We start from the raw sequence: 269,426 nt of genomic DNA on the forward strand, positions 1-269,426 counted from the left end.
CAGAAGTACCTCGAAAGAATGTCCTTGTGACGTATTTTTGAAAAATACATATTGAAAACCCTACAGAGCATGGTTTTACTCTGACACACATTGGGTCGCCTTGAGTTGGAATCTACTCAAGGGCAACTGTTTTTGTTTGTTTGGTTACCAAATAATTAAAATAAAAATTCTGGTAAGCTGAGTGAGCAAAATCAGGTAAGTATAGCTCTTCTAACGGAATTCTCTTTTAATAAAATATTTCTTTCTGGGTTTGCTATGATAGATTTTATATATTCTGATAAAAGAGAGTGAATTATTGGAAAATAATGTCTTAATTTATGTATCTTTAAATCTTTCCACTTTATATTTAAACTATATAAGTATCTTTTATTTCATGTTCATTCATTGATTTTCTTTGTGTTAGAAAATCATCTAAATATAAAGATAAATGGCTAGACAGAAGTTCCTTAAAAAAAAAAAAGCTGAACTCGGCCCAAATTGTGATGAGAATGAATGATAAAATATCTGTTTAGGACATAAGTCCGTAAACCACTCCTCTCAGAGCCTTGAAACCCTGAGAACAAGTTGAGTTGATGTGAGGATGCAGTTTTAACCAGCTATTGTTGTTTTCTTGGTTTAAATAAAGCTTGTAGCCCCATTTTATTAGTGCCTGTGTTATTTTTCAACATCTGGTCACCTTATGAAATGCAGGTGGCAATGGAGCAAAGGATGTATATCACTGGATAAATATAAGCACTATATTTTTCTTGAGGGACAACATATTTTCTTGGGATTTTTATTGAGTTACATTTTACTAGTCCTAAAATATTTAGAGTTATGTACTTAACAGATACAGAGCATAGGTATTACATCCACAGCAAGTATTTTAGTCAGTGAATGTTCAATGTAGCAGGTAGAGATGAACTTAGCATGTCTGCTAGACTGAACTGGGAACAGACTCTTCAGCCATAAAATGCACTTAACAGTCTATTTAATAGTGGTGAGGTCCTTGAAAATGCAATATCCATGCTAATCTCGCCTTTTCTAAATCACAGATGAAAAATAGGTCAGTTAGGTAGAGCCTTCTCTTTCTATTTAAAGTGTGACATTTAATCTATTTAAACAACTACCAAAACTTTATTAATTCAATGTAAGATATGTGTGCTGAGAAAGTAGAGAACTCCATTAAGAACACAAGGTTTTCCAAAATTTGATCTGGATGTCTTAGATCTCAGGGCTCAATAAAGTCTCTACTTTGGGGTTAGAACAAATTGGTAAGGCCAAGGAAGGACCAGAGAAAAGCAATCGTGAATATAATTAAATCCCACACTGAAGTAACTAAAGGAACTGAGTATTTTACAAAAGGTAAGCAAAAACTGCAAGGGGAGCCTTCAGAGAAAGGTTTTCACATCCCTGATGCCTCAGGTAAAATTCATTTGGTAAAAGACAGATTCACAGCCAAAAAGCTTCCAGCAGAGAACAAACCAAGGAGTCAAGTAAGGGTTTCATTTAAACCACAATGTTCTGTAGAATTCTTTGGAGAGGAAAATGCAGGGGACCTGATGAATCCTAATTGCATTTCACTGGGGTCTATTTTGGAGAATGACTGTTCACACTTTTCTTCTCCAGCCCCTATCATTCACTTGAAAAGGATTTAGTACTCTCAGGCCCCACCCTCCCAATCAGCCCAAATGGATACTTAAGGGCAATGCAGTAGTTCCCTTTCCAAACAACAGTTACAAAGGACAAGCACTCCAGTATTTGAAAAGTAAACACAATACTCCACTTCCGCTTTGGGTAGGCATTTTGAATTTATTATCTGCCCCCCAAAAGGGCTGTAAGAGTATCCATTCTCTGGCTGTCTTCATCTGCCCTTAACATATACTTTCTTGGTTTGCAGATTTGAGTGCCATTATTGAAGGGAGAATCTGCTGCCCTCCTCCTTGCTTTCTTCTCTGGATCCTGGAGGATAAAGGACACCTTGAGGTTATTTCTCCCACTTAACTGACTATTGTGGATTCAATAACAGTTTAGCTCTGTTCAGTTCAGCTCCTATTCCAGAAAACTAACTCCATCAATTACAGAAAATTACTTTTTATAGATAGAATTTTACCAAACCTGTCTTCACTGGATATCCAGAAAGAATTATTTTCTTTCATACCATCAAAGTACCTAGGTTCTTTTCCTTATTTTATGAGAATCATTCAGGTGATATGCAGTAGTTACTGTTATTGGGCATATATGGTATTGCATTTAGACTTAAAAATCCATGTTCCTAGAAGTACAGGGTTGCAATTGCCATTATCTACCTTTTTCTTTCTCATTAAAACCAAAATTCAAACCCACTACGAAACAAAATGGTGGTAAATGTCACACCTTACATGTTTTGTGTCCTACTCCTCTCCTCAGAGCTCCTTTTTAGTTTGGCCATCTAAACCATTTTGGTGAGCGAAAGTAAAAAATCAAGCAGGAAACAAAGGTGTTACTTTGTGACTTTGTCTCTCTGGTATGGACTTTCATTCCTTATTCTAAATAAAAATTTATTTAAAAATCTGACTTTAAATCTTGATGTATTTATAGTGAATTTTACAGGTGGGAACTTCCTACCATCTTGATTTACATGATTTTAAAATGAAGCTCTTACTGTTTCTTTTGGGAAGATATTTTGGTTTGAATAGTTCTTACTGGCAGGTTGCCTCCTTTTATATTTAGCCCAAATTTTCATTTTCAAAGACAGTTTTAGACAAGTACCATGATAGCTCTAAGCCAATGGATCTGTGTGCCACATAATAGAGTGTGACAATCCACTCAGTTGTGAAAGACACAGGAGATAAAGTAATAAAGCACCATTTATGTTATCACATTGGCTTTACAAATCTACTTAAACACCGACCCAACAGTGTTACTCATTATTGGAAATTATAGATGTTTATAATTCTCCAAAATATGTTGGGCTATGTTATATAATATATCATAATTTAAATTTAAATTCAAAATCCTGGGCTGAGAGGGATGTAGATTTGTGACACTCCTTGGAGGTTTGGGGTCCATGAACCAAAGAATATATTGCCACATTAAAAAACTTCTTCTGTCTGAAAAGTTATAAGCACCATCTTATATTTTAAATAACTTTAAAAAACAGAGTATTAAAATTTTATGATTTTATCAGAACTTAGGTTATACACCAAATTGTATCTGTGGACCTTTATCAGTTTATATTCCTTCTGTCTTATTTATATCTCTTCACAAGTAAAGATATAAAAAATAAATGTATGCTTCTAGATTCTGTTACAATAACACTGTTGGAATTGTTTGGTGGGAACATGTATTATGTCTTTTATGGTCTATAGCAACAAAATTATTCTTATATGGATAATCATATACATATATACAGTTGAAAAATCTGTGTTTGTATGAGAATAATTTCAAGTGGCATCTGAAATTGATAGGAACAGTAACAATGATCATATTTTTCTGGGCTGTATATGATACTGGTCTGTAACTTCTTAAGGGCAAGCTATTTATTCAATAAATATTTGTTGAATAAATGAGTATATTCATGTTGTTGTTGTTATCAGGTGCCGTCCAGTCAGTTCCGCTCATAGCAGCCTATGTACAACTGAACGAAACACTGCCTGGTCCTGCATCATTCTCGTTGTATGTTTGAGCCCATTGTTGCAGCCACTGTGTCAATTCATCTCATCAAAGGTCTTCCTCTTTTTCGCTGACCCTGTGCTTTACCAAGCATGATGTCCTTCTCTGGGGTCTGATCCCTCCTGATAACATATCCAAAGTATGTGAGACAAAGTCTTTCCATCCTTGCTTCTAGGGAGCATTCTGGCTATACTTCTTCCCAAGACAGATTTGTTTGTTCCTTTGGCAGTCCATGGTATATTTGTGATGGTTAAGATTCTGTGTCAGGTTCGCTGGGCCATGATTCTCAGTGTTTTGGAAATGATATAATGTTGTCATTTTTCTCTGTTGAGATGTGATATGTGATCACTCCCATGATGAGATCTGCTGCAAGTAGCCACTCAGTTGAAAGGGAGTTTCCTTGGGTGTGTGGCCTGTATCTGAATATAAGCAAACCTTCTGGTTTTTGCCTGTGCTGGATCCTGCAGCTGGCTATTGGTTTGACTCCAGTTCTTGACTTGAGCTGGCAGCTTACATGTGGTCTTGCCTGCCAATCTTGGGATTTGTCAATCTTCTCAGCCTGTGAGCAAAAGCTCTGCTCTCTGACCTGATGATCTTGGGTTCGCCAGCCCCCGCAGCTACGTGAATCAGAAGAAGCTTTGTAGTCTTGCCTGTGGATCTTGGGATTTGTCAATCTTCACAGCCTGTGAGCAAGAGCTGTGCTCCCTGACCTGCCCATCCTGGGTTCACCAGTCCCTGTGGCTACTTGAATCAGGAGAAGCCGCTATCCTCATCCACGGACTTGGGACATTGCAGCCTCTACAACTTTGTGAGCCATTTCCTAGATATAAATCTCTCTCTATGTATATTTATACGCTTTACTGGTTTTGCTTCTCTAGAGAACACAGTCTAAGACAATATTCAATATTCTTTGCCAACACCATAATTCAAAGAAGACAGTTCTTCTTTGCTCTTCTTTATTCATTGTCTAGCTTTCACATGCATATGAGGTTATGGGCACCTTAGTCTTCAAGGTGACATCTTTGCTTTTCAACACTTTAATGTGGTCTTTTTCAGCAGATTTACCCAATGCAATGCATCCTTTGATTTTTTGACTGCTGCTTCCATGGGCATTGATTGTGGATCCAAGTAAAATGAAATCCTTGACAACATCAATCTTTTCTCCATTTATCATGATGTTTCTTATTGGTCCAGTTGTAAGGATTTTTGTTTTCTTTATGTTGAGGTGTAATCCATACTGAAGGCTGTAGTCTTTGATCTTCATCAGAAGGTGCTTCAAGTCCTCTTCACTTTCAACAAACAAGGTTGTGTCATCTACAAAAAGCAGGTTATTAATGTGTCTTCCTCCAGTCCTGATGCCCTGTTCTTCTTCGTATAGTCCAGCTTCTCAGATTATTTGCTCAGCATAAATTGAATAAGCATGTGAAAGGATACAACCCTGATGCACACCCTTCCTGACTTCATAACTCACAGTATCCCCTTGTTCTGTTCAAATGACTGCTGCTTGATCTGGATACAGGTTTCTCATGAGCACAGTTAAGCGTTCAGAAATTCCCATTCTTTGCAATGGTATCCATAACTTGTTATGATCCACATAGTTGAATGTATTTGCATAGTCAATAAAACACAGGTAAATACCTTACTAGTATTCTCTGCTTTCAGCCGGAATCCATATGACATCAGCAATGGTATCCCTCATGCCACGTCCTCTTCTAAATTTGACTTGAATTTCTGGCGGTTCGCTGTTGATGTACTGCTGCAACTGATTTTGGATGATCTTCAGCAAAATTTTACTTGCATGTAATATTAATGATATTGTTCTATAATTTCCATATTCAGTTGGATCACCATTGTTTGGAAATATGGATCTCTTCTGGTTGGTTGGCCAGGTAGTTGTCTTCCAAATTTACTGGCATAGGCGAGTGAGCACTTCTATTGCTGCATCCTTTTGTTGAAACATCTCAATTGATATTCTGTTAGTTCCTGGACCCTTGTTTTTCACCCATGCCTTCAGTGCAGCTTGGACCTCTTCCTTCAGTACCATCAGTTCCTGATCATTTGCTACCTCCTGAAATGGATGGATGTCAGCCAATTCTTTTTGGTACAGTGACTCTGTGTATTCCTTCCATCTTCTTTTGATGTTTCCTGTGTTGTTTAATATTTTCCCCATAGAATCCTCCAATATTAAAACTAGAGGCTGGAGTTTTTCTTCAGTTCTTTCAGCTTGAGAAATGCCAGGCGTGTTCTTCCCTTTTGATTTTCTAACTCCAGGTCTTTGCACATGTCATTATAATACCTTGTCTTTTCGAGCAGCCCTTTGAAATCTTCTGTTCAGTTCTTTTACGTCATCATTTCTTCCGTTTGCTTTAGCTACTTGATTTTAAAGAGCAAGTTTCAGAGTTTCTCTGACATTCACTTCAGTCTTTTCTTTCTTTCCTGTCTTTTTAATGATCTCTTGCTTTTTTCCATGTATGATGTCCTTCCACAACTCTTCTGGTATTTGACCATTAACGTTCAACACATCAAATCTGTACTTGAGATAGTTTCTAAATACAGATGGGATATACTCAAGGTCATATCGTGGCTCTCGTGGACTTGCTCTGATTTTCTTCGGTTTCAGCTTGAACTTGCATATGAGCAATTGATGGTCTGTTCCACAGTTGGCCCATGGCCTTGTTCTGACTGATGATATTGAGCTTTTCCATCATCTCTTTCCACAGATGTAGTCGATTTGATTCTTGTGTATTCCATCTGGTGAGGTCCATGTGTATAATTGCCATTTATGTTGTTGAAAAAAACATTTGCAATGAAGAAGTCATTGGTCTTGCAAAATTCAATCATGCAATCTCTGGCATCGTTTCTATCACCAAGGCCATATTTTCCAACTACCAATCCTTCTTCTTTGTTTCCAACTTTCACATTCTTATCACTGGTAATAAACATGCATCCTTATTACATGTTTGATCAATTTCAGAGTGCAAAATTTTGGTAAAAATCTTCAATTTCTTCATCTTTGTCCTTAGTGATTGATGCGTAAATTTGAATAATATTCGTATGAACTGGCCTTCCTTGTAGGCATATGGATATTATCCTGTCACTGACAGTATTGTACTACACGATAGATCTTGAAATCTTGTTTTTGATAATGAATGCAATAGCATTCGTCTTCAAGTTGTCATTCCCGGCATAGTAGACCAGACAATCGTCTGATTCAAAATGGCCAATATCAGTCCATTTCAGGTCACTATATCGATGTTTATGCATTCCATTTCATTTTTGATGATTTCTAGTTTTCCTAGACTCATACTTCATACATTCCATGTTGCAATTATTAATGGATGTTTCTAGCTGTGACTTCTCATTTTGAGTCCTGCCACATCAGCAAATGAAGTCCTGAAAGTCTGACTCCATCCATGTCATTAGGGTCGACTCTACTTTGAGGAGGCAGCTCTTCCCGTCGTCTTTTGAGTACCTTCCAACCTGAGGGGCTCATCTTCCTGCACTGTATCAGTGTTCTGGTGCTATTCATAAGGTTTTCACTGGCTAATTCTTTTCAGAAGTAGACTGCCATGTTCTTATTCCTAGTCTGTCTTAGTCTGGAAGCTCAGCTGAAACCTGTCTGTCATGGGTGACCCTGCTGGTGTTGGCATAGCTTCCAGCATCACAGCAACACGCAAGCCCCCACAGTACGACAAGCTGACAGATGCATGGGGGGGGTGTATATTCATAAATAATTATAAACTAACTTGATTAAAATAATTTAATAAAGAAATTGAAATCACCCTGCTCACCAAACAACAACAACCAAACTTGTTGCTGTTGGGTCGATTCCGACTCATAGCGATCCTATAGGGCAGAGTAGAATTGCCCCATAGGTTTTCCAAGGAGCAGCTGGTGGATTCAAACTGCCGACCTTTTGGTTAGCAGCTGAGCTCTTAACTATTGTGCCACCAGGGCTGCCACTCTACTCGAAGTAGACATCAATTCAGTTGAGGTTGATTCCACTTTGGTTCCATTCAAATATGTGGTTAGTTTCTGAAGTCCCAAAAGGAATTCCTGTTACCTATAAGGCTTTTCAATGGTTTGAAACGAGAATGACTGTTTTAAGTGTGTGTGTGTGTGTGTGTGTGTGTGTGTGTGTGTGTGTGTGTATGAGTGGAGAATGTTTGAGATTGAATGAATATGAATAAGAGAGGTAACCTTCCATTTACAATTTCCAACTTTAAGTTCCCTGATTGTCCAGGCACCTACTTATGTCATTACTGAACTGAATCAAGAATAAACAAAGATAGAGTGAGAATTATTTAGTGAACTGCCGAAAGTAATTAAGGAGTTGGACAAGAAGTTTGAAGAATATGAATTTTCAATTAATGTAATAAAAGAGATGTGTTCTGGAAGTTAATGTAATTATAGTTGCCCCTGGAGCTCTCAGTATAGGTGGTAAAAGTCTTAATTTTTTGAATCTTTAATTTCTTACCCCCTGCTCTAGAGAAGATGCATAGGTTATTTTGCCAGTGGGAAGAAGTCAATATAATTTAAGTGAGATCTTTGGGGAAATCTTCTGCGTGGGGCCCCAGGCTACTTTTCTTTTCTGTATGGAGCAGATAGAATTAATAGATTGTGGTAATGTACAATAAGACCTATTTGTCTTTTCTAAGAAATCAGTTTTTCTTCTCCAATGAATTTGTATTATACCGTTATTGATTAAGGTAAATAAATCCTTTTTTCTAAAAATTATATTATGCTAAGAACAGGCAACTTTTTCTGTTGCTTCTCTAACATCTAACAAAATATTTACTATTTATTGGTTTGAAGAAACAAGAGAAAAATATGTAGACACCTACTAATACATCTTTTTGAAAAATCTTAATTTTTTTTAGTTTTTAACTTCTTATTACAGAAAATTTCCAATATAAAAAGGTAGAAAAATAAATTTCTTATCACCTAGCTTAAAAAATTATCAAATAATGGCTAACTTTGTTTTATTTACACCCAACTCACTTATCCCTTTCATAATTTTTTGAAACAAATCCCAGATATCATATAATTTTATCTATATGTTCCAGCATATGTCTTAAAAAAATAAGAGATTCTTTAAAAATATAGCCAAAATAGCATTATCAGTGAAAAAAACCAATGTAATATTATTGTATGCCTAATCAGTGTTCATATGTCCAATGGTTTAATAAATGTCATATATATACTTTTATTTTTATAATTTGCAAAATGAAGTCTACATCTTGAGATTGGCTAATATGTCTTTAATTCTTTTTTAAAACTTTAGATTTTTTCTGCTTCTCTCTTTGTCTTTTTCCCTTGGAATTTATTTGTGGAAGAAAATGAATTGTTCGTCACGTATTCTCATACTCTTTATATTTTGCTGATTATATCCTCATAGTGTGGGTGTTCCTTTGTGCCCTGTATTTCCTGTAATTTGTCGGTTGGCTCTCTTAGAGGTTTGATTAGATTAAGGTTTAAATTTTTTGGAGGGTGTCATGGTTTGAATTGTGTCCCCCCAAAACGTCTGTCAACTTAGCTAGGTCATGATTCCCTTGTATGATTGTCTACCATTTTATCTTCTGATGTGATTTCCCTATATGTTGTAAATCCTGTCAGTATGATGTAATAAAATGGATTAGTGGCAATTATATTGATGAGGTCTACAAGATTAGTATAGTCTTAAGCCATTCTCTTTTGAGATATAAAAGGGAACCCAGAAGAGAAATGTGGGAACCTCATACCACCAAGAAAAGCAGTGCCAGGAGCAGAGCACGTCCTTTGGACCTGAAGTTCCTACACTAAGATGCTCCCAGACTAAGGGAAGATTAATGACAAGGACCTTCCTCCAGAGTCAAGAGAGAGAGAAGGCCTTCCCTGGAACTGGCACCTGAATTTAGACTTCTGACCTACTGGACTGAGAGAATAAACTTCTCTTTGTTAAAGCCAACCGCTTGTGGTATTGCTGTTACAGCAGCACTAGATGACTAAGACAGTGGGGGAGAATACTACTTGGTGATGGTAAGATTATTTCCATTGGTTGGTGGCACGTAAGTCTGTCTGTCTTTTTTTGTGGTGTTAGCTATTGATGCTTACATCCATTAGTTTATGAGAGTTGCTGCTATCTTGTTTCTATTATTCCTCTTATTTTAGTAACTATAATACTCTATAAAGAGAAAATTTCCCATATCAACTACTTGGCTAAACTAAAACCCGTTGTCATCGAGTTGATTCCGACTCATAGTGACCCTATACGACAGAATAGAACTGCCTCAGAACTTCCAAGCAGTGGCTGATGGATTCAAAATGCCAACCTTTTAGTTAGAGGCCGAATGCTTAACCACTGCACCTCCAGGGCTCCACTGCTTGGCTACTCAGTGCAATAGTTCACATAGGAAAGTGTGAATAACTGATTCATGTTTTTTTTTTTTTAACCAGCTTTCATAATAACGGAGCCCTCGTGGTGCAGTGGTTAAATGCTTGCCTGCTAACTAAAAGGTTGGCAATTTGAAGCCACCAGGTGCTCACTGGAAACCCTATGAGGCAGTTCTACTCTGTCCTATATGGTCTCTATGAGTCAGAGTCAACTCAATGACAACAGGTTTGGTTTGGTTTTGGTTTTATAACAATGAGTTCATTTACTAGCTTCCTTTATTGGTGATCATTTGTTGTGTCTCTTAGGGAAATTGCACAATATCTTAAGTCAGCTTTTCCAAAAGTGTGTTTTATGGACCACTCTGTAGGGTAGGAAGTGAGAGGTGGTGTGGCGTGTGGGGCTAGGTCTCCATTACATTGTCAAATAAAACTGAAAATTCTATATTCTCTTGGGGAATCACAAAGTATAAAACATATAAAAGGCTCTGAGAAGGTCTGGAGTAAGGAATTCTTTTTTAAATATATGCAATCTAGTGTTTTCAAACTTACTTTTCTGCATCAGGAGCCTCTCCTTACACTTTTTTTTTTTTTTTTGAAAATAGTTATCACACTGAATGAGAGTTGTGTATTGTACTTTGGGAAATGGTGCTCTCAAGTTTTCTCGTATGTGAGGTGGGGACAATAATATATGTCCAACCATTCTCCCAGAGTAATTGTGATGACCAAGTGAGTTGCTGTTTTGCTAGTGTCTATATGTCAGATCTTGGTTGAAAGCAGAGAATACCAGAAAGATGTTTACTTGTGTTTATGGACTATGCAAAGACATTCAACTATGCAGATCACAGCAAATTTTGAATAACATTTTGAAGAATGGGAATTCCAGGGCACTTGACTGTGCTCATGAGGAACCTGTACACAGACCAAGAGGCAGTCGTTGGAACAGAACAGGGGGACACTGTGTGGTTTAAAATCAGGAAAGGTATGCATCAGGGTTGCATCCTTTCACCATATTTATTTAATCTGTATGCTAAGCAAATAATCCAAGAAGTTGGACTATGCGAAGATGAACAGGGCATCAGGACTGGAGGAAGATTCATTAACAGCCTGCGATATGCATATGACACAACCCTGTTTGCTGAAAGTGAAGAGCACTTGAAGCACTTACTGATGAAGATCAAAGTCCAGAGCCTTCAGTATGGATTACACCTCAACATAAAGAAAACAAAGATCCCACAACTGCATCAATAAGCAACATCATGATAAATGGAGAAAAGATTGAAGTTGTCAAGAATTTCATTTTGCTTGGATCCACAATCAACACCCATGGAACCAGCAGTCAAGAAATCAAATGGCACATTGCATTAGACAAATCTGCTGCAGACTTCTTAAAAGTGTTAAAAAGCAAAGAAGTCACTTTGAGGGCTAAGGTGCGCCTGAGCCAAACCATGGTGTTTTCAGTCACCTTATAGGCATGTGAAAGCTGGACAATGAATAAGGAAGACCAAAGGAGAGTTGATGCCTTTGAATTATGGTGTTGGTGAAGAATATTGAATATACCATGGATTGCCAGGAGAATGAACGAATCTGTTTTGGAAGAAGTAGAGCCAGAATGCTCTTTAGAAGATGGCCAGACTTTGTCTCACATACTTTGGACATGTTATCAGGAGGGATCTGTCCCTGGAGAAAGACATCATGGTTGGTAAAATAGAGGGTTAGCGAAAGATAGGAAGACCCTCAATGAGATGGATTTTTTGATACAGTGGCTGCAAAGACGGGCTCAAACACAGCAACAATTGTGAAGATGGCAGGCGAGGGCCTGGCAATATTTCATTCCGTTGTGCACAAGGCCGGCTTATCCAATAAGCAAGGTTTGCGGGGGCTTACTTGTGCTTACTTACTAACACGTAGTGCATAATTTCACGTGTTTTGCACCCTGTGGCGAAACCCATGTGAAATTGTGCACTACAGATTAGTAAGTAAACAGAATTAAGCCTGTGTGTTCCTTGTTTACCACAAGCTGGTACATATCGTGCTTACTTGGTTAATTCACCCCTGGTTGTACATAGGGTCTTTGTGAGTCGGAACCAACTTGATGGCACCTAACAACAACAACATATTGAAATTTAGAAATGTGGAGGTTAACTCTAACTTTATGTTATTTAGTTGAACTTACTCCTTGGAGAGGTGCACCAAGAAGCAAGGGGCAAGGTGGGCAAATTCCGCCTTTATTGCTAACTGTATGGTAAGGATCAGGATGAAATCAGTTTCCAACTGGAAATGGATCCGTTCCTCACCTTTCCACTTTTCTTTCCGCTTCACCAGCCACTCCAAGCTGCATTCTCATCCCCAGCCACCCAGAGCTGTGTCATAAGTTTTATGTACACCAACCAGTGGCTCATGCAGCATTTTTCTGAACCCCGGATACCCAGAGCTGGGTCAGAATTTACACATTTAAAGGACTTTGTCTTTCAGATTGACTGCCCAAGGGCCCTTCTCTGATCCCACATCCACCCAGAGCTGGGTTAGAGTTCACAAGTTAGAAGGACTCTCTGTCCTTCAGGCTGCCAAATAGGCAGATGCTAGGACTTGCTGGGTCTTATTGCTTCTGTGGGTTTGCTAATTCCTTGGAATTGCTCACAGAATTCACAGAGTGGTTAAAGCACTCGGCTGCTAACATAAGGTCGGTGGTTTGAATCCACCAGTCGCTCCGAGGGAGAAAGATGTGACATTCTGCTTCCATAAAGATTTACAGCCTTGGAAACCCTATGAGGCGGTTCTTTGCTGTCCTTTGGAGTTGCTATGAGTTGGAATTGACTTTACAGCAATGGATTTGTTTTTTTGGTTTTATCTATTCTTATAGTTACCCATTTATTGTAACCAAAAATGATACAAATGAAGAGACGCACAAGGCAGGTTCTGGGAGGGATCCCAGGGTACTTCTTCCATTGTTCCCAGAGATGCTTCACCCTCCCCAGTACTGATGCTCTTGCCAATCCAGGAAGCCCCCCAACCCCAACTTCTGTGTTCAGAGCCTTTTATTGGTTTCATGGCATTGTCATTATTGGAGCCTCATTGCATGGTCGTGATTGATTGAATTATTGAATATGCATGATTAACTAAATCATGCCCCCTTCCCCTCCTGCAGTGGTCTTTTGCACACAATTTCTAAATGTTTGGCGACTGGCTATTTTTGAAGACAAAGACGCTTTGATTACTTGGGAAATTTCATGGGCTATCTTTCAGGAACCAAAAACAAGGGCCAAATCAAGTTCTTTGTCTCACAAGGGAGAAAGGTTATGATGTAACTTGGAGATTTCAGAAGAGTCAGGGATTTCAGAACCATATAAGGGTCAGCTGAGGGCAGATGTATAAACAGGAAAAAGGGATTTATTTCAAAGAACAGTTGTGGTCAGGCGAATGGTTGTTACCTGGATTCAGGGAAGTCTTGAGACACATATAGAAAAGGACTTCTTAGTGAGTGGAAGTGCTCTAGAAACTACCATAAACTGATTTATGTGAGGAAAATTAGGATTTGCCTAGGTCACTGAATACTAGGAGATTCTAGGCCTATACCTTTGATAAAGTATATGCAGTTTGTACCACAAATTTATGATCTTCACTTTATACACATGAAATGGCAACATGAGGCTCCTGTTTTTGTGGAAAACATGGTAGAAATAGAAGAAATTAAGGGATTTGAACTCTGATTTCCTGGCTGGTGACAAGTAAAATAGTCAAGATAATCGTTATTCGGGGTCTTTTCTATTTCTAGTTTCATTTAAACTTTTCTGTGGTGGATTAAAGATGGCCACAAAGTTTTTGCCACTCTTTCCATTGAGAGGTGTAATCTATTTCAATTCCCTTGCGTTATGGATTGAGTTGTGTCGTACAAAAATATGTGTCAACCTGGCTAGGCCAGGATTCTATTATTGTGCAATTGTCCACCATTTTGTCATCTGATGTGATTTTCCTTTGTGTTGTAAATTCTACCTCTATGATGTTAATGAGGCAGGATTAGAGGTGGCTATGTTAATGAGGCAGGACTCAATCTACAAGATTAGTTTGTGTCTAAAGTCAATCTCTTTTGAGATATATAAGAGAAGCAAGCAGAGAGACAGGGGGACCTCATACCATTAAGAAAGTAGTGCCTGGAGCAGAGCATGTCCTCTGGACCTGGGGTCCCTGCGCTGAGAAGCTCTCAGACCAATGGAAGATTGATGACAAGGACCTTCCCCTAGAGCTAACAGAGAGAGAAAGACTCTCCCTGCAACTGGTGACCTACATTTGGACTTCTAGCCTCCTAGACAGAGAGAATGAATTTTTCTTTGTTAAAGCCATCCACTTATGGCATTTCTATCATAGCAGTACTAGATAACTAAGACACCTTGAATTTGGCCTGGCTCTGTGACTTGACCAACAGAACATGAAGGGAGCAATTGTGTGTAACTTCTGAGGTTGAGGTGTAAAAGATCTGCAGCTTTTGCCTTTGCCACTTGGAACCCTCCCTCTGGGAAGCAAGCTGCAATGTAAGATGTTCACATACTCTGCTGGAGAGAGAGACCTCATGGGCAGAGGACTGAAGCCATTATAAATGTTCCAGCTGCAGCCAATCACCCAGCTGACTACAGCCCTATGAATGACCCCAGCCAATGCCAGTGGAATAAAAGAACTGCCCAGCTAAGCTCTGCCTGGATTCTTGATCCACAGAACCATAAGCAAACAAAATGGTTGGTGTTTTAAGTCGTGAAGTTTTGGAATAATTTGTTATATAGCAGTAGGTAATTGAAGCCATTACCTCTTAGCCTAACTGGCTTCAGAGATTAATATTGCTCCTTGCAGATCATCTTCCTTTAAAAAGCAACAACTTTTGAGAAGGATTACATATTAGAGTAAATTTGTTTCAGAGAAAATTTTCACACAGTAAGAATGGTAGTAGGATCCTTGGAGGTGTGAACGTGTGTGGGGGTGTGGGATGTTATACAGTAGGGAGAAGGAGACAATTCAAAGAGAGAAAAAGCTATCAAAAAGTAAGGAGAACGGAGGCAGGACCAAGATGGCAGAGTAGTCACAAGCTTCCAGTGGTCCCTCTTACAGCAAAGACCCGAAAAAACAAGTGAATTGGTTATATATGTGACAAGCTAGGGACCCTGAGCATCAAAGGCAAAGTTAAGAAATTGGACTGAGTGATGGGGGAGGGAGAGATGGTACAGAAGCAGCGGGGCATTGCTGAGTCCATGGCAGTGCCTCAGCCCTGATTCCTTGGTGTGACAAAAGGAGGGCCAATGGTACTATTTGAGGACATGGCTGTTTCACTGAAAGAAGGCAAAGGAAGTGCAAGTGCTGCAACTGGCGTGACTGCAGTTGGACTGGAGGTGGTGTTTAGGACATGGCTGCTTCAGCAAAAGAAGGCAGCCAAGGTGGTGCAGCCCTGACCCCCTGTACAATCGCTGCGGGGACCCAGCCAGCACGTACAATCTACACGCACCTCCGGAATCTGAGATAAAACAGCACTTTTGGCACAAGATAAGTGATTTTGTCTAATTTACCACACGGATCTAATAGTTCCTCCTTTTGAAAGAACTCTCTCCTATCTCTCTGATCCCTCCTCCCTCTGCCCCAGCCGGGTTCATTAACAGTTGATTTTCCAAGGCCTGAGATAGGTCCTGCCGCACTCCCTGAGCCATTCTCCTGGCCTTGGAGAAGGAACAAATTAACAAACAGGGGAAAAATACTCTGCTGACTCCCCTAATCTGGAAACCCAGAGCAGAAGCAGCTCCAACCAAGCATAAGCACTCCACAGACTTTGTCTTTTACCCCTCCATGGATCCAGGTGACTCCATTACAGCAGATAGGACCTGTCCGTTATACTGCAAGGGCAAACCTGTTTGAGGTCTGACTGTAGCTGTTTCAGCTGTGCAGTGGAGAGGCAGGTTTTTGACATTTGATACTACTCTGCCTATTAAACAGGGCCCTCACCTACTCACAGCAGGGGCCTGAGGACTGGAGGCTCCAACTATGCCACCTAGCCACCCGTGACAGGGGTTCATGGAAAAGTAGTGCCTACCAGTCCTTACAGTTAAAAGCACTGGGTGCTTATGGTATGGCAGCAGAGCCCACCCACCAGAGTGCTCTAGGGAACAGGGATGTGTCTTCCTCACAGACACTCGGGGGAAGGTTATCATCCCCCTGCCTTCCTCAGAGTGTGACCCTCTGCTCCTACCAGAAATCTGTGCATACACCAATCGCCACTGCTCCTCTAAGGTCGTAGGTGAGAGCCTGCACCACAAACTATGTAACTGACTACTGGGACACCTGAGCTGAACCTATACAAGAATAGTGAAAGGACTCCTAGGCTCATATGCCTGATAACAGCTCTAGCCATCTGGTAAAAGGACATTAGTGCTTCAAAGGCTCCAATAATCAAGTTAGCTCACTCTAGTAGCCTATTTGCATATGTCAAAACAAAGCAAAGCAAGAAGCTAGGACAGAGTGAGCGAACATAAAATAAATTAACACAATAACTTCTAGATGGCTCGGAGACATTATTCGATATCAAGTTGCATAAAGAAGACCGTGATTACTTCAACAAACTCCCAAAACAAAGAATCAAGCACTCTTTTGGATGAAGATGTATTCCTGAAATTACCAGATATAGAATATAAAAGATTAATATACAGAACTCTTCAGGACATCAGGAAGATTAGGCAAAACACAGAACAAGCCAAGGAGCACACAGATAAAGCAGTCAGGGAAATTAAGAAGATTATTCAAAAACATAATGAAAAATTTAATAGGTTGCAAGATTCCATAGAGAGACAGCAATCAGAAATTCAAAAAGATTAACAATAAAATTTCAGAATTAGACAACTCAGTAGAAAGTCAACAGAGCAGAATTGAGGAAATGGAAGTCAGGATTAGCGAGCTTGAAGATAAAACACCTGGCAACAATATATTTGAAGAAAATCATATAAAATAATTTAAAAACATGAAGAAACTGTAAGAATCACAAGGGACTCTATCAAGAAGATCTGTTGGCAGAAAACATCCCTGACATTGTGAAAGATGAAAGGTATCTGTTCAAGATGTTCACTGAACCCCATACAAGGTAGATCTCAAAAGAAAGTTACCAAGACATATTATAATCAAACTTTCCAAAACCAAAGATGAAGAGAAAATTTTAAGAGCAGCCAGGGATAAGTGAAAAGTCACTTACAAAGGAGAATCAATAAGAATCAGCTTGGACTACTTGGCAGAAACTATGCAGGCAAGAAGGCTATGGGATGACATATACAAAGCATTGAAGGAGAAAAATTTCCAGTCAAGAATCATACATCCAGCAAAACTGTCTCTCAAATCTAAAGGCAAAATTAGGACCTTTCCAGATAAACAGAAGCTTAGGGAATTTGCAAAAACCAAACCAAAACTACAAGAAATACTAAAGGGAATTCTCTGGCTAGAAAATCAATAATATCAGATATGGAGGTGGAGCCAAGATGGCTGAATAGGCAGACACTTCCAGCGAGCCCTCTTTACCACAAAGACCAGAAAAAAACAAGTGAAACAAGTATATTTATGACAAATTGGGAGCCCCGAGCATCAAAGGCAAGCTTAGAAAACGAACTGAGGGGCAGGGAGACGAAGAGACGGTTCAGAAGTGGACAGGAGTTACTGGACCTGAATCGCGGGGAGCCCTCAGGCTCCATTGCTGGGAGCGACGGCAGCGGGCTGGTACTAGCGTTCAGCCACAGATTCCTCAGGGTGAAGCAGTTAGCCACACAGCCTACTCACACCTCTGGAACCAGAGAAGAATGGTGCTCTCGGCAAAAGCTAAGTACTTGTGTATATTTTACCACACCCCCCCACCCCTAAGCTGGCTTCAGCACCTGTATTCCCTGGGCCTGAGATAGGCATGGTTAAATGCCTAGAGCCATCCTCCCGGCATTGGAGAAGGAAAAAATTTGCAATTGAGGGAAAAGAACATTTGCCAGCTCCACCAATGGGAGGAGCTCAGGACAGAAACGGCTCCTGTCCAGGCATAAACCATCTGTGGACTTTGAGCACCTTTCCCCTCTGCATAGACCTGTGCGGGCCTATTTCAGGAGAATAGGCCCTTGTTGGCAGACTCCAACTCTTTCAGCTGTGCAGTGGAGAGGTGGGTTTTTGAAGTTTGACATTGCTTTACCTGTTAAACAGTGTCCTCACCTACCCACATCAGGGGCCTAAGGACTGGGAGCTCCACTCGGGTCACCCAGCCACCCACGACAGAGGTCCAAGGATAACTGGTACCTCCCAGTCCTTACAACCGAAAACATTGGGAGCCCATGGTCCGTCTACAGAAGCCACCCACCTGCATGCTCTAGGGAACAGGGACGTGCTTTCCTCAGAGACCCTAGGGGGTCGGTTCTCAGCCCCCTGCATTGTTCAGAGCGTGACCCCCTGCTGCAATCAGATACCAGTACATACACACCAATCGCCCCTGCCCCTCTAAGACTGTAGGAGAGAGCCTGTATCACACTCTTGATGATCAGCTACCTGGATAACAAACAAACAAAACCTGGATACCCGACCTGAATTCATACAAGGAAAGTGAATGGACTCCTAGACTGATATACCTGATAACAGCTCTAGCCACCTGGGGACAGGACGTCAGAGCACTAAAGGCGAAAATAATCAAGCTAGCTCACTCAGCAACCCATTCGAGCATATCAAAACAAAACAAAGCAAGAAGCTATGACACGGTAAGCAAGCATAAACTAATGCAATAACTTACAGATGGCTTGCAGACAGCATTCAATATCAAGTCACATAAAGAAACAGACCATGATCACCTCAACAAGCTCTCAAAATAAAGAATCCAGGGATCTTCTAGATGAAAGTGCATTCCTGGAATTACCAGAGCCAGAATACAAAAGATTAATATACAGAACACTTCAAGACATCACGAAGGAAATGAGGCAATATGCAGAACAAGCCAAGGAACACAACTGAAGAAATTAGAAAGATTATTTAGGAACATGATGAAAAAATTTAATAAGCTGGAAAAATCCATAGACTGCAATCTGAAATTCAGAAGATTAACAATCAAATTACAGAAGTAGACAACTCAATAGAAAGTCAGAGGAGAAGAATTGAACAAGTAGAAGCCAGAGTTTTTGAACTTGAAGATAAATCACTTGGCACTAATATATTTGAAGAAAAATCAGGTAAACGAATTAAAAAAAAATGAAGAAACCTTAAGAATCATGTGGGACTCTGTCAAGAGAAATAACCTACGAGTGATTGGAGTATCAGAACAGGGAGGGATAACAGAAAATACAGAGAGAATTATTGAAGATTTGTTGGCAGAAAACTTCCCTGATATCGTGGAAGATGAGAAGATACCTATCCGAGATGCTCATCGAACTCCACATAAGATAGATGTTAAAAGAAAGTCACCAAGACATATTATAATCAAACTTGCCAAAACCAAAGATAAAGAGAAAATTTTGAGAGCATCTAGGGTTAAACGAAAAGTCACCTACAAAGGACAGCCAATAAGAATAAGCTCACACTACTCGGCAGAAACCATGTACACAAGAAGGCAATGGGATGACTTCTTTAAAAAATTGCCTGCCAAGAATCATATATCCAGCAAAACTGTCTCTTAAATATGAAGGTGAAATTAGGACATTTTCAGATAAACAGAAGTTTAGGGAATTCGTAAAAACCAAACCAAAACTACACAAAATGCTAAAGGGAGTTCTTTGGTTAGAAAATCAATAATATCAGGTATCAACCCAAGACTAGAACACTGGGCAGAGCAATCAGAAGTCAACCCAGACAGGGAAATAAAAAAACAAAGCGAGATTAAAAAAAAAGCTCCAAACAGTGATGTTTTTATATAAAAGAAGACAGCATTAAAACAATGAAGAGGGACCAAGAAATGTAATCACTGACCTTCCGTATGGAGAGGGAGGCACGGCGATGTAAAGAAATAAAAGTTAGGTTTAAATTTAGAAAAATAGGGGTAAATAATAAGGTAACCACAAAGGAGACAAACTATCCTACACATCAAAATAAAATATGAGAAAAAAAATAGAGACTCAGCAGAAACAAAATCAACAACAACGAATATGAGGAAAGGACAATATATAAAGATAACCTACTCAGCACATAAAATCAAGTGGGAAAAAGAAACTGTCAAAAACACATAAAAAAACACATCAAAATGATAGCACTAAATTCATACCTATCCATTATTACACTGAATATAAGTGGACTAAACGCACCAATAAAGAGACCGAGAATGGCAGAATGCATTAAAAAACACGATCCATCTATATGCTGCCTAGACCTTAGACTTAGAGACACAAACAGACTAAAACTCAAAGGATGGAAAAAATACATCAATCAATCAACAATCAAAAAAGAGCAGGAGTGCAATATTAATTTCTGACAAAATGGACTTTAAAGTTAAGTCCATCATAAAGGATAAGGAAGGACACTATATAATGATAAAAAGGACAATATACTAAGGAGATATAACCATATTAAATATTTATGCACCCAATGACAGGGCTGCAAGGTACATAAAACAAACTCTATCAGCATTGAAAAGTGAGATAGGCAGCTCCACAATAATTGTAGGAGACTTCAACACGCCACTTTCAGTGAAGGACAGGACATCCAGAAAGAAGGTCAACAAAGACACGGAAGATTTAAATTCCATAATCAATGAACTTGACCTCATAGACATATGCAGAATACTCCACCCAACAGCAACCAAGTATACTTTCTTTTCTAGTGCACATAGAACATTCTCTAGAATAGACCACATATTAGGTCATAAAGCAAGCCTTAGCAGAATCTAAAACATCGAAATATTACAAAGCATCTTCTCTGACCATAAGGCCACAAAAGTGGAAATCAGTAACAGAAAAAGCAGGGAAAAGAAACCAAACACTTGGAAACTGAACAATACCCTGCTCAAAAAAGTCTGGGTTATAGAAGTCATTAAGGATGGAATAAAGAAATTCAGAGAACCCAAAGAGAATGAAAACACTTCCTATCAGAACCTTTGGGACACAGCAAAAGCAGTGCCCAGAGGTCAATTTATATCAATAAATTCACACATACAAAAAGAAGAAAGGGCCAAAATCAAAGAATTATCCCTACAACTTGAACAAATAGAAAGAGAGCAACAAAAGAAACCCTCAGGCACCAGAAGAAAACAAATCATAAAAATTAGAGAACTAAATGAAATAGAAACCAGAAAAACAATTGAAAGAATTAACAAGACCAAAAGCTGGTTCTTTGAAAAAATCAACAAAATTGCTAAACCATTGGCTAAACTGACAAAAGAAAAACAGGAGAGGAAACAAATCACTCAAATAAGAAATGAGACAGGTGATATTACAACAGATCCAACTGAAATTAAAAGAATCATATCAGATTAGTATGAAAAACTGTACTCTAACAAATTTGAAAACCTAGAAGAAATGGATGAATTCCTAGAAACATACGACCTACCTAAACTAACACAAATAGAAGTAGAACAACTAAATAGACCCATAACAAAACAAGAGATTGAAAAGGTAATCAAAAAACTCCCAAGAAAAAAAAGCCCTGGTCCTGATGGCTTCACTGCAGAATTCTACCAAACTTTCAGAAAAGAGTTAACACCACTACTACTAAAGGTATTTCAGAGTATAGAAAAGGACAGAATATTACCAAACTCATTCTGTGAAGCCACCATATCCCTGATACCAAAACCAGGTAAAGACACCTCAAAAAGAAAAGAAAATTACGGACCTATATCCCTTATGAACTTAGATGCAAAAATCCTCAACAAAATTCTAGCCAATAGAATTCAACAACATATCAAAAAAAAAAAAAAATTCACTATGACCAAGTGGGATTCATACCAGGTATGCAAGCATGGTTCAACATAAGAAAAACAATTAATGTAATCCATCATATAAATAAAACAAAAGACAAGAATCACATGATTTTATCAATTGATGCAGAAAAGGCATTTCACAAAGTTCAACACCCATTCATGATAAAAACTCTCAGCAAAATAGGAATAGAAGGAAAATTCCTCAATACAATAAAGGGCATTTATACAAAGTCAATAGCCAACATCCTAAATGGAGAGAGCCTGAAAGCATTCCCCTTGAGATCGGGAACCAGACAAGGATGCCATTTATTACCCATCTTATTCAATATTGTGCTTGAGTTCCTAGCCAGAGCAATTAGTCTAGATAAAGAAGTAAAGGGCATCCAGATTGGCAAGGAAGAAGTAAAATTATTTCTATTTGCAGATGACATGATCTTATACACAGAAAACCCTAAGGAATCTTTAAGAAAACTACTGAAACTAATAGAAGAGTTCAGCAGAGTATTGGGATACAAGATAAACATACAAAAATCAACTGGATTCCTCTATACCAACAAAAAGAACATAGAAGAGGAAATCACCAAATCAATACCATTTACAGTAGCCCCCAAGAAGATACTTAGGAATAAATCCTACCAGAGATATAAATGACTTATACAAAGAAAACTACAAAACACTTCTGCAAGAAACCAGAAAAGACCAACATAAGCGGAAAAACATACCTTGCTCATGGAAAGGAAGACTTAACATTGTAAAGATGTCTATTCTACCAAAAGAGGGGTATTCACTAATTAGGTAGTAGATAAGAACTACTTTATGTGATGGGAAAGACAGCATACAATACAGGAGAAGTCAGCACAACTTGACTAAACCAAAAGCAAAGCGGTTTCCTGAACAAACTGAATGCTTCGAAAACCAGCGTAGCAGGGGTGGGGGTTTGGGGACCATGGTTTCAGGGGACGTCTAAGTCAATTGGCATAATAAAATCTATTAAGAAAACATTCTGCATCCCACTTCGGAGAGTGGCGTCTGGGGTCTTAAACGCTAGCAAGCAGCCATCTATGATGCATCATTGGTCTCAACCCACCAGGATCAAAGGAGAATGAAGAACACCAAGGTCACATAAACCAGAGACTACATCAGCCTGAGACCAGAAGAACTAGATGGTGCCCAGGTGCAACTGATGACTGCCCTGACAGGGAACACAACAGAGAACCCCTGAGGGAGCAGGGCAGCAGTGGGACACAGACCCCAAATTCTCGTAAAAAGACCAGACTTAATGGTCTGACTGAGACTAGAAAGATGCCAGTGGTCATGGCCCCCAGACCTTCTCTTGGCCCAGGAAGGAACCATTCCCAAAGCCAACTCCTCAGAGATGGATTGGACTGGACACTGGGTTGGAGAGGGATGCTGGTGAGGAGTGAGCTTCTTGGATCGGGTGGATACTTGTGACTATGTTGGCATATCCTGCCTGGAGGGTAGATGAGAGGGTAGAGGGGGTTAGAAGCTAAAGAAATGGACATGAAAGAGACAGCTGGCTGTCTCATTAGGGAGAGAGCAATTAGGAGCATGTAGCAAGGTGTATTGGTTGTGTTTGTTGTAGCAAGGTGTATATAAGTTTTTGTGTGAGAGACTTGTATACTGTCACTTAAAGCACAACAGAATTAAAAAAAAAAAATCAGATACCAACCCAACACTAGAACCAGGACAGAGCAACAAGATATCAACCCAGATAGGGAAATCACATATTGAGTTGGAATCAACTCGATGGCACTGGGTTTTGGGCTGGAGGGAAATCACAAAAATAAATGAAGTTAAAAAAAGATCAAAACAGGGAATCAGCGATGTCATTATGTAAAAATGACAACATTAAATCAATAAAGAGGAACTAAATAAAATCAATAAAGGACTAAATAAAGTAGTCATAGACCTTCCGTATGGAGAGGAAATCAAGGCAATACAGGGTGATATAAGTCCAGTTTAAACTTAGAAAAATGGGGGTAAACATTAAGGTAACCACAAAGGAAACCAAGAATCCTACATATCAGCATAAAATCAAGAAAAACATAAAGACTCAGCAAAAACAAAATCAATAACAATAAAAAGAGGAATATACAATTTATAAAGAAAAACTACTCAGGACAAAAAAAAAAGTGAAAAAATCAAACTGTCAACAACACAAAAAAAGACATCAAAATGACAGCACTAAACTCATACCTATCTATAATCATGCTGAATGTAAATAGAAATGCACCAATAAACAGACAGCTGCAGAATGGATAAAAAAACACAATCTGCCTATATGCTGCCTACAAGAGACACACATTCAGAGGTGAAAGACAGTGGAGGGAAAGAGCAGAAGTTATGTAGATGTAATGGTGGGGTATTTTCTCTATGAATTTGAGCCTTGCAAGTTCCTTCTAGTGTTTATTTATCCAAGGAACATCTTTGAGCACCAATTTTGTGCTTAATACTGTGCCAGAAGTTGTTGGGCTGGGAAGCAGGAGGGAGAGACTGATAGCAAATTTTAACATTTTCAGATGTATATTTTTTCACATATTAATATCTCTGAAATTACATATGTATTATAGTCATAACCACTTTAAATGGTAGCATTGCTTTATTTTTTGGTGGTACATATAATAATGGTGCGTCTTACAATTGATGGAGTCTTAGGTTCATTAACACATGACGAATACAAAATACGATTCTTGTTTGCAATACACTTAATTGTTTGCGATCTTCCATTATAGTAGCTTTTCCTCCCACCTTTTTAACAATGTAATGCCCTTCATCATCATCTTGCCACCTTCTTCTTGGCCTTAAATATGTGTTTACTCCAAGTATGGTCCTCTATTTTCCTTCATTCTTTAAGCAAATCAAAGACTTTTATATCTCTATCTTCAGCCTCAACTTCTTTCCTGGTCCCTGATTCATAACTGGTACCTGAATATTTCTACTTTGTTGGCCTAATGTCACCTCAAACACAATACAACTCACCCTCTCCCCCTCCAAGTCAGCTTCTCCTCTAGGCTTCCCAAGATCTATCAGATCTAGTAATTTAAACTTAAAACTTTGGGCGTCATCCTTGATACTTTCTTTTCCTTTGTTTCACTTCATTGGTACATTCTTCTTTTTACATGATTTCCTTTCCAGTTCTGTGGCTGCCATCTCAATCCAAGCCTTGTCTAATCACACATGGACTGCTATAATGATTTCTTCCTCTCCCTCCAATGCCTCTCATCCATGGTCACCACGTTAAATTTTCCCTAACATTGTACTGCACACTTGACTCCCTGCTAAAAGTAATTCAACAGCCCCTCACTGATCACTGAATAAATTCCAAACACCACAGCCTGGTATTCAAGGTTTTCCACAATTATTCCTTTCCAGCGACATCAGCCACCTTCTAAACTGGCGGAATATGTTCTACACTTCTCAGCCACCTCCAGTTTGGCTTAAATCATTTCCTTCGTCTAGATCACTACTGTCATCCTATTGACTTATCTAAGCCCAGACTTTCCTTCAAAGTGTAGCTTACTCCTCCAGGGAAGGCATTTCCTGAGAGATTTTAGTTTACAGTGAACCCCTTCTCTAACTCCTATATCACCTAGGGTATGTATCAACAGTCCTGACATTTCGCATGTGCTTTTCCCATGTATTGCTTTCTATCCTTCTATGCATGAAAATGTCTTTCCAATGAGAATTAAGAGCTTTGAGAGCAGAGACTTGGCCATACCTCTTCATATTTCCAGAACTGACAGTCTTAAATAGAATAAAATTTTAGACCTGCAGTTCACCTCGTCCTACAGATTCATTTCACAGATGAAGAAACGGAAGCTCAGAGAGAAGTTCTTAAGACCTTCTTAGTATAAAGCCATTGCCAAGTATCTGATATTTATAGATTACATATTAAGGGGTTGGCTTATACAGAATGGTAGAATTCAAAACGGGGAAATGAGGCCATTCTCTGCACAAAGGTCGGAATCCGTGATCCAAGCTTCCCTGCCGGGAACCTGTAGATAGGAGGAGCCCTGACAAGGGCAGGGCTGTTATTTTGCATATCTCGAAAATTACTGGACGCTCAATGATGTTTTTTTGCAAGAAGTGATCTCCCAATAAACTCTTCTCCGCATGTAGCTCAAAGACAGTGAAGTAGGTTCGCCGCCTGACTCCTGGAGGCCCAGTGGAAGAGCTACTGCCCGGTGATGACGACTAGCCAGGGGCTCTGCACTGTACAAAGTGAGCCAGGGCCCGCCCCTGAGAGGAATCTGTGGACTAAGCAGCCGCTCTGGCCTTGGCAAGGCTCCCGGGAAAGAAGAGTAAGGGGCTTTCCACCTGCCCCTAACCTAACCCGGCACTGGAAGCCTCTCAGATTCCAGCCATTCGCGCCCCGCCTCCTAAACCCGCGGACTCCTTTCCACGCCCAGTTCCCCGCCCGCCCCCTACGCTCTGCGGGCTCGCTCCCGCGCATGGCCTGGAGCGCGCGGAGGCAGAAGGCCGCGGGGTCGCTCTTCCGCGGGGACGAGCACGCAGGAGCCTTCTTGGAACCCGCTGCAGGCAGGAAGTCGAACGACCGGTGGGCGGCGGGGTAAGACGGCGGAAGCCTCGGGGTGCTGGCGCTCCTGGCCTGTATGGGGGAGAGACTAGGGTCTCCTGGAGCTTAGAGGCTGCTCGTCGCCGCGCCTCGAGCCGGCTAGGAGCTGGCGACCGGGCTCCCAGCTCCGCCGCACTCACGGGGACGCGTGGCGAGGCCTCCTCAGCGCAGTGTGCAGGGGTCGCTTGAGGGTCGGGTGAGAGGATTTGGTGATCGTGGGACCCCTTGGCTGGGGCGTCCTTGGCACTTTTGCTTCTGTGGTCCTGAGGATCTGGCCCTGTAGAGCCAGGGAGGAGAAATGTCAGGAGGAGTCTCTCTTGCCAGATGTGCAGGCTAGGATAGGTGCACTTCCCAGTTTTGTGTCCACTGTGGCCAGGGACACATTACCCCATTAGCAAGGTTAGCACGTGCTTAGGGCATCAACGGAACAGGGGCACCAGTTGTCCAAAGCAAAGACCCATAGATGCCAAGCAGATAGGACACAAGGAAAAGTGAGCGCCACAGTGGAAGGGAACTAGTGGGGCACTAACTGAAACTGATACCAGCTCGAGTGCATGAGAATGTGCTGGCGGGAAATAAAGCTCATGCAAGGTCATGAGGGTGCCCACATGAAAGGTTGTTTAAGCTATGAGGCCCCTACCACTTCATCACCTTTGGTGAGATCTGCCTCCTGTGGTCCCCTCCTGTGTAATTGAAACTCCTTATCTTGGTGAGTATCTGGAGAGTATACTATTTCTTTCTAATAAAGGAGAGGTCGGGGTGGGCTGTTGAGTCTTTCTCTTCCTACATTCACCCATTGAAAATTTTATAATCCAGTTCATCTCACTCCACTAAAATGGTGTACTCTACTTATGCGTTCAATCTCTAATTTTTTAGTCACATTTAAAAAGAAGTTATATCATGGCTTGCTAAGACATACACGCACATTCACATAGACACATATACGTATATATATAACTCACATATCCCGTTTGAATGTGTGAGTAAACAGAGGAGGAGGTACCACAGATTATCAGTGGTAGGGCCCTCACATGCCTTAATCTGGCCCTGACTGGGCGGAAAGACCTTCCAGACTGTAATGAACAAATTAGGCTACAAAAAGTGTATGGTAGACTTTGTTGTATTATATAGTGGTCTCATACAGTATTTGTCCTTTTCTGGTAGACTTAATTACACTTAGCATAATACCCTCCAGATTCATCCATGTTGTAAGATGCTTCACAGATTCATCATTATTCTTTATCGTTGGGTAATACTCTACTGTGTGTGTGTACCATAATTTGTTTATCCGTTTATCCATTCATCTCTGTGGCCTAGGATGGGCATTTAGGTTGTTTCCATCTTTGTGCTGTTGCAAACAGTGCTGCAGTGAACATGGGTGTGAGCTGTGTATTTTTAAAAATAGTACTAATTATTATATTTGTTGTTGAGGATGTACGCAGCAAAACATACACCAGTTCAACAGTTTCTTATGTAAAATTCAGTGACATTGATTACATTCTTTGAATTATACATTCTTACTCTCCTTTTTTTGAGCTGTTCCTCCCCCATTAATGTAAACTCATTGCCCCCTAAGGTTCCTATCTAACCATTAGAGTTGCTGCTGATTTGTAATTTAATTTTTCTGGATATACTTAAAGTATATCCTGTGGTTAAAATGGCTGTTTTTCAGAGAGACAAAAATGTCACTTTGATTTTTACTTTCAAACCCCCAATATAAAGAAAAAAAAAAGAAATATATAACTGGTTAATTATGTTTTACTGCTTTTCTGTTTTCTCAAGATTTGAAGCTATTCTCGTTGATTTTTGCGAAGATTCTTTCTCTAAGGTGAAGGATTGGTGTGGTTAGTGCAAGCATATTTTGGAAGAAAAGAAGTTAAAACCCAAATTACAGAATGACTTTAAATCAAAAAACAAAAAACGACCAAATGCCTTGTCGTCGAGTCGATTCCAACTTATAGTGACCCTGTAGGACAGAGTAGAACTGCCCCATTGGTTTCCAAGGAGCAGCCGGTGGATTCAAATTGCCGACCTTTTGGTTAGCAGCCAAATGCTTAACAACTGTGCCACCAGGGCCGCAGAATGACTTTAGTGGAAGACTTTTCCCAAACTAAATACCGAGACACAAATGTTCTCTTTATGTTCCTACTGAAGGTAAAGTAAATCACCCCTTTGTCCACCTTTGTGGTGTAATTTTTACCTGTAGGTGAACTTGCTGTAGATAGACCTGACTGTTCTGCTATCTATGGTATCTATTGTTTTTCTTTTCTTAGAAATATATCTTTCTGAGAGCAAATTCTTACTACTTCTTTAGACATATTGAGCACCATTTAACAGGGAGAGCTACTCTTTAGGTGTATTTCCCAAACTATCCCCTCTGTTTTGCATTCTTCCCTCTTTATCTCTATTTTTCTTTGGTTTAATGGGTTCACTATTACAGGAATTGTGCTCAATTAAATCTTGGTATCTTTTTTTTTTTTTCCCCAGGCTCCTACTTCATAGACTTAAACATCAGCTTTTAACTGTTTAAAAACGAGGAATCACTTAAAAGCCTCTCAAACTCCTAATTCCAAAGAAGTGATAATATTTCTCTAATCAAGGAAAGAAGACTTTGAATTAAAAGTATTCCGGCACTGATCCTGTTTTTTCCTTCTCTAAATCAGAAGAACAACAATGGAGAAATGGTACCTGATGCCTGTAGTGGTCTTAATAGGACTAACAGTACGGTGGACAGTTTCTCTTAATTCTTACTCAGGTAATATATTTTTACTGCTTAAAAGATAAGTAAATACTCCTTTGAATAAAGCTTTTTTTTTTTTTTTTTTGCAGGAGCGGTTTAAGCATTTACAGTATGTTGATTGGAACAGAGAAGAATTTTAGGCTTTATTTGTATGATCAAGTAAATACATGTAAATTTCTAATCCCAATAAAAAGACATGTGCAGGAGCTAAATAGAAGCATGAGCTTTGTGTTGTGAGAAAACAAAAATGTATTCTAGCTGAGAAAATGACAAATTGAGAAACAATTATGTATTAGGCAGTGAAGAGAGAGAAACGAGGTAGTACTTCAAGGGAGGAACAGAGTCAAAGGAGGCTTTTTTGCTTAGGGTAGAAAAGCAACCAAACCAAACCCGTCGTGGTCGAGTGGATTCCGACTCATAGTGACCCTATAGGACAGGGTAGAATTGCCCCATAGAATTTCCAAGGAGCGCCTGGTGGATTCGAACTACTGACCTTTTGGCTAGCAGATGTAGCTCTTAACCACTATGCCACCAGGGTTTCCTTGTTTAGGGTAGAGAAGGCATAGTACTAGATTAGACTGAAAGGAAGAGAGTATTAGCGAAGAAAAGATTAGGAATGTTATGAGAGAGAAAGGGGAAAATCAATGGTGTGTGGTTCAGGAGACTGTGGAGATGGGATTAAATTTAACACTGCAAGTATTTATTTAGTACTTTTTATACTCTAGGCTATAAGTTGGAATTGACTCCACAGCATCAGGTTTGGATTTTTGGTTTATATTCTAGGCAGGAGCTCTGGTGGTGCAGTGGTTAAAGCACTCAGCTGCTAATCAAAAGGTCGGTGGTTCAAACCCACCAGCTGTTCCTCTGGAGAAAGATGTGGCAGTCTGCTTCTGTAAAGATTTACAGCCTTGGAAGCCCTATGGGGCAGTTCTACTCCATCCTATAGGGTCGCTTGACGGCAACAGGTTTGTTCTTGTTTGTATATTCCAGGCACTGTGCTAGATGCTAGGTGAATACCCAATACTTAAGAAACCCACATTTTAGTGGGAAAGTGGTCATAATACAATGTAGAAGTATGTGTGAGGTACAAACATAACATAGAAAAGTGAATGATCTGGACACATTAGAGGAGGTTTTCCAGAGGAAGTAATGTTTGAGTTCATGTTTGAAGGATGGGTTGGAATTTGCAATGCAAATGAAATGGAGGAAGGTATTTTAGGCAGCAGGAATGTGCAGAGACAGTGGCATGAGAGGGCATGGTTATTATAAATATTCAGTATTGGGTTAGCATAAAAAGAACAAAAGGGGGGGAGGGAGTGGCTAGAGATTTGGCTTTACAGTTAGCTAGGTAGATAGTTTTGAGTTTTAGAAAAATGTGTGCTTTATGATAGTGAAAAGGAATTGTAGGGAAAAGAGGTTGGAAGTAAAGAAACCAAACAGGAGACAATAATAATAATAGACGTAATAGCTATTATTAGTGTTTATCATATCCTGGACACTAAGTATTTTTTTAAGTACTCACCACACAATTTAAGATAGGTAATATCTTTCATTTATAAATGAGAAATGAGACAGCCCATAAATGGCAACTGGGATTAAAATTTGACTTAAAAGTCAGTGCTCTTATGACTCTGCTCTGCTCTATGGCTTCTCAGAAAGAAGAAAACCTGAACTAAGGCAATTATAAGATGGAGAAATGAATTTGGAGAACGTTGAGGAAATGAAATCACTTGGAAGCAGCAGTAGACTTGGGTCAAATCTTAGTTTTTTCACCTGATCTTAGGGGAAGTTACTTAATCTCCCTGAGCCTCAGGTACCTTATCTACAAAGTTTAACAAATATTTTCACAGGGTAGTTGTGAGGATTAATTGAGATAATATGTATGAATTATGTTTTCTTTGTTTTTTTTTTAATTTTATTGTGCTTTAAGTGAAAGTTTACAAATCAAGTCAGTCTCTCACATATAAACTTATGTACACCTTACTACATACTCCTGCTTACTCTCCGTCTAATGAGTCAGCCTGCTCCCTCCTTCCAGTCTCTCCTTTCATGACCATTTTGCCAGTTTCTAACCCTCTCTACCCTCCCATCTCCCCTCCAGACAGGAGATGCCAACATAGTCTCAAGTGTCCACCTGATACAAGTAGCTCACTCCTTGTCAGCATCTCTCTCCAACCCATTGTCCAGTCCAATTCATGTCTGATGAGTTGTCTTCTGGAATGGTTCCTGTCCTGGGCCAACAGAAGGTTTGGAGACCATGACCGCTGGGATTCTTCTAGTCTCAGTCAGACCATTAAGTCTGGTCTTTTTATGAGAATTTGGGGTCTGCATCCCACTGTTCTCCTGCTCCCTCAGGGGTTCTCTGTTGTGTTCCCTGTCACGGCAGTCATTGGTTGTGGCCAGGTACCATCTAGTTCTTCTGGTCTCAGGATGATGTAAGTCTCTGGTTCATGTGGCCCTTTCTTATGTTTTCTTTTTAATAGTTTATGAATATAACCAGCATATTTATGGCTCGTAGCCATTATCTCATTTGATCCTCACATTAGATCATTTAATCTGAGTGTCTGAAGTACCATAGGCACTGGTTTTTAGGGTGACCAAGAATAATAAATGATGCCTTCCCTAGAAAATTCACAGTCTGTTGGGTAGAGTGGACATATAATACTTACTACATACATACTGCATAAATACATCAAACCCAAACCACTGCCGTCGAGTACATAAATACATACTACGTTAAAATACAGTGTGGTATGAACAAAGTAGGAACCCTAATACTGCGTGGTTAAGTGCTGAGCTACTAACCAAAAGGTTGGTGTTTTGAACCACCAGCTGCTCTGTGGGAGAAAGATGTGGCAGTTTGCTTCCATAAAGATTTACAGCCTTGGAAACCCTGTGGGGGCAGTTCTACTCTATCCTGTAGGGTCGCTAGGAGTCAGAATCAACTTGATGGCAATGGTCATGAACAAAGTAGACTGGGAACACAAGGGATGACTTCTAACTCAGATGGAGAAGACTTGGAGTATTACATTTCAGTTTGTTCTGGAAGGAAGAGAAGGATTTTACTAGGCAGAAAAGGGGAGTGAGGAGAGTATTCCAGTAAGAGGGAATCGTTGTTAGGTGCCGTCGAGTCAGTTCTGACTCACAGTGACCTTATGTACAACAGAACAACAGACTGCCCAGTCCTGTGCCATCCTCACAATCGCTGTTATGCTTAAGCCTGTTGTTGCAACCACTGTGTCAGTCCATCTCGTTGAGGCTCTTCTTCTTCGCTGACCGTCTGCCAAGCCTGATGTCCTTCAATGACTGATCCCTCCTGTAAGAGGGAAAAGCATGAACAAAGACCAAGAGCTGTTCTTTGTGGAAAAGTGAAGATTTAAGTGTGACTGGAATACAGAGCGCATGAAAAGATGCAGTGGTGGGAGATGACCAAAAAAAAAAACCCTCTGCCTTTGAGTTGATTCCGACTCATAGCGATCCTACAGGACAGAGTAGAGCTGCCCCATAGGGTTTCCAAGGAGCAGTTGGTGGATTCGAATTGCTGATCTTTTGGTTAGCAGCCATAGCTCACTGTAGCTCTTAACCACTGCACTAACAGGGCTCTGGTGGGAAATGAGACAGTAAAAATAAATTGGGGCCACACTGTGAGCCAAACTAACGTGAGAGTTTTATCCTTCGGACAGTGGGGTTTTTTAAGGGGAGAGGTCACAGAGAGGCTTTATTTGTGTGATCAAGAAAATTTAAATTTTTAATCCCAAAAAAAGGACATGTATAAGAGCTAAATAGACATTTTTTAAGAAAGAGGACAGCTCTAGAGGCAGCATGACATTTAGAGAACTAGGAGAGTTTGATGGCTGGAAGACCACAGTGGCACATCTGTGTGCAGTGACTACTGTATTTTTATACGGATAACTCGTACCTTCTGCATTTGTGCTAATTTTTTTACAGCAGCATGTGGAGGAAGATTGGCATGGCGGTGCTTGTGAGGGTGCCTTGCAGGGGGTAGGGGAAGGAGGGGAGGACACGGCCAGCAAACAAGTGCAGAAGGTATGTGTTATTTTTATTAAAAAAAAAAAGGTATAGATAAATTTATAAATAAGGTTTATCTGAAGTGTTGTTAGCACATAGCTGATTGCAGCGGCCCTGGCAAGGGATATTGAAGGCTTGCACTAAGTGGCTAAATTTGAGAGCCATAATCGAGTTAAAATCAATGAGATGTAAGGGTGAATTGTATGTGAGGATAAATAAAAGGGAGGAGCTTGAGAATGATTCTCATTTCTAGTTCAGAGAGAACTAGAAGTAGAACAGAGTCACTGGGGAAGGTAATAAATTCCATTTTGGATGTGTTAAGATTTAGGCACATTTTAGTCATATAAAAAGGGGTAAGTTTGAAGAGATGGAGTTTGGTCAGGGAGGCACAGGAACACATAAATCCATCTTCAGCTATTCACAGAGAACACTTTACTGCTCGAGGCAGCCTCTGCCTTTATACTCCAGTGCAGCTGTCTGGTGACCTAGATTGGACCAACTGCAGAGCTCCTTTTTTGCATGTGAAATTAGCTCAGAGGCACCTAAAAACAACAGAACCCAAGGAGGCAGCCTCTACTTTGCCCAGTTCCCTTAATCTTACATCCAACCTCAGACAGAGTAAAGCAAGTGCAAGTGTTGAGCCCAAAAGTATTTCCTGCAATTCCTAGAGCAAACTGTATCTAGGTCACACCCATTTCAAGACTTTCTAGTGTTGCTGCATTTCCCAAGTGGGAGGGTTCTTGTGCGCCACATCCTTTGGGACATTTGGTAGTATTCAACAGGTCAGTTTTTGCCGGTCTGGAATGTGTGAAATGATACTTCATTGTGGTTTTCATTTGAATTTCCTTCATTATCGATAGGATCAAGTATATTTTCATATTTATTGGTCACTTGAATTTGCTTTTCTGTGAAATATTTACATCATTTATATATTTTCTATTGTTTTTTTCTTACGTATTCTCTATTTTGGATTTTTTTTCTTAGGTGTTCTGTATTCTGGAAACTAACCTATATCCAAGTTACACATATCTTTTGCCAGTTTGTGGCTTGTCCCTTTACACTCTAAGCTGTCTTGATGAACCGAAATTACTATTATAAAATAATCACCTTTGTCAATCTTTTTCCTTTATGATTTGTGCTTTCTCTATCTTTAAGAAACCCTTGCTCCATAGACACATCCAAACTCCCTGAGGGACCAAATTACTGGGCTGAGGTCTGTGGGAACCATGGTCTCGGGGAACATCTAGCTCAGTTGACAAATAAAGAAAATGTTCTACATTCTACTTTGGTGAGTAACATCTGTGGTACTAAAAGCTTTTGAGTGGACATCTAAGATACTCCACTGGTCTCACCCCATCTGGAGCAAGGGAGAATGAAGAAAATCAAAGACACAAGGGAAAGATTAGTCCAGAGGACTAATGGACCACAACTACCACAGCCTCCACCAGACTGAGTCCAGCACAACTAGACAGTGCCTGGCTACCACCACTGGCTGCTCTGACAGGGATCACAATAGAGGGTCCTGGACAGAGCTGGAGAAAAATGTAGAACAAAACACTAACTCATGCACAAAAAGGAGACCAGACTTACTGGCCTGACAGAGACTGGAGAAACCCTGAGAGTATGGCCCTGGACACCCTTTCAGCTCAGTAGTGAAGTCACTCCTGAAGTTCATCCTTCAGCCAAAGATTAGATAAGCCCATAAAACAAAACAAGACTAAATGCGTGCACCAGCCCAAGGGCAAGGACAAGAAGGCAGGAGGAGATAGGAACGGTGGTAATGGGGAACCCAAGGTTGAGAAGGGGAGAGTGTTGACATATCATAGGGTTGGCAGCCAGTGTCACAAAGCAATATGTGTATTAATTGTTCAATGAGAAGTTGGTTTACTCTGTAAACCTTCATCTAACGTACAATAAAAAATATATATATATTAAAAAAAAAGAAAACCCTTTCCTACTCCTAGGTCACAAAGATTTTTCTAAACTTTTCTTTAAGTTTTAATGTTTGTTTTTCCTATTTAAGTTTTTATCTCCTTAGCATTGATTTTTGTGTATAGTGTGTGAGAGAGGGATCCATTTTAAGTTTTTTTCCATGTTGATAATCAGTTCCTTCAGTTCACTGATCTTTACTACATGCTGTCTATATCAGTTTTTCATATATATGTGGATTTTCTGTTTTGATTTGTTTATCCAATACTGCTATATCTTATTAATACTGTAAGTTTACATTAAGGCAAGTTTTCCTACCTGATAGTTCTGCTTCAGGAGTGTCTTTGCTATCTTGGCTTTGCTGTTGCATATTATTTTAGGCATAATTTCTAAAATGCCCTCCCAAAGATGTCCCACCTTTGTCCTCTGATCCTGTGATTATGATGATATATCACACTCATGATTATGTTATATGACACAGTTGACTTTTAAATATAGGGAGATTGGGTTGGATTATCCAGATAAGCCCAGAGTAATCTGTGAGCCCTTAAAAGCAGAGAACTTTTCTCCAGCTGGTGGCAGAAGGGGAAACCTTTATGTTTTGAAGATGGAAGGGGCCACATGAGAAGAAATGCAGATGCCTTCTAGTTGTAGAGAAACCCTCGATTAGATGGATTGACACGATAGCCACAACAATGGACTCAAATATACCAGTGATCATGAAGATGGTGCAAGACTGGGCAGTGTTTCGTTCTATTGTCGTAAGGTTGCCATGAGCCCAGCTGACAGCCAGCATGAAAATAAGAACCTCAGAATGATAGCTACAAGGAATCAAGTTCTTCCAGTAGCTTGAATGAACTTGGAAATAGATTCTTCCTCTGAGCCTCCAGATAAGAGTCCAGACTGGCTGACTTCTTGTTTTCGGCCTTGTGAGACACTGAGCAGAGAACTCAGTCAAGCCCACCTAGATTTCTGACTGACAACTGTGAGATAATAAATGGATGTTATCCTAACCTGCTAACCTGCTAAGTGTGTAGTAATTGTTATATAGCAATGGAAAAGAAAGGTAATCAAATGGCATGTGAAATTATTGAATAATATCATTAATATCACATGCTAGCAAAATTCTCTAAAGATAATTCAAAAATGACTGCAGCTGTACCTCAGCAGGAAACTGCCAGAAGTTCAAGCTGGATTCAGAGGAGAACTTGGAACGAGGGATGTCATTACTGTTGTCAGATGGATCTTGGCTGACAGAAGAGAATACCAGAAGATGTTTGCTTGTGTTTTATTGATTACATGAAGGCATTCGACCACGTGATCATAACAAATGTATAACATTGTGAAAGTGGGAATTTCAGAATACTTAATTATGCTTATGTGAAACTACATGGATCAGGAGCAGTCATTCAAACAGAACAAAGATCTGCTGGTTCAGTATTGGAACAGGCGTGTGGTGGGGTTGTATACTTTCACTGTACTTATTCAATCTGTACGCTGAACAGATCTGAGAAGTCAGACTGTATGAAGAAGAAGATGGCATCAGGATTTAGAGAAGACTCGTCAACAGCCTGTGATGTGCGGATGACACAACCTTGCCTGCCAAAAACAAAGATGACTTGAAGTACTTATTAAGTTAAAAGACAACCATATTTTTCGCAAATAACACGCACATTATAAATTTTTGCCAACTGCACAACACCTCTGCATGTTATTTTTGTAAGTATACTATGCCATTTTTTTTTGGTTACAATACTGACTTCAGTTGACACTAAGAAAACATAATTTAAACTATGAAATAAGCAGACCTCACATAACCTGATGGTTTCACTTAAGATGATATGATAAGGTTTTCACATTCAACTGTTGAGCTAGTATGCTATAATTATCAAATGAATAGAAACAAATGTACAGTTTAGATTGTTTATTTTCTGTTGACCAGGGGACAACCAAACTTGAACCGTGACTTCTTTAACATGGCTTATACCTTGACTCTACAATTATGATCAAAGGTAACATTTTGGACTATTTTTATACACGTAAGCAGGAGATTAAAGAAAATGAACAGAACAATATACTTCGCCTGTAATATGGGAAGATGAGTGAATGAGGCCGAAATTCACTTCTGAAAATGTTGGAAGACACGCGTGGTGTGTGCATGGGTGCACTGTGCCACAACTGTTTTACTTAATTTCATCTTTTCTGTGCATTGTATGTGAGGGTGCGTTATTTACATGGGCACATTATTTGTGAAAAAATATGGTATAGCCTTCAGCATGAATTACACTAGAACGTGAAGAAAATGAAAATCCTCACAACTGGACCAGTAAACCACCTCATGAAAAATGGAGAAAAATTGAAGTTGTCAACAATTTCATTCTACTTGGATCAACAATCAACACCCATGGAAGCAGCAGTCAAGAAATCAAATGACGTACTGCATTGAGCAAATCTGCGGCAATAGACTTCTTAAAAGTTTTAAAAAGCAAAGATGTCACTTTTATGACTAAGATGTGTCTGACCCAAGCCATGGCCTCTTCAGTTGTCTCATATGCATATGCAAGTTGGCTACTGAAAAAAGAAGACAGAAGAATTGATACACTTAAACTGTGGTGTTTGGCGAAGAATAATGAAAATACTGTGGTCTGCAGAAGAATTAATGAATCAGGCTTAGAAGAAATACAGCTAGAATAATCCTTAGAAGCAATGATGGAGCAATTTCTTCTTACTTACTTTGGACACTTCTTCAAGAAAGACCAGTTGCTGGAAAAGGATATTATGTTTGGTAAAGTAGAGGACCAATGAAAATGAGGGAAACCCTCAGTGAGATGGATTGACACAATCGCACAACAGTGGACTCAAACATACCAGTAATCATGAAGATAGCACAAGACTGGGCAATGTTGTGTTATACATAAAGTTGCCCTGAGTTGGAGCTGACTTGACAGCAATTAACAACAGCAAATAGAAAAGCAATACATAAGTATGTATCTTTTTTGAAATGGATTCTCAAAGTCCATTGAAAAACCCTGTTGGGGTTTGATACTATTGACCAATTTGGGGGAGAATTGGCAATCATTACCCTACTGGGGCTTCTAATTTATTATGATGTATTTCTCCATTTATTTAAGCCTTCCTTCATGCCTTTCAACAAAAGCTTATAATATTCTACCTAAGAGCCTTGTACGTCCTTTCTAAGATACATTCCTAGGTATCATGTATTTTTTTCTAATCAGTGTAAATGATAATCTTTTAAAAATTGTTTTTCTAGATGTTTGTTTTTGGGGTATACCAAGGTGGTTGGCTTTTTATTTTGTTTATTATATTTGGAAGTCTTTCTAATCTTATTATATTTTAATTTAAATTTTTTTTTGGTGCAAATATACACTGGAAAACACACCAATTCAACAATTTCTACATGTACAATTTAGTTACATTGATGGCATTCTTAAACCTTTCTGTCTTTTTCCAGATTATTCCACCACCACCAGTATACACTCACTGTCCCCTAAGTTTCTCATCTGACCTTTTGAGTTGCTGTTGTCAATTTGTTCTACAGAGATAGTTGTTTAAAAGAACTCTATGCTCAAGGCAGACATTCTCTAAGCTAATGAGTTTAATAATTTACAGCTAAGCTAATTGTTTGGCTTAAAGATGACTTCAGAGGATAGTTTTGGTTTAAGGTTTAAAGATTATCTCTTAGGGGGTCATCCAGCCTCAGTTACTCCAGAAGTCTGGATTCCATGAGAATTGAAAACTGTGATCTATATTTCCCACTCCCACCTACCCCCCTTTCCCCCTGTTTTGATCAGGATTCTTCTGTAGAATCTTTGATTAAAACATTCTGTAATGGTAGCTGGGTACCATCCATTTCTTCTGGTCTAATGGCAAAGGACTTTCAAACCTTATTAATTTTAATAATTAAATATTGTTTAGGATTTTAGTTGCTTCATGATATTTGGCCCCATAAATTAGACATTAATGCTATTAGTTTATATAATTAATATTTATTTAGCTTACCCTCACATTAATCATTTTCTTTGCTCATTCTTCCTTCTTACATGTCACATCTTCTTTGGGATACTTTTCCTACTTGCTGAAGTATATATATCTTAGAGTTTTTTTTGTTTTGTTTTGTTTTTTCAGTGAGGGTCGGTTGGTGCAAACAGTTTTTGTTTGTCTGAAAATGTCTTTATTTTACTTGCAGTCTTAAAGTTTTATTGGGTATAGAATTCTGTGTCGACAGTTATTTATTTATTTTTTTAATTAACTTTTATTGAGCTTCAAGTGAACGTTTACAAATGAAATCAGTCTGTCACATATAAGTTTACATACATCTTACTCCATACTCCCACTTGCTCTCCCCCTAATGAGTCAGCCCTTCCAGTCTCTCCTTTCGTGACAATTTTGCCAGCTTCCCACTTTCTCTATCCTCCCATCCCCTCTCCAGACAGGAGATGCCAACACAATCTCAAGTGTCCACCTGATATAATTAGCTCACTCTTCATCAGCATCTCTCTCCCACCCACTGTCCAGTCCCTTTCATGTCTGATGAGTTGTCTTCGGGAATGGTTCCTGTCCTGTGCCAACAGAAGGTCTGGGGACCATGGCCGCCGGGATTCCTCTAGTCTCAGTCAGACCATTAATTATGGTCTTTTTATGCGAATTTGGGGTCTGCATCCCACTGATCTCCTGTTCCCTCAGGAGTTCTCTGTTGTGCTCCCTGTCAGGGCAGTCATTGATTGTGGCCGGGCACCAACTAGTTCTTCTGGTCTCAGGATGATGTAGGTCTCTGGTTCATGTGGCCCTTTCTGTCTCTTGGGCTCTTAGTTGTCGTGTGACCTTGGTGTTCTTCATTCTCCTTTGCTCCAGGTGGGTTGAGACCAATTGATGCATCTTAGATGGCTGCTTGTTAGTATTTAAGACCCCAGATGCCATATTTCAAAGTGGGATGTAGAATGTTTTCATAATAGAATTATTTTGCCAATTGACTTAGAAGTCCCCTTAAACCATGTTCCCCAAACCCCCGCCCTTGCTCTGCTGACCTTTGAAGCATTCATTTTATCCTGGAAACTTCTTTGCTTTTGGTCCAGTCCAACTGAGCTGACCTTCCATGTATGGAGTGTTGTCCTTCCCTACACCTAAAGCAGTTCTTATCTACTAATTAATCAATAAAAAGCCCTCTCCCTTCCTCCCACCTTCCCCCCCTCGTAACCACAAGAGTATGTGTTCTTCTCAGTTTATACTATTTCTCAAGATCTTATAATAGTGGTCTTATACAATATTTGTCCTTTTGCTTCTGACTAATTTCGCTCAGCATAATGCCTTCCAGGTTCCTCATGTTATGAAATGTTTCGCAGATTCGTCACTGTTCTTTATCGATGCGTAGTATTCCACTGTGTGAATATACCACAATTTATTTACCCATTCATCCGTTGATGGGCACCTTGGTTGCTTCCAGCTTTTTGCTATTGTAAACAGAGCTGCAATAAACATGGGTGTGCATATATCTGTTTGTGTGAAGGCTCTTGTATCTCTAGGGTATATTCCGAGGAGTGGGATTTCTGGGTTGTACGGTAGTTCTATTTCTAACTGTTTAAGATAACACCAGATAGATTTCCAAAGTGGTTGTACCATTTTACATTCCCACCAGCAGTGTATAAGAGTTGCAATCTCTCTGCAGCCTCTCCAACATTTATTATTTTGTGTTTTTTGGATTAATGCCAGCCTTGTTGGAGTGAGATGGAATCTCATCGTAGTTTTAATTTGCATTTCTCTAATGGCTAATGATCGAGAGCATTTTCTCATGTATCTGTTGGCTGCCTGAATATCTTCTTTAGTGAAATGTGTGTTCATATCCTTTGCCCACTTCTTGATTGGGTTGTTTGTCTTTTTGTGGTTGAGTTTTAACAGAATCATATAGATTTTAGAGATCAGGCGCTGGTCGGAGATGTCATAGCTGAAATTCTTTCCCAGTCTGTAGGTGGTCTTTTTACTCTTTTGGTGAAGTCTTTAGATGAGCATAGGTGTTTGATTTTTAGGAGCTCCCAGTTACCGGGTTTCTCTTCGTCATTTTTGGTAATGTTTTGTATTCTGTTTATGCCTTGTATTAGGGCTCCTAGGGTTGTCCCTATTTTTTCTTCCATGATCTTTATCGTTTTAGTCTTTATGTTTAGGTCTTTGATCCACTTGGAGTTAGTTTTTGTGCATGGTGTGAGGTGTGGGTCCTGTTTCATTTTTTTGCAAATGGATATCCAATTATGCCAGCACCATTTGTTAAAAAGACTATCTTTTCCCCAGTTAACTGACACTGGTCCTTTGTCAAATATCAGCTGCTCATATGTGGATGGATTTATATCTGGGTTCTCAATTCTGTTCCATTGGTCTATGTGCCTGTTGTTGTACCAGTACCAGGCTGTTTTGACTACTGTGGCTGTATAATAGCTTCTGAAATCAGGTAGAGTGAGGCCTCCCACTTTCTTCTTCTTTTTCAGTAATGCTTTGCTTATCCGAGGCTTCTTTCCCTTCCATATGAAATTGGTGATTTGTTTCTCTATCACCTTAAAAAATGACATTGGAATTTGGATCGGAAGTGCGTTATATGTATAGATGGCTTTTGGTAGAATAGACATTTTTACTATGTTAAGTCTTCCTATCCATGAGCAAGGTATGTTTTTCCACTTAAGTATGTCCTTTTGAATTTCTTGTAGTAGAGCTTTGTAGTTTTCTTTGTATAGGTCTTTTATATCCTTAGTAAGATTTATTCCTAAGTATTTTATCTTCTTGGGGGCTACTGTGAATGATATTGATTTGGTTATTTCCTCTTCGATGTCCTTTTTGTTGATGTAGAGGAATCTAAGTGATTTTTGTATGTTTATTTTATAACCTGAGACTCTGCCAAACTCTTCTATTAGTTTCAGTAGTTTTCTGGAGGATTCCTTAGGGTTTTCTGTGTATAAGATCATGTCATCTGCAAATAGAGATAATTTTACTTCCTCCTTGCAAATCTGGATGCCTTTTATTTCTTTGTCTAGCCTAATTGCCCTGGCTAGGACTTCTAGCACGATGTTGAATAAGAGCGGTGATAAAGGGCATCCTTGCCTGGTTCCCGTTCTCAAGGGAAATTCTTTCAGGTTCTCTCCATTTAGAGTGATATCGGCTGTTGGCTTTGCATAGATGCCCTTTATTATGTTGAGGAATTTTCCTTCAATTCCTATTTTGGTGAGAGTTTTTATCATAAATGGGTGTTGGACTTTGTCAAATGCCTTTTCTGCATCAATTGATAAGATCATGTGGTTTTTGTCTTTTGTTTTATTTATGTGGTGGATTACATTAATGGTTTTTCTGATATTAAACCAGCCTTGCATACCTGGTATAAATCCCACTTGATCATGGTGAATTATTTTTTTGATATGTTGTTGAATTCTATTGGCTAGAATTTTGTTGAGGGTTTTTGCATCTATGTTCATGAGGGATATAGGTCTGTAATTTTCTTTTTTTGTAATGTCTTTACCTGGTTTTCGTATCAGGGAGATGGTGGCTTCATAGAATGAGTTGGGTAGTATTCCGTCATTTTCTATGCTTTGAAATACCTTCAGTAGTAGTGGTGTTAACTCTTCTCTGAAAGTTTGGTAGAACTCTGCAGTGAAGCCGTCCGGGCCAGGGCTTTTTTTTGTTGGGAGTTTTTTGATTACTGTTTCAATCTCTTTTTTTGTTATGGGTCTATTTAGTTGTTCTACTTCTGAATGTGTTAGTTTAGGTAGGTAGTGTTTTTCCAGGAATTCATCCATTTCTTCTAGGTTTGCAAATTTGTTAGAGTACAATTTTTCGTAATGATCTGATATGGTTCTTTTAATTTCAGTTGGTTCTGTTGTGATGTGGTCCTTCTCGTTTCTTATTCGGGTTATTTGTTTCCTTTCCTGTATTTCTTTAGTCAGTCTAGCCAATGGTTTATCAATTTAGTTAATTTTTTCAAAGAACCAGCTTTTGGCTTTGTTAATTCTTTCAATTTTTTTTCTGTTCTCTAATTCATTTAGTTCAGCTCTAATTTTTATTATTTGTTTTCTTCTGGTGCCTGATGGATTCTTTTGTTGCTCACTTTCTATTTGTTCAAGTTGTAGGGACAGCTCTCTGATTTTGGCTTTTTCTTCTTTTTGTATGTGTGCATTTATCGATATAAATTGGCCTCTGAGCACTCCTTTTGCTGTGTCCCAGAGGTTTTGATAGGAAGTATTTTCATTCTCGTTGCATTCTATGAATTTCTTTATTCCCTCCTTGATGTCTTCTATAGCCCAGTCTTTTTTCAGGAGGGTATTGTTCATTTTCCAAGTATTTGATTTCTTTTCCCTAGTTTTTCTGTTATTGATTTCTAGTTTCATTGCCTTGTGGTCTGAGAAGATGCTTTGTAATGTTTCGATGTTTTGGATTCTGCAAAGGTTTGTTTTATGACCTAATATGTGGTCTATTCTAGAGAATGTTCCATGTGCGCTAGAAAAAAAAGTATACTTTGCAGCAGTTGGGTGGAGAGTTCTGTATAAGTCAATGAGGTCAAGTTGGTTGATTGTTGTAATTAGGTCTTCCGTGTCTCTATTGAGCTTCTTACTGGATGTCCTGTCCTTCTCTGAAAGTGGTGTGTTGAAGTCTCCTACTATAATTGTGGAGGTGTCTATCTCACTTTTCAATTCTGTTAAAATTTGGTTTATGTATCTTGCAGCCCTGTCATTGGGTGCATAAATATTTAATATGGTTATGTCTTCCTGATCAGTTGTCCCTTTTATCATTATGTAGTGTCCTTCTTTATCCTTTGTGGTGGATTTAAGTCCAAAGTCTATTTTGTCAGAAATTAATATTGCTACTCCTCTTCTTTTTAGCTTATTGTTTGCTTGATATATTTTTTTCCATCCTTTGAGTTTTAGTTTGTTTGTGTCTCTAAGTCTAAGGTGTGTCTCTTGTAGGCAGCATACAGACGGATCGTGTTTCTTTATCCAGTCCGAGACTCTCTCTTTATTGGTGCATTTAGTCCATTTACATTCAGCGTAATTATAGATAAATAAGTGTTTATTGTTGTCATTTTGATGCCTTTTTATTTGTGTTGTTGACAATTTCATTTTTCCACATACTTTTTTGTGCTGAGACGTTTTTCTTAGTAGATTGTGAGATCCTCATTTTCGTAGTGTTTGACTTTATGTTTGTTGAGTCGTTACGTTTTTCTTGGCTTTTATCTTGAGTTATGGAGTTGTTATACCTCTTTGTGGTTACCTTATTATTTACCCCTATTTTTCTAAGTAAAAACCTAACTTGTATTGTTCTATATCGCCTTGTATCACTCTCCATATGGCAGTTCTATGCCTCCTGTATTTAGTCCCTCTTTTTGATTATTGTGATCTTTTACATATTGACTTCCGTGATTCCCTGTTATGTGTATTTTTTTTTTTTTAATTAATCTTAATTTGTTTTTGTGATTTCCCTATTTGAGTTGATATCAGGATGTTCTGTTTTGTGACCTTCTGTTGTGCTGGTATCTGATATTATTGGTTTTCTGACCAAACAATATCCTTTAGTATTTCTTGTAGCTTTGGTTTGGTTTTTGCAAATTCTCTAAACTTGTGTTCATCTGTAAATATCTTAATTTCGCCTTCATATTTCAGAGAGAGTTTTGCTGGATATATGATCCTTGGCTGGCAGTTTTTCTCCTTCAGTGCTCTGTATATGTCGTCCCATTCCCTTTTTGCCTGCATGGTTTCTGCTGAGTAGTCTGAACTTATTCTTATTGATTCTCCCTTGAAGGAAACCTTTCTTTTCTCCCTGGCTGCTTTTAAAATTTTCTGTTTATCTTTGGTTTTGGCGAGTTTGATGATAATATGTCTTGGTGTTTTTCTTTTTGGATCAATCTTAAATGGGGTTCGATGAGCATCTTGGATAGATATCCTTTCGTCTTTCATGATGTCAGGGAAGTTTTCTGTCAGGAGTTCTTCAACTACTTTCTCTGTGTTTTCTGTCCTCCCTCCCTGTTCTGGGACTCCAATCACACGCAAGGTATCCTTCTTGATAGAGTCCCACATGATCCTTAGGGTCTCTTCATTTTTTTTAATACTTTTATCTGATTTTTTTTCAGCTATGGTGGTGTTAATTCCCTGGTCCTCCAGACGTCTCAGTCTGCATTCTAATTGCTCGAGTCTGCTCCTCTGACTTCCTATTGCGTTGTCTAATTCTGTAATTTTATTGTTAATCTTTTGGATTTCTACATGCTGTCTGTCTATGGATTCTTGCAACTTATTAATTTTTCCACTATGTTCTTGAATAATCTTTTTGAGTTCTTCAACAGTTTTATCAGTGTGTTCCTTGGCTTTTTCTGCAGTTTGCTTTATTTTGTTTCTGATGTCTTGAAGCATTCTGTAAATTAGTTTTTTATATTCTGTGTCTGATAATTCCAGGATTGTATCTTCATTTGGGAAAGATTTTGATTCTTTTGTTTGGGGGTTTGGAGAAGCTGTCATGGTCTGCTTCTTTATGTGGTTCTATATGGACTGCTGTCTCCGAGCCATCACTGGGAAACTAGTTTTTCCAGAAAATCCGCTAAAAAAAAAAATGCAGTCAGATCCCTATCAGAATTGCGTTTGGATTATAACCGCCACCTTGTTCCCTGTAAGGATGAAATTCTGAGATTGGGATCATATATGCTTGGCTGTAGCTGGTTCTGTGTTTTTAGTCTAATTAGGGGTGGATTTTTGGTCCCTGGGTTTTTTTTTTTTTTGTTCCTTCTCTCAGGCCGAAAGAGTGCGTTAGGAAAAGACGAAAAGAAAAAAAAAGAGGGGGGGGAAGCAAAGCTGCCGCGGAGCCGGAGCCGTTCTCCCTCTGGCTCAGGCAATTCCAATGTTAATGAAGCTGCCTGGGAAGGGTGGGGGAGGGATCAGAGAGATAGGAGAGTATCACCTCAGAATATAGCCAGAGTTGCTTGTCTTGCTTGGAATGACTATTTATATCTGAGATTCCCGCGGGCCGTGTCATCTATGTGTGCTGGCTGTGTGGAGATTGCTCCCGGGGGTCTGGCCCGCTGAAGCCATGGTCACATCCTCCGCTGCCAGTCCAAATCCTAGCGTCAAGGTTCCCCTGCTGGGACGCTTTACTCCCGACTCCAAAATCAGTCGCTGCCTCCCGGGGACTTCGCGTCCCGCCAGCCACGTCACCGCGCCGCCTCCGCGAACTGGCTGGGCCCCCTCCCGGGGTTGGTTCAGGGGAGTGGAGCAGTTCCCTGTGCTTGTGCTGTGACAGCGCCCAGTCAAATGCCTGGTGGCACGATTCCCCGGCTGGTACACTGCTCTCCCAGCTCCAAGACCAGTCACTGCCTCCCAGGGACTTCTCCCACCAGCTGCGTCGCCACGCCGCCCACGCGAACTGGCTGGACCCCCTCCCAAACTGCTGGGCCCCCTCCCGGGGTGAGTTCAGGGGAGTAGGGCTGGGCCCCTTGTTTGCGCCGTCAGCTCCCCTGGGCCCTGCCCTAAATCAGGTGCCAAAGGTTACCTGACTGGGACGCTGGCTCCAGGCTCCGAAAACAATCGCTGCTTGCCCGTATTTGTTCGTTTTCTGTCTCTAAATCTGTGTTTTTTGTTCAGGGTTCGTAGATTATTATGTACGTGATCGATTCACTTGTTTTTCCGAGTCTTTGTTGCAAGAGGGATCCGAGGTAGCGCCTACCTAGTCCGCCATCTTGGCTCCGCCTCCTCTCGACAGTTATTTTTAATAATACTTTGACATTTTCATTTCATTGTCTTTTAGCTTCTATTGCTAAGGGTCAGACATCAGCTGCCATTTTAACTGTTATTCTTTTGTAGGTAATTTCGCTTTTTTGTCTGTCTGCATTTCAGTGATGTATCTAGGTGTGAATTAAAAAAAAAAATTATAATTTCCTTGGCTTTCTGACTCCCAGAAATGGTATCTTTCATCTGTTCTGGAAACCTCTCAGCAGCTGCTCTTTCTTCTCATTCTTTTTCTTCCTTGTAGAACTCAGGTTTGATATATGCTGGACCTTTTGTCATTTATTAATTGGATAGATGTGTATAGGGCTTACTATGTGCCAGGGACTGGTAATGTAGCAGAGAAAATGCAGATAAAAACCTTTGCCCTCATTGACTATGTAATTTTTTGTTGTTATTGCTTCAAATATTGCATCTACCATACTATTTCCATTCTTTCCTTGTGTAACTCTTCTTAGATGTATTTTGGGTCTTTTCATTCTATCCTCTATATTTCAAAATCTCTCGTATTTTCATGTCCTGGTTTCTTCTGCTTCTTCTCTTTGTAATCTTTAGATTTGCCTTCCCATTCATTTTTTTTTTCCTCCATTTGTGTTTAGTCTGCTTTTTAATTGTCCTTTGCGTTTTTAAATTTCATTTATTGTATTTTTAATTTCCAGAAGTTCTGTTTGGTTCCTTTTCAGATCCTCTTGACTATTTTTGACAACCTCTTGTTCCTTCAGTGTACTTTCCATGTCTTCTTTAATAGCTTTAAATAAATTAACCATACTTATTTTATATTCCCTATCTGACAATTTTAATATCTGCAGTCTGATTTTATACTTTGTTGTTTCTGCTGATTTTAGCTCATGCTATTTTGTTTTCTCATGAGTTTACTGATTTTTTAAAAATCAGTAAACTCACGTTACTTGTAATTTTATCTGTGGGAATTCTTTGAGCCCTGAGTCTACTGTGCCTCCCTCTACATAGAGTTTGTATTGTCTTCTGCCAAGGACCTGGGACACTGTCCAAAAGTCAAATTAAATTCCTATCTTAACATTTTTGGGGGGCCATATACTTGGTGTGAATTCAGGCCCCAAACTGAGTACATGTAGGTTATGGTTAGGAATTTTTAGGGGAGGCTTTTTCTTTTTTCCTGTACTGCCAAGAACCAAGGCAGAGGTAAGTATTATATGCACCATCTCCCCAAAGACTTTTTTTTTTTTTTTGATCTTAGTAGGGGGTTCTCTGACCTTGAACTTCTACCTGTTCAGGCCCCAGGCTTTTTTTTCTTACCCATTGCATAGGGCTTCTTAGTACCCAGGCTATAGGGGAAGTTGAAAATAACTAAAATCAGGGTATAGGGTAAAATAAGATAATTTAAAAAACATGTTATTTCAGTATTACCAGTGTATATAATCAAGTGTTTAATGGGAATTGAGTACGGGACAAGCATATATTACACTTTTTTATACATATTGTTTACATACATTACTTATTCTAATATCTGTGTCATAATGTTTGAGTTTACTCCGTTACTTCTCTCTTCTGGTAAACAGGACCCTTACTGCCTGTTTTAAACTTTGCTCTAAAATTACCCCATTAAGAAAGTCAACAAACTGAGACTATATTTGGAGTAGTACATTAGTATTGTTATCACACATCATTGTTATTAGGTACAGTTGAGTCAGTCCTGACTCTTAGTGACCCTATAGGACAGAGTACAACTTCCCCATAGGGTTTCCAAGGAGTGACTGGTGGATTTGAACTGCCGACCTTTTGGTTAGCAGCCATACTCTTAACCACTACGCCACCAGGGTAGAGTATTTATAGGTATTTTTTATGGATAGATATTATATTTTTGTCATTTTTCAGAGAGAAAAATAAAAATGCTAAACACTAACAAAAATGGTGATTCTATCAGAGTTCTTAACCCCATCATAAAGAATATAACATTTTTAGCATTTACACGTGAAGAACTTCTAGATTATGGAAATGCTGAAAGCATTAATGAATAAGCATAACATCTGTGATTCCTCTGAGAATTTTTTCCCCTTTATTAATTAAAATACTTTTTTTGTTATTTGTCTTTATCATGCTTATTTTAGTTTGTCTTTTTTAAGATTGTAATTAGGAAGCACTTAAGTGAGGAAGCTCAGGTTAGCTTGTTTGGTACTAATGTGTTATTTCTCCTTTAGAAATGCGTATGCAATATAGGCAAACTATGTTACTGTAACTTAAAATTTTCAAAAACTTTTACCCCTTCAATTTTTAGTGTTGCTCAGTAATTAACTTCTGTAGACCTAACAAATATTGGATAAATATTGCTCATTGCTTTTAAACAAGCCACGGGGAGGAGACAAACCTTGATTTTAGCTACTGGTTATTTATTGTCTCTTGTAGAGATTCATAATTCCTGTATGCTTGATCTAAAGTGTTACCAATGATTTTAGAGCGGATAGCAACATTTGAACTGAGGAAGGTTATTTTATTTTAATAATCTTTTTTTCTCTCCCCAAAGCTGTATTGATTGTGTAGGAGGAGAAAGTCATAGAGATTCAGTGTTTGTACTGTATTAAGCCTTTATGACTGTGTTCTATTAATTAGGTTAGTTTTTCTCTGTTAATTAGGTTAGTTTTTCTCATCTAACCAGTTGCTATTTGTAATGTTTCTTCTTACTTTCCAGGCACGTATAAAAGGGGGATGTTATTATGGAAAATTTTATCCAAATTCTCTCCTCATAGAATTTTTAAAATTTCAATATAAAGGCAATTAGTATGTATTGTTAAGAACGAAACTAGTTGTTTAAACTATACTATAATTCTGAATAGTTCAGCAATTAAAATAATAAGTAAAATTTTAAGTGGTGCTTAAGACCATCTCCCTGAAAATGAGACAGAATTGTGGCTCTGCATATATACATTAGCGTGTTTTCTTTGTGTAATTCTGAGTTTCATGTAAATGAATTTGTAGAATTAATCACTGTGGAAGGAATCCTTTTTGCCCTTCCCAAGTGAAGCTCCCATAGGTACAGTTGGGTTGTCCTTCTGGGTTGCTTTAAGGGCACTTTAGCAGTTTTAAAAAACTTAAGTACTAATTTCATAGCCAGTGTCAGCTGAATTTATTGAAGTAGGTCAGACTCTGGATAGAAACTTGTTTCTCAACCCTAAAGAGAGTCATTATCCATTCTTCTATTTGTTAGAGAATAGTAATAAATTCTTCCACAATGACCACAAGTCTAGGGCAATTGCAGAAAATCTAGATAGTTGGTTTTTTGGGTATAGGAAATTACTTAAGATCCTCTCTTTATCCTAAGTAGAACAAAAACAAACACCTAAAATCAAAACAAAATAATAACAACAACAAAATAATAAAAAGCAGTTCCTTTTTCTGCAAAAAAGAAACCATACAGTATGGTTGTATTCCTTAAAGTAGAAATACACACACACACACACACACACACACAGATCTCTAAACTACACATGTAAAAATAAAATTAATTCATTGTTCCATTATTTTCCTTTCCTTTTAAGAGGTTAGTTTCTCCTGTTCAGTTTAGTTAAGCATATTTTTAACGTAAGTATGTAGCATTTGCCTGGCAATATGTTTCCTTTTGTCGTAGTAGAAGCACCTGACTTAATACTCTTTAAAAGTGAAAGTTAGGAATTTTATTGAGGAATAGAGATATTCACGAATCAGAGACATTATTACACTCAGGCAGAGTACAATAATGTTCTGAAGTGCGGAAGGGGAGTGAGGTTTTTTATAGGGTGGAGTAAACAAAGGCTATATGCTTGCAGGCACAAGGTGGGTGTAAGGCAAAAATCACAAAGAGGCAGTCAAAGCACAATCTTTCTTCACATTAGCAATTCTATTTGTTAACACCCTGGAACATTCTGAACAAATCATTCTTCCGAGAACAATTGCGAACAATTGAGTTAAACTTTCTATAACAACTGTATATCTGGTCCCTTCCTCTTAAGATAACAGGCTATGCTTCAACACTGTTACAAATAACCAAGAGCCATGTGAAAAGCAGGAGTGGAGCCAAGGTCTTAGTGAGTGAATCAAAATGGAGTCAGATTTAGGTCTGGGTCAGCTATTCTAGTTATGCCAGGTGCCTCAGGTTTTGGGGTCCACTAACACACTTTGAGCTATTGAAAATCAAATTCTTTGTCCATAGGAACTAAAATTCTTGTTGGGATTACAATTAGAGAATAGTAGTCATGTGACAAAATATATGATACTGAAAGTATAAGTATTATGAGAAGTTAATAATTAATGATGAAATATATTTATAATTTATATGGAGAATTTCATGGAAGATTTAGGATGGTTCTTGAAAGGTTGATATGAGCTGACAGAAGAGGTACGTGAATAGGGATCAAGCAGAGTTAGCAAAGGCTTAGGATTTCAGAGTAAGATAGTGACTTCAAGATGTTTTGGGGCAAGAACCTATTCATGGGCATCGTGTTAAAGCAGCCCTGGCATAAGTAATTGATCTGTCATCACAACTTGCTTAATGTTGCACATCCAGTAAGTGGAAAATTAGGGGCTGACTCTTGAGTCTTTTGAACTAAAGTTTTTTGCTATATCACACTGATGATATCAGTATCCTTGCTATAGCAACATTAATTGAGAATCTACTAGGTGCCACTATATCCTGAGAATACAAAAATGAATAAGACATGGCACTTTCTGAGACAGAGGAGTGTGTGTTTGTTTGTATGCATACATGTGTGTAAGTACTGTGAGTAATTCCTTATGCCAGTCACTCCGTGAGTATCTGGAGATCGAATCTGATTTTCCCATGATTGTCTCATGGAATATTTGTATAATATAGTCACTAAATGCAAAAATCTACTTAATGTAGTATTCATTTGAAGAAATGATAGTTCTGAAATTGGAGAAAACCTGGGTTGGATTTAAGTGAGAGAGAATACTTGCCAATGTGGCACACCTTTCCGAGGGATTCATGAGTATATCTGTATCTGATTTTCACCTTACGTCCTGATTTTAAAACCTGTGGCTTCACTGTACCTCTTTGGGCCTTCTCACAATTTTGTAATGAATTGCTAACTAAATAGTAGGTGGTTACTATTTACTGAATGGAATTACGTTTATATAACTTTAAGTGAGTTAAGGTAATAGCCTATTTTACCAAGCTGTAAGGCAATACAAAATAGGATCTAAGAGCATGGATTATGGATCTAATCTCCCAGGGTTCAAATCCAGACTCTGCTACTTATTACCTAGGTAACCGTAGTACCTCTGGTTTTTCAATCTGTAAAGCGGGGATAATAACACCTGCTTCATAGAATTATAAAGTACATAGTACCTAGTTGGCTCTATGAAACATTAACTATTATAAGTGTTATCTCTTATTTGCAATTTTGAAATAAAAAAAACAGCTTTATAAACCAAACCTCCAACGTTTAGGTTAGCTGAACGTATTAACTATTTGCGCCAACCAGGGACTCCTAGAAATTGAAAGTTTTTTTATAACTAATTTGACAGCAAAGCCTCATCTAACTAGTGTCTTTGTAAAGTGTGCTAGTCTGTTTTTAGTTCTGTACTTGACCTTACATTATTTATATTTAGTTTGTAAAAGTCCTTTGTAACTTATAGATATTAATTATTGTTATACTTATTGGACCTTATAGTTGAAAGTTTCTCTCATGAACTAAAAATACTCAGACACCTTAGTATTATTAATATTAACAGTGGCTTCTATTAATTGAATGTTTAGTATGTGCCAGGTACTATATTGGCTATTTCATATCCATTGTCTTATTTATCCCAGTAGTCCTCTAGGTAGGTAGTATTGATATTGTTTTTAATGTGCTGAGGCTAAAGGATGTTCAGTAATTTGCCTCAGGTCACATGGTCACTAAGTAGCAGGTCTAGGACTCAGACCTCATCTCTCTAACTTCAAAGTTTTTAGTTCTTTTCTCTAAGCTATACTGCCTCTGTAATTTAGAAAAGTTTCATAAGGAAAAAAAAAATCACTGACATGCTAAAGTATATTGGTGTCTTGTTCTTTTTACCTTTCATCTTAGGTGCTGGAAAACCCCCTATGTTTGGTGATTATGAAGCGCAGAGACACTGGCAAGAAATTACTTTTAATTTACCAGTCAAACAATGGTATGGATATTTCAACTTAATTCTGTTGTTTATCATAATCAGTTAATATAGATTATTTGAAGGTATTTTTAAATTTAAAAGGAAAGTATGTATTTTCTTCATCTTGAGCATCGTCATCTCCTGCATACTGATGCCACTTATATATTGCCTTGCATTTCCTAGGTCTGTTTGAAAGTTCATGATCCCAAAAGTTACCCGTATACTCAGTTACCAGCTGTGATGTGGTACTAAACTAGAACTTTTGTTGATAGAACACTATTGCATGCCTCAGAAGTTCCTCTGGACTTCTGTGGAACCATCATGGGCTAAAAGTATTTCTTCTTTCTCCATTCATCCACCACTTTCCCCACTAAAAATCACTGTTATTGTAGCCAGAGGTAAAAATAGAAGAGAGCCTTGGCAGTAGCAGATGGCTAAATTTGTGGAGCTGAAACAGGGCCAAGGGGAGAAGCCTACAATAACAGGATTTGTTTTGAACTCCAAAAAATTCAAATGTGTTCTTTTGGTTTGAACATCTTTGAATATCCTGCGTCTAGTATAAGGCATGGCACATTGGAGATCCTCAATAAGTATTTGTTGAATGAATGTTTAAATGTTCTTTTCCACACCATGTCATTTCCACAGCTTTCTCTGTGTGTTACAAAGGAGGAGGCCAGCTCTGCCCTTCACTGGTCTCATGGTACAGTATATATAGAACCTGCTGTTGTTCAGAACTCAGAGAATTTCATGGAAGTCTTTATTAATTGTTATTGCTCTTAATCTCATGAACAACGTTGATTAGCTTTAATTTTATGTCTAAGTCTACCTGGAAGTTTCCCAGTGTTGCACTGTTAGGAATGTATGAGGTGTAAAAAGCAATAGCTTAGTGGTGAGAAGTGTAGATACTAAGACTGCCTGAATTCAAATCCTAGCTCTACCATTTACTAGCTGCGTGACCTTTGACAAATATTTCTGTGCCTCAGCTTTATCACTTGTAAAGTAGAGACGATAAGAATACATATTTCACTGGGTTGTTGGGAGGCTTGAATAAAATGATACGTGTAAAACACTTAGAACAATGGCTGGTATATAGTGAGCTGTCAATAAATGTTGGCTGTGGCTGCAGCTTCTCAATAACTGCCTGTCATTTTTATTGAAAATGTTCTAGTAATGATATTGCTTACTGACTTTTTGGATGCTTAGTAGGTTATTCTCTTATAGACTGGCTAACTGTTCGTACTGTTCTATTGATAGCTTTGGTCACTACTCTTATGTAACTCCTTCATCAGAGTTTCATGAAAAAACTTCGTACTGAACTTCATATTTAATTGGTTGGCAGCAACCCTAGTTAGAGTGTAGAGCATTTCAAATAGAGACCAGCTAAATATTTGGCACTGTTCTTTATTGTTCTGTTTTGAGCATCTTTCAGATCCTCAGACATCAATTTAAAGAGTATCAACTATTTAGATTATTGACACATTCTTAATGTTTTTTCTTTTGCTTGAAAGGTAGATTAAGGTGATAATTGCTGAGGCTATTTTTTATGCCCCCCCATATGATTTTTTAAATTGGAAAATATATATTACGTAAAGTTTGTCATTTTAAACATTTTTAAGTATATAGTTCAGTGACATTATTTACAATGTTGTGCAACCATCGGTAGGTCTTTGGGCTGGTGAAGTGGTTCAGTGGTAGCTGTCAAGGTTTCAGGCTTTTCCTGTCTTTCCTCTCTGCCATTCTTTCTTCTTAGTATGTTGATTTTTCATCTTAAGTTTTTTACCCTGTGGATATGAGGTGACTTCCAGGGCTATGGGCATTGCAAATTTATACAACCATGCTGAAGGCAAGAAGACCTTCCTTCTACCTCTCTTTTTGTCCTGGAGCAAAATACTTCCACTTTTAAAACAATTATTAGCAAAAAAGAAATGCCTGGCTCAGTGCAGGCATGGTTTTGTATCTGGAGCTGGGGGAAGAGTCCAGCTTCCCTGAGCATATTGCTTTCTAAACAAAATTGAAATTTTGTAAATCAAGAGGGTTGGTGGGAATGACTGTTTATTTCAGCATTGTTTGTAATAATGAGAAATCTGAGACACTCTAAATGCCATTTTGTAGGTGTTATGAGTTCCATATTGTCCTCCTAAAATTCCCGTCTTTCTCGAACCTCAGAATGTGACCTTATTTGGAAATAGGGTCATTGCAAATGTAATTAGTTAAGATGGGGTCAAAGTGGAGTAGGGTGGGCCCTTAATCCAATATGACTGATGTCCTTATAAGAAGAAAAAAAGAGATATACAGATAAAGAGGAAAGATGGAGGCAGAGATGGGAATTTTTCTGCCACAAGCCAGGGAACGCCTTCGCCTATCAGAAGCTGGAAGAGTCAAGAGAGGATTCTCCTTTAGAAGCTTTGGAAGGAGCATGGCCTCCTTAATTTTGGATTTCTAACCACCAGAACAGTGAGAGAATAAATTTATGATGTTTTAAGTCACCCAGTTTGTGGTAATTTGTTATGGTAGTCCTAGGAAACTAATACAGAAGGAAAATGATTAAATAAAGTATATTTCCCTTTATGAACATATACACGTTTTTTCTAGATGGAGTTCTACAAATGGAATCTCTGAAGGAGATAGTTTTAATGGATACCAACACCAGAGTATCTCTTTCCCCGTAACCTTACCAACACTTAATAATATCAGAATTTTAAAATTTGCATGTCCTTGAGTACTTGTGAGGCTAAGCATCTTTTCCTGTGCTTATTGATCATTTATATTTCTTCTCAAAATTGACTGTTCGTATCTTTTCCTTATGTTTATAATAGATGGCTTGCTTTTTTGTAATGATTTCTATGATTTTTAATAAACAGTTGTATTAGTTTTCTATGCTATAACAAATAACCAGAAATAGTAACTACTCATAAACGTTTATTATCACAGTTTCTTTAGGTCAGAAGTTTCAGCAAAGCTTAGCTTGGTCCTTCATTCAGGGCCTCAGAAGGCTGCAATTCAGTTATTGGCTGCAGTCTTACCAGAGGCTCAACTGGAGAAGGATCCTCTTCCACTTCTTTCAGGTTGTTGGCAGAATTAATTTTCTTGCAGCTGCAAGTCTCTGGGCTTTTCTGCTTGTTGGAGACCGTCTTCAGATTCTAGAGTCTGCTCTCAGGTTTTTATGATGTGGGCTTCTCCACTGGCAACTTACTCATGATAGCTTGCTTCTTCAAAGTCAGTGAGAGGAAGTTTCTTTAGTACAGCTTCTAGCAAGACAGAGTCTTATATATACATATAACATAATCATTGGAGTGAAATCACATCACCCTTGCCATATTCCGTTAGTTAAAAGCAAGTTGAAAGTCTTGTCCATAGTCCAGGGGAGGGCATAAACACCAAGAGATGGGATTCATGGGGGCCACCTTAAAGTCTGTTGACCACACAGTTTTCTACGTATTAATTCCTTTCCTTATATAAGGGTCTGTGTATCTTCTTCCTCTCTGTTCTTGCCTTTGAATTTTTCGTATGATGTCTTTTGTCATATAAAAATTTTACATTTTGATGTCTGTGTCATCAGATATATCCTTTTTTTTTTCTTTATGGGTATGATCCATTTTGAGTTAATTTTTGTGAAAACTTCAAGGTCTGTATCTAGATTTATTTTTTTGCATGTTGATGTTCAGTTGTTCGAGCACCATTTGCTGAAAAGACTATCCTTTCTTATCGAATTGCCTCTCCTCCTTTGTCAAAGATTAGTTGACCGTATTTTTGTGTGTCTCTTTCTGGGCTTCTGTTTTATTCATTGGATGGGCTTGTCTATTCTTTTGCCATTACCACACTGTCTTGATTACTGTAGCTTTATAGTAAGTCTTAAAAGTTGGGTAATGCCAGTGTTCTGACTTTGTTCTTCTTCAATATTGAGTTGTCTATTCTGAACCTTTTGCTTTTCCATATAAGTTTTAGAATCAAGTTGACAATATCCACAAAATAACTTGCTGGAAGTTTCATTGGGATTGCATTGAATCTACAGATCAAGTTGGGAAGAACTGTTAGAGTAATAATATTGAGTCTTCCTATCTATGAACATGAACTATCCATTTATTTAGAGTTTCTTTGATTTATCTAATCAGAGGTTTGTAGTTTCTCTCATGTAGATCTTATATATGTTTTATGAGGTTTATACCCATGTATTTAATGCTTTTTATTGCTAGTGTAAATGGCTGGTATATAGGAAAGCGATGGACTTTCGTTATTAACCTTGTTATCTGCAACCTTGCTATAACTGCTATTCTAGGAGGTTTGTTTGTTAATTCTTTGGGAGTTTTTACATAGACAGTCATGTTGTCTGTGAACAAAGACTGTTTTATTTTTTTCCTTACTTATCTGTGTATCTTGTATTTCCTTTTCTTTTCTTATTGCATTAGCTAGGATTTTCAGTATAATGTAGAATACGAGTGGTGAGAGGGGGCATCTTTGTGTTGTTCCTGATCTTAGGGAAAAAGCATCTAGTTTCTCACCATTAAGTGTGTTAGCTGTGGGTTTTTTGTAGGCATTCTTTATCAAGTTGAGGAAGTTCTCCTCTATTCCTAGTTTGCTGACAGTTTTTATCATGAATGCACATTGGATTCTGTGAAATGGTTTTTCTGTATCTGTTGATATAATCGTATGATTTTTCTTTAGCCTGTTGATGTGATGGATTACATTAATTTATTTTCTAATATTGAACCATCCTTGCATACCTGGAATAAATCCTACTTGGTTATGGTGTATAATTCTTTTTATACATATTTGGATTGAAATTGCTAATATTTTGTTGAGGATTTTTGCATCCATATTCATGAGACATTTTGGTTTGTAATTTTCCTTCCTAGTAATGTCTTTGTTTGGTTTTGGTATTTACGTCGTGCTGACCATCTAGAATGAGTTAGGAAGTGTTTCTTCTGCTTCTGTTTTCCAGAAGAAATTGAAGAGAAATGGTTTCATTTCTTCTTTAACTATTTGGTATAATCTGTCAGTGAAACCACCTGGGCCTGGTGCTTTCTGTTTTGGAAGGTTATTAATTGTTGCTTCAGTTTCTTTAATAGATATAGGCCTATTTAGATTATCTGTTTCTCCTTGTGTATTTTGGTAGATTGTATCTTTTAAAGAAATTGGTCCATTTCATCTAACCTATCAAATTTGTAGGCATAGAGTTGTTCAAAATATCCCTTTATTACTTTTTTAATGTCCATGTGGTCAGCAGTGATCCCCTTTATCATTTCTGATGAAAGTGTGTTCTTTCATTTTTTGTTGGTTAATCTGGCTAGAGGTTTATCAATTTTATTGATCTTTTTGAAGAACCAGCTATTGTTTTGTTGATTTTCTCTATGGATTTCCTGCTTTCAATTTCATTTATTTCTGCTCTAATTTTTATTATTTCTTCTGCTTACATTGGGTTTCATTTGTTCTTCTTTTTCTGGTTTCCTAAGGTAGAAGCTTAGATTACTGATTTTAGATCTTTCTTCTTTTCTAATATATACATTCAATGCTGTAAGTCTCCTCTAAGCCCTACTTTCACTGCATCCTTATGATAAGTGGTATTTTCATTTTCATTAGCTCAAAATATTTTTAAATTACTCTTCAGACTTTTTTTGACCCATGTGTTATTTGTGCCTTATTTAATCTCCAAATAATTTAAGATTTTCTAGCTTTCTGTTACTGATTTCTAGTTTAATTCCATTTTGGCCTGAGAGCTACGTTATATGAGTTCTTTTCTTTTAAATTTGTTAACCCCCATGCGTCTGTCAGTTTATTGTACTGTGGGGGTTTGCGTGTTGCTGTGAAAATGGAAGCCATGCCACTGGTATTCAGATACCAGCAGGGTCACCCATGATGGACAGGTTTTAGCTGAACTTCCAGATTAAGACAGACTAGGAAGAAGACCTGGTAGTCTACTTCTGAAAAGAATTATCCAGTGAAACCCTTATGAATAGCTGTGGAACATTGTCTGATATAGTGCTGGAAGATGAACCCCCAGGTGGGAACGCACTCAAAATACAACTGGGGAAGAGCTGCCTCCTCAAAGTAGAGTCAACCTTAATGACGTGGATGGAGTCAAGCTTTCGGGACTTTTCATTTGCTGATGTGGCACGACTCAAAATGAGAAGAAACAGCTGCAAACTTCCATTAATAATCAGAATGTGGAATGTGTGAAGTATGAATCTAGGAAAATTAGAAATTGTCAAAAATGAAATGGAACACAAAAACATTGATAACCCTAGGCATTAGTGAGCTGAAGTGGACTGTTATTGGCCATTTTGAATCAGACAGTCGTATAGTCTACTATGCCAGGAATGACAACTTGAAGAGGAATGGCATTGCATTCATCGTCAAAAAGAATATTTCAAGATCTATCCTAAAGTACAATGCTGTCAGTGATAGGATAATGTCCATATGCCTACAAGAAAGACCAGTTAATAGGATTATTCAAATTTACAAAACAACCACTAGGGCCAAAGATGAAGAAATTGAAGATTATTACCAACTTAGGCAGTCTGAAATTGATTGAACATGCAATCAGGATGCACTGATAATTACTGGTGATTGGAGTGCAAAAGTTGGAAACAAGAAGGATCGATATTTGGAAAATATGGCCTTGGTAATCAAAATGATGCCGGAGATCACATGAACGAGCTTTGTAAGATCAGTGACTCCTTCATTGCAGATACCTTTTTTCACCAACATAAATGGAAACTAAACACGTGGAGCTTGCAAGATGGACTACACAGGAATCAAATTGACTACATCTGTGGAAAGAGATGATGAAAAAGCTCAGTATCATCAGTCAGAACCAGGGGCTGACTGATGAACAGACCATCAGTTGCCCCTATGAGAGTTCAAGTTGAAGCTGAAGAATATTAGAACAAGTCTACCAGAGCCAAAATACAACCTTGAATATATCCCACCTGAATTCAGAGACCATCTCAAGAATAGATTTGACGCATTGAACGCTAATGACTAAAGATTAGGCAAGTTGTGGAATGACATTGAGGACATCATACATGCAGAAAGCAAGAGGCCATTAAAAAGACAGGAAAGAAAGAAAAGACCAAAGGATGTCAGAAGAGACTCTGAAATTTGCTCCTGAATATCGAATAGCTAAAGCAAATGGAAGAAATGGTGAAGTTAAAGAGCTGAACAGAAGATTTCAAAGGGCAGCGTGAAAAGACAAAATAAAGTATTATCATGACATATGCAATGATCTGGAGTTAGAAAACCAAAGGGGAAGAACACGCTCGGCATTTCTAAAGCTGAAAGAATTGAAGAAAAATTTCAAGCCTTGAGTTGTAACGTTGGAGGATTCTATGGGGAAAATATTAAACGATGCAGGAAGCATCAAAAGAAGATGGAAGGAGTACACAGAGTCACTATACCAAAAAGAACTGGTTGATGTTCAACCATTTCAGGAGGTAGTGTATGATCAGGAACTGATGGTACCGAAGCAAGAGGCCCAAGCTGCACTGAAGGCACCGGTGAGAAACAAGGCTCCAGGAATTGACAGAACACCAGTTGAGATGTTTCAACAAATGGATGCAGTGCTGGCAGTGCTCACTCGTCTGTGCCGAGAAATTTGGAAGACAAGCTACCTGGCCAGCAGACTGGAAGAGATCCATATTTATGCCTGTTCCAAGGAAAGGCGATCCAACTGAATGCAGAAATTATCAAACAATATCGTTAATAACACACACAAGGAAAATTTTGCTGAAGATCATTCAAAAGCGGTTGAAGCAAAATATCAACAGTGAACTGCCAGAAATTCAAGCCGGATTCAGAAGAAGACATGGAACCAGGGATATCGTTGCTGATGTCAGATGGATCTTGGCTGAAAGCAGAGAATACCAGGAAGATGTTTACCTGTGTTTACTGACTATGCAAAGGCATTCGATTGTGTGGATCATAACAAATTATTGATAACATTTTGAAGAATGGCGATTCCAAAACACTTAATTATGCTTATGAAGAACCTGTACCTAGATCAAGAGGCAGTCATTCAAACAGAACAAGGGGATACTGCGTGGTTTAAAGTCAGGAAAGGTGTGCATCAGGCTTGTGTCCTTTCACCATACCTGTTCAGTCTGTATGCCGAGCAAATAATCTGAGAAGCTGGACTGTATGAAGAAGAACGGGGCATCAGGATTGGAAGAAGACTCATTAACAACCTGCATTATACAGATGACACAACCTTCCTTGCTGAAAGAGAAGAGGATTTGAAGCACTTACTGATGAAGATCAAAGACCACAGTCTTCATTCAGTAGGGATTACACCTCAGCATAAAGAAAAAAAAGATCCTCACAACTGGACCAGTAAGCAACATGATGATAAATGGGGAAATGATTGAAGTTGTCAAGGATTTCATTTTACTTGGATCCACAATCAGCAACCATGGAAGCAGCAGTCAGTAAATCAAAAGATGCATTGCATTGGGCAAATCTGCTGCAAAAGACCTCTTTAAAGTGTTAAAAAGCAAAGCTGTCACCTTGGATACTAAGGTGTGCCTGACCCAAGCCATGGTGTTTTCAGTCATCTCATATGCATGGGAAAACTGGACAATGACTAGGGAAAACCGAAGAATGGACACCTTTGAGTTATGATGTTGGCAAAGAGTATTGAGTATACCATGGGCTGCCAAAAGAATGAACAAATCTGTCTGGGAAAAAGCATAGCCAGGATGCTCCTTAAAAGCAAATGTGGTGAGACTATGTCTCAAATACTTTGGATATATTATCAGGACGGCTCAGTCCTTGGAGAAGGACATCAAAGTAGACGGTCAGCCAAAAAGAGGAAGACCCTCAATGAGATGAATTGACACAGTGGCTGCAACAACGGGATGAAGCATAACAATGATTTTGATGATGGCATAGGACCAGTTAGTTTTTCGTTCTGTTGTGCATAGGGTTGCTATGAGTCGGAACCTACTCGATGGCATCTAACAGCAACAACAATAAATTTGTTAAAGAGTGTTTTAAGGCCCAGAATGTGGTCTGTATTGGTGAATGCTCCATGTGACTTTGAGAATTTTTTTTCTGCTATTTTTGGATGAAGTATTTCATAAATGTCAGTTAAATCCAATTGATTAATGGTGCTGTTCAGTTCAACTGTATTCTTACTGATATTCTGCATGGTGGATCTGTCAATTACTAATAGAGTGGTATTGAATTCTCCAACTATAATAATGGATTAGTCTTATTTTTCCTTGCAGTGCTATAAACTTTTGCTTCACGTATTTTGACGCTCTCTTGCTAAGTGCGTACACATTAAGGATTGTTATGCATTCTTGGAGACTTGACCCCTTTATCATTATGTATTGCTCTTCTTCATCTCTGATCATGTTCCTTGCTCTGAAGTACTTTGTTTGGAATTCATATAACTATCCAGCTTTCTTTTGATTAGTGTTATATGCTTTATCTTGTCTCCATCCCTTTGCTTTTAATCTATCAGTGCCTTTATATTTAAAGTGGGTTTCTTGTAGACAACATATGCTTGAGTTTGTTTTTTAATCCACTCTGATAGTCTCTTTTAACTGATGTATTTAGACCATTTACATTTAAAGCAATTATTGATAAAAGTTGGATTAATATAGACCGTATTTGTAACTGTTTTCTATTCATTGCCCTCTTCTTTCTTCTTTTTTTAAATCTTCCATTCTTTTCCTGCCTTCTCTGGTTTTAACTGAACACTTTATATGTGTTACGAAATCAGCTGCGTCTCCCAAAAATACATGTTGAAATCTGTTAGATCAATTAAAGATAAGAAAAATAAAAGATTTTATTTTCATTTATTCCTTCTCTAAGGAGTTTTTTTTTTCTTCATGTTGATCTGAGTTTCTTTTTCTTCTTTTAAATTAAATTTATTGAGGCATATTTTGCATGCAGTAAAAGTCATCAGTGTTAAGTGTTTAATTCAAGTAGCTCTGGCAACGTATGCGTTTGTGTTGTTGTTGTTGTTATGTGCCGTAGAATTGGTTCCGACTCATAGTGACCCTATGCACAACAGAACGAAACACTGCCCAGTCCTGAGCCATCCTTAAATCGTTGTTATGCTTGAGCTCGTCATTGCAGCCACTGTGTCAATCCACCTCGTTGAGGGTCTTCCTCTTTTCCGCTGACCCTGTACTCTGCCAAGCATGATGTCCTTCTCCAGGGACTGATCCCTACTGACAACATGTCCAAAGTATGTAAGACGCAGTCTCGCCATCCTTGCCTCTAAGGAGCATTCTGGCCGCACTTCTTCCAAGACAGATTTGTTCTTTCTTTTGGGAGTCCATGGTATATTCAATATTCTTTGCCAACACCACATACAATTCAAAGGCGTCAATTCTTCTTTAGTCTTCCTTACTCATTGTCCAGCTTTCACATGCATATGATGTGATTGAAAATACCATGGCCTGGGTCAGGCGCACCTTAGTCTTCAGGGTGGCATCTTTGCTCTTCAACACTCTGAAGAGGCCCTTTGCAGCAGATTTGCCCAATGCAGTACATCTTTTGATTTCTTGACTGCTGCTTCCATGGCTGTTGATTGTGGATCCAAGTAAAATGAAATCCTTGACAACTTTAATCTTTTCTCCGTTTATCATGATGTTGCTCATTGGTCTAGTTGTGAGGATTTTTGTTTTCTTTATATTGAGGTGCAATCCATACTGAATGCTGTGATCTTTGATCTTCATTAGTAAGTGCTTCAAGTCCTCTTCACTTTCAGCAAGCAAGATTATGTCATCTGCATAATGCATGTTGTTAATGAGTCCTCCTCCAATCCTGATGCCCGTTCTTCTTCATAGAGTCCAGCTTCTCAGATTGTTTGCTCAGCATACAGATTGAATAGGTCTGGTGAAAGAGTACAACCCCGATGCACACCTTTGCTGACTTTAAACCAATCAGTGTCCCCTTGTTCTGTCTGAACAACTGCCTCTTGATCTATGTAAAGATTCCTCATGAGCACAATTAAGAGTTCTGCAATTCCCATTCTTCATAGTGTTACCCATAATTTGTTATGGTCCACACAGTCGAATGCCTTTGCATAGTCAATGAAACATAGGTAAACATCCTCCTGGTATTCTCTGCTTTCAGCCAGGATCCATCTGACATCAGCAATGATATCCCTGGTTCCACATCCTCTTCTGAAACCAGCCTGAATTTCTGGCAGTTCCCTGTCGATACACTGCTGCAGCCTTTTTTGAATGATCTTTAGCAAAATTTTGCTTGTGTGTGATATTAATGATATTGTTCTATAATTTCCACATTCAGTTGGATCACCTTTCTTGGGAATAGGCATAAATATGGATCTCTTCCAGTCAATTGGCCAGGAAGCTGTCTTCCATATTTCTTGGCACAGACGAGTGAGCACCTCCAGCGATGCATCTCTTTATTGAAACATCTCAATTGATATTCCATCAATTCCTGGAGTCTTGTTTTTCGCCAATGCCTTCAGAGCAGATTGGACTTCTTTCTTCAGTACCATCGGTTCCTGATCATATGCCACCTCTTGAAATGGTTGAATATCGACTAATTCTTTTCGGTATAATGACTCTGTGTATTCCTTCCATCTTCTTTTGATGCTTCCCGTGTCATTTAATATTTTCCCCATGGAATCCTTCACTATTGCAACTTGAGGCTTGAATATTTTCTTCAGTTCTTTCAGCTTGAGAAACGCCGAGTGTGTTATTCCCTTTTGGTTTTCCATCTCCAGCTCTTTGCACATGTCATACATTTGTGTAGCTACCACCAAATAATGATATGGAACATTTTCTCCACCAAAGAAGTTTCCTCTTGGCCTCTTCCCCATCCCCTCAACTTAAAAAAAAAAAAAAAAAAAATCATAATCAGTTAACCCACAGGTATTCAAAGAATGACTCATTTTTCCCCGTTCTTGTGTTAGACTCTGTGATATAAGGAAGAATTTTAAGACAAGTTTCCTGCCCTAAATGAACTAAAAATTCTAGTTGGGGAAGAGGAGCTAAGAGAGAAGGAAAACAAGAGGTGGGGAGGGAAGGAGAGCAGAAGAGAAGAGAAAGAGAAGAAGGAGAAAGGAGTAAGGAAGGGTAAAGAGGGCCAGATGTAAGTTCCACAGATGAGCTGGAATGCTGTCCTCGTCATCTGCCACCTTTCTGACCTAGAATGGAACAGATGTCCCTCATTTCCACCCCCACGTATGGTGACTACCACTGTAGAGGAGCCCACCATTTCCATCTCCCTTCCTCTTTCTAGGCCTCTGCTCTCCTCCTACCTCTCTGTCTGAGTCCCAGACGCTCCCTTTCCTCCCACTTCCACCTGTGTGAGACATCCAGCCACTACTCAGACCAGCACCCTGGCCTTTCGTGCCCTCTTCTGGACTAATGGGACAACCAGTGAACAACCTGGCTTCATGTTTAAGGCTCAGGGGTAGCAAATGCTTTTGTCTTGATGATTGAGAGAGAATAATCAGTCTGTAGGCAGCTAGTATAAGGAACTCTGGTGATGCAGTGGTTAAGTGCCTGGTTGATAATCAGAAGGTTGGTGATTTGAACCCATCAGCTGTTCCATGGAAGAAAGATGTGGCAGTCTCCTTTTGTAAAAATTTATAGCCTTGGAAACCCTATGGGGCAGTTCTACCCTGTCCTTAGGGTCACTGTGAGTGGGAATCAGCTTGATGGCAATGGGTTTGTTTGTTTGTTTGTTTTGGTTAGGCTGTTAGCATAGTGAAAAAAATTTGGGCTTGCAAATTGGGAAGTCCAATTTTCTCAGGCTCCCCTGGCCTGTGAGTTTGAATAAAGTCACTGTAACAGTAATTACTCAAATTTAACTTTTGCTGCCCCCCTCCTACCACCTTCTTCCCACGTATAATGAGCAAGGAGGTTATAATCTGGGATTGGTGTCCTCTGGGCATGGGAGATATCCAAAGCTGATTCTTGTGGGGCACCAATGATGGACCCTTTGGAGGTTTTCCCATTGTAAACCTTTTTTACCTATGGTTCCTGTGATATGGGCTATGTCTCCTCTGTCTGCTTCTTACCACGTCCCCCTCAGCCCACTGGTTCCCTGTGTAGATCCAAATTTCTGACCTATATAAATTTTCTTTCTCTGACAAACGTCTTTTAACATTTCTTGCAAGGCCAATCTACTGATAACACATTCCTTCAATTTTTGTTTGTCTGAGAAAGAATTTTTCCTTCACTTTTGAAGGATAATTTCACTGGACAGAGAATTCTAGGTTGGTGGTTTTTTCCATTAACACTTCAAATATTTCATTCTACTTTTTCTTGCTTGCATGGTTTCTGAAGAATAAATTTAGTTTTCTTAAATTCACAGAATCTTGCATAGAGTAGATTCTCGTTACATGTCGGTTAAATTGTTTTCAAACAAGTTCTTATTAGAAGCGTACCTGTTCCATGAAGCATTTCTTTTTACATAAACCAAATTCTGTGTGCTTTCTGGTACTGATTTTTTTAGTTGTGATTTTTATATTGTTCCTGAATTTGTTAGACTACCTGAAGCAAATCGTCTACTTTGTTGCATATTTTTGGTTGCTTCAGTGTTAGTCATGGTTAGGTCTATAAGATAAGGTGACAGTATGTCCTGGTTTGCTTGGTAGTACTGGTTTGTGCCTGCTGTCCTGGCTTTATTATTAATAGTTTCCTCTTTCACTCTGAAGAGTGCCCTGGTTTGAATGATAAATTATTGGGTCGCTAATTAACGAAACCTTGTAATTGTGAGCTCAGAAAAAATTTTAAGTATATTTGTTGAATATTGGTTAATAGAATAGTGCTTTCTTTTTTCTTTTTCAGGTATTTTAACACCAGTGATAACAATTTACAGTATTGGGGGCTGGATTACCCACCTCTTACAGCTTATCATAGTCTCTTATGTGCATATGTGTAAGTTTTTCTTCCTTAATTTAACTTTAAATATTTGTGCCTTTAGTAAATATACTAAGAAACAGGGTGATCTGCCTTTGTTGAATAGAGGAGAGATCAGTTGTAGCTATTACTGTATTCTGCTTTGTAAAGCACTATGGCTTTATAAACAGGTTGTAAGAAAGGTAGCTATCAAAGTTTAAACATTCTATTCTTTGTAGGATAGGCTAGAAAGAAATGCAAAAATCCAGCTTCATTTTCAATGTTTTGTATTTTTATGTGAATCATGTGTACTGTCTATGTTTGCCAACCTCACCCCTCCCCATTCGGAAGCACTTAATGAAAATAATTCAGGAGCAGGGGAGGATGTGGTTGGCAAACAGACATAGAGGGTGCACGTTATTTGCATAAAACCACAGTAGAGATGTTACCAATTATATGGGGACTACTGTGAAATATATTTAATATGGATTAGTTGTGCATGAATTGACTCGATGGCACTGGGTTTGGTTTTGGTTTTGGTTAGTTGTGCATAGGAACACTTTTTTCTGGAATGACCCACAGTAAGGTCCAGATACCATTCTGACTAAACTGTAGGTACAGATATCATTCTGACTAAACTAAAATTACTCTAGTGTTTTACTCTATGAGTAAGATGGGGACTAAAATTCCTACTTTTAAAGAAGTAGAATGGTTTAAAAAGATAAGGAACTTTATTTTGGTGGAAACTCATTTTTCCTGTTTAGTGGTATTCCATCTCAGACTTTAGTGTGTCAGGAGGAATTTGAGGAACTTCTTCACAATGTATCTCCTGAACTTATCTTACTTATTTTATTATTTCAACTTCAACTATTTCCTATTTTGTAAAAATTAGCTTCATAGATTCAAAATAAGACCCTGAACTTCATGACAGCCAGTTATACTTTATAGTGTTCGGGGCAATGTAATATGATTAAAATTTTTATTTATATTTAATGATTGTTTAATTTTATACAGTGGTTTATGATCAATAGCTGTTTATTGTAGCTGACTGTTATGATAACTGAAGATTATAAATGATAAAATATGATCCTCTGGCCAATACTAGTATATTGTTCTTTACAAAGAACGTGTTTTGTAAATGAAATGTAACAGCAGGTTGTTTTTACACTGGAACAACTGTGAAGGTAGGGCTTATAGTTCCGTGTTGTATGGTTTTGTTGAAAGATGAGCAAGGCAGACCCTGTTTGATAGCTTCAGTTAGTTTCACATGATTAAATAGGAAGCGCTAAGTTTAAGTGTTGACTTTATTGCTTTATAAGAGCAATAGCTAATTCTCAAGTTTGTATGTTCTCAGATGTCCTTATTGCTAAAAGTAATAGAAGAATAAAGCATGTGCGTATATGCTTTGGTTTGCAGGGCAGAGTTTATAAATCCAGACTGGATTGCTCTCCATACATCACGTGGATATGAGAGTCAGGCACATAAGCTCTTCATGCGTGCAACAGGTAAAAGAGCAATAGGTATGAGTGTGAAATTTGAATTTTTAGAAATTTTGGACCAACTAATAAAAGGTACTGTTGTTATTCTTACTGACTTTTTAAATTGTGTAACTATTAAGACCAAAAGTAGAGAGGGATAATTCTCGGTGTTTTACATTCATTATCTTACTTAATTCTTTGAATCCCCATATGCAGCAAATACTATTATTACCCTATTTTAAGCTGAGGAAGCTGAGGAGCAGTGAAGTGAGGCAACTAACTTACCTGAGATCAGACAACGATAAATTGAGCCTTTAGTTGTTGAGGCTACTGCTGTAATATCCTAATTACAAATCCCTTTCACCTTTTCCTTAAACCTTTCAGTTGTAATTTATACATTGTTGCTAAATTAAGTATTCTACTCAACAGATGTTTATTGAGCATCTACTGTGTGCTGTTCTAGGAACTTGAAAGTAATAAGCTTAGATTTTTTTAAAAGCTGTGCATAACTTAGACTTTATTGCTAGCCTGGGCCTTTGCCTTATTTAATCTAAATTTAGTCAGAATTTATTTCTTTACTAGTCGTCAAATCTCAGGCTGAAGAGATAATCCCCCTCTGCCACCAATGCTTAACCCTCTCTGAACTAACTGCATACTCACCACGTGATCAGTCAGCTTCTGGACCAATACCTGTGTTTGCAGGGAACTCACAACCTTTAGAGACAGCCTGCTCTGTTTTCAGAGAGCCCTAATCATTAAAAATGTCTTTCTTACAGTGAACGTCTACTAGTAATTTCCTTGGGTCACACAGAGTAAGTTCTATACCTAACACTCTACAGGTATTTGCGGTCCTCTCTTCTCCAGGTTAAGCAGTCCTAGATGTGTCAGTATCCCTGAGGTGATCAGTTTGTTGAATGTGATTGTGGCTTTGAAGCCTCTGGTTGTGCTCTGTTCTTTTGCATGTATTCCAGTTTGTCAGTGTCATCATAAATGTGGCGTCTGGAGCTGAGCATAGTGTTCCATGCATCTAACACAGAAAGTGGATCACTTCCCTTTTTCTGGACACTGTGTTTAATGCAGTACACTGAGAAAAAAGACGCTCATTGGACAGCTGTTACACTGTTAAAGAACTTAATGTATCTGCTTTTCTGTGTTCTAAAAGGACTGAACCATCAGAATTGTGAATTGCCTTTTTTAAAAACTTACTTTAGTTTCCTCTTTAAGCTCTTTATATGCATTAATTAGTAAAGATTTATATATTTTTTATAAACATTAACATTTTAAAAGATTACCCTATGCATTACCACATTTGAATTTTCTTTATATCAGAAAATTTAGAGTATGCAGATAGTAAAAAAAATACTGAGAAAAAATTGTTATCTGCCCATGCTTGGAGTTTTCCTCACTTTTAAGTACAAGTCAGAGCAAAGAGAAAATTTAGTTTGGATTGTATCTAATTAATGTGTAAGCTTGCTAGAGAAAAGTTAGAAAAGAGTCTTTTTAGTACTATATCAGTTGAAATCAGGCAGAGATGAAGAGAATAGAAGGGCTGGTTATGGAACAGACTTGTCCAGGGTGGGTAGGCACCTTGTGTTAATAGAATTCCCAGTCAGGACTGGAGAGGGAGGCAGTTAACGGGCTACTGTAGATCCCGATGGACTCACACTTAAACTATTCGCTTGTTTTTTCAGTTTTTATTGCTGATGTGCTGATTTACATACCTGCAGTGATTTTGTACTGTTGCTGCTTAAAAGAAACTTCAACTAAGAGAAAGGTAAGTTTTAAACAACCTAACATTTTGTCTCTGAAATGGTTTCTTTATTAGCTTGACTATTAAGTATAGGTCTTAAGGAAGCCATGCTTTTAGGAATAGATAGAATAATGGGGGACAGAATATCTTCTATTAATTAATTTTTATTTGGAAAACATCAATTTATCTTACAGTAATTATCTCAGTGCCCTACCATAGTAATTATAAGATGGACTGAATTTTAGAGGTTATGTACTGCTAAATTACACAGCATGCTGAGTTTACTGCCTAACTGGTAAATCTGAATTTTGAGCTGGTTTATGAGAATGACTAAACTGAAAAGCATTTTTTGTTAAGTTGCTGTATCCTCATATTCACCGTTACCAAATACTCTTTTTGATTATTGCAGATAGTTTAATTATTAGATTAACTTTTCTGATGTGTGTTTCTAAAAGTACTTCCTCTGACAAATAACCTCTTAGTGATTTTTCCTTTTTTATTGAAATGTTCTATGTCACCCCTATGAAAAGTTCAGTGCCTAAAAGAACTATTTTATGAAAGCTGACAAATTTTGGTAGATAGAAAATACAGCACCTCAGCAAAGGGGGAACATTTGCTACTGTGTTAAATGAAACCACACTTTACCTTGTTTAATCTAAGTAACAGATTACTAATTTCACAGTGTTTTTCTTTACAGATTACTAATGTATTGTGCATATTGCTATATCCTGGCCTTATTCTTATCGACTATGGACATTTTCAGTATCCTTTACTAGTTGAGAAATGAAGTCATTATTTGCATATTATGAAATCTAGGCTCAAATGTGTATAATGTCATCCAATAATGTCTTATTTGCTGGGGTGCTTGCTTATATAAATTATTTTCACAAATATATAAAATAATCTGTTTACGAAGGTTTTACTTGAAGGGTAGAGTACAGATTTATTAAAAATAGAATTACTTTTCACACCTCTTTGGTCTGGGAATAAAATGTTAGTGACTGAGTAGCTCTTTCTGGGAAGTTGGAATACGAGTGCCGAGTATAGTTATGCCCTTTTCATTCTGAAAAGATGTAACATGTGTCCTGAGTGTTATCTGATACTTTAAAAAAGGGAAACAGTCTTATAGTTTATTGAGCTCTAAAACAAGATGATTCTCCAGTAAATGGTGGTAGCCAGGAAGCTTCGGGAAACTAAAACTGATAGAATAATTAAAACCTATTATGTGGATTTATGATTATATTTTTTCATACCTAAAATAAAGGACAATCAAAAACAAACAGGTCTCAGAGGATAAATTTGTAAAATCTGGACCTGGTTGTCCAATTTGTATTCTAGTTTATTGAATGTTACTCTCTGTCCCAAAGGAAAAAAAGGAACCGTAACACCCAGCAACGTGATGGCTTAATAAATCCTTTCAATGCTAACATGTTTTAGTTGTAATTAAATTAATTTGGGTATCTATCAAAGGGCTGGAAACCCAGATGGCATAGTGGCTAAGTGCTACGGCTGCTAACCAAAGGGTCGGCAGTTCAAATCTGCCAGGCGCTCCTTGGAAACTCTGTGGGGCAGTTCTACTCTGTCCTATGGGGTCGCTATGAATCGGAATCGACTTGACGGCACTAGGTTTGGTTTTTGGTTTTTAACAAACGGCTTGCAAAAGATAATCAAATCTATAGCTTTCACAATTTAGCTTGATTTTTTGAAGAGGGGGATAAAAGTAGCCTCTACTTTGTAAGCTTGTGGGATCACTGACTATGCCAATCAAATACTCTGGTAACATCAAGAGCATCTGATGTAAAAGAAAGAAAGAGTAAAAGCCGGTCACCAGATTTTTTAAACTATTTTTATTATGAAATGAAACATATACAGAAAAGTACTCAAAATATAAATGTGCTTCTTGGTGAATTGGTATATGTTGTATAACCCGACAGATTATTTTAAAATCATGTAAGAAATATGTTCTGTAAAATGCAAGATCTCTTTTAATTATTGAACTAATTTCCTTGACACAGAAACATATATAACTCTGTGAGTCTTGGCTTTGCTTTGTGGGGTGTTCTTGGCGTATCTTGTGACTGGGACCTGCTAGGGTCACTGGCATTTTGTTTAGCTGTAAATTATAAACAGATGGAACTTTACCACTCCTTGCCATTTTTTTGCTTTTTACTTGGCAAGTGTTTTAAAAAAGGCCTGAAAGGAAAGGGGTGAGTGGTTTTTAAATATTGGAATAAAAAAAAAGTAGAATTTCACTTTGCCTCTTGGTGATTTCTTATTAATGTATTGGCTGTAGGATGAGAGGGAAGAGAGAGCTTAAGTCATGTTCTGTATTCTTTATTTTAAATCTCTTTTTTTAACTGGAGCGGTAACTTGATCAATGTACGCCTATTGGAGGTAATGTGGATTAGCTTGTTAGAGCGTTGCTATAGAATTTCATCCTTTTAGAGAATAAATATTATAACCTTACTAGAAATAAAATTCCAGTTTGATGTTTTTCTTTATGGCTGCATTCCCTAAGTCCTGTAGGAATGTCACCTAAGTAAATGTTCATTGGAATGTCAGTAGCAGTCTTTGAGTTGAAAAAGTGACATCTTAGCAATGGTGAGTTTCTTAACTCTGATTTGAGCAGACTACCATCTTAAACCTATACTGGTAACATAGATTTATCATTACTATGTATTTGCATTTATTATATTTAGTGAGACTCTGATTGATTTCTCAGAATTATTAGCCTGTCCCAGTCTTACTGTATGCATTTGTTTTTGTTCTAGGTTTGTGTTGTTAATTAAGCTAGCGTGTACTGTTGTGGCTTCCTTCCTTCTCTGCTGGCTGCCATTCTTTGCAGAAAGAGAACAAACCCTGCAGGTTCTAAGAAGACTTTTCCCCGTTGATCGTGGATTATTTGAGGCATGTTTAGAAACGTTGCTCTTCCTCCTTTCTGTTGTGATATGTTCCCTGTGACCTTTGGGGATTTCATGTAGAAGCCACACAAGGAATAGGAACTTCAGCTGCTCCCCTCCAGCAGTCATTCCTTGCTAGTTATTTAATCCAGTGTATAACCCCTCGTTCAGCTGGCATTTTCTAATACATTACTGTAATAGGTGATATTCATGCCATCATCAGATCCACAATTCAGTTATATGTTTCTCTAATGAAATAAATAGGGTCCATCCTGAAAGCATGAGAAGTTGTGGCTACAAAGTTAACAACTCTGTAATGTTTTGGTTTATGTTCTCTTTTTAGACTTAGGAAATTATTTGTGAAACTAATAATCATGGTTGCTTCAAAAAGATCTTATAATTCCTAATGAGATATATAACTCCCATCACGATAATTTTTAATGAGAATCTTTTATTTTATTTCATTTAATGTTAGTTTAATCACTCTTGTTTAACGTTTATTACGTGAGTAATTTGAAGATTAAATTTAGTAATTGGGCAAACCATTTTTCTGAAAAAAAGTCCTTCAATAAACTTAGACAGAGACAGTATATTTATAGATAATTTGCTTTTGAATAAACACTTAATTTAAAAAGAATTAGGAAAACATATATATGTTTCTAGTTTTGAATACATAAATTGCTATAGAATATCTTTTCTAGACCAAAAAGAGGATGGAACCAGTATTTTGAGGGAGACTAAGAAAGAATATGGTGTTATGAAGGAACAGGAATGTGTGTTGGTGGGATGATGATGATGATCTTACCGATAATAGTAGTAGTCACTATTATTATCATCACTTACTTACTAGGTCCAGACACTTTACTTGTAATTTCATTTGATCCTTACAGCGGCACTGTGAGGTAGATATTATTATTATCCCCACTTTATAGGTAAGGACTCTGAGGTCAGAGATTCACACAACAAGTATGTGAGAGAGCTGTGATTTGAACTTCCCAACCTGTGCTCCTAACCTTTTCTTTATATAACCCCCAAAAAACAAACTCATTGCCATCGAGTTGATTCCGACTCATAGGGACCCTTGAGGACAGAGTAGAGCTGCCCAGTAGGATTTCCAAGGCTTTAATCATTATGGAAGCAGACTGCCACACCCTTCTGCCATGGAGTGGCTGGTGGGTTTGAACTGTCAGTCTTTTTTTTGGTTAACAATCAAGTGCTTAACCACTGTATCGTCAGGGCTCCTTTTTTTTATATAACATCTAACTTTAACACCTACGTAAAGAAGAGTTTTAATTCTCCATGTAAGCTGCCTGGTTATTTGCCTTACCTTTCATTTCAGAAATGGTAATTTTCATGATAAATATAAAAATGAATATCTTACATGGTTGGTGATGTTGCCAGTGTCCTCTGTTCACTTGTTCTCAAAATCTGAAGACCATTTTCTTTGATCCGACATAGGGAAGTCGGGTGGTACAGTTGTCAGTGATAGTTGCTTCCTTGATGTTATGCCTACACAGCTGTGAGTCAAACAGCTGTGTAGAGGATGGGTTTCATGAGCATTAGAGCTGTAACAAATTTAATTTTGAAAGCGATCCTAGCACAACTGCTAATGTCTTTAAATTTCTTCATTTAGTAGCAGTTAACTCTTGTGATTTCTAGGTGCTAGTAGACTAAATAAATTCAGGTACATATATTACAATTAATATATGTACTACAAATTAGGAAAAAAAAAGATTTCTTAGAAAAATTTCCAAAGTTGAATAACTACAGTTTTTAGGGATGGTGTGCTGCTCTTTGAAAAATAGGAAGTATTTCTTGGGAATGTCTAGGCTAGGGTTGGTGAGTGAAAAGCCTGTTTTCTTAGAGATTATGGAGTGTACTTGGTGGGGTTTTATATTGCTTTTAATTACACCAGAATGTAAAATTAACAAATATCTTTTTAAGGATAAAGTAGCCAATATTTGGTGCAGCTTCAATGTCTTTCTGAAGATTAAGGATATTTTGCCACGTCACAGCCAGGTAATAATCAGGTAAGAGATGCAAAGTTTGTATACAGCGTTTTATAGTTTACTCTCTGAAACTATTATGGTAATATTTATCTGGCATCATTAAGGAATGAGGGTTAACTGTTAGTGACATCTCTATATAACTTAAACCTATCCCTCTAACAACAAAACTTTTTTATTTTAATTGTTTTATGTGAAAGTCTTTCTGAATAGTTACCTAATTGTCTTCTCCTTAAACAGAGAGTAAATTAAATATGATTTAACATTGTCTTCAGAGTGATGATCTCCAAAGGTATGTCAGTTAGGGTACAACCAGAGAATGAGTAGGAGATTATGTGTATTAGTGTGGATTTATTATGGGGAATTGGCTTATGCATTTGTGGTGGCTGGCTAAGTAAGCAGGAAGTCTACATGGCAGGCTACCAGGAAGGGACTTCTAGATGGGGGAAAGAGAGCAGTTTAGACCTAGCTCTTATTTGGAGCAACTGAGTTTAGGGAAGACCTAAGCCCTCTTTTAAAGGACTCCCAACTGATTAAGTCAGGCCCACCCAAGCTAATCTCCCCTTTAAAAAAAAAAAAAATTAACTTAAAATCATTTGAATAGGGACTTTAATTATGTCTGAAATTCCTTCACTGTAGCACCTAGATTAGAGTTTGAATAACTGAGAGAAGGTATGTATATGCTACAAAATGGGCACTGCCTCCTTATGCCCACCAACCCTTGTCAGAGAATATCCCTTGTAGTCCACCCTAATGGAAAGCATACTGGAGAGAGTTCTGGGGACTTTAGTTCAGCCCAGCCAAGTTGATACATCACAAAGCCAACACAAGTGGGAAAATCATTTACTGTGTTAGGTTATAATACTTACCTTTGGAGCTTTCAAGGGCTGCATGCCATCATACTAAATGGCTCCAGACTGCTCTACTTTGTTGAGTCTGTCTGCTTTCTCTAGTTCTTTTTCCTCCCACCCATCAATCACCAGTAGGCGAAGCTCTAGCTACTTGCCACTCCCTTTCTAACTTGTTTTTATCTGACTTAGAGAAGTTGAAAATCTGATAATCAACTTCTGTGAGTAAAGTTTATGAATGTTTGTGTTACAAATATAGCATTGTTTCTTTAAACTTGGCTGTGCTTTCTTATTTTGAGTGTTTGAGAATTGACCTTCAGTTATATCTTTTTTTTTTTTTTTTATAAATGGTATTAAATGCTAAAATAACACAAGCAATATTTGGTACTACAGTGTTATGCTCTGTAGTATATCAGCTAATCATATATATATTAAAATCTGTACATAGACTATTTAAAAGTTATTTGGTCATAAAATAAACTTTAATTCAAAATCAGTGTTTTGATACATAATATTATCTTTATACTTTTAAAATATTACTTTGTTTTAACTAGATTTAAACTCCTGCAAAGAAAACAATTATTTTATTTTTATTACTTTTTTTTAGCTTTTGTTTTACATTTTTGAGCCTGCTTCCTGCATGTATAAAATTAACACTTCAGCCCTCTCCCAAAGGATTCAGATTCACTCTGGTAAGTTTCTCATTATTTTAAATACTTAATTCTAGCTGCAGCTTGTTTTAACAATATAAATTATTATTTTCTTGCCCTGAACATTATTCACTGAATTAGGAAATAAGGCATTCATTCATTTGTTCGGCAAATATTCACTGACTGTGTATACCATTTGTAGGTGCTGTTTTGGGCACTAGGCAGAGCAATCAGGATCTTTCAGTTTAATTCAACAAATATTTACTCAGTTTCTTCTTTGTAATAATGAGGGAATACAAAGAAGAAAACTGTGGTGATAGACCTGTGCTTAAGGAATTATGCTGTATATAAAGGAGATAGTATTCAGTTTTGTCAGGTATAAATGAAGTGCTACGATAACGTGGAAAAGGGAGATATTACTTTTGGGGGGGGAGATTTTAAGACAGCTTCTTAGACCAAGTGGGATTTGAGCCAGTTTTTGAAAGCTGGGCAAGATTTTGGAATAGGAGTTTATATAACAGAAGAGTATTCAAGACAGGAAGAAGAGCTTCAAGGTACAGAGGCGGGAAAGGACAGGGAATGTTCTGGTAACAATAAAATTTGTGTGACTTTTGTGTGTGTGTTGCTAGGAGAAGATACAACGAGAGAGAAGGGTTGAAAGGACCAGATATATTGGGTTGAAAATTTGGAGCTTGATTTGTGTGTGAGAGAAGTAAAAAAAAATTTTTTTCGATAAGGGGATGAGGCAGATCTCTGTTCAGGAAGATGATTTGTGTAAGTTTGAAGATGGATTGCGTATATTTCCTGTAGTTTAGGATTTCTCTCAGTAGGCTTACAAACCCTTCCTGGTTGTATTTCTGTGGTATTTAATCTGTTTTTCTGTACCTTGGTCTGTAAAATGACATTAAAAGAGTACCTTTTAAAAGATTGAGAAGATTTAGTTTATGGGAACAGGAAGTATTAGAGACAACACTTGGTAGAAACTTGGGTTCCAATTCTGGGACTGCCTCTTAGTATTAACATTATGTTCTAAAAACAAACCAGAACTGAACGATGCAACTTTGAGAAAGTCCATCTCAGTTCTACTATGCAAAAAGGATAGTTTCATGTTCCTGTTTCATTATCTTTATTTTTAATTCCTTTTTCTTTATTACCTTTTGTTGCTGATTTCTGTTGTTTCACCTCTGTGAATGAACTCTGAGCGTGTAAAGTCACCCACTGTTAGTATTCTATGGGATGTTTAGAACAGGATGAATGTGGTTAGTAATGCCCTGATGTTTTTATTGGCCTAACTGGTAAAAGTTTTGAAATATGTGTGATTAAGTTATTTTTCTAGGAAATAACATGCTAAATAAAGGTCTATTTTAAAGATAATGGAATAGAATTTCAGAATTTGAGTAACTGTAGCAGTGTTAGAGATGATTACTTTTAGGGCTGGAGCCAGAAAAAATGTTTTATTATTTTATTTGTTAACTATGTTTGATACAAACCACTGTGTTTAAAACAAGTAAATTAATTATTTTTGTTGATAATGTTTTGAATTCTTATTGCATACTTCTGAGAGCTTTAAAAACATTTCACATTATAATTTTAGAAGTATTTTCCTTTAAATTATGTTCGGTTGAACTATTTCTCAATATAAATCTATAATTGAGATAATTGATAATATTAATGCTAATATATCTATAGCAGCAAAATGATTTATTTTGAATTTGTTAAGTAGTGTTTATACAGTGCCCTCTGATGTGCCAGGTCCACTCTTCCAGGTAGTGGGCATGTAAGTAAATGACAGATAATGCCCTTGCTCTCTTAACTGGGGCCTTTCACGGTTCGTGGCAGGAAATGGACAATGAACAAATCAGTTAGGAAAATATCTGGGAGTAATGAGTGCTATGAAGAAAATAGGATGATGTGAAAAGAGAGCCGATGGGATAGGGTTGACAAGTCACCAGGATAGTTTGAGTCAGGGAAGTTCTTATTCTCCGGAAGTAACATTGGAACTGAGAATTTAATGACCAGTCAGAAGGAGCCAACCCCAAGAAGGAGGTTCTGACTTGATAAAAGCAAATGCAGAGGAACACTTTTGACATGTTTGAGGCGTAAAGGAACAGGTATGAAGTGGCTGGCATGAGGTGAGTGAAGGCGAGAGTAAGAGGTGAACTGGAAGAGGAAGGCAGGAGCTAGATCATGTAGCTCTTTGCAAGAGTTTGGATTTTATTCTAAGGGTGATGAGAAGCTGTTGGAGGACTTTAAACAGGGAAATTATATGATCTGAGATGGTGACTGTATGGAGAATGGGCTGACTGTAAGGGGCAAAAGTGTTACCAGTTATGAGGTTATTGCAGTAGTCCAGAAGAAAGATGGAAGTGGGTGGCTCAAGACTACTCTGCTCCACCATCAGCAGAGGAGGTGAAGAGAAGCGGATGGATATTTTATTTAGGAGGTTTTATAGACAGGGTTTACTGAAGGGTTGGATGTGTAGCATTCTACATGATGGTAATCCAGGCTTTTGGCTTGAGTAACTAGATGGATGTATGTATGTAGGCATGTCTAATATGTAGAAAATGAACTTCCGAAAATAGATCTAAGTCATTTTCATTTAAAACACCAAATAGAAAATGATGAATTTATAAAACATTTAAAATATTTTATTGAAGTATACATTTTAAGAACATGAAAATAGATTTTTTTTTGGCAGTTTTAGATTTTGACCTTCTTGGCCTTCATACTTATTAGTTCAAAGTGTTAGGGATTCCAAGGGAAGATGAAGGCATGATTCTTGTGTCTAAGGTACTTAGTAGTTTTGCTTATTATTGAGTCTCAATGAACTTGTTTTAGGTAGTTAAGCATAGCTTTATAATCATTGTTTATAAAAGAGTACTTTGATTATTGTATTTTATGCAAATAATGCTCACCTTTTGCTAACAGCATCCTTTTCCCATGAGGTATTTTCGTAATTGTGCTATGCTAAGTTTTTTATAACAATGTGTAAAATAGCACTTTTGAAAATACCTCATGGGGTGGGGGAAGGGTGTGGTAGGCAAACAAATGTAGAAGACTTGTGTTATTTGTATAAAAATACGGTATTAAATCTGATTTAAAATATACATGCTAGTGTTGCATATATATTTTGCTTCTAGTTAGAAGTCACATTATTCTTTAAAATTTCATTTGAAATGATTTTTAGATTTATAATTGCTATTCTATTTTTATTCTATTTTAAGTTATATCTCATTTTTCCTTTTTTTCCTTTAAGGTTAGCTGTGCTCTATCATTTTTTTTATTTTCTTTCCAAGTACATGAAAAATCCATTCTCTTGGTATCACTGTAAGTAAAAATGTTTGATGTATTTATTACTACTTGTATATAAACTATAAATAAATTTATAGTTTAATATAAATATCTGCTTAAATGTAAAACAAAACTACACAAGTGTTATATATTTGCATAAATTATTTTACAAAGTCATACTTTTCCAGATTATTTTTCCAAAATTTCCTTATGATTTTATTTCTTTATTAAATATAATATTTTAAACTTTAAAAAATTTGTAGGGATTACTGTACTTTTTATTTCTTCCTGTTTCATTATATCTATGCTTTTAAAAAGTGTGTCCTCCAAAGAGGCTTTTCTCAGACTGGAACCAGTTTGTATCTTTGCCTTTTTCATTTCATTCATTTCCATATCTATTTAGTAGCCTTGTTCTCTCTATTAACCTCCAAAGAGTCTTTCATATATTGCCTCCTTTCTCTTTCCTTTGCCATAACCTTTGATTAGACTCTATTGGAAGTCTCTAACCAGACTGCTTTGTTTTAGGAGCCTTAAGATTTTTTCTGGTTTCCAGTTATATGCTTTTCATAGAAATTTGGTGACAGTTGAGGGTGTATTTTCCTGATATTAAAATAGCATTTTCCCAGAACACCTTGGAATACTTGAATCCTGCCCTAAATAAATACCAAACCACTACCACCCAGTCCTGCCCATCTTTCACCCTGTTTGGTAGGTTCATGTAGAAGATACATGTACAGAATGACCAATGACAAATTCAAGGCAGTATCACTTTTATTAAGTGAAGTTTTGGACTAAAACCTCAGCACAAAAGTTTCTAGTAAGCTGGCCTAGCCTGTGTGGAAGGTTTCTTTGCCCTAAGCAAAATAGTCTCAATACCTTTGCATGATGAGAGGACTATTAAATTTCATCCCTCACAGCTCAAACCTGAGTTGAATCTTACCACGATTATATGAGACTAGACTAACCCTACAAAAATTCCTAGTGCTAGGGGGAATGGAACTATAGGGAGGTGTTACTTTCAAACATACACATTTTCCCCAGAATTTAAGTGGGGTCCAAACCTTGTAGGACCTTGTAGCTATATTTGGGACCTTAGCTTTTATTCTGAAAGAAATGGGGAGCCGTGGGAGGATTTTGAGGAAGAAACATCATCTGACTTGGTGTTTTTAAAGGATCACTCTAGCTGCAGGTTGAGAATAGATTGTTGGGGGCAAGGCTAGGAAACATGAACCATTTAGAAGGCTACTACTATAATCCAGGTGAGAGATGGCGGTGACTGGGACCAAGATAGCAATAGTGGAAGAAGTGAGAAGTGGTCAGTTTCTGAATATAATTATAGAACCAAAAGGTTTCCTAATGATTTGGATGTAGGATGTGAGAAAAACCAAGGATAAGCCCATGGTCTTTGGCCTGGAACTGGAAGGATAAAAGTGTCTACTGAAATGGGCAAGACTGCAAGTGGAGCAGGATTAGGCTAGGATTGGGACAGCGTGGGAGGTTCAGGAGTTCAGTGCTGGGTATATCTTTAGACATCAAGTGGAGACGTTGAGTCGACATTAGGATATGTGAGTCTGGAGTGGATATGTAAGTGGAGTTCCAGAAAGAAGTTGAGTTGGAGGTTGGAGACTTCAGTACACATGTTTGTTATTTACCGTCACGAGACTGAATGAGATAACCAAGGAAGTGAATAGATAGAGAAAGGATCAAGGACTGAGTCCTGGGCTACATAATGTTAAGAGATCTGGGAGAAGAGGCAAATAGGAATGACTAGTGAGGTAGGATGTATACCAGCAGAGCTGGTGTCCTGGACGCTGAGTGAAGAAGATGTTTTAAGAACATGAGGTGGTCAGTTGTATCAGATGCTGCTAATAGGTCAGATAAGATGAGGGCTGAGAGTAGATTATTGGCCTTAGCAATATGGAAGTCATTGGTGACCTTGACAAGGCCAGTGTTTGTGGAGTGGTAGTGGCAAAAGCCTGATTAGGACGGATTTAAGTAATAATAATGAGAGGAAAAAATTGAAGACATAAGCATAGATAATTCTTTTTTTAAATGTGTGTATATATGTATTTTTTTATAGATATATATTTTAAATTTTAGTTAAAATACACATAACATAAAGCTTTACCATTAGTGACATTTAGTACATTTACAGTGTTGTGCAACTATCACCACCGTCTAGTTATAGAACATTTTTATCACACCAAAAGGAAACTTTGTACCCATTAAGCAGTCACTCCCCATTCCCCTTCCCTTCCAGCCCCTGGCAGCCATTAATTTACTTTCTGTTTTTGTGGATTCGACTATTCCCGACATTTCATAAATTGAATCATACAATATGTGACCTCTTGTGTCTGACTTCTTTCACTTAGAGTAATGTTTTCAAGGTTCATGCTGTAGCATGTATCAGTACTTTATTCTTTTTATGGCTGAATAATATTCCACTGTCTAGATATATTTTTTTGTTTATCCATTCATCAGTTGATGAACATCTGGGCTGTTTCTACCTTTTGGGTATTGTGAACAGTGCTGCTGTGAACATTCGTATACAAGTTTTTATTTGAACACTTGTTTTCAGTTCTCTTGGATATATACTCAAGGGGAACCCAGGTGGCGTAGTGGTTAAGAGCTCAGCTGCTAACCAAAAGGTTGGCAGTTTGAATCCACCAGGCACTCCTTGGAAACTCTATGGGGTAGTTCTACTCTGCCTTTTAGGGTCGCTATGAGTCGGAATGGACTTAATGGTGGGGGCGGGGGCAGGGGGTTTGGTTTATATACCTGAGTGGAATTACTAGCTCATATGATAATTCTATTTTTAATTTATTGAGGAACCAACAAACTGTTTTCTACAGCAGCTGTACCATTTTACATTCACATCAGCTGTGTGCTTCTCCACATTTCAGTTTCTCCACATTCTTGTCAACACTTGTTATTTTCTGATTTTTTGGTTATAGCCAGCTGAGTGGGTGTGAAGTGGTATCTCATTGTGGTTTTGATTTGCATTTCCCTAGTGCAAATACAATTGATGATACAAATAAATTTAACTCATGATGTCTAGCATTTCATGTGCTTGGCAATTTGTATATTTTCTTTAGAGACATATCTATTCAAGTCCTTTGCCCATTTTTTAATTGGGTTATTTTTTTGTTGTTGAGTTGTAAGAGTTCTTTATATATTCTGGATACTAGAATCTCATCAGATACATAATTTGCAAATATTTTCTTTCATTCTGTAGGTTGTCTTTTCACTTTCTTATAGTGTTCTTAGGTGCTCAAAGTTTTTTAAGTTTGATGGAGTCTCATTTATTTTTTCTTTAGTTGCTTGTGCTTTGATGTCATATCTAAAAAAACTGTTGTCAAATCCAAGACCGTGAAGGCTTACCTCTATGCTTTCTTTTAAGAGTACTATGGATTTAGCTTTTATATTTAGGTCATTGATTGACCTTAATATTTTGTATATGGTGTGAGGTAGGTAGATAATTCTTTAGAGAAATTTTATTGAAACTGGTAGGAAAGATTTTGTTTGAGTCACATGTACACCAGTGTTCATTGTGGCAGTATTCATAACAGCTAAAAGGTGGAAACAACTTAAGTGTCTATCAATGGGTGAATGAATAAACAAAACGTGCTACGTGCATATGATGGAATACTACCCAGCTGTAAAGAGAAATGAAGTCCTGACCCATGCTGTAATGTGGATGAACCTCAAAAATCTTATACCCAGTGAAATAAGTCAGTCATAAAAACAAGTATTGTATGATCTCACTTATATGAAATAACAAGAACAGGAAAATGTATAGAGACCAAGGCTTATTAGTAGTTACCAGGGGTGGGAAGGAAGGAGAAAGGGAGAGTTTTTGTTTTGTGAGTGTTCGTTTATGGTGATTGGAAATTTGAAAACAGTTATGGGTGGTGGTTGCACAGCATGATTAATGTAATTGATATTGTTAAACAGTACACCTGAAAATGTTGAATTAACAAATGTTGTGTCTTTTACATATATATATATATAAGGGAGAGAGAAGTTTGTTGTTTGTTTTGAGATAGAAGGTAGAAGAAATAATAGCATGGGAATGGTTGGTAGAGAGGGAAAATTGTTGATATAGGAGAGAGTTGAGGGGTGCTGGAGCAATGTTCTTCAGTGAGAGTGATGGGGAAGGAACTAGAACACAAACGGAAGAATCGGCTGTGGACAGAGGCATGAACTGTTCATCTTTAGCAAAAGAAGGGAAGCAGGCAATAAGGGTACACATGCTGAGGAGGGAGTAGATGTGATGGCGGGCACCTGTAGAAAGTTCTCGTTTAACTGCTTCACTTTTCTTATTGAAGTGGGAAGCTAAGTCATTAGTTAAAAGTGGATTGGAAGTGTTAGGAGTATGAGAGCGGAGAAGGTGTGAAACATTTTTCTAAAGAGAATCAGGGTGAACAGACTAGGGAAATATATAGTAGTTGCTGAGCATTTGAATATCATGGTCGTATATTTAAATGGAGACCAATCAGTGTGGGTAAATGTTTTTCTCCAGGCCAGTTGCTCAGGTATAGTTGACGTAAGTGCAGGTGGAGAGTTGGGTGTTTCAAGGTTTACGGTTTTGTCTAGTGAAGATAACTACCTTCCTTGCATGGCACTTGAGAGTGAATGCATGGAAGTGAGTATAATGAGTGACCTTACAGGGTCGCTGTGAGTCAGAATCGACTTGATGACAACGGGTATGGTTTTTATTTATTTATTGGTAAGAAAAGGACATCAAAGGGGTAAAGAAAAGTGGAAAGGTGGTAGTAATAGTGGATCAAAGGTCTTGGTGGGGTCAGAAGATTGTTGGAGTGTTGAAAAGGTGGGAGATACAGTGGTCAGAGTAGAATGCATGAATTGTGATTACCAGGTGGTTGCAGTGTAGAGTATGACCTTAAGGGGTAGGGCTGAAAATGAGATTACTGGAAAAGAGAAGTTACAGCACATGAAAGACCAGGGTGTTGGGAGGTTCATCTACATATATATTAAAATGAGTCCAAGAATTAAGATGAGTAAGGTTTTAGAGAGCGATGATGAGGAAGGAGCTGAAGCTGTTGAGTAATGACCCTGGTAGTTTGGTGGATAACAAAGGTGGGAATAGTAGGGGATAAAGTCTGAAGACATGAGATTCAAAGCTGGGGCTTGTTAGGGTGCAGAGAGGGAGAACCAGTGTGGAAATGGCAATGAAGAGCCACTCCCAGGCTGTGAGTAGAAAACAGGCAACACTTGAGAGGGCAGAGGACCGAGCCAGGCATCATTTAGAACAAGGAGGTGAAGGAACTGTTCAGAAAAGAAGTTAAGGATGTAGGCGATTTTACTGCTCGGCTATACATTTTAAGTACCTTGAGGTTAAGGGCTGAGTTGTATTCATTTTTATCCTTTCAGAGCAGTGCCTGTGCATAAGGAGTTTTTGATAAATGCTTGTGTTCAGTAAAATGATTATTGAATGAATAAATGGAAAATAATTAAGACCCTGAAGGAGAAAATAATATTGGGCACCTACTAAGAACTTGCTGTTAACATGAATTCATTTAGATTTTAAAATGAAATTGAAAGCCCTGTAGTGTTTTCTTTTAATATGTTGTTGTTAGTTGGCTCTGACTCATGGTGACTCCATGTGCAACAGAATGATACGTTGCCCAGTCCTGTGCCATCTTCATGATCATTGGTGTGTTTGAGTCCATTGTTGACCTCCATTCTGTCAGTCTGTCTCATTAACGGGTTCCCTTGGTTTCACTGGCCTTCCACTTTTCCAAACAGGATGCCCTTCTCTAGTGATCAGGCCCTCCTGATGATATGTCCAAAGTAAGCAAGTCACAGTCTCAGACAATATTTTGTGATCATAGGGTTTTAATTGGCTGATTTTCAGAAGTAAATCACCAGACCCTTCTTCCTAGTCTTTCTTAGTCTTAAAGCTCTACTGAAATCTGTCCACCATGGGTGACCCTTCTGGTATTCAAAACACCAGTGCCATAGCTTCCAGCATCACAGCAAGAGGCAAGCCACCACAGTACAACAAACTGACAGATGGGTGGTGGCCTTTTAGTATAGTAGTTTACAATTGGTTTATAATCCCAGGCCTTAGATCTTATATGCTAGTTGACATGGGTAAAAGTTATCCTTCTAAGAAAAGGGGAGAATGCTCATACCTTTTTATATTATTTATTAAAATAAGGAGATAAAAAATGATTAATAATTCAATAACTACCAACATTAGAAAAAAGCTTTTATCGCCCATTTGTATGTGGCACCATGGCCAGGCAGTCTGATATCTATCACTGCAGTTTTGTGGTCTTTATATTTCACAAAGTGCTTTCATACGTAAATTATTTTTCCTAGACTGTGAGGGCAGAGGCATTGTTTGTATGCACATTTGTATCCCCAGCACCTGATAGTATCTAATATCTGACTTATTGGAGGTATTTAGTAAATTTGATAAACGGATGAGAAAATGAAGAAGTGTGTAAGTGAGTGAAGGAGCCCTGGTGGTGCAAAAGTGAAGTGCTCATCCGCAAACTCAAAGGATGGCTGAACCCACCCAGCAGCTCTGTGGGAGAAAGACCTGGCAATCTGCTTCAGTGAAGATTACAGCCTAGAAAACCCTAGAGGGAAGTTCTCTTCTGTCACAAGGAGTTGCTGTGAGTCAGAATCAACTCCACGGCCCTTAACAACAACTATATTGTGACTGAAGACTTCTAACTCTGAAGAAGGAAAGACAGGCTTAACAAGTAAACACTACAAGATACATGTAAAAGAGTTCTTTCAACCACTTAGCAATTCAAGGTATTACTTCCTTTTACACGTAAGAAAACAGGTAAATTAATCATTTTGCTCAAGGTCACACAGTAAGTGGCAGAGTTGGGACTAGGACCCAGGTCTTCTGGCTCCCCGCATCCTTCTCCTTGAGCATTATTATCACAGTTGAATCCAGAAGATAATGGACATGGGAAGGTGGTAAGGGGGCCACAGAGTTTGGAGCCCTGACACTAACAGCTCCTTGATGGAGGCAGTGGTTCCATCTGTTGCTATATTAATTGCCCTTTTCATGTAGCCTTTTCTTACTCATTTTTTTTCCCCTCTTTTACACTGCCATTATCAACTTACTTGCCTTTATAACTCTTCTTTGCCTCTCTTGTGCTCTCTCCAGGGGCATGATGATGCTGCCTGTCGTAGCTTTAGTTTTTAACTTAGTGGAGTAATATCTAACCTGGAGGATGATAAAAAAGAAACGTTTGAAAACAAATATCTCTGGAGTTCACTTCATATTTATGTGAAGTAGAACAGAATATATGCAAAGGCTTTCTCTGAATGTTCAGATCTGTTTATCTGATTCTTAAGCTGCTGTTTACATGATAGAGACATGTTCCATTAATGGTGTACTGTTATTGTGAGGAATTCCTGCCCCTTCTGTGTCTAGACTCATTTAGTTTGGATTGATAGTTATAACAAAATGAATCAGTAGTCCATATGGAGACCTTGCTGGCTTTTCTTTCTTTTCTTTTAATGTGTTTGTATGTATTTTTTCAAGTAGGAATTAAGATTATATTCTTGAATATTAAAATATTTTTTCTTTACCATTTTAGACCAGTCTGCTTAGTTTTAAATGAAATTCCTTTTATATCGACTTGGTTTTTACTTGTGTCAACATTTAGGTGAGTCAAACCAATTTCCTATAGTTCTTATAGACTAATACTTTTTTACAAAGTGATTGTTTTGAATTGACAGTTCTCTTTTGATATTTTTTCTGCTTTCCTTTATAGTATGCTACCTCTTTTATTGAAAGATGAACTTTTGATGCCCTCGGTTGTGACAGTGATGGCATTTTTTATAGCTTGTGCTACCTCTTTTTCAATATTTGAAAAGATTTCTGAAGAAGAACTGCGGCTGCAATCCTTTTCTGTTTCTGTTAGGAAGTATCTTCCATGTTTTACATTTCTTCCCAGAATTATACAACATTTGGTAAGTGGTTCAGTTTTTAAGGAATGGTACATTTTTCCGCATGCCAGTAATTTTTTAAATCATTGAAATTTCTTCTTTACATATTTTTTTGAGGTATAATTCACATAAATTGACCCATAAAATTCATCACTTTAAGTTTATATTTCAGTGGTTTTTAGTATGTATACAGAGTTATGCAAACATCATCACAATCTAATTTCAGAATTTTTTCATTACTCCAAAAAGAAATGCTGTACCCCTTAGCAGTCACTCCCAATTCCCACCCTCACTCCTCACCCCCAGCCCTGGATAGCCGCTAATCTACTTTCTGTCTCTATAAATTTGCTTATTCTGGACATCTCATATAAATGAAATCCTATAATATGTGGTATTTTGTGACTGTCTTCTTAGGATAATGTTTTCAAGGCTCATCCGTTTTGTAGCCATGTATCAGTACTTCACTTGTTTTTATTGCTGAATAATATTCCCTCAGATGGACAGACCGTATTTTCATCAGTCGATGGACATTTAGGTTATTTCCACTTGTTGGTATTATGAATAATGCTGCTGTGAACATCTGTGTACAAGTTTTTGTGTGCTCATTATGTTTTCATTTCTCTTGGGTATATACCTATGTGTGGGATTGCTGGTCATATGGTACCTCTATGCCTAACCTTTTGAGGAACTGCTAAACTGTTTTCCAAAGTAGCTGCAACATTTTATATTTCTGTCAGCAGTGTATGTGGGTTCGTTTCTCTACAAACTCGTCAGCACTTGTTATTCTGTCATTTTGATTATAGCCATCCTAGTGGGTATGAGGAGCTCTGGTGGCACAGTGGTTAAGAGCTTGGCTGCTAACCTAAAGGTCGGCAGTTCAAATCCATCGCCGTTCCTTGGAAACCCTGTGGGGCAGTTCTACTTTGTCCTGTAAGGTCACTATGAGTCAAAATTGACCTGACAGTAACGAGTTTGGTTTAGTGAGTATGAGGGACTCCCTGAATGGTACTAATGGTTAATGTGCTTGGCTCCTAAGTGAAAGCCTAGGAAGTAAGGACTGGCAGTCTACTTCAGAAAAATCAGCCATTGAAAACCCTATGGAGCACAGTTCTACTTTTTTGTGTTTATTGGCCAGTTGTGGATCTCTTTTGAAGGAATGCCAATTGAGATCCTTTGCCCATATATTTGTCTTTTTGTTGTTGAGTTGAAGAGTTCTTTATATATTCTGGATACAAGTTCCTTAGGAGGTATGTGATTTACAGACATTTTATCCCATTCTGTGGGTTGCCTCTTCACTTTCTTGATGGTGTTGTATGCAGCACAGAAATTTTGATTTTGATAAGTCCAGTTTATTTTTTTTGTTGTTGCTTGTGCTTTTGTTGTGTGTCTGAGATGGTAATAAAAGTCAGGACACTGGATGAACTCACCAAAGGCATGAATACAGATTGATAAGAGGAGAAAGTATTCAGCCCTGGGACACAGCAATGCATAGACGTAGGGGACATGGGAAGGAACTACAAAAGGAATCTGAGAAGGAGCAACTAGGGTGATGGCAGGAGAACAGGAGAGTATATTGTTGTTAGGTGCTGTCAAGTCAGTCCCGACTCATAGCAACCCTGTATACAGCAGAATGAAACACTGCCCAGTCCTGCACCACCCTCACAATCTTTGCTGTGTTTGAGCCCATTGTTGCAGACACTGTGTCAATCCATCTCATTGAGGGTCCTCCCCTTTTTCCCTGACTCTTTACCAAGCATGAAGTCCTTCTGCAGGGGCTAGTCCCTCCTGATAACATGCCTGAAGTATGTGAGACGAAGTCTCGCTATCATTTCTAAGGAGCATTCTGGCTGTACTTTTCTAAGACGGATTTGTTCGTTCTTCTGGCAGTCCACAGTTCATTCAGTATTCTTTACCAGCACCATAATTCAAAAGCATCAGTTCTTCTTCAGTCTTCCTTATCCATTGTCCAGCTTTTGCATGCATATGAGCCAACTGAAAACACCATGGCTTGAGTCAGGTGCACCTTAGTCCTCAAAGTGACATCTTTGCTTTTTAACACTTTAAAGAGGTCTTTTGCAGCAGATTTGCCCAAGGCAATGCATCCTTTGATTTCTTGACTGCTGCTTCCATGGGTGTTGATTGTGGATCCAAGTAAAACAAATTCCTTGACAACTTCAGTCTTTTCTCCATTTATCATGATGTTCCTTATTGGTCCAGTTGTAACGATTTTTGTTTTCTATATGTTGAGGTGTAATCAATCCTCAAGGTCAGTGCTTCAAGTTCTCTTCATTTTCAGCAAGCCAGGGTGTGTCATCTGCATATCACAGGTTGTTAGTGAGTCTTCCTCCAATCCTGATGCTGTGTTCTTCTTCATATAGTTCAGCTTCTCAGTGTACAGATTGAATAAGTATGGTGAAAGGATACAACTCTGACACACACCTTTCCTGACTTTAAACCTCACAGTATCCCCTTGTTCTGTTCAAACAACTGCATCTTGGTCTATGTACGGGTTCCACATGAGCACAATTAAGTGTTCTGCAGTTCCCATTCTTAGCAATGTTATCCATAATTTGTTATGATCCACACAGTTGAATGCCTTTGCACAGGTAAACATCTTTCTGGTATTCTCTGCTTTCAGCCAAGATTCATCTGACATCAGCAACGATACCCTGGTTCCACGTCCTCTCCTGAATCTGGCTTCAGTGTCTGGCAGTTCCCTGTTGATGTACTGCTGCAGCTGCTTTTGAGTGACCTTCAGCAAAATTTTACTTGCATGTGATATTAATAATATTGTTTGATAATTTTTACATTCTGTTGGATTGCCTTTCTTTGGAATGGGCATTTCTGGTCAGTTAGATCTTTTCCAGTTGGTTGGCCACGTAGCTGTCTTCCAAATTTCTTGGCATAGATGAGTGAGCACTTGCAGCATTACATCTGTTAGTTGAAACATCTCTATTCATATTCTGTGAGTTTCTGGAGACTTGTTTTTCACCATTCCCTTCAGTGCAGCATGGACCTCTTCCTTCAGTACCATTGGTTCCTGATCATATGCTACCCCCTGAAATGGTTGAATGTCGACCAGTTCTTTTTGGTACAGTGACTCTGTATTCCTTCCATCTTCTTTTGATGCTTCCTGTGTTGTTCCTAGAATCCTTCAGTGTTGTTCATAGACTCCTTCAGTATTGCAGCTCAAGGCTTGAACTTTTTCTTCAGTTCTTTCAACTTGAGAGATACTGAGAGTGTTCTTCCCTTTTGATTTTGTAACTCCAGGTCTTTGCACATTTCACTATAATACTTTGTCTTCTTAAATTGCTGCTTGAAATCTTCTGTTCAACTCTTTTATTTCATCATTTCTTCCATTCAGTTTAGTTACTCCGCATTCAAGAGCAAGTTTCAGAATCTCTTCTGACATCCATTTTGGACTTTTCTTTCTTTCTTGTCTTTTTAATGACCTTTTGCTTTCTTCATTTATGGTGTCCTTGCAGTTATTCCATAACTCATCTGGTCTGTGGTCGTTACTGTTCAATACATCAGATCTGTTGCGATGGTCTCTAACTTCAGGTGGGATATACTCACTCACTTTGGCTATCATTAGAGTTGTTTTAATTTTCTTCAGGTTCAACTTGAACTTGCATATGAGCAATTAATGGTCTGTTCTGCAGTCAGACCCTGGCCTTGTTCTGACTGATGATTCAGAGTTACTCCATTGTCTCTTTACATAGACATAGTCTATTTGATTCTGTGTATCCCATATGGCGAGGTCCATGTGTATAGTTGCCATTTATGTTGTTGAAAAAAGGTATTCCCAATGAATAGGTCATGCGATCTCCAGTGTTTCTGTCATCAAGGCTATGTTTTCCAACTACCGATTCTTTTGTTTCCAACTTTCGTATTCCAATTACCAGTAATTACCAATGCATCTTGACTGCATTTTTTAAAATCAGTTTCAGACTACAGAAGCTGATGAAAATCTTCAATTTCTTCATCTTTGGCCTTAGTGGTTGGTGCGTAAATTTGAGTAATAGTTGTATTAACTGGTCTTCCTTGTAGGCATATGGATATTATCCTGTCACTCACAGTGTTGTACTTCAGGATAGATCTGGCAGTGTTCTTTTTGCTAATGAATGCAATGCCCTTCCTCTTCAACTCGTCATTCCCAGCATAGTAGACCATGTGATTGTCCGATTCAAAAGGTGAATACCCATCCATTTCAGCTCACTGATGTGTAGGAGGAAATCGACCTTCAAGCATTCCATTTCATTTTTGACAACTTCCAATTTTCCTAGATTCATACTTTGTACATTCCAAGTTCTGATTATTAATGGATGTTTGTAGCTGTATCTTCTTATTTTGAGTCATGCCACATCAGCAGATGAAGGTCCTGAAAGCTTTACTCCATCCATGTCATTAAGGTTGACTCTACTTTGGGTAGGCAGCTTTTCTCCCCAGTTGTATTTCGAGTGCCTTCCAACCTGAGGGGCTTATCTTTTGCGACTATATCAGACAGTGTTCTGCTGTTATTTATAAAGTTCCAAGTGGTTTTTTCAGGGGGTAGATTGCCAGGTCCTTCTTCCTAGTCTCTTTTAGTTTGGAAGCTCCACTGAATCCTGCCCACCATGGGTGATCCTCCTTGTATTTGAAATACTAGTGACACCACTTCCAGCATCACGGCAACATGTAAGCCACCACAGTACGACAAACTGATAAGCAGTGGCAGAGACTGTAGTGTCGTGGAAATCAAATGAAGAGTGTTTCAAGGAGATGGGACGATGCGTTATTTCAAGTGCTGCTGAGAGATACGTACGAATCGGCTATTTGATTTAACGCAGTGGAGAGATCATTGTAGATCTTTGACCAAAGCGGTTTCATAGGGTGGTTGGGATAGAAGCCTGATTGGTTCTGGTTCACTAGTGAGTGGGAGAATTGGACACAGCAAGTTATAGACAACTGTTTTGGAAAACTTGGCTGTAAATAGGACCAGACAAATGGGATTTTTGTTTAAAATGGGAGTAATTTCTAAATGTCTGTTAGCAGTTATTCAAGATCATGGTATCATCACATCTCAAACTGCCCCATATTTCTTGTTTGAAACATTTACTTTGATGATTTCACTTGAGATATTTTCACTCTTTTCTGAGGTTGCCTCAGGAATTTTTCCTTGGAGGTTATTTGCAGTCTTTGTTTACTTATTTGTAAACCTTTTTGGCTCTCATCCTTCCCACTCTTCCATCTGGAATGACCACCGCATTACTCTCTATTCAAGTCTTACCAATTTTTTTCATAATACAGCAATTAAAGCATCCTTTCATTGCTGTTGGTGATGACCTTGTGTATAACAGAATGAAAGGCTGCCAGGTCCTGAACCATCTTAGTGATCACTGGTATGTTTGAATCCATTGTTGCAGCTATTTTGTCACACCATCTCGTTGAGGATTTCCCTGGTTTTTTCTGACTCTCTACCAAACATGATGTCCTTCTCTAGTGATTAGTGTTTCCTGATGACATGTACAAAGTAAGCGAGTCTAAATCTCACCATACTTGCTTTTAAGGAGCATTCTGGTTGTATTTCTTCTAAGACTGATTTATTTGTTTTTATGGCAGTCCATGGTATATTTGGAAACCGTGGTGGTGTAGTGGTTAAGTGTTATGGCTGCTAACCAAGAGGTCAGCAGTTCGAATCCACCAGGCACTCCTGGGAAACTCTATCAGGCAGTTCTACTCTGTCCTGTAGGGTCGCTATGAGTCGGAATCAACTCGACCGTAGTGGGTGGGTGGTGGCCATGGTATATTTAATATTCTTACTCACCACCACAGTTTGAACGCATCAATTCTTCTGTCTTCCTTTTTTACAGTCCAACTTTCACATGCATATGAGGCGATTGAAAAGATCATGGTTTATGTCAGATGCACCACAGTTATCAAAGTGATACCTCTGCTTTTTAAAACTTCAAAGAGGTGGTTTGCAGCAGATTTGAGGGTTGCATTTATGTCCCACATCTTTCACGAAAGTCACTGATTCCTCTTTCTGCTTGCTTTCTATATTTACTTGCAGCTTCTGTGTATGTACTATGTTGGAGTAGTAAAAATGCGTAAGATCTAGCTGGTCCTTGTCTTAGAAGAAGCTCACCATCTAGAGGTAGACTGTCCAATATGGTGGCCACTAAACACATGTGAAAGTCCAAGTTTAAATTTATTAAAATTAAATACAAAATTCAGGTCTTTGTTTGCAGAGGCGCATTTCAAATGCGCAGTAGCCACATGTGGCTAGTGGATACGGTATTGGAGTACACAGATGCAGACCGTTTCCTTTGTTGCAGAAAGTTCTTTTGGACAGCATACTGGGTAGAAGAAAACTGACTGCTACACAACCATAATAAATGCAGTGTTTTTTTTTACTGCTCATTTTGGCATTTAATCAAATGTGGCCATGTGGTTTTATTTAACTAATTTGCACATCCTCCTAATTAATGGAAACTCCTTGAGGCCAGAGAACCATGTGTTCTGTCATATACCCCACCGTGCTTTACTATATGGTATTAGCTCATCAAAAGCATTCAGTGAATAAATATATGAAATTCAGTTTTCCACTTGTCATGGAAAAAAAATTTTCATAGGTGGGCTCTGAGGATTAGCTCAGAGTTTTATTTCCTATAGGGACCAGGGCCCTAGGGAATGCCATGAATTTAGCCCTGACTAGCTATGAGTTGGAATCTACTCGATGGCAACAGGCTTGTCTTTTTGTTCTTTAGCAGTAACATCTGTACCAGATACTTTCCTTCACTACCTGGGTGGTATGAAGACAGAGGTTCACAGGCTTTAACAGCACGTGGGAATCACTTGGAGAGTTTTAGAAAAATACTGATGCTACTCCCAGAAATCGTGATTTAATTAGTCTAGAGTGTGGCTTGATCATTGAGATTTTTAAAACTCCCCAGATGATTCTAACGTGCTGCCAAGGCTCAGACCCACTGGTAGAAGAGATCAGATCCTCAGTCCTCACCTTCAGTTCTGTTCATATACAGCTATAAATCAATGTTACCTGCACATTTAAATTTTCTCCTTTATACTACTCAGTGATACTTTTTCCCCCTTCTTATAGTTTCTGATCTCAGTAGTTGCTATCGTCCTTCTGACGCTGATGACTGTCACACTGGATCCTCCTGGGGAGTTACCGGACTTATTTTCCGTATTGGTGTGTTTTGTATCCTGCTTGCACTTCCTGTTCTTCTTGGTGTACTTTAACATTGTAATCATGTGGGATCGCAGAAATGGACGAAATCAGAAGAAAATCAATTAGCTGCATCCCCAACAAATGGGAAAATGTGAACAGTGCTGAAAGGTTTTGTGAACTTTTTATTATGTATACATGAAATTATCATTTTGAGATTAACAGAATTATAATCATGGAATGGTGAACCCACTGTTGTCTACACAAAATATATGTGTATGAAGACCAAAGTCCAGTGGAAGCTTTTGTTTTCTAACTATTGCTTGTCCATGGCAAAATAAGAATAAAAACATCCTTAATCCAGTGTTAAGAAGTGTACTCTATGAATTGTCACGTCTTAAAAAATCTGCAGATAGTGTGAGCTTAACGGGAGAATTTAGCCACTTCTTTTTAAAAGAAATCACTAATTTTGGTATCCAAGTTTAGTTTTCCTTATATTTTAGAATGCAAGTAATATGTACTTTAGGACAGGTTCAATTAGTTTCATTGTTTATCTCAGGGAATTAAATTTGGACTAATCTAAATTACTGTGAAAGGCAATTTAAGCTGCTTGAAGTTTGTCCATGTCTTATTACACGAACAAATTTGAATTTTTTTTTTACAAGGCAGATAAACTGTGTTCTTATTTATATCTAAGGATTCTGATTTGCTTGAATAAAATTGAAAAATGAATTTTCCTGAACTTAAATCTAAATTTTAAATATAAATAGTTTGAATGAAGTATTTTTAATTACTCATGATCACCAGTTCTAAACTTTTAAGAATCATTCTGTTTGATTACCTTATATAGGATTCCATCTTGTTCTTTTTCACTATGACATGGGTCATCAGGATCACCATGGCCATAACCATTGATTCATATCATGTTTCATGTTAACTTGACCCTGCTAATACTATCCACTCTGTATTAGCAGAAGTCCATTTTTACTGTCTATTCTATTGCTACAAATAATGTATTATATCCATGTAGTAGCTTCTCATATAAAGATGAGTTTTCCTTTGTCTTGTGATAAAAATAAAACCTATGTTTTCAATGAATACGTACACTCCACTCAACATACAGCCATTAAAATATACTAAGTGGCAGTGTACTTTAAAGCAATGCAAGTCAAACGAAATCACACATATAATTTGGTTCTGGACATGGACAGCCACAGGCTAGTGGAAGAAGGTACGTGTTTTTAAGTAGATAAGCCTGATAAAGGAAGTAAGTTTAGACAAAGCAAAAATCAAGTATTTCTTTCTCAAAGCAAACGTGTATTAAGACTCAAAGGGCAGGTCAGTACAGAAAAGCAGCCTTGAATCACTGCCGAATCAGCAGGAACACTGCTGTCCATGGTCACCATCTGTAATCACTGTGCCAAATGCCAGCATTTTGGCTGGCTGGTGTAGCCTTATTTTTTGTAATAGCATACTTACATTGGATACTTACATTTAGTACAGGATGTTGATTCAAATCAGGTTAATGATGAAGAAGTTCCAAGTTATATTTATAACTTCTAAATAATTGGGGTAGAGAAACTTTATTATTTGCAAATAAATGTATAAACATTAGTAAAATGGAATGCACCTGTATTCAAGGCATCTTATAGGTATATCCTATAAATAAAATTTCCAGATGACTTAATTGAATTGAGTTACACTGTAGCTTCTCTAGAGAACTGATGGAATTAAGTCAAGTCTGTCTCTTGTATTTATTAGAAACTTTGAACTTTGAGGGATTAATTTCCAAAAAAACCAAAAATGTCCAATGATGAATAAGGATCACGGAAATAGGCAAAACCTTTCTCCCAGCTAAACTCAGGATTATAGGGATGCTTTAACATGAAGATACTTAGGCTATGCAGAAATATTAAAGATAGATTTTTTTAACTTTCTTTACCAATATACCCGTTAAAAAAGTTTTAGAGGGAGGAACCATTTTGGAGAAATGGTTTTCTCAATTTCCAAAGAACTTAAGTTTGCTTCTTAAAATGAAGAAAACAGAGTGTGTGTTCATGTATCATATATGAGGCATATAGAAGTCATTTTCCCTTGAGGCCTTAGGGAGGGGAAAAAATCCCCGATATAGCATTCTGTCCAAATGATAAACCACAACGAGTGAGTGAAACATTTACAAAAGCTAAGACAGTCAAAGGAGCCTCTTTGTTCAATGGAAAGAGAGTAAGAGATGGATAGGATATAACTAAATAATAGTTGGAGGAACACAATGGTTTCAAGTCTCAATTGGTCTCTTTTGTTATGTTCATTGGAACATCAGGGCCAAGTGTCCCCCCCGCCATATAAACATTAGTTTTGTGTGTGGATCTTTCTGCTTTGTCCTTCATGTGGCCTCCAAGGGTGATAAAGCGAGAGTCATCTGATCTACAATGAAGAGAACGGGGAAATGATTCTTAGCGGACCCAGCTGTTCTGAAAGGCAAAAGCTTAGTATATCAAGAGGTCAGACAGACAGTAACTTATTTAATAGCATTAAGCACATACCTACATAACTCGAATTACATGTGAAACCAATCTACTTCTTAACCCTTTATTTCCTGACTAATGTCTGGTTCTGGGTAGGTTGCTTTATATGTGTTTTGGCTGACATCCTAAGGTTAGCTTTTAATGCCAGAACAATCCTTTTGATATGTTTTACGTAACATTCTAATATAAATGTTATCTGTATCATAAAGTATTCTTAGTATTTGGTAGATGTATTTTCTTTAAAAAATCTTATTTAAATGGTACAAAGAAACTCAATGAAGGCAACTAGGTTTAATCATTAATTGGGTTACTGTTCAATACCTATGTCATTTATATTACTAGTTTATAAAAAACAATGAGTTGTTATTTTAAGAGGTAAATTTGAAATTTCTCTAAATGGAAACTTATTTTCAACCTTAATTTTCAAAGTTTTGTTTCAGATTTTCATACAGATTTTTATTTCCATATTATACTGAATTAAATGACATGGTAATATCATATACTAGTTTTGTCAAAAATTAGGGCAAGAGCCAAGGGAATGGCATATTTTTCCCCCTAGGGATATGGTCAAAGAAAAATACAGAATTTTTTACAAACTGTGTTATCAAGATATAGCATATTTGGTGATTTACAAAGACTGTCCACCCACATTTATTATGTCAGTGACAGCACACAGAGACCACCAGAGAAAAACAGAAATTTAAGTTAATCCTTCAAAATAATTTGGAGGGGATCACATACTGCCCCATAAGAAAGTTCTTTCTGTAAATTTAGTAGTGTATGTAGTTTAAAAATAACTTCATATTTAAATATTGTTTCTACTGAAAAATGCATTCTAATACTTTATAAGGTGTGAAATTTTAAAGCTTTATAAACATTTTTTCTTTACAAGTCTAGGAAAAATCAGAATATGAGAAAAACTTACACTTTAGTGATACACAATAAACTGGATAAGCTAAATATTTTTAAAAAGGATCTATGAGTTAATTAGCAGCTGGGGCTTTAAATGGAAAACCCGGTACCTAATTCCACTCACCATTAGAGTTAATCTGAGTTTCAGGAAAATACATAGCTCTACCAAAGACATTTTCATAAATGCTTTATTAAGTCGGACCACAAGCACTAAAAGTATAAACGGAGGTACGTGAAAGTCAAGATTCTCCTGTACATGTGGACTTACATTAAAGGGTCAAGAAATGTATTATTTACATTGAGATTATCTATTGGTGTGTGTAGAAAGTTTAAATTAGCTGCAAGAAATTTTATCTAGACATGCACCTGCCTTGTGCTATGATCTGGTATTTACTGGGCAGATTAATTACAAACATTTCTTCTGTTCCTTTAAATATGATCAGGGAGGTGCAGAAGTTGGTGTTCATAGTGCATTTCTTCTAAATGCCTGTGGGATATAAAAAATTATTATTAAATCATGAAGCGTTAGGTTCCAGTTAACATGCATCTAATTAAGAAATGATTTAAACACCCATTTGCTATGTTAACTGGTACCCATTTTAGTCACTGGTAACATCTCGTTTGCTTATTTTTCAGTCTTCTATGCAGGATTCACCTTCACAAATAATTGTCATATGATGACTTTGACACAACAGCCTTCACCTTATGTGAAGATTGATTTTGAAGGGGCTACTTCTGAGAGTTTTAAACTTAACATGACCTACTGAAAACACCAAATCTACATGCCTTTTGTCGGTAAGCCTAAAGGGCCTTTCAGCAGGTGTTTCCTCTGACAGCTGCCAAAAAAAGAAAAGGCAGCATTTACTATGACAGATTCCTATTTAGAACTGTGTTCCTCTGAGGACTCCTAGTGGTGGTAGAGGGTCTTGGCTGCTTGGCTTTAGGACCCTGCTCATTAGCAATGAGTTGGTTCCCATTCATAGCAACCCCATAGGACAGAGTAGAGCTGCCCCATAGGGTTTCCAAGGCTGTAATCTTCACGGAAGGAGACTGCCACATCTTTCTCCCATGGAGTGGCTAGTGGGTCCGAGCTGCTACGTTTTGGTTAGCAGCAGAGCACTTTAACCACTGTGCCATCAGGGCTCCTTTTAGGACCTTAGCGTCCTAATAAGAAAGCTGCCATTGGCAACTGATGGCATACATTCTACTAGGGCATGTGGACCATTCGCGTCTGAGATACCCGTTCTTTGCTTACAGCAGCAGCTTTGAAGGATAGTTCCTGTTGGGCCCCTGTCTTTCCCTATTTGTAAGAATTCACATATATTCTTCTTCCTCCTAGGAGAAGAAACGTTGTCAACTTGACAACCAACTTTTGCCAACTCTTGTTTTAGTCCAGACTGTATCATTACACATTTTAAGCACTCTAGGGTTCAGTTAAGTGAACCTTAAGGAATCTTGGTGCTGCGACAGTTATGTGCTTGACTGCTAACTGAAAGGTTGGGGGTTTGAACCCAAAAGCCGTTCTGTGGGAGAAAAGACCTGGTGATCTGCTCCTGTAAAGATTACAACCTAGAAAACCCTATGAGGCAGTTCTACTCTGAGTTGAAATCAATTAGATGGCACACAGCAACAACAACAGGGTTCACTTAATATCCTTCTAAGTTACTGATAACACAGTTACCAGAACTAATAATAAATAGAAAGGAAAGACTATGAGTAATTAAATACTGCAGGGTAGCTGAAGGAGCCCTGGTGGCACAGTGCTTAAAGTGCTCGGCTGCCAACCACAAGGTCAGTGGTTCAAACCCACCAATGTCTCCACAGGAGAAAGATGTGGCAGTTTGCTTCCATAAAGATAACAGCCCTGGAAACTTTGTGGGGTCAGTTCTACTCTGTCCTATAGGGTTGCTGTGAGTCAGAATTGACCCAATGGCAATGGGTTTTTATGGGGCAGCTATTTTGTATAATCTCACCAGGTAAATATCAGTCCCATTTTAGAATCAAGGCTTAGGGGAATCAAGTACCTTGTTTAAGGTCACATAGCTAAATGGGTACTAGAGTTGGTGCTGGACATCTAATTCTAAATCCCATTCTCTTTTACAATGCCAGGCCCTGCAAAGATTATGGCTGCAAGGGAATTCTGTTAAAAAGGATCCTAAGGTCAAATTCAGGGTTTAGCAAAAAAGAAGAAATACTTTGATCGATGTGATGTATGTCACAGCACAAAGGAGGGAGTAGCAACCTGTTTTTTGTTGCCATGCTGTTCTTAAGAACATCCCACAAAACAAATTGGATGCAATTTAGATACAGTTATACAGTTCATAAACAGTTTGGTAGGCTTCATCCTTTGTATAGCAACAATATTATTTTCTAAAACACATTTTGGATTGTTACTTCCCTCATAATCTTCACTAGCCTACCTCTACCTAATGAATGTCCTGATCTACCTTTCTATTATCCTCCTTCTCTGCCTGTTTTGTCCCTATTGTCTACCTAGCATGTTTTACACAGCCCATCAAAATTACCCATATTTCAAATTCCAGCTTTCTAGAAAATAGTACAAGACTTCCATTTACTGGATGACTCCTTCAGAGCTCATGTACAGTTGAATAATTAGAACTGATGTTAAAATCATGAACCCTTAAATAATCACCTAACCTGGGGTTATCTATGCCTGCTGTGAATTCCTATAATACTGCTTATTTTTCATTTGGTACTTACAGTAATTTTTATACTTCTCAGTCCATAGGAGAACATTTCTGTCAATTCTTCCTCTCTTCAAACCCCACGGAAGAGTAACAAATTTGACTGGTCAAAGTCCAGAACATACACCGGTATACATCTTACTAGTAATATTACAGGCCACAACTCTTACACAGTACTCTTTGCATGCTATTTAGTTTCCCTTTCACTGCCTACTCTCAAGTGCAGTGTGCCGTGGTGCTTGCTAATTCCATGTGGTAAGGAGACCAGCCCATTCTACCTCTTTGCCCTGTAACCAGGCACATAAGGTCTGTGTCTTCATAGCTGTATAGGCACAGGGACTTGGGGTTTGTTTCAGAGATCAGCTTTCTCCTCAGGTTCAGGAGAACACACAAGATTCATGATTTAGGTTCATGGTGGGTGACAGGAGGTCCTATTTCTGCCTCCGGAACACTACATTAATTACCCAAACTTCTACCAGAGGTTTTGTCATGTTGAAGGTTATCAATTCCTCCAATAATCACTAATAAAGTTGATGTGCTGATCTTCATTGGACTCATAATCTTTGTTTGTATTCACTATTGGCCAGAATCCAGGTAAGAATAAGGGCCTGAACTTGCGTAACTTATCACAGCCTGCCTTATTTTGTATGTATATAATATAAACCTTGTGTCCTCAGATTATAAGATGTTAAAAGGTTGGCATTATCTATAGTGTTTTATTCATAGTAAACGTCATACTTTTGTTAACCAAGTGATTTGTCCCTATTGTTCCTAGATAAAGCATCCCAGACTTTTGCTATCCTGTTAACATTAGCCAAACTCATGCATTTTCTTTCCGCCCCTTTTGATGATCTTAGCACACTGGGTTGCTGTCTATTCTGTCTTATCCTAACACTGTTTAGTGAAGGCTTTGCCTTTTAAAGGCTCTGGGAGTGAGTTTGTGTGGGCTGGTTCCCTCCACTGAACAATACAGGTCAGGAGGAATAATCACTGATGTGGGAGGGAGGGCAGGAGCTGGTGTGCAGATAGGGAAGTTGGTCACAGTGGTATCAGGAGTTCTATGTCACAGGTTTCTAGGGCTGAGGACAAAACCAGGGACTTAAATACCCTCCCTTATTCATACCAGGTGGGCAGCTATAACAGACACATACAAAAGCAGGGCAATGAGGGAACATGGAGGAGAGGGATTTGGGAGGCTAGTATGAGGTGGACTATAAGCAAGTTTTGAAGGATGGGTAAAATTGTCACAATTGACAATGGGGAGAAAGGCATGCCAGGCAGAGGAGACGAGCAAAGGTGAGGAAGTGGGAAAGGCAAGCTGTGTCTAGGGAATGGCAAGTAATCTGGAATGACTAAGGCACAACAGGGAGATAGTGGAAAGGTAAGCTGTGGTCAGATCAGGTAAAAGTACTGAATTTGTCTAAATTTCGGTTTTATTGTGAATATGATCAAGTCAAAGATTTCATTTTACTTGGATCCATAATCAACGTCCATGGAAGCAGCAGTCAGGAAATCAGACGACATACTGCACTGGGCAAATCTGCTGCGAAAGACCTCTTTAAAGTGTTAAAAAGCAAAAATATCACTTTGAGGACTAAGGTGCACCTGACCCAAGCCCTGGGTTGTCTCATATGCATGCGAAAGCTGGACAGTGAATAAGGAAGACTGAAGAATTGATGCCTTGTTGGCAAAGAGTATTGAATATACCATGGACCGCCAGAAAACGAACAAATCTGTCTTAAAAGAAGTACAAGCCAGACTGCTCCTAAGAAGTGAGAATGGTAAGACTTCATCTCACATACTTTGGACATGTTATCAGGAGGGACCAGTACCTGGAGAAAGACATCATTGCTTGGTAAAGTAGAGGGTCAGTGAAAAGAGGGAGACCTTCGGTGAGATGGACTGACGCAGTGGCTACAACAACAGGCTCAAACACAATGATTGTGAAGATGGCACAGGATAGGGCAGTGTTTGTTTTCTGCTGTTGTACATAGGGTTGATATGACTCAGAACCGACTGGACGGCACCTAACAACAACATGATGGAGTGATACCTTTGAAAGATTTGTCCAGAACTCTATAGTTGGACAAGCTGTAGGGGAAAGGGACCAAAGGACAGAGAGGCAGGTTACAACAGGGATGATGATAATCTGGGTGAGAGGTAATGAAGGAAGAAATAGTGGAAAGTAGATTCCTACTGTGTGGTGGTTAAGAGCATGAGCTCTGGCACCAGACTACTCAGGTTAGTATCCTGGCTCTCTGAGCAAGGTGCTTAACCTTTGTGCCTTAATTTTTTCACTTATAAAATAAAGTACCTGTCTCTACCTCACATTGGGAAGCCCTGGTGGTGTACTGGTTAAGTGCTACGGCTGCTAACCAAAGGGTCAGCTGTTCGAATCCGCCAGGTGCTCCTTGGAAACTCTATGGGGCAGCTCTACTCCGTCCTTTAGGATCTCTATGAGTTGGAATCGACTCGATGGCACTGGGTTTGGTTTGGTTTTTTTCTACCTCACATAAGTTGGTGGGAAGATTAAACGGGATATGTATAAAGTGCTTCTAACAGTGCCTGGCACATCTAAAGTGCTAAAAAAAAAAGTTAGCTATTATAAGGTTATTATTTATGTGTACAACAGAATGAAGATTTTAATGCATAAAAGTGATAATTTTCTATATATTTTAAGATGCTTTGCAAATATTTTGAGTACATATAATTTGTTAGGAAGCTAATATTATTGAGATATTCCAAACAACTGTATTTTCAAGATAGAATATAATTCTTTCCTTTTGCTATAATTTTTTTCTAAGAGATAGTACACAGTATCTGGTTAGCTTCTAAGAATCTTAATTAATATTGATGTCACTAAGTATTCTTTGATAATGTGAACCTTCAGTTACAGGTATAAAACCCACAGCTGTCAAGTCAATTCTGATTCATAGTGATCCTATGGTACAGAGCGGAACTGCCCCATAGGGTTGCTAAGGCTGTAATCTTTATAGAAGCTGACTGCCACATCTTTCTCACACGGAACAACTGATGGGTTCGAACCGTCAACCTTATGCTTAGCAGCTGAGTGCTTAACCACTGTACCACCAGGGCTCCAGTTACAAGTATATGAAACACTAATCACATAAGATTAATGCTTCTAGCTAATATGTTTTTGGGTAATATGTTATAATAAGCTATTCATAAACATTGTTTTTATTTGTATTGTTGAGCCTATAGGAACTGTTTTGAAGGAAAGGTACAATTATTTAATTAAATTGTTTAATTTTTTTTACTTATCAATTTAGCGTATTTCCAAATTTAACAGACTTATATCTTGTTCAGTTAGATGTGTCCTAAAATTACTGAGCTTTATCTGTTTATACTAAAGGTGCTCTTTATACTCAGTTGGAGTTCTGGTGGCGCAGCGGTTAAGAGCCATGGCTACTAGCCAAAAGGCTGGCAGTTTGAATCCACCAGCCACTCCTTGGAAACCCCACAGGACAGTTCTAACTCTGTTCTATAGGGTCACTATGACTCAGAATTGACTCCACAGCAACGGGTTTAGTTTTTCTTTTTTTTATACTCAGTTAAAAATACGCCCTCTCTGACTTTTAAAGCTAGCCTGGTCAGCTCAATGGTGTGTTTTTCCTTTTTTTTGTTTTTGAACATTTTATTGTGTTTTAGGCAAAAGTTTACACAGCAAATGAGTTTCCTGTTCAACAATTCATACAGATTGTTCTGTGACGTTGGTTACAATCCCTGCAACGTGTCAGCACTCTTCACCACCCATTTCCATCCACCCAGTTTTCCCGCCCCTCCTTGCCTTCTCATCTTTGTTTTTGGGCAAATGCTGCCCATTTGGTCTCATATAGTTGACTGTTCTAAGGAGCACATTCCTCACGGGTGTTATTTTATAGGCCAATCTATTATTTGGCTAAAAGTGACCTCTAGGAGTAGCTTCAGTTCCAAATTAAAAGGGCAATAGTCTCGGGGATTCTCCAGTCTCTATCAGCCCAGTATAAGTCTGGTCTTTTTTTTTATGAATTTGAATTTTGTTCTACATTTTTATCTCATTCTAACCAGGACCTTCAATTGTGTCCCTGGTCAGAGTGGTCAGTAGCAGTAGCTAGGCACCACCTAACTCTTCTAGTCTCAGGCTAGGGGATGCTGTGGTTCATATGGGCCCTTAGTCCTGTGAACTAATTGTTTCTTTGAGTCTTTGGTTTCCTTCACTCTCCTTTATTCCAGATGGGAGGAGACCAATCTGTCTTAGATGGCCAATTGCAAGCTTTTAAGACCTAGACACTACTTACCAAATTAGGATGTAGAACATTACAAACTATGTTATGCCACTTAGTCTAGATGTCCCCTAAGACTATGGTCCTGGGCCTTCAAACCCAGTAACTCAGTCCTACGAGGTATTTGGATGTGTCTAAGAAGTTTCCTTAACTGTGCCCCCTATGTGCTCTATTATATATATGAATATATATGCAGCAATACAAATATGTATATACGAATGCCCACAACTATACCTATATATGCACACACATGTACTCCCATTCTCCCTCTTACACCTATATTGCATACATACCTACCTAAGTAATCACTCACAAATTTTTGGTTGTTATTACTGTTGTTGCAGAACTATATATGTTACAGCATTTACCGCGGTTCTTGCATACCACTCAGTATCTCATTTACCTTGGTCACGCTGTGCTGACTTCCCCCATACTGTGTCCTGCCTTTCCCTTCACCAGAATTAACACTTGTCTACTACTATGTAGTGATTCTCCCTCCTTCCCCCTCCTATCCCTGGTAACCATCAAAGAATGTTGCTTTCTGTGTGTAAACCTGTTCTTGACTTTTTACAAAATGGTATCATATATTTTTCCTTTTGTGATTGGCTTATTTCACTCAGCATAATGTCCTCCAGATTCATCCATGTTAGAAGATGTTTCACGGGCTCATCATTATTCTTTATCGTTTGGTGTTCTTTTTTAGTCAGACTCTAACTCATTGATTAGACAGATCCTGTCATTTTTTTTTTTCTTGTCAGAGAGCCCTGCTATTTGTAAGAAGAGATTAAATTTCAACTAAAGCTCCAAAAGTCATGTCCCTATTTTGTTTTTGAAAAGACAGTACCAAATCTGATAACGTAAATAATGTTTTGCTCCCACCTGAACAAAAACAATGAAATTTAACAAAGCTAATTTTTTTTTTTTTTTAAACTTAATTAGAAAGGTGAAACAGTACCTCAGTTCAAACTGGCTTTAAGGAATTCATAGCTGTCAAAGTGACGTAATTCTATATGGAAGAAGAAAGGTTTTGTTTTACAAAACAGTTCAAATTGTCACAGTATATAATGCAGAATAACTGTTGAATCACAATGAAATTAAGATAACTTAAATGTAAAGGTATATTTTACATTGTAAATAGCAGCTTTGGGGCTATAAATTTTTGTTTCAAGATCCTACTATTTTGCCTGATGCCTGTTTCAGAACGCATACTTGTAAATTTAGTATGAAAACTGCCAAGAAATATATTATGATGTATGCCTACTGCCATATTAGTATACTCTTTATGCTTTATTACAATTATTTGTCTTTTGTGCTAGATTCTGTACTCCTAGGGTAAGACTGTATCTCTCTTACCAGTGTGTCCCCAATGTGAGAATACTGCCTAGATCATAGTAGATATTCAGTAAATATTAATGAACAAATAAATGAATAAACACACTTGAGATGTGTAACGAGATAGAAAATTTATAAGTATGTGAAAATATTTAGATAATTTCTTTAAAAAATTCTTGTACTGGCCATTTGTTTTCATTTATGCACTCATTCAATGAACATGCCTGTGGACCTTCCATCCTAGGCTTTGGGCTACAATATAGAGATGAATAAGACTTTTTTTTTTTTTCACCCACAAAGAAGCTCAGGAAGAGCTCTGTAAAAAGACAATTACAACACGCTCAATATTTATAAATATTCTGACAAATGTAGGAACCTACAAGATGAAGCAATTTAGCTTTGTCTAGGAGAGCTGGCCACCACCCTTCTGTTAGTTTGTCGTACTGTGATGGTTTATATGTTGCTATGATGCTGGAAGCTATGCCACCAGTATTTCAAATACCAGCAGGGTCACTCATGATGGACAGGTTGTGGCGGAGCTTCCACACTAAGACAGACTACCAAGAAGGGCCTTGTGATCTACTTCAGAAAAGTAGCCAATGAAAACATCGTGGATCACAAGACAGTGCCCAACTCTTTTGCTGTGGACACAACATTGGGAGGAATCAACTGCTGGAGAACAACATCATGTTTGGTGAAGTAGAGGGCCAGTGAGGGTGAGGGGGCACCTCAGTGACATGCACTGGCACAGAAGCTGCAATGACAATGACGGACTCACACATGGCAGCAATTGTGAGGATGCCATAGGACTGGGCAAAGTTTTGTCCTATTGTACGTAAGGTTACCATGAGTCAGAATCAACTTGATGAGCTAGGTAGAAGAGCTGGGGACAGGTTCACAGAAGATCTGACATTTCCCGTTGACCTTAAAGGGCCAGCAGGAGTTTGCTCGACAGAAAAAACAGCGATCTGCTATGAGTTGGAGGAATCGACTAGAGGGCACTGGGTAGATAGAGGAAAAAGCACTAGAGAGGCCTGGCATCCTGAAGGAGATTCCTGGGGGCTGAAGCCCAGTGTGAACAGTGTGAATAACAATGACCATCTTCCGCCTAACTGAGGTCTCAGCTGCAAGAAAAATCACCTAATACTCATTACAAAAGCCTTGCTTTTTAACTATATTTTTACATAATTATAAATATCTGCTTTATGATTATTTATGTCTTTAAAATATATAAACCACTTCCGTAAAGAATTTATTTAACCCTTTTTTGGGGGGCTTTTTTTTTTTGACTACTCAGTTAAAATGGGGGAAAAAAATGTTCACTTGTCAGGTGATAGAAAACCAATTGCTAGTAAATGTGCCAGAATAATTTTTCTCTACCTCCAGAACAGTTAGTCTTCAGTCTATTCATTACTGTCTTTTTATAGTATTTTTATGTAATAAAACCTATTAAGACTACCATACAAATCTCTTTACTTATGCTTTTATCTTTTAACTGATCAATTTTTATATTGCTGACATCCCTTCTTCACCATTTGCTCATTTAAAAATTCATAGTATGTGAGATATGTCTCTGGAGAAAATGTCTATAAAATTTGTTACAGCTGGCAAATGTGTATGAGTCAGTGATAGCACATGACTAAAAGCTTCACAGAAAATAAAATTTGTTTCTGTAGTAAGCAGAACTGTTTAAATGTTATTTATTTTTATGTTTCAAAGAAAATATATTGTGAAGTGCTGCATTGATTTAATACGCAACAATGTCTGTGTACACGCTGTAGAAGGAAAATTTATGAAACCTTTGCACAACTCCTTTAATTGAATTTTCCAAATCTCTCACCACACACAAATAATCAATATCTTCTGCAGAGAAAACCAGTCAGAATTATTACAGTCTTTCTTTTCAATTTTGTTGTCATCAGCACATACAGAGCACCTGGATATTTGTAATGCCTGATAGCAAGTTATTTACACCTCCTTAACACATAATTGCTATTCAGTGAGTTCGAATCTAGAGTTCTAAAATTTTTACTGATTGCTTAAAAGATAAAAATTACCGTATTTCTAGTCAAGTATTAAAAAAATTTAAATCATGGAAGAAATTATTTAAAAGGCTTTGAAAAGTAATAAACCAGTTTGTTTTTTCTGAAGTCCTAGACAAATCTCAAGTAAGCATTTTCAAACAGTGATGAACAGTGTAAAACAAGAACATTACCATTATTAATAGGAAAGGCATGACCCACATAGAGCACACGTGACAGCTAAATCCTTTCACAGAACTGAGCGCTACGGTTGTACATTAATGTATATTTGTGTCACCAAAATTAATAGCTCCATTTTTTAATCTCCAGGTAAACCCAGAATGTTAAAACATAAGGGAGACTTTTTGTTATTTCTCCTAAAACTCATCATGTCTAAACTTCAAACCTCAGTGCTTTTAAAATTGAAGCATCTATTTGAAAAAAGATATTGTTTAATGTTAAGATATAATAGAAAAAATAAAAGGGTAGTAGCCTTCTGGGAGTAAAATTATTTAGCTGATATGATGAATACTTTTTCAAGACTGAGTGGGGAAAGAACAATTTATTTTTAAGTTTAAAAAATACTTCAGTGGGTGGTTAGAATGAAAGGCTGTATCAAGCTATTTTATAGTCTTGGAACAGGAGAAGTTTAAAATTTGTCCTGTAGTCTAAGAATTTGATGTTTTTAAAATCCTATAACCAAGATGAATTTTACAATGTAAGGGCACAGCAAGTTAACTAAGGAAAACAGAACATTATACTTTGTACTTTGTTTAAGGCCAGAGCTAGAAATTCTGAAATATTTTCTATTACAAACAGCTGAAACAGTCAACTTTTTTAAACAATGTGAAGTTTAGATGGTTACATTTCCATTTAAAATATGCATACTACAACCTACACAATTATTCTCAAAACAGATAAAATATGTTTTGGACTGAAGCTAAATGTCTAGATTTCATTTCTTGGCAACCATTCTACAATTTGCTTACATTCTTTTCAAAAATATTTTGTTTACTGGAAGTACCAGTCACAGATGAACAATGATGGTATTTTTTAATATCTCTGGAAGAAATGAAAGAACTGAGCACTGTATAATGCCATCTATTGACTAAGGATATTTGTATGAAGTTGTTTTAAGTAGAGGCTGATTATGTAAAGTAAATAAATTTCATGCCTTACCATGTGATGATAATGTGACATTCCATCTGTATCAACCCAATGAATGGTCTTATGTTTTAAATCTTCAGCATAACAAATTAAAAATAATTATGAAAATTCACATCCAAATCTAACAATAAAAGAACCTTTCATTTTATTATTTTCCTAATGGTCATAAAGCCAATATTATTAAGGAAGGTGAAGTTAGGCTTACTTCCTAAGTAACTGAAGAAAGAAAGAAGCTTTCTTTAAGAAATTTGTATTTACTGAGGAGACCATCTCTTTTTCATACACTCTATCAAGGCATTCCTTGATTTAGAAGGTCCAGTTTTTCTGAAAACTATGAAAATCTCAATTATACCTTTTCACAGTATTGTACGTTTTAAATTTCCTTTCAATAAGTGATATATAGCCTTCAGAGTGTGTCAGATGTTTACTTATTTGAAACACTGGAGTGTTATTTTTACAATTATAATCCTCTTCCTGTAATAAAGACTGCAACTGATGTTAAACAAAAGGAACTAGCACTGAAATGAAAAAACAAACAATAGATTGAAAAGACCAATTTGAAGGGGTGATGACAGCATAAATACTGGAATTTTCCTGGTATTGCCTATTTTATAAGAATCCGAAGGACATTCTTTTGGTAGTCAAACAAGTAACCTGTTTAGTCTCATTTTCATAATTACCTATTAAATGGGACAAATTCAATACTCATTATAGGGCTAATTTTTATTTTATATACTTTCTAGTTATATAATTTCTAAATCTTGAGGATTCCAAAAACATTCTTAATTTAAACAATTCTGCATAATAGCACAGTAAAAGAAAAGTACAGCTACAAAAAAAGTCTCTATAAAGAGCTGAAGGCTAGATACCAAAATAAGGAACATATAAAACAAATAATTTTGAGATGTTAGAAAAATTAGCAAAAGATCTGTTAAAATAAATATATGAACAGAAGGGGGTGAAAGCTGTTAGCTTAGTTAAAAAAAAATTATGTACCATATTTTTATGCAAATAACGTGCATGTTAAATGTTTTTTTGCCAACCGTGCCCTTACATGTTGCTGTAAAAAAATTAGCATAGCATGCTTAAGAAAATACCTCAAGGGGCAAGAGCATGGTTGGAAAAAAAAAGAATAACCTGCATGTTATTTGCATAAAATACAGTATATAGCTCAAACTCAAATTACAAATAAGCTTCAATCTGTTTTTCAGGTAATATTAATTTTCAAAATTTAATTTAAAAAGCCAATGAAGATTTTAATACCTCAAGGAATACAAAAAGCTAATGGTAGCTCTTGCTGAGAAACAAACTGAAGGTGACATATATACATATAATATGCATTATATAAATGCTATATATTATATCCTCATATCGGAATCAACTCGAGGGCAGTGGGTTTGGATTTTTTTGGTTTTTATATATTATATATATTTTAACTCAGTTTTCATTTAAATACAACAAATAATCAATGGTTATTAGAAATTTTAAAACATGATTTAGTGATACAGTCTCCTCTATGCATGAAACAATTTAAATCTTCCAAACTTGGTAGTGAGAAAGTTTTAATGCCTAAAACACTATAAAATAGTTTTAAGGTTGATTGTGCATAAACAAAGAAAGAATTGGTGTATAGTAGATAACTTTAAAAAAGATGACAAATTGTCCTCTGGAAGAAAAAAATTCTTAATGTTTTAACAGGTTATAGTTTTAATAAATGTTTGGGGGAATGAAATAATACTTTTAGAATTTTTTTACATTAATTATTAGCAGTGATAATTCACTTACTGGTTTTATAACTTTTACCTTTCTCATTTCCCAAGACTGTTGGCAAATGCCAACTACGTGAAGCCTAATTTTAATTAGTTTTAGGAAATTAGAGATTTTAAAAACTATACTATTGGCATAGAATATATAGAAGAAATATTTCTTCTAGTTAGAAAATAATAAACATTCCAATTTCCCATTATGATCCTCTAAGGCTTGTCAAGTTAGGAGAAGCTTAAACCACTGAAACCCAGTTACACATTCTAATCAAGTTATACAGTTAAAGTAGGGAAGAAGAGCTTCCAAGCCTTCTTCAAGAAGGAGCTCCTGTCATGTTCTTAAATTCTTGGGATCACAGGGGACATTAGCTGCTCAACTGAAAGGCTCAGGAAGTCTTCTCCACATGAGCTGTGGAGAAGGAGTCTTGCCAGGCAGCTGTCCCACCCATGACCTGGTTTGCCTTTGTAACTGACCAGCTGGGAATCCCAGCACTTTCACTGAGAATTCATCACTGGCTTATTAAAGGTTCTAAACCCAGTCTAACATACTAGATAGGGTGAGCCAGTTTCAGCTGTCTCATGCTTGAATCTGAAAGTTGGGATAACTACATGATTTCATTTGCTTCAGGAAGAAGCAACACAGAATAGTGAAAAAACCATAGTTTTTGAGGTCCGACAGGCCTTTAGCTGGAATCCCTGATCTGTTAAGTAGCAGTGTCTTTGGGAAAGTTACTTAACGTTTTTTGTGTCTTTGTTTCCTTGTGTGATAACAGCTATCTTGCAGGGTTGCTGTAAAGATCTAATGATGCTAGTATCAAGAACATAATTATTGGTACTCAATAAACAAGGGTCATTGGTACTCAATAAATGGTAGACTAAAATATGGCTACCCGTTTCAAGACCTAACTCCATTTGCAGAGAGTGTTAAATGGTATCCATGCCAATAGTATTAAAATGATCACTCTTAAGTTAGTCCAAAGGTTTTAATATTTTATAGTGCATGATTATTTTGTTTACTGAGCTGTGGAGAGATTCAGATATATGTCCTATGGGAACTTAAAAATGAAAATGAGAACATGTATTTCTATTATTTGGATGTCAAAAGGAAATCTCCTGAATGGCTGCTAGACTCCTTTTCTGACTAAAAATCAAAAGAATAAAATAAATTTACTAAAGACAACCTGATATCCATAATTAAGAGATGAATGTTTTTTTAACAATATAGGAAACAAACAAAAAAACTGTTAGTTTCCCATCCTAAGAAATGCTCTGAAGCATAAGAGTTCACAGTAAGTCAGATGTTACTCATGTGCCTCCTTCAGCACACTGGTTACAAAATACCTTTTTTAATTCTTTGTGTATTCTTCTAATGCACCCTTAAAAACTGCAGTATATTAAGGCACTGTTGCCCCAATTTGTCTGTATTCTCAAAAAAGAATTTTTAATAAAAAGATGAAATTTAAATCATAAACTGAATACTATATATATATTAAGGGACATTAAAAAAGCCCACTCATCAGGGAAGTTGGTCTCATCAGACTTGCTCTTCTGCTAAATGTAATATAAAAAGAAAACAAACAAACAAACAAAACCAAGCCCACTGCTGTCAAATTGATTCTGACTCATAGCAACCCTATATACCATTTTTCAAATAAGATTCATGGTCTTTTAAAAGAATACACTAAAAAGGAATCATGACGGTTAGTTTGATAGGGTCTCTTTATGTAATAAAACGATTCTTTACCTTTCTTAGAAAGTCCTGCACTTCTCTTTTCAAACAGTTTTTGTTTTGTTACTTTTGTCACTAAAAGAAAAAAAAAATCCCATGGTAAGAACATGGAATATGAATAATTTCTCATTACCTGGAAGAAACAACTTCATCAGAAAAAATAATTCAAAGAAATACATATTTATAGCTATCGAGTATAATATATAGTATTTTACACTTTATTTTAAAAATGAACACTAAATAAAGTCTACTGCCAGTTGTCAAGGTACATTCTTTCCCTTCATGTTCAAGAAGTGTCCCCCAAGTAGTATATCCTGGTAAAAGACAGATATGTGACTTCTTATTAAATGAAGCAGTAGGATTTCTATCCCATGCCCATATTAGCATATATAAAGATGTCTATCAAATTTAAATTTGGGAAAAATTAAGTTCATTTCTAAAACCACTATTGAAAACTCAAATTCTTCTTACTTAGCTCTTTGGTTTTCTGCATTTCTCTTTTTAAGCAACTTGATGCACAGGAGATACCAATGAGGTTTTCAAGCTCTTTCCTGTCCTCCAAAGCCTAAAAGAAAGTCATCTTAAATGAGTTCTCTACAAATATAAAACTACTGACAAATCTAGAGAATATCTTAAATACAGTAAATTGTCTTCTTCATTTGAAAAACTTACACTGTATGTTAAAAAAAATTGTATGTTAGGAAATTTAATTTTTCTGGTAGGTTAACTATTACAAGCTTTAAAATGGCTGAGTAAAAACAATGTACTATTAACTAAAAAGACTAAAACATAACTTGTAAATGTGAAAAAGCCAGATAGTACTAAAATATTATGGCTAAGTAATATTCACATAAGACATATCATTCTTTTCCAAAGAATGCATGAAAGTTAGATGTATAAAAAGTTACATGAAAAAGAAAAAGCAGACCTGTATGCTACTTAAATTTTGCATTATTTCCATGATTTTTTCTGATGATTTCTCAACTTTAGACAATAACATCATGAATCTGTAAATGAATAAAAAATAATATTTAGCAAGAATAGGCATTTAAACATGGCGAATCATTTTAAAGGATCTTAGATTCAGTTTTCTAATCCTTTTCCTACATTTTTCGAACTGGTAAAAGATGCAAATGCCCCTCCTCCGTCCTTTCATTCTTTTACAGACACAATATATTCTATCAACTATCCGCGCTCATTTCCAGTGAGCAGTGGGAGCGAGCACACAGCCGGCTTGCTCCCTTCTCCACAAGCCACTTTGAGAACACAAATCCACCACCTTCTCCTTCATTTACTTTGATCAGTGTTACCTACTGATTTTTCGTGTAAAAAAAAATTTTGTATGGCTTTAGTATATGTCAGTGTGAAAAAAAGATACAGACAAAGAAAAGTAAAAAACCAAAAACTATCTCCAGTTGGCATTTTGGAAAAGTTTCTCCTAGGTTTTTTTTTTTAAACATTACAATAACTTTATATTTTCTTTCACATCATGCTTTCTTTACTTAATTGTATCATCACACTTTTTTTTGACACACATAGTCCGTATACCTATAATTTTAGAGGTTTCATAATATTCTATCCAGTAAATGTATATGAAAGATGATTTAACTCTTCCCTTATTGTTGAAATTTTATTTTTCCCCCACATTTAAGGTCCTATATCTGCATATGATAATCTATACCAGCAGAAATATAATGCAAGCCACATATATAATTTAAAAGCTTCTAGTAGTCACATTAAAAAGCAAAAAGAAACAGGTGAACTTAATTTCAACACTGTATTTTCTTTAACCCAATGTATCTAAAGTGTTATCATTTCAACATTTAATTAACATAAACATTATTATTATATAATATTTAAAAGCCCAGAGCATATTTTATATTCATAGCACATTTCATTTCAGATCAGTCACATTTATCATTTACTTCAAGTACTTATTATTAGCCACAAGTCCTCTATTATTATGTCTTTTTTCAATTAAAACTCGTGTCTGGTGCCCCAATTGCTTAACATCAAAACTTCAGTTTGAGAGATGGTGTCAAAGGAGACTCCAAAAGTCTGAAATACTGTTGTTAGGTGCCATCGAGTTGGTTTCGACTCATAACGACCCTAAATACACCAGAACAAAACACTGCTCGGTCTTGTGCCATCCTCACAATTGTTCTTATGCTTGAGCCCATTGTTGCAGCCACTGTGTCAATCCATCTCGTTGAGGGTCTTCCTCTTTTTTGCTGACCCTCTACTTTACCAAGCATGATCTCCTTCTCCAGGGACTGATCTCTCCTGATAACATGTCCAAAGTACATGAGATGAAGTCTCACCATTCTCTCTTCCAAGAAGCACTCTGGCTATACTTCTTCCAAGACAGATTTGCTTGTTCTGAAGTAGTAAGAGGGCTTAAGTGACTCCTACCCAGGCTGAGAACATCTAGCTCCTCTACATGATGCCCAAGCCTACTAAGTGCCCCTCAGGAATGTAAAACTGAGTCAAGTAAGCTACTCTGCTCTTACAAGAAGGAATCCTAGGGCTTTTAACCTTGGGTCTCTTTGAGAGGACTGGAGTGGCTACATTGTCTTAACCCATACCTTAAAGGAACTGGTGGTGCTCCCTGTTGACCTTCCAGGAATTGTGTGTTGGGTTCTGCAAAGCTACCATTTTGAAAGACTCCAAGAGGTTCAGTCCACATGATACAATGCAAATGGTGCTCCCAGGAGTTGTGCAATGTAGCAGTCCCAAAGGACATACAGGAATCTCCCGCTTTGCACCACTTCGCTTTTACGAAAGACCTACATTAGTACCTGTTTTTGCTAATCGAGAGAAATCTGAAGATTTTCCCTGTAAGAAAAAAGGTTAAAAGTGGAAACGGTGTTCAGCATTTGTTTTGCAGTGAGCAGTTAAAGAGGCAGCGGGCACCTGGAGTAGTGTCACCAAGCTTCCTCTCTGGGAACTATTCAGGTATCTCAGCATCAAGCCACCATAGCTTTGAACTGTGTCTGTGAGCATCAGTGCTTTATCTAGATTTATTTTGTGCATCCATTAACAAGACGTGTTCTAAGGTATCAGAAAAGTCTAAGAGAGCACAAAAGGTTTTTAAGTGTTATTTGGAATGATTTGGTAGGTTATTTTTTGGGTCTGGGAATGCTCAAAAAATTTTCCCATATAAATTAATGGTAATTGCTTCTTTATGCCATTTTGGCTTACAAAAGGTTTCACAGGAATGCTCTATGTCTTGGTTATCTAGTGCTGTTTGCTATAACAGAGATACCACAAGTGGATGGCTTTAACAAAGAGAAGTTTATTTTCTCACAGTAAAGCAGGCTAAAAGTCCAAATTCAGGGCACTGGCTCCAGGGGAAGGCTTTTTCTCTGTCGGCTCTGGAGGAAAGTCCTTGTCCTCAGTCTTCCCATGGTCGAGGAGCTTCTCAGGTGAAGGGACCCTGGGTCCAAAGGACGTGTTCAGCTCCTGGTGCTTTCTTGGTGGTATAGGGTCCCCAGCTCTCTGCTTGCTTCCCTTTCATCTCTTGAGAGATAAAAGGTGGTGCAGTCCCCATTCCAGGGAAACCCTTTACCTGGGATCAGGGAAGTGACCTGAGTAAGGGTGGTGTTACAATCCCACCCTAATCCTCTTAACATAAAATTACAATCGCAAAATGGAGGACAACCACAGAATACTGGGAATCATGGCCTTACCAAGTTGACATACACATTTTTAGGGGGCTAATTCAATCCAGGACACTGTACTTTCAGGTAGTAGGAAAAACCTGTACTAGAAACCCTCTCTCCCAAATTAAGATAGTCACTGGGGGGCTCAGCTAGCAAAACAACTGCTTTGACATCCTTGGAAAGCTGTATGGACTGAGTGCCAATTATCTGGGGAAGATGTTTTCAAGACATCTTCACGTGCCTACGCTGCTTTTGCAGGGGAACTTGTAGTGTCCACTGCAGAATCAAGTACGGCACACTCTGTCACTCTTCTCATTTTTGCTTATTTTAATTTCCTTTTCTCTCCTCTTCCTCCTTCTTCTTCTTCCTAGATGAATACCCTTTCTCTCATTTCTACGGCAACCAAATTCATAAAATGGTTTTATAACTGCCATCCAACTGTTAAATCCTGAGTAATTCAGGACACGTTTTTCCGTATCTTCTGACTCAGTGGAGACGCTTTTATAATCTTTGGAGATAAACTACTTGCTGAGCAGCTTTTGGGGAAAATGTGGCTGGCACTGTCTTCATCCTAGACAAACAAGCATCCTTCATGAACATTTAATCCCACTTGTGCTGGAGACTGGATTTTCATTGCTGCTGTTATCCTTTTTCTATATTTTCAATGCACAGTTCAAATTCTACTTTGTTACCCTAGCTAAGACAGCCTTATTGCTTGCTTAGAGTTACTTGTTCTTTAATAACATCTTGATGTTCCTTCACTAATTTACTTGTTTCTGAAAACCAACCATCTTTTATTTCCTTGAAGGTGCCTGCAGAATGCATTTCTCAAATTCATTATGGTACAAAATCTCACAATGACTGTTGCTTTAGAGCCTATTATACCACCACAGTAGTCAAAGCAGGCTGGTAGAACGATACATACACCAACGGGACAGAATTGAGAATCCAGATATAAATTCATCCACCTATGAGCAGCTGATACTTGACAAAGGCCCAAAGTCTGTTAAATGGGGAAAGATCCATACCTCACACCATGCACAAAAATTAACTCAAAGTGGATCAAAGACCTAAATATAAAATCTAAAACAGTAGAGATCATGGAAGAAAAAATAGGGGGAAAACACTAGGAGCCCTAATACACAGCATAAACAGTATACAAAACATTACTAACAGTGCACAAACACCAGAAGAGAAACTAGATAACTGGGAGCTCCTAAAAATCAAACATTTATGCTCATTCAAAGACTTCACCAAAAGAGTAAAAAGTTTACCTACAGACTGGGAAAAAAATTTTGGCTATAACAAATTCAATCGGTGTCTAATCTCTAAAATCTATAAGATACTGCAAAATCTCCACAACAAAAAGACAAATAACCCAGATAAAAAAATGGGCAAAGGATATGAACAGGTACGTCACCAAAAAAGACATTCAGGCAGTTAACAGACACATGAGGAAATGCTCACAATCATTAGCCATTAGAGAAATGCAAATCAAAAGTACAATGAGATACCATCTCACCCCAACAAGGCTAGCATTAATCCAAAAAACACAAAATAATAAATGTCGGAGAGGTTGTGAAGGGACTGGAACACTTATACACTGGTGGTGGGAATATAAAATGGTACAACCACTTCGGAAATCAATTTGGCTCTTTCTTAAAAAGCTAGAAATAGAACTACCATAAAAAAAACCCCCAGTGCCGTCGAGTCAATTCCGACTCATAGCAACCCTATAGGACAGAGTAGAACTACCATACGATCCAGAAATCCCTCTCCTTCGAATATATCCTAGAGAATAAGAGCCTTCACACGAATAGATATATGCACACCATGTTCATTGCAGCACTGCTTACAATAGCAAGAAGATGGAAACAACCAAGGTGCCCATCAACGGATGAACGGATAAACAAATTATGGTATGCTCACACAATGGAATACTATGAAACAATAAAGAACAACGATGAATCCGTGAAACATCTCATAACATGGAGGAATCTGGAAGGCATTATGGTGAGTGAAATTAGTTACAAAAGGACAAATATTATATGAGACCAGTATTATAAGAACTTAAGAAAAGGTTTAAACACAGAAGAAAGCTTTCTTTGACAGTTACGAGGGTGGGGAGGGAGAGCGGTATTCACTAATTACATAGCAGACAAGAATTATTTTAGGTGAAGGGAAGGACAACACACAATACAGGGGAAGTCAGCACAACAGGACTAATCCAAAAGCTAAGAAGTTTCCTGAATACAACCAAACCCTTTGAGGGACAGAGTAGCAGGGGTGGGGGTCTGGGGACCATGGTTTCAGGGAACATCTAGGTCAAATGGCATAACAAAGTATATTAAGAAAATGTTCTGAATCCCACTTTGGTGAGTGGCGTCTGGAATCTTAAAACCTAGCAAGTGGCCATCTAAGATGCATCAATTGGCCTCAACCCACCTGGAGGAAAGGAGAATGAAGAACACCAAGGACACAAGGAAAATATGACCCCAAGATAAAGAAAGGGCCACATAAACCAGAGACTCCATCAGCCTGAGACCGGAACAACTAGATGGTGCCCAGCTACCACTGATGACTGCCCTGACAGGGAACACAACAGAGAATCCCTGACAGAGCAGGAGGAAAGTGGGACGCAGACCTCAAATTCTAGTAAAAAGGCCAGACTTAATGGTCTGACTGAGACTGAATGGATCCCAGAGGTCATGGCCCCCGACCCTCTGTTAGCCCAAAACTAATACTATTCCCGAAGTCAGCTCTTTAGACAAAGATTAGACTGGACAATAAGACATAAAATGATACTGGTGTGGAGTATGCTTCTTGGCTCAAATAGACACGTTGAGACTATGTGGGCAGCTCCTGTCTGGAGGCAGGGATGAGAAGGCAGAGGGAAACAGGAGCTGGTTGAATGGACATGGAAGATACAGGGTAGAGAGAAGGAGTGCATTGTCACATTGCAGGGAGATCAACTACGGTCACCTAACAATGTGTGCATAAGTTTTTACATGAGAAAGTGACTTGAACTGTAAACTTTCACTTAAAGCACACACACACACAAAAAAAGATTGTTGCTCCCACTTTCAAGTCAGTTAGTGAACAAATCATCAACTTTATAGAATTTTTAAAACTGTAATACGGAGACAGGCCCTAATCAGTGGCTGTCATTACTGTCTTATAGAACATTACTCTTTTCTGGCTAGACAAAACTGGATCAACTCCTTCATCTTATAATGGCCATTGTATGAAACTTCTTGTTCAACAGTAAAGTAAAATTCCAGCATTATCATTTTTCAGCACCTAGTATTTAAAGTCTCCAGGTTGGTCCTCTAAGATACTTTCAAAAATTGTTGGCCTGGTACACCAAAGAGTTGTCTCAGTCTTGTTTCTTATGATATGTTAAATATAAATTATCTTTTCTCTTGGGAAAGCCACGTGCTAGAAATTCAGGATTTTCCATGCATTTTTCCAATTTGTTTAGAAAAATTTCATTGTAAAATTCAGGGTTCTTTAATTTCCTACAAAGACAAGGTTCATGTTATTTAAAAGAACTTCAGCGAAAATAAAATCCATAGGAGGGATGTATCTATTAGTTATGCTCTTAACTTCTTCAATATCAAGCAATGATGTGTAATATGACTTTCAAATCTATAATTCTGATCCAGTCCTGGGTTTTCCCTATCTTGACCACTTTCAATTATCTTCCATTCTTAACTTCAAATTTATCTTCATCATTTTCTCTATATAAAGTGCCTCAGGTGTATTCTGAGGGGAGCGCTAAAGGAACAAAAGAAACTGTCATTAAATTGTTGGTTCTAACTGACAATTATTGATACAGGTGGTTAGCAAATATTAACTCAGCTGCTACTGTGCCATTCTAGATCTGGAAGAAGGGGAAGTAAGGGAGAGAAGTGATTTCTTTCTTTTTTGTGAAAATACACACAGCAAAACGTAAACCAATGCAACAATTTCTACATGTACAATTTACTGATACTGATTACCATCTCCAAGTTGTACAACATTTTCACTATCCTTTTTCAAATTATTCCACTACCATTAACATAAACTCACTGCTTTCTAAGCTTCTCATCTAACCTTTTGAGTTCCTCTTGCCAATTTGATCACATATAGGTATTTCTTTAAAACAGCATGATGCTCAAGTCAAACACTCTTTACTAATTTTTTTTTTTTTTAATTCTTTGGTTTAAAGATCATTTCAGGGGCTTTGTTTTGGTTTAAGGTTTAAAGATTACCTCAGATCATCCAGCCTTAATGGTTCCAGGAAGTGTGGATTCCATGAGAATTTGAAATTATGTTCCATATTTTTCCTCCTTTTGATCAGCATTCTTCTATAGAATTTTTGATCAAAACATTCAGTAATGGTAGCCAGAACCCAGTGATTTCTTAGAGATTCCTTGTCATGCAACCAATGGTGCCTACTGTACTGACTATGTAGACATTATGGGTATAAGTGGAAGAAGAGATGAAACCCCCTAAAAACCATGATCATGGCCTCTAAAGATCCTGACTTCCTTCCTTTTTGTAACTTCCAATTATTTATCATTTGTCTACCGCAGTAAATTACAAATTCCATGGAGACAAAGATGATGTCTATTGTTTACTCTTATAATCCAAGTTGTCTAGCATGGTGCCTCTAGTATGGGAGGTGCCCCCCAAATATTCGATGGATCAATGAATAAACCAAAAAGACTTGGTCCCGTGACCATATATCCCTGGATGTATATGAAATATACCCATCTTTTAGTTCTCCCTTTCACTTCCTCCATGGTTCAAGTTGGTTACATTGCTGAAAAAGTTAATTACCCCAGCCCCTTAACCTTCTGCCACATGTTCTCTATACATTTGTTTTCTTCGCTCCCGGCCTAAGCTGCCAACGCCACAGAAAATAAATGTTACAGCAATACTGAGGGTCAATATTGCAAATGTATGAATTTTCTGGGCCCCTGATGTTTAACCTTTTATGTGTTTCACAAACCATTGCTCAAAATAATGATCTAACCCAATCTCCACTTCCTCCATACTAAAATGAAATTCTTAAACTCAGATTTCTGCTTCACTATCCTAACACCATATACTCAAAGGCCACAGATTAGCTCTTAATTCCTTTCCTAAAAACGGTTACCTGAAAGTTACCTCTAAGAGACTGTGTTTTTATAAAATCTCAATAAACCTGAGGGTTACATGTATATAACAGGGATAAAATCCTCAGGTTTTTCTTTATTTTCACTATAGTTCAACTCATACACAAAAAGGTAAATAGGTCACTGAACCTCTGTTTATCTAAGCTGAGTATTTTGGATGATGTTAACAATAAAATATATTACTAGCTTTTTTTTGAGTGCTTTCTAAGTTCAAGGCACTGCATTTATTACAAACTGTATCTTTAGTCTCCAAAACAACTCTCTGTGGTAAATATTATCTTCATTTTATAGATCACGAAACCTAAAGCACAATAAATAATATAATTTTCCAGGGCTATATAACAAGGGGCACAGTCACAACTTAAACCCAGGTGTGTTTGACTTGTGCTCTTAAACATTACATAATATTTCTCAAAGTGTAATTCACTTACCACTGGCATCAGAATTCCTTGGTGAGACTGTTAAAAATGCAAATTCCTGGACTGCATCCAATGTCTAGTAATCAGAATGTCTCTGGATAGGGCCTAGAAATATGCATTTCCAGGTAATTTTTATGTACATCAAAGGCAATTAAAGAAATTTTCTCCAAAGAAAAAGTGGCCAAGTTAAAAAAAGAAACTGAACAAAATGAAAAAATTGACACTGTCAAAAATTTTAAACAGCTGAAAATCAGTCTCTTTTAAATATTGATTCTCTTTGGTTTCCCTCTTAGCTTTTGCTCACCTACAGGATATAACTATACCTTCATCCTAAGTATCTGATAAAAATTTTCAACTAACTCAACTTTAGAGACCCTCATTTTAGGCAGAAAGTGATCCATAAGTCAATATTCTTGTTGTATGATTGAATACTTAAAATATGATAAAGAGAAATTTGGACTCACAAAACTGTAATGGAAGCATGCAACCTGAGAATTCTGACCAGTGGTTGTCACAATTATAAACGGTATAGTGTCTTAGTTATCTAGTGCTGCTGTAACAGAAATAATACAAGTAAATGGCTTTAACAAAGAAAAGTTTATTCTCTTATAATCCAGAAGTCCAAATTCAGGGCGTGACCTCCAGGGGAAGGCTTTCTCTGTGGAGTCTGGGGGGAAGGTCCTTGTCATCAATCTTCCCCCGGTCTAGGAGCTTCTCAGCACAGGGACCCTGGGTCCAAAGGACGCATTCTGCTCCTGGCACTGCTTACTTGGTGGTAAGAGGTCCCCTCTAACTCTCTGCTCGCTTCTCTCTTTTATATCTCAAAAGAGCTTAACTTAAGATACAACCTAATTTTGTAGACTGAGTGCTGCCTCATTAACATAACTGCCACTAATCCCACCTCATTAACATCACAGAGGTAGGCTTTACAACACATAGGAAAATCACATCAGATGACAAAATGGTGGACAGTCACACAATACCGGGAATCATGGACTAGCCAAGTTGACACACACTTTTTGGAGGGACACAATTCAATCCATAACATATACATTAAAAAATAAGAAAGAAAAACCAACCAACCAACCCAGTTCTAGCATAACTATGATTTTTATTTGGATTAGTACTGAAATCAAAGTTTCACATCTAAAAAAGTTACTCTTCTGACTGTAAAAGAATAAAACGAGTGATTAAAAATAAGCCTTATATAACAGTAGAGACACTTGTAGAGATGGAACCGTTTTGTATTTTGACCATGCTGGTGGATATGTGAACTTACACGTGTGGTAAAATTGCACAGAACACACACACATGCACGCGCGCACACACACACACACACACGCAAATGAGTACACAGAAAACTGAGGAAGCCTGAGTAATATCAGTAGACTGTGTCAATGCCAATCTCCTGGCTGTGATATTAGACTACAATTTTGCTAGATGTTACCATGAGAGGAAACTGGGAAAAAGTGATACATGTGATCTCTCTGTATTACTTCTTATAACAGCATGTGAATATACAATTATCTCAAAATAAAAAGTTGAAAGAAAATAAACATTATAGAAGACAGTCACTATTATTACATTTTCATAGCAGTGCCAGAAGCAGTAGCAAATTACCAAGAGCAAGGAAGGCCAACAGCAGTGAATTATATATTTGCCTTTCACAACATAAAGGATATGGAAGTTCATATAAAGTATTAATATGTACGTGTCTGTTTATAAATGAGCTTTATTGACATGTCATTAACTGCTGTTTTCTGGGGGGGGGGGTGGAATTAAACCTAGAACATGGAGCTGTGTTTTCCTGCTGGGAGAATTCTTATAATATTCTCCAAGTGGATTAACAGGGAGTGATTTCAGGACATATTCATAAGCCAAAAAAACAAAGTGCAAGTGAGTACACACTGTATGACACACACACTAAAAGAGTGCATATTGTAGGAAATACACACTAAAGTAGTTAATGGTAAAGGGGGATGTCATCTGCAACTTCTCAAATAAATAGAAATAAGATAATATAAATGAAACTGCTCATTCTTATAAAAATAAACTTAGGAAAGGTAAACCAGAAACGAATAAATTTGGTTACCTACAGAGAACAGGTAGAAGGAATGGTGGAGGGAGCAACACTTCTCAGTATATACTTTTGAGGTAAAGATTTTAGAACCATGTTAATGTTTGACATAGTAAAAAAAAAGAAAAATCAATAACGATAAAGGAAAAAATTAAAATAAAATACAAGCAGAAACCAGAGAATGAAATTTCAAAATAATATAACCACGCAGAAGGGGGTGGGGGAACCAGCAATTTTTGAACACAGTAATTTGTCTACATACCTTCAATCGAAAGACAAAAAGACTGCAAACAAATCTTGAACTCTCAGAATGTTTTTTTTTTTTACAGTGTACAGAGTGCAGTAATTCTGAAACTATTTTGTGTATGTTGCTTATTCCTTAAGCAAATGTGTAAATACACTGGTGTTAGGAACCAGAGATCTACTGCTTGAGAAGAGATAAAAAATGCAAAGGGGGAAGGCAAGGAAAAACCCTGTATCAGTATGAGCTCACAAATCAAAAAAAAGGCCAACAAGCAGAAGGCCAACTTAACAAACATAGAAGGAAAGGTAGGGTTAGAAAATCACCACTGTGTAACTATGAGAGTAATAAATGACCCAGGCAAGAATCACCAATGTATGCTAAAGCTATTGGATAAAATAGTCTCAAACTACTTCCCAACAAAGTATTAATTACAAAGGGAAAACTATTAACTTTACAATGGATATACCTGGTAGGCACCACCTTAATCAAATGATTAAAGTATCATCAAGAATACGACAAAATGCCTCCTGATGTAATACACTGAAAAAATGATTTATCTGAATGTCATCTTGAAGAAATATCAGACAAACCTAAGTTGAGGAACATTCTACAACAACAACAACAACAACAACAACAAAAAACAGCCTGTATTCTTTAAAAAATATCATTGTCATGGAAGACAATGAAAGATTAAAGAACTGTTCCAGATTAAAGGAAACTTAAAACCTATCATGCAATGTGTGATCTGGGACTGTATCCTGGATCAAGGGTAAAAAACTTCAATAAAGGACACTATTAGGAAAATTTGAATAGAGACTGCATATTAGATAATAGTAACTATATCAATGTTAAATTTCCTGGTTTTGATACTTGAATTGTGGCTATATTACAGAATATTCTTGTTCTTAGGAAATGCACACTAAAGTGTTAGTGGTAAGGGGGGATGTCATCTGTAACTTCTCAAATATTCAGAAAGAAATGTGTATGTGTGTGGGTATACATGTGTGACACAGAGAATGAGAGAAGCACATGTGACAAAATGTTAACAATTCATGAATCTCGGGGAAGGGCCCAGGAGTTCTTCGTAATATTCTAGCAAATTTTCTGTAAATTCAGAATATTTCAAAATCATAAGTTTTAATAAATATTCCAAGTTGTTATCTGTTTAGGGAAGACATCTGAAGATATTTTACCAGTGAGAAATCTTGTTTGCAGTTTTAAAATGTTTTCTCTGTGGACTTGTCCATCTACTTCATAAATTTGTGTTTTTAAGGCTCTCAAAATTTTTGTTTAAATAAATAAAAATTACTTGTAAAAAGAATTTGAGGCATGTTTCTATTTAATTTGTATTTTTACCTCATTTAAAATTTTTTATCAAAATAAGAAAAGGGTATGAGATTCAACTTTTAAATGAACTTTACAATAGAAATAAATTTAAAAAGTAAATAAAATGATATACTGATTATTTCAAGAGAAAACATTTTGCTGAGATTCTTAAAATAATTTATTTTTATTGTTAGACAATATACTTACATTGAAATATTGTGATTAATTATTCACTAGCCTTTACAAACATAGAAATTTATTTAGAAACTTGTTTTATACTCATTTTTACTTTACTTTGATAATTAACATTCAGTTTTTCTACATAAAACAGCAGACTCCATTTGTTCTTCTGGTCTGCTAAGAACGTATTTTAAAGGCATCCTACTTTCTATACCACAGTAACCTTACAGTTTTGTCATAGAAGCTAGCTATTAGATACATGTATAAGTCACGCTGTTAATCATAACACCACAATGTATTCAAATCATTTATTTATGTGTCTGCCTTCCATTCTAGACCATAACCTCCTTGTTATAGACTGAATGGTATCCCCCCAAAATGTGTGCCAAATTGGCTAGGCCATGATTCCCAATATTGTGTGACTGTCCACCATTCAGTCATCTGATGTGATTTTCCTGTGTTGTAAATCCTACCGCTGTGATGTTAAGGAGACAGGATTAGAGGCAGTTATGTTAATGAGGCAGAACTCAATCTACAAGATTATGTTGTATCTTAAGTCAATCTCTTTTGAGATATAAAAGAGAAGAGAGCAGAGAGATGGAGGAACTTTCTATTGCCAAGAATGAAGAACCAGGAGAGGAGCCTGTCCTTTGGACCCAGGGTCCCTCCAATGAAAAGCTCCTAGACCAGGGGAAGATTGATGACAAGGACCTTCTCCCAGAGCTGACAGAGAGAGAAAGCCTTCCCCTGGAGCTGGCACCCTGAATTCAGATTTCTAGCCTCCTAGACTATGAGAGAATAAATTTCTCTTTGTTAAAGCCATCCACTTGTGGTATTTCTGTTGTAGCAGCACTAGATAACTAAGACAGGGTACAACAATTGCTGAAGGGATATCAAATGAGATCTCTTTGAGAAACTCTTCCCTACATCCTGATTATACTCTAAATGGCATTCAGTTTCTGTATCTTTTAACCCAGACTACTCATTACTGATTTAATACTATTACATGGCAACTGATTTAATACTACTTCATGGCAACTAGCAACACTAATACTACAGCTACATTATGAAATCAATAGACTTGTACCTTGACCTGGGGTTATACTCACAATTAACACTACATAGGGAAAAATGCATTGGGAGTTCTGCACAAATGATTTAAAAAACTTTTGAAACATAACCCATCTCTAAGTTGGGGAAGGTATATGACAACATAAGACCATAAGCTCCTAGTGGGTAGAAACTTCCTGATGGCATAGTACGTGTACACAGAAAATACAGCTAGAATGGTAAATACGCTGAACATATGAACTACTAGGAATATTCAACCTTCTTTTCTGCTTAATTCAATCCTTCTGGATAATTACGCAATACTTAATTCAATTCCTATCTACCTTCTGGTAGACACTAACGTTCTTTCCAGAATGCATGTGTAGTAGCTTTCTGCAGATAATGCTTCACTCAAAGGCACCATTGGCAGGCCAATATGAAAATGCTTTGTTGCTGGACAGGTAAGCCTTTCAAGTTCCCCCAGCATCCTTACTCGACTAGCTTCTCTGTGCTCCCAGCTCTGCCTTGAACCAGCTATTTGTTAGCCATTAAGTCCCCATAAAACGCACTTCTCTATCCATGTAAATCTGAAAAGGGTATTTTCCTCAGCTTCACCTTAAGATGATCACAGAACACCGTCGGAGACTTTGACTTGCTTACATTGGCTGTGTTGTTAGGAGGGACTGATTGCTGGAGAAGAATATCATGTTTGGTAAAGTGGAGGGTCAGCAAAGGCAAGAAAAACCCTCAATGAAATGGACTGACACAATGGCCACAACAAGGGACTCAAACACCAACAGTCATGAAGATAGCGCTAGACTGGGGCACCATCTCGTTCTGTTATACATGGGGTCTCCGCGTGTCAGAGCTGACTTCATGGCAACTAGCAACAACATATTACCATTATATAAGCGCTACAAAACACATTACAAAATAAGGTATTTTACTTCTTTAAGAAGGACTACAACTCAGGTGTATATTATTTATTATATCTATAGAGAAATGATTTCTCCAAGTTGTCATATTTCACAACCATGAACCTTTTCTTGCAAGACACACATGTGTATTATTTCAAAATGAATAAACTTACTCATCACTGTTGTTTGTTGTAGATTCCTTTCTTTTAGTCATTCTGGAATTGAGGTTATTCAATTTTTCCCTCTTTCCTATACATTGTATAATAAAGAGAAGAACACAAAGTTAAGAAGAAATTCCCAAATTTTAAACAGAATTTAGATTGCCAAATTTTAAATAGAAAGTAAGAGTGACCAAATGAAAGGAAGGTAGGAAAAGAAAAAGTGTCCTGAAATTTCAAACGGGAAAAACTTTTTCCCTATTCTGACAAACTTTTCAATAGCTGTTTTTTTTCTAATACCCATTTTCCTAATTTTTACGTAAAATGACATAACACAGAAAAAACAATTTTTTGGTTAGAATTACCATTGGAATTTGGCATATTAAAGAGAAAATTAGAGAAACCAATTTGATAATATAATTAGTTTAAAATGCATTAACTAGATAAAAAAATTTTTTTTAGATAAAAATATTTTAAGGAAAGATTATCATATGAAAGCTTTTACTTTTCATTATTTTATCCTATTTTTTTTCTCAAAGCAGCAACAATGGATTGCTGATACTAATACCTAGAAAATGGTGAGTTTCTAATGATATCACAGTAAAATAAAGCTGATTTTAGGAGAAAAAGAATCTGACTCTTTAAATGCCTATTTCTTTAGTAGATCCTTGGAGAGATGTTTAGTGTCTACCAAAATACATAATTCATTAAAGTATTTAAGGTAGTAATATGAGAAATAAATTGTTAGATTCCATTTAAAATGCTGTAGAGTTATTTCAGGCCATGGTTTATATAAACTTTCATAAGTTTCACAGGTCCACAGAGGCACAAGTGAAGACATGATGTTGTAACTTAATCATAACCCCTCTCAAATGTCTGCTGGTGAAATGTAAGTTTGATTTTACAGCTCCAGTAGCATATTACGCTTTCACCTACTAGTGCTCAAATAGATAATTGTTTATGAGCTTTTATGACTACTTAGTTGGTTGTTCTATACTTTAAACATGTTCGACATTTAGTAAGCAGGTTGTTACAGACTGAATTGTGTCCCCCGCAAAATATGTGCTGTAAATCCTAACCTCTATACCTGTGATTATAATCCCATTTGGAATGGGCTTCTTTGTTATGTTAATGACATAGTATTAGTGTAGGATATGTCTTGAGTCAATCCCTTTTGAGATATAAAAAGAGCAGATTAAGTAAGGAAGCACATTTGGGGGTTGATGCCAAGCCACATGCAGATCTCCAAGAAATCATGAAACAGAAGCTGAAAGAACAAGGACCTTCTCCCAGACCTGACAGAGAGAAAAAACCTTCCCCTAGAGTTGCCCTGAATTCGGACTTCTAGTCTCCTAAAAAAAAAGAAACCAGTGCCGTCAAGTCGATTCCGCTCCTAGACTGTGAGAAAATACGTTTCTGTTTGTAAAAGCCTCCCACTTGTAGTATTTCTGTTATAGCAACACAAGATAACTAAGACACAAGTATTTGAAGACACGTATTAGTACAGATAGAGACTCTCAGTGGCTTACCTATACTGGCTCTTGAAGAATAAACAAGCAAATAAGTAAATAATCTAAACTCTTTACTACTAATGAAAACCAGCAGGGAGAAACCATTTTTTAAAAAGTACTTATGGTAACACTCTCCTACAGTAAAAATTTTTATATAGTTCTACCTGTTTAACAACTGACACAAGAAATATTATTCACTTAATGTTCTCATTGTTTTTCTAAAATTTTTTTTGATACAAATGGATTTATTGATTTTAGAGAGCTTTGGGGAAAAATCATGAAATGCTAGCTCAGCACTCTATTTTCCAATAGAAATATGTGAGCCACTTATATAGTTTTAAATTTTCTAGTAGCAAGATTAAAAAGGAAAAAACAAACAGGTAAACTAAATTTTAATAATATATTATTTAGCCCAATATAAAAACACTATCATTTAATTTAAACATGTAATCAGTATGTCATTGATTGAATTGTATCCCCCAAAAATGTGTGTTACAAATCTTAAACTTTATGCCTATGGTTATAATCGCATTCAGGAATGGGTTGTCTTTGTTATGTGAATGAGGCAGGATTAGCATCAAACTCTTTTGAGATATAAAAAGAGATTAAACAATTGAGCAGAAGGAGAGATGGGGTAAAACAGATGCCAAGACACATGGAGAATTCCAAGCATCTGGGAAGCAGAAGCTGAAGACACAATGACCTTGCTACAGAGCCGAGAAAGAAAAAGCCTTCCCCTAGAGTTGGTGCTCTGAATTCAAACTTCTAGCCTCCTAAACTGTGAGAAAATAAATTTCTGTTTGTTAAAGCCATCCACTGTGGTACTTCTGTTATAGCAGCACTTGATAACTAATACACAATATAATGAGATAAATTACATTCTTTTTTTCATACTAAGTCTTTGAAATACGGTGTATTTTATACTTACAGTATATCTCAATTTGGACTAGTCACATTTCAAATGCTTAATGGCCACATGTATTGGAGAATATGGAATATTCTGGTGGCGTAGTGGTTAAGTGCTACGGCTGCTAACCCAAGGGTCGGCAGTTCGAATCTACCAGGCGCTCCTTGGAAACTCCATGGGGCAGTTCTACTCTGTCCTATAGGGTTGCTATGAGTTGGAATCGACTTGACGGCACTGGGTTTGGTTTTTGGTTTACTGGAGAATATAGCTCTAGATGATAATGCAGGGGGTCCAATACTTTCAGATGAAACTAAATACACAGGCAACATTAAGGCAATTTAATTAAAAAAAAATGTAACTTATGAAACATACTAAGAAATATATCATTGTCTGGAACAGACTTTCCAATGCCAGTTTACTTTTTTCCCTTCATTTAATTTTTATTCCTTTACTTTTACTTGCTCCTATAACTAGAGGATGGAGCCCTGGTGGCGCAGTGGTTAAGCGTTCATCTGCTAACCAGAAGGTCGGCAATTCAAATCCACCAGCTGCTCCTTGGAAATCCTATGCTGCGGTTACTCTGTCCTCTAGGGTCGCTATATTGGAATATACTTGACAGCAACAGGCTTGTCTATTACTAGAGGAAAATCTTATTTGAAAGCACATTTTCTATTCTCTGATAGTTAAAATTTCACTGAGTAAATTGGTTCAGAAATTAATAATGATTTCCCTCATTGCTACACTTTACATTATATCTTTCTTCCTCAAAAAAATTGTATCACAATTAAAACTGTCACCTCAAAATACAATTTAATGCCAGAAAGAAAAACTCAAGATTTAAAAATTTTGTTAAAGCACTCATAATTGCTCTTGTTTGTTAACTTTTCATTATTTTTCTGCATCCTTAAGTTCCAAACAAATAAATTAATATGGCTAAAAGTTTATTTAATAAAGGACAGAGAAGAAAAAGAGCAATATTTTATTTATTGATTTTAGAGAACTCTGGGGAAAAAATTCTATTAAAAGCTGTCTCTAAAAAAAAATCAAGTTGAAATGCATCTGTTTTGTAGAAAACCACAAATGAAAACTAAAGTCACACAGTATGCCTGTATATCTGAGAATCTCTGTCTAAAGGTTAATAATAATCTCCTGAATCTTGACAATGCTATCTACTTTCAATAAAGCTCCAAAATTAAATAATAAAGTTATTTTGTTCCTTTAATTTGTTAGTCATTTTTGCATTTCGGCACTAGCAGTTAGCAATATCAGGTTACAAACAGCTCATGATGCTTTATGTGAATTTTCACCAGGCATTCGAGGCTTTTCTAAACATTTTATTATTCTAAGAGTACTCATCAAATATCTCACCCTGCAAAATGTGAACATTAATCTCAATCTTATCACAGAGAAACCTACACTTTTATACACTTTTCAGTTGTTAGATAAGAGGAGTTTTAATGTCTCTAAGACATCTAAGACTTTTTTTTTTTAAGAGTAACACTTGGATCAGTTATCAAAGACTGTTGAATAGTTTAATATATCACTGAAAGAATCTTCTAGCCACTTAATAATTACTTTCTTTCATTTTATTCTACTCCACTATAAAAAAGTAAATAGAGTTATTATATATTAGAGGACTGAGGGGTCTATATGGCCTTTGTCTTGCTAGGTTGTATGTAAGTTAACAAACAGTTATATACTCGACTTCCTTTAAGTATAGTTTCACAAAACATTCAGAATTTGAACTTTCTGGTAAGGCTCCAGGGACCCTCTTCCCTAACTAGGGAAGATAGCTTTCAACAGATCATAATGTTTGGAAGCACAATCAATAAGTATGATAATGGCTAACATTTACATAGTATTTATTAGGGCCAGGCACTGTTTTAAACGTGTTATATATATTAACTAATCAATATGTACAACTCTATGAAGTAGTCATTCATTTTCCCATTTTGCAGATGAGAAAACAGAGGCACAGAATGGTTAAGTAACTTGTCCAAGGCCCTAAAGCTAGTAGTGGCAGAGTCAGGATTGAAACCCAGCCAGAGCACAGCCTGGCTACAAAGACTGTGCTCTTAATTATGATGCTATGCTGCTTATTTATTAATAGATGAATGAATTAATATATATTGAACACTTACTACATGTTGGACATTGTTCTGGGTGCTTTTTGTGTATTAATTCATTTAATTATCACAACAACTCTGAGGTAGATATTATTATTTTCCCCATTTTATAGGCAAGGGAATAAAAACACACAATAAAAAAAATCGATTTATAGATATCCTATCTTCTGCCTGAAAAATACAAGGACTATAACACTTTCACACCTATCCGCCCCCCTCATCTAACTTCCATGTTAGGATAGTCCATTTTTTGTTTTTAACTCTGTCAAATTGTCTTTTGCTTTACAGTTAGTTTGTAATTAGATTTACTAACATGTTTGCTAATTTAGTTTTTCACCATTGCTCTTTTCATTCCACTCCTTTATCTGAAGTTTAATTACCTTCTAACAGAAGTGCCTTCTTTAGTAGTCCTTTCGGTGAGGGCCTATGAATGGTAAACTCCCAGACTTTATCAGAAAGCATTTTTCTTTCATCCTCACTTCCCGAATGAAAAGTCAGCTGTCATTCTTAGTTGGGATTTATTACTTCACTTCCTTCTTGAGTCTATTGATACTGATGAAAAGTCTACTATCAGTCTGTCATTCCTTGTAGATAATAGGTCTTATCTCTGATTGCTTAAGAATTTTTCTCTTAGTCTTTGATGTTTTGCAGTTTTACCATGATATAACTAGGTGTAGATTTGTTTTAATTCATTCTGCTCAGAATAAGCATGCTACTTTAATCTGGAAATACATGTCTCTATTTAATCATGGAAAGCTTATAGTCCTTGTATCTTCGATAATTGCCTCTGTCTCATTCTATTTCCTTCTTGTAGAACTTCTACCTGACATAGTTTGACCTTCTTATTCTATCCATTATTTCTCTTTACTGTTTTATACATTCTCTCTCTCTTTAACTCTCTGTGCTACATTGCTACAGTCTGGGTGGTTTCCTCACAGGTACTGTCCAGTGTATAAGTACTGTATTTAATTATGCCAAATTTGTTGTTTAACCTTCTACTCTCATTGTTTAATAATAACTCTGATGTGTTCTTGGAAGAAGGAGTGGAAAAGATTTACCATTCTTCCTCTTCTCTCAGAAGCATAAGAGTTTGGAGAAATTTGTTAGGGAGTAGGGAAGGGCATCAGTATAATATATAAGTCTCAGTTCTCTTAAAAGTAGAAAGTGAAGAGCTGGAGCCAATCACTCTGTGTTAAGTTAGCTATTTCTGGCCCATTTAGAGTCTAAGTAGAGGGAAGAAACAGAACCAGATTTCTCTTCCTTTTTATAACCACAAATGAATTTAAATTTAAGAGTAAGCTTCTGTTCATAAAGTTCAAATGTATATAGTACACATAAAAACCTGAGGGAAGGGTATTCCCGATGGAGAGAACTACAAGTGCACCTAAGGCAGGGAGAGCTCAGAATAACTGAATTATAGCAAGAAGGTCAATGTGGCTAAAGACCATAAATATGGGGAAGAGGAGGAGACAATGAGGTAGATGAGGTGATCAAGTATTAGATCATGCATGGCCTTAAAAGTCATGATAAGGTTCTGGGATTTTATTCTAAATATGATAGAAAGTGAGTAGCAAATAATATGCCATTAAAATAAAAATGCTTATTTAAACTATACCTTATATTTTGTACAAAATTTAAGAAGTGGAAATTGTTAATATAGGTTATGACCTCATTTGAAACTTAAATACCTTCATAAGTCATGTTTTCTTACTTATTTGGAACTTAAGTTACTTTAGAAGAATCAGGCTTTCTTAGTTTTAATATATGTACAAGATGAAGTATTAGGATAAGCAATGTAATGATCACAAAAGACATCATCTCATACAGAATTCTAGACACTATTCTCCTATTTTGAGACTCTGTATGTGAAGTATACATATTGAAGACTGCATAAAACATATACGTACAGTTTAATAAATAATTATAGAGTAAACCAGTGTAACCATCATGTAGGTCAAGAAGTAGAATACTGTCAGCACCTCAAAAACCCTTGCTGTATGGCTTTTTTAAAAAGAGCTTACTTAGTACTATAATCTGTAATAATTATCCACCTAAATGTCAACTGTGATCACGTGACCAATCTTTTTATGGGCAAAAGGAATATTCCATTTAGTTTATATTTAATTTCCATATGGAAATTGAGCACATATCCACTTAAAATCTATTCACATTTCAGTATAGAGATGTGCAATCTCTATGACATTAATTTTTAATTGTAAAAAAAAGATATCAGGTGCACATAAAACAGAATTATGAACTTGAAAAAAATATATACATCTTCATATGTTTTTGTGAAAGCAAACCTAATAGTAGTAGTTTTAAGATAAAAAGTATTAATTAGATAAAATCAAACCATTCAAAAGTTTAAGATCTCATTATGTGTTTCATTTAAAGAAAATTTGGTAAAGTGAGGAGACTTCTCTGTTTCTCTGTGGTTTATTGTATATCTTTAGCACTCAATAAGTGTTAAAAAATAAAATATGAATTAGCCTAATCACAGCATATTTAAATTACATTTTATTGAATTTGTGCATACTCAAAATTCTGTATGATAAAAACTCATATCACTGATTCATGACCTTTTCAAATATTAATCAAATCTATAAGATCTAGATTATGGTATTTTTAAAAATAGGTATTTTGGCAATAAACTACCAGAGAACAACAAATACATATGGTCAAAATTAAACTAACAATACTTTAAAATAAAGACTTTTATATTAAAATTAGTCTTTCCTCTAATGGAAAATTCCAAAAACCTTTTATCAACACATTCATAATAGTATATAATAAAGAAGGGAATGAAATATAATAAATAAAGCAAGTTATATAAAGATACAGTAAATGTGGATAAAACTAAAATGGTCAACATGGCTAAAAATAACATTTAGAACTATCACTCTTAAACTGTAGTGCAGCAGTACCTGAATTATGTGCTCTTTAATTTATGCACATGATGGATAGCTTGTTAAGAGGCATATCTGTAACCATTATAATTGATAGTAGCTGAAGGCAGTCAGGCTATAATTTCTATTTAATAGTCAGGATTGCAAAGGAACAAAGTCTGCAGTAGCATTTTTAAAATAAGTGCCTAAAAACTTTACATTTACACCTAAAATATTACCAGCTTTCTAGCTTTTTCTATGTTGAATTCTTTGGGAAGAAAAAATCAGCTGTAGCAACATCTCTATATTATTAAATCAAAATCTTGATTTAACCGATAACTAGAAAAATCTTAAAATAAGTGGAAAAGAATGTTTAACTAACCATTTGATGGTCCATTTCTGCGCTCCTGTTCTTTAGAGCTTATGGGAGAAACACATGGGCTCATCTGACAAGTTCCCGTTATTGGTGAATAAGTTGCAACATTTTTCTTCCTCTGGATTTTTGAAAGACCTAATGACTGGAAATAGACAAAAATTTTGAACAGAAATACCTGTTTAGTTATAGATCTTTAAAAACACTTTTGAGAACTCAGCAAAATCTAAACCAATTTTATTTTCCTTGTTCTTTCTTTTCAGGTTTCAAATATATTCAAATATAACCTTCAAAGCTAACAATATCAAACTATGTAGATAGTTCAGATCTCCACAATAATTAAAGCATCTCAATTTGATAGTTACAAAATTTTAACACTAAAAAAGATATTGTCCAACCACATCCTGACTCTTGCTTTCAACTGAATTTGAAGTATCATTATGAGGCTGGGCCAGGGAACTCTCAGGGGGGCCTATTAACTACGACCCACAAGGAAATTCTAGGATCAGTGCTATCATAAGCCTTTCGAAGTCACCGTGACACAATGTTGTTGCTGTTGTTAGAAACACCAGAAGTGGATACCACAAGAAATACTACAAGTGGATAGCTTTAACAAAGAAATTTATTTTCTTACAGTCTAGTAGGCTACAAGTCCAAATTCAAGGCATCAGCTCCAGGGGAAGTCTCTCTCTGTGGGCTCTGGAGGAAGGTTCTTGTCATTAATCTTCCCTGGTCGAGAAGCTTCTCTGAGCAGGAACCCTGGGTCCAAGGGATGCGCTTTACTCCTGCCACTGCTTTCTTGGTGGTATGAGGTTCCCCCCTCTCTGCTTGCTTCCCTTTCCTTTTATATCTTTAGAGATATAAGGTGGTGCAGGCCACACCCCAGGGAAACTCCCTTTACATTGGATCACGGATATGACCTGGGTAAGGGTGTTACATCCCACTGTAGTCCTCTTTAATATAATCTAATCTTGCCCCATCAACCACAGGCAGAGATTAGAATTTATAACATATGGGAAAATCACATCAATCACAAAATGGAGGACGACCACACAATACTGGGAATCATGACCTAACCAAGTTGACACACATTTTGGGGGGACACAATTCAATCCATGACAGGAGCCGTTCAGTAGGTACTGACTCATAGAGACCCTGTTTACAACAGAACGAAATACCGCCCAGTCCTGCGCCATCCTTACAATTGTTTTTATGCCTGTGCCCATTGTTGCAGCCGCTGTGTCAATCCATCTCATCGAGGGTCTTCCTTGTTTTTGCTGACCCTCTACTCTACCAAGCACGATGTCTTTCTCCAGGGACTGGTCCCTCCCAATAACATGTCCAAAGTATGTGAGACCAAGTCTTACCATCCTTGCTTCTAATGAGCATTCTGGCTGTACTTCTTCCAAGACAGGTTTGTCTGTTCTTCTGGTAGTCCATGGCTTATTCAGTATTCTTCTCCAACACCATAATTCAAAGGCATCAATTCTTCAGTCTTCCTTATCCACTGTTCACCTTTCACATGCTTATGAGGTGAATGAAAACACCATGGCTTGGGTCAGGCACACCTTAGTCTTCAAGGTGACTTTTGCTTTTCAACACTTCAAAGAGGTCTTTTGCAGCAGACTTGACCATTACAATGCATAGTTTCATTTCTTGACAGCTGCTTCCATGGGTGTTGATTGTGGATCCAAGTAAAATGAAATGCTTGACAACTTCAATCTTTTATCCATTTACCATGATGCTGCTTTTTGGTCCACTTGTGAGGATTTTTATTTTCTTTATGTTGAGTTGTAATCCATACTGAAGGCTGCAGTCTTTGATCTTCATCAGTAAATGCTTCAAGTCCTCTTCACTTTCAGCAAGCAAGGTTGTTTCATCTGCATATTGCAGGTTGTTATTAAGTCTTCCTCCAATCCTGATGTCCCATTCTTCTTCATATAGTCCAGCTTCTTAGATTATCTGCTTAGCATACAGACTGAGTAAGTATGGTGAAAGGATACAACCCTGGCACACATCTTTCCTGACTTTAAACCACGCAGTACCCCCTTGTTCTGTGTTAACTGCCTCTTGGTCTATGTACAGCTTCCTTTTGAGCACAATGAAGTGTTCTGGGATTCCCATTCTTCACAATGTTATCCATAATTTTTTAAGATCCACACAGTCAAATGCCTTTGCTCAGTCAATAAAACACAGGTAAACATCCTTCTGGTATTCTCTGCTTTCAGCCAGGATCCATCTCACATCAGCAATGATATCCCTGGTTCCACATCTTCTTCTGAATTTCTGGCAGTTGCCTGTCGATATACTGCTGCATCTGCTTTTGAGTGATCTTCAGCAAAACTTTGCTTGCGTGTGATATTAATGATTTTGTTCAGTAATTTCCGCATTCGGTTGGATCGCCTTTCTTGGGAATAGGCAAAAATACGGACCTCTTCCAGTCAGCTGGCCAGGTACCTGTCTTCCAAACTTTTTGGCATAGACAAGTGAGCACTTCCAGTGCTGCATCCGCTTGTTGAAACGTTTTAGTTGGTATTCCGTCAACTCCTGCAGCCTTGTTTTTCACCAATGCTTTCAGCGCAGCTTGGACCTCTTCCTTCAGAAGCATAGGTTCTTGATCATATGCTGCTTCCTGAAATGGTTGAATGTCGCCAACAGCTTACCTTAATGATACACAATAGCTTATCTTAAATGACAACCAAAATAATGTACAAATAACTGAGCCTGGTATTTAATAAGGCCTTTGAGAACTTGGCCTATCCTATAAAAATCTTCTCTGCAGCTTCCTTCTCCTTGCTCCTGTAAACCTTACGTATAACTTTTATTGCAGTTAACATATTTCAATAATTTTATACATTTCTGTCTGCCTCACTAGATTCTGAATACCTTAAAATAAATATAAGTTCTTCATCTTTGTAACCAGAACTAAGAAATGTTTGATGAATGAATGACTTAAAAGGAACAGTACAGTAAACTTGGCAAAGTCACTCTATTCAGAATATATTCATTTGTTCATTAGTTTATTCATCCAATATTAACTGGCACCTAGTGTCTAAGTCACCAGGCTATGCATATTTGTGCCTCAGCTCATGTTGTGATGCAGTGGAACGCACTCCTTATCTTCCCAGAGACCTGGTCTTTCTTTAGGTTAGGCCTCCTTCTTGATGTGCTGACTCCAAACAACTGTTATCACACTGTTCATTGCTCTCTCTTCTGAATTCCTCCAAAACTTATTTTCCATGCTTATTGGTCACCCAGCATTTGTTAACTACCATGCATGAAGAAATATAACAAAATGTCCTAGTCTCAGGGAGCTTAAAAGTTAAATAGGAGAGAGGAGGTCTTAAGGAACTCCACATGTAACAGAAATTCAAAGCAGAGAGAAAAATCAAAGCAGGCTACGGTTATCTGTTATATAGAGAGGATGCTTGTAAGGGAGGGGGTGACAGATGAAATCTAGAGGTAGAACAGAGAGCATAGGTTGGATCTGGGTGATTAAGGAAAGGTCTGGAGGCTCAATATATATTGCTTTAGCTTAGGTGTTAGGTGCTGTCAAGTAGATTTTTGACTCATAGTGACCACATGTGATCAAGCAGAACTGCCCCATAGGGTTTTCTAGGCTGTAATCTTTATGGGATCAGATAGCCAGGTCTTTCTCCTATGGAGCTGCTAGGTGGGTTTGAACTGTGAACCCTTCAGTTAGCAGCTGAGTACTTAACCATTGTGCGACCGGGACTCCTTTTTAGCCTGGAAGTAAACTTGAAATAGCTACATAATTTTGCATGGTCAACCATCCTTTATTTTTAAGACACTCATGAAAGAAATAGTGACTTTGTCACCTTTTTCAATAATTTTGGTATTAGTTTCAGAAACTATAGCATCAAAAACATATAAGTAAAATCTTTTACAGGTAAGATTTTAAATGATAAATACTTCTTTGTATTGGGGAACAAAAGACATTCACTCTTTATTTTATGTGTCCATAGTAGCCATAAATATAACCAATATATTATTAAAAAATCAAACTATAATACCAAGTTATAGCTCTAAAGCAATGTCTTTTTTGTAGGGTGAAAGGGTTTTAAGTCTCTTTATCAGGTGGTTACTATTACCTCTCCATCTTGAGTTTTCACCTGTTTATATGTATTCGGTCATAAACCATGACATTTATCCAATCCCTACCCTACTTTTCCAAGAATTTATTGCTTAGAACTCTCACTGTGTATGTACATGAAAGTCACTACCCTAATGTACATTTATGTCGATCTGTTTTGCTATTTTCACGAAAAAATTATTTTATCCAATTGCCAAATGTCTAAACACTGCAACTGCAGATCATACATTTCTCCTTGAAAACAATTTTCTAGCTTTCCTTAAAAAAGAAAAGAAAAAAAAAAAAACAACCAAAAACCCTGTGTGTGTGTGTATTTTATTTGCCTCACCTTAAATATCCTGAGGCTTCTCTTTTTCTTCTTTTTTTGGTTTTTGGTATTACTTCAAAAGAAAAATGTCTGTCTATAGCTATTATACATATATGGGAAAATTAAAATATACCTTTGCCTATATAAATGACCTCAGAAACAAGCTACCTGGGGGGAAAAAACCCCAAAACCAAACCAGGTACCATGGAGTCAATATGATTCACGGTGACTGCTGTATTTCAGAGCAGAACTGCCCTCCATAGGGTTTTCATGGCTGTGACCTTTCTGAAGCAGATCACCAGGGCTTTCTTTCAAGGCGCCTCTGAGCGAGTCTGAACTGCCTGGAGTTAGGCTAGGGGCACAGTCCTCTACTGCCATCACTTCAGACACCAACAGCAAGTTCAGAGGTCCCCAGGCCACCTTCACTTCTGACAAGCTAGCAAAAAATTCTAACTACCTCCTCAGGACACCAGCTGCAAGCTTGGGGGTGCCTATGCCATGCTCACTTCTGAGCAGCTGCCTCCAAATTCAGGGATTCCCACTACTCCCTTAGGTTCAATAATTGCTAGAACAATTCACAGGACTCAAGAAAGCCCTATACTTCTTATTAGTTTTATTATAGCAAAAGGATACAAATTAGAACCAGCCAAAGGGAGAGATGCAAAGGGTAAGGTCTAGGAAGGTCCCAAATGCAAAGGTTCTGTGTCCCTGGAGATGCATCACCCTCCTAGTACCTTGATGAATGCAGAGTATTATCGATCACATGAACTCCCCCAAAACTCACTGAGGCTTCATTACACAAACATGACTGACTGAACCACTGGTTATGATTCATTGGTCAAATGTCCAGCACTCCTCTACTCCCCAGAAGTCAGGCTGATATCATATGGCTCAAAGTTTCAAACCTCTAATTACATGGTCTTTTGGGCATGGCCAGTCCCATCCTGAGTGATCTCGTTAGTATACACACATTTTTATATATTTGCCTAGCTGTATACACAAAGGCATAATCTTACTTTCCTAAATTTTCTTTCCTCTTAAAGTTTTACCATGGTCCTTTAACTTTAATCCCTGAAGATGCCAGAAATGATTCTAAATTAGTTTTAAAGCCATCTAGGAATTTCCAATCTTCCATCTCCCAAACTTTGAAGGACCTAACCCACTTATTAGACTCCCACAATAGAAAGAGTTTAGAAGACTGGGATTTGAGAAAAGACTGAGCTACTAATTGAGAAATTGAGCACTCAACAAAGATGAGTGCCACTTACCAGGCCCTTTAGAAAAAGAGAGGGAGAAAAAAGTGAGATGAACAGATTTGCCTAGGAGTTAGAGAGGGACTCGGGATGCAAACAAAACGTATAAGGAAACAGAAATCAGAAAATAAGTCACAACTACTTGGTGATCTACTTCTAAATAATCAGTCATGAAAAACCCTATGGAGCTTACTTCTACCCTGACACACATGGGGTTGCCATGAACTGGAATTGACTTGATGGCAACTGGTTGGCTGGTTACTTCTGTAATAAGTTACAACTGCTTGTAATATTTACTGACTCCTTAGAGATATTTAACACCACTACTAAACAGAAAAATGCCATGCCCTAAGATTCTGTCTATGATCACTGAAATGCCACTGTACTTTTTGTAAAGGAGGTCAAACATTGTACATTAGCAAAACTGAAATTTGGGCATTGATTTTTCTGCCTTAAAAAAAAAAAATCAATGTTCTCTTCATAATTTGAAATAGATATGACATTCTCCTCCGATATCTCTCACAAATTGTAGCTTGCTTCTTCACCTTGTTTAAAGCACAGTCTACCAAAACGGTGCCTGCATTTTATTGATTTTTACCTATTATGAACAGTCTAGAAAGTACTAACTAAGGGTTCTTTCAGGATGACATATGGGATGTAAAGGATCTGTTATTATTATTATGAATTCTAGCCTATGCTGTCACCAAAATATTTAAAACACAGGTACTGGACAAGCAGAAACAAAAGAAAAAAAGAATTATGACATCTAAAGGTGTTGCTGAAAACTCTGTTCATGGCCAAAAGGACAGAGATCAAGCTGGGGAGAACCAAATGAGACAGATAGGGTTAACTGTGCTGGCAGAACAAAAGAACTGTTAAAAGATTACCATCTAAAAAAAAAAAAAAAATTTTTTTTTTTTTTTTAGAAGTTGGATAAACAGGAACCACACCCTGTCAACATCAGATAAGGTTGAAATAAGATTTCAGATAAGGTTGAATTACTATCTTAGTGTTTTCCTAATCCCTTTCCCCTTTACAGGCTCCAGCATATGGCAGAACAAAGTGTGACCCCTGTTTAACCTTCCTTAGCCCTCTAAAGACGGCTTTAGTGCCGAAGATCAGTAGGCTTGGCTATATCCCGTAAGTGATGCCTAGGGCTGCCGAGAGGACTCCACCTTGAATATCAGCAGGTTCCATTTCGGATTCCAGATGCCCTCAAAACCTAATTTGCATGCACTGCCATTCTGAGAAGTACCAGCCCCTTGAAAAGAGCCCATTAAATATTCATTACTCTATTGTCTCTACCAATCCATATAAGCCCTAGCCTTGCTTCCCTTTTTGAGTTAGTCTTTTGGAAAGGCTTAGTCCCCCACTGACTCCTTTTGCTTGACTCAAGCAAAATAAAGATTGCTGAAGATAAAATTTTTCTTTCTCATGTATTCTTACTCGGGAAAAGACAAGGACCCTTTGTGTCAGATTGGTGATTGGTAACACAAAGGCAACTTTATTGGTTGGCCAAGCAAGGAGACAGATGGGGCTGCGGGCCATCCAAGACTGCCTCGCAGGCGCTGGGCCTCTTAGAATGAGTAAGCATTTTCTAAGGCCCTGGTTCGATTCCCCGCCAGGAGGAACTTAGTCATCTTTGTTCATTAGAACATCAGCTCTCCACCCAGGGGCAGAGAATTTACCATGCATGAAGCAGTTAAGAGCTAAAGGTCATCTGGAATGTCAGGATGGAGAGCAGGACCTGTTTCAGCTGATTCTGGCTAGTCTTTGGCTGTTTCTTTTCAAAGAATTCCTGAGGAGAAAAAGAACTTCAGGAAAATAGCTGTCCTGAGAAGAACATAATTTTAAGAAAATGGCTCTAGCCCTGTCTTAAAGGGAAATAATTCTTTATAATTTTACACCAATTAATAAGGTCATTAGTACTAATCATGAAATTTACATTAGGAAATGAAACACTATAGCTACCTTAGGGTCTTTTCACAATTTGGGCATAGAGCTCCTAGACGAGTCCTAAGCATAAGCAGCCACAGTGACCATCCTTAATGTTGCAAGAGGGCTTGGCGGAGGTGGGGTGACAAGTGAAAAGCAAGGTTACCATCACAGTAGTATCAATCACCATTTCAAAAGCGTAAGTAGAAGTTGTTAGTTCCCTCCCTTTTGCCTTGTCTCCTAACTTGATAGAAACTGAATCTACCTGGAACAGGATAGCATTCAAAACATAAATTATGACTGATAAAGAGTACTGAGTCTTAACTGCATCAATTGAGACCAGAGGACTCCCTGAAACTATTGCCATGACATGCTCTTTAAATCTCAGACCAAAGCTATACCCTGAGACCACCTTCTGGCTAAATAGCAGAGTCGTACACAAGATAAAGGATACTGCCTGTAAGAACAGTGCTCTACTAAAAAACTACCTGTATGAGACAAAAAGGTCAACACTCACTTTAAAGCAAAGATCTAGGAATTGATGGAATATCAACTGAGCTGTTTCAAAAATGGATGCAACAGTGGAAGCGCTCACTTTCTATGCCAAGAAATCCGGAAGACAGCTACCTGGCTGTCTTAGTCATCTAGTGCTGCTGTAACAGAAATACCACAAGTAGATGACTTTAACAAAGAGAAATTTATTTTTTCACAATAAAGTAGGCTAAAAGTTCAAATTCAGGGCATCAGCTCCAGGGGAAGGCTTTTTCTCTTTTGTTGGCTATCTCATCAATCTTCCCCCGGACTAGGAGCTTCTTTGTACAGGGACCCCACGTCCAAAGGATGTGCTCTGCTCCTGGCACTGCTTTCTTGGTGGTATGAGCTCCCCGCTCTCTGCTCACTTCCCTTTCCTTTTTATCTCTTGAGAGAGAAAAGGTGGCACAGGCCACACCCCAGGGAAACTCCCTTTACATTGGATCAGGAACGTGACCTAGGTAAGGGTGTTACAATCCCACCCTAATCCTCTTCAACATAAAATTACAATCACAAAATGGAGGACAACCACACAATACTGGGAATCACAGCGTAATCAAGTTGACACATATTTTTGGGGGCACATAATTCAACCCATGACACTGGCCAGCCAACTGGAAGAGATCCATATTTGGGCCCATTCCAAAGAAAGGTGATCCAACGGAATGCAGAAATTATCACACTCAAAGGAAATTAAAGAAATTATCAAGCTGAAAGGAAACTAAAGAAAATGTAAAGAAATGGAGACATACACATGTTAATGCACATGTAATGTAGTGTTAAGCTCTCTTCATATAGCTTCCAGAGATCAAAAGATTTAGCATTTTTGGGATGCCAATTCTCTCTACACTGATTTATAGATTAAATGTGATTTAAATCTAAATCCTAGGTATTTGTTTGCATTTTAATAGAAAATGTGATTCTAAAATTTACATGGAAACACAAAGGATAAACAATTTTGAAAATGAAAGAACATGAGTAACATTAATAAAAACAGGAGAGTGAGCAACTCCATATTCCACCTATACAGAAAAGAAATAAAAAGGGAAAAAACTGTCAGAATCAACATTTTTGGAACTTTGGAAATTAACCAAACCTGCGGCAACCCAGGTAATGGTTATTCAAGGAAAATGCTTGATTATCAGTAAGTGCAAACTTTGTGGCATTTTAACTTACTCTAGTCCCATCCCCTGCACCTCAGTTCAGTTGTAGCCATGAAAATAACACCCCACACTCCTGGTACCCAAGGAAGCCAAGCAGATTTCATTAGCAAAGAGCTATAATTATTTTTCTGATCTGTCTGGTGGCTCCCTGAAGGTCCAGCTCAAAAGGTTTGTCTTTATCTCACTTCACTTGGAATTGACCCAAGCTGAACTGTTTCCCATAGAGCATTTGTTGAAAACATTTACAGGCTGGTGTATTAGCTACTGTTCCCTGAGGTAATAGATGGCAGTTTGGACAAACAATAGAGCAGCTAAGGAGCTTAGCAGAAAAGAATGGGGGAAGGGATGTCTATAAGGGATTTGAAAATCTCCAATATATTCCTGGGACTCTAGAAGGCACACATACTCAGGACTACGTGCTTACTCAGTAAAGACTTGAGAAGACCCTGAACTCTCACTTCCTGCTGACCTTGAGGCTCTGTGGAAGCAGGAAGTGAATGTTAAGGACAGAGTTGTAATTTGCCTGGCTGAGTGCTGAAGGTTTCCTCAAGACTTAGAGAGCCCCTCAGCAAAGATTGGAAGATTTTTTGGTTAAAGATGTTTAAGTAAATCTCTATCCAATCACTGGCTGACCACAAAGCTAATGGGACAGAGACTTCAGGGGCCATACATGACAAAGAATACAGACTTTATATAATTAGTTCAGAAAATCAAACAAATAATGGCTATAAGCAGAAGCTACAACAATAAATGAGGAGAGAGAATCTGATTTCCAGAGCTGCTCTATTATACTAAGAAATGTCTAACTTTCAACAAAAAATTATAATTATATTGGACTTTCTAGGGAAAGACTTTAATTCAGCTATTTAAATACGTCCAACAAGATAAAGGAAATCATGTCTGAAGAACCACAGGAAAGTACGAGAATGATGCCTAGAGAATATAATAAATAAAATATAAAAAGAGACCAAACAAAAATTTTGGAGTCAAAAAGTAAAATCACTGACATAAAAATTTACTAGAGAGATTCAACAGCAGATTTAAGCAGGCAGAAAAAAGAATCAATGGATGTTATGACAGGTCAATTGAAATGATATTCAGTCTCAAAAACAGAAAGGAAAAAGAATGAAGAAAAATGAATAAAACCTTAGAGATCTGTGGGAAACCATCAAGCGTACTAATATCTGAATGATGGGAGTCCCCAAAGAAAAGGAGAGAAGAGGAGAGGGGGAAAGGAGCAGAAAGAATATAAGAAGAAATAACAGCCAACAACTTTCAAAACTTGATAAAAAACATGAATCTACTGCTTTAATCCAAGAAGCTCAACAACAAAATCAAAGAGATCCACACCAAGACAGAGCATAATCGAACAGTTCAAAGCCAAATACCAAGAAAGAATTTTGAAGGCACCAAGAGAGAAGTGAGTCATCGTGTACAGGATACGCAATATGATTAACAGCTGATTTATCATCTGAAAGTATGGAGGCCAGAAGCCAATGGGATGACATATTCAAAATGCAAGACAAAAAAACTTAACCAAGAATTCTATATCTGGCAAAACTATCCTTAAAAACTGAAGGAACAGGGGAGGCAGAACCAACACGGTGTTATAGGCAGAAGCACCATGGCATCCCTCTGCAGCAAAGACCCAAAAAACTAAGTAAAACAGATACAAATGTCAGTCCTGGAACCTTGACCATCAAATGAAGAGATAAAGAACTAGATCAAACACTGAACAGCATCACTCAAACACCAACCTAGGTAATGAACTCTCAAGGATAAAACAAAACTAAAAGATTTACAACAGGGAACCAGAAAGGTTAATCTGCAAAGGACAACAATGTCAGAACAATAAAAGGGGAATAAATGGTGTAGGTATAGAGCTTTCAAACGGAAAGGAGGTCAAGGCGAAATCAAGTAGTAAAAGAACGGTTCAAACTTAGGAAGACAGGAATACATTTCAAGGTAACCACAAAGAAAGTTAACAAACCTACTCATCAAAATAAAGAAGAAAACATAGTCTCAATAAACAGAAAATCTCCAAAAATGAAAGAAATTAAAAGAAAATCCACAAACAAAAGGAACTCGGCACAGGAGAGTAAGAAGAACAAAGAAAATGTCAGCACTACAAAAAAAAAAAAAAAAGAGGTGCCACAAAATAACAGCAATAAAGTCACACCTATTGATAATCACATTGAACATAAATGGCTTAAATGCACCTGTAAAGAGACAGAAAGTGACAGAATGGGTTAAAAAAAAAAAAAAAAGACCCATCAATATGCTGTCTACAAGAGACCTACCTTAAAACGAAGACATAAAAAAGATGCAAAAATATATCCAGAAAACAGCAACCAAAAAAGACCAGGACTGGCAATATTAATCTCTCATAAAAATAGACTTTAAGGCAAAATCCACCATTAAAGACAAGAGGGCATTACAGAGTGATTAAAGGGACAATCCACTAGGATGATATAACTATAATGAATATCTATGCATCCAATGACAGGGCTCCAAAATAAATTCTAACAGCACTCAAAAGAGAAACTGACAGTTCCGAAATAATAGCAGGGATTTCAACCCAGCTTTCTTGGTAAAAGACAGAACATCTAGAAAGAAACCCAAAAAAGATACAGAAGATCTAAAGGCCACTATCAACCAACTTGACCTCATAGACACATACAGAACACTCCACCCAACAGTAGCAAAGTAAACATTCTTTTCCAACATATACGGAACGTTCTCCAGAACAGACCACATCATAGGTCAACAAAAAACCCTCACCAAAATCAAAAACACTGAGATAATACAAAGCATCTTCTCAAATCATAATGCCATAAAAGTAGAAATTAATAACAGAAAGAGCAAGAGGAAAAAACAAACAAACAAACAAACATGGAAACTGAAAAATACCCTGCTCATAACTCAAATAAGAAATGAAATGGGGGACATTACAACAGACTCAACTGAAATAAAAAGGATCATAACAGTTTTATGAAAAACTGTACTCCAACAAATTTGAAAACCTAGAAGAAATGGAAAAATTTCTGGAAACACACTACCTACCTATACTAACACAAACTGAGGTAGAAATTCTGAATAGACCCATAGCAAGAGGGACTGAAAAGGTAATAAAAACACCCCAACAACAACAACAAAAAGTCCTGGCCCAGATGGCTTCACTGGAAAATTCTAACAAACATTCAGAGAAGAACTCGCATCAGCACTACTCAAATTATTTCAGAACACAGAAAAGGAAGGGCTACTTCTGAATTTATTCCATGAAACCAGCATAACCTTGACACCAGAGCCAGGCAAAGGTACCACAAAAAAAGAAAATTACAGACCTATATCTCTTGTGAATATAGATGCAAAAATTCTCAATAAAATTTTAGCCAATAGAATTCAGCATATTAAAAAAAAAAAAAGTACACCACAACCCAGTAGGATTCATATCAGGTATGCAAGAATGGTTCAACATTAGAAAATCAATCAACATAATCCACCAATAAATAAAACAAAAGAATCACCTGATCATCTCAATTGACACAGAAGAGGCATATGATAAAGTTCAACACCCATTCCTGATAAAAAACCTTCAGTAAAACAGAAAGAGAAGGAAAATTCCTCAACATAATAAAGGGCATCTATACAAAATCAACATCCAACATCATACTCAAAAGAGAGAGGCTGAAAACATTCTCCCTGAGAACGGGAACAAGACAAAGGATGCCCTTTATCACCATTCCTATTTAACATTGTGCTAGAAGTCCTAGTTGGAACAATAAGGCAAGAAAAAGAAATAAAGGGCATCCAAGTTGATAAGGAAGAAGTAAAACTATCCCTAGTTGTGGATGATATGATAATACACATAGAGAACTCTAAAGATTCCACAAGAAAAATACTAGAATTAACAGATCCAGCAGAGTAGCGGGATACAAGATAAACATAAGAAGATCTGTTGTATTGCTATACACTAATAAAGAACCTGTTGCCATCGAGTCGACTCCAACTCAGCAACCCTAGAGGACAGAGTAGAACTGTCCCATAACGTTTCCAAGGAGCACCTGCTGGATTCAAACTGCCAATCTTTTACTTAGCAGTCAAGCTCCTAACTACTATGCCACCAGGGCTCCCCATTTGTAATAGCCCCTAAAAACTTAAAATACTTAGGAATAAATCTAACCAGGGATGTAAAAGACCAATACAAAGAAAACTACAAAACACTACTGCAAGAAAGCAAAAGAGACCCTGCATGAATGGAAAAACATACCATGCTCATGGATAGGCAGATTTAACATTGTGAAAACGTCAATTCTACCCAAAGCAATCTACAAATACAATGAAATCTGAATCCAAATGCTAACATTCTTCACTGAGATGGAAAAACTAATCGTTAACTTTATATGGAAAGGAATGAGGCCCTGGGTAAGTAAAGCATTATCAAAGAAGAACAAAGTAGGAGGCCTCGCACTACCTGACCTCAGAACCTACTATACAGCTATGGTAGCCAAAACAGCCTGGTACTGATACAATGACAGACACTGTGACCAATGGAACAGAATCGAGAACCCAGATGTAAATCCATCTACCTACAGACACCTGATCTTTGACAAAGGCCTAAAGTACATTGAAAGGGAAAAAGACAGTCTTATCAACAAATGGTACTGGCAAAACTGGATGTCCATCTGCAAAAAAAATGAAATAGGGCCCATACCTCACACCATACACAAAAACTAATTCAAAATAGATCAAAGACCAAAATACAAAACCAAAAACTATAAAGATTATTATGGAAGAAAAAATAGGGTCAACACTAGGGGCCTTAATATATGGCATAAATAGGATAAAAACCGTAACTAACAATACACAAATACCAGAAGATAAGCTAGATAACTGTTATCTTCTAAAAATTAAACACTTACACTCATCAAAAGAATTCACCAAAAGAGAACCTACAGACATGGATTCAGTTGGTAATCCAACTGAACACAGAAATTATGGAACAATGTCATTAATATCACATACAAACAAAATTTTGCTGAAGATCAATCAAAAGTGGCTGCAGTAGTACATCGACAGAGAACTACCAGAAATTCAAGCTGGATTCAGAAGAGGTCATGGAAAAACGGGTATCAGTGCTGATGTCAAATGGATCCTGGCTGAAAGTAGAGAATACCTGTGTTTCATTGACTATGCAAAGGCATCTGACTGTGGAGATCATAGCAAATTATGGATAACATTACGAAGAATGGGAATTTCAAAACACTTAATTTTGCTCATGAAGACCTGTACATGGGTCAATAAGCAGTTGTTTGAATGGAACAAGGGTACGCTGCGTGGTTTAAAGTCAGGAAATGTGTGTGTCTGGGTTGTATCCTTTCACCATGCCTATTCAATTGGTATGCTGAGCAAATAATCCAAGATTATGAAGAAGAAAGAACAGGGCATCAGGACAGAAGACTCATTAACAGGCTGCATCATGCAGATGACACAACCTTGCTTGCTGAAAGTGAAGAGGACTTGGAACACTGATAAAGATCAAAAACCACAGGCTTCAATGTGGATTACACCTCAGCATAAAGGAAACAAAAATCCTCACAAGAGAACCAATAAGCAACATCATGATAAATGGAGAAAAGTTTGAAGTTGTCAAGGATTTCATTTTATTTGGATCCACAGTCAACACCCATGGAGGCAGCAGTGAAGAATTCAAAAGACACATTGCATTAGGCAAATCTGCTGCAAAAGACCTCTTTAATGTGTTGGAAAGCAAAGACATCACCTTGAAGACTAAGGTGCGCCTGACCCAAGCCATGGTATTTTCAATTGCATCATATGCACATGAATAAGGAAGACTGAAGAATTGATGCCTTTGAATTGTGGTGATGGCGAAGAATATTGAATATACCATGGACTGCCAAAAGAATGAAAATAATCTGTCTAGAAAGAAGTACAACTAGATGCTTCTTAGAAGCAAGGATGGCGAGACTACATCTCATACTTTGGACATGTTATCAGCAGGGATCATTCCCTGGAGAAGGGCATCATGCCTGGTAAAGTAGAGGGTCAGTGAAAAAGAGGAAGACACTCGACAAGATGGATTGACACGGTCACTGCAACAACGGGCTCAAGCATAACAAGAACTATGAGGATGGACTGGGGAGTGTTTTGTTCTATTGTATGTGGGGTTGTTATGAGTTGGAATTGCCTCGACAGTACCTAACAACAAACAACACAGACACGTAAAAAAATTTTGGCTATGACATATCCAACAAAGGTCTAATCTCTAAAATCTGTAGGAAAATCCAACACTTCCACAACAAAAAAGACAAATAATCCAATTAGTAAATGGGCAAAGAATACAGACACTTCAAAGAAGATATTCAGACAGCTAACAGACACATGAGGAAATGCTCATGATCACCAGTCATTAGAGAAATGCAAATGAAAACTACAGTGAGATACCATCTCACCCCAAACATTACGAATCAAACAAAAAAAAAAAAAGACAATAACAAGTATGGGAGAGGCTGCAGGAAGAAGACTGGAACTCTTACACACTGCTGGTGGGAATGCAAAATGGTACAAATTGAGTACAACTTCCTATTTACAATAGCCCACATTGAGGTTGTGATGGATGTCTTTGTACATCAAAAAAAGCTGCACATGAGAGCTTCCAGAGCCTGAAGAAGGGTGAGGCAGTGGAGTTTACCTTTAAGAAGTTCACCAAGGGCCTGGAATCTACCTGTGTCTCCAGACTTGGTGGGGTACTTTGTACTGGGAGTGAGAAGTGGTCAAAGGGGAAGAATATACAGAATATACAGAAGTGCAGATCAACTACTGCTAAAATTGTGGAGGTCTGTAATGAAATAACAGATCTAGGAAATGATCACCAGTGGACACTAAAATCTGTTAGGTGAAAAACGGACAAGGAATTTTATAATGGATGGATCAGGCTGACACCTGAACCTAAGGATTAGTAATGAGACTATTTTGTGCTTCTTCAGGTGACACAATAGGAAGTACACCTATGAAGCATTCTTGCCAAAAATGTTACACCATAATATAATTAAGCCTGTAGCTCTACCTACCAGTTTATAGAAAATATGAATAGTGGAATAATTTAAACAACGTTACAAGAAAATAATCAACCAAATATTCAGAACACAGAATATGCTTATAGAACAAATGTCCCACTTTTTTCAACAAATAAAATACAAGAAAAAGAGTGAGACAGGGAGACAGTGGGTACCTACAGATCTAAAAAGATATAAGAACCAATGCAATGTGAAAATCTTGTTTGGATCCTGATTTTAATTAAGCTAACTATAAAGACATTTTGAAATAACCATGGAAATGTGAATTTTAACTGGGTAAAAGATAACCTTAAGGAATTACTATTCATTTTGTTAGGTATGATTATAGCACTGTGGTTTTGAAAAAAGAAGTCATTATCTGTTAGAGGTGCACTTAGAAGTATATACTGATAAGGTGATATATGTCTGGGACTTGCTATAAAATATTCCAGGAGAAAAAAATACACCACATACATACATATATTGTGTTTGTGTATATGTATATATATGTATGTGTGTAGATAAAGAAAAATTAGCAAACTGTTAAAAACTGCTGAAGATGGGTGATGCATATATAAGAGCTCATTATCTATTCTATCTTCTTTTATGTACGTTTGAAAATTTCATTACTACAAAAGGAAGGAAGGGAGGTAAGGAAGGAGGGAGAGAGGAAGGAAGGAGGGAAGAAAGGAAAGGAAGGAGAGGCTAGCAAATGAGGGAAGGGAAGGAATAACAGAATGGTAAGAAAGAGGGAAGGAGCCCTGGTGGTGCAATGGTTAAGTGCTTGGCTGCTAACCAGAAGGTTGGTGGTTCAAACTCACCTGGTGCCTCTGCGGAAAAAAAGACGTGGCAATCTGCTCTCATAAAGATTATAGCCTAGAAAACCCTATGGGGCAGTCCAACTGTCACATGGGGTTGCTATGAATTGATATTTATTCAACAGCACCTAACAACAACAACAGGAAGGCGGGAGGGAGGGAAGGAAGAAGTAAATTTGAGTCAGGTCAGTAAGTAGGCCTGCAGGGTGTGTGCTATAAAAGTTCCTAATGCCCTGGTGTCCAAAGTCCCAGAAGCCCTCTGTCTCTAAGATAAGACAAGGTTAGACCATGGGAATAATCTGATTTATGTGTCCTATCAATAGTAATGGAGTAATCTGGACTAAGAATTTATACACAAATTAGAAACACATGCACCATTATACCTTCTGGCAGCATGCCTACTAAGCTGGCCTTAGTAGGAAGTATGCTCCTTCTCTTCCCATTTGTACTATCTGCTTCTTCTAGTCCCTCTCTCAGGTGGTCTGGAAGAAACAGGGTTAAACTGGCTAGGTATACGGCCAGGTAGCCATTTGTATCTATAAATTCACTTGGGCTACCATCATTAGCAGTTGGGAATAAATAATTCATCTCAGTTCTTGAAAATCCATATAGAAACTATGCTTAGAGGGCAACAACTTGTGGAGCTCCAATTTTGTAGGAAATAATAAATGAAAACCCCTTCATTCCTTACTGTCTCCCCAACAATTTGGAAGGTTCAAGAAACAGTGGTACCGGCAGTATATATTCTGTAAGTGGGACATAGGAGATGATCCGTATCTCTACTTTCCCCATCAGGGGAAAAAAAAAAACAAACCACTTTTGCAGCCTTGCCCTAACATCATGGAGCATTAATCTCTATGAATGTAGCTGCATTTGGAATACTGGGAGTCAGAAGTTCAAAACATCTCTGGAAGAGAAAATAACAGTGGTTTAGGATGAACAGGCTCTAGTTCAAGCAGTTTGCATATAAGGGCCATCTTCTTTCTTGGACACCAGAGTCTTCTTCCTTCAGCATTCGATTAAAAAACCCAAACCAGTTACCATTGAGTCAATTCCGACTCATGGCGACCCTATAGGACAGAGCAGAACGGCCGCTTAGAGTTTCCAAGGAGTGCCTGGTGGATTCAAACTGCCAACCTTTTGGTTAGCAGCCATAGCACTTAACCACTATGCCACCAGGGTTTCCAGCATTCTATTAGTAAGTCAAAATGACTGATTACTACTAGTTCCTTTGTAGCTTTGCAGTTAAGCATTCCTATAAATAAACAAGTATGTCTTGAAAACCTGATTTCCTTTTGTATGGGCTAAAGCAGCTTCAATGGGATTAATGGCCATGTGGTAGATTCTTCGGAGCCAGGCTACTTTAAGTCTAAGCTATTACTAAAGTGGCTGAAAGCATAAATGTAGTCAAGGAGAGAAACACAGATTTAGCACTGGAATAAAACAGAAGTTGTCTGAATATAAAGTTGTAGACAAATGATGAGGCAAGGGTACAAAAGCTGACAATATTAGGAATAGGTCAGGAAATAGAAATGTTCAAGAAAGGCCCTGGCTAGTATGCTAGAAACTTGCTTTTAGCAGTTGGTGGTCATGTGGTAAGAAGCTAAGTCAACTGGTTTAAAGGTACAGAACTGGGCCAAACAAAAGTATTTTTCTAATACAGGATTATTAGCTGTGGTATTGGATACCTCAACACATCCTCATCTCAATAAAAAACAGATAGAAAGCCTGCCATGACAACAATTTTACTTCATGAAGAGAATAAGTTCTGAAGTAGTCATTCTTTTTTGTTCAAATAATGTCACCATCTCCCAAAGAACAGCTTGGGGCAGGAAAGAACCGTAATACATTTCATGCTGGACTACTCACCTACCAAAATACCATTTTGACCAAAGAAACAGATGCAGAATTACAGTCACAGCTGCATTCTATACAGAACAAGTTGGATAATGGTACTCTAAATTGCTAATTACAGCGCTAATGATTTTTTTAGTGTCATTGCAGTATTCTGCCACCTTCATTTAAATTTTTTAAAAAAACATCTAGGAAATTTTTTTAAATGGTAAATTTCTGTTTTGTTAAATACCAGTGTGTCTTCCAAAGAGAAATTCTATCTAAAACTCATTTCTTGAAAAGGCATTATCATACAGGATTTCATAGGAGCTCATTTACTGACTAGCTATTTGTTTTAATTTACTTTCTCACCAATTTATGTCCATTTGAGATACTGGGGCCATAAGTATCTCAGTATTAGAATCTGCACCTATACCCACAGTTCATATGAAAAGATAATAAACTAACATATGTCATGATGGCTGGCATTGGTACATGCTGTGACTAGGTTTATTAAAAAGTAATATCAACAGCACAGTTTCATTTCTATTGTGATAATCATGGTGAAATTTATTAGATTGTTAGTATCTTATCGTTTAATCATGCCAGCATAGCTGAGAGATTTATGTTTTTTATATAAAAATGCTGTCAGTGTTTTTATTTCAATTTAGCAGATTATAGTATACAGGTTAAAGCATTATCATTATTCTATGTTGCTTGCTCTACATTTAAGTGGCAGAATATTTTTTTCTACCAAGAGTAAACTAATTTCTACTAAATTATTTCACTTAAGTTTCTAAATAACTAGCCTCTTATGAATGCCTAAAGCTGGACAAATACTTATACACATTCCATTTGTTTAAAAAAAAGTATACCTAGAAAAATGATGTCCCTATCACAATTACGCCATATGTGTTTTTTTTTTTTTTGGATAATTTTTACATTTAGTAAGGTAAATCAGTAGTTAAAAATTAAAAATACATAATCTTATCAGGTAATTACAAACTCATAAGTACTTACATTTTCTTCTAACAGACCTTCTAATCTTAGTGATCTTTTAGCACTGCAAAAAACATTTAAAGAACTCTTAGATTTGACATGCTTTAAGTAACCAAATATTTAAGAGTAAGATATATAAACAAAAATTCTGTTACTTTTACCAACTAATTTTTATATAACTTATTAAAGAATACCATACAAAGAAAGCAATTATTCATGATAATTAAATTGAGTTTATTTTTAGTGATATATTTCAAAATGGAATCGTAACTAAATATTTAAATAGAACACTTTTTTTATATATGTGACTTTGTAAACACGGACTACCATACAATTCAAAGATTAAAGTCATAAGAAATCTTAGCAAAAAATTACTTCATATTTTTAAATACCACTAATAAAAAATCATACCTTAGAGCAAAATAATTTACATACCTTCAATGGAGAAGTTAAAAGTGTATTATTTGCAGATATAAATGCACTAGGTGTTAAAAAAAGGAATGAGCAAGGTGAAAAAAGTTTTGTGCATTATTCTACCTTTAAACATGATTCAGTGCTACCAGACTATGACTTAACTGAGGAACAGATGCTCTGACTTTATAAGTCCCCAATCCGTAAGAAACTATTTTTTGTCACCTTCACTAAACTGATTCAGGAACGTGCCAGGCTCTCTGTGTGCAAAATCTGTTCTGCTAAACTGGATACCCAGCTGTTGGTGACACTGCTTAGAAAGGAAAGCTGAATATTTATAATACTTTATTTCGTACAGCTGTCTTCTAAAGAGCAGTCATCAACATTCTACTGAATTCAGACTACATGCTCAAAGGAAAGGTCAATATGAATTAAAACTAGTTTTCTCAGTGACAAACGCAGCATTAAAAGTACTTTCATGATCCCTGAGACATAGAAATTAAGTTATTTAAATTATCAGAGAATAACACACAAAAAAGATTGTTATTTAAAAAAAACTATAAATCATAGAAAACGACTACAAATAAAGCAAAAAAAGATTGTATTATAAAGTTGTATTATAGAAAACATTGTATAGATCATAGAAAATGACTACAAATAACTGACTTGATTTACAAACAACTGGTAAAAGCAAGAAAAGAGATGGACAACCTATGAAAATTACTGAGCAGTCAATACTAAATACAAAAATTTAATCTCTCCAAAAAAGGTTCACTAATTCTGCTATCATATGTATGTTAGCCTATCATAAAACACTTTTTTGTGAAAAACTGGTTTAAAGAACTACTTTAATATCTTAGAAACCCACTGGAAATCAATTTAATGTAAATTCTCAATGAAGCAAAAAGAGAAGAAAGGTATGAACAAACAGTGGCAGATGATCTAAAAATGTATATTTACATTTAGCTTTGGAAGATATATTTCCCTATTCCAGTTATGGGAACCCCTGGTGGCATAGTGGTTAAGGGTTTGGCTGCTAACCAAAAGTTCAGCAGTTTGAATCCACCGCTTGCTCCTTGGAAATCCTATGGGGCAGTTCTACTCTGTCCTACAGGGTTGCTATGAGTCGGAATCAACTCGATGGAACGGGTTTGGTTTTGGTTTTTGGATTTCAGTTTTGAGATGTTCTGGTATTTCACAGCAATTCAAAAAGAGATATAAAACTAAAGTTGCACAGTAGAGCATCTTTTATCTTTTGTTTCTAAAGTCTTGATGCAATACTATATTTTAGGACACAAACCCCAGCCTGATACTAAGTGTTCAAAATATTACTGCTTTATTATCAATGATTAATTTTTAGAGAAAGTACCTAAATGCTTAGATTTAAAAGGTTTCAAGGTTAGGTTCTAGGTTGATCTAAAAAGTCCCAGGAAATATGTAAAAGTAAACATGAAAGTAAGCTGGGTTAAAAGAGGCTGTTGTCTCCCACTTTAACTATGCTGGTAAGAATCTAAAACACGATCTGTTGTATGTAATGTGATATTCAGATAATCCAGGTACCTAACAAGCAAAAGCTGATAATATTTACAGGAATCCAAAAAAAAAAATTAATAGACAAGGCTAGAAGAAATCTATTAGTTCAGCCAATAAGGGAGAGTTTGTGAGATTTTCTAATGTCATACGGCTTGAGGGAAAGAAATTCAGATCTCAGGTCTGTGTGCAGTAAATCTTTGTTGAACTGAGGGGGAAGAAGATAAAGGAGAGGTAAAGAAGAGTAAACCTACTAAAGTAATTTATGACCATCTCTTCTTACCATGGAAAACCTGGTAGCACAGTGGTTAAGTGCTACAGCTGCTAACCAAAGGGTTGGCAGCTTGAATCTGACAGGCGCTCCTTGGAAACTTTATGAGGCAGTTCTACTCTGTCCTATAGGGTCGCTATGAGTCGGAAACGACTCATCGGCACTGGGTTTGGTTTGGTTTTTTTGTATTCTTACCATTCTATTAGAACTGGGCTCACTCTCAATCACGTTATCAGTCATTAAATTAAGTACCTATCAAAAGGTCAGCGGTTTGAACTCGTCAGCTGTTCCATGGGCAAAAGATGTGGCAGTCTGCTTCCATAAAGATTACAGCCTTGGAAACCCTATGGAGCAGTTCTACTCTGTCCTACAGGGTCATTATGAGTTGGAATGGTCTCTACGGCAGTGGGTCTGGTTTTGTATATGCAAGGCACTCTTGTACTCATGAACTGTGTAATGTAAAGAGGATTAGGATGATGTTAGCAGGACTAAAGAGGAAGAGATGTATGAAACACACTATAAAAAAAGAAGAGACAAAACTTGATTAGATATACAGGATGAATATTTTCCTAATATATTTAATCATTTACTAACAGTATTAGTTAGCAATTAAAAGTAATACACTTCTGGTAGTTCCGTAAAGTTATACTCAGTTCATGTGGCTACTGTTTTAGTTCGTGACAAAGTGAACACCTACCTATTATGTCCTAATTACCTTCCTCTCCTGGGTAACCATATAACCCCTGTAGTGACTTCTCACTTCCAACTTACCCAAATTTTTACCCATTCCCATAATTTAAATACTATATTCCATCTTTCAGCGTACTAGGTTTAGGTCCACTGGCATCAAAATTCTGGCTGCTGAGAATTAAAAAAATTTGACAGGCAATTTTATATCAACAGGAATAGAAAGTTAACTGTTCTTTATATATACATTTATTCTCTAAGATTATCCTTCTCTGTTTTATTTAGCTTAACATGTGGTAGTATTCTGAAGAGGACTCTGATTCATCAGAGCAGAACAAGTAGATGAATTTGATTACATGACATTATTAAATAATTCTACCAAAAAAGAACTATCATTGGATTCCCAACTAAAAACTAGGAATGACAACTCAAAAGCTCAAGAAATTATGTGATTTGAGGTTCTCTAATAGGACTTTTAAAACATTAGATAAAATATGATTTGAATAGCAGAACTGAGGTTGAAAGTGGGAGAGGGGTGAAGAACAAAGTAAAGCAGATAAGACTTCAGGAGCCTTGATGCTATGCCAAATACTTCCCCTAAGGTTGGGCAAATCACATAATCTCACTAAGCTTCATAAAGTTGGTAATAATACTGGCCTGTAAAGGAGTAAGAAACCTCTGAATGGAAGATAAAAATATCACTTAGTATTTCAGTGCTTCCATTTACTCCTCACTCTAATGGAATGATAATATTGCTAGCTACCAAATTCCCAAGAATGTTTAGAGAATTACTGAGTATGCTTATGAGATGCTTAGAAATCCTTTGACGAAAGGCAATGGCCAAATTTATACCCCATATGACTCCTTAAATGTAAATTGAGATATCTAAAATGATTTATTTTCCATTCTATGCATGGGAATGAGCAGAGATCGGAGAAAATTCTCCTATATCCTTTTTACATTTTCCCTTTCATTCAAGCCCATTCTCCTTTGTGTTCAACATTTTTTTGTGGCACATAAAAATTCCCTACCACAACATGGATGAATGGGAACACCACTCCATTACATGTAGACGTATTGTCACTGTGTGACAGCATCTAAATAATTGATTAATCCTCTTACTCTTGCTCTTCATGAAAACACTGGCCAAAAACTTTTAACAATTATTACGAAACATATTTATGGTGTCAAAAACTTCCTTATCAAAAGATTAATGAATTAGTCAAAAATTCTTACAGAAGTCTAATGGATATATTTTGGAATAATGATCCCAGGAGGTAAAGGATGGAGGTAGGGTTGTTCTTTGGGTTGAATAAAATGAGAAATGCCTTAAGATCATTTCACTTCTGCTAGAAGGGCCCAAATAGGTCTATCAGAATTAAATATGACAGAAGGTTGATGTTTTATTCACATTTCTGTATGTATTAAATTTTACAACACTAAAAAAAAAAAAAAAAAAACTAACATTGATGTCTATCCTTCCACAGAGATTCCAGCACAATCATCTCTAAGAAGTATTTCCTGACCCTGTCCAGTTTGCACTAAGGATTCTTCCACTCTACTTCCTTAGCATCCTGGGCATGTCCTTCTCATGAAATTTATGTTGAAATAACTTATTTATATGTTTATTTTTCCTCCCTAGATTAAGATATTTATAACATTAGCACCTTGTCTGATAACTGGCACTATAGGAGGTTATGAGTTCTAAAAATGCTTGTTGAACCATCTCTCCCACAAAATGAAAACTCCTAAAAAGAATAGCATCTGTTTGTTGAATATTTGAATCCCCAGAGCCAACACAGTGACTGGCACATAGCCGTTACATAAATGATTTGTTTAATTGATTATACTTATTTTTAATTGAAGTAATATATATAACATAAAAATTACATTTTTAACCATCTTTGACTGTACAACTCAATGGCATCAAGTACATCCACAACGCTGTACATTCACTACTATTCCCAGATTTTTTTTTTTTTTTAATCATTCCCAACAGAAACTCTATAGCCATTAAACAATAACTCTCTATTACCCCCACCCCCAGCCCCTGATAACCTCTATTCAACTTTGTCTCTATGAACTGGCCTATTTCAGATACCTTACATAAGTGGAATCATACAATATTTGTCCTTTTGCATCTGGCTTATTTTACTTTTTTTTTTTTTTATTTTACTTAGCATAATGTCTTCAAGGTTCATCCATGTTGTAGCATGTATCAGAACTTCATTCCTTTTTATGTCTATCTTTCGGCTATTGTGAGTATGCTGCTATGAACACTGGCATACAAATATCTGTTTAAGTACCTGTTTTTAATTCTTTTGGGTATATACTTAGGAGTGGAATTGTTGGGTCTGAAGGTAATTCTGTTTTTAACTTTTTAAGAATTATACTTATTTTTAACTTAAAGCTTCAGTTTCAAATCCAAGAATATATTTAATACCTTCAATTTTCTATGATTTATAATTTTTGCGTATTTAAGATAAAGATATGATTCTTTAAAAGATTATTTTCACCAGCCCTACTTAAGATACTTTAAAAACCTTTTCGAAGGTTCCTGAAGAATGTCGTATTACCACAGTTTTATCTTGAAGGTAGTCCCTCATATTGATTTGTATCATAACACTTCTGGAAAAATCTAAGCCATAATCTCTTCAAATATTGCCTCTACTCCATTCTATCTTACAGAGACTCCATTTAGAAATAATTTTAAACTAAGACTTTCTCATTCTGTCTTCTATAATTCTAAACAACTCTCTCATATCATTGTTCTCTATTCTGTATGTTGGGCAATTTCTTTAGATTTACTTTCCAGTTCTCTAATTCCTTCTTCAGTACCATCTAACCTGTTACTTAATCCACCAATTAATTTTTTTTAACAATTCGATGAGGTTTTGGGTAATTTTATTTTTATATAAATCTAAACTCAAAGAATTTCCAAGAACAGTATGAGAATTTATCTTATCCTTAATCCAGATTTACCACTTATTTATACCTCATCCTATTTTTCATTCTGTCTCTACACACACGTACACACATCTTATATATGCATATTTTTTCTAAACCATCTGAGAATAAGTTGGGAGGCATCATACACCTTTACCTCTAAATATTTCTGTGTTTTTCTAATTAAATAACTAAAATACAATTATAAAAATCATAAAATTTATCACTGATATGGTGTTGTTATCAATAATTCATATTCATATTTCATCACTTATCCCAGTTTGTTCTTTATAGTTAATCTTCCTTACCTCCAGGCCACGATCCAATCCAGGATCAGACACAGCATTTAGCTGACCTATCTCTTCAGTCTCCCTTAATCTGAAACATTTCCTCAACCTTTATCCTTTGACCTTGATATTTTTCAAGGAGCCTTGGTGGCGCAGTGGTTAAAGTGCCTGCCTGCTAACCGAAAGGTAGGCAATTCGAATCCACTAGCTGCTCCGCAGGAGAAAAGATGTGGCAGTTTGCTTCTGTAAAGATTTACAGCCTTGGAAACCCTATGGGGCAGTTCTACTCTGTACTATAGAGTCGCTATGAGTTGGGATTGACTCGACAGCAGTGGTTTTTTTTTTTTTTTAATAGTTATTCTGTAGATTATTCCTCAATTTGGGTTTTCTGATATTTCCCCACAATCAGGTGATTTTTTTTTAAAATTAATACAGAAATGATGCCATCATGCTTTTGAGAGCATAACAACTTCAGGCACACGACATTGGTTTGTCACAATATCATTGATCTCAATTTTGTTCATTCATAGGTTTTCTAATGTAATAAATAAAAAATCTTGGATGTAAACATCTTGTTTCATATTAAACTTTCAAAGAACAGTTTAAAGTAGTCATTGATGATTTCCTAATTCCATCACTCCTTTTGTTAATTATTAATTAGCATTCTATTCCAAGGAAGAGCTTCCCCTTCTCCTTCCTTTATTTTTGGCTCAGTAGTTAAGAGCTACAGCTGCTAACAAAAAGGCTGGCAGTTGAAATCCACCAGCCACCCCTTGGAAGCCTAAAGGGACAGTTCTACTCTGTTCTATAGAGTCCCTATAAGTTGGAATCCACTTGACAGCAATGGGTTTGGTTTTGGTGGGGTTTGACAAATATATACTATATCCTTGCAACCCACAGCCTTATCAAGATAAAGAACATTTGAACCACCTGAGGTTACTTCAGGTCCCTTCTTAGTCCAACACTTCTCCCAGATGCAATGATTTCTCTGATTTTTCTTCCGTCATAGTTTTGTCTATTCCAGAATTTTATAGAAATGGAATAAACTAGTGCCCAGGCATGGACCAATAATGTGAAATTTGTCTCCAAAAAGGGAAGGCGCTGAGAGACCAAAGAAAGAGGCAGGCAACTCCAGTGTGGCAGCAAAGGAGTATACTAGGGAGACTTACATACGAGGACAAGTCTTGGGTGGAAGCAGGACCAAAGCAGATCTCCACACCCTGGAGTAGACCAGAGGTTTTATATTGGTGGTAGACAATAGCGGCTCATGCCAGGGGCTTACATAAGAATGCAAATTGTAGTAAACTAGCAGACCACATGGGAGTGCCCATGTTTAGCCTCACAAAAGCCTGTTTCCCCTTCAGTCCACCCCCTGAGGCCGGCTCTTATAATCTGGCACATTTTCTCTCTTATATCATAGTACAAGAGACCCCATTGCCTCTCTACTGGGAACAGATATAGAACTGTGGTTGACCAGGTGCCATATGGTGCCTGCACATGTACAAGAGACAGAGAAAGTTACTGTGTGCCCCGAACAGGGGAAAGGCTTCTCTGATAAGGAGAAGCAACTAGGAGAGAGAAAGGCAACCCAATTCCCACCCTCCTTATCAGAAAATGCTCTGAGCCCAAGGCCTTTACTTAGGCAGCCTGGGTGGTAGGCATAGAAACAGACCATTCCCCCAATATCTACTATATACTCTTGTATCTGGCTGTTTTTTGTTCAGGATAATTACTAGAAATTCATCCATGTTGTTGCTCTTTATTCATTCTCCTGTTCATAGACATTTGATTTTAGTTTTTAGCTATTCTGAGCAAATCTTCTATGAACATTCTTTTACAAGTTTTATTTTTTCTTTAGCTATACCATATCCACTTCTTTTGAATAAATAAATACCTGTGAGTGGAAACACTGGATCACAGGTGTATATTTAATTTATAAAAAATTGCCAAACTTTTTTTTTACAAAGTGATTTACCATTTAATACAACCACCAGCAATGTAAAAAAGTTCCAATTACTTCCACATCCTAGCCAATACTTGGTGTTACCAATTTAAAAAAATTTTTTTTATTTTAGCCATTCTATTGATTGTTGTTCAGTGCTGCCGAGTTGGTTCCAACTAATAGCCACCCTACGTATAACAGAACAAAACACTGCCTGCCCCTTCCTCACAATCATTGCTATGGTTGAGCACATCACTGCAGCCAGTGTGTAAATCCATCTTGTTGAGGGTCTTCCTCTCTTTTGCTGACCCTCTACTTTATCAAACATGATGTTCTTTTCTGGGGACTGGTCTCTCCTGATAACATTCATCTCCATACTGTCATTCCTGGCATGGTAGACCACATAAGTGTCCACTTAAAAATGGCCAATACCAGTCCATTTCAGCTCACTAACACCTAGGATATTAATCTTTATGTGTTCCATTTCATTTTTGATGACTCCCAATTTCCCTAGACTCATACTTTGTATATTCTACACTCACATTACTAATGGATGTTTGCAGCTTTCTTCTCATTTTAAGTCATGCCACATCAGCAAATGAAGACTCCAAACTTTACTCCATCCACGTCATTAAGGTCGACGCTACTTCAAGGAGGCAGCTCTTCCTCTTTGGTGTTTTGAGCGTGTTCCAACCTGAGGAGCTCATCTTCCAGCACTATATCAGACATTGTTCTGTTGCTATCCAGAATGTCTTTACTGGTCAATTTTTTCAGAAGTAGATTGCCTGATAGTTTAACCCAGTCTCTTAGTTTGGACGCTCCACTGAAATCTGTCCACCATGGGTGACCCTGCTGGTAATTGAAATACTTTCAGCATCACAGCAACATGCAAGCCACCACCATAGGACAAACTGACAGATAAGTGGTGGGTAGTTGGTGTATGTCTTAGTCATCTAGTGCTGCTATAACAGAAATACCACAAGTGGATGGCTTTAATAAAGAGAAGTTTATTCTCTCACAGTCCAGTAAGCTAGTAGTCTGAGTTCAGGGCACCAATTCCAGGGGAAGACTTTCTCTGTCAGCTCTGAAGGAAGGTCCTTGTGATGCATCAGTCTTTCCTTGGTCCGGGAGCATCTCAGTGCAGGAACCCCAGGTCCAAAGGACATGCTCTGCTCCCGGCACTGCTTTCTTGGTGGTATGAAGTCCCCACGTCTTTCTGTTTGCTTCTCTCTTCTATATCTCAAAAGAAATTGGCTTATGACACCACCTAATCTTGTAGACCTCATCAATACAGCTGCCGCTAATCCATTTTATTACATCATAGTGACAGGATTTATAACATATACGAAAATCACATAAAATGATGGACAGACAGTCACATAAAATGGTGGACAATTACACAATACTGAGAATCATGGCCCAGCTAAGTTGACAAATATTTTTGGGGTACACAATTCAATCCATGATATTCCACACTTCGGCCCCCTAAAATTCATGTCCTTGCCCCATGTAAAACATATTCATCCCATCATATCATAGCAAAAGTCTTAATTCAATTCTAAGTCCAAAATCCAAAAATTCTTCCTCTGTGAAATCTAGAATGCAAGTTATCTGCTTCCAAAGGTACAATGGCAGAACAGGTACAAGCTAGACATTTCCATTACAAACAGGAGAAACTGGAGGGAAAGAGGGGATAACAGGCACCAAGCAAGTCAGCTAACACTTTACATTAGCCCTCCAGGTTTTCCAAATAATCCTCTGTCCTCTGAGACCATTTACACAATGGCCCTGCCCTCCAGACTCTAGGTATTGGCCACACTCTCCAGATTCTGAGTGGAGGCCCCTCAGCTCTGGGCTTCAGCTCCAACTTCCAGGCCCACTGGGACAGCAATTCTGCTCCCTCAGCCTTAGGCACACCATTCTCCTAGTCTATCCGAGTGGCAACTCCACCCTTAGAAACACCAGAGGCCATGGCTCTACCGTTTGAAATCCCAGAGGTCTGGGCTATATCTTTTGAGACTAAAGCAGCTCGGCTTCTTGTGTTCCTTGTCTTTTTAGCTTGTTTCCTGGTTTCATGGCCTCTGAGCTCTTTGAGCCTCATGCCTACATCTGCCCTGCTGGCGCAAGTGTTCCAAAGCTCTGTAGCTCCACTAATAAGTGCCTGGAGGCACCCCACTCTGCCAGAAAGCCTCCTGTGGACAGGCACTCAGCTCTCTTGCTCTGTGGTTCGGCAAACCTAGCTCTACCGTAAGTGCCTGGAGGCACCCCACTCCACCATGAAGCCTCCTGGGCACAGGCGCTCAGCTCTCTTACTTTGTGGGTTGGCTCCAGTGCTGTCTGGTGCTGGTCTCCTGGTTCTGCTGCTAACGCTTCTCCGCTGCTGCTAGTCCTCCATCCATTCAGTTTCAAAACTGCTTCCACATTTTAGGTATCTGTTAGAGCAGCACCCCACTCCTGGTACCAAAATTCTGTCTTAGTCATCTAGTGCTGCTATAACAGAAATAGCAGAAGTGGATGGCTTTAATAAAGAGAAGTTTATTCTCTCACAGTCCAATAACCTAGAAGTCCAAATTCAGGGCACTAGGTCCAGGGGAAGGCTTTCTCTCTCTGTTGGCTCTGAAGGAAGGTCCTCGTGATGCATCAGTCTTCCCTTGGTCTGGGAGCATCTCAGCACAAGAACCTCAGGTCCAAAGGACACCCTCTTCTCCCATCACTGCTTTCTTGGTGGTATGAGGTCCCCATGTCTCTGCTCGCTTCTCTCTTTTATATCTCAAAAGAGGTTGGTTTAAGACACTACCTAATTTTGTAGACCTCATCAACATAGCTGCCGCTAATCCATCTTATTACATCACAGTGACAGGATTTACAACATATAGGAAAATAACATAAAATGATGCACAATCACATAAAATGGTGGACAATAACACAATACTGAAAATCATGGCCCAGCTAAGTTGACAGATATTTTTGGGAGGCACAATTCAATCCATGACAGTGTACATACTACAAATTTGTTCTTCTCTTTCAAGATTGTTTTGACTACTATACATCCTTAGTCTTTTCATGTAAGTTTTGAAATAAATTTTTTGAATTCTATAAAAAGTTTGCTGGTATTATGACAAGAATTTCCTTGAATCTAAAGATCAACTGGAGAGAATTAACATCGTAACCATAAACATGCCCCCATTTATTTAAATCTTCCTTAATTTTTTCTAAGCAATACTTTGTAATTTACATTGTAGAGGTATTGCATGTCTTACATTAAATGTATTATAAGCATCTTACTTTTTAAAATGTAATCATAAATGCAAAATTTTAAATTTCAATTTCCAGGTGTTCATTGCTAAAATATAGCATGTGTTTTACATCCTTGCTGAATAGTTCTACTAACTGTTCTGTAGCTTCCTTGGGATTTTCAATATACATAATTGTGTCATTAGCTTATTTTTAAGGTTTATAAATCTTATTGCTTTTCTGTGCTTTATTGAACAAAGGTAGCAAGAGTACTCACGCTTGCCTTGTTCTCAATCTTGGAAAATGTGTTCAGGACTGCATATGATGTTAGTGTTAGTTTTTTTTAGAGGATTGAGAAGTTTTCTCCCATTACTAGGCTGCTGAGTTTTCTTTCTTTCTCTCTTTTAAATCATGAATGAGTGTGTTATCTATAAAATCACTGAGATGAAGGAAAGGAAGAAAGTCCTGGTGATCTCCTTCAATAAGGTTACAGCTACTGAAAACCCAATGGAGTACAGTTCTATGCTGAAACATGTGAGCTCGCCATGAGTTGGAATCATTTTGACAAAAATGGGCACAGGTCTTAGTCGTAAGATAAATGTGGATCAAAACCACAATGAGATACCACCTCCCTCCCACTACATTGGCTATGATTTATAAGAAAAAAAGAAAGGAAAATAACAGGGGTTGTTGAGGATGTGGAGAAATTGGTCCCCTCAACCACTGCTGGGGGGAACGCAAAGCAGTACAACTGCTGCGGACAACAGTTTGGCAGTTTCTCAAAAAGTTGAACATTGAACTACCATACAACCCAGCAATCCCAATCCAAGGTATATACCCCAAAGAATTTAAAGCAGGAATGGAAACAGAAACTTGTACACCAGAGTTCACTGCAGCACTGTTTAGAATAGCCAAAAGGTGGAAACAACCTAAACACTCATTAACGGATGAATGCGTAACCAAAATGCGGCATATAAATACATAAAATGTAATATTACTCAGCCATAAAGAGAAACGAAATCCTGATATATGTCACAACATGGATGAACCTTGAAAACAGTCTAAGTGAAATAAGTCAGTTGCAAAAGGATAAATACTGCATGATTTTTATCACTTATATGAAATAGGCAAATAGAAAACAAAACTTATTGGTTACCAGGAGTGGAAGGCAGGGAGAAAGAGAGAATTATTTCATAGGTGGCACTGAGTTTATGTTAATGGTGGTAGAACAATTCAAAAAAGGATGGCGATAATAGTTGCACAAGATGGAGAATGTAACCAATGTCACTGAATAATACACATAATAATTGTTGAATTTGTAAATGTTTTGTTATATATATTTTTACCACAAATTTTTAAAAAAGGCAAGATGCTTTTAAAAGAATATACAAGAACTTTGGAAATCTACTATGATCAAAGGGTATTTATTAAAAAGGGAGTTTTTACTTGGTCCAATATGCCATGTCGCTCCCCTCTGTTCCTTTATAATTAGTCCACAACAATAAAAATCACTGTACTTGGCATTAGTATCAGAATGACTGCAAACCCAAAGAGATGCAATAAAATAGCTTAGCAGAAGTGCGTACAAGATCCAGAATATGCTTATATTCATTTCCCTTTACCACTGAAAAGAAAACATATTTTAAAGTTCTCTCAGAAAATTCTCAGTCTTGTATGAGCAGAATGGATCGCTTTGAGAAATACTGTTACAAATAGTTTTCTCCAACAATAATGGTATTCCAACTTTATAATTTCAATGCAGTCTATAGCTTGGAACATAATAAAATTAGCTTTCACAGGAATACAGCAAATGTCCTTGGCCTAACTAGTATGATAATCTATACTAATCAGGAAGACTAAGCAAATGGTACTAGAAAGCTTTATAAAAGATATAAGAGAAAAAAAAGGCATCAGAGTGGGATTTGATTACTTACAGTAAGAGCTATTATTAATATATGTTTGACTTCAATATTACACAAATATAAATATGGTGTGAAATTTGTTTATATAGGATGAAATCTTTTCAAAGTTGTAACTTTACCATTCATTTAATAAATATTTACTGAGCAACTATATTAGCAATGAGGACACTGTGAGTAACGATCTAGAACACACAACTGCTCAAACAGCAAAACCAAGATTCAAACCCTAGTCTGTCTCACTCCAAAGTCCTTGATCTTTGCACTTGAAATCTTAAAAAAAAAAAAAAAAGTCAAAGTTTCAACCTAGATAGTGGTGGTGCCACTAAGAGAGTAAGGCACAGGAAGAGGAACAAGTTGGGAAGGGAAGATGATTATCCTAATGAAATCAGAAGCAGCAATTATCTAATTGATCTTTTTTTTCCAGTTCCAAGAGAGTATCTGCCTGATAGGACCAAAGAGAGGGGGAGAAAACTATACTACTTATTGAGAACTTAAGATAGGCAATTTCCAAATCCTTTAAAAAGCATTTTAAGTAGTATTTGATGTATGGATGCTGCAGGACCTGGCATTCTTTCATTCTGTTGCATACAGGGTGGGAACCAGCTGGATGGCATCTGACAACAACAATAAAGGATACACAGAAGCAGTGATGTTTCAGTGGTAGAATTTTTGCCTTTCACACGGGAGACTCATTGGTTCGATTCTGGGCCAGCCACCACCAGCCTGTCAGCGGAGGCTTGTGTGTTGCTAAGATGTTAAAAAAGACTAGAAAAAAGGCCATGTGGATGACACACAACTGGGCAGTGTTTTGTTCCACTGAGCATGGGGTCACCATGAGTCAAGAGGCCGGCTCCACGGCAACTAACAGCAACAACAAAGAATACATGCAAGATATGCAAATTAACCACACAATATAAGAGCTAACATGTGCACCTTCTTTATCGCATCTGCTTCCCGCAAAAATCAAACTCGAATCACTACCTTGCTTTTTAATAATCTTATCACATACACATGTATTCCTAAATAGTTGATTTGTTTGTTCTTAAGCTTTATAAAAATCGTACACTGAGGGCAAAGGATATGAACGCGCACTTCACTAAAGAAGATATTCAGGCAGCTAACAGATACATGAGTAAATGCTCTCGATCATTAGCCATTAGAAAAATGCAAATGAAAACTACGATGAGATTCCATCTCACTCCAACAAGGCTGGCATTAATCCAAAAAACACAAAATAATAAATGTTGGAGAGGCTGCGGAGAGATTGGAACTCTTATACACTGCTGGTGGGAACGTAAAATGGTACAACCACTTTGGCAATCTATCTGGCATTTTCTTAAAAAGTTAGGAATAGAACTACCATACAACCCAGAAATCCCACTCCTCGGAATATATCCTAGAGAAGTAAGAGCCTTTACACGAACAGATATATGCACACCCGTGTTTATTGCAGCTCTGTTTACAATAGCAAAAAGCTGGAAGCAACCAAGGTGCCCATCAACGGATGAATGGTTAAATAAATTATGGTATATTCACACAATGGAATACTACGCATCGATAAAGAACAGTGACCAATCTGTGAAACATTTCATAACATGGAGGAACCTGGAAGGCATTATGCTGAGTGAAATTAGTCAGATGCAAAAGGACTAATATTGTATAAGACCACTATCATAAGATCTTGAGAAATAGTATAAACTGAGAAGAACACATACTTTTGTGGTTACGAGATGGGGAGGGAGGGAGGGTGGGAGAGGGTTATTTACTGATTAGTTAGTAGATAAGAACTACTTTAGGTGAAGGGAAGGACAATACTCAATACACGGAAGGTCAGCTCAACTGGACTGGACCAAAAGCAAAGAAGTTTCCGGGATAAACTGAATGCTTCAAAGGTCAGCGGAGCAAGGGCGGGGGTTTGGGGACTATGGCTTAAGGGGACTTCTAAGTCAATTGGCAAAATAATTCTATTATGAAAACATTCTGCACCCCACTTTGAAGTGTGGCATCTGGGGTCTTAAATGCTAACAAGCAGCCATCTAAGATGCATCAATTGGTCTCAACCCACCTGGATCAAAGAAGAATGAAGAACACCAAGGTCACACGATAACTATGAGCCCAAGAGACAGAAAAGGCCACATGAACTAGAGACTTACATCATCCTGGAACTAGAAGAACTAGATGGTGCCTGGCCACAATCGATGACTGCCCTGACAGGGAGCATAACAGAGAACCCCTGAGGGAGCAGAACAGTGAGATGCAGACCCCAAATTCTCATAAAAAGACCAGACTTAATGGTCTGACCGAGACTAGAAGAATCCTGGCGGTCATGGTTCCCAAACCTTCTGTTGGCCCAGGACAGGAACCATTCCCGAAGGCAATTCATCAGACATGGAAGGGACTAGACAATGGATTGGAGAGAGATGCTGATGAAGAGTGAGCTACTTGTATCAGGTGGACACTTGAGACTGTGTTGGCATCTCCTGTCTGGAGGGGAGATGGGAGGGTAGAGAGGATTAGAAACCGGCAAAATGGTCAGGAAAGGAGAGACTGGAAGGGCTGACTCATTAGGGGGAGAGTAAGTGGGAGTATGGAGTAAGGTGTATATAAGCTTATATGTGACAGACTGACTTGATTTGTAAACTTTCACTTAAAGCACAATAAAAATTATTTAAAAAAAAATTGTATACTGATGTAGTCATCTACATATTGCTTTTTCACTCATTACGTTTTTAATATTCGCCAGTCCATTCTCTTGTCACTGGTTATTTGCTTTTTCTTATTTATTTTAGATTCATTTAGTCCACATGTAGTTCCACAATTACCCATTACCATACTGATGTTTTTCCTGGCAATGTTCAAAGAAATTAGAAATGAAATAGATCACATCCTTCATAATAAATTATATTACACATTTTGCACAACAAAAAGTCAACATCTCAACACCACTTCAAAACTATTTCATATGTTTATTCAAGGGCAGAGCCAACATGGCTCTGTAGACAGAAGCACCGTGTTGTCCCTCCACAGCAAAGACCCAAAAAACTAAAACAGAGATGAATATCAATCCTGGAACCCTAAGTATCAAATGAAGGGATAAAGAATTCAACCAAGCACCAAATCGAGTAAGAAACTGACGGAGCACACAGAGCTATGGAGTGGCATGGATTTGTCACCTTGGACCCCTCAGCCACCAAGAATGGTGGACATGGAGTATAGGAAGGCAACTTCACAGAGATCTCAGCAGGAGACAGAGCACCCAGTAACCAGTGGTACACGCTTTCTTGTCCCCCACCTTTCTTCCTCCTGCTATGTCTCCACTGCTTTCCAGAGGGACACAGTCGCTCGCCTGGGGAGACACTCCTTGCTTCTTGGATTTGCCCCACCCGTACAAGCCAGCTCCTTCAGTACCATTTTTATGTTGCTTTTTTTTAACATCTTTTGGTTTCTTCTCTCTCATCTCCTTCCTTTCCTTTCTCTCAAATGCCTGGCTCTGTGTGCCATCTTCACTCCTTCTTGACAAACTGTGCAGCACCACTCACCTGGGCAGCCACTTCCCTGATCCATGCCACCATGCCAGTGCCTGGGGACATTTTTTTTTTCTATTTGTCTTTCTTCATTTCTCAGTTTCTTATCTCTCTCTACCTTCATTCTTTTCCTTTCTTCTGAATACCTGACGCTGCGTGCCATCTCCACTCCTTCCAGACAGGCTGTCCAGTGCTACTCAGCTGGGGAGCACCTTCCTTGGTCCAAGTTGCCAAGCCAGGGGGCTCCCTTGGGACATGTTTTTCTTTTCTCAGTTTGTTATCTCTCTCTATGTCCCTTACTTTCCTTCCTCCCAGATACCCGGCACTACGCGCCATCTCCACTCCTTCTTGACAGGCTATGCGGAGCCACTGGGCTAGGGAGCACCTTCCCTGGACCATGCCACCATGCCAGTGGGCTCCCTTGGGACTTTTTCTTTTCTTTTCTCGGTTTCTTGTCTCTCTCTACCATCCTTCTTTCTTTTTTCCTGATGCCGTGTGCCATCTCTGCTCCTTCTAGACAAGCTGTGCAGCACCGCTCAGCTGGGAAGCCCCTTCCCTGGTCTGTGCCGCCAAGCCAGAGGGCTCCCTCAGAGAATATTTCTTCTTTTCTCAGTTTCTTGTCTCCACCTCCCTTACTTTCCTTTCTCCTAGACACCGCACCATGTGCCACCTACGTTCCTTCTTGATGAGCTGTGTAGTGCCATTTGGCTAGGGAGCCCCTTCCCCGGTCCACACCAGTGGGCTCCCTTGTTTTTTTTTTTTTTTTTTTCTTTTCTTGATTTCTTGTCTCTCTCAACGTTTCTTCCTTTCCATTCTCCCAACCACTTGGCTGAGTGTGCCCTTCTCTCTCTTTTTTTAAATCTAGTTTCTTATCTCTCCCTTCCTTCTTTTCCTTTCTCCCACCCAGCTAGCTGTGCGTGCTCTTTCTATCCCTTCTTGATGGGCTCTGCCATACTTCCCAGCTAGAAAGCCACTGGCACATGGCTTCCCCAGGTCTGCGCCACTCCAATGACAGGCTCCCTCAGCAGTTTTTTACTTTTATTTTTTGGCTTTTGTTTCTCTCTCTTCTTTCTCTCCCAAACCCACTTAGCTCCACACATCACATCCTCCCCCTCCCTCCTGCCTATCTTCACCGTGCACTAAGCATTGCGGCACAGGCAGAGTATATTGGAAATTACCCTGAACTGCCCCCCAATCCCCACCCTGTCAGCCCCAGTACATGCTGCAAATGAACCATTCAAGCTCCTGCCCTTCCACTGGACCTGCGCTGCTGCATCATAGCTGAGAACGTGGCCCAGCCCATTACACAAGGTAGTGACAAGTATCGTGCCCACAGACACCCAAACAACAAAAAACACCCAGCCTGTCTGCTCAGATGTAAGCAAATAAACCAAAAAAGCAGGATAAAACAAACAAATCTACAAATCAATAAAGAAAATAATTATTAAATGTCCCAAAGACAGCAGACAATATCAACACATATTTAAAAAAAAAAACAGGACAGGATGGTTCCAGTAGACATCCCCCCAACAACAACAAAAAAAAAAAAACCAGGTAACTTTCCAGTAGAAGAAAAGGCACTAGAACTACCTGATCCCAAACCAAAACCAAACTTGTTGCTGTCAAGTCAATTCCAAATCTTAGCGGCCCTACAGGTCAGAAAAGAACTGAAATCTCTGATACTCAGGGTTGTCCAGGAGATGAAGAAAAACGCAGACAAAAATGAGAAAAAAAAGACAAAATCATGGAAAAGACAAACAATGGAAGAATTCAGGAAAATAATACATGAACAAAATGTCAAAAAAAACCCTCACAATTAGAAATCATACAAAAACAGCAATTAGAAATACAAAAGATTTCAGAAACGGACAGTGTCATAGAAGGGCTGAGGCGCAGGTGTGAAACAATGGAAGACAGTACAATGAAAGTGAAAATCCTTGGATACCACTTTGAGGAAAAATCTGAGGAATGATGCGGGATATATCAAAGGCAAAAATCTGCGAGTGATCAGGGTTCCAGAATGGGGGAGAAAACAGAAAACAGACAGAATCATTGAAGATTTGCTGACTGAAAACTTCCCTAATATCATGAAAGATGAAAAGTTGACTATCCAAGAAATTCAATGAAACCCATATAGGATAGACCCAAAAAGGAAATCACTAAGGCATATCATAATCACACTCACTAAAACCAAAGACAAAGAAAAGAATCCTGAGAGCAGCTCGAGAAAAATGAAAAGTCACATACAGAGGGGAAACAATAAGACTAAGCTCTGATTACTCGACAGAAACCATGCAGGCAAGGAAGCACTACAAAACCTAAAAAACTGGAACGACATAAATAAAACCTTGAAAAAAAAAATTCCAACCGAGAATAATATATTCTGCAAAACTCTCACTCAAATGTGATGGTGAAAATATGGACATTTCCAGATAAACAAATTAAGGGACTATGTAAAAACCAAGCCAAACTTACAAAAATTATTAGAGGGAGTCCTTCAGTTGGAGAAAAAACATCAGATGACAGCCTGAATCTAGGATGCAAGATCGCATCAGCCAGATACCAACCTAGGCAATGAACTTTCAAGGATTAATCAACACTAGAAGATTTACAACAGGGAACCACAGGGGTTAATCTGTAAAGGACAACAACATCAGGACAACAAAAGAGAGAATAAATGGTGTAGTTATAGAACTTTCAAATGGAGAGGAAGGCAAGGTGATACCAAGTAATAAAAGACCAGTTCAAAGTTGGGATATAAGGTTAAATTTCAAGGTAACCACAAAGAAAGTTAACAAACCTACTCATCAAAATAAAGAAGAAAAACTTAAAGTCTCAGTATACACAAAAGGTACAAAAATGAAAGAAATGAAAAAAAAATCCACAAGCAAAAGGATTTCAGCATAGGAGATTAAGAGTAACAAAAAAATATCGTCACCACAAACAAAAAAACACTACAAGATGACAGCAATAAACTCACACCTATCAATAATTAAACTGAATGCAAATGGCCTAAATGCACCCATAAAGAGAAAGAGAGTGATAGAATAGATTAAAAAAAAAAAAAAAGGACAAATCAGTTGGATTCCTCCATGCCAACAAAAAGAACATCAAAGAGGAAATCACCAAATCAATACCATCTACAGTAGCCCCCAAGAAGATAAAATACTTAGGAATAAATCTTACCAGAGATGTAAAAGGCCTATACAAACAAAACTACAAGACAGTACTGCAAGAAATTAAAAAGAGACTTACATAAGTGGAAAAACATACTTTGCTCATGGATAGGAAGATTTAACATTGTAAAAATGTCTACTCTACCAAAAGCGATCTACAGGTACAATGCAATTTCAATCCAAATTCCGACATTTTTTAATGAGATGGAGAAACAAATCACCAACTTTATATGGAAGGGAAAGAGGTCCCAGATAAGTAAAGCATTACTGAAAAAGAAAAACAAAGTGGGAGGCCTCACTCTACCTGATTTTAGAACCTATTATACCGCCATAGTAGTCAAAACAGCTGGTACTGGTATAAAAACAGATACGTAGACCAAGGAAACAAAATTGAGAATCCGGACATAAATCCATCCACATATGAGCAGCTGAAATTTGACAAAGGCCCCAAATCTGTTAAATGGGGAAAAGACAGTCTTTTTAACAAATGGTGCTGGCATAACTGGATATCCATCTGCAAAAAAATGAAACAAGACCCATACCTCATACCATGCACAAAAACAAATTCAAAATGGATCAAAGACCTAAATATAAAATCTAAAACAATAAAGATCATGGAAGAAAAAACAGGGACAACGTTAGGAGCCCTAACACATGGCATAAACAGTATACAAAACATTACTAACAATGCAGAAGAAAAACTAGATAGCTAGGAGTTCCTAAAAATCAAACACCTATGCTCATCCAGCTACCTACAGACTGGGAAAAAGTTTTTAGCTATGACATTTCTGATCAGTGGCTAATCTCTAAAATCTACATGATATGGCAAAAACTCAACTACAAAAAGACAAATAACCCAATTAAAAAATGGGCAAAGGATACAAACAGGCACTTCACTAAAGAAGACATTCAGGTAGCTAACAGCTATATGAGGAAATGTTCACGATCATCAGCCATTAGAGAAATGCAAATCAAAACTACAATGAGATTCCATCTCATTCCAAGAACACTGGCATTAATCCAAAAAACACAAAATAATATACGTTGGAGAGGTTGTGGAGAGACTGGAACACTTACACACTGCTGGTGGGAATGTAAAATAGTACATCCACTTTGGAAATCGATTTGGCGTTTCCTTAAAAAGCTAGAAATAGAACTACCGTATGATCCAGCAATCCCACTCCTTGGAGTAGATCCTAGACAAATAAGAGCCGTCACACGAACAGATACATGCACACCCATTATTACTGCAGCACTGCTTACAACAGCAAAAAGATGGAAGCAACCAAGGTGCCCATTCACGGATGAATGGATAAAGAAATTATGGTATATTCACACAATGCAATACTACGCATTGATAAAGAACAAGGATCAATCTCTGAAATATTTCATAACATGGAGGAATCTGGAAGGCATTATGCTGAGTGAAATTAGTTGCAAAAGTGCAAATACTGTATAAGACCACTATTATAAGAACTCAAGAAATAGTTTAAACAAAGAAAATATTCTTTGATGTTTATGAGAAGGGGGAGGGAGAAAGGGAGGGAGGGAGGGACAGGGTAGTCACTAATTAGATAGTAGGTAAGAACTACTTTAAAAAAAAAAAAACCCAAACTACTTTAGGTGAAGGAAAAGACAACACACAATACAGGAGAGGACAGCACAACTGGACTAAACCAAAAGCAAAGAAGTTTCCTGAATAAACTAAATGCTTCAAAGGCCAGCGTAGCAGGGGCAGGGGTTTGGGGACCATGGTTTCAGGGGATATCTAAGTCAATTGGCATAATCAAATCTATTAAGAGAACATTCTGCATCCCACTTTGGAGAGTGGTATCTGGGGTCTTAAACACTAGCAAGCAGCCATCTAAGGTGTATCAACTGGTCTCATCCCACCTGGACCAAAGGAGAATGAACATCAAGGACACAAGGTAATTACGAGCCCAAGAGACAGAAAGGGCCACATAAACCAGAGACTCCATCACCCTGAGATCAGAAGAACTAGAAGGCGCCTGGCTACGACCAATGAGTGCCCTGAAAGGGAACACAACAGAGAACCCCTGAGGGAGCAGGAGAGCAGTGGGATGCAGGCCCCAAATTCTCATAAGAAGACCAGACTTAATGGTCTGACTGAGACTAGAGGGGCCCCGGTGGTTATGGCTCCCAGACCTTCTGTTAGCCCAGGACAGGAACCATTCCCAAAGCCAAATCTTCGGACAAGGACTGGACTGGACAATAGGATAGAAAAAGATGCTGGTGAAGCATAAGCTTCTTGGATCAAGTAGGCGCACGAGACTACATTGGCATCTCCTATCTGAAGGGAAGATGAGAGAGGAGAGGGGGTTAGAAGCTGGCGGAACGCATGCAAAGAGAGTGGAGTGAAGGAGCGGGCTGTCTCATTAGGGTGAGAGCAAGTAGGGCTATATAGTAATGTGTATATAAATTTTTATATGAGAGACTGACTTGATTTGTAAACTTTCACTTAAAGCAAAAAAAAAAACAAAAAACCGAGATCCAATCCCAGAGGTCACGATTGCTGGACCCTCTGTTAGCCCAAGACTGGAACCACTCCTGAAGCCAACTCCTCAGACAGGGACTGGACTGGACTATAAGACAGAAAATGATACTGGTGAGGAGTGAGTTTCCTGGCTCAAGTAGACACATGAGAATCTTCAGGCAGCTCCTGTCTGGAGGCAAGATGAGAAGCTAGATGAGGACAGGTGCTGGCTGAATGCACACGGGGAATACAGGATAGTGAGGAGGAGGGTGCTGTCTTATTAGGGGAAGTACAGCTAGGAGAACACAGCAAGGTTTGTATAAGTTTTTATAAGAGAGTCACTTGATTTGTAAATGTTCACTTAAAGCACGATAAATTAAAAAAAAAAAAACAGGATCCATCAATATGCTGTCTACAAGAGATACACCTTGGAAACAAAGACATAAATTTATTAATCAAAAGATGGAAAAAAATATATCAAGCAAACAGCTACTGAAAATGCAGGAGTGGCAATACTAACTACAGATAAAATGGACTTTAAAACAAAATCCACCATAATAGAAAAAGAAGGGCATCATGTAATGATTAAAGGGACAATCCATCATGAAAACATAACCATAATAAATATCTACACACCCAATGACAGGGCTCCAAAATACATAAAACAAACTCTAACAGCACTGAAAAGAGAACTGAAGTTTGAACAATAATAGTAGGAGACCTCAACACACCATTCTCTGTAAACTGCAGGATACCCAGAAAGAAACTCAACAGAGATACAGAAGATCTAAAGGCCGCAAACAGCCAAACTGATCTCACGGACATATATAGAACACTCCACCCAACAGCTGCAAATTACACATTCTTTTCCAACGCACATGAATGTTCTTCAGAACATACCACATAGTAGGCCACAAAGCAACCCTCGACAAAATCCAAAACACTGAGATAATACAAAGTATCTTCTCTGATCACAACACCATCAAAGTAGAAATTAACAACAGGAAGAGCAAGGAAAAAAATCAATTACATGGAAACTGAATAACATCCTGCTTAAAAACTATTGGGCATTAGAAGAAATCAAAGATGGAATAAAAAAATTCCTAGAAACAAACAAGAATGAAAACATATCATACCAAAACCTCTGGGACATAGCAAAGGCAGTCCTGAGAAGTCAATTATAGCAATGAATGCACACATCAAAAAAGAAAAAAGGGACAAAATCAAAACATTAGCTACACAACTCGAACAAATAGAAAGAGAACAGCAAAGGAAGCCCACAGCCCCCCCCCAAAAAAACCCCAGAAGAAAGTAAATAATAAAGATCAGAGCAAAAAAAAAAAGAAATAGACAATAAAAAGAATCAACAAAACCAAAAGTTGGTTCTTTGAAAGGATTGACAAAATCGACAAACCACTGGCCAAACTGACAAAAGAAAAATGGGAGAGGACACAAATAACCCAAATAAGAAATGAAATGGGGGACAACATTACAACAGACCCAACTGAAATAAAAAGGATCATAACAGAGTACTATGAAAAAATATACTCCAACAAATTTGAAAGCCTAGAGGAAATGGACAAGTTTCTAGAAACGCACTATCTACCCAAACTAACACAAAATGATGTTAGAAATCTGAACAGACCCATAACAATGAAAAGGTAATTAAAAAAAAAAAAAAAAAACTCTCAACAACAACAACAAAAAACCCTGGCGCAGATGGCTTCACTGGAGAATTCTACCAAACATTCAAAAAAGAACTTACACCAGTACTACTTAGATTATTTCAGAACACAGAAAAGGAAGGGATACCTCCAAATACATTCTATGAAGCCAGTATAATCCAGATACCAAAACCAGGCAAAGACACCACAAAAAAGGAAAATTATAGACGAGTATCTTTCGTGAGTATAGATGCGAAAATTCTCAACAAAATTCTAGCCAACAGAATTCCGCATCGTATCAAAAAATAATACACCATGACCAAGTGAGATTCATGCCAGGTATGCAAGGATGGTCAATGCTAGAAAATCAATCAACATAATCCACCACATAAAGGCATTTGACAAAACCCAACACCCATTCCAAACTCTCAATAAAATAGATATAAAAGGGAAATTCCTCAACACAATAAAGGGCATCTATTGGAAACCCTGGTGGCGTAGCGGTCAAGTGCTACAGCTGCTAACCAAAGGGTCGGTAGTTCGAATCTGCCAGGCGCCCCTTGGAAACTCTATGGGGCAGTTCTACTCTGTCCTACAGGGTCACTGTGAGTCGGAATTGACTCGACGGCACTGGGTTTTGTTTTTTGGTTTTATACAAAACCAACAGCCAACATCATTCTTAATGGAGAGAGGCTGAAAACATTCCCCTTGAAAACAGAAAGAAGACAAGGATGCCCTTTATCACCACTCCTATTTAACATTGTGCTGGAAGTCCTAGCTAGAGCAATGAGGCAAGAAAAAGAAATACAGGGCATATAAATTGGTAAAAAAGAAGTAAAACTGTCCCTAACCAAGTCAAGCATACAAAAATCAATTGGGTTCCTATACACCAAAAAAGAGAACTTCGAGAAGAAAATCAAGAAAACAATACCATTTATAATAGCCTTCAAAAAATAAAATACTTAAATAAATCTAACCAAGGACATAAAAGACCAATACAAAGAAAACTATAAAACACTACTGCAAGATATGAAGACAGACCTACATAAATGGAAAAACATACCATGCTTACGGATAGGTAGGTTCAACATTGTGAAGATGTCGATTCTACCCAAAGCAGTTTACAAACACAACACGATCCTGATCCAAATACCAACAGTATTCAACGAGATAGAAAAATGAATCATTAACTTTATATGGAAAGGAAAGAGGCCCTGGATAAGTAAAGCACTACTGAAAAAGAAGAACGAAGTAGAGGGCCTCGCACTACCTGACCTCAGTAACTACTATACAGCTACGGTAGTCAAATCAGCCTGGTACTGGTACAACAACAGACCAATGGAACAGAATCAAGAACCCAGATACAAATGTATCTACCTATGGACATGTGATATTTGACAAAGGCCCAAAGTCCATTAAATGGGGAAAAGACAGTCTTTTTAACAAATGGTCCTGGCAAAACTGGATGTCTATCTGTAAAAAAATGAAATAGGGCCCATATTTATACCACATACAAAAATTAGTTTAAAATGGATCAAATAAAAAAACAAACCAAATTCAGTGCAGTTGAGTCAATTCCGACTCATAGCAACCCTATAGGACAGAGTATAACTGCCCCATAGAGTTTCCAAGGAGCAGCTGGCGGATTCGAGCTGCCAACCCTTTGGTTAGCACCTATAGCACTTAACCACTATGCCACCAGGGTTTCCTAATGGATCAAATACCTAAATATAAAACCAAAAACTGTAAAGATCATGGAAGAAAAATAGGGTCAATGCTACAGGTCCTAATACACAGCATAAATAGGATACAAGCCATAACTAACAATATTCAAACACCAGAATATCAGCTAGGTAACTGGGATCTTCTAAAAATTAAATATTTACGCTCATCAAGATTTCACCAAAAGAGTAAAAAGAGAACCTACAGACTGGGAAAAAAATTTTGGCTATGGCATATCCGACAAAGGTGTAATCTCTAAAATCTACAGGAAAATCCAACACCTCCCCAACAAAAAGACAAATAATTAAAAAGTGGACAAAGAAAATGAACTGATACTTCACCACAGAAGACATTCAAGCACCTAAAAGACAGGTGAGGAAATGATCATGATCACTAGCCATTAGAGAAATGCAAATCAAAACTGCAATGAGATATCATCCTACCCTGACATTACTGGCACAAATCAAAAAACACACAATAACAACTGTTGGAGAGGCTGTGGAAAGAAGATTGGAATGCTTATGCACTAATGGGGGGAATGCAAAATGGTACAACCATTTTGGAAAATGATATGGCACTTCCTTAAAAAGATAGAAATAGAAATATCATATGATCCACGAATCCCACTCCTAGGAATGTATCCTAGAGAAATAAGAGCCATCACATGAATAGACATATGCACACCCATGTTCACTGCAACATTATTCTCAATAGCAAAAAGATAGTAACTAAGTGCCCATCAACAGATGAATGGATAGACAAGCTATATTACACACACACAATGGAATACTATGCAACGATAAAGAACAATGATGAATTTTCAAAACATCTCACAACATGAATGAATCTGGAAGGCATTACGCTGGGTAAAATAAGTCAATCACAAAAGAACAAATACTAAATGAGACCACTATTATAAAAACCCAAGAAAAGGTTTACATACAGAAAGACAAAATCTTTGATGGTTATGAGGGAAGGAAGGGAAAAACACTAACGAGACAGTAGATAAGTGGAAACTTTAGTGAAGGGTAAGACGGTATACAATACAGGGGAAGTCACCACAACTTGACCAAAGCAAAGTGACTGAAGCTTCACAGACACATCCAAACTCCCTAAGGGACCGAGTTACTGTGCTGAGGTCTGGGGACCATGGTCCCAGGGGACATCTAGCTCATGTAGCATTACATGGTTTATAAAGAAAATGTTCTATATCCTACCTTGGTGAGTAGCATCTGGGGTCTTAAAAACTTGTGAGCAGCCATCTAAGATACATCCACTGATCCCACTTCACCTGGAGCAAAGGAGAATGAAGAAAACCAAAAATACAAGGGAAAGATTAGTCCAAAGGACTAATGGTCCACAACTCCACAGCCTCCACCAGACTGAGTTCAGCACAACTAGATGGTGCCAAGCTACCACCACTGACTGCTCTGACAGGGATCACAATACAGGGTCCTGGGCAGAACAGGAGAAAAATGTAGAACAAAATTCAAACTCACAAAAAAGCCCTCACTTAATGGTCTGTCAGATACAGGAGAAACCCAAAGAGTATGGGCCCCAGACACCATTTTCACTCAGTACTGAGGTCACTCTTGAGGTTTGCCCTTCAGCCCAAGATTAGACAGGCCTATAAAACAAATAGCACACGTAGTTCAACCACGTATACTAAACAGGCACACCAGCCCAGGGTCAAGGATGAAAAGGCAGGAAGAGACAGGAAAGCTGGACAAATGGAAACAGGGAACCCAAGGTCGAGAAGGGAGTGTTGACATGCTGCAGAGTTGGCAAATCAAGTTGTAAAATGGTATCAAACAACAGAGAGCCATTTTCAGGCCAAATTTCCTCATCCCCCAGCTTGTACTGGGTCCAGGCTGTGTCACAGAAGAAAATTAACTTCTTTTTTTTTAGTTCCTCCAATTTAGATTTAGATCAGTTCTGAAGAAGGCATTCCTTAGGAATGCTAGGCTGATTCCCCATGTCCTCACTTCTTCTTCCTGAGCCTATACTTCTTATCTCCTATAATAATTGGCCCAGGGGAAGGGTAAGCGTGCTGACTTCTGGTCTTTAATGAGGTTATTCTCCCAATCAGGCTGGTACTTAACCTCTCTGTAGGTCTGGCCTAGGGCTGTTAAGACTCCTACTAGAGCCAAGTCCTGAAGGTCAGGGATATGGCCTGGCTTCAAATTTCAAATGCTTGGGGCCCGGTCCAAGCTCCATGATATGAAGTGAAAAAGATGAAAGAGAAGAGAGTGGGTCTGGCTGAAGATAGGGTGAGAGGCCTCCAACAGGCGATGGATAAGATGATCAGAGACACATTGGTAGAGCAAAGGTCCAGGGTGCTCCCAACAATCTTCCCACCACTCGTTAAGGTCTACAAAAAGGCAGACGTCAGCCAGTATTAAATTTAGCCACTGCTAGATGGTACTTGAACACCAACAGAGTGGAAAAGTGAGAATATACAGGGGTCAAAAGTAGCGGATTTAGGGAAAAAGAACTCAGTGTTTCTTGAGGACTTGAACCTCTCACCATCTGCCTAGGCCTAGGGAAAGGTTCACACCGTTCCCACAGGTGGCCAAATTGGGTCCGGAGGATAAATCTTGAGGTCTCAAAACTCAGGTGTTTCTTGAGGACTCAAACCACTCACCACCTGCTCAGGCCTAGGGACAAAGTTCGCACCGTTCCTGTAGGCAGCCAAAAACCCCTCACTATCCTAACCCTACCAGCCCTAAGGCTCCCAGGCTGATTAGGCCCAGTGGGGTGAAGTCTTAACTCCTCTCTCAGGAGAGATCTATTATCTTCAACCCCACCCACAAACCCAAATGCTTTTAAGAAAAGTACTAAAGACAAAAGGTGAAGACTAGGAAGCAAAAGTGGGGAGATCATAGAGAAAAGAAACCTATGTCAGAGTGGAGCACAAGCAAAGAGTTGAGTCCAAGGAAAACTGACCGCTTCGAAGAGGCACCGAACAAGGAGGTCCAGGTGGCTATTTGCCTTCCTAAGGGTCTGGATTCCATGGGCTGTGTCCACTTGTATCCTCGAAGCCAGGACTAAATCTGTCCCACCTGGGGTGCCAAAACTGTTACCACCGAGGGCACAGAAGCCCTCTAGACTCAATGGGTCCTTGTCTTTTTCTTGTAAGGATACACAGAGGAGACAATTTTGGGTTCAGCTCTAACAGGTTTATTTTACTTGCGACAAGTAAAAGGAGTCACTTGGGGCTCATGCTGCTCCAAAAGACTGACTCAAAAGGGAAAGCAAGGCTAGGGCTTATATGGGTTCGGTGGAGACAACAGAGCAATGAGTATTCAGCGGTTTCTTTGAAGGGGCGGGTACTTCTCAGAATGGCGGTGCATACTAATCAGGTTGTGCGCAAATCTGGAATCCAAGATGGAACCTGCTGATGTTCAAGATGAAGACCCCTCGGCAGCCCTTGGCATCACTTATTATGGGATATAGCACAGGCGCACTGGTCATCTGCACTGCTTTGCCCCCTTCAGTGGGCCAAGGGAGGTCAAACAGTGGTCACACATTGTTCTGCGCATGCAGAGCCTGTAAGAAGGGTACAGGGACTAGAAAAACACTAAGGAGGAGGCAGTAATTCATGGGTTGTTTTAACTTTATGTTGACAGGATGTGGTTCCTGTTTACCCAACTTCTAGGTGGTAATCTTTTAACAGCTCTTTTATTCTGCCAGCAGAGTTAGCCCTATCTGTCCCACAAGATCAAATAACTTATCCTTTCTAAACTTCAATTTCTTATTTGTAAAGTAGTGGTAATAGCAGCCTCTACACCTTCAAAAAATCCTTTTTAGGATGCAATGAGAAAATAAAGGTGAACTGCTAAATGCAGTACCTAACTCATAATTAAATATTTAATAAATGTGGATTTTTATTACTTCTACACATCTTTTCACTTTCATGTCAATTTCTGGTTGATACAAATATTTTCCCCAATGTGTTGCCTTCTTTGCATTTTGATCAAACATGAAAATAAAGGTGGAATAAATAAATAAACATCAATCCCGCTGCCATGGAGTGGATTCTGACTCATAGTGACCCTACAGTACAGAGTAGAACTGCCCCAAACAGTTTCCAAGGAGTGGCTGGCATATTCAAACTGCCAAACTTTTGGTTAGCAGCCCAGCTGTTAACCACTGTGTCACCAGGGCTCCAAAGAAGGAATAGCTTACTCTAGAAGCGCACAAGTAGAGGTACCTAAGCAGTTCTGGGGAGAAAGTGAAGCCTCTGCCAAGGCTACCCCCTGCTCCACCGCAGATCCCCTCACCTCACAGCCCACCAAGCCACGGCTTCTAACTGCAGTTTGGCCTGACCATGCTGTGGCCCTAACTGCAGCTTGAATTTGGTGCCAAAATTTTGTGCATGCACAAGCCAGGATTTTGGTATGCACGCAGGACCTGAAGAGCTGTGTCCTCAATCTGTCCTTGCACCTGAACATCACTGACATGATTCAACATCCAGACCTCCAAATGTGCACATGGGAGAGCTAAGGGCAGAGAGTTCAGGGCACCAAACCCAACCCCCAGATGCCACTGGAAATAAAAAGCTCCCCAACCCCCTCAAACAGGGAGGGTGTGGTCTTTTGGCTGCTAGGCCCCAGGCTGCTCCTTGTTTGTGCAAACAATAAATTGCCACTTTCTGTTTCCCTTGCAACTGGTGGTGTGGAGTCCGTCTTATTTCAATCAGCTAATAGAACAGGACAAGAACCTTTGTTCAGTTACAAAAGGGCACTGAGAGAAGAATTTCACGTGTTAGATATGACACTCCACCCCTCCATCTTAGTTCTTTACTGAACTTTTAAAAAGTTTCCATAAGGTAGTACCCCGCCCCTCCCCCCAAAAAATTCTTGCTGTTGGATCAGTTCTGACTCATAGCAACCCTACAGGACAGAGTAGAACTGCCTTCATAGGGTTTCCAGGGAGCAGCTGGTGGATTTGAACTGCAGACCTTTTAGTTAGCAGCTGAGCTCTTAGCCACTAGGCCACCATGGCTCCCCATAGGGAAGTAGCTGTCTTATTCATCTAAATATAGAATAAACAGTGGGGGGAACAAATGAATGACATTATCTACCACAACGCTAATTTCCACTATGATCATTCTCAATAATCAGATTACTGACCCTGAATGGAAATTTAGACCTCATGCAGTACAAATTTATTTTCAAAAGTTTATAAGAAACTGAAGCCCAGAGTTGATGAGTGACTTGCCCAACGCTGGACAGTGAAGGAGCTCAACTGGATGCTTGAAACAAAATCCATAAGTTCTTCAACGAGTTTATATAAACTCACCACGTTAATTAGGCACTAGAAGACGTTATGAAATTATACGACGTGTTTTCAATCCACTTTCCCATTTTCAGTGTGTTAACCGTATTTAAACTTATTTCCACATTTCCACATACGTAAATACTGCTAAATACATCACCTAAATACAGCTCGCAACCTGTGAAATCTGTCACATGCCTTGGCGAATCACAAAGTGGACAGTGGCTAACGGATGAATCCTGCTGGAAAAAGGGTACCAAGCAAGGGAAATTATTCAGGGAAGAGACAAGTTTATATCCAGAAAAAAAAGGAAAACATAAAAGGTCCTTGGGTCACATAACATCGACTCTTCTTGCTCACAGAGGGTCCTAGTAAACAGTAATACCTGGGAAGGAGATACCTACGGCATTTCGTGATTCAAGGGAGATTGCTGCCGCTGGATAAGACGAATTTCAGCAACCGAACTTCAGCAACCTCTTCTGAGGCCAGAGAACCCGCAGGGGGAAACCTTGGCGGATGAAAAGCGCGGGCCAGCGAGCTCTCGTCGCTGCGTCACAGCCAAGGCGGACCGCTGGAAACATCGTCCCAGCAATGAAGGATCCAGGGACGGTGGTGGAGAGAATCTTCGTCCAAAATCTCATCCAGTCGCTCCGTGTGCAACACAGGAACCTGTGTACTATCTGGCCGTAATAGCCCTCATTCTCTCCGATGCAGAATCGACAGAGCCGTTTCTGTTTGCTCTCGATAGAAGGTTCCCTAGGTTTCTAGCCGGACCGTTTAGGGATGTGCTCTGTATCTTATTTCCGGTAGTGGGGAGGAGCAGTTGCCATGGTAATCAGAGAAAGGCCGAAATCGGTCCCGTGGCGGTGAGAGGATCGCCGAATCGCTGAAGTAAATTGGCTGCGCTTCCTTGTTTGACAGCTGTAATTAGGTAGCAAATGACTAGCAGTCTCAGTCTCTTCGCTCTCCCTACCGCCGTCAGTGTTTTGCTTCCTCTTCTACCTGCTTCTTTTACTTCTCTCTCAGTAATACTAACAGTTGGTGTGTGTATGTACCAACAATGTACATATAAATGCAGTTTTATGCCAGGGAAAGACCAAAGTAGGTATTCTCCGAGATTAGCTGTGAACGTATTTCACTGTGTGGAGAAGGTGACTGGATGGCTGGCTGTTTTCGCTTGGCCTTTTAGAAGCCTCAGGCGCTTGTTAACAGTTTATTTTTCTTGCTATTGTGTGGCTGGTTATTTATGGAGCCGTTTGCTGCAATGTGCTCTCTAGGCCCCTGTCTCGGTCTCGGGCTGAAGTTGTAAACGAAGGAGGTTTCCAAGCCTGAGGGGTGCAATTATATATTTATTTAAGCTTCGGTTTAGTCTCTCGTTAGAGAAAAGAGAAGAATAGAATTCTGGAACATTTCTGTCGTGGGATTTCCACGTGAGAGAGTCACCTTATTTCGAAAGAGTATTCCAGGACAATCCTAAAAAACATCGAACAGTTTTCCTTCATGTTTGTGAGGAGACGTGTGCACGCATATGTGTTTAAAACACTGATGCTTAATTATAGTGATACCAATTTGCAGTAACCAGACTGTGACACCACATCCCTGTGGGGTCCTTCTGAATCTGGTGTAATATGAAAGTGTCAGGCAGGCGGTCTGTGTATTATAAATAGGGTACTTCATCCATGATAAACGATTATTATCTTTCTTTCCCAAGTGTAAAAGACCTATATAATTCAAGAAGGTGCAAGTGATTTAGGCCTCCTGAGTAAGAATCCAGTGAGTCCTGAAGGAGACCCTACCTGTGTCGTCTTATTGCTGAACTTGAAATATTCAATTTATTAGGTTGGAATGTATTTTTAGAAGTCAAAGCTGGGTAATGTTGGAAGCTGTTAGACCACCAGCACAATCTAGTGACCCATAGTAAGCATTGTCCAAAAAGCCTTAATCCAGTTTAATGAAAAAGAAACTGTTCTCAGAATTTACTGCCTGTGCCACTTGCTACTAACTGGGTAGCATCTCTGTCTCTCAATTTCCTCATCTGTAAAAGGGACAAAAAAAAATCTGACCACTGTAGTAGGGTAAAACAAGATGTATGACATTTCTGTAAGCTCTGATAAGCAGAGACCAAACCAAAACCAAACCTGGTGCCATCTAGTCAATTCTGACTCAACAGCGACCCTATAGGACAGAGTAGACCTGCCCCATAGAGTTTCCAAGGAGTGCCTGGCAGATATGAACTGCTGACCCTTTGGTTGGCAGCCATAGCACTTAACCACTATGTCACCAGGGTTTCCAATAAGCAGAGGTGCTATATAAATCTAGCTATACTATTATTAATAACGGAGCACAGTAAAATTTTATTATGATAATGTTATAAATAGAATTTTTAAAATTTAAATCATTTAATATGTGAGGATTATTGAGATGCTAGTGAAATGATGTGGTTGATCCTGCTTTGGAGGATAGGTATGTACTGTCAATCACATTATATCAACGTCTCGTTACTGTGGAGTTTCACTCTTATCTATGGTTTATTTAGCATCTATATGCCGGGCACTGTTCTAGGTGATTAATTTATTTAATCTTCATAACAACCTATGAAGAATCTCATCTGACTGTTCACTTATTTTGAGAAAACAGATGTGTGCTTTTCCTTTGTTCTATGATTGTTTTTTGGTATTATATCTTTGTTCTTTTGGCTGTTATCACATACTTGATATATAGATAGATATAAAAAATATCACTAGAAATCAACTGATAAGGGCTTATTCTAATTGGAAATATTGTAATACTTTTTTCATTCTTTTATTTATAATATTCTTTTTCTTTGTTTTTTAAGTAAAAAATTTTAATGCCTTAATTTTTCCTCCATTTGAAAGGCAAGGTGACATTTGCACTTTAGAAGATTAACATCGACTAAAACAGGGTCCTGATGGTGCAGTGGTTAAGAACTTGGCTGCTAACCAAAAGATCAGCAGTTCGAATCCACCAGCCACTCGTTGGAAACCCTGTGGGGCATTTCTACTCTGTCCTATAGGGTCGCTGTAAGTTGGAATCAACTCAACGACAATGGTTTGGTTTTTTTTAAAAAACAAATTTTTAAATTATTTTCTAGCAGAATGGCCAGCAGTCCAGGAAGTGACGCAGCTCTCTCCAGTCAGAAATCTACGCTTTCAGAGAGTTCTCGAACAAAAAAGTTCCCATTAACTGAAGAGGAGATATTTTATATGAATTGTAGAGCTGCCTACCTAACTGTTTTCAAAAGCAGCTTAGAAAACATTATTTCAAAAGATCAACTTTATTTAGGTAATTTTTTTTAATTTATGTATTTTGCATTGTTTATTGAAAGTTAGTAGATAGGAAGACTTCAATTAGAATTACATTGCTGAATCATCTCAATTTCTTAGTGAAGCTTGAGCAATGCAACTACATTAAGCTATTGTGCCATCAAAATGAAACTTCCAGTGTTTATACAGACTAGATCAGTCTTTTTAATGCTTCCATCAATTACTTGCTTTAAAAATTTTTTTACTTCCATTTTGATACTTTAAGTTCATAATAATAGAATTAAAGTACTTTCTGATTCTGAGTCACTAGTCTGAATTTGACCTATACTGGGGAAAATGTAAATGATACAAAAGAACGGGTTGCATGATTATAAAAGAGAAGTATTAGGAGATAAGTGAAATTTTGAGAGTTAGAAGTTGTAGGGTTTGTTGTTTTTATTTGGTCCGTTGTTGCATCTCTCTATTATCACATCTTAAAATTCCTTTGTTTGCCAAGTCCCCCAAACCACTGGATTTGATACATATAAAATAATTTAGAGGCCTTTGTAGTCCCTTAAAAGAACAATACTGGATAACCCTGACTACTTAAAGCCAGTTTCATCAAGGCTAATAACTTTATGAACAGAGATACTTATTTGCCAACTTTAGAATCAGTGTCCTTAAATCTCTGACATGTTCTTGCCAACAGTGTCTTCGGTTTATACTCGTAAGAAGATCTATATTTGATGAAATCCATTTTGGGTACTATGGGAAGTGAAAAGATTAACTAAAATGTATTTATTGCCTAAATAAAGTCTTATTTGTAAAATAGTTTTAATGCAAATGCACATGACTAGTTAAAGTGATATTTTGAGTTATGTTTATTATCTTGATTTATGTAATTTTAAATTAATAAAATATCCTGTCTCAGTTTTTAAGTATTAGTGTTTAATAGAAATTAAATCGTATAGAGAGAATTTCAGTTAATTAAAATTACTTCTGAGTAATTTGCCGTTATTTCTGAAATTTCTGAAGTTTTTCTCTATTCTGGTGAAGATAGGCTGAGATTGCTAACAGGTTTCAAAATTTCACTTGCCCTCCCCTGCTATGGCATTTAGTTTGTAAATCAGTAAGTGTGTATTGCAAAGGTGCTGTCAGTCTTAACAGAATTTTCTGAGAGGATAATACAGTGCTTATCTCTGTAGTGTTATATACACTTTAGGTTTTATGATAGAATGCTGTTTGTAACATTGTAATGACTGTTGATTTGATGATGTACAGACTTTGTGATATCCCACCTAAGTTTGTTGGCAATATCCAATAACCTACTCCTCACTTATCAATTATCTCATCTGACATTTCACATTTACAACAGTAGTGAAAAATTTACTATAGAACTATTTTGTGCATTAATGACGTACGACTGGAAGTAACAAACACCGATGTGCAAGACGAGAGTAACGCTGGCTATGATGGTTAAGGTTTTGTGTCAGGTTGTCTGGGTTGTGATTCCCAGTGGTTTGGCAGTTATGTGTAGATGTAATTTGGTAGTTATGTAATGATGTAATTTGGCAGTTATGTAATCATCCTCCATTTTGTGATCGGATGTGGTCATCCTCCATTTTCACATTGTACCAATTTTTGTGTAACGACCTGGCCTTTGGAACCTAACCATGTCAATGAGTGAGGAGTGAGTGTGTAAGATTTTACAACAGAAGTTGATAGCACAATGCAGTACGGCTATACCTTTTAAAATTCTGCTAATTCCTGCTATGGTACTTAGGAATTATCATTCATTGATTTTAGATAGCGTTAAGTCTTGTTTTTCTTTATAAATGTTATGATTAATATGCAGAGATTTGCTTATTTGTAAATTACCATATTACTGCTATTCAACTGTACAAAATATTTACAGTTGTTTAAAACCATTATGTTTTTAGTATGATGTGACATATGCAAATATACAAAGCCTTTCTTGCATTGTAATTCTTTGCCTTCCACATATGTAAGGACATGATTTTCAAAGTAGGACTGTGTCTTAGTCATTTAGTGCTGCTATACAGAAATACCACAAATGGATGGCTTTAACAAAGAGAAATTTATTTCTTCACAGTAAAGTAGGCTCAAAGTCCAAATTCAAGGCATCAGCTTCAGGGAGAGGCTTTCTCTCTCTGTTGGCCTTCTCATCAATATTCCCCCAAACTAGGAGCTTCTCTGCTCAGGGACTCCAGATCCAAAGGACGCGCTCTATTCCCAGCACTGCTTTCTTGGTGGTATGAGACCCTCCCTCTCTGCTTGCTTCCCTTTCCTTTTTACCTTTTGATAAAACTCCCTTTGCATTAGATTAGGGATGTGACCTGGGTAAGGTGTTACAATCCCACCCTAATCCTCTCTAACATAAAATTATGATCACAAAATGGAGGACAACTACACAATACTACACAATACTGGGAATCATGGCCTAACCAAGTTGACACATATTTTTGGGGGACACACTTTGATCTATGACAGAATGTATTATAAATACTGGCTGTAAGTTTATTTTTTAAAAGTTCTGGTTAAAATGAAAATAATTGGACCTTTTCATCTCTATAATAGTCTGCTTTCATAGTATTATTGACATTCTTGATTTTTAGCAGGACCCTAAATGCAAATGGGTACTTTCTGTGCATATATTTGATGTTTGAAGCATGATTAATATTCTGGAAGGTCTACTACATAATAGAGATGAACATTTTAGATATCATGCCCTATTGACTTAATATTCTCAAACTAATAATTTCTTTATTTGAGCCTTCATTAAATGTTTGTTGCGTCAGAAAAAGTAACAATTGAGGCTTTCATCCTCAAAATAATTAAGTGACTCATCCGGAACAAAAGAGAAAAAAGGAAACCAAAGACTCAGAGAAGAAAGTAGTCTTTAGGACAATAGTCTACACAAACGATGGCCTCATCTACCCTGAGACCAGAAGAACTAAATGGTGCCTGGCTATCGCTACCGACCGTTCTGATCCGAGCCACAGTAGATGGATCATGACAGAATGGGAGAAAAATGTGGAACAGAACTCAAATTCTTAAGGACTCCAGACTTCCTGGACTAGTTGAGACTAGAGAATTCACAAGACTATCACCCTGAGATATAGTCTAAACCTTAAACCGAAATTATCCCTTGAGGTCACCTTTTAGATAAACAGCAGATTGGCCCATAAAATAAAGAATACTACCTGTGAGTAATGAATTTCTTTTTTAAAAAATAAAAATCAATTACAGGAGACTAAATGGTCAAAAATTACTGTAAAGCAAAGGTAAGGGGGCAGGGAAACTAGAGTACTGGAAATGGTACAACCAGAATGGAATGAATGAGAATGATGACACATTGTGAAAAATCTAACCAATATCACTGAATAATTTGTGTAGAAATTGTTAAATGGAAACCTAATTTGCTGTTTAAATTTTCACCTTAAACAATAGAATATTATTTAAAATAATAAAAACTAGGCAAATGGTTGTTTTTAACCTTTTTTTTTCCTCCAAGAGCTCTCAAGAAATAAAATAGATATTATCAGTTTAACCATGTAGGCTGAGAACAAAACTGTCAGAATACAAAAAGTCTATTTAATTCTTTTATTATTGCTGCCATTAATAAAGCAAGAATCTTTAGCTGGTGACTCGTAGGTATATTTTTGTTTTTGAAAGTTAGGAATACATTGATGTCACCAAAGATATTGTATTCATATGGGTATGCATTTATTTAATATCATCATATATAATGATTTAAAGAAAAAGATAAACTTAACAATTCCAAATGTTTCTATAACAAATAATACTTGTTTATTGGGCAGCTCTTCAGCATGCAGGAAGAAATCCATCCCAAAAGACCATTAATAAATATTGGACTCCTCAAACTGCCAAACTGAATTTTGATGATTTTTGTATAATTTTAAGGAAGGAAAAACCTACTTCAAAAGCAGAACTCCTAAAATCATTTAAGAAGTTAGATGTAAATGATGATGGCTATATTTTACACACTGATCTTTATAAAATTCTAACAAAGGTAAGATCTGGGAAACAGTTTGTAATACACATATTCTGTAAAACAACTTGGAATCTAGCTTTTGCTATTTCCAAAGTCCACATTAAAAATAACTATTTTGTTGGGAGATGAAATAAATCACATATATGTTGTTTATAAAGTACTTAGGGATCCTCCTGGATGAAAGGTGCTTTATAAAGAAAAGGTATGAAACTGGGCCCATGTTGTAGTTCCCTTGTGCTCCTATGTAGTTCTTTCCTGCCCACAATTCTTTGTATGTCAGTGATAGGTCCATATGTAATAAGTAAAAGAGAAACAGTATAAACGGGGTTAGAAACCCATTCTGTTTCTTGGTACGGTGTTATTAAATATCAAAGCAGTTATTACTGGATCTACAATATACAATTCTTGAAATTTAGCAAATTGAATTTTAGTGCACTTTCAGAAAGTTTAATAAAACTGTAAATTTTTATTTTATGTAAAGCCTCATTCTTCCTGACGTAATACTCTTCTGAGGTTTATGATGAAACCATATATTCAAACTTAATTGTTGAAAAGATTAAAAATGTATTTACGCTATCCCCATGAATAACAAAGTGGTAGTCATTCATGTTGCTTTAAAATGAATCTTGTTTTTTCAGAGAGGTGAGAAGATGACTCAAGAAGAAGTAAATGCCATTATAACTTTGGCTGACGTAAATACTGATGGCAAGTTCGATTACCTCAAGGTACATAAGTTCATATTGATGTAGATTTGTGTACTGTGTAGGAAAAATATTTTTAAAGAGATACATCATTTTAATACTGGCAATGACCTACTTACATACTGTGTACTAATTGTACCTGAAATTCAATCTCTCCAGTCCCAGAATTGTAACCCAATATAACTACATTAAAAACAGCATAACAAAGTTAAAACACACACACACACACACACACACACACACACACACACAGAGTCTTCTCAAAAATGTACTTTTTCTGGGATGGACGAATCATAAAAATTATTTAGAACAACCACAAGTCTACACATCTTATAAAAAAAATAATAAATCACTTCTCCTTGTGTAACATTTTATTTTTACTCAGAGTGTGACCTCCTCATTGAATCATGGCTGCATTTCACTAGGTCACTTGAGAGTGGTCAATCTGATTCAAGAAAATAAAATGAGCAACCTAGTTCAATAGGAAATATATTCTGTCAGTCTTTCCCTTGCCTACTAATATGCGTTTGTCTTTTCCTCCTCCCAAATGTATGATTTAATGTTTTACCCACTGGACTACTTTTTTATTTCCTATAGTTTTGTAAATTATATATGACAACCAGTGAGCAATGTCTGAAGACTACACTAGAAAAACTGGAGGTTGACAGTAAACTGAGGCGTCAACAGTTTGGAAGCCACATTGAAGGGTCCCCTGAAAGGGACCCATCACCAATACCCAAATCTTCGCCTAGAATCATAAGAAAAACTGATCAGGAAACATTCTCAACTAAAGGTATTTACTTTTAACGCTAAGGATTTCTTGATCCGAAATGAAAGATCATATTCAGATAAATCTTCCTTTCCATCTTAGCTTATTAGTAATAAAACAGATGAGAATCCACCGTTTGTTAGCTACTGATTCTAGACTCTTAGCTGTAAAAGTCAATGAAGTAAAATTTTATTATGGAATTTGACTTGGCTACTCGACGGCAACGGGGTATGCTGATTATATTTTATTTAAAACTAAAATTTCAGACTAAAAGGTGACATATTGAAGTGGTCTTATTAGTAGCCCATAAATTAGAAACTATTAAAGACTGATAGATATAAAACTTCTTTATTTCAGTAAGAAGAACGAGAAGAACAAAATTAATACATAGACCTTTCATACTGTACTATGTTTAGAAGCAAACTTCCTCTTGACAGCCTTTCATAATGTGAGACCAAGTAACTATTGATTGTTACAGGTGATGCCAGGAGTTCTTTACTGTCAGCAACTAGAAAGTTCAAAACATCTGTTTCCTTCACAATTGCCATGGGCGTTAATAGTAACCGAAACTCAAAGTTAACTGAGCCAAACTCACTAAAGGTATAGTATTTGAAATTAAGGTAACAGATGCGACCTTTTCTGAAAAAAAAGAAATTGACATTATTAATAGCTATACAGTGTCTACCAAGAACCAATGAAGTTTGTGAACTGATTCTTTGAGATTTTTCTGTGGGTTGCAGCATTTATAAATGTAAGCCAGTTGTAATACTTTTAAAGTAAAAGCAGTAACTATTATTATAAGGTTTTCAGCTTAAAAATGATAACTTAAATTTTTAAACTTGGTGACAATTATATACTTTGACCAGCATATTTATTTTGTTGCTTATGAAGAAATCATTCATTCAATATCAATTCCTATGAGAGAAAGACAACAAAGTCACTTTGCTAAGTCAATATTTATAGTGTTAATATTGATCTTCTTCCTTTGTTTTTACTTTCTAGACTCAACCTTTACTAGTTTTCTTTCAACAGAAAATAATAGCTACAGAAATATAAAACATTAACTGGAAACTGCTAGGATACATTAAAAATGTGCACCTAGAGACCTCTGTAAAAGGGGGAAAAATGGTTATGACCACATACTATAACTGCTGTTAGAAAACTGAACTGATTGTCCTCAAGAGCTACATTTTTGTTTCAAATAACAACTCTGTATTTGTTATTGAACTCTGAAGTCCCTTATATCTTTAAATTGCTAGACAGTGACATTTGTTCTATATTAAAATTTTAAAACATTATCTCCAAGGAATTTTGTTCAGACTGTTTAGGAATCTATATACCCTAAGCAATTTGGTGTGCATGTCCAACGTGTTCATACACAATATTTAGTGTCCCAACAATATTATTCTCCACCAGTGGAACCTTTTTTTGTGTTTTGCAACTTCTTAGGCACCTTAAAACTCTTCCAGCCTCTACCCATTACCAATTCCAAAACCACTTCCACATTTTAGGTAACTGTTAGAACAGCACCCCATTCTTCCGGTACCAAAACTCTGTCTTAGTTATCTAGTGCTGCTGTAACAGAAACACCACAAGTGGATGGCTTTAACAAACAGCAATTTATTTTCTCCAAGTTTGTTGTTGTTAGGTGCCATCAAGTCAATTCCGACTCATAGCGACCCTGTGTACAACAGAATGAAACACTGCTTGGTCCTACACCATCCTCACAAGCACTGTTACGTTTGAGCCTGTTGTTGCAGCCACTGTGTCAATCCATTTCATCGAGGGTCTTCCTCTTTTCCACTGACCCTGTATTTTACTAAGCATGATGCCCTTCTCCAGGGACTGGTCCCTCCTGATGACATGTCCAAAGTATGTAAGACCAAGTCTCACCATCCTTACTTCTAATGAGCATTCTGACTGTACTTCTTCCAAGATACATTTGTTTGCTCTTCCAGCAGTCCATGGTATATTCAATATTCTTTGCCAACACCAGAATTCAAAGGCATCAATTCTTCTTCAGTCTTCCTTGGTCATTGTCCAGCTTTCACATGCACATGAGGCGACTGAAAACACCATAGTTTGGGTCGGGTGCACCTTAGTCCTTAAAAGTGACATCTTTGTTTTTCAACACTTTAAGGAGATCTTTTGCAGCAGATTTGTCCAATGCAATACATCTTTTGATTTTTGACTGCCGCTTCCATGGGTGTTGATTATGGATTGAAGTAAAATGAAATCCTCGACGATTTCAGTCTTTTCTCTATTTATCATGATGGTGCTTCTTGGTCCAGCTGTGAGGATTTGTTTTCTTTATGTTGAGGTGTAATCCATACTGAAGACTGTGTTCTTTGATCTTCATCAGTAAGTGCTTCAAGTCCTCTTCACTTTGAGCAAGGAAGCTTGTGTCATCTACATATTATAGATTGTTAATGAGTCTTCCTCCAATTCTGATGCCCCGTTTTTCTTCATATAGTCCAGCTTCTTGGATTATTTGCTCAGTGTACAGATTGAATAGTATAGTGAAAAGATACAATCCTGAAGCACACCTTTCTTGACTTTAAACCACAGAGTATCCCCTTGTTAGGTTTGAACAACTGTCTCTTGGTCTATGTACAGTTTCCTCATGAGCACAATTAAGTGTCTGGAATTCCCATTCTTTGTAATATTATCCATAATTTGTTATGATCCACACAGTCAAATGCCTTTGCATAGTCAATAAAACACAGTTTAGGAGGCTAGAAGTCTGAATTCGGAGCGTCAGCTCTAGGGGAAGGCTTTCTCTCTCTATCTGCTCTGGAGGAATGCTGTTGTTTCTTCAGCTTCTGCTGTCTGGTTCCTTGGAGATCTCCATGTGTCTTGGCATCTGTCTTACCCCGTTTCTCCTCTGTTTGTTTGTTTAATCTCTTCTATATCTCAAAAGAGATTAATTCAAGATACACCTTATACTAATCCTGCCTTATTGACATAACAAAGACAACCCATTCCCAAATGGGATTATAACCACAGGCATACCAAAAACCAAACCGGCTGCCATCAAGTTCATTCCAACTCATAGTGACCCTACAGGACAGAGTAGAGCTGCCACATAGGGTTTCCAAGGAGCGGCTGGTGGGCTCGAACTGCCAACCTTTTGGTTAGTAGCCATAGCTCTTAACCATTATGCCACCAGGGCTCTACCACAGGTACAGAGGTTAGTATTTAACACATATTTTGGGGGGGCATAATTCAATCCATATACCAATCATGTCCAGAATTAGGAGAAGCCCAAAACCATGTGTTATAAACTCTAGAGATGCAATACTTCCATTATCCAGACTCCTATTTAGAATATGCCTACTTACATGTTCTATATGTGAGTGTATATGTATGTTGTATCGTATTTGTTACATAACCCAAACTATTCCGACTCATGGTAGTGGGTTATAGACATATATATAAATAGAAGTATATATTTTTAAACTCAAAATGGTTAACAGTATTAAGTTACTATTAATTTTTGTGACAGCTCCAAAGAATTTTGTTACAAAAGTTTCTTGCATGTTCAAACTATTGATCAATTCAGTCTGTCAATTAAATTATACTTTTATAAATCTAACCTCTTATTTTTAAGATGTACAGCTTATAATTTTATAGCAAAAGGTTCAATAATGGTCTCTTTACCTCTTTGACTTAGCAACATACAGAACAGCAAATAACTATCTAATAAGTATGTGACCTAGGGTATCGTTATAAAAAAATGACAGTAGTGATGATGATGAAGATGATAATATATAAGCTCCTCCTGTGACTAATCTATGGCATGTATACTGCTTAATAATTCTACTTCACCTTAAATTTTAGTAGTAATACAGAATTCATTATGTCAGAACAAATCATATTCACTTTGGTGTTCTAAGATTTAACCTTACTGATACACTTAAGCATTTTGATAGAATTGTATACTTTATTATCTATTTGTAATTGTGCTTTTCGGCTTTTCCTTATATATTATGAGTGAAAATAAATAAAATTTGTATATAACAAATAAATGAATTAACACTTCTGTTCGAGTTTATATGAATTGACCTGAATTGGTAGAGTATAGCACCACCTCATGCCCTATATAAATATTACAAGCTACTATTTTCTTCTTCACTATTTAATATCTATATTGTCAAAAGATTATATCATACATGGAATTTCTTACTCTGTTATTCTAAAAGTTAAAAAAATAACCTCAGCCTTATTTCATTTTACTCATAATACTCAAACTATCAATATAATCTATAATCCTTTCAAACTGATTTATTTGAATGAGGCAGCCAAATTGTCAGTACTTTTTCCCTTTAGCTCATAACGTTTTAGTCCAGGTCCTAGAGAAAAAGCATCGTGTGACTGAAAGTCTGTTTGCTTTAAAAAGAAATTTTAAGTTGAATAAGCATTGCGTGTTTGATAACTGGTGAATCTTAAGAAACTGAATTCTTTTTTGGATAGCAGAGTTACAAATTCTCCTAGAATTTAGTATTCAAAATAATTTGATTGTTACATTGAAGTTTGGTTAATTATAAAGAATGTGGACTTTGTGTTCTATTTTATGATAACTGTTGTTCTATCATTTTCCAACCTTACTAATCCATGCATAACATTGTAGCATGCGGGTTGGCTGTCTTTCAAAAGAAACTTAGAAATTCCCCTCTACCTGTAGCATTGTTTTCTAGAATGGAAATTAGGAAAGACTTAGAATAAACATGTTTATTTACCTTGCTCCCCAACTGAATTTTATAAAGATGTCTGTCAGCCCATGGCACTGCCCCTAGAAATACTATCAGCACATGGAAAAAGTCTTCCATTCTTGAGTCTTTAAATACCACAAATTATGTTCACTACCAGTGTATCAGGCAAAGTACATTAGTTTTTAAGAGTTTCATTTGTACATCTTTTAAACTAGGGGACTGCTGCGCCCATGATTGCAATACAAATTTAAGAAATTTTCTAGCTACTAAAATCTGTATTTCTTTTTAATAAGAAGACCAGTAGTTATGTTTGTCATAACACTTCAATATATGGATAATTCACAGTGATAATGATTTATGATATTTTATTATAATAATATAATAAAAATACAGTTTCTTTTAAAAACTGACTTTTTAAAAGACCTTAGCAGATGTTTAAATGTGAAATAGAACAGAACTTAGAACACTGTAACTGGTAGGCTGGAAAATAAGGAGACCTGGGTTCTAGCTCTAGTTCTGTAATCTGCAAGAATTATGATATTAAGCATATGGCCCTTTTTTTTTGTTTCTTTCCTCATCAATCAAAAGAGAAGTATTTTTAGATTCCTTCTACCTTTAATCTGTAATTCTAAACTAGTTTCCCTCACCAATACAGATGGGTAAATAGAAAATATATATTCATAAAGTGTTTTAGATGAAATTCCATCTGATAATGTTATAATCAGAATTAATTAAAAGGAAAACATTTTAAGTATTATATCAGAATCATAGTTCAAGCTGTCTCAAAGGGTAACTTGTCCAAATACTATGTGAGTGTATCTTTCTTTTAGCAGTCATCATGGTCCAAAGTCATGTTGATTATGTGAGGACCAATTGCCTCTGAGGTAATGTCAGCATCTATTGTTAGTCCATATTTTTTCCCAGCCAAGAGATTTACAGGGAAGCTAAATGAAGTTCAGCGCATACTTTTACTCAGCATTAGTAGTTAAACTTTTGACACAAGCCCAAGTTTGAACCTCATTGTGTTATACAGACTTAATAAAAATTTTCAATTTGGTTCCCTGAGTTTTCTTTTGGAAACACAATCTAATGGTAAAAGCATTAATCTGAGAGTCTTTGACTTTAAATCTAATAATTTCTACAAATTCTTCATAAAACCTGTGAGCCCATGTAATCTTTGGGTACTTTAATTTCTCTGTTTATTAAAGTGACTAATTTTCACTTGCCCTATATTGCCTTATAGAGATATTACTGAAGTATCATATATAATGAATTGCTTCTGTTGTAGGCAGTATACTTAGGAAGAAGAATTTCAATAATTTATGGTCACACCTTAATTTCTCAGGATTAAAAATACACATTTTTTATAGCCCAAAGGTATGGCAGTGTATGTAATTAATGACTAACTGAATGCTAGTATAATTGCCCTGCAGTAATGGTAAAATCTTAAAATTCAGTTAAAGAAATCTTCAAAGAAAAGATGAATGGAAAACAAGTTGATAAAAACCAAAACTAAAGTAAAAGGAAATACAGAAAATACACATATCAAATTCTACAAAAGTTCTTAATATCTAAAATAGTCAAGTTTATTAAAATACGTAAGAAAAATTCCAAGTTTTCAATAGAGTTATGAGGATAGGAGATGAATAGGCTGTTCACAGAAAAGGAAATAAAAATAATAAACACATGGGGAAATGTTCAACCTTGCTAATAATCAGAGAAGCTCAAATTAGTGTAAAATTTATTGTTCTTGTTTTTAGATGCTGTCAAGTTGGTTCCTACCCATGGTGACCCTGTGTACAACAGACCAAAACACTGTCTGGTCCTGTGCCTTCTTCACAATGTTTGCTATGCTTGAGCCCATTGTTACAGCCACTGTGTCAATCCTGCCCATTGAGGGTCTTCCTCTTTTTTGCTGCCCTCTCTTTACCAAGCATGATGTCCTCTGCCAGTACATGAGATGAAGTCTCTCCATCTTTGCTTGTAACGAGCATTCTGGCTGTACTTCTTCCAAGACAGACTTGCTTGTTCTTCTGGCAGGCCATGGTATATTCAGTATTCTTCTCCCACACCATAACTGAAAGGCATCAATTCTTCTTCAGTCTTCCTTATTCATTGTCCAGCGTTCCCTTGCATATGAGGCAATTGAAAATACCACAGTTTGGGTCAGGCTTACCCTAGTCCTTAAAGTGACATCCTTGCTTTCAACACTTTAATGAGGTGTTTTGCAGCAGATTTGTGCAACATACTACATCATCTGATTTCTTGAATGCTGTTTCCATAGGCATTGATTATGGATCCAAGTAAAATGAAATCCTTGACTTCAATATTTTCTCCATTTATCATAATGTTAAAAATTGTTACAATACCATTTTTTATTATGAAATACTTCAGGTATACAAAAATATATTGAATACTGTAATGAATGTTTCATGTGTCCACCCCTTGCTTAAGAAATTACCCCACCCCCACCACCTAATTTATTTCGTGATAACAACACTGACTAATTAATGGCAAGGATAAAATTGTTACATTCATGTGCCATTGGTATTGTAAAATTGGCACAACTGTTTTATAAAGCAATATGAAAATGCATGCCAGTAGTCTGGAGCCCTGGTGGCGCAGTGGCCAAGAGCTCAGCTGCTAACCAAAAAGTCGGCAGTTCGAATCCACCAGCTGCTCCTTGGAACCTCTATGGGGCAGTTCTACTCTCTCCTGTGGGGTTGCTGTGGGTCAGAATTGATTCGATGGCAACAGTTAGTAGTCTTAAAAATATACAAATTCTTTGCCTGGAAGTTTTCTCAAGAAAATATTTTATCAGAAAATACCCCATTGCCAATGTGTAGACAAAATAATATTCATTTTAGCATTATAATGATGAGAATTGGAAATGACCTAAATGTATAACAAAAGAGTTTGATATAACATTAAATGAAAAAGTAGAATATAAAATGGTGGTCTTCATTAAAACGTAAAAATCGGTTTCTATATAAGGCCAGTGTTAAAAGTATTACATAAAAACAAATTAGAGTGGTAGAATTATAGCAACTGTTTTCTGTTTTTAAATTTCTAACTTGAAATGTATTTTGGTCTTAGGAAACTAACATAAAACATTAAAATAATTCTGGCATATATAATAGAAAAATGATGAGTTAGCACATTTTAGGAGAATTTAGCCTTAAAAAAAGTGTAAATACCTCAATATAAATTATGTTTGGCCTTGTCTTTTCAGCTCCCTAGTAATTCTTTCTATAATGGATTAATAATATTTTTGATTTGTTGTGATACAGCTAATGCACGCCTTTTCTCAGTAGTTATCTTAATATTACTAAAGCCTTGAGTTCAGTATCTAACTATCCTTATACGTAATTTTTCAAAATCATCCTTTATAAAATCACATCAAAGCCTCATTAGTATGCTATTTTTGGAAGTCATTAGAACTTTTGTTACAGGTAGGCAGGCCTACTAGTATTAGAGAGGAAAGCATTTTTGTATACATCTATGTTAATTTCCCCTAACTTCAATAAAGAATCCTTTACTATCTACCCAAGGTACCATCTTCAAGTTCTTCTTAATTCTGGTCCTGAGCCCCCACATAAACATGTTAATTTGGACTAGGAGAAGGGCTTTGGCTAGACTGAGAGATGGAGAACCAATCTCATAGAACGGTCTTTCTCAAAACTGGTATTTTATATTTATTAACATATTGTAGTAGTGTGAAACTTTTATTCATCACAGTGTTTTTTTAGTTACCTAGATTTGAAACAATTATTTTGGTTGCCATATACTTTATCTTTTAAACACAAAGCCCTGTCTCTTGTTCTTTCCATCTATTTCCGTCAGTCTTAGTGGTGTTTACCTCTCCATTCTTACTATGCTCCAAGCACCAATCTCATCCTGATTATTACAGGACATTATTTATTATCTTGCTTTTAGACTTCTCATCATCATGAACTTTATTTTTCTTGTTTTTCTCTCTCCATTATGTCTTTTCTTATCTTTTCTTATGGAAATGCTATCCGTCCTTGAAGGAACAGTTCACGAATTGCCCACTCAGTTTATATCAGTGTCACCTTTCCCCATTAGTCAGACAACAAACATTTCTTGATCACCTACAATGTGTAGGGCACTATTTTAGGATCTGGGATTATAGCACTTTTTGAATATATAACTGTATACTACCACCAGTTATAAAATTGTATTGTGTCATCTGTTTTTACCTCCTGTGTTGCAAATACCTGGAGGACAATGGCTATACTTGACATTTCTTTCATGTTCTCCTCTGGTTTCTTCTTATTGCTAAACATGCTGGAAACATTTAATAAGCACTGTTTGAAAAAAATGTTTTCCTTCTTTTCAGGAGTGGCAATGTGCACAATCAAAAGGTTGCTTTTTCTTAGAAGAAGACAGTGAAGTCATCAGCCATCAATACAGGATGCAAATACCTCAGAGATCCATGGTTTATCTAACAATTAAGCCATTAAACCTGAGTCAAGTTGAAGGCAAGTTTAAAGTTTCTGTGTATTTTTTAAAATGCCATAATGTGTCATCTATGAAAATACCTATGTAATTATTTGATAGTCCTACTTAGTGAAGAAATTAATCTGCCTAAGTAAGAAATGTGGTTACATCTTAAATAAGGTGTTAGTTTATAGGTAACTGTGTATCATATTATGCAAAACAAGTAAATTGCTTTGTGTTTATGTTTAAAGCATGTTTTATTTCAATTCATTTAAAAGCAAGAACATATTGTTTCCTGGTTTCCTCATGATATAGAATTAACATTTTGTTAATTAATCCTTAACCTTTTCCCTTTATCAATTTTTTAAAAAATAATGCATTTAGGAGAAATTCTATAGAAGCATAATTTGGAACAATAAGAAACTGCAAGTATTTTTGAATACCTTCCAAGTCCTATGTTATACAACTTAGACATTCCTTAATGATCTTTGCATTCATGATAATATTCTTTCTTTTGTACAGAGTTGCTAGAGAAAATTTAGTAATTTTTTTAGTGTCTAAAATGATTTTTTAATCAGCGGAAGATCTCTATAAGGGGGTTTTTCCTATTATTCCTTTAATGTTGTTATAAATTGATCTTTATTTTTCTTGTGTTTATGTATAAATATTTTCTATTAGAGTGTTTTTCTCCCACCCCATTCTTTTTCCCCTTTAGAAATTCTGAAAGTTTTCACTGGATGTCTTGTAGGATGCTTACAACATTTGGTAGCTGACAGTTTTAAATGATGATTACAGTAGTCATTTTTCAGAGAAAGGAATGAAGATAGCCCTAAAAATTCAATGTAATTGTTAATTCTTCATATTTTTATGAATAAGATTCCTTTATTCATTTAATTAACAAATATTTACTGAGATCCTGTTACCTGACAAGCATCATTGTGGTGCAGTGGTTAAGAGCTCAGCTGCTAACCAAAAGGTTGGCAGTTTGAATCCACCAGCTGCTCCTTTGAACCCCATGGGACAGTTCTGCTCTGTCCTGTGGGGTCACTATGAGTCCGAATTGACTCGACAGCAATGGGTAAGATACATTAGAGTATAAAAAGTACAAAACCCCTGCTCTTATGGAACTTACATTCTAGTGGGAGAAACAGACAATAAATAATAGACATAATAAATAGTAAATGGCATGGTATGTTGGAAAGTCATAAATGCCATGGGAAAAACAAAGAGGGTAAGGGGGATTGTGAATGCTGAGAGGATATGGTTTGCCATTTAAATGGAGTGTTTAGTGCATGCTTTATTAAGAAGGTGACATTTGAAAGAGTCTTTGAGCAAACTTCGAGAGAGGTGTGTTATCAGTTGCTGGATAAGAAACTATCCCAAATCTCAGCGGCATACAACAGTTAAATATTTATTCAGTCATGAGTCTGTAGGTCAGCTGGCGACTTTTGGTCTTAGCCAGGCTTGGCTTTTTCTGAGGAGCTCACACATGCGTCTAAGGTCAGCTGCAGGTTATGCTGCAGGTTATACAGCTTTGCTGATCTTGGCTATACTCTCACATGCATGGCATCTCAGTTGAGACAGCTTGACTTTGCCTCATGTGATCTCTCACCCTCCAGTAAGCTAGCCTGGACTTGTTCTCATGGCATAATAGGAACCTGAGAGAGAAAACAGATACACAATAGGACCTCCTGAGGTCTGGGCTCAAAACTGGCACAGTGTCACTTCTGTTATATTCTGTTGTTCATAAAAAGTCACAAGGCAAGCCCAGATTGCTAGAGTGGAAAAATAGACTTGCTGTATTGATGGAAGTAGCTGCAGAGTCATATGGCGAAGGGCTGTGTTTACAGGGAGGGAAATAGTTGTGGCCATGTTTTTAGTCTTCTGTTGAAGGCAAGGGAGTAGGCTTTGCGGATGTAGGGGTGACACAGGAGATGGACAAAGAGTAGAGAAAGTGGAAGAGCATTCCAGGTAGTGGAAATACTCTGTGCAGAGGCTCTGAGGTGAGAGTGTACCTGGTGTTAGAAGACGACCGAAGAGGCTAGAGAGGAGTAAGTAAGGGGAAAGTAGGAGGAGATGAAGACAGGAAGGAACAGGGGTCAAAATTGGGTAGAGATTTTTTGCCATAATAAGGACTTGAGTGCAGAGAAATGAGGAACCCTTTTGAGTTTTTTCTCATGGCTACTGTCAAGATTTTCTCTTTATCTTTGATTTTCAACAGTTTGAATATGTGTCTAGATTTTTTTTTATGTTTTGTTGCTGCCATTTTGTTTTATTCTGCTTGGGGTTCTCTGAAATTCTTGGATTTGTGGCTTGATATCTTTCATTATTTTTAGAAAATTCTCTGCCGTTATTTCTTAAATATTTCTTCTGCCCTCTCTCTTCTTCTTGTATGGTACCTGACATCTCATCTTCCTGTGCTCCACCACAGTTAAGTCGTGCTCACATCTGTTCAATCCTTGGAAGAATCTGTCTCCTTGGATTTCAGACTACTTACTTTCCCTGTGACCTCAACTATCTGATGGATTCAAGGAAAGTTATCATTTTTTAGTTGATCCACTTTTTCTTGTTGATAGGTTAAGAGCAATCTTCTTCCAACTCTCTACTCCCTTAGGGGATTTTGAGTACATGCAGGATGTAATCTGATTTACATTTTTACAAGAGCAGTCAGGTTGCTGTGTGAAAAATAGACCAAAGGGTATGTGGGTAAAAGCAGGGAGTCCAGCTAGGATGCTACCGCAGAATTCCAGGAGAGGACTGATAATGCTTTGACCAGGGCGTAGGTAATAGAGAGATAAAAAGTGGAGATTTTTGATGTTTCTTGAAGGTAGAACCATAGGATTTCTTGAGGATTGGTTATATGTGAGAGAAGAAAAGAGTTAAAGATGATCGTAAGATTTTTGACCTACGCAACTGAAAGGATTCAGTTACCATTAACTGAGATGGAAAAAGTATAGATGGGCAGTTGGTTGTTTTTGTTTGTTTGTTTTTAGGCGCTAGGTGAGGAATCCAGTTTTGGACACAGAAATCCAAGTGGAAATGTCAAATAGGCATTTGGAAATTCAGGTCTAACATTCAGAAGAAAGGTCCTAACTGAAGATACAAGTTTTGCAGGTGTCAGCATGTAGATAGTGCTTGACATCTCTTCCTCCCATGTTCCACCACAGCTAAGCCAGTGCTTCCATCCCATCTGTCCTTGGAAGGGCCTGTCTTTCCTTCAGTTTCAGACTACTTGGTTGGCTTGTGTCATCAGCTGTCTGATAGGTTCAAGAAAAGTTCTGATTTTTAGAAAGTGAGTATGTAGAGAATGTCTCTCAGAAGATCGTTGTATATGGGTATATACCTTATTGCAAATGCTATGATGATTACATATAAAAATTGAATGTGTGTTTCTAAAAAATATCCAAGGGGGGAAGAAACCACTAGCTTCTTTCTTAGATAGGAAAGAGAAAGTTATGATTGCTTACTTTAAGGTGCTTGGGTTTTTTGTTTTATAGGAAAACCATCCCCTTGGTTATCAGTTGATACTGCCTTATATATTCTTAAAGAGAATGAGAGTCACGCAAATCTACAGCTCGTGTGTTTTACTGAACTGCGAAATAGAGAAGTATACATATTTATCTTCTAATATTTAATTTTAAAATATAATATGAATTCAAGTTTGGAGAAAAGTAATATTTTTTCTATATTTTCTTTGTCTTTTAAACTTTTGTGTCCTCCCTTCCAATTAAGGTATATACAGTTCCTAAACCCTATACATATTATTTGTTTTATTAATTGTGAGGGATTTTTTCTTGCTTAAGGAGCCTTGGTGGCTCAGTGGTTAAGCACTCGGCTGCCAACCGAAGGGTCAGCAGTCAAACCTATCAGCTGCTCCATGGAAGAAAGATGTGGCAGTCTGCTTCCTTAGTGATTACAGCCTTGGAAACCCAAAAGGCAGTTCTACTTTGTCCTGTAGGGTTATTATGGGCTGAAATTGACTCGACGGCAATGGGTTTTTTTCTTGCTTGCTGAGATTGGTTAACAACTGAGGCTTGATTGACAGTCTTGCCTTTATAAGTAGGCGACATTGGGCAAATCACTTATAACTTCTTAGTATTTCACTCTCCTCTTCTCTAAATGCCCTGATGCTTCACATGTGAACTTTTTTTTTGTTGTTGTTGTTATGCTTAATAAAAATGACTCGTGGCAGTGGATTTTTGCCTCTAAATACAAGCAATTCAAGACTTTGGAAAAGTTGTTTCAGATGTTTATCTTAGTTATACTACTGCTGCACAAAGAAAAACTTTAAGATTACTGTCCTCAGGCTTGACTGATACTATGGTTTAAAAATAGTTTGATATGAAGAAATGCTTTTAAATGATTTTATATGTTGCCTGTGGGGTTGTTCTGATCTTTTCTAATTGTATATTTACTCAGAGGCCAGATATGTGAGGTAGATACATAAACGTGACTATTTATTTTATGAGGACTACAAAATACATCTCCTGCACAACAACAGGAATAAAACTATTCAAGGGTTTACTGCAATATCATATTTAATCTTTATATAGGCCCACTGACAAACATTTCCCTGATGGAATGTTATATAAAAGTCTTTATTGTAGCCTTCCTAACAGACAAGAATAGTTATAGGCAAGAAACAAATAAAATGACAAAAGCTAATGTTTTGACTAAACTCTTCTTCAGAACTGACTACGAAGTTAAGTTCAAGATAAAGCATTGTCAAAAACAATAGCTTTTCCCATTTCATTTTGGGTAAAATGTCTTTCTTATAAGATTACATGTGTAAAAATGTTAGTCTGTAGTAAGCCAGTAATAAAGTTTGAATGAGTTCTACTTACCTCTTTACTATATAGGCTTCTGTTTATCTGTAATATGTCATATTTACAAAGGATTTTTTATTTTTAGTTTTACAGTTACTTTCTTTAAGAGTTTTGTGCACATGAAAGACTTTTTGCCATCCACAGTGGCAAATTCAAGGTTATATGTGGAGATGACAGGTTGATGGAATAACATATATTAAGAAGCACAGAGATCTGATTTTTCATTCCTGGATATCAGTCTGCATCTGGCCAATCTAAAAGATACAGTTTCCAGAAAGTGGATTTGGTCAACCTTCAGTCTTTGAAATGACTCTCAGTTATATTGGATTACTTCTTGTAGCAAAATAGACGTGCTCACTTTGGGATTGGTGTGATTCCTCTGACGTGTCAGGGTAGAAATGGGTCTAAACCTAGAATTCAGAGGAGCAACTTTATTTTGTGCATGAGTCCCTAGGATGATCTAAATGTACCTGGGTTTTGAAGGGAATTTTTTGTACACAAGATTCCCTAGAACCATTCTGTGCTGAAAAGCAAATTGCTGTTTGCATGCCTATTATATTTCTAGCAGTAGCCTAACTACTGCTAGAAAATACCTTGATTTAATATATTTGGCAGAGATAACCCCTAGGTTTTATAGGAAGCCACTGGGCTCCAGCAAGCTCTAAGGAGGTCAGTAGAGGGATACCATTTTGCTTTCTTTTTTAGAACAAAAGAATAAAATGTTTCCATATACAAATGTCCTGGTACTCATTATAAATATTCAATATTTGATAGAAAACTGTGTTTTGTATAAGACATGTCTATCTGGGATTCTGCCATCTTGTTTTATAGTCTTCATTATCATAAATAATAGTGAAATTCCAGTGCTTTTGTCCATATAAATTGTTTTTTACAAAAAGATAGGCTCTTAAAAATACAGTTATTATGTACAAATAATGAACTCTTTACAAATATTGTGTCATTGAAATCTGATTTAAAAATTGTATTACTATTTGAATGAAATTAGAGAAATGTAATCTAGAAAGTATCACTCTTTTAAAAAGAAGCTCAGTGTTTTCATAAAAAAAAAAAAAAAATCCTAAGGTTTTTCTCTTTGTTTCCTGTTAAAGATATTTGCATCACAACCATTTTTGAAAATTTTGGGAGAAGATTTAGAAGATATATAGCTTCTTACCTGTTATTATTTTAGGTATTTATTTTTTAAATATATGAAAAACTACATCTAATGGGCTTATTCTGGTGTTGTCATTAACAAAAAGAATAAGGTCTATAAAAGATTGATAAAACTATAAATGTTATTGTTGGTAGTTATCATCAAGTCAGCACCAACTCATGGTGACCTTATGTATGACAGAACGAAATATTGCCTGGTCCTGGGCCGCCTTCATGATGGTTGGTACATTTGGGTCCATCAAGGCCATTGTGTCAGTCCATCTCATTGAGGATTTCCCTCATTTTCTTTGGCCTTCCGCTTTATCATTCCTGATGACGTGTGCAAAGTTAGCGAGTTGAAGTCTTGCCATACTTGCTTCAAATTTCTCCTATTAGTAGTTTGTTCATTCTTTTGGCAGTCCTTGGTATATTCAATATTCTTCACCAACACCACAGTTCAAATGCTTCTTCTGTCTTCTTTTTCATTATCCAAATTTCCCATGTATATGAGGCAATTGAAAAGACCACCCTAGTCATCAAAGTGGCATCTTTACTTTTGAGAATTTTAAAGAGGCCTTTTGCAGTGGATTTGCCCAATGCAATATGTCATTTGATTTCTTGACTGCTGCTTCCATGGACATTGTTGATTCAAGTAGAATGAAATTCTTAACAACTTCAATTTTTTCTCCATTTATCATGATGTTGTTTATTGGTCCAGTTGTGAGGATTTTTGTTTTCTTCACGTTCAGACATCATACTGAAGGCTGTAGTTTTTTTCTTCAATTTGTTGCTGTTGTTGTTGAAAATATACACAGCAGAACATAACACCAAAAGTTTCTACATGTACAATTCAATGATATTGATTACATTCTTCAAGTTGTACAACCATTTTCGTCCTCCTTTACCAAATTTTTCCTCCCCATTAACATAAACTCATTGCCCATAAGTATCTATCTAATCTTTTGAGTTGCTGTTGTGAATTTGTTCCCATATGTGTAGATAGTTTTTAGAAGAGTCCAATGCTCAAGGCAGACATTCTTTACAAGTTAAGCTATCATTTTGTTTAAAGATGACCTCAGGATAGTTTTGGTTTAAGGTTAAAAGATTATCTCAGGTCAGTAGTTTCAGGGGGTCCTCCAGCTTCAATGGCTCCAGAAAATCTAGACTCCATGAGCATTTGAAATTCTGTTCCACATTTTGCCTCCTTTTGATCAGGATTCTTCTGTAGAATCTTTGAACAAAACATTCGTAATGGTAGCCAGGAACCATTTAGTTCTTCTGGTCTCATGGCAAAGGAGGTAATTAGCCACACTGAAAGCTGTAGTCTTTGACCTTCATCAGTAAGTTCTTCAAGTCGCCTTCATTTTCAGCAAGCAAGGTTGTGTCCTTTACTTATTGCAGATTGTTAATGAATCTTCCACCAATCCTGATGCCATAATCATCTTCATATAGCCCAGCTTCTCAGATTATTTGTTCAGCATACAGATTAAAGAAATAAAGTGAAAGAATACAACCCAGCCACACACCTTTTCCAATTTTGAACCATGCAGTATCCCCTTATTCTGTTCAAACAACTGCCTCTTGATCCATGTATAGGTTCCCCATGAGTACAATTAAGTGTTCTGGAATTCCCATTCTTCATAATGTTGTTTATAATTTGTTATGATGCACACAGTCAAATGGCTTTGCATAGTTGATAAAACTTAAGTAAACATCTTTCTAGTATTTATTCTCTGCTTTCAGCCAGTATCCATCTGACAGCAGCAATGATATCCTTTGTTCCAGGTCTTCTGAAGCCAGCTTGAAATTCTGGCAGCTCCCTGTCGCTGTATGGCTGTAGTCATTACTGAATTATCTTCAACAGAATTTTGCTAGCATGTGATATTAATTGTTTGATAATTTCTATATTTCATTTAAACTATAATAGAATTGGTCAATATTGCTTTTAAAAATTGTTTCTAATGTGTCCCTTTCAAAAGAAAGATTAAGAGTCACACATAGTTATTTTTTTATTTTTATTTGTTTGATTTATTTTGTTTTGAATTCTTTTGAGAAAAGGTGTTTGGGTGGACTGGTGAACTAGGACCTGGAATGTACTGGTTAATTCCTTTCACTACTGGCTGTAAGCTGAAGAAAGAAATAAAGCCAATAACAGAAGAAGCTCAACTTGTTTATAGAGATGAAATGGGGGAATTATTTCTTACAAAGGAATTTAGGTAAGTTTTAAGAACCATAACATCTAGACTGGATATATATCAGGAGCCTATCTCCCCCTTCTTTCCTTTGGCCAACCTCCACACCTATCCGCTGATTCTAATTCAGTAACTCAACTCATTCACTAGGCGTCTGAAATCAGTACTCCATTCACAGGCCTGGGGGTTGTCTTTCATTTCTAGGTTCCACACATCTGGCAAGTCAACTTTAGTTACACATCTACCAACTTCTCCCCCACTAGACACTGCTGTAGAAATAGACACTGTTAGTTGCACTATTGATTTAGATAACTGTCAGATATGAAATCCAAAAACTTAGGTAGTTCTCCCAGATATGGACAATTAGATTTGACTGTGAGTAGAGAGGAAGAAGAAAGTAGGTTAGAGAAAGTAAAAAAGAAGGGGACTAGTATTCACTGATTCCTACTGTGTGTTGATACACTATGATTGCTTTAGAAGCAGCTTTATCTCATGTACTACTAGACTGAGCCAAAATATGTTTGAATTTGCTAACTTACAGTTCATAAAGTTGTGTAATGTCTTTGATATAACTTGCTTTTCAATATTATCCTCATGGAAACTTTATTCAGTCTAGTTGCCTTAGAGATAAGAAATAATTTGCATTCTGTAATTTTAGGTCAACTTTATCAGATATATTTGAAATTATTGATTTAGATGGAAATGGTCTTCTTAGCATTGAAGAATATAATTTTTTTGAATTGAGAACAAGTGGTGAGAAATGTGATGAAGATGCTTGGGCTGTCTGCAGAGGTAAGCACTTTTCTTCTTAATGGATTTGTAATAAAGTCAGTATATAGCACGTTTTTATCCCTAAGAAATAAGATGTCAAACTTTTCCTCTGTGGAATATTATTATAGTGTTTAGAACAGTTTAAAATGTACTATCATTAATTAATTATCCTTTAGCGGATAAGTGATGTATGTAGCACTCAAGTTAAAAGAAAATATGAATTATTTAAATGTAATTTCGAATTTTGGCCTACGCTTTTTGAGGCTTAACCTATGCTCGTGGCCGTCGAGTTGATTCCAACTCATATAGGACAGAGAGAACTGTCCCATAGGGTTTCCAAGGAGCGCCTGGTGGATTCAAACTGCCAACCTGGTGGTTAGCAGCCAACTCTTAACCACTACACCACCAGGGTTTCCTTGTGGGGCTTAGAAGGTAAAAAAAAATTCACCCTAGCTCTTGATATCACTGGGACTATAATGGTCAACTATGAGTCAGTCAACTCCTAGGCAATGGTTTTTTTTTTTTTTTTTTTAATGGGTGGTGGTCAGGAGACAAAAACTGGCCAGGGGAGGGCAGCAAAGAGCTAAGTGGTTTCAGTAAAGCACAGATTTCCAGGAAGTTTATGCATGTTAAGAATTCTTTAATGCTTGTTGTATTTGAGTTGAATTAAGAAAGTTTGTCCCCTGAGGTATGGAAGCCAAAAATACCAAGATGGGCAAAGAATAACATTGACAATGAGGCAAACACAATTGTCACCCAGGAGGAGTCTGGGAAGAGGGTGAGGCTTGTACTTATTTAACCCAAAGACTGGAAGGTCAAAGGGGGAAACTAGAAAGGCATAGCCAATTATAGATCACAGAACAAAAAGTATGAGGAGGCCAGATTACAATCAGAAGAGAGATGAACTCATCTTCAGTGTGGTGTCCCCTGGATAGTAACCTATCTTACTACTCTAATTGTGAAAACTGTTTAAACGTGGCAACATCATTAAGCCAGGTGGGGCTCTGATAAATCTGTTTATCTAAACACCAAGTAGGGTAGAAAAATAATATTGTAAAGGTTTTTTCTGAATATATCTATTTTTAACTTAAAGTTTAAATAGTATAATCAATAACAAGAAATATTGATTTATAATATTAAAGTTTGATTAATAAGATTGATAATACACATAAAAGAGTATTATTTATAGGAAGATACAATAATCTTATAACTTTAATGATATAATCTTTTAATTCTGTATTTGTTGACACCAAAGCACATTCCATGAGAGTGAATCGTACTTAGGATTTTCTCATGATAAAGTTGTTGGTGAATAAAATTATAGTTTAATAAATTAATTAGATTATCAGAATCAATAGTTAACATTTTTTGAGAGCTTACCATATACCAGGTGCTATAAGGATTGTCAAGGATTTCATTTTACTTGGAACCACAATCAACAGCCATGGAAGCAGTAGTCAAGAAATCAAAAGATGCATTGCATTGGGTAAATCTGCTGCAAAGGGCCTCTTTAAAGTGTTGAAGAGCAAAGATGTCACCTTGAAGACTAAGGTGCACCTGACCCAAGCCATGGTATTTTCAATCACATCATATGCATGTGAAAGCTGGACAATGAATAAGGAAGACCGAAGAAGAGCCTTTGAATTGTGGTGTTGGTGAAGAATGTTGAATATACCATGGACTGCCAAAAGAATGAACAAATCTGTCTTGGAGGAAGTACAACCAGAATGCTCCTTAGAAGCAAAGATGGCAAGACTGCGTCTTACATACTTTGGACATGTTGTCAGGAGGGATCAGTCCCTGGAGAAGGACATCATGCTTGGCAGAGTACAGGGTCAGCGGAAAAGAGGAAGACCCTCAACGAGGTGGACTGACACAGTGGCTGCAACAGTGAGCTCAAGCATAACAACGATTGTAAGGATGGCTCAGGACTGGGCAGTGTTTCGTTCTGTTGTGCATAGGATCGCTATGAGTTGGAACCAACTCAACGGCACCTAACAACAACAACAACATGAGATAAGTACTGTTATTATTCTTATTTTACAAATAAGGAAACAGAATCAAAAAGGTTAAGTAATTTGACCAATGTTACACAAAAAAGTTTCACAACTGGATTTCACACCAGAACTTTAACCTCCACGCTATCAAAAGCTCTAAGAATGATTGATTTAAAAAGTGATTTAGGGGAAATGTCTCTGTCACCAACGTTAATAACACTGCTAAAGAAACGGGGCCTTTTTAGGTTCTGAAATATTTATCTTTGTTGTCATATGTAATATTCATTTTACTCTTTCTTTCCTGGTATCATTTGTCTGTAAAATAGTTTTAATAAACTTTTTAAAAATTAATGAAGACTGTGAATTTAAAATTTTAAAAGTAGATTAGTTATTGTGAGTCTCTATACTACAGTATCTAAATACATTTTTCTTTAAAATGATACTTTATTTTTATCAAATATTAATTTTTAATCTTCTGTTGCTACATACCACTGCCATCAAGTTGATTCTGACTCAAAATGACCCTATAGGACAGAGTAGAACTGCCCTGTAGAGTTTCTAAGGCTGTAATCTTTATGGAAGCAGGCTGCCACCTCTTTCTCCCATGGAGCAGCTGGTGAGTTCGAACTGCCAACGTTTAGTGCTTGAACCACTGCACTTCCAGAGTTCCTTGTTTTACTACGTAGTAGCTCCAATTTCCATTTTAGTAGCTACCATCTCTCTCTATGATCTAATTTAATCTACATTTAGTTTTTTTTCCTGCAAAAGTCAGGAGTCACTTTCCAAATATTTTAAACTATTACTCAGCCGATTTTAAACAGTTATATGTTCCTGCTGCTTTCCTCCCAATAAAGCTTACAAAAGAGATGTTTTTTCAAATAAGAGTATCCATTTCCTTTGGCTATATTACAGATGGGAACTGGAAAATAAAATTTTTTTGTTCTAGGGCAGTTAAAAGAATATAATTAGTAACAAATAGCTGTTTATTATCTATAGATAAATTCAGGAATTAGACATAGCTTGCTATTTCTAGGCAGATTTAGTCTTCTTTACAAATATTGTTAAAATGAGCATACTTAGATTTACACAGGAAAATGTAAGTTAATTCATGGACAGCCTTTCAGGGACCAGGGGATAATTCGATTAAAATTGATGGAATAAGGCACCATCTTTATCTCCCTTTCTGAAAAACTGGTAGTTTGGGGCTTATATCAAATTCAGTCAGATTCTGCTGGGTTTAAATGGCAAATATACATGAAACATTTTTATGTTTTAAAATATACCTTAATATGTACTCTAAATGAGCTGGTAGGCTGGAATTTGCCCAGAAAAATTGCATTTTTCTCTAATTTTGGAATATATTTGCACTGTTTATAACTTCAGAATTTGTTGAAAAACTGAGTCATGTACTGTGACACTGCCTGTGCTGAGTTTTGGGAAATTAGAAGGATATTCTTCAAGCATTCATCATCAGAAAGAACATTTCAAAAATCTGTCCTAAAGTGCAGTGCTGTCAGTGGTAGGAATATATACGCACGCCTACAAGGAGGACCAGTTAATACGGCTATTATTCAAATTTATGCACCAACCACTAAAGCCAAAGATGAAGAAATTGAAGATTTTTACAAACTTCTGCAGTATGAAATTGATTGAACATGCAACCAGGATGCGTTGATAATTACTGGTGATTGTAATGTAAAAGTTGGAAACAAAGAAAAAGGATTGGTTGTTGGAAAATACGGCCTCGGTGATAGAAATGATGCCAGAGATCATATGGTAAAATTTTACCACACCAAAGACTTCTTCACTGCAAACAGCAACTATACACATGGACATCGCCAGATGGAATACATAGGAATCAAATCGACTACATGAGTGCAAAGAGACGATGGAAAAGCTCAATATCATCAGTCAAAACAAGGCCAGGGGCTGGCTGCGGAACAGGCTATCAATTGTCTCTATGAAACTTCAGGTTGAAACTGAAGAAAGTTAGAATAAATCCACAAGGGCCAAAGTATGACCTTGAGTATATCCCACCTGAATTTAGAGACCATCTCAAGAGTAGATTTGACATGTTGACCGCTAATGACCGAAGACCAGATGAGTTTTGGAATGACATCATACATGAAGAAAGCAAGAGGTTATTAAAAAGACAGGAAAGGAAGAAAAGACCAAAATGGATGTCAGAAGAGACTCTGAAACTTGCTCTTGAACATCAAGTAGCATAACAAATGGAAGAAATGATGAAGTAAAAGAGCTGAACAGAAGATTTCAAAGGGTGGCTTGAGAAGACAGAGTATTATAATGAAATGTGTGAAGACCTGGAGATAGAAAATCAAAAAGGAAGAACACACTTGGCATTTCTTAAGCTGAACGAACTGAAGAAAAATTCAAGCCTCAAGTTGCAATATTGAAGGATTCTACGGGGAAAATACTAAACGATGCAGGAAATGTCAAACAAAAATGGAAGGAATACACAGAGTGACTATACCAAAAAGAATTGGTTGATATTCAGCCATTTCAGGAGGTAACATATGATCAGGAACTAATGGTACTAAGGAAGGCAGTCGAAGCTGCACTGAAGGCATTGACAAAAACACAAGGCTCCAGGAATTGACGGAATACCAGTTGAGATATTTCAACAAACGGATGCAGCGCTGGAAGTGCTAACTATCCATGCCAAGAAATTTGGAAGACAGCTACCTGGCCAACCGACTGGAAGAGATCCATATTTATGCCTGGTCCCAAGAAAGGTGATCCAACCGAACGTGGAAATTATTGAACATTATCATTAATATCACACATGAGCAAAATTTTGCTGAAGATCATTCAAAAGCCACTGCAACAGTGTATGGACAGGGAACTGCCAGAAATTGAAGCCAGTTTCAAAAGAGGACATGGAACCAGGGATATCATTGGTGATGTCAGATGGATCCTAGCTGTAAGCAGAGAATACCAGAAAGATGTTTACCTGTGTTTTATTGACTACGCAAAGGCATTTGACTAAGTGGATCATAACAAATTATGGATAACGTTGCGAAGAATGGGAATTCCAGAACACTTAGTTGTGCTCTTGAGGAACCTGTACATAGATCAGGAGGTAGTCGTTTGAACAGAACAAGGGGATACTATGTAGTTTAAAGTCAGGAAAGGTGTGTGTTAGGGTTGTATCCTTTCACCATACATACTCAATACGAGAAGCTGAACTATATGAAGAAGAATGGGGCATCAGGATTGAAGGAAGACTTATTAACAACCTGCATTATGCAGATGACACAACCTTCCTTGCTGAAAGTGAAGAGGACTTGAAACATTTACTGATGAAGATCAAAGACCATAGCCTTCAGTATGGATTACACCTCAACATAAAGGCACCAAAAATCCTCACAACTGGACCAATAAGTAACACTAGCATAAAGGGAAAAAACATTGAAGTTGCCAAGGATTTCATTTTACTTGGATCCCCAGTCAATACCCATGGAAACAGCAGTCAAGAAATCAAAAGATGCATTGCATTGGGCAGATCTGCTGCTAAAGACCTCTTTAATGTGTTGAAAAGGAAAGATGTCGCCTTGAATACTAAGGTGCCCCTGACCCAAGCCATGGTGTTTTCAATCGCCTCATAGGCATGCAAACCCTGAACAATGAATAAGGAAGACTGAAGAAGAATTCAGGTCTTTGAATTGTGGTGTTGGTGAAGAACACTGAATATACCATGGACTGCCAAAAGAATGAACAAATCTGTCTTGGAAGAAGTACAACCAGAATGCTGCTTAGAAGCAAAGCTCACATACTTTGGACATGTTATCAGGAGGGATCAGGTCCTGGAAAAGAACATCATGCTCAGTAAGTTAGAGGGTCAGCAAAAAAGAAGAAGACCCTTAATGAAATGGATTGACACAGTGGCTGCAACAGTGGGCTCAAGCATAACAATGATTATAAGGTTGGCACATGGCTGGGCAGTGTTTCGTTCTGTTGCACATAGGGTTGCTATGAGTCGAAACCAACTCAACGGCACCTAACAACAATAATCCTTCAAGCATGGTTTGATCTATTCTTATTCTACTTTTAAACTATTCAGATTAATATTTATGAATAATAATATATAATAAGAATTTTATTAAATGTTTGAATTTTTTTGTGTAAGAAAGAAAATTTTGGTTGTTTTAACAGAATTTTTTTCTTTTTTTTTTTTAATTGAACTTTAGATGAAGGTTTACAGAACAAACTTCTCATCAAGCAGTAGTACACACATTGTTGTATGACATTGGTTAACAACCCCATGACATGTCAACAGTCTCCCTTCTCAGCCCGGGGTTCCCTATTCTCAGCTTTCCTGTTCCCTCCTGCCTTCCAGTCCCCACGCCAGGGCTGGTGTGCCTCTTTAGTCTTGTTTTGTTCCATGGGCCTGCTCAATCTTTAGCTGAAGGATGAACCTCAGGAGTGGCCTCATTATTGAGCTGAAAGGGTGTCCCGGGTCCATACTCTCAGGGTTTCTCCAGTCTCTGTCAAGCCAGCAAGTCTGGTCTTTCTTTTTGAGTTAGAATTTTGTACTACATTTTCTCCAGCTCTGTCCAGAACCCTCTATTGTGATCCCTGTCAGAGCAGTCAGTGGTGGTAGCTGAGCACCATCTCGTTGTACTGCATTCAGTCTGGTGGAGGCCATGGTAGATGTGGTCCATTAGTCCTTTGGACTAATCTTTCCATTGTGTCTTTAGTTTTCTTCATTCTTCCTTGTTTCCAAACGGATGAGACCAGCGGAGTGTCCTAGATGGCTGCTCACTGGCTTTTAAGACCGCAGACTCTACCCACCAAAGTAGAATGTAGAACATTTTCTTTATAAACTGTTTTGCCAGTTGAGCTAGATATTCCCTGAGACCATGGCCCCACAGCCCTCAGCCCAACATTTTGGTCCCTCAGGGACTTTGGATGTGTCTATGGAGCTACTATGGCCCTGCCTTTTACAGGCTGTGCTGGCTTCTCCAGTATTGTGTACTGTCTTACCCTTCACCAAAGTTATCGCTTATCTATTAAGTGTCTTTCCATCCCCACCCCTCCCCACTCTCATAATCATCAAAGATTATTTCTTTTGTATGTAAACCTTTTCATGAGTTGTTACAGTAGTGGTCTCATACAATATTTGTCCTTTTTTAACAGAGAATTTTGATACAAAGAAGAATGAACTAACGAGACAGGGATTTATGGATCTGAATCTAATGGAAGCCAATGATCGAGAAGGAGATCCTAGTGATCTTTGGGTAACTCTACACTCGATGGGCTACAATAAAGCTCTGGAGTTGACAGAGGTAAAATAATCTTAAAATTTTGCCCTTGGGTTTAATTTACATGATTTTTTACCCCATAAATATTTTCCTGATGCATAACTTTTGAATTGGACACCCAAATCTTTGAACTTCGGTAAATGCATGAATCCTGGGTCCAGCAGTGTGTTTCTACTACTTTATGCAAGTTCATATTCTTACCAGAAATTTAGTTACTGCTAACGTTGAAATAATTCAGGGGCAAGGGAGTTTGAGCATATGACATGCAGGGAAAAAAAAAAAGGTAATTTAAAATATTATACTCTTTAATTGGAGATGGCTTTTTGAGCTGCTAAAATCTAATTTCTGTGGGAAACTCCTTGCCCTAACACCATAGGGCTCTCTTGGAATAAGGGCAATAAGTCTGTATAAGAACTTGAAATTTTGATTTTTTTAAAGGATACTTCTTAGGTTAATATTTGTAAAACAGTTGGAACTGGCTTACAGAAAGTATTATGTATGTGTTAGCTGTCGTTATTATTATTAACATGATAGGCATAGAAGTTGAATAAGATTTGCAGTAAATGAGAAGGATAATAAAAATTAGGTCTTATCTCTTAAATTCTATTTTTCTGTTAGGGTTAAAATACAGAATTTAAGAGTTTCAGTTTCAGGCCATACTTAGATAACAGTCAATTCGTTTACAGTCTTAAAAATAGAATCTGGCCTTTTCCATAAATGAATCAACTTACCAAGGTGTCTTAGTCATCTAGTACTGCTGTAACAGAAATACCACAAATGGACGACTTTAAGAAACAGAAGTTTATTCTCTCACAGCCTAGTAGGCTAGAAGTCCAAATTCAGGGCGTCAGCTTCAGGCTTTCTCTGTTGGCTCCAGAGGAAGGTCCTTGCCAATAGTCTTCCCCTGGACTAAGAGCTTCTCTGCACAGGAACCCTGGGTGCAAAGGACACGCTCTGCTTCTGGGGCCGCTTTCTTGGTGATATGAGGTTCCCAACTCTCTGCTTGCTTCCCTTAACTTTTATCTCTTATAAGATAAAAGGTGGTACAGGCCACACCCCAGGGAAACTCCCTTTACATTGGATCAGGGATGTGACCTGAACAAGGCTGTTATATCCCACCGTAATCCTCTTTTAACATAATCTAATCTTACCTCATTAACCACAGGCAGAGATTAGAATTGTATCAATCCAAAATGGAGGACAACCACACAATACTGGGAATCATGGCCTAACCAAGTTGACAGATATTTTGGGGGAACACAATTCAATCTATGACATTCTACCTTTTGGCCCTCCAAAATTCATGTCCTTGCCACATGTAAAACACATTCACCCCATCATAGCATAGAAGAAATCTTAAGTCAATTCCAAGTCCAAAATCCAAAAATTCCTTTTCATCCGTGAAATCTAGAATACAGGTTATCTGCTTCCAAAGTACAATGGTAGAACAAGCACAAGCTAGACATTTCCACTACAAATGGAAGAAATTGGCAGGAAAGAAGGGATAGCAGGCACAAAGCAAGTTAGGAGAGCACATTACATTAGCCCTCAAGGCTTTGAAAATAATCCTCTGTTCTCTGAGACCATAGTGGCCCTGCCCTCCAGACTCAAGGAGTTGACTACCTTCTCTGGATTCTTCTGAGTGGAGGCCCCTTGGCCTGGGCTTCAACACTGCCATCCAGGCCCACTGGAATGGCAACTCTGCTCCCTTGGCTTTAGGTGCACCATTCTCCTAGTCCATCTGAGTAGTGACTCTGCCCTTAGAAACTCCAGAGGCCATGGCTCCACCCTTTGAGACCTCAGAGGTCATGGTCATTCGCTCTGAGACTGAGGCAGCTCGGCTTCTTTTGTTCCTTGTCTCTTTACCTTCTGGTTTCTAGTTTCCCGGCCTCTTGGACCTTTTGGCCTTACCATCCACATCTGCCTTGCTGAGACAAGTGTTCCAAAGCTCTGTAGCTCCACTGATGAGTGCCTTGAGGCACCCCCTTCTGCCAGTAAACTTCAGCCAGAAGGCACTCAGCTCTCTTGCTCTGTGGGTCAGCAAGCCTAGCTCCACTGTTAAGTGCCTGGAGGCACCCACTCCGCCAGGAAGTCTCCTGTGCACAGACACTCAGCTCTCTTGCTCCATGGGTCAGCTCCAGTGCTGTCTTGTGCTGGTCTCCTGGTTCTACTGCTGCCAGTCCTCAGCTACTGTTGGTTCTCTGCCGCTCCTGGTCCTCTGCTGCTGCTTGTTCTCTGCCACTGCTGGTTCTCACTGTCTGGGTCATCTCCAGTGTAATGGCTCTCCTCATTTCCTTTGAGTCCTCTATCCATTCACAGTTTCAAAACCACTTCCACATTTTAGGTATCTCTTAGAGCAGCACCCCACTCTCAGTACCAAATTCTGTCTTCGTCATCTAGTACTGCTGTAGGAGGAATACTATAAGCTTTAACAAACAGAAGTTTATTCCCTCACAGTCTAGTAGGCTAGAAGTCTAAATTCAGGGAGTCCCCTCCTGGGGAAGGCTTTCTCTGTTGGTTCCAGAGGAAGGTCCTTGTCATCAGTCTTCCCCTGGACTAGGAGCTTCTCCACACAGGAACCCTGGCTCCAAAGGACATACTCTGCTCCTGGCACTGTTTCCTTGGTGAAAACATTGCAAGGTGAAAACCCCAGGTTTTGCTTGGCATGACTTGTTACAGCCAGTAAACAAAAGGCCAAGGTGGGAGGTTAGAAAGATGCCTTTATTTCATTGTACGAGGAAAGGAGCAGTCTGGGCTGTTGCTTCCAAGACTGCTTGCAAGCAGCTTGGGGAGTTGAGCTTTTACAGAGAATAGACAAGGAAATGTAAATTAACCATGAATATTCAGGATTGACCTTCACACTGGTGGTCAGGGCTTGGGTATCGCTATGCATTTTTTTTAGGCAAGGGTTTGATCAGCCAGGATGGAGGAAGAGGTTGATTTTCTTTCATTAAGATGTTAAGTCTCCACCCAGAGGCAAGTTGAGGCCATTTATGGCCCATTTTGTGATTATCTTGTCAAGGACAATGTCAGAAGAAAGTGTAACTTATTCTGCTCAGTGTAAGAGGATAAGCCAGAGCAGGTGTCTCTTAGAAGCGTTGGGCTCTGAGGCCATCTGTCTCACTCCCTCCTTTTCTTTGGACATTGATCACTTATGACCAATGCCTGTTTTAAACTATTGGGCAATTGTGAACCAAGTCTGGTGCATCTTATAAGGGAATAGGGTACATGAGTTTTGAGAGAATGAAAATCTTTTTATGAGGGATGTATAGCCATCCACCTTCACACCTTTATTTAGGGTGCCTTCCCCCCCCCCCACCCCCCACTTCTTAGCAATGCTTTTATCTTATTGGGAATTGTCCAGGTCGAAGTCAGATGTCAGGTGGTGGTAACTATAAATGGGGAATTAGTGGGGCTACTACAATAGGTTTTTGTTGGATTGTAGTTTTTTTTTTTTTTCTTTGCTGTTGCATCTGTTTTATAATTACTGTTCACCACTGTGGTGTTCCTTTTCTAATGCTCTTTGCAGTGTACTACTGCTGCTTGGGTGGGTAGGAGAATGACTTGTAAAAGTTGTAAGATCTTTTGAGAATATTTAATGTCTTTACCTCCTGTTGTTAGGAGTCCTCTTTCCTTTTAGATTGCCTTATGTGCATGTAATACCTCAAATATACATTTGAAAGTAATATAAATAGTTGCTTGCTTACCTTTGGCAATTCTAAGAGCCTGCGACATGGCAATGAGCTCAGCCTTCTAGGCGGAGATACCTGGGGAAAGTGTGTTAGCCTCTAAAACCTCTTTTAAAGTGACCTCTGCATATCTAGCTTTTCTTTTTCCTCGTTCCATGTAACTGCTTTCATCAGTGAGCAGCTAAAGGCTGCAACTGGTGATGAGTAGTTCATCCATATATTGGAGGAGGACATCATTCGTTAGGGTCATTTGTCTCAGTTCCTGAGCCAAAGCTGACCTGAAAAGAGTAGAACTATCTTTTTTTTTAATTGTGCTTTAAGTGAAAGTTTACAAATCAAGTCAGTCTCTCATACAAAACCTTACATATGCCTTGCTATATATTCCTAGTTGCTCTCCCCTTAAAGCAACAGCGCACTCCTTCTCTCCACCCTGTATTTCTGTGTCCATTTAGCCAGCTTCTGTCCCCCTAAGCCTTCCCGTCTCCACTCCAGATAGGAGCTGCACACATTGTCTCACGTGTCTACTTGATCCAGGAAGCTCACTCCTCACCAGTATCATTTTCTGTCTTATAGTCTAGTCCAATCCCTGTCTGAAGAGTTGGCTTTGGGCATGGTCCCTGTCTTGGGCTAACAGAAGGCCTGCCCATGACCTCCGGGGTCCTTGTAGACTCAGTCAGACCATTAAGTCTGGTCTTTTTATAAGAATTTGAGATCTTCATCCCACTGCTCTCCTCCTTCAGGGATTTTCTGTTGTATTCCCTGTTGTGGCAGTCATCGGTTGTAGCCGGGCACTATCTAGTTGTTCTGGTCTCAGGCCGATCTACTCTCTGATTCTTATGGCCTGTTCTTACTCTTGGGCTCATACTTTGTATCTTTGGTGTTCTTCATTCTCCTTTGCTCCAGGTGGGTTGAGACCAATTGATGGCCGTTTGCTTGTGTTTAAGACCCCAGACTCCACTCTCCACTCTCCAAAATGGGATGCAGATTGTTTTCTTAATAGATTTTATTATGCAAGTTGACCTAGATGTCCCCTGAAACCATGGTCCCCAAACCCCCATCCCTACTACGCTGGCCTTCGAAGCGTTCAGTTTTTTCAGGAAACTTCTTTGCTTTTGGTTTAGTCCAATTGTGCTGACCTCTCCTGTATTGTGTGTTGTCCTTCCCTTCACCTAAATTAGTTCTTGTCTACTGTGTAATTAGTGAATCCCCCTCTTGCTCCCTCCCTCCCTCACCTCTCTCATAACCATCAAAGAATATTTTCATCTCTGTTTAAACTATTTCTTGAGTTCTTATAATAGTGGTCTCATACAATATTTGTCCTTTTGCAGCTGACTAATTTCACTTAGCATAATGCCTTCCAGATTCCTCTGTGTTATGAAATGTTTCACAGATTCATTGTTGTTCTTTATCAATGCATAGTATTCCATTTTGTGAATATACCATAATTTATTTATCCATTCACCCGTTGATGGGCACCTTGGTTGCTTCCATCTTTTTGCTATTGTAAACAGTGCTGCAATAATAATGGGTGTGCATATATCTGTTCGTGTGACGGCTCTTACTTCTCTAGGATATATTCCAAGGGGTGGGATTGCTAGATCCTATGGTAGTTCTATTTCTAGCTTTTTAAGGAAGTGCCAAATCGATTTCCAAAGTGGTTATACCATTTTACATTCCCACCAGCAGGTTGTAAGTGTTCCAGTCTCTCCACAACCTCTCTAACATTTATTATTTTGTGTTTTTTGGATTAATGCCAGCCTTGTTGGAATGAGGTGGAATCTCATTGTACTTTTGATTTGCATTTCTCTAATGGCTGATGATTGTGAGCATTTCCTCATGTATCTGTTAGCTACCTGAATATCTTCTTTAGTGAAGTGCCTGTTCATATCCTTTGCCTGTTTTTTAATTGGGTTGTCTTTTTGTAGTTCAGTTTTTGCAGTAACATGTAGATTTTAGAGATCAAACGCTGATGGGAAATGTCATAGCTAAAAACTTTTTCCTAATCTGTAGATAATCTGTTTACTCTTTTGGCGAAGTCTTTGGATGACCATAGGTGTTTGACTTTTAGGAGCTCCCGGTTATCTAATTTCTCTTTTGCTGTTTGTACAGTTCTAGTAATGTTTTGTATATTGTTTATGCCGTGTATTAGGGCTCCTATCATTGTTCCTATTTTTTCTTCCATGATCTTTATTATTTTAGTTTTCATATTTAGGTCTTTGATCCATTTTGAGGTGGTTTTTGTGCATGGTGTGAGGTATGGGTCTTGTTTCATTTTTTTGCAGATGAATACCCAGTTATGCCAACTCCATTTGTTAAAGAGACTGTTGTTTCCCCATTTGACTGACTTTGGGCCTTTGTCAAATATCAGCTGTTCATATGTGGATGGATTTATGTCTGGATTCTCAATTCTGTTTCTACTACAGTAGTAGGCTGTTTTAAGCACCGTGGTGGTATAATATGTTCTAAAATCAGGTAGTGTGAGGCCTCCCACTTTGTTCTTCTTTTTCAGTAATACTTTACTCATCTGGGACCTCTTTCCCTTCCATATAAAGTTGGTGATTTGTTTCTCCATGTCATTAAAAAATGTCACTTGTATTTGGATCGGATTGCATTGTATCTGTAGATCACTTTGGGCAGAATAGACATTTTTACAATGCTGAGTCTTCCTATCCATGAGCAAGGTATGTTTTTCCACTTATGTAGGTCTCTTTTGGTTTTTTGCAGTAGTATCTTACCGTTTTCTTTGTATAGGTCTTTTACATCTCTGTTTAGATTTATTCCTATGTATTTTATCTTCTTAGGGCTATTCTAAATGGTATTGATTTGATGATTTCCTCTTTGTCACTCTCTTTGTTGCTGTAGAGGAGTCCAACTGATTTATGCATGTTTATCTTGTGTTCTGATACTCTGCTGAACTCTTCTATTAGTTTCAGTAGTTTTCTTGAGGATTCTTTAGGTTTTTCTGTGTATAAGATCATGTCATCTGCAAATAAAGATACTTTTACTTCTTCTTTGCCAATTTGGATGCCCTTTGTTTCTTTATCTAGCCTAATAGTTCTGGCTTGGACCTCCAGCACAATGTTGAATAAGAGTAGTGATAAAGGGCATCTTTGTCTGGTTCCTGTTCTCAGTGGGAATGGTTTCGGTCTCTCTCCATTTAGGATGATGTTGGCTGTTGGCTTTGTATAAGTGCTCTTCATTATGTTGAGGAATTTTCCTTCTATTCCTATTTTGCTGAGAGTTTTTATCATGAACGTGTGTTGGACTTTGTCAAATGCCTTTTGTGCATCAATTGATAAGATCATGTGGTTCTTGTCTTTTGTTTGATTTATGTGATGGTTTACGTTGATTGTTTTTCTAATGATGAACCATCCCTGCATACCTGGTATGAATCCCACTTGGTTATGGTGAATTATTTTTTTGATATGTTGTTGAATTCTATTGGCTAGAATTTTGTTTAGGATTTTTACATCTAAGTCCATGAGGGATATAGGTCTGTAATTTTCTTTTTTTGTGGTGTCTTTACCTGGTTTTGGTATCAGGGTTATGCTAGCTTCATAGAATGAGTTTGGGAGTATTCTATCCTTTTCTATGCTCTGAAATACCTTTAGTAGTAGTGGTGTTAACTCTTCTCTGAAAGTTGGGTAGAATTCTCCAGTGAAGTCATCAGGGCCAGGGATTTTCTTTGTTGGGAGTTTTTAAATTACTTTTTCAATCTCTTCTTTTGTTATAGGTTTATTTAGTTGTTCTGCCTCTGTTTGTGTTAGTTTAGGTAGATAGTGTGTTTCTAGAAATTTGTCCCTTTCCTCTAGGTTTTCAAATTTGTTAGAGTACAACTTTTCATAGTACTCTATTATGATTCTTTTAATTTCAGTTGGGTCTGTTGTGATATCGCCCATCTCATTTCTTATTTGAGTTATTTGCTTCGTCTCCTGTTTTTCTTTCATCAGTCTGGCCGGTGGTTTATCGATTTTGCTAATCTTTTCAAAGAACCAGCTTTCAGTCTTGTTGACTCTTTCAATTGTTTGTCTCTTTTCTATTTCATTTACTTCTGCTCTAATTTTTGTTATTTGCTTTCTTTTGGTGCCTGAAGGTTTCTTCTGTTCCTCTGTTTCTATTTGTTCAAGTTGTAGGGATAATTCTTTGATTTTGGCCCTTTCTTCTCTTTGTATGTGTGTGCATTTATTGATATAAATTGACCTCTGAGCACTGTTTTCACTGTGTCCCAAATGTTCTGATAGAAGTGTTTTTATTCTCATTGGATTCTATGAATTTCTTTATTACATCCTTAATTTGTCCTGTAAACCAATCATTTTTGAGCAAAGTGTTGTTCAGTTTCCATGTGTTTGGTTTCTTTTCCCTGATTTTTCTGTTATTGTCTGCTAGTTATATGGCTTTATGGTCAGAGAAGATGCTTTGTAATATTTTGATGTTTTGGATTTTGTTAAGGCTTGCTTTATGGCCTAATATGTGGTCTATTCTAGAGAATGTTCCATGTGCATTGGAAAAGAAAGTATACGTGGATGTTGTTGGGTGGACGGCTCTGTATATGTCTTTGAGGTCAAGTTGGTTAATTTTGGCATTTAGCTCTTCCGTGTCTTTATTGAGCTTCTTTCTGACTGTTCTGTCCTTCACTGAAAGTGGTGTGTTGACGTCTCCTACTATTATTGTGGAGCTGTCTATCTCACTTTTCAATGCTTTTAGAGTTTGTTTTATATATCTTGAATCCCTGTCGTTAGATGCATAAATATTTAATATGGTACTATTGTCCTGGTATATTGTCAATTTAATCATTATGTCGTGTCCTTCCTTATCCTTCATGGTAAATTTATGTTTGATGCCTGTTTTGTCAGAAATTAGTATGGTCACTCTTGCTCTTTTTTAATTGTTGTTTCCTTGATATATTTTTTTCCATCCTTTGAGTTTTAGTTTCTTTGTGTCTTTAAGTCTAAGATGTGTCTCTTGTAGGGAGCATATAGACAGGTCGTGTTTTTTTATCCATTCTGCAACTCTCTGTCTCTTTATTGGTGCATTGAGTCTATTTACATTCAGTGTGATTATAGATAGGTATGAGTTAAATGCTGTCATTTTGATGGCTTTTTTTGTGTTGTTAACAGTTTTGTGCTGAGAAGTTTTTCTTTCTAAATTGTGCTTTCCACTTTTTCATTGTAGTTGAGCTTGTTTTTGCTGAGTCTTTATGTTTTTCTTGTTTTTTATTTTGAAGTGTAGGATTGTTAGTCTTCTTTGTGGTTACCTTAATATTTACCCATATTTTGCTAAGTTTAAACCTAACTTGTATCTCCCCATATCACCTTGATTTCCTCTCCATATGGAAGATCTGTGCCTACTTTATTTAGTCCCTCTTTATTGATTTAATGTCATCTTTTACATAGTGACATCACGGATTCCCTGTTTTGAGTGTTTTTTCTATCTTGACTTATTTTTGTGATTTCCCTATCTGAGTTGATATCTGGTTGCTCTGCTTTGTGTTCCAGTGTTGGGTCGATATCTGATATTATTGATTTTCTAAGCGGAGAATTTCCTTTAGTATTTCTTGTAGTTTTGGTTTGGTTTTTGCAGATGCCCTAAGCTTCTGTTTATCTGTAAATGTCTTAATTTTGCCTTCGGTCGGAATCGACTCCACGGCACTGGTTTTTTTTTTTTTTTTTTTTTTTTGAGACATTTTTGCTGGATTTATGATTCTTGGCTGGCAATTTTTCTCCTTCAACACTTTATATATGTCATCCCATTGCCTTCTTGCCTGCATGGTTTCTGCCAAGTAGTCAGAACGTACTCTTATTGATTCTCCCTTGTAGGTGACTTTTTGCTTATCCCTGGCTGCTCTTAAAATTTTCTCTTTATCTTTGGTTTTGGAAAGTTTGATTATAATATGTCTTGGTGACCTTGTTTTGGGATCTACCTTGTATGGAGTTCGATGAGTATCTTGGATAGAAACCTTTCAAATTTCATGTCAGGGAAGTTTTCTGCCAAGAAGTCTTCAACAATCCTATTTTCTGTTATCCCTCCCTATTCTGGTATTCCAATCACTTGCAAGTTATTCTTCTTGATAAAGTCCCACATGTTTCTTAGGGTTTCTTCATTTTTTTTAATTCTTTTGTCTGATTTTTCTTCGAGTACATTGTTGCCAAGTGTTTTATCTTCATTCTCACTAATTCTGCATTCCAGTTTCTCAATTCTGATCCACTGACTATTCAGTAGTCTAATTCTCTAATTTTATAGTTAATCTTCTGAATTTCTAATTGCTGTCTCTATGGATTCTTGCAGTTTATTAAGTTGTTCATTATATTCTTGAATAGTCTTTTTAATTTCTTCAGCTGCTTTATCTGTATGTTCCTTGGCTTTTCCTGCATGTTGCCTGATCTTGTTTCTGATGTCTTGAAGAGTTCTGTGTATTAATCTTTTGTATTCTACATCTGGTAATTCCAGAAATACATCTTCATCCGGGAGAGTCCTTGATTCTTTGTTTTGGGAGTTTTTTGAAGCAATCATGGTCTGCTTCTTTATGTGATTTGATAGTCACTGTTGTCTCCAAGCCATCTATAAGTTATTGTATTAATTTATTTCATGTTTGCTCACTGTGTTCTAGTTTCTTGCTTTGTTATGTTTTGATATACCCAAATAGGCTACTAGAGTGAGCTAACTTAATTACTGGAGCCTTCAAAGCACTAATGTCCTGTTACCAGATGGCTAGAGCTTTTACCAGGTATATGAACCTAGGAGTCCATTCACTATTCTTGTATAGATTCAGCTCAGGTGTCCTGATAGTTGAACACCTAGTGTGTGGCATAGGCTCTCACCTACTATCTTAGAGGAGCAGTGGTGATGGGTGTATGCACAGCTTTCTGGTAGTGGCAGGGGGACACACTCTGAGGGAGGCAGGGGACTGACAGCCTTCCCCCAAGTGTCAGTGAGGAAGGAGCATCCCTGTTCTCTAAAGTGCTCTGGTGGGCGGGCTTTGCAGCTGTACCTTAGGCACCCAATGCTTATACCTGTAAGGACTATCCTTGGACCCCTTTCGCAGGTGACTAGGTGGTGTGGATGGAGCCTCCAGTCCTCAGGCCCCTGCTATGGGTAGGTGGAGGCCCTGTTTAATAGGCGGAGTGGTATCAAACCTCCAAAATCTGCCTGTCCACGGCACAGCTGAAACAGTTACAGTCAGGCCTCAGACAGATTCGCCCTTGCAATATAATAGCATCCTGGATCCATGCAAGGGTGAAAGACAAAGACCGTGGATCACTTGTGCCTGGACTGGACCTGCTTCTGCCCTGAGCTTTCAGATTAGGGGAGTCGACATAGTATTTTTCCTGCGTTTGTTAATTCTTTCCTTTTCAAGGCCAGGAGAATGACTCAGGGAGCACAGCAAGGCCCATCTCAGGCCCAGGGAAATCAACTGTTAATGAAGCCTGCTGGGGCAGAGGGAGGAGGGATCAGATAGATAGGAGAGCGTTCTTTTGAAAGAAGCTATTTGATCTGTGTGCTGGTAAATTAGACAAAATCACTTATCTTGTGCCGAGAGCGCTGTGTTATCTCAGATTTCAGAAGCGTGTGTAGCCTGTGTCTGCTGGCTGGGTTCCTGCAGAGATCGCCCCAGGGGATTAGGGCTGCATCCTAATCCCCTTGCCTAATTGCACTTGCCTTCTTTCTCTGAAGCAGCTATGTCCTAAACTCCATTGCCAGTCCTGCAGCCATCACACCAGGGGGTCAGGGTGCTGGCACTTCTGTTACCTTCTTTCACTGAAGCAGCAGCTCCCTAAACACTGCAGCCAGCCCCACTGTAGACATGGCACAGGGTCAGGTGTGCATCACTCTGCTTGCCTTCTTTCACTGAAGCTGCTGTGTCCCAGGAACCTACCATCAGCCCCCACCACAGTTGCACTAAGGAACGCACCAAGGAATCGGAGCTGAGGCACTGCCGTGGGCTCAGCAACTCCTCGCTGCTTCTGCACTATCTCTCCCTCCCCCGTCACTCAGTCTAATTCCTTAACTTTGCCTTTGATGCTTAGGGTTCCTATCTTGTCATATATATAATCAATTCACTTGTTTGTTCGGGTCTTTGTCATAAGAGGGATCACCGGAAGTGTCTGAGTACTTCACCAACTTGGCACCGTCTCTGTATTTGTGTATTATTAATACTTTTACAATTAATAATTTATAGTTAATAGTTTTCTTGCTTTTTGTATGCTTCCTATATTACTTTAGTAGACTAAAGAGAACAAGTAAATAAAAGTCGAGCCCATGAACAAAAAAAAAATAAAACTTAAAAGTAACTTTATTAGAGTAGATAGGGTTTTATTTTTTAATTTTTAGAGAACATGTCTTTAACAAGGATCTATTAAGATATTTTCCTTTCAGTGAACCTTTAAATATTGATACTCTTTGGTTGAATAAAACTGATAACCTGAAAATTGGCAAAATATGAGCAGAATCTTTATTCAGTCCTAAAAAACTAAACCTTCAAAATTGCCACAGTCATTATTATAATCATTACAAATAATCATTTTTTTTAGAGTTCTACATTGTAAAATATTTTCACACACATTAGTTTATTAGATATTACCAGCAACCTTTGACAGAATATATATTGTTGATATCCATCTTCTCAGACTACAGCAGCTGATAAAAATCTTCTGTCTCTTCATCTTTGACCTGAGTGGTTGGTGCATAAATTTGAGTAATAGTCATATTAACTGGCCTCCCTTGTAGGCGTATGGAGATCATCCTATCACTGAAGCGTTGTACTTCAAGATAGATCGTGAAATGTTCTTTTTGACGATGAACGCAACACCATTCTTCTTAAAGCTGTCATTCCCAGCACAGTAGTCTACATGATTGTCTGATTCAAAATGGCTAATCCAGTCCATTTCACCTCACTAATGCCTCGAATATTCATGTTTTTGCAATCCATTTCATTTTTGACAATTTCTAATTTTCCTAGATTCATACTTCGTACATTCCAGGTTCCGATTATTAATGGATGTTTCTTCTCATTTTGAGTCGTGCCACATCAGCAAATGAAGGTCCCGAAAGGTTGACTCCATCCACGTCATTAAGGTCAACTCTACTTTGAGGAGGCAGCTCTTCCCCAGTTGCCTTTTGGGTGACTTCCAACCTGGGGGCCTCATCTTCCAGCACTATATCAGACAATGTTCCACTGCTATTCATAAGGTTTTCACTGGCTAATGCTTTTCAGAAGTAGACTCCCATGTCCTTCTTCCTAGTCTGTCTTAGTTTGGAAGCTCAGCTGAAACCTGTCCTCCATGGGTGACTCTGCTGGTATCTGAACACCTGTGGTATAGCTTCCAGCATCACAGCAACACACAAGCCCTCACAGTACGACAAACTGACAGACACGTGGGGGCATCAACCACTAAGGCCAAAGATGAAGAAATAGAACATTTTTATCAGCTGCTGCAGTCTGAAATTGATCAAACATGGTGATTGGAATGCGAAAGTTTGAAACAAAGAAGGATCGGTAGTTGGGAAATATGGCCTTGGTGATAGAAACAATGCCAGAGATCAAATGATAGAATTTTGCAAGACCAATGACTTCTTCATTGCAAATACCTTCTTTCACCAACATAGACGGTGACTATACACATGGACCTCACCAGATGGAACACACAGGAATCAAATTGCCTACATCTGTGGAACAAGATGGTGGAAAAACTCAATATTGTCAGTCAGAACAAGGCCAGGGGCAGACTGTGCAACAGACCATCAATTGCTCATATGCAATTCAAGCTGAAACTGAAGAAAATCAGAGCAAGTCCACGAGAGCCAAAATTTGACCTTGAGTATAAACCACCTGAATTTAGAGACCATCTCAAGAATAGATTTGATGCACTGAACACTAATGACTGAAGACCAGGCAAGTTTTGAAATGACATCAAAGACATCATCCGTGAAGAAAGCAAGAGGTCATTGAAAAGACAGGAAAGAAAGAAAAGACCAAGATGGATGTCAGAGGAGACTCTGGAACTTGCTCACAAATGCCGAGCAGCTAAAGCAAAAGGAAGAAATGATGAAGTAAAAGAGCTGAACAGAAGATTTCAACGGGTGGCTCAAGAAGACAAAGTAAAGTATTATAATGACATGTGCAAAGAGCTGGAGATAGAAAACCAAAGGGGAAGAACATGCTCAGCGTTTCTCAAGCTGAAAGAACAGAGAAAAAATTTCAAGCCTCGAGTTGCAATAGTGAAGGATTCTGTGGGGAAAATACTAAACAACGCAGGAAGCATCAAAAGAAGGTGGAAGGAATACACAGAGTCATTATACCAAAAAGAATTGGCCAATGTTCAACAATTTCAAGAGGTAGCGTATGATCAGGAACCGATGGTACTAAAGGAAGAAGGCCGAGCTGCTCTGAAGGCATTGGTGAAAAACAAGGCTCCAGGAATTGATGCAATATCAACTGAGATGTTTCAACAAATGGATGCAACGCTGGAGGTGCTCACTCATCTATGCCCACCGACTGGAAGAGATCCGTATTAATGCCTAACTGAATATGGAAATTATAGAACAATATCATTAATATCACACGTAAGCAAAATTTTACTGAAGATCATTCAAAAGCGGCTGCAGCAGTATATCAACAGGGAATTGCCAGAAATTCAGGCTGGTTTCAGAAGAGGACGTGGAACCAGGGATATCACTGCTGATGTTAGGTGTATCCTAGCTGAAAGCAGAGAATACGAGAAGGATGTTTACCTGTGTTTTATTGACTATTCAAAAGCATTTGACTGTGTGGGTTGTAACAAATTGTGGATAACATTGTGAAGAATGGGAATTCCAGAACACTTAATTGTGCCATGATTTTTCTTTACATAGATCAAGAGGCAGTTGTTCGGACAGAACAAGGGGATACTTACTGATTGGTTCAATGTCAGGAAAGGTGTGTGTTAGGGTTGTAGCCTTTCACCATATCTATTCAATCTGTATGCTGAGCAAATAATGCGAGAAGCTGGATTGTATGAAGAAGAACAGGTTGTCAGAATTGGAGGAAGACTCATTAACAACTTGGGTTATGCAGATGACACAACCTTGCTTGCTGAAAGTGAAGAGGAGTTGAAGCACTTACTAATGAAGATCAAAGACCACAGCCTTCAGTATGGATTACACCTCAACATAAAGAAAACAAAAATCCTCACAACTGGACCAATGAGCAACATCATGATAAACGGAGAAAAGATTGAAGTTGCCAAGGATTTCATTTTACTTGTATCCTCAATCAACAGCCATGGAAGCACCAGTCAAGAAATCAAAGTTACATTGCATTGGGTAAATCTGCTGCAAAGGGCCTCTTTAAAGTGTTGAAAAGCAAAGATGTCACCTTGAAGACTAAGGTGCACCTGACCCAAGCCACGGTATTTTCAATTCCATCATGGGCGCGTGAAAGCTGGACAATGAGTAAGGAAGACCGAAGAAGAATCGACACCTTTGAATTGTGGTGTTGGCGCAGAATATTGAATATACCATGGACTGCCAAAAGAAAAACAAATCTGTCTTGGAAGAAGTGCAACCACAATGCTCCTTAGAAGCAAGGATGGCGAGACGGTGTCTTACATACTTTGGACATGTTGTCAGGAGGGATCAGTCCCTGGAGAAGGACATCATGCTTGGCAAAGTACAGAGTCAGCAGAAAAGAGGAAGACCCTCCAAGAGGTGGTTTGAGAGTGGCTGCGACAGTGAGCTCAAGCATAACAATGATTGTAAGGATGGCTCAGGACTGGGCAGTGTTTCGTTCTGTTGTGCATAGGGTCACTGAGAGTTAGAACCAACTCGACAGCATCTAACAACAACAACAACAACACATCAACCTTCTCAGTGAAGAAACTAAGTTTCATTGAAGTTAAGTGGCTTTCCCTGGGTCACAAAACTATTAAATGGCAAAATGCAATTAACAAACCTAGGTCTTCTGCTATCTAGTCCAATGATTTTTCACTTTACTATCTCTCTTAAAAAGATGACTTTATTATTTCCAAAGGTTGGAGTTATTAAAATATTTTAAAACTTAAAAAAAAAAAAGTCGATGTTCTACTAAATTAAGGTTTTTACCTTTTGTCCCCCAAATAAAAAGATGAACATCAATGTGTGTGAATTCATTCATTTATTCAACAGATACTTGTTGAGTGCATACTATGTGGTGGGCCTGTAAGAGGCACTGAGGATATAAAGGTGAAGAAAGTTTTCGAAATTCTTGCCCTTGTGGAATTTACGTTCCATAAAGGAGAATGAATAAAAAATAATTAAGTAGAAAGCAAATAATATCACTTCAAAATTGTTTGGAAGGAAACAAACCAGGGGCTGAAGTAGAGAACAGTGGGTAGTAAGGGAGACTGGGAGGCTAGAGCAGGTCTCTCTGCAGAGGTGACACATAAGCTTTAACCTGAAGGAGGAGGAGGTAGCCACGTGACAAGCATCTTCCAAGGAGAGAGAACACTACATACGAAGGCCCTGGTGTAAGAAAGAACTTCATTTGTTCTAGGATCCAAAAGCTCAGTTTAGCTGGGACATAGTGAGATAGGAGCTTGAGTTGAATAGAGAAGCAAAGGCCACAGGCTGTGGTAAAGACTAAAAGGTAGACAGTAAGAAAAAAAAAAAAACAAACAAACCCAAACCCGTTGCTGTTGAGTCGATTCTGACTCAGAAAGATCTATTTCCAGATGTTAAAAATCTTTTTAGATCACAGATTTTAAAAGTATTTTTACACTAACTTTGAATTGTGAATTTCTCTTTCTCTGTTTAGTTCTTTTTAGTGCTCTATATACACTCATTAAGTTTCAGTTATTAACATAATTATGCTCTTTAGAGCACTTTGATGCTTTCTGTAGCCTTAAAGTCAGAAAAGGAAATTAAATAACTAACAAGGCATTAGTTAGTTTTGACCCAAATGAAGGGATGGTACAGTGTTATTGAAGGAGATATTAGTTTTCTTCCCTTTTCTATGAATATAATCAGTTAATCTGTAGCCAAAAGTCAAAATTTCATTGTTTTGTAATTTATTTTATTTTGTTGTTGTTATTGAGAATATACATAGCAAAACATACACCAATTTACTACTTCTACAAGTGCAATTCAGTGACGTTGATTACGTTCCAGTTGTATAACCATTTTCACCTTCCTTTTTTGTGTTGTTCTTCCCCCATTAACATAAATTCACTGTGCCCTAAGGTTCTTATCTAATCCTTTGAGTTGCTGTTGTCGATTTGATCCCATATAGATAATTTTTAAAAGAGCATGATACTTAAGGTAAATATTCATCAGTAGTTAAGCCAAACCATTGTTTGGTTTTATGAAGACTTCAGAGGATATTTTTGGTGTAAGGTTTAAAGATTATCTTAGGGCAATAGTTGTGAGGAGTTCATCCAGCCTCCATGGCTCCAGAAAACCTGGATTCCATGAGGATTAGAAATAGAATTTCATGTTTTTTATTACTTAATTCATAGTACTAAAATTTTCCTCCAAAAGTTTATCAGAAGGACAAGCCAGAAGGCAGAGCGCATCTTCTTAAATCATATGATAATCATCGTAATAAATAATAAATTATTTTAAATTCTACTAAAAGGCTTAAATAAGGTTTGCTTTTTCTTCCATATCAGGCATGCCCATTTGTCATCAGTGCCTATGCAGAAAAATGCAAGCCAAGAATTAAAGCTGCCCATATGGAGGGATGCAGTGGTCAACTTGAGAAGACCATTTGTAAATCTGTCCTTAATAAAGGTGATGCCAAAGTAATGGATGTCTCTGAAAATATAACTGTACTTACTTACAAATGTGACACCTGGATAACATCAGTTATTGAAAACAAGGTATCAATTTTGAGTTTCTCCATATTTCTCTATGATGTTTACCAATGTGTTCCATCTTCTTTCTTACTCTATTATTGCCTAGTAATTTAATATCCTATTTCATTAATGATGTTTATAATAGGAAATTATTCTTTCTCCTCAGGTTTCTAATTCAAACTACACGTGATAATTTTACATATGATTTTTAGAGACTTGTGATAATTATTTTTCTCTTAAAATTTTTTGAAGATAGAGTATAATCTGGATACAAAGTATTTTAGTTAGTTATTAAAATATTCACATGTATAGCTCTTTCAAATAATAGACATTGTGTTTTAAAGAAATATTTTATAAACAAAAGAAAGAAAAAAAATTTAAGCCCAACTTTTTCCACTAGCTTTGCAGTATCAGAAATCCTATAGACTACCACATTTTATGTAGTTAAATATGTTCCACTGTCCAGAACCTACTTTTTTCAAGTCAATCATTTCTCACTTTGGCCATCTTCTCTGCTACTATTGATATTACAAGTCAAGAGAATACATGCTTAAATATTTAAAGTAGGAGATATCCAGTTCTCTAGAAATTACGAATTTTAATAAAACCTTACACGAGATGACTGGGGCTTCAGGACTGGTGGCTTGTTTCTTTTAGTTCCTGGGTGAGACTTACTATATTCACGTATGCCCTGAACTTAAGGTTTAGTTGAGTATTGTGTCAATTTGAGTTATATATTATGGAACGAACTCTTCTAGTCGTAATAGGGTCTACCAGAAAGTGTAAAACATGGCTTCTGATTTCAAGGAGCTTATGGAAGACAAATTTAATATTCTTGAAAGAGGTCAGAGAATGATTAAATGTTGAATTATATATTACTGTTTGCATGTATAGTCAAAGTTTTATTGTATTTCTACCTCTTATAGTTGACATTAGTTTGAACTATAGAAGTTGGAGAACGATATGTAACAAGGCGGAAGAGGACTGTGGTGTGGGATTTGAGCATTGAAGGATGACAAGGATTTAAATATGCAGAAAGACAGTCCGTAGAAGGAGGGGAAACAGTATAAGAAAAGACATGGGGAAGAGTTGATATGAAGTATAGCGGAAAGAGTGAGACTATCTGCTTTGCAGAGGCAGAGAGCTTTATTTGGAGGAGTATTAGGAAGGTAAAATAACATAGATCCAGATTGCATGTTATCCTGAAAATGAGATAGAGGAGTTTGGACTTGATGGGATGGGCTAGGGTCCACAAGTCGATTGCAATCTTCAAATGAATCATAAAGCCTAGGCGGAGCAAGTTGCCCAAGGTCCAGTATGTTCCCCTTTCTGCTCTCTATATGTATTAGGATTTAAAGGGTGAAAGGGAGTCACTACCTTATCCCAACTCTTCTGCGCTTTTATTACCTATCATTTCTCAGCCCTCCATTTTCCTACTCCCTCTCAAGGTTACAAGAAAATTAAACTTTCCTTCACCAAAATGTGGTAATAATACTAACACTTTACAGCTCACTATGTGCCAGGCACTTTACATACATTAACCTATTTATTTCTCACAACAACCCTGGGAGCTACATTTGTTGTTGTTGTTGTTACGTGCCATCAAGTTAGTTCTGACTCATAGGGACCCTATAGGACAGAATAAACTGCCGCATAGGGTTTCCAAGTAGGAGCTAGTGGATTTGAGCTGCCAACCTTTTCATTAGCAGACGTAGCTCTTAACCACTGCACCACTAGGGCTCCTATCCCATTTTACAGACAAGGAGACTGAAACACAGGAAGATTAAATGGCTTCCAAAAGGTCACACAGCTAAGTAGTACCTGAGAAATGAGTCCATGTAGTCTAACATTATACTACTCCTTTGTAGTCATTAGCGAGTAATTACAGGTTCTTAAAAAAAAAAAAAAAAAAAAGTTCTTTAACAGGGGAATATTTTGATAGCTCTATTTCTCCCATTTACTAGCTTCCTTCTGATTTATCTTGCTTCCCATCTATCCTGTCATCTCAAGTGTCACCTCTTCCATAAAGTCTTCTTTTATACCCCATTCTGAGTTAATGAACTTCTTCTGTGCTTCTATGGAACCCTGGGAATGCTTCTATCACAGGACTTCACAAAGTATTTTGTAATTGTCATTTTATTTGTCTGCCTCCCCTAGACTGTGAGCTAGCTAGCTCCTTGTGAACAGGAATTGTGTCTTTTATCTCAATGTCCCTAGAGCTTAGGACAGTGTCTGTTATATATGTTTAAAGAATGAATGAATAAATGAGTAACACAATTAAAGGGATTTTTAGGCATATTAAAGGGATTTTGAAGAGTAGTATGCAGGATGATTGGAGGGTAGAAAAACTAGAGATACATTAAAAGAAATAGAGGCTGTTTCTGTAGTGAGCCAGGGATGAGATGATATGGTCATAGTAACAATAATGGCCTGGAAATAAATATTAAGGGGTGAATTCAAGTCACATATACAAGAAAAAAATTATATAATTGGTAACAGATTGGAAAGAGGATGAATGAGAAAAATTACAGATACAAAGTTGAGAAGAGCCAGTTTGTGTGTACAAATTTGTAGAGGACTCTGTGCTATTAAAGTAGAATTTCAGGGTTTATTCTGAGGTTTCTATCTGTCTGTATTAAAGTAAGGACTAGCAACTTATGAAAAAATTTTTTTTCTAGTCAGAAAGTAAAGTGATTATTCACGTCAACAATGAGCTAAGTAAAAACTGCATAAACAGCAGAGGACTCAACATATTTGCAGTAGAAGTGGCACCAAAATCTACAATGGTAATGCATTGTTTTCTAATTAAAGCCTTTTGTTTTTGTCTCTGAACAAATATTTTTGCTATTATCCTATGAATAAATATGTAGATTTGAAATGAAGTAGAAAACTTTTAAGTGTAATTATCTGCACCACTAATAATATTCATGTTAGTATTATCCTCTATTAGCAGACAGGAGATTTTGGTTCTAATCCAGTTCTGCCATGATTAGATTGGGTGACTATGAAAAATTCACTAAACCTCTCTGGTCCAGTTTCTTTAAATGTAAAATTAAGATACTATCACTAGCTTTATGTACTTTACAAGGTTAATGTAAAGATAAAAATAAGATGATGTACATGAAAGCATTTTGAACATCATACAGAAATGCAAAGAAGTGTTAATAGTAGTAGGAATTTTGATAATTCAAAATATTTTCATCTACATTATTAAGAGGAGCCCTGGTGGTGCAATGGTTAAGTACTCGGTTGCTCTAGGTATAAAGGTCGGAGGTTCGAATCCATCAGCTGCTCCACAGGAGAAAAGACTTGGCAATCTGCTCCCATAAAGCTTACAGCCTAGGAAACCCTATGGGGCAGTTCTACTCTGTCATATAAGGTTGTTATGAGTCAGAATGGCTCGACAGCACACAACAAGAACAATGTTATTAAGTTTTTCTTAGGTAACCCAAGAGAGAAAATGCTTCTGAGTTTTAGATAACCAACTAGGTCAAGAGCCAGGAATTTAGCTAGGAATTCAAAGGCAGGGACCCTGAATCTGGTCTAGAGAAGGGAAAAAGGAAAAAAGCTTTCCGTTCTTACCCTTTTTTTTCCTACTGCTCATGAAATTCAAAATATTCTAGAACAGGATAAAGAGAGATTATCTTTTATATCTTCCCCACTGGGGTGTTAGAAAATACTTTAGCAAGGAGGAAAGGATATTTACTCCCTTTTTCACCACTCATCTTTACACACATTCACACATGCCAATTATCAACTAGTAAATCAAGGTAGAATCTGATTTAAAGTAGATTATCCTCTTAGAAATCAGGTCTTAGATTGCCAATTCCTGCTAAGAACAAATATTACAGAATTTTATGTGCATAAGGTCATTTTTTATATAGGGTCTAGAAATGACCTATTGAAAAATTAGCCTAAAATAACAATATATGAAAAAAAAGTAAAAGCTTTCTATTTTTATATGCAGGTTTGTCAGCATGTAATGCCTCTGAATGAACGACAAGAATGGATATATAATTGTGTATTTTCTCTTTTATCTTAAATACTATAATTAGGAAATAATTCTTCTTGGGATTATCAAACTAAGAAAGTTATTTTAGGTTTATTCTGTTACTTATTTATCAATTAAATACTAATCAACTTAACTGATTTACATAAATAATAATCTAATTTATATGCATTTTTTTCATATTGTATAATTATTAAAATATAGTTACTGTTTCTAATGTGTGGCCTTCTTATTAATTGAACTGGAAAAATTCAAATACATTTTATTTATGAATAGTAATTCCAAATAAAATTACAGATAGGCATTCAAAAACTAGTACTCAATGAACTTGGCAAAATCCTACACATTCTTGGCTTATCTTACTCATTAAAAAAAAAAAACTAAAAGAAAATGTAAATTTTAAAATAGCCATTTGAGTATATATTTAATTTTCCAGCCAGAGAAATAATAAAACAAGATTTGGAGAAATTGCACCCACTCCTCATTTATCAATATGGTTAAGTTCCAAAGACCAGGTCGTTATGTGAGAATCAGCATTATGCAAAAATGGAGGATGACCATATCAGATCACAAGATGGAGGATGACTACATCATTACATAACTGCCAAAGAACTGAGACTCATAGCCCAGCCAAGTTGACATATAACTATCACAGCCAGCCTTACCCTTGCCTCGCACCTTGGCATCGTTAATGTGCAAAATAGTTGGAGTAGATTTTTTTACTATTGTCGTAAATGTGAAATGTCAGATGAGATAGTCGATAAGTGAGGAATAGGTGTAATTTTCTTATTGAAGTAGCCAAAATTTAATGACACCAGTAAGACTATTTTGTTCTAACAGTAATTTTTTTTATAAATTTACTTGTGGGTTGTTTTTAAGTAAATGTATTTTAAACTAATAGGAATTAATATAATCTTTAATAGAACAATACAAGGGCATGAGAAATTATTTTGAGTAATTAGGAATTACATGACAGTATCAGTAACAATACTTGGCCAGTAAATATCAGCTTTTGAAATTTGAATACCATTATAGCAGTATATTATTTTTATGCCCAGTATATGCTAACACATAGTTTAAATGTCATTTGAATTTTTGGCCCTTGATTTAGATATCTGTAAAATGGGTTGTCATTATCTAGCAATTTAAATTCTTCAGAGGATGTGTCTTAAAAAGTAACAAAATGCGAAGACTTTTTATTGATTGCCGAAAGTTTTATAAATCTACTAAATGTGACCATGTATTCTATTTCACTAGATATTGATTTGCAGGAATAAATTATCTGACTGTCATACAAAAAGCATATGATAAAGTTACCTCTGCTTCAAGTCGTAAAGGGATTTTTATAATAGGATGGTAGGTGACATAAAGCAGCCTGAGCAGGTCTATATTCTGACACTTCCCACACATATGCCAAGAAATACAGCTAGAAATCTGTGCTTGACCCTGTGGGACTTTGAATCAATGGGCAGAGGATAGCACCAGGGATGTGCAGAAGCACGTAAATCAATTAGCTAATGATGAGTCTTATATGGTAGGAATACCATTTTTCCCGCTGTCCTTGCCCCTCCTCCGAGAGCCATAAGCTTTTGGCTGCTGCAGACTACAGAGGTGGCACCTGCAGCAGAACCCACTCCCCCAGCCAACACGCTGACTGCCTGTGCATGGGGAAAGATGCCCACCTCCGTCTCTGAAATCAACAAGACAGACCTCCCTAGGACTTTGTTCACGGCGTACCTGCCCCTCCCCCTCTTATGTTGGAAAGCCTGCTGACCCATAGTTAGCTTGTACTCATTCCAATCTCTGGCTCAGAGGTAAGTGGGCCCTCACAAGTGGAGAATGGAAGCTCCAGCAAGAACGGAGGGCAGCATCCACGCCCCCGCCCCCAGAGGTTCATTTTGTGTGAGCTTTCTGACTGAAAACATGGTCACTGAAATGCAGCCCAGCAGGGGAGGGAAAAATAACCAAAGAAAGAAAACTGCACCTCCTGGTAAATGGATTGATTCATTCGTGTTCTCTGTTCTGTTTAGCTGTGCCCTAAGTGGACAAATTGATTAGTGTGTTTGGGTGAAACAAAAGAATACACAGTCTAGACTTTTTGAATCCTGCTTAAAACAGAGAGGGTGAGGGAGCTATCATAAAGAAGGATAGGGAGTGGTAAGCAAGGTCTGAAGCCTCTACCGCCTAAGAATTTCTTGCAAAAAGTGTCAAAAATATTGAATATGGGGAGAATTGGGAAAGGTAACACACTATAAAATATTAATGTCTCAACTTCAACAAAAGTCAAATCACAAGACAAAATAAAAATGGAAACAATGGTTCAATCATATGAGCAAAGCAAAGAGAGAAGAATCATATTTGTGGCAGCCCAAATAATGAACAGAATATAATACAATTATATTAAATGAGCTTAGAGAACTAAAGGAAAACACAAAGAACTAAAGGAAATCAAGAAAACAATGCGTGAACAAAATGAGAATTTAAAAAAGATAAAAAGAAACCAAACAAATATTGGAACTGAAAGAGAGAGTAACTGAAATTAGAAACACAATGGAAGAATTTAACAACAGTTTTGATCAGTCAGAAGAAAGAATCAGTGAACTAGAAGGTAAGGTAGTTGAAATTATGGAGGCTGAAGGAGCCTCAGCACTGTGGAGCTCAGCATACGCATACACATCATGGGAATCCCAAAGGAGATGAGAAAGAAAGGGACAGAATATTTGAAGAAATAATGGAAAAAAATTTCCAAATCTGATGAAGGACATGAACCTACAAATTCAAGAAACTTAATGAACTCCAAGTAGGATAAACCCCCCAAAAGACCCACAACAGACACATGTAATCAGGCTTCAAAAACTAAAGATAGAGAATCCTGAAAGCAATGAGAGAGAAATGAACAGGCACTGTCTGAGTTCTCTAGAGGAGCAAAACCAGTGAAATGTATAGATATATATAAATATATAGAGAAAAATTTAATTCAAGGAAATGGCTCATGCAGTTGTGAAGGCTGGCAAGTCGCAAAATCCAGGGGTCTCAGGCATGAGGCTGGAGGTTTCTCCTGACTCACAAGGCTGCAGGGGCTGATGAACCCAAAACTGGCAGGTCAGACGGCAGGCTGCTGGCTCATGTCCCAAGAACTAGAGGTCAGATGATGAGGAGTCAGATGCAGGATCCAGAGCAAGGATGAGCTTTGCTGGAACATCCATTTATATGCTGGAGGTAGGCACACCCCCAAGGAAACTCCCTTTTCAACATATTGGCTGCTCATAACAAATCTCATCATGGAAGCGATTACATTATGTCAGATCTCATCATGGAGGTGATTGTATTACATTATAGAAGAGCAATCAGTCCAATGTCTGCCAAACCACTGAGAATCATAGCCTAACCAAGCTGACATAACAGTAACCATTACAGGTACATATAAAGGATCCCTAGTAAGATAAAGTGCCAATTTCTCCTCAGAAAACTTGGAGGCCAGAAGGCAATGGAATGCTTAAAATTTTGAAAAAAAAAGATCTGTCAACCAGGAATACTAAACCCAGCAAAACTGTCCTTCAAGAATTAGGGCAAAATTATGATATTCTTAGATAAACAAAAGCTGGAAAAGTTTATATCCACCAGACAGGCACTACAAGAAATGCTAAAGTCAGTCCTTCAGATGGAAAAGAAAGGACACGAGAAAGTAACTTAAAACCATGCATAGAAAGAAAGATCTCCATTAAAGGTAACTGCATGGGCAAGTATAAATGCAAGCTTTAAGGTATTTTCGCTTAATAATGCTAATTGTTATGTCCTTAATGCTTTATAACAGTAAATGCATAAAAATAAGTATAGATTTCTGTTACAGGCAATATGATGTATAAAGATGTAACTGGTGATAAGAACAACATAAACGGGGAAGGGAAGAACAATACAGGTATAGAGATTTTGTGTATTACTGAAGTTAAGTCTTTAACAGTTTAATCCAGGGTGTTATAAATATTAATATGTTAAATATATCATTCATGCTAACCACAAAGAAAATATCTGGAACAATACAAAGGCAATAGAGAAGAAAGTCAAAGAGGCTCACTACCAGAAAAAAAAAAAGGGCAAGAAAACACTAAGGTTGACGGTATTAGAGGAAATAAAGAACAAAGAAGGAAAATTTTAGCTGTAGATGCCTACTTTAAAAAACACCAATCTCAAATCAATAGCCTAACTACAGCTTGAGGAATTATAAAACGAGCAAACCAAAAAAAGCTGCAGAAGGAAGGAGATAACAAAGATCAGAGCAGAGATAAATGAAATAGAGAATAGAAAACAATAGAATCGGTGAAACCAGATTTTTTTTTAAAGATCAACAAAATCAACGAACCTTTAGCTAGAATGACAAAAAAAGAAGATGGAACTATCTAAAATCAGAAATGAAAGTGGAGATATTACAACCGACTGCAGAAATAAAAAGAATCATAAAAGAATGCTATGAACAATTGTATGCCAACAAATTAAAGAATTTAGATGAACTGCAAAAATTCCTAGAAACACATAAACTTCCTACATTGACTTAAGAGAAAATACCAGATCTTAATGTTGTTGTTGTTAGGTGCCGTCAAGTTGGCACCAACTCATAGCGACCCTGTGCACAACAGAACGAAACACTGCCCGGTCCTGAGCCATCCCTACAATCCTTATGCTTGAGCTCATTGTTGCAGCCACTGTGTCAATCCACCTCGTTGAGGGTCTTCCTCTTTTCCGCTGACCCTGTACTCTGCCAAGCATGATGTCCTTCTCCAGGGACTGATTCCTCCTGATAACATGTCCAAAGTATGTAAGACGCAGTCTCACCATCCTTGCTTCTAAGGAGCATTCTGGTTTTACTTCTTCTAAGACAGATGTGTTCATTCTTTTGGCAGTCCATGGTATATTCAATATTCTTCGCCAACACCACAATTCAAAGGCGTCAATTCTTCGGTCTTCCTTATTCATTCTCCAGCTTTCATATGCATATGATGCAATTGAAAATACCATGGCTTAGATCAGGCACACCTTAGTCTTCAAGGTGACAACTTTGCTTTTCGAAGAGGTCCTTTGCAGCAGATTTACCCAATGCAATGCATCTTTTGTTTTCTTGACTGCTGCTTCCATGGCTGTTGATTGTGGATCCAAGTAAGACGAAACCCTTGACAACTTCCATCTTTTCACTGTTTATCATGATGTTGCTCATGGGTCCAGTTAGGAGGATTTTTGTTTTCTTTGTGTTGAGGTGCAATCCATACTGAAGGCTGTGGTCTTTGATCTTCATTAGTAAGCGCTTCCAGTCCTCTTCACTTTCAGCAAGCAAGGTTGTGTCATCTGCATACTGCAGGTTGTTAATGAGTCTTCCTCCAATCCTGATGCCCCGTTCTTCTTCACACAGTCCAACTTCTCCTATTATTTGCTCAGCATACAGTTTGAATTGGTGTGGTGCAAGAATACAACCCTGACACACACCTTTCCTGACTTTAAACCAATCAGTATCCCCTTGTTCTGTCTGAACAACTGCCTCTTGATCTATGTAAAGGTTCCTCATGAGCACAATTAAGTGTTCTGGAATTCCCATTCTTCGCAACATTATCCATAGTTTGTTATGATCCACACAGTCGAATGCCTTTGCATAGTCAATAAAACACAGGTAAACATCCTTCTGGTATTTTCTGCTTTCAGCCAGGATCCATCTGACATCAGCAATGATATCCTTGGTTCCACGTCCTCTTCTGAAACCGGCCTGAATTTCTGGCTGTTACCTGTCGATATACTGCTGCAGCCTTTTTTGATTGATCTTTAGCAAAATTTTGCTTGCGTGTGATATTAATGATATTGTTCTATACTTTCCATATTCGGTTGGATCACCCCTCTTGGGAATAGGCATAAATATGGATCTCTTCCAGTCAGTTGGCCAGGAAGCTGTCTTCCTATTTCTTGGCATAGGCGAGTGAGCACCTCCAGCGCTGCATCTGTTTGTTGAAACATCTCAGTTGATATTCCATCAATTCCTGGAGCCTTGTTTTTCACCAATGCCTTCAGAGCAGCGCAGCCTTCTTCCTTTAGTACCATTGGTTCCTGATCTTATGCCACCTCTTAATATGGTTGAACATTGACTAATTCTTTTTGGTATAATGACTCTGTGTATTCCTTCCATCTTCTTTTGACGCTTCCTGCGTTGTTTAATGTTTTCCCCATACAATCCTTCACTATTGCAACTCCAGGCTTGAATTTTTTCTTCAATTCTTTCAGCTTGAGAAATGCTGAAGTGTTCTTCCCTTTTGGGTTTCCATCTCTAGCTCTTTGCACAAGTCATTATAATACTCTACTTTGTCTTCTCAGGAGACCCTTTGAAATCTTCTGTTCAGTTCTCTTACTTCATCAATTCTTCTTTTTGCTTTAGCTGCTCGACATTCGAGAGCAAGTTTCAGAGTCTCCTCTGACATCCATCTTGGTATTTTCTTTCTTTCCTGTCTTTTCAGTGACCTCTTGCTTTCTTCACGTGTGATATCTTTGATGTCATTCCACAACTTGTCTCGTCTCCGGTCACTAGTGTTCAATATGTCAAATCTATTCTTAAGATGGTCTCTAAATTCAGTTGGGATGTACTGAAGGTCATATTTTGGCTCTCATGGACTTGCTGTGATTTTCTTCAGTTTCAGCTTGAACTTGCATGTGAACAATTGATGGCCTGTTCCACAGTTGGCCCCTGGCCTTGTTCTGACTGATGATATCGAGCTTTTCCATCATCTCTTTCCACAGATGTAGTCAATTTGATTTCTGTGCATTCCATCTGGCAAGGTCCATGTGTATAGTCACTGTTTATGTTGGTGAAAGAAGGTATTTGCAATGAAGATGTCATTCTTGCTAAATTCTATCATTCGATCTCCAGCATTGTTTCTATCACCAAGGCCATATTTTCCAACTACTGATCCTTCTTCTTTGTTTCCAACTTTTGCATTCCAATCGCCAGTAATTATCAATGCATCTTGATTGCATGTTTGATCAATTTCAGACTGCAGCAGCTGATAAAAATCTTCTATTTCTTCATCTTTGGCTCTAGTAGCTGATGTGTAAATTTGAATAATAGTCGTATTAACTGGTCTTCCTTGTAGGCGTATGGATATTATCCTATCACTGACAGCATTGTACTTCAGGATAGATCTTGAAACGTTCTTTTTGATGATGAATGCAACACCATTCCTCTTCAAGTTGTCATTCCCAGCATAGTAGACTATATGACTGTGTGATTCAAAATGGTCAATACCAGTCCATTTCAGCTCACTAATGCCTAGGATATCAATGTTTATGCATTCCATCTCATTTTTGATGATTTCCAATTTTCCTAGATTCATATTTCATATATTCTGGGTTCCGATTATTAATGGATGTTTGCAGCTGTTTCTTCTCATTTTGAGTCATGCCACATCAGCAAATGAAGGTCCTGAAAGCTTTACTCTATCCACGTCATTAAGGTCGACTCTACTTTGAGGAGGCAGCTCTTCCTCAGTCATCTTTTGAGTGCCTTCCAACCTGGCGGGGGGCTCATCTTCCAGCACTATATCAGACAATGTTCCACTGCTATTCATAAGGTTTTCACTGGCTAATGCTTTTCAGAAGTAGACTGCTGGGTCCTTCTTCCTAGTCTGTCTTAGTCTGGAAGCTCAGCCGAAACCTGTCCTGCATAGGTGACCCTGGTGGTATCTGAATACCGGTGGCATAGCTTCCAACATCACAGCAACACGCAAGCCCCCACAGTACAACAAACTGACAGATCTTAAAAAAAAATAATAGACCCCCAATAAGTGAAGAAATTGAATCAGTCACCAAAAACCTCCCAACAAAGAGAAGTCCTGAACCAGATTGCTTTACATAGGAATTCTACCAAACATTTCTAGAAGCAGTAACCCCAATTCCTCTTAAACTTTTCCAAAAAATAGAAGAGGAGGGAATACTTTCTAACTCATTCTATGAGGCCAGCATTTCTCTAATACCAAAACCAGACAAAGACACCACAAGAAAATAAAACTACATGCAAAAATTCTTAACAAAATACTAGAAAACCAAATCCAAAAAGCTTATTTAATGGATTATATGCCATGATCAGGTGGGATTTATTCCAGGAATGCAAGGATGATTCAACAGTACAAAATAATGTAATACACCAAAGTAATAAAGGAAAAGAACCACATGATCATTTCAATCAGAACAGGAAAGGCATTTGATAAAATCCAACACATTTCATGATAAAAAACACTCTAAAACTAGGAATAGAAGGGAAATTCCTCAATCTGATAAAAGGCATTCATGAAAAGCTCAGAGCTAATGCCATCCTGTGAGAATGGCACAGGACCAGGCAGGGTTTCCTTCTGTTGTAGCCAGGGTCTCTATGAGTCGAAACTGACTTGATGGCACCTAACAGCAACATTATACTCAATGGAGAAAGACTGAGAGCAGCCCCTTAAGATGAGGAACAAGACAAGGCTGCCTACTCTCACCACTGCTATTTAATATTGTACTGTACGTTAGTCTTAACCAGAGCAATTAAGCAAGAAAAAGAAATAAAAGGTATCCAAATCTGGCAGGAAAAAGTAAAACTATCCCTCTTCACTTATTACATGATCCTATTTATTGAAAACCCCAAAGAATCCACAAGAAAACCCAAAAAAATCCATTAGAGCTAATACATGAATTCAGCAAAATGGCAGGATATAAAATCAACACACAAAAACCAGTTGGGTTTTTATACATCAGCAATGAGTAATCAAAAAGGAAATTAAGGAAACAATTCCATTTACAATAGCATCTAAAAGAATAAAATACCCAGGATAAATTTAACCAAGGAAGTGGAATTATGTATACCAATGACTATAAAACAATACTGAAAAAATTAAAGAAGACCTAAATGAATGGAAGGATATTCCATGTTCAAGGATTGGAAGACTAAATATTGTTAAGATCTCAGTACTACCTAAAGCAATCTATAGATTCAATGTAATACCCATCAAATTTCCAATAGCCTTCTTTGCAGAAATAGAAAAGCCAATCCTCAAATATATAAAAAGGGCAAGGGACCCCAAATAGCCAAGGCAATCTTGAACAGAGTAGAAAGACTCACACTTCCTGACCTCAAAACATAAAGCTGTAGTAATCAAAACAGTCTGGTGGTGGTATAATGAAAGTCATAAACCAATGGAATGGAATAGAGAGTCCAGAAATAAACCTGTACCTCTTTGGTCAATTGATTTTCAACAAGGGCGCTAAGTCAATCCAATGGAGGAAAGAATAGTCTCTGTAATAAACGGTACTGGGACACCTGGATTTTCAAAAAGCAAAGGAATGAGCCCAGACCCATACCTCACATCATATATGAAAACTAACTCAGATGGCAGACCTGAATGTAAGAACTGAAACAGTAAAAGTCTTAGTAGAAAACATAAGGGTTATGCTTTGGGACCTAGTTTTTAACAATGGACTCTTAGATTTGACACCAAGAACATGAGCAACAAAAGATAAAATAGATAAATCAGGCATCATAAAAATAAAAATTTTGTTCATCAAAGGACTTTGTCATGGATTGAATTGCATCCCCCCAAAATATCTGTCAACTTGGCTAGGTCATGATTCCCTTGTATGATTGTCTACCATTTTATCTTCTGACGTGATTGCCCTATGTGTTGTAAATCCTATCACTATGATGTAATAAAATGGATTAGTGGCAGTTATATTGATGAGGTCTACAAGATTAGATGGTGTCTTAAGCCAATCTCTTTTGAGATACAAGAGAGAGAAGTGAGTAGAGAGACATAGTGAACTCATGCCACAAGGAAGACATTGCCAGGAGCAGAGTGTGTCCTTTGGACCTGGAGTTCCTGTGCTGAGATGCTCCCAGAGCAGGGAATGTCTGATGACTGGGACCTTCCTCTGGAGCTGACAGAGAGAGGGCCTTCCCTGGAGCTGGCGCCCTGAGTTTGGACTTATGACCTACTAGACTGTGGGAGAAAAATTTCTCTTTGTTGAAGCCATCCACTTGTGGTATTTTTGTTATAGTAGCACAAGATGACTAAGACAGACTTCATCAAAAAAGTGAAGAGACAGCCTACAGATTGGGAGAAAAAATTTAAAAACAATATATCGGATAAGGATTTAATATCCAGAATATATACGGAACTCTTATAATTAGCAAAAAAGACAGCCCAATCAAAAAATAGGCTAAGGACTTGAATAGGCATTTCACCACAGTTATAAACGGCCAACAAGCACATAAAAGCACATGCTCAACATTAGTCTTTAGAGAAATGCAAATCAAAACCATATTGAGATATCACTTCACACCCACTAGGATGGCTATGATGTAAAAAAAAAAAAAAGTAAACGGAAAATAACAGGTTCTGGTGAGGATGTGGAGAAATTGAAACCCGCATCCATTGCTAATGAAAATGCAAAATCGCACAGCCGCTGTGGAAGCAGTTTGGTGGTTCCTCGGAAAGTTAGACGTAGAAGTACTATATGATCCAGTATTCCACTCCTGGGTATATACCCGAAAGAAGTGAAAGCAGGGACACAAACAGATACTTGCGTACCAGTGTTCATCGCAGCACTAGTCACAATAACCAAAAGCTGGCAATAATCAAAAGTTGGAAACAGCCTAAATGTCCATCAATTGGATAAACGAAAAATGTGGTACATAGGTACAATGGAATATTACTTAGCCATAAAGCAAAATGAAGCCCTGAAACGTGCTACAACATGTATGAAGCTTGCAAATATGCTGAGTGAAGTAAGCCAGTCACAAAAGGACAAACACTGTATGATCCCACTTCTATGAAATATCTAGAATAGGCACGTGTATAGAGACCAAAGCTTATTAGTGATTACCAGTGGTGGGCAGGAGGAAGGGGAAAGGGAACTCAATGCTTAGGGACACTGAAAGCTTTTGTTAAAGGTGATGGAAAAATTAGGGCTGAACAACGTGAACAGAATGTCACTAAACTGTACATGTGAAGAGTGTTTGAAATGGCAAATATTTCGTTACACGTATACCGTAACAGGAGCCCTGGTGGCACTGTGGCTAAGAGCTCTAACCAAGAGGTCAGCAGTTCTAATCCACCAGTCGCTCCTTGGAAACCCTATGGGGCAGTTCTACTCTGTGCTATAGGGTTGCTATGAGTCAGAACTGACTCGAAGGCAATGGGTTTGGCTTTTTTGGGTTTTACCAAGTAAGAGAGAGAGAATATTGAGCACTTGTGTGTTAGCTTTCACCCCTGTCACCACTTAAACATACCAAACTTTTTTTTTTCCTTCCCCATTACTCACTTGTTAACAGGGAAGGAAAAAAGCCTCTATGTTAAAAGTCCTATTTTCTAATTGTTTTTGTTGGTAGGTGCCATGAAGTTGGTTCAGACTCATAGCGACCCTATGTACAACAGAACAAAATACTGCCTGGACCTGTGCCATCCTCACAGCTATGTTTGAGCCCATTATTGCAGCCACTGTGTCAGTCCATCTCATTGAGGGTCTTCCTCTTTTTCACTGACCCTCTGCTTTACCAAGCATGATGTCCTTCTCCAGGGAGTAGTCCCTCCTGATAATATGTCCAAAGTACATGAAACGAAGTATTGTCATCCTCCCTTCTAAGGAGCATTCTGGCTGTACTTCTTCCAAGACAGATTTGTTCCTTCTTCTGGCAGTCCATGGTATATTCAATACTCTTTGCCAACACCATAATTCAACTGCATCAATTCTTCTTCAGTCTTCCTTATTCATTAATGGTCCAGATTTCGCATGCATATGAGGGGATTGAAAATGGCATGGCTTGGATCAGGTGCACCTTAGTCCTCAAAGTGACATCTTAGCTTTTTTACACTTTAAAGAGGTCTTTTGCTGCAGATTTACCCAATGCAATACGTCGTTTTATTTCTTGACTGCTGCTTCCATGGCCATTGATTGTGGATCCACTAAAGTGAAATCCATGACAACATATGTAAATAATAATAGGAAAAAGCTAATTAGTCAGTAGAAAAAAGACAAAGGTGTTTTCTTTCAAGTGAATGAAAACCCAAGGGAGTCGACTATGTAACAAATATAAAGTAACTTACATTTTTGGACCTTTAAGTAAATAACTTTTGAAGCATTACTTTAGAACCAAGGTACTGGAATATCCAAAACAACTCAATTTATGTCCTGAAATGCCTGACTCATAGGTTGATAGTAATTCTTTATCCAACCAAATATAGTTGATTAACATGTAGAATGTCCTCTTTGTATTTGAGAGGTACTTCTTTTTTTTTCCGTTTTTCAGGGGAGTTTTGCAGTTTGATTGTACTATTTTCAAGGTTAACTTCTCATGTGGTTTAATTTAAAAGGCACAAGGATCCAGGTTACTAGAAAAACATCTAGATGTCCCATGTCTCTCCTGTGCTCTGGATTCCATCCCTTCCTGTTTTCTGAGGGTTCCCATTAAAACTCCCTTGAAGGAGTTTTATCTGCAAACACTCTGTCAATACTGGCTTTCTCCCGTTATTATTTACACACGTTCTAGACTTTTTCATTTTTAAGAAACCTCTCATTCCCCATCTCTATCATATTTCTGTCCTCCCCTTCTCAGAGAAAGGACTTGAAAAGATTGACCACAGCTGCTATGCCCACTTTCTTGACACCAATTCAATTCTTTCCAGTTAATTCAACTAGTGTTTGTTCCCCTAAGGACTTGAATAACCTCCTTGTTACTAAATCCAGTGGATATTTTTAAGTCTTCTCTCCAGTGCTGAGCCACCATATTCTTCAGATTTTCTTCCCACCTCTGACCACTTCTTTTCAGGTTTCTTTTCAACTATACTCCTGTAGCTTCTCCCAATTTCCACATTCTCTCTCATCTCAGGACCTTTGTAGATGACATTTCCTCCTGCCTGTAGGATAATCCCCCACCCCTTTCCTCTTCTTCCTCCAGGTCTCAGCAAATTTATAATTTTTTCCAAGAATCCTTTTCAATTACTCCCCTACCAAGACTGGTTTGATGGCCCTACCACTTTGTTTTAGCACTCAACGTACTGTACTAGAGTTGCTGATTGTTTGTATCCTTCGTTAGGGTGAAAGCAGAGACAGTGGTAACCCCGGCATATGTCACAGAAACTATAATAGACATGCAATAAGTATTTGTTGAATGGTTGAACAAAATTTAAATAAACTTATATGCAGTATGACTTTTTCTAATCTTAAGGATATTTAGAAATTAAAAAAGAACATAAGAATAAAAAGTCTCATTACTATCCAATTCCATTTACCCAGACTTTGTTTTTCATTTCCTTAACTATCAGATTAAAAAAACAACACGAAATAAAAATTTAATTTTTTCACTGATTACCTAAGATGCAGTTTTAAACAGGAGGCTAATAGACTATATTTTCACCGTAATCCCTTCCAATTCTAAAATTCTACAGTTCTGAGATTTTGAAATCAGTTTACATGCTGTCAGAAGGAATTTTTAAATTACTGTATTTAATAATTTTATTGAGTTCCATTAGCTGTTGGAACAGACCTGTAAAAAAAATCCAGTGGCCTTCCTTTAGGTTTATTTTTGGTATAGGTTAAATATTAAACAGAAATTTAATACACCACACTAATCATAGTTTGGATATAATCCAGGAAAATAGAAATGTATTTCTGATTTTGGTCACCAGAGGGTGAGCATATTATTTTATTATTCATTAGAGAGAGAGACTGAGACTCTGGATACCAAATCATCTGTTCTTAAAAAGGTACCAACTTTCACTTTTTATGAGGTTACAAATATAAGGGCATATAGGGATAGCCCTGCTAGCTTTATATAGTATTATAAAGCCTATTTTTGCTACATTTTCTCAGCCCCACTTGATTTCTGAAAAATCAAAACAAACAAAAAAACTTCATAATGATTTGGGGAAATACAGCAAATAGCAAAACTGATTTAGGGGCAGTAGATGAGATTTATGTGGATAGATCATTTGGGGGCTAAGAACAAGGAATAGTTGCTGAAGGTCTAAGGGGGTAAAGGATTGGTTGCTTTCAAGTGTCTTGTTAACTGTAGCTAGTACTGCCTAGTCCTTGAGTAGTGCAAACAATGTGTTTGGCTGCAAACTGAAAGGTTGGAGGTTCAAATTCAACCAGAGGTGCCTCAGAAGAAAGGCCTGGTGATCTACTTTTGAAAAATCTGCCATTGAAAACCCTATAGAGCACATTTCTACTCTGGCACACATGGGGTCGCCATGAGTCAGAATCAGCTTGACAGCAACTAGTTAATATTGCCTAAGGAAGACGAAGAATAGATGTCTTATGAACAATTCACGAGCTGCCTGTATTTGTGATATTTGACTAAGGTAAGTTCGTATTTTAAAAATAGGTATCCTCCTTTTTTTTTCTTTTTTTACATAATACACTCCTGAAAGTATATACGAATATTAAAAAGAAGACCTATACGTCAGGTCTATGTTCAATTTCTCTTAGAAACATTTGATAACTATCCAACCAAAAAAAAAAAAAAAAACGAAATCTGTTGCTGTTGAGTCGATTTCAACTCATAGCGACCCCATAGGACAGAATAGAATTGCCCCATAGTGTTTCCAGAGGGTGGTCGGTGGATTAGAACTGCCGACCTTTTTGGTCAGCAGCCGTAGCACTTAACCGCTATCCAACATTTTGTACATATTCTTTTTTTTTTATTTTATTGTGCTATAGGTGAAACTTTACAGAGCAAATTAGTTTCTCATTCAACAATTCATACACAAATTGTTTTGTGACACTGGTTGCAATTCCTGTATCAACACTCTCCCCTTTCACACTCCAATTCCCCGTTTCCATCTGTCCATTTTTCTTGTCCTTTCCTGCCTTCTCATAGCTTTTGGGAAGGTGTTGCCGTTTGGTCTTGTCTACATGATTGAACTAAGAAGCACGTTCCTTAGCTGTGTTATTGTTTTATAGACTTGTCTAATCTTTGGGTGAAGGATAAACTTTGGGAGTGGCTTCAGTTCTGAGTTAAAAGGGTGTCAGTCATAGTCTCAGGGGTTCTTCCAGTCTCTGTCAGGCGAGTAAGTCTGTTTTTTTGTTTTTTGCTTTATTGTGTGAGTTTGAATTTTGTTCTACATTTTTCTGCCATTCTTTCTGGGATCCTGTATTATGATCTCTGTCAGAGTCGTTGGTGGTGGTAGCTAGGCACTATCTAGTTCTCTTGGGCTCAGGCTGGTGGAGGCTGTGGTACTTCTGGTCCATTAGTTCTTTGGACTATTATTTCCCTTGTGTCTTTGGCTTTCTTCATTTTTCTTTGCTCCAGGTAGGACGGGACTAGTAGAGGTATCTTAGATGGCAGCTCCAAGCTTTTAAGACCCCAGACACTACTCATAGGAGTTTTATTTATGAGCTGTGTTGTGCCAGTTGACGTGGATGACCCCTGCGACCATGGTCCCCAGCCCTCAACCCCAGTAACTCAGTCCCTCGGAGTGTTTGGATGTGTCTATGAAGCTTCTATGATTTTGTTTTGATCAGGTTGTGCTGACTTCCCAATATTGTGCACTGTCTTTCCCTTCACCAAAGTTAACACTCATCTACTATCTAGTTAATGATTCTTCCTGCCCAACACTCATCTCCCTTACAACCATCAGAGATTGTTTCTTTTTGTGTGTAAACCTTTTCATTAGCTTTTATAATAACGGTTTCATACGGTATTTGTCCTTTTGTGGTTGATTTATTTCACTCAGCATAATGCCCTCCAGATTCATCCATGTTGTGAGATGTTTCACAGATTCATCATTGTTCTTCACCATTGTGTAGTATTCCATTTTGTGTACCATAATTTGTTTATCCATTTTTCTGTTGATGGGCACTTAAGTTGTTTCCACGTTTTTGCTACTGTGAATAATGCTGCAATGAACATGGGTGTGCATGTGTCTATTGGTGTAATGGCTCTTGTTTCTCTAGGATGTATTCCTAGGACTGGGATCGCTGGATTGTATGGTATTTCTATTTCTAGCTTTTTAAGGAAATGCTATATTATTTTCCATAGTGGTTGTAGCATTTTACATTCCCTCCAGCAGTGCATTAGAGTTTCAATCTCCCTGAAACCTCTCCAACACTTGTTATTTTATCTTTTTTTTGATTAGTGCCAGTAATGTCGGGGTGAGATGATATCTCAATGTAGTTTTGATTTACATTTCTCTCATGGCTAATGATTGTGAGCATTTCCTCATGTGTCTGTTAACCACCTGAATGTCTTCTTTGGGGAGGTGTCTATTCATATTCATATCTTTTACCCATTTTTTAATTGGATTATTTATCTTTTTGTTGTTGAGGTGTTGCAGTATCTTGTCAATTTTGGAGACTAGACCCTTGTCGGATATGTCATAGCCAAAAATTTTTTCCCAGTCTGTATGTTGTCTTTTTACTCTTTTGGTGAAGTCTTTTAATGAACATAATTGTTTAATTTTAGGAGCTCCCAGTTATCTAGTTTATCTTCTGGCAATTGTGCATTGTTAGTTATAGCTTGTATTATATTTTTCCACATATTAGGGCCCCTAGTATTGTCCTTATTTTTTCTTTCATGATCTTTATTGTTTTTGGTTTTATATTTAGGTCTTTGATCCATTTTGAATTAGTTTTTGTGTGTGGTATGAGGTATGGGTCCTAGTTCAGTTTTTTACAGATGGACATTCAGTTTTGCCTGCACTGTTTGTTAAAGAGACTGTCTTTTCCCCTTTTAATGGACTTTGGATGTTTGTAAAAGATCAGCTGACCATAGGTGGTTTTATGCCTGGGTTTTCAATTCTGTTCCATTGGTCTATGTGTCTGTCATTGTACCAGTACCAGGCTGTTTTGACTATTGTGGCTGTATAGTAGGTTCTGAGATCAGGTGGTGTGAGACCTCCTACTTTGTTCTTCTCAATAATGCTCTACTTATCTAGGGCCTCTTTTCTTTCCATATAAAGTTAGTGATTAGTTTTTCTGTCAGCGTAGTATCCTTTCAGCACACTTGTTCAATCTGTATGCTGAGCAAATAATCTGAGAATCTGGACTATATGAAGAAGAACATGGTATCAGGATTGGAGAAAGATACATTTATTAATTTGTTACCTGCTATATGCAGATAACACAACCTTGTTTGCCAAAAATAAAGATGACTTGAAGTGCTTACTTATGATGAAGGTGAAAAACTAATACCTTTCAGTATGGATTACGTCTAGATGTGAAGAAAACAAAAATCCTGGCAACTAGACAAATAAATAACATCATGATAAATGGAGAAAAAGTTGTCGTCAATGATTTTATTCTACTTGGATCAAAAATGAATGTCCATGGAAGCAACAGTCAAGAAATCAAACAGCATATTGCGTTGGAAAAATTGCTGCAAAAGGCCTCTTTAAAGCCTTAAAAAGCAAAGATGTCACTGTGATGACTAAGATGGCTCTGATCCAAGGCATGGTCTTTTCAATCGCCTCATATGCATTTGAAAACTGGACAATGAAAAACGAAGATGGAAGAATTGATGCATTCGAATTGTAGTGTTGCCAAAGAATATTGAATATACTGTGAACTGCCCGGAGAGCGAACAAATCAGTCTTAGAATAAATACAAGCGAATGCTACTTAGAAGCCAGGATGATGAGACTTTGGCCCATTTACTTTGGACATGTTATGAAGAAACATCAATCTCTAGAAAAGGACATCATGGTTAAGTAGAGGTTCAGTAAAAATGAGGAAACCCTCAGTGAGATGGATTGACACAACAGCCACAACAATGGGCTCAAACATACCAACAATCATGACGACAGCACAGGACAGGGCAACGTTTTGTTCTGTTATACATAACGTCACACCATGAGTCACTGCGGACTCAATGGTGACTAACAACAATAACAAGCCTGGGGAATGGTACACAGGGACATCCAATTAACAAGTATTTAATGAGCACCTATTATACATTGTATTAGTTACAATAGATAAGTAGTAGACATGACCTCTAAGGAGCCTTGGTGGTGCAGTGGTTAACATGATCAGCTGCTAACTGAAAGGTCAGCGGTTCAAAACCACCAGTGGCTCTGAGGGAGAAAGATGTGGCAGTGTGCTTCCATAGATATTTACAGGCTTGGAAACCCTATGGGGTCACTGTGAGTCGGAATCGGCTCGACAGCAGTGGGTAGACAAGATCTCTATCCTCAGGAAAAGAAAGCACTGAGGATGCCTGAGATCCGCCGACCTTTCGATTAACAGCCAAGCTCTTAACTACTCCTGATCAGGGCTCCTGATATACTGCTGTTTTTTCATTGGCAGAATCTTAAGATAGCTTGTTTTTCTTATTCTGTCTCTTGTTGACCACTGGAAGTCATGCTTTAGGCATCCAGAGAATCAGGCCATGAGTTTCCTAACTTATAATCCTCCATGAAATTAAAGCATCTTTATCAGTTTCCTGTAGCTGTTATAACAAATTCCCACAAACTTGGTGGCTTAAAACAACAGAAATTTATCTTCTCACCATTTTTAGAGACCAGAAGTCCAAAATTAGTATCACTGAAATCAAGCTATGGGTAGGGCCACACTCCCTCTGAAGGTTCTAAAGGAGAATCTTTTTCTTACCTCTTCCAGCCTCTGGTGGCTGCTGGAATTTCTTGGCTTGTGATCACATCACTGCAGTCCCTGCCCCCACAGTCACATTGCCTTCTTCTCTTTAGTGGTCAAATTTCCTTCTGCCTCCCTCAGTTAGGGCCCACCTGGATAATCCAGCATGATTTCTCCATCTCAAGATACTAACTTTAACCATATCTGCAAAGTCCTTTTTTTCTCATAGAGGGTAACATTCACAGTTCTCCGAGATTCAGACGTGGATATTTTTGGGGGGTCATTATTCAGCCTACTATAGCATCTAACAAAGAATCAAGAACATTGATGAAAGGGGATAACAGAGACATTCATTACCTCTTGAAAAACGTCCTTCACAATCTGTATTTTACAAAATCTTATCTTTTTGCCATTTAAAATATTAATATTTTACATATCAAATATTCATATAAATTAATTCAGACTGATATCCTTTATGGAAGATTCCAAAAACGAATTCTAAAGAAAAAGTCCGATTTATCATAGATCAGTCCTTTTTACATATAGCCTCATGAATAACCACTGGACACTGAAACATGAGTTCAGAAACTATTATTATTTTGGCACAGGAACAAACTTAATTTCAAAATCATAGCCTCCAAATGTGCATTAATTTTTATTCAAATAAAAGTTTTAAACATCTGAATAACTTATAGATACAAATGGAATGGACATTGAATGGTTTCATAGTGCTTTCATATGTACGAACTAGTCATTTCAGCAAATTACAAATAAATTGAAATATAATGTAATGAACTCAATCTGCAGCCAGGAAGAACCTATGATTTAGGCTTAACGAATGGACTAAAATGACATTTGCAGTATTGGTCAGCACTATTTTGTATGGATTCATCAAGTAGTTATTTGCCAGCCACAAATAATTGAAAATTCTTGTAGATTATCCATAACTGACCTCTTCTATCAGAGTTATCTTAACTGAACAACTGCCTTTCAGGCCTAGTAGAATCCTTGGGGTAGGCGAGGGGTTTGATGGGGCATTCTGATCCTAAATTGAGGACTATTCAAATATTGCTCAGTATAAATAATACCGCTATCAGTTGACACCACCAGACAGAAAGTTGAGTGTATCCAAATGTAGAGTTGTTTCTTTAACAATAATGTGATTTAAAAAAAAACAAACCCGTTGCCGTAGAGTGGATCCCGATTCTTAGCGACCCTGTATATGGTTTTATTGTATGCTATATAAGTGCTTTTTAAGGCTTTGTCTACATGTTAATGAATTACTTTTCAATTTTTTTTAATTTTGACAGTTTTTGTATGAGCCATGTAACTCATTTATTGTGACTATTAAGAGGGCTAAGGCCACTAGATCACCCACTGCATCATCTAGCGTTTTTATATAAACTCCGTATATATCAGTCTATACCATTTATTATTTATTGCAGTCATCAAAGATTAATATACTGTGGTAAACACGTTCCTTTAAATCATTACAGTTAGCACGCAAATGATGATTTTTGAAGGGGGAAAGTAAAGCCAGCCTTAATGAACATTGTATTTGGAAATGGAATTTGTCCAAGCATCTAACATTTATCTGGCCAGGATTCAACCCACCTTGTATTTATACACACTTGTAAATGTAGGCAGAGAAATCATTCAAGCCTTACACAGAACCACCGACTGCTTTTTCCTCGACCTAGATCAAACCTAACCAAATTCTAGGTAATTTTACTTGTAGGAAGGCTTCTAAATGGCATTATTAATAACTTGCTCAAGAAGTGGATCTGCCTTGCCTTTGAATGTAACCTAACAGATTCGAGCTCAGGTGTTATGGAAGGCTGGGTGGCATATACAAAAACCCAAACCGCATTGCCATCGGGTCGATTCCGACTCTTAGCAACCTTATAGGACAGAGTAGAACTGCCCCATAGGGTTTCCAAGGAGCGGCTGATGGATTCGAACTGCCAACCTTTTGGTTAGCAGCCAAGCTCTTAACCACTGTGCCACCAGAGCTCCGGCATATAGAAGAGACACATTTAAAACTTCTTGCTGGGTTGATGTTCCTAGAGACGCTCTCTTTCAGAGGTAGAAAAACCTAACATTTTCACACTGCAGATCCTGGCCTTCAAATGCTGGAGTTTCTCAGAGCTCTGTGTCAGACTCCTTTTTTTATGTTTCTCCATACTCTATATTTTCTCTCCAGGTGATCTCATCTACTCCCATGTCTTCAAAAGCTATCTGTATGCCTATATGCTAATGGTTATAAATTCATATCACTTGGCCAGTCCTCTTTTTTAAGCTCTAGACCTGTCTATTCAACAACCTATTCTGTACCTCCTCTTGGATGCATGGCAGGAACTTCAAACTTCCCACACCTAAAACAGAATTCCTGGTCGTACTTTACCACCCCCAGACTCATACTTCTTACAATATTCTTATAACATCTCAGGCTGCTGGAATTTTAACTCCTTTCAACTCACCTATAATCTATCACCAAGTCCTGTTAACTCTACTTTTTGAAAATATCTTTTGAGTCTGCTCACTTCTAGCCATCTCCATTGTCTTCAATCTAGTATAAGGCACCAGTTTTCCACCTGCCTACCTGATTTCACTTTATCCATTTTTTCCTTTTATTCATTCACATAGCATCAAAAGTGATCTCTTAAAAATACTAGTATGATCACAATATTCCTTAGCTTAAAATCCTTTTGGTTGCTTATTGCTCTTATAATAAATATCCCAATACTTGACACCATCCAGAAGGCCCCATATCATCAGGCCCACTACTCTACCCCTCAGTCTTTGTACTCCAATTATACTGGTTGCCTCTCAAGTCCTTGATGACACTAAATTCTTCCCTCTTACCTCAGACCTTCCCCCATGATGTTTCCTTTTCCTGGAATGAAATGCTCTTACTTCCTTTTCACCGGGCCAATTACTTTTCATCCTTCCAGGCTGCAACTTATTTTCCCTGACTCCCTCCAGTGATTGTTGTTGTGTGCCATGGAGAGGATTCTGACTCAGAGCAACCCTATAGAACAGGGTAGAACTGCCCCACAGGGTTTCCAAGGCTGTAATCTTTATGGAAGCAGACTGCCACATCTTTCTGCCATGGAACGGCTGGTGGGTGCAAACTGCTGACCTTTTGGTTAGCAGTAGAGTGCTTAACCATTGCACCTACAGGGCTCCTCCTCTAATAATAGATCCTCCTGCTTATGCTCCTACAGCACCTATATTTATTTGTAGCATTTATCGTAAGTTATTACTCAGTATCTGCCACTTTCAACACATTGCAAGCTCTGTGAGAACAGGGTCCATTCTGATTCGTTCACCTAACACTTTTCAAAGAACTAGCGCTTAGTAGGAATTCAAAATATATTTGTAGAGTGAATGAATCAATATGTGAATGATGAATACCATCTAAAGGGTAAAAGCTTCCTCATTAATGAAATAACATGAGGATTGCCACTTAAAAATACTTCAAAGAAAAATCAATATATATATATTATTGTGCTTTAGGTGAAAGTTTACAGCTCAAGTTAATGTCTCATTCAAAAATGTATATACATATTGTTTTGTGACATTGATTGCGATCCCCACAATGATAGTGCACTGTCCCTTTCCACCCTGGGCTCCCTGTGTCCATTCGTCCAGTTCCTGTCCCTTCCTGCATTCTTGTCTTGCTTTTGGGCAGGAGTTGTCCATTTGGTCTCGTATGTTCGATTGAACTAAGGACGTTCCTCACGTGTGTTGTTGTTTTATAGGCCTGTCTAATCTTTGCTTGAAAAGTGGGCTTCAGGGCTGGTTTCAGTTCTGAGTTAGCAGAGTGTCTGGGGGCCATAGTCTCAGGGGTTCCTCCGGTTTCTGTTAGACCAGTAAGTCTGGTCTTTTTTTGTGAATTTCAATTCTGTTCTCCATTTTTCTCCCATTCTGTCCAGGACTCTCTGTTGTGATCCCTGTCAGAGTGGTCAGTGGTGGCAGCCAGGAAAAATTAATATATTTTTATGATCATAAAAATAATACAAATTCCTTATAGAAAACCTGAGAAATTCAGAAAAAGTGTAAAGAAAAAAACTAAAAATTACCCTGTGGCAACCCATAGGTAATCATTGTTACATATCTTGGTGTATTTCCTTCCTGTCTTTTGTGTGTGCATATATTTCTTAAATGAAAAAACACAGGTGGGATAGTATTGTATATATAATTTTGAGTTAGAGTATCTTTTCATAAATCTTTGATTGCATCTTAGATTTTCATTAGGATTAATTAATAAAGTAGATATTCTGTATAACCATAAAAAAAGTTAGAAAACAGTTGGAAAAGGTACCAATCTCACCATAATCTAATTGTGCAAGAGAGACAACTTATTTTTCTATGACAACTTAATGCTTTCAAATCTCTATTCTGCTAGGGTGGCAGAGATTCAGATTTCTATTAGCAAATGCTAATAGAATCAGAGTTAGGTGTTCAGGAAATAAAATTTATTTTTCTAGAATTCATCTTGACTTCTATTTCATTCCACTGAGATGACCCATCTGGGGCCATATTTAAATACTAGTTGGCTTATAAAATGCTGAAGTATTGAAGAACATCTGGCCTTTGATACCAAATGTGTATTCAGGCACACAATTATCCTGTGTTGTCCCTGGTCATTTGTCCACACTGCCAAGAATTCCCTCATTTCTGTCTGCATGGCCTCTTCAGATCCAATGACTTCTTTCCCTATTTTGATGCCAACTTTGGGGGAACAGAAATCATTCTGCTTCTCTCAACACTTCAGTTTGGAAATCTCTGCAAGTCAGTTTTTGCTTGTGACTAGAACCTGTGAATATGATATCACATCGTGATTATGTTACATTATATGGCCAAAAGGAGATTATTCACGTAGGCCTAACTAATCACATGAGCCCTTTAAAAGCAGAGTTCTTTCCAGCTGATGGCAGAAAAAGTTAGAGAGATTAAAGCATGAGAAGGACTCAATGTGGGTAGAGTTGTCTCTAGCAGCAGAGTGGACCCTAGCTGATAGCCAGCAAGGAAATGGAGACATCGGACCTACAACTACAAAGGACTGGATTCTGCCAACAACCTGATTGAGCTTGAAGCTTCCCAGAGCCTTCAGATAAGGGCCCAGCCTGGCCAACACCTTGATTTTAGCCTTGTTACATAACCTAAGCATAGAACCCACTCAAACCTGCCCAGACTTTTAACCTACAGAGCTGTGAGACTAAAATAATAAATGGGTGTTGTTTTAAGCCACTAAATTTGTAGTCATTTGATGCACAGCAATAAAAAACTAATACAAGGGGATTATTACCTCATACCACCAAGAAACAAGAGGCAGGAGAAGAGTCTGTCCTTTGGACGCAGGGTCTCTGTGCTGAGAAGCTCTTTGACCAAGGGAAGATTGATGACAAGGACCCTCCTCCAGAGCCAACATAGAAAGCAAGCTTTCCCCTGGAGCTGACGCCCTGAATTTGGACTTGTAGCCTACTAGACTGTGACAGAATAAGTTTCTCTTTGTTAAAGCCATCCACCTGTGGTATTTCTGTTATAGCAGCACTAGATGACGAAGACAGAATTACGTAAAGGCATGATTTTTAGGAGTTGGGAATCATGGAAGCTACCTTAGAGTCTGTCTGCCACAGGAGCCTAGCCAAGATCAACAGTCTTGCCCAAATCAGTAGAGCCACCTAGCTAACTCATAGAATCACAACCAATAATAAATGGTGGTTGTCTAAGCCACTAAATTTTTAGAGTGGTTATGCATTAAGGCTAACTGTTACAACTTCTGAGGTAAGAGAAATACAGAACAATTCCTATTAAATGAAAAGACCCACCCTAGATTCAAAGATAAAGAAGGATATAGGAAGAGTATGAGATTGGAGTTTGAGTCCACCACTTAAAATAATGAGTTACCATTACTTATTAGCACTCTGTAGGAGCTCTATATTCAGTATCTAATTTAATCCATGTAACTCTATGAGATAGGTATTTCTAAGATTCAGTGATTCTATGCTATATTTTCATTTTCTGGAGATAGGTAACCTTGATTACATTAACCACTCTGTACTCAATTCTTTCATCTATAAAGTGGGGTTAATTATACTACTTAAGTCACAAGATTTATTATTCTGTAAACTGTGAACTCCTGTGTAAATATTAGAAAATCATTACTAGCAGTCCAGGATTCAACTTTCACATATTATTCGCCAATGAGACTCATCTATAGTGAACTTTGCTATATCAGCACTTGGTTTCTGAGGGTCAGTAGTCATGTGGGTGTGTCAACCTTCCTGCTTGATCAGGCTATACCAATTAGCCACAAAGAAGCATGGATATGATCAAACTTACAGGGTAGTGATAAACTCTGGCTCTGGAACTGGGCGAGGGGAGCTAATATATTTGAGGGCCTCTGTTTTCTGTCCTACAGAGTCACTATGAGTCAGAATCGACTCAACGGCAATGGTTTTTTTTGTTGTTGTTGTTTTGGGCAAGGAGCCCTGGTGGTGCACTGGTTAAACATTTGCCTGGCTGCTCAACAAAAGGTTGGCGGTTCTAACCCACCAACCACTCCACAGGAGAAAGATGTAGCAGTCCGCTTCCATAAAGATTACAACCTTGGAAACCCTATGTGGCAGTTCTACTCTGTCTGATAGGGTCACTGAGTCAGCATCTACTTGATGGTAGTAGTGAGTTTGGGTTTTGCGATGTTTTAGGCACCATGTCAGGTGATTTACTTACATCAGCTATTTATGATTGAACTGGTTTGGACTGGAGCTGGAGCATGGGTGGTTTTAAAACTGCCCTGGGTGATTCTATAATGTATTCACGATGGAGAACTACTAACATACCAAATCTCATTATTTCTAATAGAAATCATCCAAGATAGGTTTTATAGTAAAGAAATGGAGGCCTACAGATATTAACTAACTTTCCCAAGGTCACACATCTAGTAAGGCAAAAAAATGACCTTTTTTCACCAAAATGACATATTTCTTGAGCAGAGGAGACAATTACTCTCACCAGTGAAGGGAGACGCTAAACCTAAAGGCAAGATTCCTACCTAATAATCTAATCACCTTCATCAGCCCTCTACTTTGAACCCTTTTCATCCCCTTCAGTCTTTGCTGCTCTCTTCTCTGAATTTCTAGTATATGGATAATTGGCATATTATGATGGTAATCATACTCAGCCTTACCATATACTTGAATCTACAAGTTATCAAGGCCTCCCTGTACATTCTCTAGTTGTCCAGCCTGTTGACACTGCAGACAAATCATGGTAAGACCCCTCGTTTTGGATTCATATCCACCTGAGTTGGGCTCCTGCATGGACTTAATCGTGTGGCCTGACAAGGCATCTTATTCTTTGAATCTCAGTTTTGTAGGCATAAATTAAACCCTACCTGTTGCCATCGAGTCGATTCCAACTCATAGCGACCTTATAGGACAGAGTAGAACTGCGCCATAGAGTTGCCAAGAAGTGCCTGGCGGATTCGAACTGCCGACCCTTTGGTTAGCAGCTGTAGCACTTAACCACTACGCTACCAGGGTTTCCAAGCATAAATTAGGGGTTTAAAAACATATTCAATAAATCATTAGTATATGCACCCTCACCAATGGAAATAAAGTGTGTGGTCCATTAGCAAACAGATGGAAAGTAGTAACTCAAATTAGAATTGACTACTTTTCCTAACACAAATGCCTTATATTTGGAGAACAGAAAGA

The 269,426-nt window shown here is 37.6% G+C and overlaps 3 protein-coding genes across 19 annotated transcripts; 2 read left to right on the forward strand and 1 right to left on the reverse strand.

The window, feature by feature from the left end:
• Positions 1–26,366: 26,366 nt before the first annotated feature.
• On the forward strand, positions 26,367–108,227 carry ALG6 (ALG6 alpha-1,3-glucosyltransferase). 13 transcript variants are annotated; one of them, XM_049879459.1, is made up of 16 exons: positions 26,369–27,189; positions 28,968–29,201; positions 29,310–31,033; positions 52,970–53,054; positions 66,812–66,901; positions 68,279–68,367; positions 70,032–70,114; positions 70,788–70,852; positions 72,112–72,297; positions 72,862–72,997; positions 74,935–75,020; positions 76,452–76,536; positions 79,751–79,821; positions 87,378–87,446; positions 87,555–87,753; positions 94,829–97,698. In XM_049879459.1, the coding sequence occupies exons 4-16, from the start codon at positions 52,987–52,989 to the stop codon at positions 95,024–95,026; spliced, it is 1,425 nt and encodes a 474-aa protein (XP_049735416.1). In that variant the 5' UTR covers positions 26,369–27,189; positions 28,968–29,201; positions 29,310–31,033; positions 52,970–52,986; the 3' UTR covers positions 95,027–97,698. The 13 variants fall into 13 exon arrangements, with proteins under 13 accessions (XP_049735424.1, XP_049735414.1, XP_049735415.1 ...); XM_049879460.1 differs by having other exon boundaries at positions 29,310–29,379; XM_049879461.1 differs by having other exon boundaries at positions 26,369–26,474; positions 29,144–29,201.
• Positions 97,904–188,182, reverse strand: ITGB3BP (integrin subunit beta 3 binding protein). Its single transcript, XM_049879468.1, has 9 exons — positions 187,855–188,182; positions 156,382–156,424; positions 136,341–136,476; positions 128,545–128,620; positions 114,263–114,341; positions 113,806–113,899; positions 113,350–113,409; positions 106,278–106,328; positions 97,904–98,821 (listed from the first exon to the last, which is right to left on the reverse strand). The coding sequence occupies exons 1-8, from the start codon at positions 187,857–187,859 to the stop codon at positions 106,279–106,281; spliced, it is 543 nt and encodes a 180-aa protein (XP_049735425.1). The 5' UTR covers positions 187,860–188,182; the 3' UTR covers positions 97,904–98,821; position 106,278.
• An 84-nt stretch (positions 188,183–188,266) lies between these two features.
• EFCAB7 (EF-hand calcium binding domain 7) lies at positions 188,267–243,225 on the forward strand. Of its 5 annotated transcripts, none has more exons than XM_049879471.1 (14): positions 188,267–188,341; positions 190,563–190,753; positions 194,556–194,767; positions 195,388–195,474; positions 196,048–196,243; positions 196,698–196,819; positions 205,292–205,433; positions 208,890–208,999; positions 213,429–213,586; positions 214,221–214,354; positions 221,488–221,636; positions 238,921–239,130; positions 241,785–241,892; positions 243,074–243,224. In XM_049879471.1, exons 2-14 carry the CDS (start codon positions 190,567–190,569, stop codon positions 243,146–243,148), a joined length of 1,890 nt encoding a protein of 629 aa, XP_049735428.1. In that variant the 5' UTR covers positions 188,267–188,341; positions 190,563–190,566; the 3' UTR covers positions 243,149–243,224. The 5 variants fall into 5 exon arrangements, with proteins under 5 accessions (XP_049735428.1, XP_049735429.1, XP_049735427.1 ...); XM_049879472.1 differs by having other exon boundaries at positions 188,269–188,341; positions 190,566–190,753; positions 243,074–243,225; XM_049879470.1 differs by having other exon boundaries at positions 188,273–188,381.
• The last annotated feature ends 26,201 nt before the right edge of the window (positions 243,226–269,426 follow it).

Source organism: Elephas maximus, chromosome 3, assembly GCF_024166365.1.
Source record: "Elephas maximus indicus isolate mEleMax1 chromosome 3, mEleMax1 primary haplotype, whole genome shotgun sequence".
NCBI lineage: Eukaryota > Metazoa > Chordata > Mammalia > Proboscidea > Elephantidae > Elephas > Elephas maximus.

What these genes read in the sequence shown, in the direction of transcription:
- ALG6 (XM_049879457.1), top strand. Translation starts at nt 29,154, where the DNA reads ATGGAGAAATGGTACCTGATGCCTGTAGTGGTCTTAATAGGACTAACA. An exon ending in AGTCTCTTATGTGCATATGT is followed by an intron (nt 66,902 to 68,278) that starts GTAAGTTTTTCT and finishes TTTGGTTTGCAG; the next exon opens with GGCAGAGTTTATAAATCCAG. An exon ending in TTACTTGTGTCAACATTTAG is followed by an intron (nt 87,447 to 87,554) that starts GTGAGTCAAACC and finishes TTTCCTTTATAG; the next exon opens with TATGCTACCTCTTTTATTGA.
- ITGB3BP (XM_049879468.1), bottom strand. An exon ending in CAGAAATGGACCATCAAATG is followed by an intron (nt 128,621 to 136,340) that starts GTTAGTTAAACA and finishes TACAATGTATAG; the next exon opens with GAAAGAGGGAAAAATTGAAT. An exon ending in ACAACAAACAACAGTGATGA is followed by an intron (nt 114,342 to 128,544) that starts GTAAGTTTATTC and finishes ATTCATTTACAG; the next exon opens with ATTCATGATGTTATTGTCTA.
- EFCAB7 (XM_049879471.1), top strand. Translation starts at nt 190,567, where the DNA reads ATGGCCAGCAGTCCAGGAAGTGACGCAGCTCTCTCCAGTCAGAAATCT. An exon ending in CTGAGCCAAACTCACTAAAG is followed by an intron (nt 196,820 to 205,291) that starts GTATAGTATTTG and finishes CCTTCTTTTCAG; the next exon opens with GAGTGGCAATGTGCACAATC. An exon ending in TGGCACCAAAATCTACAATG is followed by an intron (nt 241,893 to 243,073) that starts GTAATGCATTGT and finishes TTTTATATGCAG; the next exon opens with GTTTGTCAGCATGTAATGCC.